Source organism: Tachyglossus aculeatus, chromosome 10 (assembly GCF_015852505.1).
Source record: "Tachyglossus aculeatus isolate mTacAcu1 chromosome 10, mTacAcu1.pri, whole genome shotgun sequence".
Taxonomy (NCBI): Eukaryota; Metazoa; Chordata; class Mammalia; order Monotremata; family Tachyglossidae; genus Tachyglossus; species Tachyglossus aculeatus.
In genome coordinates this window covers 28194308-28430846 of record NC_052075.1, presented here as the reverse complement: position 1 = coordinate 28430846, position 236539 = coordinate 28194308, and the positions used below count along the sequence as shown (strand labels likewise).

Genomic DNA, 236539 nt, shown 5'->3' with positions numbered 1-236539 from the left:
TATATCACACACTATCAATTAAGTGCATGTAACTCACGTACAAAACTACTTTCCTTATTTCTCCTATCTGATGGCAGTGTTTGTTCTCTCACACTAAGCTCCTTAAAGGCAGGGATCATAGCGGCTCATTCTACTAACTCTGTCTTTTCAAGCATACATTGTAGTACTCAATAAATTGATTTGTTGCTTGGTTGGTGTGGGGTCCATCTTCCGGAGAGGGAGGAAGGGGGAGGTGTTTATTTCAGGTGGATATTTGTCCTGAATAGAGGGCTTATGAAATATTTTCATTACCTTCATAGAAATCTCTCCTCTCTCTCCCAAAGAAAAGTTCTAGGGTTTGTTTATATTGGATGATGCAGAATTTTTTGAATTTCGATTTGGCAGCTCTAGTAGCAGTTGGGAGGTGGTCATGAGAAGCTCTGTTTAGACTGTGAGCCCTCTGTTTGGGGTAGGGACTGTCTCTATATGTTGTCAATTTGTACTTCCCGAAGCGCTTAGTACAGTGCTCTGGCAAATAGTAAGCGCTCAAATAAATACGATTGATGATGAGAAGGCCCGTAGTTTCGATTCTTTTGAAGCAGATCCATGACCCTGCAGGGATGTATTCTGATCGTCCCCCTTCTCTCCTCTTTAGCTATGGTGCTGAACTTCACCAGAAACCCTGACCATCGTCACCCTCTCTCGGTTCTTGGAGCTTCTGTCTCTGGCCCTCCCATGTATTTCTTCGTGCACATTTTCTCCTTCCTGGGGGTCTACTTCATGTCCACCTGCATTCCCAGATTCCTAGCTGCAAACATCACGGGGGACATGACCATTTCTTACAACAGGTGTGTAACACAGCCGTTCTTCTTTATCCTGCTGGAGGAGACCGAGTTCTTCCTCCTGGCCACCATGTCCAGATTTTCCCATCAATGGTATTGACTGATTAATCACCTACCAAATGCTATTACCTACCAAATATTTGTAGCACGTTTACCCTCAATACTTCAATTTCTACACTTTGAAGGTGAGAACAGTGATCTCAGCCCCACTCTCACACCCAAGTGTGACAGTGAAGCAAGAAACCTCCCTAGGTCCCCTAGAATCAGAGTAATAGATCCATAAATTAATCAGTCAACCAATAGAATTGACTGAGTACTTTCTGTATACAGGGCTCTGAATAAGTACTTGGGAGAGTACAGTAGAGTTAGTAGACATAATCCCTGTCCTCAAGGAGCTTACAATATAGACAATGATTACTATTTATTGGCCACTCTAAACATTGGGAGAATATTCAAGGAATTAGTAGTCAATCAATCAGTAGTATTTAGTGAATATTTACTATGCTTAAAGTGCAGTATTAAGTGCTTGGAAGAGGAACAGTAGAGTTAGTAATATGATGATGATTTGTGGTATTTATTAAACGTTTACATGGTGCCAGGCACTGTACTAAACACTGGGGTGGGTACAAACAAATCGGGTCGGTCACAGCCTCTGTCCTGCATGGGGTTTACAGCCCTAATCCCCATTTTACAGATGAGGGGGCTGAGGCACAGAGAAGTGAAGTGACTGGTCCAAGGCCATACAGCAATCAAGTTGGAGAATCGTGATTAGAACCCATGATCTTCTGACTCCCAAGCCCGTGCTCTATAAACTACACCATGCTGGGGAACATGATCCATGTCCTCAAAGTTCTTGCAATCTAATGGGGGAGACAAACAGTAAAATAAATTTCAGGTAGCAGGAAGCCACTGAGTATAAAGGTATTGACATAGGTGGGGGTGATGAGTACGAAAATGATTAAGTGGCAGTTCCCTGCCCTCAACGATCTCACTTTCTTGAGAAGCAGCATGGCGTAGGGAATAGGGCATGACCTTGGGAGTCAGAAGATCATGAGTTTTAATCCCAGCTTCACAACTGCTTGATCTTGGACAACTCACCTTCTCTGGACCTCAATTCCCTCATCTGGAAAATGGGGACTGAGACTGTGAGCCCCACGTGGGCCAAGGACTGTGTCTTACCCAATTTGTTTGTATCCACCTTAGCACTTAGTACAGTGCCAGGCACATAGTAAGTGCTCAACAAATACAATTATTAAAAATAATAATAATCTAGCAGAGGAGACAGTTCCTGATATAGATCACGGACAGTTGAGCAGTTACTGTGTGCAACAGTGGTGACTGCAGTGCACTGAGCCTTCACAGTCTCTCGCCTCCTCTCCCCACCTCGGCCCCTTGGCCCTATTGCCCCGCAACTCGCATTGTCAGAGAGCTGGCAGGAAGAGCAGTTGCCCCTTGTAGTCACAGAACAGAACATCTCCAGCCAACCATATTTATTGAGTATTTACTGTGTTCAGAGCATGTCCTAAGCGCTTGGGAGAGTACAATATACCAATACAACAGGCACATTCCCTGACCACAACGAGATTACAGTCTAGAAGGGGTGACAGACATTAATATAAATAAATAAATTACAGATATGTTGCTCAGTAAATTACAGATGTCCAAGATCTCCTCATCTGCAGACACCCTTGAGCTTTCCCGATGTGGTCAGGCATCGCAGAGTGCATCGCACGTACTGACTAAGCCCTCACTTCCTCTTCTTCCACTCCCTTCTGCATAACACTGACTTGCTTCGCTTATTCATTGCCCCCCTCTCAGCCCCACAGCACTTATGTACATATTCATGTCTTTCTCCCCCTCTAGACTGTAAGCTCGCTGTGAGAAGGGAATACGTTTCTTTATTGCTATACTGTACTCTCCCAAGCGCTTAGTACAGTGCTCTGTACTCAATAAATATGATCAAATGAAATACGATTGAATGAATGAAGTGGGACTAAGGGCCAGAGGGACATTTTCCACTTTCTTGAGAACAGCAAGAGAAGTAAAAGGGCAACAGCAGCAGCTTCTATAGCAGCACCCCAGTACATCTATGGCTACAGTTGTCAGACATCCAGATGGAGATGTCCTGAAGGCATGAGGAGATACGAGCCTGGAGGGAGGGAGAGAGAACAGGGGTGGAGATAAAGATTTGGGTGTCATCAACGTAGAGATGATAGTTGAAGCCGTGGGAGCGAATGAGTTCACCAAGGGAGTGAGTATAGATGGAGAACAGAAGGGGAATAAGAACTGACCTTTGAGGAGACACTACAGTAAGGGGATGGGAGGGAGAGAAGGAGCCCACGAAGAAGACTGAGAATGAACGGCCAGAGAGTTAAGAGGAGAAGCAGGAGAGTGCAGAGTCTGTGAAGCCTAGGTTGGATAGCGTGTTGAGGAAAGGGGGATGGTCCACCGTGTCGAACGCAGCTGAGCAGTCAAGAAGGATTAGGATACAGTAGGAGCCATTGGATTTCGCAAGAAGGAGGTCATTCATGACCTTTGACAGGGCAGTTTCGGTGGAGTGTAGGGTACGGAAGCCGGATTGGAAGGAGTCTAGGAGAGAGTTGGAGTTAAGGAATTTGAGGCAGCGAGTGTAAACGACTCGTTCTAGGAATTTGAAAAGGAAGGGTAGGAGGGAGATAGGTCGATAAGTAGAAGGGGCAGTGGGGTCAATAGAGGGTTTTTTTTAGAATGGGGAGACGTGGACATGTTTGAAGGCAAAGGGGAAGGAACCAGTGGAGAGTGAGCAGTTGAAGATGGAAGTTAAGGAGGGGAGGAGGGAAGGGGCGAGAGTTTTTATAACATGAGAAGGAATGGGGTTTGAAGCACAGGGGGATGGGGTGGCACTTGAGAGGAGTGAGAAGATCTCATCTGAAGATACTGCTGGGAAGGATGAAAAAGTAGCAGAGAGGGTTGATAGCGGGGGGCATGGAGAAGGGGGAGGGGTGACTTTGGGGAGCTCAGACTTGATGGTGTTAAGTTTTCTAATTAAGTAGGTGACCAGATCGTTGTGGGTGAGAGATGGAGGAAGAGGAGGAACAGACGGCCTGAGGAGGGAGTTAAATGTCTGGAACAGCTGATGGACATGGTTGTCAATAAGGGAAGAAAAATAGATTTGCCTGGCAGAGGAGAGGGCAGAGTTAAGGCAGGAAAGGATAAACTTAAAGTGAACAAGGTTTTGCTTGGTGTTTAGGCTTTCGTCAGCAGCCTTTAGCAGCTGAAGCATAAGAGTGAAGGAAGTGGACAGTAGCCGTGATCTGAGGCTGTGGGTTAGTGGTGCGAGGGCGACGAAGGGAAAGGGGAGCGAGAGAATTGAGTTGAGTAGAGAGGGTGGAGTTGAGAGCAGTAATCTGGTCATCAAGAGTGGGTAGAGAGGATAGGGAGGTGAGGTGTGGACATGGAGGCACCTGCACAATCAGTCAATCAATCAATCATATGTATTGAGCACTCCACAGAGACGCTCAGGCCCTCAGAGGGTGCTGCAGGTGAGTGGAGACAAGGGTAGGAAAGAGGTGCATTGGCTACAGCGGCAGCCACTTGGAGTCTTCCCCGTACTACAGGGCTCATCCCAGGACTGTGGGGATGACAAAGTAGCATGGATCTCCCTGCAAAACTCAAACCAGACCGCAGTTTGGAGTGGGGGTTCGGGGGAATGTGAGGAGGAAACTACCAGCAGTCCGGGGTGCTCCACGGCAGCACAGGCCCTATGCATGGGACTCCGTGGTAGAAGTACACCAGGGCTCACCTCTGTGCCACAGAGATGAGCATGATGATACTGACTGACACAGGGATCATGTCTACCAATAGCTTAGTCCGTTGCTCTGCACAATAAACATTCAACGAATGTGACTGGTAGTAGAAAAGAAGGCTTGGAGAATGATCTCTAAAGAGAAATATCAGGGGACTGAATTTGGATAAAGAGGGATTCTGGAAATAAAAGTAAAGAAGAGGTGGAAGAAGGATTTAGACATTGTTCTAAGTTTCTATTTATCTTTGACCTTTGTCTTTCCTTTGAAGGGGCTGGGGAAAGCTTCTAGTCCCAGGAATTCGAGAAGTAATGGCAGAAAGCCAATCATATAGAATATTTGGGGTTATAATGGGGAATAATTTAGTTCAGATTTTGCCAATTGTGTATAGATGTCCAAATAAGATAGGTACTTCTCTGTCTAACAATTATGTGGTTATGATTGCTTTGTCCTATTCTTTTGTCCAGGTTCAGGGCCTCATTTGGACACTCTGACTTCTGGACAAGTCCACTGAAGTGCAGCTGTCTCCCAACAGACACTGCATCCACTTTGAACTTCCTCCACGTACACCACACCACCACTCTCCCCACCTTTAAGGCCTTATCCTATCCTTCCATGATTACTTTATCAGCCTCCTTGCTGACCTCCCAGCCTACCGATCCTCCCCACACAAGTCTGTCCTTCACTCTGCTGCCCAGATCATTTTTGTACTAAAATATTCAGGGCATGTTTCTCCACTCCTCAAGAATTTTCTAGTCGTTGCCTATCCACTTCTGCACCTAATAGAAATTCCTCACCATTGGCTTTAAAACATTAAATCACCTTGCCCCCCCCCACCACCGCTCCTCATTACTCTCCTACTACAACCCAACCCTCACACTTCACTCCTCTAATGTTAAACTTCTCACTGTACCTCCATCTGCTGCCGACCTTTCGCTCACGTTCTGCCTCTGTCCTGGAATGCCCTCCCTCCTCAAATTTGACCGTCACTCTGCCCCCTTAAAAGCCTTACTGAAGGCACATCTCCAAGAGACCTTTCCTAATTAAGTCTTCCTTTCCTTTCCTCCCTCTCCCTACTTTGTCGCCTGACTTGCTCCCGTTGTACATTCCCCTTCCCAGCCACACAGCACTTATGTACATATCTGTAAATTTATTTATTTATATAAATGTCTGTTACCCCCTCTACACTGTAAGCTCATTGTGGGCAGGGAATGTGACTGCTATTTTGTCATAGCTAGTTAATAAAAGTACTCTGCACACAGTAAGCACTCAATACGATTGACTTACTAAGGTCACATCTCCCAAATTCAGCCCTCTTTTCTCCATTTCACACTCCCTACTGTGTCATCTATGCATTTGGATATGTGAGCTCTGGGCATTTGGTATTCGCCACACCCTCCATCTCTCAACACTTCTACATATATCTATAAATGACCTCTATCTATGACCTCCTGCTTGCCAAATCCAACGGCTCATACTCTATCCTAATCCTCCTCGACCTCTCAGCTGCCTTCGACACTGTGGACCACCCCCTTCTCCTCAACACGCTTTCCGACCTTGGCTTCACAGACTCCGTCCTCTCCTGGTTCTCCTCTTATCTCTCCGGTCGTTCATTCTCAGTCTCTTTTGCAGGCTCCTCCTCCCCCTCCCATCCCCTTACTGTGGGGGTTCCCCAAGGTTCAGTGCTTGGTCCCCTTCTGTTCTCGATCTACACTCACTCCCTTGGTGACCTCATTCGCTCCCACGGCTTCAACTATCATCTCTACGCTGATGACACCCAGATCTACATCTCTGCCCCTGCTCTCTCCCCCTCTCTCCAGGCTCGCATCTCCTCCTGCCTTCAGGAAATCTCCATCTGGATGTCTGCCCGCAACCTAAAACTCAACATGTCGAAGATTGAACTCCTTGTCTTCCCTCCCAAACCCTGCCCTCTCCCTGACTTTACCATCTCTGTTGACGGCACTACCATCCTTCCCGTCTCACAAGCCCGCAACCTTGGTGTCATCCTCGACTCCGCTCTCTCATTCACCCCTCACATCCAAGCCGTTACCAAAACCTGCAGGTCACAGCCCCGCAATATTGCCAAGATCCGCCCTTTCCTCTCCATCCATACCGCTACCCTGCTCGTTCAAGCTCTCATCCTATCCCGTCTGGACTACTGTATCAGCCTTCTCTCTGATCTCCCATCCTCATGTCTCTCCCCACTTCAATCCATACTTCATGCTGCTGCCCGGATTGTCTTTGTCCAGAAACGCTCTGGGCATGTTACTCCCCTCCTCAAAACTCTCCAGTGGCTACCAATCAATCTGCGCATCAGACAGAAACTCCTCACCCTCGGCTTCAAGGCTCTCCATCACCTCGCCCCCTCCTACCTCACCTCCCTTCTCTCCTTCTACAGCCCAGCCCGCACCCTCCGCTCCTCTGCCGCTAATCTCCTCACCGTACCTCGTTCTCGCCTATCGACCCCCAGCCTACGTCATCCCACGGGCCTGGAATGCCCTCCCTCTGCCCATCCACCAAGCTAGCTTCAAGGCCCTACTGAGAGCTCACCTCCTCCAGGAGGCCTTCCCAGACTGAGCCCCTTCCTTCCTCTCCCCCTCGTCGCCCTCTCCATCCCCCCATCTTACCTCCTTCCCTTCCCCACAGCACCTGTATATATGTATATATGTCTGTACATATTTATTACTCTATTTATTCATTTATTTTACTTGTACATATCTATTCTATTTATTTTATTTTGTTAGTATGTTTGGTTTTGTTCTCTGTCTCCCCCTTTTAGACTGTGAGCCCACTGTTGGGAACGGACTGTCTCTATGTGTGGCCAACTTGTACTTCCCAAGCGCTTAGTACAGTGCTCTTCACACGGTAAGTGCTCAGTAAATACAATTGATTGATTGATTGATTATAAATGTTGTATTCATATTATTTTCTATCTCCCCCGGTAGACTGTAAGGTTGTTGTGGGCAGAGAACCTGTCTGCCAGCTGTGTTGTAATGTACTTTCCCAAGCCCTTAGTTCAGTGCTTCTCATACCACTAACCCACAGCCCTGGATCAGCTCCACAGTCTGCTTCCTTCACCTTTGTGCATAAGCCACAGATAACTCCCGGCAGAAATCCAGATACCAGGCCCACCTCGTCCACTTCAAGTTTATCCTTACGTGCTTTAACTCTGCCCTCTCCTCGTCCTGGCAAAATAATCTCTCCATCCTTATGGCCACTGCTCTTGCCAGTTGTTCCAGATGTTTAATGCACTCCTCAAACCCCTTTCTCCCTGCCTCCCCCATCTCTTGCCCCTAATGATCTGGCCACCTACTTTATTGAGAAAATTGAAACTATCATGTGTAATCTCCTTAAATCGCCCCTGCTCCTCTCCAGTCCCTCCCACTTCTTCCCCTTTTTCAAACTCAACCATCTTTCCAGCAGCATCTTTAGAGATCTCCTGCTTTCTCTCAAAAATCCACCCCCTTCACCTGCACCTCCACTCCAACCTTTCACACCTTATCAAAACACTTGCCCTCTCACTTCTTCCCTCCCTAACCACCATCTTCAACTGTTCTCTTTCTAATGGCTTTTTCTCCCTGCTTTCAAACATGCCCACGTCGCCCCTATCCTAAAAAATAGAGCCTCTCTTGACCCTAAGGCTCCTTTCAGCTAACACTCCATCTCTGTCCTACCACTCTACAAAATCCTTGAGCAAATTGTCTACCACCACTGTCTCAAGTTTCTGTCCTCCAATTCTCTCCCTGACCCCCTCCAATCTGGCTTCCATCACCTTCATTCCACAGAAAACACCCTCCCAAAGGTCACAAATGATCTTACCATATCCAAAAGCCATCCTAAATCCTCCTTGACCTCAGCTGGCTTCGACACTGTCAAACCTTCCCCTCTCCTGGAAACATTATCTAACCTTGGCTTCACTGACAGTGTACGTCCCTGGTTCTCCTCCTATCTCTCTGGCCTCTCATTCTGAATCTTTTCGTGGGCTCCTCCTCTGCCTCCCACCCCTTAACTGCGGGTGCCCCTCAAGGTTCAGTTCTGGATCCCCTTTTATTCTTCTCTACCCCACGCCCTTGGAGAACTCATTCGCTCCCATGGCTTCAACTACCTCTGTATGCAGATGATACCCTACTCTATATTCCCAGCCCTGATCTCTCACCCTCTCTGCAGTCTCACACGTCCTTCTGTATTCAAGACATCTCTACTGGATGTCCTCCTCCTTATCTTCCCACCCAAGCCCTGTCCTTCCCCTCACTGTCAGACCACCACCATTCTTCCTGCCTCACAATCCCATAACCTATCCTTGACTCCCTCTCTCTCTCGTTCAACACACAGATTCAATCCATTATTACATTCTGTCAGTTCCATCTGCACAGCATCAGCAAAATCTATCCTTTCGTTTCTATCCAAACTGCTACCTTGTTAATCCAATCACTTATCGTATTCCACATTGATTAGTGTTTCAGCTTCCTTGTTGACCTCCGTGCATCCTGTCTCGCCCCACTCCAGTCAATATTTCACTCTACTGCCCAGATCATTTTTCTACAGAAATGTTCAGGCCATGTTTCCCCACTCCTCAAGAAACTCCAGTGGTTGCCTATCCACCCACGCATCAAACAGAAACTCCTTACCATCGACTTTATACCTCTTAATCACCTTGTGTCTTCCAAATTCACCTTGCTACTCTCCTACTACAACCCAGCCCATACACTTCACTCTTCTAATGCCAACCACCGCACTGTACCAAGATCTCGTCTATCTCTATGCCGACCTCTTGCCCACGTCCTGCCTCTGGCCTGGAATGTCCTCCCTCTTCATATCCAACAGATAAGTACCCTCCTCACCTTCTGTCACCCGTCACCCGGGGACAGGTTCGTTCGGGAATCGGCGCGGCGAGCGAACGAGAGACTAGGGACAGGAAGGGTGAGTTTTACACAAAATTTATTCTGCAAGGCTAATTAAATTACTTATTTTGGATGCGGAGAATTGAATTATTTGTTTATTTTAGACGCGGCGAATTGAACCTTCCTTTCGGGAGGAATGTGGTGCTAGATAATGATGCTAGAGCTTCCCTATCTGGAGGAATATTTTTATGTGTTACTCGCACGTGGCAAAAGCCCCCAGGTCCCGCCCAGGAGGAATTCACTTAGGGTTTGTTCACACGTGGTGAGGCGGCTAGCTCCCACCCTCGTGCACTTACCACTCAGGAGGTATGCTTTATGCTTTACCCGCCATTAGTGAAGGAACTGGCCCCCACCCATGAACGTTCAGAGAGACACTCACCCGCACCACGGCCCTATTCTCAGTGCACCTGTTCTGCTTGCAGAGCAGGAGCCTGGCGTTCGGAGCAGGGAAGATACGTGGGCTGCTGCTGCACGCCTCGGTCTGCTGTCCAGAAGGTCAGAGGCGACAAGTATTTACTACCTGTGGCTTGGGCCATCCCACCTTCCGTCCTCCTCTTGCTCAATCTCCACCTCTTCCATCCTCCGTACCTTATTTGGCCGGCATGAAAGTGAGCGACACCTTTCTTTCGGCGGCGTCCCCCCTTCCACCGCACTTCCCGGCCAGAGAAGTCAAGTCACAGGTAGCATTTTGACCTTGAAGTGGCCGGTGCCCAGGATCCAAAGCCTTATCCATTCATTCAATTGAATTTATTAAGCGCTGATTGTGTGCAGATCACTATACTAAGCGCTTGGGAAAATGCAACACAACAATAAAGTGTTGTATTGTTGTAAGTGCTCAATAAATACAATTGAATGAATGAAAGTGTAACAATCCAGGCCCACAGCAAGCTCACGATCTAGAGGGTGGAAGACAGACATCATTACAAATAAACAGATATCAATATAAATAAATTAAATTACAGATATACATAAGTGTATGTTATTGTTGGGAAAGTGTATTTCCCAACAAGCGTATTGTTGGGAAAATACAATACAACAATAAAGTGCTGTGTTGTTGTAAGTGCTCAATAAATACAATTGAATGAATGCAAGTGTAACAATCCAGGCCCACAACGAGTTCACGATCTAGAGGGTGGAAGACAGACATCAAGACAAATAAACAGATATCAATGTAAATAAATTAAATTACAGATATACATAAGTGCTGTGGGACAGGTGGGAGGGAGGAGCAAGTCATTTAGTCTGGGAAGACGACTTGAAGGACATGCGCCTTCAATAGGGCTTTGAAAGGGGGGAAAGTAGTTGTCTGGCAGATTGGGTATTCCAGGCCAGAAGTAGGACGTGGGCCAGGGATCAGCGGCAAGACGGGAGAGATCGAGGCACAGTGAAAACTTGCTGCTCCCAGAAAGATCCTCTCCTCAGAGCGCCGCCATAGGAGCCCGGGACTCCGTTTCCGAGAGGCCCGGCCGCCATCACACCGCGTGGCCCTGCTGCTCCCGGAAGGGAGCCGTCCGGACGCCGTCACCATGGCCGGAGCTCTCTCTGTCCGTCTGTCGGTCCCCGAGCTGCCTGCTATCGGGCGCTTATGCCCCGCTGCGGGGCTCCTGGCCGTCCCCCGCCCGACCACACTGAGGCCCCTGAGCTGGGCCCCCACCTCCCACATCATCGCTACACTCACCCCTCCAAGCCACCTCCACTCTGTCCAAGTAGCCAACTGGGATCTTGGGACATTGTGTCCCCCTGCTAGATCGTGAGACATTGTGTTCCCTTGCTTGTTCCTGAGTCATTCTGTCCCCTTCCTTCCATCCCCCTCCACCACCCCTTAAGCGACCGTCTTTGAGGAGCCCCCTACTCCCCCCTTCCCAGTACGGATCTGATTTCCCCACCCCCGCTGCCTCCCCTCCCCCGGGATAAAGGCCCTTGTTATCACCAAGTTATTTTAACAACCTCATTCGCACCTTGTCAGCCCACCCATGCTATTTGGCTGTTCACTCTCCTCCCCAGGCATCTCCACTCCCATGACCCCCCTTAACAGTTCCGCCCTACTCCAGAGCTGCCATACATAGGACTCCATTCTCTTCCACCTCCGAGACAATTTTGCCAAGAGCTCCTGGACTCTGCTTGCCATTAACCTCTTTGATCTCATTTGACTGACCTATGGGCAATTCATCCTTCTGCTTTGAGCATCATCTGTCCATCTTACGGCCGCTTCTGCGTGTTAATTGTTAACTGCTCTCTGATGTCATCGTCTGCTTATTTTATTATTCCCGTCAAATGTTAATTGCTAACGTCTCTCAATGATGTCATCACCTGCTTATTTTACTACCATCACATGCTAACTGCTCTCTGTGATGTCATCATCTGCTAATTTTTTGCCATCACATAGTGATTATCTGCTCTCCGTGATATCATCATCTGCTTATTTTATTATTGCCATAGCATGGTAATTGTTAACTACCCTCTGTGATGTCATCGCCTACTTATATCATTGCTACTGCGTTATTGCTACTGCATTTCAATTGTTAACCTCCCACTGTGCTGTCATTTTCCTTGCTGACCTCACCACGAACTACCAGTTCCCCTGCTCCCAACTGCCACTCCCATTCCTCACCTTCCCCTTCTCCTCTCCCACCCAGCTCTTTCCCTCCCTTTCCCCCACCATCACCCCTCACCCTCACTCCCTACCCAGGATCCCTCTGTACCAGTGCCAACCCTCAACTCCTCCCTCCCAAGCTAGCTCTCTTCCTCCCTTCAAAGCCCTACTGAGAGCTCACCTCCTCCAGGAGGCCTTCCCACACTGAGCCCCCTCCTTCCTCTCCCCATCCTCCATCTTACCTCCTTCCCCTTCCCACAGCACCTGTATATATGTATATGCTTGTACATATTTATTACTCTATTTTACTTGTACATATTTATTCTATTGATTTTATTTTGTTAATATGCTTTGTTTTGTTGTCTGCCTCCCCCTTCTAGACTGTGAGCCCGCTGTTGGGTAGGGACCGTCTCTATATGTTGCTAACTTGTACTTCCCAAGCGCTTAGTACAGTGCTCTGCACACAGTATGCGCTCAATAAATACGATTGAACGAATGAATGAATGCTGAGGTGAATTAGGAGAGGGTAAGGTGATTGAGTGCTTTAAAGCTGATGGCAAGGAGTTTCTCTTGGATGTGGAGGTGAATGGGCAACCAGGAGGTTCTTGAGGCATGGCAAAACACGGACTGAATGTTTTTGTAGAAAACTGATCCAAGTAGCAGAGGGAAATATGGACTGGAGTGGGGAAGAGACAAGAGGCAGGAAGATCAGCAAGGACACTGACACAGTAATGAGGACAGGATAGAAGTGTTGGATTAACGTGGTAGCAGAACAGATGGCCCACACCTGGAGAGTTTCCAGTACCCTAACAGTCTTGGAGATAGAGGGAGAGTTGAGCAGAGGCATACACATTCCACTCCTAGCTTGGGCAGTGACTGGCGAGTGGAAGGTAGTCTGCTACAAGTCATAACTCACCTATGCTGGGCAACAGCAGCGTGGGAGAGTGTCAAGGGCAGAGACTCAAGTTTACTGCACAGAAGGCGGGAATGGTAAACCACGTCTGTACTTTTACTGAGAAAACTCTATGGATACACTACCAGAACGATTGCAGATGGAGGTGGGGCATCCTGGGAGAGATGTGTCCATGGAGTCGCTATGGGTTGGAGATGACTGGACAGCCTAAGAATGGGCGGAGAGTAAAGGACGGATTTTGGCGATGTTGTGGACATTGAACAAACAGGATTTAGTGATGGGCTGAATAAGTGTGTTGAATTAAAGAGAAGTAAAGGGTAATGCCAAGGTTACAGGCTTCTGAGACAGGAAGGACGGTGGTGCTGTCTACAATGACGGGAAAGACAGGGGAAGGATCGGGTTTGGTTGGGAAGATAAGGAGTTCTATTTTTTTGACATGTTAAGTTTGAGGTGTCCATAGGACATCCAAGAGATGTCTTGAAAGCAAGAGGAAATGCAAGACTTCTGAGGGCGATTTAAGCTCTCATCTCTTCTCAAACTCCTGAGTATCTCTGGCTTGCTCCCTTTATTCACAGTAAACGCTCAGGTCAGTGTTTTCTGAGACTATGCCAGAAAATCCAGGATGAAGAATTCCCCCAGTTGCAACACAAAGATGTCCATTCAACAGATCTGACAGATCACCACTCTCCCCACATTCAAAGCCCTACTAAATTCCCACATCCCACAACTAGTCTTCAATCAATGGAACTTATTAGTGCTTACTAAGTACAGAGCACTATATTAAGTGCTTGGGAGAGTACAACAGAATTAGCAGATACATTCCCTGTTAAACCATATAAACCCATCAGCCAATTCTATTCGTTTACAAACTTATTTCTTCCTAATCAGTGCTGTATGCCAAACACTATACTAAGGACTGAGTACCAGGGATTTGGTAGACATATCTGCCCTTCCATCCTTAGCATTACGACATGTGTTTACGCAATGATTTATTTTGATCACTATAATATAAATATTTTCATGTTTGCCTACAGTATTAGTGTAAGATCCTTGTGGGCAGGGAACCTGTCACTTCTTTATTCTGCATTTCCTAAAATCTACTACTACTACTACTATCACCATCATCACCACCACTATAAAGTTGCCCTTTCTATGATGGCATGGTCTATTTAAAAAAATCACGTACTCCTCCATTCATTCATTCATTCAATCGTATTTACTGAGCACTTACTGTGTGAAGAGCACTGTACTAAGCACTTGGGAAGAACAAGTTGGCAACATATGGAGACAGTCTCTACCCAACAGCAGGCTCACAGTCTAGAAGGAGGCTTTGGCTTTTTCTGATGTGTTAGTAATTAAACAGACTTCCTTAGGTGGAGAGGGGGGACGTTCATCTATATTTTATATAAATATATATACATATATATGACATAATTAACATTTATACTGGTGGAAGTATTTTGAGTCTTTGCCAACCCATGTTTACTGGCCCTTAGCGCCTGTTCTGATTAGATTGGGGAGAGAAAGGTGGGAAAAACATACCAGGCCAAGAAACCTTGTATGCCACTAGGGCCACAAAAGAGGGAACACAGCTCTAAAGAAACAAATTTCTCTTATAAAAAGCTTGGAATCAGTATACAAGATGTTGACATGGGCTTGTATCAAAAAAAAATCCAGAGGAAATTTTACTTCCTGTGAAACTCTTGGAAAGAAAGAGATGTGAAACTTCCAATTCTTGTTAAGTTTAAATCAGTGACTAGAAATTGATATGATTTCCACAAGAACAGGATCAACGCAAAGATGGCTTTTAGAAAGCTAGAGGAAAATATTTTCAATTTAATGTCTAGTTTTCTGCCATTTTCATTGTCACTCTGTGGCTTGGAAAAACTCTCTGCCCTGTCCTGTTCTGTTTGACATCATATGCAGCATCGTTCTCAGGTCTTGACAGAGAGCACCTCTCTGCCCCCACATCTAGCTTCAAGGCCCTGATTTCCATCTATACCACTCCCGTCCAGCACAACATCCGATCCTGTTGCAGCCATCTTAAAGAGGGCTAAAGGGACCTGTAGTCATTGCCTCCACGTCTTTGTTGAGGGGCCAGGAGGCCTCTGACAGTGTGCCTGCCTTGGTCCTGGAATATCTGAGCAATTATGAAACCCATTTGCCCTTCTCTCCAGTCAGAGATGTTCAATATGGAAAACTAAGTCTAGTGGAAGGCCCAATTCCAATATTCTATAATAAGGTACTTGGACAAGATCTGGAGTTAGATGGAAATTCGCAGTTGACATTCTATGTCCCCAAATTCCCTATGCATGCTTTAAGATTGAACTTCACCCCATCTGGAAAAGAAAAATTTACCCTACTCCATTAACTTTTAAATGACAAAATTTTCAACAAAGATGACACCTGTAAGCTACTTTGGCTTTCATAAAGGCTTAGACAATTTCTTGTTCTGAAAAACATCCTAAATTACACCACCAATTACGATTGCCGGTGAGTCTAAGTTACACACGTCAGCCTAAGAAGAGCAAAGAGGAAAAACTATTGCTGGCTTTTAGAACAATGCAAAAGTTTAGCTGCTGTTTGGCACCATCATTGGGTGAATCATTTAATAATAACAATAATAACTACGGTATTTGTTAAAGCACCATGTGCCAGGCGCTGTTCTAAGCACTGGGGTACATAGAAGATAACTGGGTTGGACACAGTCCCTGTCCCACAGAGGGCTCAGTCTTAATCCCCATTTTACAGATGAGGCACAAAACTTAAGTGACTTGCCCACAGACACATAGCAGACAAGCAGTGGAGTCTACATTAGAATCCAAGTCCTTCGGACTCCCAGGCCCATATACTATCCACCAGACCACGCTAATTCTGTTGGCTCTAGGTCGGGATTGGGTAATTAAGCCCATGGTTAACAAGCCACCACGCTTGGTACTCAGCGCACACTGGTGGCGTGATTCAAGAGCCAAAAACTGGGGCTTGGGGAGCACAGCTTTCACAGCAGAGAGGTAGTAGTAGCAATAGTATTTATTAAGCACTTTGTTCAAAGTATTTATTAAGTGCTTACTGTGTGCAGTGCTTTGTCTTAAGAACTGGGAAAGAATATTCCGGTGGGAATTAGACACAGTCCCAGGCCCTCAGGGGGCTCATGATCTAAAAATATAAAGTTGGGGAGAGGAGAATGGTTACAGATACATAAGAAGAAATAGAAGAAAACACTAAGACAACATAAAGACTAAAACAAACATCCAAAGGGTGCAGTGGCAGGAGGAGCAGATTTCAGGCTCCTTGCAGCTCAGATTCCACAGACACAATGGCGGCCACAGTGGCTGCTCCAGCAGCCTGCTGGTCTTCCTGAGGATTGGCAGAAGTGACTGCAAGCTGTGGCTGCTCTTCTCCATCCTGGGAGGGTGGTGCACAGCAGGTAGGGATGGAGGTTCCTCGTTGACGTGGAGGAGAGCAGGCTGGAGTCGCAGGGAGGCAACAGAGAGATCTAGAAGAGGGGGACACTGTGGGCCCTGGAGGTCACGGCAGGAAGACGGGGGTTCCTGGTAGATTCGCTCAGCTGTCATGTTGTGTCTCACCTCTTAGCATTCTGATGCTCCATAATGTTTTAGCATGTCTTTCCCCGAAAGAACAACGCCTTGCCGCTGCAGTTTGGTAGGACAAGGAGGGACATCAGAACAGAGAAAATTGAGAGTCACCAAAGTATCACAAAGAGTGGTCCAAAAATTGGTGCCAAGCGCCTGGGAAGCAAGCCATCAGAAGAGGGGGAAAGGAAGGGGGAACTCAGAACCAGATGGGAACTACTGCTTCAGAAGCCAAAATATGTAGCCAGTTCTTTCCCTTTTGTTGAAGTTTGGAAAATGTAGTACAAACAAATAAATCAAAAAGCTAAGCTGGAGGGACATAATGGACAAAAAACATCCTTGAGCTTTTCAGGGAGTCTGAATGGAAGGGGCTGTTTTATTGAGGGTAAGGGACCAGAGTTTAGGAAGTGACGTAGAGCTTTGGCTACTGAATGGTCAGCTCTCTTGGGTCTGAAAATGCTGGAGTGAACCGGAGACTTAAGACACAGACCCTGGGCAGTGGCCCAGGTGGGAATGACCTAGGGATCTTGAGGAAGGGAAGGGGGTCGAGAACGTGAATTGTACGAGAGACTTGCAACAAGGATTCTACACTTTTGCCAGGCCCTTGAGGGAAGTATGTATGTGTGATGTGGGTTTTTCTGGTTGGCTTTCTTGCCTCTTTGGATCTGTGGTCCCCCAGAAGCCCAGTGGACAACCACATGAGAAAAGGCAAGTGTCAACTAATGGGGCTTCCTGCTTTGAAGAGAAGACTGCTTAAGATCAATCAATCAGTGGTATTTATTGAGCACCTACTGTATGCAGAGCGCTGTACACATGCTTGGGCAAGTGCAATACAACAAGAGTTGGGAGATGCAACCCCTGCCCATATGAAGCTTACAGTCTAGTGGGTGAGACAAACATTAAAAAAGATTATAATTATCGTGTGGCTGAGTACTTAAGAGGTACACAGTCAAGTGCATAGTACACGCAGAGGGGAGGATGGAAAGGGAAGCAGAGGGTGGACAGAGAAGCAGCGTGGCTCAATGGAAAGAACTTGGGCTTGGGAGTCAGAGGTCATGGGTTCTAATCCCAGCTCAGCCACTTGTCAGCTGTGTGACTTTGGGCAAGTCACTTAACTTCTCTGTTCTCTGTGTCTCAGTTACCTTGTTTGTAAAATGGGGATTAAGAATGTGAGTCCCATGTGGGACAACCTGATCACCTTGTATCCTCCCCAGCGCTTAGAACAGTGCTCTGCACATAGTAAGTGCTTAACAAATGCCATTATTATAGGGAATAAAAATGGCTAGTCTGGGAATGTCTTTTGGAAGTGAATTTGATTTTGAGGCCTTTGAAAGTGGGGAGAGTGGTGGACTATCAGATGTGAAGGGGGAGGGAGTTCCAGACCAGAGGAAGGACAGAGGCAAGGGACTGGCAGTAGCTGAGCTAAGATAAGGAGAGTGTGCCAGATGGGTTGTAGTAAATCAGTGAAGTAAGATAGGAGAGGGAGAGCTGATTGAGTGATTTAAAGCCACTGGTAAAGAGTGTGTTTGATGCGGAAGAGGATGGGCAACCCCTGGAGGTTCTTGAGGAGAGGTGAAACATGGAATGAACCTTCTTCACAAAAATGGATCCGGGCAGCAGAGTGAAATGTGGGCTGGAATGGGGAAGACAGGAAGCACTGAGATCAATGAGGAGGCTAATGCATTTGTCAAGGCTCGATATGATAAGTGCTTAGAGGGTGTGGTAGTAGTTTGGATGGAGAGGAAAGGGTGGATTCTAGAGATGTGAAGGTACAAACAAAAGGATTTTACGATAGACAAAGCGTGGGTTGAATGAGAGGTGAGTCAAGGATAACGCTGTTACAGTCTGGTGAGAAAGGGAGAGTGGTGGTATTGTTTAGACTGTGAGCCCATTGTGGACAGGGACTGTCTCTCTTCGTTGTTGAACTGTACTTTCCAAGAGCTTAGTACAGTGCTCTGCACACAGTAAGCACTCAATAAATACGATTGAATGAACGAATGAACAGGAAAGTCAGGGGAGAACAGGCTTTGGAAGGAGTTATGCTTTGGACAAGCTAAGCTGGAGGTGTTGGTGGGATACCCAAATTGACACGAGCTGAAGGCAGGAGTAAATGCAAGACTGAAAAGGAAGGTGAGGGTTGGAGAAGTAGATTTTTGGAATCATCCACGTAGAGATGGTAGTTAAAGCCACGGAAGCCAATGAGTTCTCCTATGGAGTGGGTGTAGGTAGAAGAAAAGCTGCGAAGGAGACTGAAATGGAGCAGTCAGAGACATAGAGGAGAACTGGGAAAGGAATGTCAGTGAAGCTGCGGTTTGATAATGCTTTCAGGAAAAGGGGGTGGTCCACAGTGTTGAAGAGCTTGGGGCAGGGCGGGGTGGGTGTGGGGTAGTGCCCGGGGGTTTGAGGAGGGAGTTAAATGTCTGAAATAGCTGCTAAAGCCAATGGGCATGGGAATTAATAAGGATGGAGAAATAATACTGCCGTGCGGGAGAGGGCAGAGTTATAACAGGAGAGGATGAATTTGGCCTGGTGTTTCAATTTCCACCAGCAGCACTCTGCAGTTTGTGTACAGGAGTGGAGGAAGCGTAACAAAGTGATCCAGGTTGTGGGTTCATGACATTAGATCAGCAGACGTACAGGGGAGCGAGGACATTGATTTCAGTGGAGAGGGCAGTGTTGAGGGCATCAATTTTTGTGTCAAGAGAAGGTAGTTTGGGTATGGAGACCAAATGGGGAATGATGACTTTAGAAAACTGGAAGGGGGTCAAATGCTTGGAGGTCTCTGTGGGAGAACAGAACAGATTTGTTAGTAGTGGCGGGGGGGGAGGGAGGGAAGGCAGGTGCCAAGTCCATCTCCTTCTTTGGGTTGGGATTGAAGGGCTGTTAAGCAGGTCCCCTCCTAATGTGACCTCCCTAGAGAGCCTCAGCTCTATGATTTTAGAATTCTGTGACTGATTCCGGTATCAAAAGGTATAGGAATTTGGTTTTGAAGGGAATTTGGATATTGGCACATGAATTCCTTACTCCATCAGCTTCTCAAATCAGGCAGCAGAAAGGATGCCCACAGTAGATCCCACCTAAAACTCTTTCCTTCAGGATTCTCTACCCATCCCTCAGAGTGTAGGAATAAAAAGATTTATTTCACGTTCTTAACCACAAAAACAACAGGAATAATTCAACACTATATACAAATAATATTTTATCTATAAACTATCCCCCAAAAACAATTTTGATTTTAACACAGAATTTAGAGACATGTACAAATTGTGCTGGTGCTAGATAGGCATTTTCACTCTACATTTTCTGGCAGTATATTTTCTGTACATGATGTTCCGTCCTCTGAATTAAAGATGACACGTACCTTCGGCAAGTTATGCCTTCTCTAACAGAAACTGGGACTATTAAGTAATGCAAAAAGCCACATGATTATTTTCTAACTCAGGTCCATTGAACTGATTCCTGGGAATCAGTCATTTAGGTGACCGCAGGCCACAATTTAATTAATAACCAATTAATAATAACAATAATAATAATGATGGTATTTGTTAAGTGCTTATTATGTGCCAAACACTGTTCTAAGCGCTGGAATCTAAACAACATGTTTTAGGAAGCTGAATTAAAGGAAATTAAATTGGTGAGTAGAACTAGATTGACACCGTGCAGATAGAGAATTGATGACTGTGGCTTCTACAAGGGCAGGAAACGTGTAAAGGCAAGGGAGAGAAGAAAAACGGACGGTGGGGAGGGAGAGAGGGACAAAGGAAAAGGAAAGGAGGGTGTGCCCACCCAGATATATCCCTGAATCAATGTTCAGCCAACGGAGCAGGAAGCTCAGGCAACAGGGCAGGAAAGGGGAAGGTTAAGTAGTTGTGGTGGTAGCCACTCCTCCCTGGCCTCTTCTTAGGCTGGAGGGACTACCCAGAGACTCCTCCTCAAGTTTCTGGCAGAACTGTTAAGCTTTCAGTAGCCCTGCACTAGATATCCCCATGGAAGCAGGTCCTGACTGTAGCACCCCCAGCCCACATAAGGCTGGGCATGCTGCAGAGGTGTGGGAGGGGCCTCCCTGCACAGACAACCTGTAGCCCACAGATTTGATTTACCTGATCTAAAACAACCAAAAAAACAACAAAAAATCAGAACAAGGGTGATAAGTTCCTCAGCATTGCATCTTAAAAAATACCACAGAGCAGTTGAGAGACATACCTTCTTTTTGGGGGGAAATGAGGGAACTGAAGGATTAAATGTCATGTCCTTCATACTGTAAGTCTCAAAAAGTTCAGTAGCCATCCTATAATCACAGAAATAACACCGGTTCAGTATTCTTGAAAGAAGAAAGACCACAGCAAAGTATCCTGAGTTCCCAACATGCCTATGATTTGGGAAAGGGTGTAAACTGTGACAAGTGAAATCTTCCCAGAAAAAAAAAATCTTACCATTCTGAACCCACAGGGATCAAATCACAACCCAAGAAACAGTCTGTATGTCAGTTTCTATGACTGGCTTCCTCTGTTCAAGGTGAAAGGCCCAAAGGGAGGGGCAGAGGGTAGATAGGAATCCTATTTCCAGCAGGAGGTGTGAAAGGTCAGGATACAGGCAGGGAATCCAAGCAGTGTCAGAAGAAAGAGGGAGAGACTGACAGTGACCCCAACTAAGGCCAATGACTCTCTGACATTACTCCAGCGGCAGATTCAGTTCTGACCAAACTCAAGGAGAGCTTTCAGCCTGGCTCACTGCCAACTGGCCGGGGCTAACCTTGGGGCTTGGACCTTCTCAAGAGTGTAAACAGAGAAAGTGTCTACCAACTCAGCTGTATTGTATACTCTCAAGCGCTAGTACAGTGCTCTGCACACAGTAAGCACTCAATCAATACCACTGATTTATTGATGCTCAACAGCATCTTGGAGTCTGACCCAGACTAAGAGGGAAAGGATGAAATAAAGGGAGTTGGAACAGCACCTCCGACTCAAGTCTGGGTTGAGCGCTTCAGAGCCTTCCGATGGAGCCCCAGCAATCAAGTGGGCTGCAAATTTCTGCACCACTGGGTGGTAGTGTCTCTGAAAGAGAAATAACAATAAAAAATGGAGATGGGATCTGCACAGTGCACTATGACACCTGAACTCAGGAATATCATTCTCAGACTTTTTCTACACGGTAACTGTGAATTATTATTATTGCTGTTGTATTTTCTAAGTGCTTACTATGTGCCAGGAACTGTACTAAGCACTGGGGTGGATGTAAGCAAATTGGGTTGGACACAGTCCCTGTCCCACATCAAGCTCACAGTCTTAATTTTACATACGAGGAAACTGAGGTACAGAGGTTTGGTACATTGCCCAAGGTCACACAGCAGACAATTGGCGGAGCAGGGATTAGAATCCAAGTCCTTCTGACTTCAAGGCCCGTGCTCTATTAGGCCATGTTGCTTCTCAGTGACTTCTCAGATTACCAATAAATGCTTACTCAGTGTGCCTTGGTCTCGTCTATCTCACCACCAACCCCTTTCCTATGCCCTCCCTCTGACCAGGAACTCCCTATCCCTTCATGAGAGACCACCACAGTCCCCACCTTCACAGTTTATTAAAATCACATCTCCCCCAAGAGGCCTCCCCAGATGAAGCCCTCAGTATCTCTGACCCCCTCTCCCTTTGGTGTCAACTATTCATTTGAACCTGTAATCAGTCAATCAATCCTATTTATTGAGCACTTACTGGCTGCAGAGCACTATACAAAGCACTTGGGAGAGTACAATATAACAATAAACAAACACATTCTCTGCTTACAATGAGCTTACAGTCTAGTGGACTGTACCCTTTAAGCACCTGACAATCACTCCACCCTCAGCCCCACAGAACTTATTTATATAGCCGTAATTCATTTATAGTAACGTCTGTCTCTAAACTGCAAGCTCTTATGGGCAGGGAATGTGTCTACCAACTCTGTTTACTGTACTCTCCCTGCACAGAGTAAGTATTCAATAAATACCACTGATTGACCCTGACTCCACCTTTAAATTACTTGTGGCTAGTCGGCTATTGAGGAATTCATGTTATATATAAAGGGGATCTGCTGGCAGGGGCTTAACAAATTAAGAACTGCCATATATCAGTTAAGAGATTCACTGGAGAACTCCCAGGAGCAACCCAAGAGACAAGGGCATAGGAATACATTAAGTTTTTGAATATTTCTGGCCTGAAAAGCTGGTCACAGTATGGGAATTACCCAGTCTTACCTGCAATGCATATAATTCCCATAGAGCAGTGTTCTGAGCATTGCAGTATTCGGGCTCATCCAGCTCTGGAAGATAAACACCACTCCCTTGAGATTCATTGTCAAACAAGAGATCGGTCTTTGGGAAAACCTGTAACAGTGGCAAGCAAAGAAGAAGCCTTGTATCATCTGGAAACTACAAATTTAGTACAGATTATCAACCCCCATGAGCACTATTTAACACACTGCCCATTTAAGGGAAGCTAAGAAAAATTATTGACCATCTCTGACAACCTCTAAGAACGGAGTACTTACATGCAGCATTACTCTACTGGTAGCCAAAATGCCAATGCTGGAATTGGGGAGGACATGGAGAGCTAGAGTGGAAAGGCGCTTTAGGAATGCCAGGGCTCGCTGCTGTGAAACCTGCTTTCGGCGTTTGGTTAGCATGGCATCCAAACACTGGAGCACAACTCCGACATCATCATTAGAAGCACCTTGAGTAGGGAATAATAATCAAAAAAGTAAAGATTTCTTGAAGGAGAAAGAAGAGCAAACCAGCCTATGAATTGGAATGAAAGGGTCAATTCTGGAATCTCAAAAGCTGCATTTTTGCTGAACTGCGACCCTAGGAGTTCTTTTTTTTAATGGTATTTGTTAAGTGCTTACTATGTGCCAGGCACTCTACTAAGCACTGGGGTAATCAACCAATGGGGCAATCAACCAATGGTATCGATTATGTGCTCCCTGTGTGCAGAGAACTGTAATAAGTGCTTGGGAGAGTACAATACAGTGGAGTTGGTAGACACCTTCCTGACCTAAAGCTTACAGTTTAGAGACCTTAATGACACTGTGAGGTCAACATGCTCTCGATTAGACTGAACCACTGGAGAACACCTGGGGCTCTTCCACTGGGTCATAGGAATTGGGTATTAGTTTTGGCAACTAGCCAACAAAACTATACTGTCAAACTCATTCCCAAATGACCAGTCTCAATCATTTTTAATCAAGGTTCTGATTTAAGTTCCTGCCGGCTCCAAACAGATTAAGTGATGTGACACACCCCAGAGGCCACAACAATTTTAATTCAATACACTTAGACGTTTGTATCCCCAAGTTACAACCCTAACATACTGTGGACAATTGGACTCAGTCCATGTCCCACATGGGGCTCAATCTTCATCCCCATTTTACAGATGAGGTAACTGAGGCAGAGAGAGTTAAATGACTTCCCCAAGGTTACACTAGTGGCCAAGATGGGATTAGAATCCAGGTCCCCCAACTCCCAGGCCTGAGCTTTTTCCACTAGGCTACTAGTGTTTCTCAGTAGGGAAGTCAATGGTGGGCAGCATGGTCTAGTGGAAAATACAAGAGCCTGAATGTCAGAGAACCTGGGTTCTAAGCCTTGCTCTTCCACTTGTCCATTAGGTGACCTTGGGCAAGTCGCTTAGCTTCTGTGTACTTCAGTTCCCTCATCTGTAAAATGGGGAATACAACTGAGCCTCATGTGGGTCCCGGACTCTGTCCAAACAGATTACCTTGCACAGGACAGTTTCCTCATCCGTAAAATGGGGATTCAATACCTGCTCTCCCTCCTACTTTAGCTGTGAGCGCCGAGTGGGGCAGGGTCTGTATATGACCTGATTAAGTTGCATCTACTCCAGCGCTTAGAACAATGTAAATGCTTTACAGATTTACATATTGGTTTTCTTCCAAATAAGTTAATGCGCTTTTAATGATCTCATTTCAGGTACGCAACAACCTTGAAAGCTATTAGACAACACATTATCAACAAGAAAGCATACCTGCATGTAGCTTAAACAATGTTTTGTACAGGTGAGTATAGAACTTCAGAGGATCAATATTTAGCACATCACCTGTGTAAACAAAAGGGCAAAGATTAAGTATGCAATAGTATCCACTGAGGATTATTTAACAAAAATTTGCTGTTCCTTACCTTGGCCAGAGAGAATATGAAAAGCAGTTTGAACACAATGAAGGCTTTCTCTGTAGCTTATATCCTACAAAAGACAAACACTTAAATAGCATTCTCTGTGCCTCAGTTTCCACATCAGTTAAATAAACACTGAATACTCAGCTGAAGTCCTTCCCCCTAATGAATCAATCAATCAACTGTATTTATTGAACTTCTACTCTGTTCAGAGCACTGTACTAAGTGCTTGGGAGAGTACAATACAACAGAGGTGGTAGACACGTTCCCTACACACAAGGAGCTTACAGTCTAGAGGGGGAGACAGACAACACAAATGAATAAGTTATGAATAAGTACCTAAGTGCTGTGGGGCAGAATGTGGGGTGAGTATCAAGTGCTGACAGAATAAGGCCAAGTGGATAGGTGACACAGAAGGGAGAGAGGGTAAGGAAGAAGGCTGAGTTGGGGAAGGGCTCTTGGAAGAGATGTGATTTTAGTAAGACTTTTAAAGGTGGGGGGAGTGGTGGTCTGTCACACAGAAAGGGAGTCCCAGATCAGAAGGAAGACACAGGTGAGGAGTAGGCATTGGGAAAATTGAGATTCCGGGCCTGGAATGCCCTCCCTCTGCCCATCCGCCAAGCTAGCTCTCTTCCTCCCTTCAAGGCCCTGCTGAGAGCTCACCTCCTCCAGGAGGCCTTCCCAGACTGAGCCCCTTCTTTCCTCTCCCCTCGTCCCCCTCTCCATCCCCCCGTCTTACCTCCTTCCCTTCCCCACAGCACCTGTATATATGTATATATGGTTGTACATATTTATTACTCTATTTATTTATTTATTTATTTTACTTGTACATTTCTATCCTACTTATTTTATTTTGTTGGTATGTTTGGTTCTGTTCTCTGTCTCCCCCTTTTAGACTGTGAGCCCACTGTTGGGTAGGGACTGTCTCTATGTGATGCCAATTTGTACTTCCCAAGCGCTTAGTACAGTGCTCTGCACATAGTAAGCGCTCAATAAATACGATTGATTGATTGATTGATTGAGATTCAATCATTCGCTCATTCATTCATTCAATCATTTATTGAGCACTTACTGTCTGCAGAACAATGACTTAAGTGCTTGGAGAGTACAATACAACAATGTAACAGATACAGTCCCTGCCCACAACCAGCTTATGGTCTAGAGGGGGAGACAGACATTAATAATAATAATTATGGTATTTGTTAAGCGCTTACTATGTGCTGAGCACTGTTCTAAGCACGGGGGTAAATACAAGGTAAACAGGTTGTTCCACATGGAGCTCACAGTCTTAATTCCCATTTTACAGATGAGGTAACTGAGGCACAGAGAAGTTAACTGGCTTGCCCAAGGTCACACAGCGGACAAGTCGCGGAACAAGGATTAGAACCCATGCCCTCTGACTCCCAAGCTGTGCTCTTTCCACTAAGCCACACTGCTTCTCAACTGCTTGAACATTAATGTACATAAATACATTACAGATATGTACATAAGGTTGTGGGGCTGGGAGGGGGGATGAATAAAAGGATCAAATCAGGGTGACGCAGAGGGCAGTGGACGAGGAGGAAAGGGGGCTTAGTCAGAAAGTCTCATCTTGGAGATTTCTCTTCAATAAGGCAAAATTGTCTGTTGGATTTGAGGAGGGAGGCATTCCAGGCCACAGGGAGGATGTGAGTGAGGGCTCAGCAACAAGATAGATGAGACTGAGGTACAGTGAAAAAGTTAGCATTACAGGAGTGAAGTGTGTGCGCTGAATTACAGTAGGAGAGTAGCAAGGTGAGGTGGGAGGGTGAAAGGTGATTGGGTGCTTTAAAACGGATGGTGAGGAGTTTCTGTTTGATGCGGAGGTAGGCAACCACTGGAGGTTCTTCAGAACTGGTGAAATGGGGCTTGAACGTTTTTGTAGGAAAATGATCTAGACAGCAGAGTGAACTACAGACAGGAGTAGGGAGAGGGAGATCAGTAAGGCAGGAGAAGATAAATGATTGTAGTTTGGATGGAGAGGAAAGGGCGGATTTTAGTGATGTTGGGAAAGTGGTACCAGCAGGGTTTCCTGATGGATTGAATATGTGGGTTGACAGTGAAAAAAATGGTACTAAAGGAGCAAAGTGGGTGGACTGGACTAAAGGAGGAAATCAGCGAGGTAAAATAGGAAGGGGCAAAGTGAAGTTTCTGCTTGATACACAGATACACGGATGAAACCACTGGAGGTTTTTGAGAAGTGGGAAGATGAGGACTGAAGGATTTTTTGAGAAAAATTACCTGGGCAGGAGAGTTACTGGACCAGGGAGAGACAGGTTGCAGGGAAGTCAGCAAAGAGGCAGGTGCAGTATTAATAACAGGATATATGTGCTTGGATAAGCATAGTAATGGCTTGGTTGGAGAGGAAAGGCAGGATTTTAGCAATGTTGTGAAGGTAGGATCAATCAATCGTATTGTGTGTACTGCTGAGAAGCAGCGTGGTTCACTGGAAGAGCATGGGCTATGGAGTCAGAGGTCACGGGTTCAAATCCCAGCTCCACCCATTGTCAGCTGTGTGACTTTGGGCAAATCACTTAACTTCTCTGGGCCTCAGTTACCTCATCTGTAAAATGGAGATTACGACTGTGAGCCCCAGCGGGGACAACCTGATCACCTTCATTCATTCATTCATTCAATCGTATTTATTGAGCGCTTACTGTGTGCAGAGCACTGTACTAAGCACTTAGGAAGTACAAGTTGGCAACATATAGAGACGGTCCCTACCCAACAGTGGGCTCACAGTCTAGAAGGGGGAGACAGAGAACAAAACATAACATATTAACAAAATAAAATAAATAGAATAGTAAATATGTACAAGTAAAATAGAGTACTAAATATGTACAAACATATACATATATATATAGAGAGAGAGAGAGACAGAGAGAGAGAGAGAGAGAGAGAGAGAGGTGTTGTGAGGAGGGGAAGAAGGTAAGGCGGGGGGATGGGGAGGGGGAGGATGGGGGAGGAAGAAGACGGCTCAGTTTTGGAAGGCCTCCTGAAGGAGGTGAGCTATCAATAGGGCTTTGAAAGGAGGAAGAGAGCTAGCTTCGCGGATGTGCGGAGGGAGCAGCATTCCAGGCCAGGGGGAGGACGTGGGCCGGGGGTCGATGGCGGGACAGGCGAGAACGAGGCACAGTGAGGAGGTCAGCGACAGAGGAGTGGAGGGTGCGGGCTAGGCTGTAGGAGAGAAGGGAGGTGAGGTAGGAGGGGGCGAGAGGATGGACAGCCTTGAAGCTGATAGTGAGGAGTTTTTGCGTGATGTGTAGGTTGACTGACAGCCACTGGAGATTTTTGAGGAGGGGAGTAACGTGTCCAGAGCATTTCTGCACAAAGATGATCCAGGCAGCGGCGTGAAGTACAGATTGAAGTGGGAAGAGACAGGAGGATGGGAGATCAGAGAGGAGGCTGATGCAGTAATCCAGTCGGGATAGGATGAGAGATTGAATGAGCAGGGTAGCGGTTTGGAAGGAGAGGAAAGGGCGATCTTGGCGATGTTGCGGAGGTGAGACCGGCAGGTTTTGGTGACAGATTGGATGTGAAGGGTGAACGAGAGAGCGGAGTAGAGGATGACACCAAGGTTGTGGGCTTGTGAGATGGGAAGGATGGTAGGGCCACAACAGTGATGGGAACTTCAGGGAGAGGGCAGGGTTTGGGAGGGATTATAAGGAGTTCAGTCTTGGACATACTGAGTTTTAGATGGTGGGCAGACATCCAGATGGAGATGTCCTGAAGGCAGGCGACAATACAAGACTGGAGGGAGGGAGAGCGAGCAGGGGCAGAGATGGAGATTTGGGTGTCATCAGCGTAGAGATGGTAGTTGAAGCCGTGGGAGCGAATGGGTTCACCAAGGGAGTGAGTGTACATAGAGAACAAAAGGGGGCCAAGAACTGACCATCGAGGAACCCCTACAGTAAGGGGATGGGAGGGGAAGGAGCCCGCAAAAGAGACTGAGAAAGAACGGCCGGAGAGATAAATGGAGAACCAGGAGAGGACAGAGTCTGTGAAGCTGAGGTTGGATAGCATGTTGAGGAGAAGGGGGTGGTCCACAGTGTCGAAGGCAGCTGAGGGGTTGAGGAGGATTAGGATAGAGTAGGAGCTGTTGCATTTGGCAAGCGGGAGGTCACTGGTGTGACATGTCCAAGACTCAACTCCTTGTCTTCCCTCCCAAACCCTGCCCTCTCCCTGACTTTCCCATCTCTGTTGACGGCACTACCATCCTTCCCATCTCACAAGCCCGCAACCTTGGTGTCATCCTCGACTCTGCTCTCTCGTTCACCCCACATCCAAGCTGTCACCGAAACCTGTCGGTCTCAGCTCCGCAACATTGCCAAGATCTGCCCTTTCCTCTCCATCCATACCGCTACCTTGCTCGTTCAAGCTCTCATCCTATTCCGTCTGGACTACTGCATCAGCCTCCTCCCTGATCTCCCATCCTCGTGTCTCTCCCCACTTCAATCCGTACTTCATGCTGCTGCCAGGACTGTCTTTATCCAGAAACGCTCTGGGCATGTTACTCCCCTCCTCAAAAATCTCCAGTGGCTACCAATCAATCTGCACATCAGGCAGAAACTCCTCAGCCTGGGCTTCAAGGCTCTCCATCACCTCGCCCCCTCCTACCTCACCTCTCTTCTCTCCTTCTACAGCTCAGCCCGCACCCTCCGCTCCTCTGCCACTAATCTCCTCACCGTACCTCGTTCTCGCCTGTCCCGCCATCGACCCCCGGCCCACGTCATCCCCTAGGGCCTGGAATGCCCTTCCTCTACCCAACCGCCAAGCTAGCTCTCTTCCTCCCTTCAAGGCCCTACTCAGAGCTCACCTCCTCCAGGAGGCCTTCCCAGACTGAGCCCCTTCCTTCCTCTTCCCCTCGTCCCCTTCTCCTTCCCCCCATCTTACCTCCTTCCCTTCCCCACAGCACCTGTATATATGTATGTACATATTTTTTACTCTATTTATTTATTTTACTTGTACATATCTATTCTATTTATTTTATTTTGTTAGTATGTTTGGTTTTGTTCTCTGTCTCCCCTTTTAGACCGTGAGCCCACTGCTGGGTAGGGACTGTCTCTATATGTTGCCAACTTGTACTTCCCAAGCGCTTAGTACAGTGCTCTGCACACAGTAAGCGCTCAATAACTATGATTGATTGATTGGTGACCTTTGAGAGGGTAGTTTCCGTGGAATGTAGGGGACGGAAGCCAGATTGGAGGGGGTCGAGGAGAGAGTTGGTGTTGAGGAATGAGGCAGCGCGTGTAGACGACTCGTTCAAGGAGTTTGGAAAGGAATGGTAGGAGGAAGACAGGGTGATAACCAGAAGGGGAAGTGGGGTCAAGAGAGGGTTTTTTTAGGATGGGGGAGACGTGGGCATGTTTGAAGTCAGAGGGGAAGGAACCAGTGGAGAGTGAGCAGTTGAAGATGCAAGTTAAGGAGGGGAGGAGGGATGGAGCGAGAGATTTTATAAGATGAGAGGTAATAGGGTCAAAAGCACAGGTGGCCGGAGTAGCACTTGAGAGGAGGGAGGAGATCTCATCAGAGGATACTGCTGGGAAGGATGGGATAGTAGCAGAGAGGGTTAAGAGCCAGGGGGTTGGAGAAGGCGGGGGGGAGTTACTTTGGGGAGCTCAGATCTGATGGATTTAATTTTATTAATGAAGTAGGAGGCCAGATCGTTGGAGATGAGGCAAGGAGGAGGGGGAGGAACACTGCACATAGTAAGCGCTTAATAAATGTCATCATCATTATTATTATTATCATTATTATTATTGTGCAGCACACTGCACTAACCACATGGAAGAATAAACGTAATTGGTAAATGCATTCCCTGACCACAAGGGACTTTCAGCCTAGTGGAAGAGCTCACAGTGCAGAACCAACAGGATTGAGTGAAAGACTGAATATGTGGGTTGAATGAGAGAGATGAGTTGAGGAAAATGCCAAGTTTCTGGGCCTGTGATACAGGGAGGATAATGGTGATGGGAAAGTGATGGGAAAGACAGGGAAGGCCAGAGTTTGGATGGGAAGATAAGGAGTTCTGTTTTGGATATGTTTAGTTTGAGGTGGTTGGTAGACATCCAAGTAGAGATATCCTGAAGGCAGGAGGCAATGAGAGACTGCAGAAGGAGTTCACAGCTTGAGAAGTAAATTTGGGACTCATCTGCATAGAGAGGGCACATGAAGCTGTAGGGGCGAATGAGTTTTTCAAAGGAGTACGTATAGATGAATAACAGTAGGGGACTCGGAACTGATCCTTGAGGGCCTTCCACAGTTATTACAGGATGGGAGACAGAAGAGGAGCCTGTGAAAGACAAAGAAGTGGTCAGAGGTAAGAGAGACAGGAGGGAAACAGAAGAAGACAGCATCAGTGAAACCAAGGTGGGATAATGTTTCCAGGATAAAGGGCAGGTCCACAGCGTCAAAGACGATCAGAATGCAGTAAGGGCAAGAGGAAGGTCACTGGTGACCTCAGAGAGGGAGAAGGGACTAGATTGGAGGGGGTCAAGGAGAAAATTGGAGGAGACGAAGGTGACAGCATGTGTAGACAACCCTCTCAAGGAGTTTGGAATGGAATAACAGGAGGGAGAAGGGACAACAATTGGAGGAAGCTGTGGGGCCATAGCAGGGTTGTTGTTTTGGAGGGGTTTTTAATGGTATTTGAAAGCAATATGGAAGTTGTAAAGTGAATGAATGAAGTTGATGGTCAAGGAGGGAAAAAGGGAGGTGGCAAGTGTTTTCATAAGGTATGAGGGGATAGGGTCAGAGGTGCAGGTGGAGGGGACAGATTTTGAGAGGAGGGGAGAGATCTCTTGAGATACTGCTGGAAAAAGATGGGAGAGTTGAAGAGGTAGCAGGAAGAACAGGGACTGGAGTGGAGCAAGGGAGACTTAATGGAGATTACACCTGATGATTTCAATTTTCTCAATAAAGAATGTGACCTGGTCATTGGGGCAAGAGATGGGGAGTGCAGGGACTGCACCTACCCCAGTATTTAGCACTGTGCTTGTATTGTAATAAGCACTCAATAAATATTACAGTTATTATAATAGAGCATCATTTCAAAAATGAATCCAATAAGCAGTCTATTAATAGATTTACTTACACCAGATTCAATCAGAGTGTGTAGAACCATAAGCAAATCATCAAAAAATTCCACATTTATGAGATGAGCAAACCTGGAATGAGACAAACATTTTTGGTCCCCCAAATTAGGAGAGTGATCAGTGAAATCAAGTAAACAGCTAAAACTTAAACATGAACGCTCCATGAAAAAAACTGGTACAAAAACCCTACTGTGTTCCTTTTTAATGGTATTTGTAAATACGACTGATTGATTGATTGATTTGTTAAGCGTTTACTATGTGCCAGGCCCTGTACTAAGTGCTGGGGTAGATACAAGCTAATCAGGTTGGACACAGTGGCCATGGGGCTCAGTCAATTCCCATTTTACAGATACGGTAACTGAGGCATAGAAGTTTAAGTGAATTGACCAAGGTCACATATCAGATAAATGGCAGATTTGGGATTAGAACTCAGGTCTTTTGATTCCCAGGCCCGTGCTCCATCCACTAGGCCACCTAACTAGGTGTTTGATATTATACAAAATATGTTTTCTGTCCTAAAGTAATGTTCATATTAGCAAGCACTTTTAGTAAATACTCACTTCATTGGAACTACATTGTGATCACTTTATTTTTTTGGGGGGGGTATTTGTTAATCGCTTACTATGTGCCAGGAACTGGTCTAAGCGCTGGGATAGCTACAAGCTACAAGGTTAAACGCAGTCCACGTCCCACATGGGGCTCACAGTCAATCCCCATTTTACAGATAACTGAGGCACAGAGAAGTTAAGTGACTTGCCCAAGGTCGCACAACAGACAAGTTGCAGAACTGGGATTAGAACCCAGGTCCTTCCAACTCCCAGGCCCAGCTCTACCCGCTAGGCCACCTAATTAGGTGTTTGATATTACACAAAATATGTTTTCTGTCCTAAAGGAAGGTTCATACTAGAAACTGCTTTTAGTAAGTATCTATTTCAGTGAAACTACATTGTGATCACTTTTTTCTTCTTTTTGTATAGTATTTGGTAAGTGCCATGCCTGTTTGAGGAGCTGGGGAACACACAAGGTAATCAGGCTGGATACAGTCCATGTTCCATTTGGGAATCGCAGACTTAATCCCCACTTTACAGATGAGGTAACTGAGGCACAGAGAGCTTAAGTGACTTGCCTAAGGTCACACGGCAGACAAGTGGCAGCTCTGGGACTAGAACCCAGGTCCTTCTGAATCCCAGGTCCATTTTCTATCCACTAGGCCACACTGCTTCTCACAAGGTCACTTGTGACTTACATTATAAAAGAATGGCTTGAGTAAAACTTGACCAATTAAATAACTTCCCACTATGTTCTCTCTAACTCTTTCAGAGCTTCTGACATGGCTTGACATTCTCACTCTTAAAACGACTTCCAGGACAGAATTCTTGGGGATATGCCCCAAACTTCTTCAATCCCCCCTTCCATGATGCGATATCAATCCACCTAATATTAATAATTATGGCATTTGTTAAGCACTTGCTATGTGCGAAGCACTGTTCTACGCACTGAGGTAAACACGAGATAAGCAGGTCCCACATGGGGGTTCATAGTCTAAAGTAGGAGGGAGAACAGGTACTAAATCCATATTCTGCCTATGAGGGAACTGAGACACAGAGAAGTGAAGTGACTTACCCAAGGTCACACAACAGACAAGTGGCAGAGCTGGATTACACCCAGATCCTGACTCTCAGGCCTGTGCTCTTATCACTAGGCCACGCTGCTCCTCGCCTCCTTGCTCAGCTGCTTTTCTGCCCATATCAAGACTCCAATTCTCATGAGTTAAACTCCTACTGCATTAGGTCACTTGTGGTCTTTCCTCCCTAGGTCAGTCCTGCCAAGTCCTCTTTCCACAAGATACCACAACTCCACTACGAACTTAAACTGAGGATGGAGAAGATAGCTGTTCCTCCTCTCCCTGACCCTGGTTGTGCCCCCCTTCCCCATAACAACAGGAAATATCAGCAATTTATCAATCCCAGAAGTATCCTGGAATGCATTCCACTCATTCAACCTGCTGACAAATTCTTAAGTGTTCATCACAAGCCTACCCATATTTGCTCAGGCCACTGCCTTTGTCCAAACCCTGATCTCCTCAATCTACTATAGCATTGGTATTCTGCCTCTAATTCCAGCATTCTAGGCAATCTTGGAGGTTGCTGACAGTTGTTTTATCTTCTGACCCCATTATCCCCCTTCCCCTATCTCAATGCAGTACAAATTCCCACTTTACTTGAAAGGCTGGCCTTCTGGATGCCTGTCTCCTACTCCACTTCACCCACATCTCTCCTCCCAAGCTCCAACATCTCCTCTGCCTGATCCTCCCACATCCATTTTCAAGCCATCTTCTACGGTGACCTTAAATCTGGATTGCCCTCTCCACCTCAGATAGCAATATTTTTCTCTCTTAGCTGTTATACTGATTCCCAAATCTTACCACCTCTACAACTAATTGGAAAAGGAGCTGATTTTGATAGTCCTACATTTTCCATCATCTATTCTTTAATAATAAGAATAATAATAATGCTGATGGTATTAAGCGCTTACTATGTGCAAAGCACTGTTCTAAGCACTGGGGGGATACAAGGTGATCAGGTTGTCCCACGTGGGGCTCACGATCTTAATTCCCATTTTACAGATGAGGTAACTGAGGCACAGAGAAGTTAAGTGACTTGCCCAAAGTCACACAGCCGATAAGTGGCGGAGCCGGGATTTGAACCCATGACCTCTGACTCCCAAGCCCATGCTCGTTCCACTGAGACACCCTACTTATCTTTACTCACCCCACTAAATGCACTGGTCTTTCCTCTGCACATAATGTAAATTAAAATCCGACAGTAAAACCGAGATTAAGCCCCGCTCTTTTCCTCAGCTCCCCCTCCTCTCCCCATCGCCCCGACTCACTCCCTTTGCTCCCCTCCCCACCCCACAGCAACCGTGTATCTATGTACATGTCTATAATTCTATTTATTGCCATTAATGTCTGTTTTCTTATTTAGATATTTGTCTCCCCCCTTCTGGACTGTAAGCCCATTGTGGGCAGGGATTGTCCTCAATCAGGCAGAAACTCCTCACCCTCAGCTTCAATACTCTCCATCACCTTGCCCCCTCCTACCTCCCCTCCCTTCTCTCCTTCTACAGCCAACCCCACACCCTCCGCTCCTCTGCCGCTAATCTCACCGTACCTCGTTCTCACCTGTCCCGCCATCGACCCCCGGCCCACGTCATCCCCCGGGGCCTGGAATGCCCTCCCTCCGCACATCTGCCAAGCTAGCTCTCTTCCTCCCTTCAAGGCCCTACTGAGAGCTCACCTCCTCCAGGAGGCCTTCCCAGACTGAGCCCCCTCCTTCCTCTCCCCCTCCTTCCCCTCTCCATCCTCCCTGTCTTACCTCCTTCCCTTCCCCGCAGCACTTGTATATATGTACATGTTTGTACATATTGATTACTCTATTTATTTATTTATTTTACTTGTACATATCTATTCTATTTATTTTATTTTGTTAATATGTTTGGTTTTGTTCTCTGGAGCCCACTGTTGGAGACTGGAGCCCACTGTTGGGTAGGGACCATCTCTATATGTTGCCAACTTGTACTTCCCAAGCGCTTAGTACAGTGCTCTGCACACAGTAAGTGCTCAATAAATACGATTGATTGATTGATTATTGCTGAATTGTTCTTTCCAAGCGCTTAGGACAGTGCTGTGCACACAGTAAGTACTCAATACGATTGAATGAATGAATGAACCGAGGAAAACTGGTAGAATTTAGCGAACTGTGAGCAATGAAACAGAGTGAGGAGTCAAGGATAAATAGGGGTCGGCCCTACCCTGCTCTCCCTACAGCAGCAGGATGAGAACAAGCAGCAACTTGAAGCCTTTCCTCTCTTCTGATAAGGGACTGCAAGACATTCTGCAACTGCTACCCCCCCGATGTGGGGCCTATCCTGCTCTCCCCACCTCAGCAGGGAAGAGATAAAGCAATTGTCATTTCAGAGCGTTGAGGCTGGTGTTTTTTGGGACAGTGGCTGCTGCGAACAACCCTGCCTGGGAGGTGAGAAGCATGAAACTATAACTCAGTCAATCAATCCGTTATTTATTGAGCACTTACCATGAGCAAAGAACTGTACTAAGCACTTTGCAGAGTACAATATTACAGTATAACAGACACACACAATAAGCTACCCACAATGAGCTTACAGTCTTGAGGACTGTATACTCTACTCATTCTTGTCTTTGCTGTTGTATGTTATTTTCTGTTTTTATGCTCCTTGGGTGTCTGTGACCAACCATCCTATTTATTCTTAGACTGTGAACACCTTGAGGTCTATTTTTCATCTGTGTATGTTTTTCCTAGTGCTAGTACAGTGCTTTGTACATAGCCAGTGCTGCATAAAAACTCTTTCTACTTACGTGATTTAAGGGGCCTGGGGTATAGTGGAGAATTGCGATGTTTGGACCCATGGACACCAGTTGACTAGCTAAAGTTGGAAATCCCAATCCCTCTGTAACAAGCCGGTGCTGGTAGCTTAGTGGGCATAAAGCTCTGCCCAAGGAGTGGGGCACACTTTTTAGCCACCCGCCCAGTCACTGGTACCGGGTCACAATGATGATGTCAACGACTGAACACATTCCCAAATGTCTATGTTTTGGGATTTATTTTTTTGAAAAAAAGACAGAAAGAAACTCCAGAGCCCTTACTTGGCAAGACCTTCTAGCACTGCTGGGAGGAGAGCTGATTTCTGGGCCTTCTTCATTATTCGGAAGAAAGTTAGGAACACCATATTCAATGTTTCTGTGTGCTGTGGAAAGAGGTACACAAAACAACCTCAGTAAAACCTAGATGATACTCATTTCCTAAATTACTCATTTCATTTCTAGATTTTTTTAAACACTGCCTTTGCCAAAGCACACTGAGGTTAGTTCTTCGTGGTATCCTAAGCTGGAATTCAACAAAATAAGAAGCTTGCAACATTCCTCTTTCCCGTCTAGGAAGAATGAACACATTTGCTATATTTCAGACACTGGTGGGGCTCTTTCTAAATTAAGGTGAACATGATGTTACACCTGGGAGGAGACTTCAAGAAGGCCAAGTATACGACGAGCCAGGATCCAAGTTCAGCCACTTCAAAGTCCAGCTCTTCAAGCCTTAGTTAAATGAGGAGGCCAAGCGCAGGCAGAAAAAACTAGTACAACCGATAGCCACTTGAATGCTTGGGGAAGCAGCAAGGCATTGTATAGAGCACGGACCTTAGGGTCAGAAGGTCATGGGTTCTAATTCCAGCTCTGCCACTTGTCTGCTAGGTGGCCTTGGGCAAGTCACTTCACGTCCCTACGCCTTAGCTACCTCATCTGTAAAATGGGGGGATTGAGACTGAGCGCCCCACGTGGGACAGGGACTGTGTCCACCCTGATTTGCTTGTATCTTCTCCAATGCTTAATACAGTGCCTGGCACATAGTAAATGCTTAGCAAATACCACTGCTATTATTATTATTACTTGGGCAAAAGTAGTCAGAGCTATCTGTTCCTTAATCCTTAAGGAGTCATATGAGAATTTACCACGGTGAACACAAATCTGAGCCCTTCAGGAGAAAGGGGCCTTTGAAAAGACGGGCTTTAGACTACAAACCAGAGAATACAAAAAGAGAGAGAAATCAGACGGCTGCTGCATGTACGATTGGGATGGCTTTGCCCAGATGCCCTCCCCTAGGCTGACAGAGTCCAGGGTGGAGATTCAGACACAACACCTCCAAAACCCATGAAATACAAAGGGAGAGGGGCTAAGGTGCAAAGAAGGGACATGCAAGTTCAGTATACAGTGGAGGAGACAGAAAGAGGAAATTATTAATAATGTGCCAGGTGGAACTGCCCAACCAATCCTCCCTCTCTTTTAATACAAAAGTACTCAACTGGACTCCCTTGTAATGATGGCATTTGTTAAGCGCTTACTATGTGCAAAGCACTGATCTAAGCGCTGGGGGATGGGGGGAATCAAGGTGATCAGGTTGTCCCATGCGGAGCTCATAGTCTAAATCCCCATTTTACAGATGAGGTAACTGAGGCCCAGAGAAGTTAAGTGACTTGCCCCAAGTCACACAGCTGACAAGTGGCGGAGCCAGGATTAGAACCCATGACTTCTGGCTCCCAAGCCAATGCTCTTTCCAATGAACCACGCTGATTCTCTTCTCCCTTGCCCCGTCCCTCCGTCATATCATTACTACCAACCCTATTTCCATTTCTCACTCCTTCCAAGCTAGCCTCCTACCTTTACCTCTGCTCTTGACTCTCACTTCTCTGACCCATTATTCATGTCCCTTTTCCCATCCGATATGCCAAATAACAGCACTTCCTAACTCCACGGCCCTCCTAAAACCCCACTTCTTCAAGGATGCCTTACTCAGCTAAATTTCAACTGTCTCTGAGCTCGTTACTCTTAGACACTCTTAGCACTTGAGTATTTATCGCTTTTCCTACCCCATTATCAAATTATTTCATTTTCCATTCCCCTGTTACCCCTTGCTCATTGTGGATATACAGTCAGTGTCTCCCTGTCTTTCTCATTAGAGTGTAAACTTTTGCTTTTATCCTACTCTCAAGCACTTTGGTATAGTGCTTCACACATAGTAGGTGCTCAACAGATACCACTGAAGATGATGATAACAATAAAGCCCTTTGGCTGCAACTAACTCAGTGACGTGGCAAAAGTAGAAAAGAGGCTAGCCCGAAATCACTCATAAAAACTGGGAAGAAAATGGACCCGAAGCAAGGAAAAGAGAAAGCAGGCAAAACAAAGATAACAACGATCAAAAGACAGGCCTCCAGTCACACACACCAATAGCCTCTAAAGCAAGGAATGTGGAAGCCAGAAGGATGCGGCTTCAGAAAAAAGGTAAATGAAAATCAAGAAGGCTAGAAGGAGCAGGACCTAGCGGAAAAAGCATGGGCCTGGGAGCCAGAGGACTTGGGTTCTAATACACGCTCTGCCACTTGCCCGCTGTGTGACCTTGGGCAAGTCACGTGACTTCTCTGTGCCTCAGTTATCTTATCTATAAAATGGGGATTAAGGCTGTGAGCCCTGTGTGGAACAGAAACTCTGTCCAACCCTATTATCTTGCCTCTACGCCAACGCTTAGTACAGTGCCTGGCACATAATAAGCGCTTAACAGACACTATTTAAAAACAAACACAACAACGATGCAAAAGAGTCTAGCAAGAATGTGCTAATCACCCAAAATTATCTTCAATCTTGCAGGATGGAGAAACAGAATCCCAAACTGACAACTACAGAGAAATGAGCAGACTAAAAAGCCAGCTGAATTTTCTAAATAACAAGAAAAATTCTTAGATGTTGTCACATAACTTCATTGATTTTCTCATGAAATGTGTCCTTCTCAATTAACCCTACCACTCACAGTTTGTACAACCAAATACTCAATACCAGCATAAACCCAGAAGGCAGCTCTGCTTACCACTTTCAGTTTCTTCTCCGCACTCTCCGACGCTTCTGCTTCCAGCAGTTCTCTCTCTAGTTTCTCTTCCGCTTTCTTCCACTGAAATGACAGGAGAAAAATTTTAAAGGAACACAGTGCAAGCAACTTCTAAGCCAAAACCTACTGGGTTAGTGGCCTGCATGGCTCGGTATTTTTTTCCCCACGAAAGGGGCTCAATAAATACTTTTGCTGATAATCACGATGCAAGAATCAGAATTATAAATCAAGTTCGGATTGTATCTGGCCACCCGGTGTTCAATTCTGGACAGGAAATGAGCCTGAACCAAACTGGAAGAGGGTTCAAGAATTTGCATGTGGTTCTATGAGTTTGATCATGCCTCACGCAGCTCTCCCTCCCAATCGAGAAAGCCTCGAGCTCCATTATAATCTATTCAGCTGATATGTCCCCCTTCCAGATCCCTACAGTGGATCCAGGTGGGAGTTGAGGAAGGGTGGCAAGGAACTTGAAACATATGGAAACCTATAGGGTGAGGGGAGAAGACTACAAATTGACAACATACCTCTCAAGAAGAGTAATGTGGGAGCAGAGAAGCCAGGAAAAGCAAAAGGGACTTGGCGGTTCTCAAGGCTCTACACCAAGTCTCAAGGCAAAAGCTGTTCCTTGGGGGCCTGGCCAGGAAGGGAGGGACTCACCGTCTCCATCTGTTGCCAACTTGTCCTTCCCAAGCGCTTAGTACAGTGCTCTGCACCCAGGAAGTGCTCCATAAATACAATTGCACAGTACCTGTATATATGTTTGTACATATTTATTACTCTATTTTACTTGTACATATCTATTCTATTTACTTTATTTTGTTAATATGTTTGGTTTTGTTCTCTGTCTCCCCCTTCTAGACTATGAGCCCACTGTTGGGTAGGGACTGTCTCTATATGTTGCCAACTTGTACTTCCCAAGGGCTTAGTACAGTGCTCTGCACACAGTAAGCGCTCAATAAATGCGACTGATTGATTGATTTTGGGGGCCTGGCCCGGAAGGGAGGGACTCACCGTCTTCATCTGTTGCTGACTTGTCCTTCCCAAGCGCTTAGTACAGTGCTCTGCACCCAGGAAGCGCTCAATAAATAATAGTGTTGGTATTTGTTAAGTGCTTATTATGTGCCAAGCACTGTTCTAAGCGCTGGGGTAGATACAAGGTAATCAGGTTGTCCCACGTGGGGCTCACAGGCTTAATCCCCATTTTACAGTTGAGGGAACTGAGGCCCAGAGAAGTGAAGTGACTTGCCCAAAGTCACACAGCTGACAAGTGGCGGAGCCGGGATTTGAACCCCTGACCTCTGACTCCAAAGCCCGGGCTCTTTCCACTGAGCCACGCTGCTTTGTACCTGTATATATGTTTGTACATATTTATTACTCTATTTATTTTACTTGTACATATCTATTCTATTTTGCTAGTATGTTTGGTTTTGTTCTCTGTCTCCCCCTTCTAGACTGTGAGCCCACTGTTGGGTAGGGACTGTCTCTATATGTTGCCAACTTGTACTTCCCAAGCGCTTAGTACAGTGCTCTGCACACAGTAAGCGCTCAAAAAATACGATTGATTGATTGTTTCTACCTGTTCCTAGACATCTCCATCACTACTGAGAAAAGCATCCACAGTAACTAGCACCTTCCCACCCACCACTGAGGGTCTTTGCTCCTGACATGCCCTGTGCCTGTCAGAGCTGGGGATAAAAATTGCTCCTGCACACACAAAAACCATCACGAAATGCCAGGAAGACTGGTGGTTGAAGAGGTGCACTGAACTCTTGAACCCTGAGAGGTCTGAAATTCTGCTCTTCTAGTCACAAGCACCCTACTGATTTTTGTTTTTGTTTTGTTTATGTCTGTGTAGTATTTTAATGTTTCATCATTCCTGGTGTGTCTGCCTTCCATACCTTCTCCCAACATTTACGCTAAGATTGTGAGGTTCCCGAGGGACAGGGACCATGTCTAACAGCCACTTACATATTCTCTCCCAATGCTTTGCAGAGTAAGCAATAAATACAATTACCACTTCTACTACTACTTTGCTCAAGGCTTCGGGAGTTACTGGACTGTCACACACAGGAGACTGAGGCCCAGAAAAATTAACCTTATCGTTTCTTTATTTGGTGGACCCTGCTTACAAAATAAGAGGCTCTCCAAACACGAGTGCAATGTGAGAGGAGCCAAAAAACCTTCCTCAACCCCAAAACAAAAAACTGAAGATGATGAATACACCTCCATCAGCTTAAATGTTTGGCTTTCGAGTTGACCTATTTGGACATAAATGCATTTTTACCACTTCCCTATCCCCTTATCCAGGTGGTGGGAATTCCAACCTGTAGACTTTTTTCCTTTTCAGGATTACATCATTTGCCTTGTTACTTAAGGATATTTTTCAAATAAATCTATTTTCCTTATGTTGTTTACATTTAGTTTAAATCTCAGGTCAGGAATTATTTCTTCTCACATTTCAAAAGTGGAAAAGCTAATAGATAATATTATTCCAAAATCTTCCTATATCTGAAATAATTTTCCTGCTTTTGTTCCTTAGCACTCATAACTGAACCCAATTCATCATTGTCAAAATGACAGCTTGACGGCAATCAATCAATGGTATTTACTGAGTACTTACTGTGAATAGAATACTGTACTAAGCCCTTGGGAGAGTATAATAACAGAGTTGGTAGACATGCTCCCTGCCCAAAAGGAGCTTACAGTCTAGAGGGAGACACAGACATTAACATAAATTAAGGCTACCAAGTGCTGTGAGGCTGAGAGAAGGATCAATCAATCAATCAATCGTATTTATTGAGCGCTTACTGTGTGCAGAGCACTGTACTAAGCGCTTGGGAAGTACAAGTTGGCAACATATAGAGACAGTTCCTACCCAACAGTGGGCTCACAGTCTAAAAGGGGCTAGAAGTTTGTATGGAGAGGAATGGGAAGACTTTAGCCATTTTAAAAATGTATTTTTCCCTAAAAATCTCATGTGCCATCTTTCCACAAAGCCAGGACTCTCTTACCTAGTACGTTAATGTAAGAGTGTTAACTACCCTCTAGCACTTTTTCAAATGTCATTTTTTTCCATTCATGGGGTGGAGAAAAATTTCTTGGGGCTGCTCCTTGTGGGCAGGGACTGTGTCTACCAACTCTACTGTGTTGTAGTTAATCATATTTACTGAGTGCTTCCTGTGTGCTAAACACTGTACTAAGCGATTGGGAGAGTACAACATAACAATACACCGGAAACAATCCCTGCCCTCCGCACGTTTACAGTCTAGAGGATGAACTTAGAGTCGAGAGACAGGGACAAGCTCAGGAGCTCAGTATTCATATTCTCCCAACAGCTTAGTTCAGTAAATAACTTAGCTCAATAAATAACACTGAATAATTAGGAAGCTTCAGAAAAACTAGCTTTAACCACTCCTTCCTGCCCCCAATGAGCCCTTCAGTCTGGTGAGCAAGAATCAAAGCGACAACTAGACAATACTAAATCTAAAAGAGAAATACCTGAAGGGACAAATGTGTTATCCAGTGCTTATACAGTAGAACTGAATGAACTGAATAAATAATGTACGGAAAGATCAATTTAGTGATTCCAGAAAAAAAGAAATCAGAAGAAAATAGAAATCAAACCTTTCTTTGCATTCTTGACAAATTTTTTCTCTTCTCCTTGTAAGACATGAGCTTTTGCTTTGCAGTAATAGCTTCTGTGTCTGTTTTTACTTCTACTTCCTTTATTCTTAAGCATAGAAATACCCTTAGCATCTGTTAAAAAATAAAAACACTTAGTGCTGAATCTGAGAGTGGCCCAGGTATCGCCCCATTCCCGAGCCAAGAAGTCAACTTACTCGGAAGTCCTTCCTGGATCCAATGAAGAGGGTGGGGAACAATCCTACCAACTCTGTTGTATCGAATGGGCTCTCAGTACAGTGCTCTGCACCCAGTACGAACTCAAGAAATTCAACTGATTGAGAGATGGCCCTCTTATTCTAAATCCAATGGTCTCCAGTACTTTGTATAGCTAACTGAGGACTCAGCAGCCTGCCGCTGAGGACACCTAGACCTGTTGTTCCATGGCCAGGTGATACTTGGTTTCCCATCAACAATTAGTGCAGCAGGTGTGGCTGTCTCACTCACTAGGGTACCAACAAGATAAGGGCACGATAGCCTGTTGCTGAGAGGGTGCCTGGAGATTCGTCGTTCTCTGGCCACAGCCAGTGCCGAAGCCTTCATCAACTGCCTCTCAAGGTAGGCTATTGGCAGGACATTGTGGGCAGGTAAGCACAAACCCCCAGCACCACTAAAAACAATTCAAGTGCAAGAGTGGCAGTGGGACACAGCATACTCACACTCAAGAGTCCTACGTGAATAGGCAATCCAGGATTTTCATCACTTGCTGAGAAGGCAGCTGCACCTCCTCAGCAGCACCCTGAAAGCCTTTATTCAGGGGTACACTGCTCACCCAAATTGAGGAAAAGGACAAGAAATGGTGTCCCTCAAAATTGCCTGACTCCCCAAACTTAGCTCACCATGAGTGATGAGCTGTATAACTGTGGTTAAAAAAAAAAAAAAAAAAAAAAACCCTACCAAGAAATTGACAGTTGTGTAAATGGAATATCAGAGTCTGTGTCTGAACTAATGATCTCTTATTTACCCCAGGGCTTGGTGGGGCCTGGACTGTTAGGAACAACAGATGAGCCACTGGGCCGAGACATCAGGACTGAGACCTTGGGCAGAATTGATTCTCAAGCTTATGCAGCACCATTCACACTCTCTCATCTCTGTCAGTCACATTCCCACTGGGACACAGAGTGCCATACAATAAACAGCAAGGGAATAGCAAATATTACATAGTTAACAAGTACCGTAGTCTTTTTTTTAAGATAGTCATCCCAATTATTCATTTGGGTAATTTGTTTCTCTTCCTCACATGTGTCAACACTGGATTTCATCCTGCTTGGGAAGGCCATTTCCCCAGTTTACATCTACTACTGTCTTTCAAAGTGTTAACACTGGCCAAACTGCAAAAGGGAGGACCATGTCTAATTATCACTACAGATAATGAATAGAATCAGTCTCACAATGAAATCCTGGGGGACACCACTCATTCCTTGGACCCATCGATTACTCTTGCTCTTTGGATACCACCCAAGGCATCCATGCATCAACCTGAATAAAACTGAAGAGGAGTGAGAGAAAACCCATCTTACCTCTGGCCGAACATCATAATTTCTGCTCTTCACAAAACCAGAGATGACCTTAACAACGCCAAGAGAGGCATGACCCACTTTGTCTTGTTTAAAAAGCTTCTTCACTGCCTCACAACACATTTCAGAAATCTGCAAAAGTCATTCAGATTAAATCTTTGTTTTGCTTTGGAAATTTTACCCAAGACTCCAGGTATTAGTGAAAGTTCTAAACTTCTTTCTTGGTCTTAACTACAATGATGAACTCTGCTCCAGTAAACTTTTTAAAAATACAAAAATTGTAAACTTCAGCCTGATGATTAATTCTTTTACTTAACCTAGTTTTTTAAGTGATGTGAATGTACTTTTCCTCCCTTGTAGCACATTTCTAACCCTGGAGTGAAATCCAAAGGAGCACGCCACCTCAGACACTGTCTCTTAAAATTATCTGAAATCAACTGGATCCCATTCATTTTGGATATCAAAGGTTTTGCTGCTTGTATAACCAAAAACAAAATCTACAAGCATATAGTAGAAGATAAAAACAAAAAAAAATTTTAGTTGATTCAGGACAAGGTTTTGGTATTATCCACAATCTAAGACCCTAGGAATCACAATCTCTCCAGGCCGGTACTAAGCATGAGGGGGTTGTGGAGAAAGGCACAGGGTGAGGAAAAAAGAGAAGGGAGCCAGGAGAAGCCTGAATCTCCTCAAGTCTAAGGTCAGAAATGGTGCCCTGCTGTTCAGTCCTTCCCCCAGTTCCATGTCCAGAGTGGAGGGAGGGGATGAGAGAGCGGAAGAGAGAGAAATTGCCTAATGAAGGAGAAGCCATAAACAGAAAAAGATGGGCAAAATGGGGAAAGAGGAGAGCAAGAAAGAAGGGTAAGGAATGAGGCTATCAGTAACGGAGAAAAGGCATAAAAGATTAGGAGAGGGACAGATTAGAAAAAGGAATACCAGACGTGGGAAGAGGTGGTGAAGAATAGGTGGAAGGAAGAGTACCAAAAATGAGAAAAACAGAACAAAGAGGCAGAAGAATCCAAAATACCACGGGGGAATAATGGTCCGGTTAGAGGAGTACACAGGTAAAGAAATACTAACATCTCCTGAAAGCTTAATAGATTTGAACTAGTTTTCATAGGGGGAACTTGTTCTTTCCAGAATATGAATAATCATCAGACATAAAGAGATACTTACCGATTTTGAAGTATCATTCATAAGAGGAACGATCAATACAATGATATTATTGTGGAAGTTAAAATGAGCCAGGGCCACCAGTAGCTCACACAAACTCTGGATTGCAACTTCTGCCAAACCTTTGTATGCCTTCAAGGAGATCACATTACTTTTTTTCAACTTCCTTTGTTTCCAGTCTAAATGAAAAACAACTCATGTTATTTCATCAACTCTTTGGCCAAAACCCAGAACTATACAACCTTCCTTGGGCTGGATTCCCTCAAATAGTTGGGAATCACTATTTTTTTTTGGGGGGGGAGGGATTTGTTAAGCACTTACTGGGTGCCAGGCACAGTACTAAGCACTGAGATGGAGACAAGCTAATCAGGTTGGACACAGTCCATGATCGACATAGGGCTCACAGTCTTAATCCCCATTTTACAGATGAGGCAACTGAGGCACAAAAGTTAAGTGACTTGCCCAAGGTTACATAGCAGATCCAGGTGGAGCCAGGACTAGAACTTGAATCCTTTTGACCACCAGGCCCATGCTCTACCCACTTGGTCACACTGATTCTCATTTATACTAATAAATGGCATAAGCCCTACATTTCTTTAATTGTTCTAATTATTCCTGTAGCTATTTCATATTTAAGAGTTTGGAAGCATAAGTCAATCTTTTACAAAGAAATGGTCTGTCTCAGCTGTTTCCCAAGCTTTTAAGTAACCAAAATCTAGGTTTTCTGTCCAGTAAAAACCACAGTACCTGCAGTAATCCATCACTCCCTAAAAGCCCAGTGCTTTCAACCAGAGGCATAATAGTACTTTACCAGCAAAATTCCTGCCCATAAACCAGTTATTTTGTTTGCAAGAGGCACCCTTCTCCCTCCCACCACCCTCTTCTTCATCTTCACATCTTCTTTCTCTCTCAACCACATTGTCTCTTTCACAAATTTGTTCAATCTAGCCCAGTTTGTCCAGGCTTCAGGAAGGGGGAAGAGTTTCCCACTGAAACCTGGTCTAGCTCTGCTTCCTTTCCAGATCCCAGGGAGTCCTCTCCTCAGTAAAACACCCTCAACAGCACCACAGACACTCACTGGTGAAATTTCATTCATTCATTCATTCATTCAGTCGTATTTATTGAGTGCTTACTGTGTGCAGAGCACTGTGCTAAGCGCTTGGGAAGTACAAGTTGGCAACATATAGAGACGGTCCCTACCTAACAGTGGGCTCTCAGTCTAGAAGGGGGAGACAGAGAACAAAACAAAACATGTTAACAAAATAAAATAGATAAAAATATGTACAAAATAGAGTAATAAATATGTACGAACATATATACATACATACAGGTGCTGTGGGGAGGGGAAGGAGGTAAGGTGGGGGAGATGGGGAGGGGGAGGAGGGGGGGAGAAAGGAGGGGGTTCAGTCTGGGAAGGCCTCCTGGAGGAGGTGAGCTCTCAGTAGGGCCTTGAAGGGAGGAAGAGAGCTAGCTTGGCGGATGGGCAGAGGGAGGGCATTCCAGGTCAGGGGGATGACATGGGCCGGGGGTCGACAGTGGGACAGGCAAGAACGAGGCCCGGTGAGGAGATTAGCAGCAGAGGAGCGGAGGGTGTGGGCTGGGCTGTAGAAGGAGAGGAGGGAGGTGAGGTAGGAGGGGGCGAGGTGATGGACAGCCTTGAAGCCCAGGGTGAGGAGTTTTTGCCTGATGCGTAGGTTGACTGGTAGCCACTGGAGATTTTCGAGGAGGGCATTAACATGCCCAGAGCGTTTCTGGACAAAGACAATCCAGGCAGCGGCATGAAGTATGGATTGAAGTGGGGAGAGACAGGAGGATGAGAGATCAGAGAGGAGGCTGATACAGTAATCCAGATGGGATAGGATGAGAGATTGAACGAACAGGGTAGCAGTTTGGATGGAGAGGAAAGGGAGGATTTTGGCAACGTTGCGGAGCTGAGACCGGCAGGCTTTGGTGACGGATTGGATGTGAGGGGTGAATGAGAGAGCGGAGTCGAGGATGACACCAAGGTGGCGGGCTTGTGAGACAGGAAGGATGGTAGTGCCATCAACAGTGATGGGAACGTCAGGGAGAGGGCAGGGTTTGGGAGGGAAGACTACGAGTTCAGTCCTGGACATGTTGAGTTTTAGATGGCGGGCAGACATCCAGATGGAGATGTACTGAAGGCAGGAGGAGATGCGAGCCTGGTTGGAGGGAGAGAGAGCAGGGGCAGAGATGTAGATTTGGGTGTCATCAGCGTAGAGACGATAGTTGAAGCTGTGGGAGCAGATGAGTTCACCAAGGGAGTGACTGTAGATCACGAACAGAAGGGGACCAAGAACTGACCCTTGAGGAACCCCTACAGTAAGGGGACGGGAGGGGGAGGAGGAGCCCGCAAAAGAGACTGAGAATGAACGGCCAGAGAGATAAGAGGAGAACCAGGAGAGGACAGAGTCTGTGAAGCCAAGGTTGGATAGCGTGTTGAGGAGAAGAGGGAGGCGACGGAGGGATGGGACTTTCCCACTGTTCCCTGAAATCTGTAAATCCTGGCATGCCCTTTCAGAAAGAAGCACATGCTAACAGCCCCATTCTTACAAAGGACTCAGAAAAGCCCCTTAGAGTAGGTACACTACGGGAAGACGCAGGGTGCTTTATAAGGACCAGGAGTAGGGTGCTTCCAGAAATGAAGAGGGACTCACCCTCCTATTGAGAAATCCCTGGGAGTTGCATGCTGCAATTAGTCTCAACATAGGGCTTACTGTGTGTAGAGCAATCCACTTAATGCTTGGGAGAGTACAATATAACAGAGTCGGTAGGCATGTTCCCTGCCCATGAGAAGCAACATGGCCCAGTGGAAAAAGCATGGACCTGGGTTCTAATCCCGGCTCTGCCAAATGCTTTCTGTGGTCCCTTCTCACTTCTAGACTGTGAGCCCACTGTTGGGTAGGGACCGTCTCTATATGTTGCCAACTTGTACTTCTCAAGCGCTTAGTACAGTGCTCTGCACACAGTAAGCGCTCAATAAATACGATTGAATGAATGAATGAACTACTGGAGGTTGTTGAGGAATGGGAAAACATGGACTAATGTTTTCGAAGAAAAATGATCCATAGGCAGCAGAGTGAAGTAGCTGCAGGCTACCTAGAGTCCCTACCATATACATTTAGAGCACATACAATTCTAAGAATGAAGGCTGAGGGAAGAATACCACCTCATCCAATAATAATAGCTTACGGGAGACCTGGAGTATTCACTGACTTGAATACTCAGGCTCAAGCCTGCTCAGGCTGAAGCTGCATGGCTCAATGGAGTCAGAGGTCATGGGTTCAAATCCCGGCTCTGCCAATTGTCAGCTGTGTGACTTTGGGCAAGTCACTTAACTTCTCTGGGCCTCAGTTCAGTTACCTCATCTGTAAAATGGGGATTAAGACTGTGAACCCCCTGTGGAACAACCTGATCACCTTGTAACCTCCCCAGTGCTTAGAACAGTGCTTTGCACATAGTAAACACTAAATAAGTGCCATTATTATTATTATGATTATCTCCCTTAGAGATAGCTTAGAAATGCTTCCCTCAGGAAAAAAGCATGGCCTAGTGGATAGAGCCCAGGCCTGGCAGCCAGAAGGTCATGGGTACTAATCCCGGTTCCACCACTTGCCTACTGTGTGACCTTGGGCAAGTCACTTCACTTCTCTGGGCCTCAGTTCCCGCATCTGTAAAATGGGGATGGATACTGTGAGCCCCATGTGGGACAGGGACTGTGTCCAACGCAGTTTGCTTGTTTGCACCCCAGCGCTTAGTACAGTGCCTGGCACATATTTAAGCACTGGGGTAGATACAAGTTAATAAAGTTGGATCCAGTCCCTGTCACAAATGGGGGGGGTCACAGTCTAAGTAGGAGGGAGAATAGGTACTAAATCCCCATTTTTCAGTTAATGAAACTGAGGCCCAGAGAAGAGAAGTGACTTACCCAAGGTCACAAAGGAGGTAAGTGACAGAGCCGGGATCAGAACACAGGACCTCTGGTTCCCAGGCCTTTGCTCTTTCCAGTAGGTCACACTACTCTGTATGAGAGGACCGCCGTCAGTATAAAACGGATGCCTTAGAGATGTCAGTCACCTGCTTGGAATATGCACCAGAGTAAAAACGTTTTCCTACTTGTGAAATGGGTTTGAAAAATGCAGGTGCGAGGCTGACATGCAAAACTGTTTCTGGCTCCCAAGGGTGACCGATGCTGCTGCTCTGAGATGACCTGAGGGCTAGTCAATATTTCAAGCCCTTGTTTCGAGCATTACTACCACTGTAGTTACAAAAGATACCATTTAAAATACCTTTACTTATCATACCTTTAATTATTTGCTCCAGATTTTCCAAATAGAACCTGTACTGGCTAACTAGGCCTTCTTCAAATTCCCTTAGTCTCTGAGTTTCTTTCCGAACCTGAAAGAATAAAATTGGGATTCAATTTTTTAGGTGCAAATACAACTAAACCGTAAATTACCTTTTCTCCCCCAAAGAAAACTCATCCCAACATTGTTTTAATTTTTTTTAAAGGAGAAAGTTAATTTACTTTAGTTGCACTCTCTATGAAGATCAAAATAAAATGGATCTATCAGAATATTAAATACATAAATTTATTTTTAAATATAAACATGGGTTAAGATTTGACAATCTTATTAAAACTGTGTTCTGAAGGACCCAATACAAAACAAAACCTCAAATTTTTACATATATTTTCTATTTGTGAGTTAATTCATTACCACCATGCTTTTGATTCATTTAACCATTTTGGTAGACATTGTTTGGTACATGGAAATTTCCTATCACATCAACACACTTTTATTGAATGTCATCCTAGAAATCTAATTGAGCCCAAAACATGGAAAATATACCACCACACACTCCATTATATTATTTTACACAGGTTCAGGATATTAAAGTTACATACATCATTTTCATTTGGGAATCTTAAAAGGAACACAAAAAATATTTTTATTCTTTTCAAATTCATTGAGGGGAAAAACAAACACACAAACTTGAATTCAAGTCCCCAGTTTTTTCTGACCACAAGTAACACATACTGGATTTTTGGGCTCCAAAACTGGCTCCAACATGACACATTATTTCAGGGCCTAAGAAATTCCCTGGGAATAAAAGCGTTTCCTTTGGGAGCTAAAAGAGCCAGTACACACAGAAGAGGTATAGGCCCTCAAAGCTTCTAGTTTGGTATTACAACATGTAAACTGATCTGAAATGTTACCTTGGATGATCTTTCTGCTTCTGTTAGAGGTCGAATTTTGTATGAAGGGGTGATGTCTTTAAATATCTCCATCAGAGAAAGCATTACCAACTTTCGCACAATCACAGCTACACTTGGATCCTGTTCAATCAACATGGCACGCAACTCCTTCAGTTTTTTAATCTGTTAAATAAATATATTAGGTGTAATAGAGTACAACACAGAAAATTCAGAACAAAGGTAACATGTACAAACCCTCAAATCTGAAATTATAAGCAGAATTCCCAACTGACAAATATTAAAAACTGAAAATGTAACTTAATTGAACAAAACAGAGGCTAATTAATGGAAATGTTTAACCATCTGAAAAACCCTAATTTGTACTTTCCCAAAGTGCACCGATTGTGCCTACTAACCAGGATCAAAAATGGAGGATTAACGTTCTATTTTGCCCACTTCTGAACTTTACAAAATGAGTGGCTACGCAGAGTCAGAGAATTGACTTAAGGAAGTTTTTACCATTTATCCTACCATTTTACCATTCTTCACTCAAAGAGCAGGACTATTTGGTAAGAAGGTTCAAGACTCTTATAAATCCCTTCTCTGATCCTGCTTAGCCACATATTTTGGAGAGTAAAAAAGGCTGTCCCTTAAAATGTAGAAGCAGGCAAATTCGTTGAAAATAAAAATGGGCTTTTCAACACTACAGTATGTCACACGAACTTTGTGGATCTGAGTTACCAATGTTGTTTCTTGGATGACATATGAAACTCAGATCCACAGTGCACTCTGAGGATTTTAACTACACATGGAATAAACTATTTTTTAAAAAAACTGCATTAATTCTGATTTCCCTAAATCAGTCTGGACATTCTTCTCCTGTTTGGTTCTTTAACTAAAAAAGGTCACGTTGTGATCTACAGAAGGAATCCATCTAAACTGTAGTTAACTGGGAGACTAAAGTTGCAAGCAAGAGACACTCAGAGGCAATAGGGAGTTTATCAGAAAATCAATCACTCACCTTTTTATGGTATTTTTTAAGCCCTTACTATGTGTCTAAGCACTGGGGTAGATACAAGTTAATCAGGCCAGATAGGGTCCCTGCTCCACATGCGGATCACTGTCAGGAAAATCCCAGTGCTACCTACATTGTTTTCTGGATCAGACAGGATGGCAGATGCCAGGGCTGCAATGTGAACTTTCTTCTCTCGCAGCTTCTCACGTCTCTCAGTCAACAATTCTTCTGTGGTCAGCATAGGTCTGAGATCACCAATTACCACTAAAATTAAATCAACTAAGTTACTTCTCTTCTAAAGACAGCCAGAACTTTTATATGCACTGAAGTTGGTTTAAAATGAGAACACTTGTTATTAGAAAGGACTTGGGTCTGTGTCATTTCCTTCCAAATTATCTATATTAAATGTGAGAAACTGCTTCATCACCTTCTTCAATCTGAACTTCCTGCTTCTCAATGCTTTCTTCAATGATAACTGCAAAAAAACCCAAAACAGATGTGTTAGGAACTCTGTCATATTGGTAGATTAAAAACATTTATATAATTATTCAATTGCTTAAATACCTGGTTTCTCCCTGGTCTGTGGAATAATTCTATTCTTGTCTTTAATAGGAAGCAAGTGGATCAGATCTTTTTCTGGTTCAGTTGCCAGGCGCCTTGGCATTTTCTCATATTTGTCAATAACATCCTCTTTCTTCCGTTTCTTGGAATGAACAGGCTCACTGTACAGTTTAACACAAACCGTTCAACTTTCATCAAAAATGAAATGTGAAAAGGAAACTAAAGTGTTAATATAAAGAGGAGCAGATGTCTACGTACAGCGTAAGCTGTGCAAGGAAACCTAATGTATGTTTTTCCTTTCTTAGGCTATCCTGGTATTCATGCATAAAACAAGTTAGGCTGGGCAAATTCACCCTTTCTGGCTAACATTCTCTTCCATTTTCCTTAATTTATCAATCAGTGGAACTTATTGAGCACTTGTGTGTGCAGAATCCTGTACTAAGCGCTTGGGAAAGTACAATACAGTTGGGTATCTTCCCCAGGAGGTTACAGTCTAGAGACAGACAGACATAAAAATGAATTACAGATATGTATTTAAGTGCTACGGGGCGATGATGTAGATATATTTCCCACTGCTTTAAAGCTCGCCCATGTCCCCCCTGCCCACTGCACTCCCCAGTTATCGCCCCATCTCTTTCCTACGACTGTTTCCCAAACTTCTCAAGTGAGTTGTTTACATCCACTGCCTCCCCCCCCCCGCACCAATTCTCTCCTTGACCCCCTAAAATCTGGCTTCCTCCCCCTCCACTCCACTGAAACTCCCTTCTCTAAGTCACCAATGACCTTTCTTGCCAAATCCAAAGGCCTCCACTTCAGCGCTTAGTACAGTGCTTTGCACATAGTAAGCGCTAAATAAATGCCATCGTTATTATTATTATTATCTTAATCTTCCTAGACTTCTACGCTGCCCCTGACACTGTGATTCACCCCATTCTCCTGGAAACATTGTTCATTCATTCTATTGTTTTTATTGAGCGATTACAGAATACAATTCGGCAACAGAGACAATCCCTACCCAATGGGCTGACAGTCTAACAGGGGGGAGACTGACAATAAAACAAAACAAAAACAAAATCTAACCTTGGCTTCACTGACACTCCTTTCTCTCTGGCCACTGCTTCCATATGTTGTGATGGATCCTCCTATGCCTCCCAGCTCCTAACTGTTGGGGTCTGTCAGGGCTCAGTTCTGGGTCCCCTTCTAATCTTAATCTACACCCACTTCCTTGAAGAACCCATTTGCTCCCACGATTACCACCTCTAGGCAGACCCTTTAATTGCCGCCATTAAACTACCACTTTTATGCAGACGATTACCAAATCTACCTATCTAGAACTGACCTCTTTCCTTTTCTGTAATTCGTCTCTCTCATTCAACCCACACTTTCAGTCTGTCACCAAATCCTGGTGGTTCTACCTTCACAACATCCAAAATGCTATCACATCTTAACTACTGCAACAGCCTCCTCGCTCACCTCCCTGCCTCCTGTCCACTCCATCCATACTTCACTCTGCTGCCCAGATTATTTTTTCTACAGGAAATTCAGCCATCTCCTACTCCTTAAAAATAATAATGATAATAGCAGCATTTAGGCACTTACTATGTGCCAGACACTGTGCTAAGGACTGGGGTGGATACAAGCAAATCGGGTTAGTCCCTTGTCCCACATAAGGCTCGCAGTCTTAATCCCCACTTTCCAGGTGAGGGAACTGAGGCACAGAGAAGTGAAGTGACTTGCCCAAGGTCACACAGCAGACAAGTGGCGGAGCCGGAATCAGAACTCTTGACCTCCTAACTCCCAGGACCATGCTCTATCGACAATGCCACTTTGCTTTTCTGAACCTCCAGTGCTTGCCCACCCACATCTGCATTATTCAGAAATTCCTTGCCATCCGCTTTTTAAGCATTCAATCAGCTTATTCCCTCCTACCATACTTTGTTGATTTCCTACTACACTCTGCTCCTCTACTGCCAACTCACTCACTTTACCCTGATCTCCTGTCTCTGCAAACGGTCACACCCCGGCCAGACTAGGTGGCAGAGAGCGCTAGGAAGCATTAACACTTTCCATACCTCTTAGTAAGCATTAACCTTTCTCTTACCTCCCAGGACTACCGACCCTGGAGAGGTTGGGTGATCAATAAGGCCGAACAATTAGACCTGGAATAAGAAAACTGCAATGGGTCTTGTCACACAATCCTTTTAAACCCTAAATAAGGCCAATGGAAAGGAAGAGGGACCTAGGAGTGAGTGAGTGTTCTAGGAACTTGAAAGAAAGCCTGTCTGGCGTTATGTGAAAGGAAGCGTATTTGAGGTGGTCACCCCAGAAGTCAAGGACAGGTTTTTGACCTTGAGATGGCAGGTGCCCAGGTTCACCTTGGCACAGGTGGTTTGAGAGGCAACCCGTTTGGGGTTCCTTGAAAGGAAGCCCGACTGCCTCGGTCATCTTGGTACAGGCTCTGGTCTCACCAGAATGGGCCCAGGAGGGAAAAAGGGGAAGTGGGCACATCTCCTTCCCAGTTTTACCAGCTGCTAGAAGTGGGGCACTGTGTTGACTGGTGTATTTACTGCTTACTAACCTAGGAGTAGTTTTGCTCCTGAAGGTTACCTATTGCTGATCCTCTGTGCTATCTGCTTAATAAACCCATAACCCTTGAGTTTATGAATCCATTTTCAACCCTCCAATCTGTGAGCTCACAAGCTACCTGGCAGTTGGTTCCACCTGGTGACACTCTTACCACCAATCCTTGCGCACATCCTCCCTCTGGCCTGGAATGCCCTCCCCCATCATATATGACATACCACCACTTCCCCCATCTCCAGAGCCTTACAGAAATCATATCTCCTCCAAGAAGCCTTCCCTGAATAACTTTTCTTTTCATCACTCCATTCACCCTCCCTTTTGCATCACCTATGAATTTAGGTCTGTACCTTTTAAGTCCTCTGATATCCCACCTGTCGCTCTGTAGTATCCATGTAAGTATCCTTCTATTCTGCCATTTCCCCTATCTGTAATTTATTTTAATGTCTGTCTCCCCCTTTCATCTGTCAAGTCCTTATGGGCAGGAGTTATGTCTATGAACTTGGTAAATACCACTGACTAGGACTGATATTATCAACTAAGAGACTCTACCTTTAAACACTGACATCTACATACTGTCCTAGTCTCTTCTTTCTCTTATTTGTAAAAACATTTGCATGTCTTCCTGGTTAGATCATAAACCCCTTGAGGGTACCGTGTCTTCTAGCTCTATTGTACTATCAAAGCTTAGTTCCACGATCTGCCCTCAGTAAATTATACTGATTAAAATGAAAACCCTCCAAACTTTCCTGTAAAAAACTTACGACTGCATGGCACTGAGAATTAAAACTCAAAATGCATTTTTGCTTGAAACAAGCTAAGGGAATACTCACAGTGAAGAAAGATCTCTCATCAGAAAGGATGTTCTTTGAGCCAAATCGTCCATCAACTGCATGTCATCTTCATCCAACATATCCAAAGGAAGAGCGTCATTATCTTCTTCATTCTTAGTTGTCTGCGCTGGGGCAAATAAAGGGAAGGATGGAGAGAAATCATTCCAGAAATGGGGCCTGCTCAACAAGAACTGTTCACTCCTTCTTAAAGCACCAGTTACTAAGGTGCTTACTGCCTTGCCCTAGTAGAGCTCTGTGCAGGCCAGGCATCATCCATAAGGCTCAATCCTGTGGGTCCAGGCAGGGCAAGGTTCATGCAGTATGGTGCAGTACAAAGCAAGTGAACCCAGGCTTCACCTCCGACCCCACTCTGTAGTAATATGGTATGTTTGCTAATCGGTGGTGTTCCTCAGCCGGCAGTGAGATAATAGGCCCCACACTTCAAGTCTAGCTCAGAGCTTGACCGATCCCACTGAGGTGGAGGGGTGTCCTTGGTCTGGGCCAGATGTGTAAAGCTTTTGCACGACTATAGCCAGTGGAAAGTGCGGGTGGTTGCAGGGGGCGGGTGGGGGGGAGGGGGGAGAACGGGACACAAAAGAGAAACTTTCAGCTCTGGAAACCCTTTGGCTCCCAGGACATTTCTGTGGATCTACCCCATTCTCCTCTCCTGATTTCCCCATGAACAGGAAGGCCAGAAGCAGTACCTTGATCCATGGGGAAACACACCTTCAGAAGCAGGCAGCAGAAACCCCGTTTCTTCATGTAACCTTCATGAGGGCAGTGACGCTTTCTACCAACTATGTTGTATTGTATAGTGTTCTGCATATAGTACGAACTCAAAAAATACCACTGCTTGACTGATGTCAAGGAGTCTCACTTCCTCACCTGGCAATTTCTTCATACCTTGCGCTACTTATTTTGAGTCATGAAAGGGCCCCGCTCTGTTTACTAAGGCCACAATCCCCTTCTCTTGGAAACATGCAACTGACACTGCTCTCTCCTAATTCTCCTCCTACTTCTCTGACTGCTCATTCTCAATCTCTTTCACAGGCTCCCACCTTCTAACTGTGGGAGTTCCTCAAGGCTCAGTCCTGCGTCCCCTTCTATTCTTCATCTATACCCACTCCCTTGAAAAATTCATTCACCCTCCATCTCTATGCAGACAATTCCCATATCAACATCTCCAGCCCCGATCTTTCTCCTCTGCAGTCTCATATTTCCCTTTGGCCATCGGGACACCTACCTGGATGTCCCGCCAACACCTTAAACCTAACAGGTCCAAAACACAACTCCTCATCTTCCAACTCACCCTGCCCTCTCCAAGGATTTCCAAACACTGTAGAAAGCAACCTCCCTTGTCTCAAAAGCCCATAACCTTGGTGTTACCCTCAACTCAGCTCTCTCATTCACCCCACATATTCAATCTGTCACCCAATCCTTTTGGTTCAACCTTCACAACATCAGAAAACCCTTTCTTCTCCATCCAAACTCCTACCATCTTAATTCAAGCATTTATCCCATTCCGCCTTAATTACTGCATCAGCCTTCTTGTTGACCTATCTTCTGTCTCGCTCCACTTCAGTCCATACTTCACTCTGCTGTCAAGATGATTTTTCAACAAAACTGCTCAGTCCGTTTCCCCAATCCTCTAGAACTTCCACCTTGGCAACAAACAGAAACTCTTTAAAATTGGCTGTAAAGCACCATGCCCTATCCTTTATGATGTCTTACTACAACTACTACTAATAATAATAATGGTGGCATTTGATAAGCGCTAACTATGTGCCCAGCACTGTTCAAAGCACTGGGCTAGATACAAAGTAATCACAGTGTCCCACATGGGGCTCACAGTATTAATCTCCATTTTACAGATGAGAGAACTGAGGCAAGGTCACACAGCAGACAAATGGCAGAGCTGGGATTAGAACCCACGTCCTCTGACTCCCAAGCCCCTGCTCTTTCCATTAAGCCACGGTGCTTCAACCCAACTACTACAACCCAGCCTGCATCCTCTGCTCCTCTACTGATGACCTACTCACTGTACTTCGATCATCTATCTTGACGTTGACCTCTTGCCCACGTCCTCCTTCTGGCCTTGAAAACTCTCCCCCTTCATATCCAATCACTCTTCCCACTGTCAAAGCCTTAGTGCACATCTCCTCCAAGAGGCCTTCCCCAACTAAGCCTCATTTCCTCTTCTCCCTGTCCCTTCTGTGTTGTCCTTGCACTTAGATTTGCACCTATTCACCCCCACAGCACTTACACACATATCCTTAACGTACTTATGCATATTAATGCCCATCTCTTCACCTATACTGTGAGCTCACTGTGGGCAGGGAACATGTCTACAAATTTTGTTAGACTGCACCCTCCCAATCACTTAGTAGAGTGCTCTGCTCACAGTAAGCACCTAACAAACACAGATTGATTTATAATATCACTATACACACAGTAGGAAACCACAGGACTACTGACCCCACTGCTTTTTTTTTTTTTGAAGAACTGAGAAATTTTTCTCTTCCCCCATAAAGACAATTATCTGGAAGAATCAATGATTGTAAGATGATCCCAAGTGCTTAGTATGGTGCTATACACGCAGTAAGCACTCAATTGACTGACTGTCCCACCCACATATTCAATGTCACCAAATTCTGTCGGTTCAACCTTCACAACACTGCTAAAACTTGCCCTTTCCTCTTCATCCAAACTATTACCATGCTGATCCAAGCACTTACCCTACCCCACCCTGAATACTGCATCCACCTCCTCTATGACCTCCTCGCCTCCTGTGTCTCCCCACTCCAATCCATAATTCACTCTACTGATCAACAAAATTGTTCAGTCCATGTCTCCCCACTCTTCAAGAACCTCCAATGCCTGCCCATCCACCTCTGCATCAAAGAGCAACTCCTTATCATTGGCTTTAAAGCACTCAATCAGCTTGCTTTGCCGGAAAGCAGCAAGGCCCAGTGGATGGAGCATGGGCCCGGGAGTCAGAAGGACCTGGGTTCGAATCCCAGCTCTGCCACTTATCTGCTGTGGGACTTTGGGCAGATCACTTCACTTTTCTGTGCCTTAGTTACCTTATCTGTAAAATGGGGATGAAGACTGTCCACATGGGACAGGAACTGTGTTCAACCTGATTAGCTTGTATCTACCTCGGTGCTTAGAACAGTGCTTGACACACAGTAAGTGCTTAACAGAGACCATCATCATTATTATAATTACTGCCCTATCCTACCTCACCTCACTCATCTCCTACTGCAGCTCAGCCAGCACATCCTGCTTCTCTGGCGCCAGCTTACTCACTGTGACCCCATCTCATCTATCTTGCCACTGACCCCTTTTGCACATCCTCCTGCTAGCCTGGAACTCCCTCCCCCTCCAAAGACACCACACCACCACTCTCTCCACCTTCAAAGCACTATTAAGGTCCAATCTTCTCCAAGAGGCCTTCTCTGATTAAACCCTCTTTTCCCTGGCTCGTTCTCCCTTCTGTGTTGTTTATTCACTTGGATCTGCGACCTCTGGACATTTGATATTCACAACCTCAACCCAAAGCATCTACGTACGCATCTTTAATTTATTACAAATTACTTATTTATTCATATTAATATCTGTCTCTCCCTCTAACTGTAAATTCACTGTGGGCACGGAGCATGTCTGGTAATTCTGCTGTATAACATTCTCCCAAATGCTTAGAACAGTGCTCTGCACACAGTAAGTGCTCAATAAATACCACTGAGTGATCACTGCCTGATGAGATCCAGAATGGGCATGCCTCTTGCTGTCTCAATTTCAATTCTACATGTTAGATAAGTCAGTTCCATTTAGTACCTTAGAAATCTGACTTGAATTTCGTTGTAATTCAGTGTACAATAAACCAGATGTCAAGAATGATATGCCAATTGTAGCCCTAATTCGAGCGGCAGCAACATGCTTGACTCTGGGGTCCAGGGGAATAGTACCTCCATCCTCGCTACAGCCAATGACTGGGGCAGGACATGAAGAAGGATACCCTCTTAACTCTTACGATGTGAGGACTGCCACACTTGGGCCCTAGAATGGTCCTGCAAGGTGCTGCGAGGAGCCTGAGGGATATTCGCCCAGGAAGACTAACATGCTGGTGCTCTCATTGTTGCTAATTTGTTTTCTACTGGAATGATCTCAACTCTTCCCCAGTGTATTTACCCTTAACCACTTTTCGAATATGAGCCCCTTGAAAACTGCAAGCCCCCTGACCAGATCCAAAGAAAGCCGCTAATACTGACTCTGCCGCTTGCCTGTTGCGCGACCTCGGGGAAATCACTTAACTTCTATAGACTTCAGTTTCCCCATCTGTTAAATGAGGACTCGATACCTGCCTTCCTTCCTACTTAAGGCTGTGAGCCCCATGGGACTGTGTCCAACCTGATTATCTTCAATCTTCGCCAGCTTAGTTCCTACCACTCTCCCTGTTATTGATTACGCTGTTGCTTGAGATGGCAGGCAACCTGAACTGTATCACAGAAGCACCTAGGTCCGACCCTTTCATTCACCGTATTTACTGAGCAGTCAGGGTGACGCTGAAGGGAGTGGGAGAAGAGGAAAGGAGGGCTTAGTCAGGAGATGTGCCTTCAATAGACTTTAAAAGGGGGGAAAATAATGAGAGTCTCATTACCTGCCTGCTTCTTCTTTAGGCTTTCTTCAGGTACGGGCTTCTTGGAGATAGCATCTTTGACGGCTTGTCTTAGTTTCCTTTGCTCCTTCCGGTACCTCTTGGCGGTGCTTTGCTGTTTATACTGCTTGTTTTTCAGCTTGTTGTCAAGTTTAACTTTACTGGTTTTCAGCAGCTTCCGAAAGCTTGGCGCCCGTTTGGTATTTTTTCTCTGGAAATCAAGTTGAAATGATTATTTGTCATTGATAGAACGACTTTGAAGCAATAGTTTTCTTCTTCAAAACAGGATTGGAAAACCTGAAGCTCATCATCCGTATTTTCAACTTTAGACATAACTTTCTTACATTGGATATGTGAACTCCCCACGCTGAAAAATACTAACAACAATAATGATGGCATTTATTAAGCGCTTACTGTGTGCAAAGCACTGTTCTAAGCGCTAGGGAGGTTACAAGCTGATCAGGTTGTCCCACGGGGGGCTCACGGTCTTCATCCCCATTTTACAGATGAGGAAACTGAGGCCCAGAGAAGTGAAGTGACTCGCCCAAAGTCACACCGCTGGCAATTGGCAGAGCCGGGATTTGAACCCCTGACCTTGGACTCCAAAGCCCAGGCTCTTTCCACTGAGCCACACACTTTTCAAGGGGGGGTCCCGATCCCTGGCAGTTCCAGTTCAGGAGGCCCTCCCAAACTAAGCCCCCTTTTTCCTCTCCTCCTCCCCTCCCCATTGCCCCCCCCCCCCCGCTGCCCTACCCCCTTCCCCTCCCCAAAGCACTTGTATTTATTTAGACATATTTATTACTCTACTTTGTGCATATTTACACTCTTGATTTTATTAATGATTCATTCAATCATATTTATTGAATGCTTACTAGGTGCAGAGCACTGTACTAAGTGGTTGGGAAGTACAAGTTGGCAACATATAGAGATGGTCCCTACCCAACAGCGGGCTCACAATCTAGAAGGGGCAGACAGACAACAAAACAAAACATATAAGCCAAATAAAATAAATAGAATAAATATGTACAACTAAAATAAACAGAGTAGTAAATACGTACAAACACATATACATATATACAGGTGCTGTGGGGAGTGGAAGGAGGTAAGGTGGGGGGAGGGGGAGAGGAAGAAAGGGGCTCAGTCTGGGAAGGCCTCCTGGAGGAGGCGAGCTCTCAGTAGGGAGCTAATGATGTACATATAGCTATAATTCTATTTATTCTGACAGTTTTGACACCGGTCTACTTGTTTTGTTTTATTTCCCCCTTCTAGACTGGGAGCCTGTTGTTGGGTGGGGCCCAATATGTTGCCGACTTGTACTTCCCAAGCGCTTAGTACAGTGCCCTGCACACGCTAAGTGCTAAATACGACTGAATGAATGACTAAATGACTGAATGAAATTCAAAGCAGCGAGACACAGCGGAACGAGCCCGGGCCTGGGCTGCACGTCCGCTCTGTGACCTTGGCCAAGTCCCTTGACTAATCTGTGCCTCCGTTCCCTCCACTGTAAAACGGGCTTTAATGATAGTAATAATAATAATTATACGGATTATACGGGTGATGACTATTTATTTAAGATTCTGAGGCCCCCGTGGGACCAGGAGTGTCCAACCTGATCAGCTTTATTTGCCCCAGCGCTTAGCACTGTGCCTGGCAGGCGGCAGGCGCTTAACCAACACCACGAAAAGCAAAGTACAAATAAATCAATCAATCGCATTTATTGAGCGCTCACTGTGTGCCGAGCACTGTACTAAGCGCTTTGGGAAGTACAAGTTGGCAAACACACCACCAGCGTGGCTCAGTGGGAAGAGCCCGGGCTTTGATGATGATGATGACGGCATTTATTAAGGCTTACTCTGTGCAAAGCCCTGTTCTAAGCGCTGGGGAGGTTCCAAGGTGATCAGGTTGTCCCACGGGGGGCTCACAGTCTTCATCCCCATTTTCCAGATGAGGGAACTGAGGCCCGGAGAAGTGAAGTGACTCGCCCAAAGTCACCCAGCTGGCAGTCGGCGGAGCCGGGGTTTGAACCCAGGCCCTCTGACTCCCAAATCCGGGCTCTTTTCCACTGAGCGGCTTCACGCTGCTTTGGAGTCGGAGGCCCCGGGTTCAAATCCCGGCTCCGCCGACTGTCAGCCGCGGGACCTCGGGCTAGTCACTTCCCCGGGCCTCGGTTCCCTCATCTGGAAAATGGGGGTGAAGCCCGTGTCCGTGGGCCAACCTGATCCCCCTGTAATCCCCCCAGCGTTTAGAACGGTGCTTAAGCCACCAAAAACCCGAAAAGCAAACAGAAAGCCCCCGAGGCGGTTGGAGGGGTCCTGGGGGGGGGGTCCTGGGGAGGGTCCTGGGGGGTCCTGGGGCCCCGGGACACACTCACCGCCTTCATCCTGAGGAGGAGGAGGAGGAGGAGGGCCACAGGACGGCGTCCCGCGCACGCGCCGACCGGAAACCGGGAACCGGAAGCCGGAAGCGGCCCAGCGGCCGGAAGTGCTCCCGAAAAAGGCGCCCCCTCCCGGCCCCCTCCGCTTCCTCCTCCCCGTCAACCAGGGGCGGGGCGGGGCGGGGCGGGGCTCGCGCGCTCGTTGCCGTTGCCCGCTTGCGCCCTCTAGTGGCTCTGGCGAGGCGGAGCGGCCCCAGCCCTGTCCTCCTTGTCACTTGCCCGTCGCATCATCACCATTATAATAATAATAATGATAATGCTGGCATTTGTTAAGCGCTTACTATGTGCCAAGCACTGTTCTGAGCGCTAGAGGGGCCTGGAATGCCCTGCTCCCTCTGCCCAGCCGCCAAGCTAGCTCTCTTCCTCCCTTCAAGGCCCTGCTGAGAGCTCACCTCCTCCAGGAGGCCTTCCCAGACTGAGCCCCTTCCTTCCTCTCCCCCTCGTCCCCCTCTCCATCCCCCCCCGTCTTACCTCCTTCCCTTCCCCACAGCACCTGTATATATGTTTGTACATATTTATTACTCTATTTATTTTACTTGTCCATACCTATCCTATTTATTTTATTTTGTTAGTATGTTTGGTTTTGTTCTCTGTCTCCCCCTTCTAGACTGTGAGCCCACTGTTGGGTAGGGACTGTCTCTATATGCTGCCAATTTGTACTTCCCAAGCGCTTAGTGCTGTGCTCTGCACACAGTAAGCACTCAATAAATACGATTGATGATGATGATGATGATGATGATGATGAGGGGATACAAGGTGATTAGGTTGTCCCACGTGGGGCTCACAGTCATCATCCCCATTTTGCAGATGAGGGAAACTGAGGCTCAGAGAAGTGAAGTGACTTGCCCAAGGTCACACAGCAGACAGGTGGCGGAGCTGGGATTCGAACCCATGACCTCTGACTGCAAAGCCCGGGCTCTTTCCATTGAGCCACGCTGCTTCTCTATCATCGGTGGTATTAATTGAGTGCTGAGCGTTCATTAATTATTCATCCCCCCTCCCAGCCCCACAGCACTTAGGTCCATATTCATTCATTCATTCAATCGTATTTATTGAGCGCTTACTGTGTGCAGAGCACTGTACTAAGCGCTTGGGAAGTACAAGTTGGCAATCAATCAGTCAATCAAGAGAAGCAGCGTGGCTCAGTGGAAAGAGCCCAGGCTTTGGAGTCAGAGGTCATGGGTTCAAATCCCGGCTCCGCCAATTGTCAGCTGTGTGACTTTGGGCAAGTCACTTCACTTCTCTGGGCCTCAGTTACCTCATCTGTAAAATGGGGTTTGAGATTGTGAGCCCCCCCGTGGGACAACCTGATCACCTTGTAACCACCCCAGCGCTTATAACAGTGCTTTGCACATAGTAAGCGCTTAATAAATAAATGCCATTAAAAAAAATCAATGTCGTATTTATTGAGCGCTTACTGTGTGCAGAGCACTGTACTAAGCGCTTGGGAAGTCCAAGTTGGCAACATATAGAGACAATCCCTACCCAACAGCGGGCTCACAGTCTAGAAGGGGGAGACAGAGAACAAAACCAAACGTATTAACAAAATAAAATAAATAGAATAGATAGGTACAAGTAAAATAAATAAATAGAGTAATAACTATGTACAAACATATATACATACATACAGGTGCTGTGGGGAAGGGAAGGAGGTAAGCCGGTGGGGATGGAGAGGGGGATGAGGGCAACATATGGAGACGGTCCCGACCCAACAGCAGGCTCACAGTCTAGAAGGGGGAGACAGACAACAAAACAAAACTTATTCACAAAATAAAATAAACAGAATAAATATGTACAAGTAAAATAAATAAATAAATAGAGTAATAAATCCATACAAACATATATACATATATACAGGTGCTGTGGGGAGGGGAAGGAGGTAAGGCGGGGCGGATGGGGAGGGGGATGAGGTGGAGAGGAAGGAGGGGGCTCAGTCTGGGAAGGCCTCCAGGAGGAGGTGAGCTCTCGGTAGGGCTTTGAAGGGAGGAATACATATACCTAATGTATTCATTTATATTAACGTCTTGTCTCCCCCTCTAGACTGTAAGCTCGTTGTGAGTAGGGTATGTGTCTGTTATGGTGTTGTATTGTACTCTCCAAAGAGATTGAGAAGCAGCGTGGCTCAGTGGAAAGAGCGCAGGCTTTGGAGTCAGAGGTCATGGGTTCAAATCCCGGCTCAGCCAGTTGTCAGCTGTGTGACTCTGGGCAAGTCACTCCACTTCTCTGTGCCTCAGTTACCTCATCTGTAAAATGGGGATGAAGACTGTGAGCCCCACGTGGGACAATCTGATCACCTTGTATCCTCCCCAGCGCTTAGAACAGTTTTTTGCACATAGTAAGTGCTTAATAAATGCCATTATTATTGGTAGTAATAGTAGTATGATGTTCTGCATTCATTCGATCATATTTATTAAGTGCCCAATAAATACTACTGATATCAAGGAAGGCCTCTTGGGGGAGAATTGACCTTAATAAGGCTTTGAGGGTGGGGAGAGTAGTGGTCTGGCATATGTGTGGGGGGGGCGAGGGGGGCAGTTCATTTATTCATTCAATCGTATTTATTGAGCGCTTACTGTGTGCAGAGCACTGTACTAAGCGCTTGGGAAGTACAAGTTGGCAATGTATAGGGACGGTCCCTACCCAACAGTGGGCTCACAGTCTAGAAGGGGGAGACAGAGAACAAAACAAAACGTATTGACAAAATAAAATAAATAGAATAAATATGTACAAATATAAATAAATAAATAGAGTAATAAATACGTACAAACATATATACATATATACAGGTGGTGCGGGGAGGGGAAGGGGGTAAGGCGGGGGGGATGGAGAGGGGGAGGAAGGGGAGAGGAAGGATAGAGGGAGGATATGGGGAATGGTCAATTGTGAGAGAGACAAGATCAGGGGACAGTGAGTGAGCTCGTGCTAGAGGAGAGGGGTGTTTGGGTTGGGCTGTAGTAATAATAATAATAATGATGGCATTTATTAAGCGCTTACTATGTGCAAAGCACTGTTCTAAGCGCTGTGGAGGATACAAGGTGATCAGGTTGTCCCACGTGGGGCTCACAGTCTTAATTCCCATTTTACAGATGAGGTAACTGAGGCTCAGAGAAGTGAAGTGACTTTCCCAAAGTCACACGGCTGACAAGTGGCGGAGCCGGGATTTGAACCCTTGACCTCCGACTCCAAAGCGCGTGCTCTTTCCACTGAGCCACGCTGCTTCTCGAAGGAAGGTAAAGTAGGAGATTAAGGAAGGGGGTGAGCCGATTGAGTGCTTTAAAACCAATGGTAAGGAGTTTCTGTTTGATGCAGAGGTGGGTGGTCAACCTTCGAGGTTCCTGGGGAACAGGGCGACACGGACGGAATATATTTTTAGAGAAGTGATGTGTGCAACAGAGTGAAGTATGCAATGGAGTGGGGACAGAATCACCACCCACCCTTTCTCACAACCCATAATCTTGACGTAATCCCTGAGTCCTCTCTCTCATTCAACTGACATATCCAGTCAAGCACTAAATCCTGTCAGTTCACCCTTCACAATACTGAATGCCCTCCCTCCACACATAGTAATAATAATGGCATGTATTAAGCACTTACTATATGCGAAGCACTGTTCTAAGCGCTGGGGAGGTTACAAGGTGATCGGGTTGTCCCACGGGGGGCTCACAGTCTTAAGCCCCATTTTCCAGATGAGGTAACCGAAGCACAGAGAAGTAAAGTGACTTGCCCAAAGTCACACAGCTGCCAATTGGCGGACTCAGGATTTGAACCTGTGAGCTCTGACTCCAAAACCCGTGCTCTTTCCACGGAGCCACGCTGCTTCTCCGCCAAGCTAGCTCTCTTCCTCCCTTCAAAGCCCTGCTGAGAGCTCACCTCCTCCATTAGGCCTTTCCAGACTGAGCCCCCCTTTTCCTCTGCTCCTCCCCATCCCTCCTCCCTACCTCCTTCCCCTCCCCACAGCACCTGTTATCGACAAACACGACGGGGTCCCTTCTTGGAACTGTTGTCGACAAACGGGGTTATCATATGGGTTCGTTTAGTCGGTGAAGAGACGAGTGACTCCGAGAGAACGAGTCATAGATCAGGGCATTAGGAAAGTGGCGAGCAGCCCGTTCCCCCCACGATGGGGTACGAGTGACCGCAACGCCCGAACCACCGGTGTAAATCGGCGGCAGGGTTCGAGAACCCAAGGTGGTGACGCGGATAGGAAAAATGACTCGGAGACGTGAGTTCAGATAGAACAGTAAAGGCGGGAGGTGGCTACCTGCCCGTTCACCTCCCGAGAGAGGTACGAGTGACAAGCAGCCCCGATCCCATTCTCACTGCGTCTTTTATTGAGTTACAGCAACATGGGAGCGGAGCAATTGGGAATTTCAGGAATCCAATTAGGACCGACGGGATGTTATAAATTCTCATTATTCTCTGTTTCCACTGTCTTGTGCAGGATGTTGTTATCTGCCCTATGACCTTGCGTAGATAGGTGTTACTTGTTACTGGCCTTGAAGACATCTGTTGCTGAGCCTTGCATAAAATACAAAAAAAGGAGTTGTTCTCTTGGCCTGCACAAAATGGAGGGTCACTGTCAGCATACACAAAATGGAGTCAGTCATGTCAAGTCCGCTAGTGGACAATATGTTTGTACAGATTTATTACTCTATATTTCACTTGTGCATATTTACTATTCTATTTATTTTGTTATTGATGTACATATAGCTATAATTCCATTTGTTCTGACGATTTTGACACCTGTCTACATGTTCTGTTTTGTTGTCTGTCTTCCCCTTCTAGACTGTGAGCCCGTTGTTAGGTAGGGACTGTCTCGATATGTTGCCGACTTATACTTCCCAAGTGCTCTGCACACAGTAAGCGCTCAGTAAATACAATTGAATGAATGAATGAATGAATGAAATGCTAAAATCCACCCTTTCCTCTCCATCCAAACTGCTACCATGTTATCCTGTCTTGATTTCCATGTCAGCCTCCTTGCTGGCCTCCCCGACTCCTGGGTTGCCCATCCACCTCTGCATCAAACACAACCCCTCACCTTTGGCTTTAAAACACTTATTCACCTTGTCCCCTCCTACCTCACCTCGCTACTTTCCTACTACAACCCAGCCCGCACACTTCGTTCCTCCAAGGCTAACCTTCTCACTGTGCCTCAATCTCGTCTATCTTGCCGGCCAACCTCTCGCCCATATCCTACCTCTGGCCTGGAATGCCTTCCCTCCTCATATCTGACAGATAATTGCTCTCCCCCACTTCAAAGCCTTGTTGAGGGCACATCTCCTCCAAGAAGCCTTCCCTGACTGAGCCCTCCTCTCCTCTTCTGTGTCGCCCTTACTTGCTCCCTCATTCATCCTCCCTCGCATCCCCACAGCACCTATGTATTTATCTGTGTATATCTGTTGTGAATTTATGTGTCTGCCTCCCCCTCTAGTCTGTGAGCTCGTTGTGGGCAGAGAATATGTCCCAAGTGCTTAGTGCAGTGCTTTGCACACAGTAAGCGCTCAATAAATATGATTGAATGAACGAATGAACTCTTGTCTCTTCCCACTCCATACTTCACTCTGCTGCCTGGACCATCTTTCTACAAAAATGTTTAGTACCTGTTTTCCCACTCTTCAAGATCCTCCAGTGATTGCTCACCCACCTCCACATCAAACAGCACTCCTTAGCATAGGCTTCAAAGCACTCAATCACCTTGTCGCCTCCTACCTCACCTTGCTGCTCTCCTACTTGGGTCCATTCGTCTGCGACCGCTGCCCGCGCTGGGTGTCCTGGGGCTCCGGGGAGCCGCGCAGCGGGCGGGCCTCACTCACCGGCTTCATCCTGAGGAGCCGGGCGGCAGCGGCGCCCATACCCTTCACTACTCTAATGCCAACCTACTCACTGTGTCTCGATCTCATCTATCTCACCGCCGACCTCTCGCCCACGGCCTGCCTCCGGCCTGAAAGGCCCTCCCTCCTCATATCTGACAGACTATTACTCCCCTCTTCCCTCTTCAAAGCCTTACTGAAGGCACAGCTCTTGCAAGAGGCCTTCTTCCCTGACGAAGTTCGCATTGGAGAAGCAGCGTGGCTCGATGGAAAGAGGTCATGGGTTCGAATCCCGGTTCCACCACATGTCTGCTGTGTGACCTTGGGCAAGTCACTTCACTTCTCTGTGCCTCAGTTTCCTCATCTGTAAAATGGGGATGAAGACTGTGAGCCCCACGTGGGACAACCTGATCACCTTGTATCCCCCCCCCTAGCGCTTAGAACAGTGCTTCGCACACAGTAAGCGCTTAACAAATGCCATCGTTATTTCTTCTTTTCCCATTCCCTTCGGCATTTCCCTGGCTGCTCCTTTTATTCACCACCCCCACCACTTCATATTAATGTCTGTCTCCCCCTCTAGATTTTAAACTCACTGTGGGCAGGGAATGTGTTTGTTATATTGTTGTGCTCTACTCACCCAAGTGCTTAGTATAGGCTCTTCACACAGTAAGCGCTCAATAAATACAACTGATTGATTGATTCTGAGCACTTAGTACAGTGCTCTGCACACAGTAAGTGCTCAATAAATTTGATTGATTGATTGATTGCCTTCAAGCAGAATCATATTTGGTACCTAGAAGGCCTGCACTTTGATGTGCCTTCAGGCAGAGTTGCAGACAACGCATAATAGCAATTTGGAAAAGCCCTGATTACAGGACAGCAGAACACATGGTACAGGGAGGACAAAAGACTGCTACAACTTGAAAGGAAACAATTAGGATTCCACTATTACTAAAATATAGGAGCAGTGTGCTCTAGTGTAAAGAGGACGGGCCCAGGAGTCAGAGGACCTCAGTTCTAATCCTGGTCCTGCCTCGTGTCTGCTGTGCGACCTTGGGCGAATCACTTAACTTTTCTGGGCCTCAGTTACCGCAACTGTAAAATGGTGATTAAGACTGAAACCCACTTGGGACGTAGACCTTGTCCAACTCGTGTCCAACCTGGCCAATCTTAGTATGGTGCCTGACTGATCGGCACATAGTAAGCACTTAACAAATATTCATTCATTCATTCAATCGTATTTATTGAGCGCTTACTGTGTGCAGAACACTGTACTAAGCGCTTGGGAAGTACAAGTTGGCAACATATAGAGATGGTCCCTACCCAAAAGCGGGCTCACAGTCTAGAAGGGGGAGACAGACAACAAAACAACACATATTAACAAGATAAAATAAGTAGAATGGTAAACATGTACAAGTAAAATAGAGTAATAAATCTGTACAAACATATATACAGGTGCTGTGGGGAGGGAAAGGAGGTGGGGGGGTGGGGGGGGAAGGGGAGAGGAAGGAAGGGGCTTAGTCTGGGAAGGCCTCCTGGAGGAGGTGAGCTCTCAGTAGGGCCTTGAAGGGAGGAAGAGAGCTAGCTTGGCGGATGTGCGGAGGGAGGGCATTCCAGGCCGGGGGAGGATGTGGGCCGGGGGTCGATGGCGGGACAGGAGAGAACAAGGCACAGTGAGGAGGTTAGCGGCGAAGGAGCGGAGGGTGCGGGCTGGGCTGTAGAAGGAGAGAAGGGAGGTGAGGTAGGAGGGGGCGAGGGGATGGACAGCCTTGAAGCCCAGGGTGAGGAGTTTTTGCCTGATGCGTAGGTTGATTGGTAGCCACTGGAGATTTTTGAGGAGGGGAGTAACATGCCCAGAGCATTTCTGCACAAAGATGATCTGGGAAGCAGCGTGAAGTATAGATGGAAGTGGGGAGAGACAAGAAGATGGGAGATCAGAGAGGAGGCTGATGCAGTAATCCAGTAAAAAAATCAATTCCTCTAGTCCTGAAGTATCAGGACAGAGGCCTATCCACTGTTGCAAACGGGAAACTACATCAACTGGAAATGATCAACTTCAATCACTTATAAATTTGGTGCCATGTAGAATGCTAATGAATTTGGCTTTAGTTATTGATTCACAGATTTTAAATACTCCAGTTGCCTATAATTTGTAGTCTGAAATTTATTTCTATTTTGTATGTGTATGTCTCCACCACCTGGATTGCGAACCCTTTGCGGGGTAGGAACTGTGTCTAAATTTTTGGTTTTGTAGTCACTCATGCACTTAGCACAATGCTCAGCTAATAATAAGCACTTAACATATTTCAATCAATCAGTGGTAGTTATCGAGCACTTCCTGTATGCAGAGCACAGTACTAAGTGCTTGGGAAAGTACAGTACAATAGAGTTGGTTGATGCACTCTCTGGCCATAAGGAGCTTACAGTCTACAGTAGGAAACAGATATTAAAATAAATTAGGGTATAAAGATTGGTTCACAAATGCTGTGGCCCTGGGGTATGTAACAAAGTGCTTATGGAGTTCAGGGCCAAGTGCATAGTTGACAAGAGGGGATAGAGGAAATGAGGGCTCAGTCAGGGAAATTCTTTTGGAGGAGTTGAATGAATTGATCATATTTATTGAGTGCTTATTGTGTGCAGAGCATTGTACCAAGTGTTTGGGAGAGTACAATGTAACAGAATGTGATTTTAGGAGGGTTTTGAAGATGGGGAGAATGGTGGACTGTTCGATATGAAGAGGGAAGGAGTTCCCAGCCCAAGGGAGGACAGTAGGGGCCGTTGGATTTGGCAAGAAGGAGATCATTGATGACCTCTGAGAGGGTGGTTCTGTGGAGTGAAGGGGACAGAAGCCAGATTGGAGGAGGACAAGGAGAGAATTAGAGGAGAGGAATTTGAGACAGCAAGTGTAGACAACTTGCTCAAGGAGTTTGGAGAGGAATGGTAGGAGGAAGATGGGGCGGTAACTGGAGGGACCCCTGGGGTCAAGGGAGGATTTTGGGGGGGATAAGGGAAACATGGACATGCTTTAAAACAGTGGGGAAGAAGCCTTTGGAGAGTGAACAGTTGAAGATGGCTGTTTGGGAGGGGGCAAGTGTTTTGATAAGGTGAGAAGGAATGGGGCCAGATGCACAGGTGGAGGGTGAGGATTTTGAGAGGAGGATTTCAGAAAGACTTTGAAGATGGGGGAGTTTGTATCTTGTGGATTTAAAAGGGGTGTGAATCGCAAGCAGGAGAGAGGGCGTGAGTAAGGGATTGGAGGTGGGAGAGATGAGAACAAAGCTCGGCGGGTACGTTGGCTTGAGAGGGATGAAGAAGGTGGGCTGCCGTAGCCAATCAATCAATCTCTGGCATTTACTGAGCAGAGCACTGGACTAAGTGAGTAGGAGAGTACACTAGAGTAAGTAGATGTGATCCCTTCCCTTAAGGAGATTACAGTCTAGTTGGAGAGACAGACACTAAAATAAATTACAAGTACAGGAAGCAACCGAGTATAAAGGTATGTATATAAATGCTGTGGGTATGGAGGGTAAGGAGAGTACCTAAATGCTTCATTGCAGGTGCAGATTCAAGTGCCTGTCCGTACTTAATGAAGGCTCCCAAAAGGGTGAATGCACAGTATCTGCCGCCTTTGATGTCTCAGAGATACAGTCACTCTCTCTCCCAGCTATCTCAGAAAGTGTGTCCTAGAGACAGGGGCGCTAGCAAGAGATTGTGGGTAGCTCAGGGCAGACCATCACCACTACCGCAAAAGCAACTCAAAGGCATAGCTTGCTGGTGGTAAGACACGCCTTTCCCCTCCTAACCATTGGCCTGAGCAAGAGAAGCTTGGAAACGGGAAAGAGCACGGGCGTGGGAGTCAGAGGTTGTGGGTTCTAATCCTGACTCCACCACTTGCCAGCTGTGTGACTTTGTGCAAGTCACTTAACTTCTCTGTGCCCCAGTTACCTCATCTGTAAAATGGGGATTAAGACGGTGAGCGCCATGTGGGACAACCTGATCACCTTGTATCCCCCCCCCCCCGCGCTGAGAACAGTGCTGTGCACATAGTAAGTGCTTAACCAATGCCATTATTATTATTATTATTACTAATCTTCACCCAATGTTAGATAAGAGTGGGTTTTGATTTTTTTTTAATAGTATGTGTTAAGCGCTTACTGTGTGCCAGGCACTAAGCTTGGGTAGATACAAGATAATCAGGTTGGACACAGTCTATGTCCCACATGGGGCTCGCAGTCTTAATTCCTAAGGCACAGAGAAGTTAAGTGACTTGCCCATAGGTCACACAGCAGACCTTAGAGGAGCCAGGATCAGAACGTAGTCCTTCTGACTCCCAGGCCATGCTAAAATGTTTAAAAAGAGAAGCCTTAACAGCCCTTTTTCAAGCCGAGCATTCAAAAGGAACAAAAGCCATGTAGAATCTGGTCAGAATCCAAAAGGGAAATGTGCATGAGTACTCTGAAGAACTTTAAAATTCTGATTACACATATTTGTTCGCAAATAATATTTTAATTGGAGATGGAGTTCAAAGGAATGTAAGAAAGCAAACACAAACAGAGATCGAAAACCACAAGCTAAGATTTACACTAGAAAAAATTCCTAAACAAATCATCAACCTTCCCTAGCCAGCTTCCCATCATCTTGAATAGGGAACATAGACTTCCCCATGAGGAGCCAGCTTTGGAGCAGCTCCACACTGAAGAGTGTCAGGGAGCCGAAGCAGCTCCAGATTTTTCTTCTCCCATCAAGATAATTCGGGGACTTTACTCTCCCCAGTACACCCTCTACAGTGGTGCAAAGAGGCCATCATCCTTTGCTTCCTTGGAAATGTAGTTTTTCATTCATTCGTTCAATCAATCAATCGTATTTATCGAGCACTTACTGTGTGCAGAGCACTGTACTAAGTGCTTGGGAAGTACAAATCGGTAACATACAGAGACAGTCCCTACCCGACAACGGGCTCACAGTCTAGATGGGGGAGACAGACAACAAAACAAAACAAGTAGATAGGTGTCAATACCATCAGAATAAATAGAATTATATCTATAGACACATCATTCATAAAGTGAATATAGTAAATATGTACAAATAAAATAGAGTAATACGTATGTATAAATATATACAAGTTCTGTGGTGAGGGGAAGGGGGTAGGCCGGGGGTGGGGGGCGATGGGGAGGGGAGGAGGAGGAGGAGGAATGGAAAAAGGGGGCTCAATCTGGGAAGGCCTCCTGGAGGAGGTGAGCTCTCAGTAGGGCTTTAAAGGGAGGAGGAGAGCTCGTTTGGTGGATATGTGGAGGGAGGGCATTCCAGGCCAGAGGAAGGACGTGGGCCAGGGGTCGACGATGGGACAGGTGAGAACGAGGCACAGTGAGAAGGTGAGTGGCAGAGGAGTGGAGTGTACGGGCTGGGCTGTAGAAGGAGAGATGGGAGATGAGGTAGGAGGGGGAGGTGATGGAGAGAGCCTTGAAGCTGAGAGTGAGGAGATTTTGCTTGATTTGCTTGATTTTGCCTTTCCTTCCCTGCAATTTCTTTGCCAACCTTCAACAGGGCCATTTGGATGTTTTGAACAGCTATCCCCAGAGACTGACCACTGCACAGCACCTCCAACCCCCAAAAGACAGGAGATCAGAGAAGGTGCACTACTGAATTTTCACGTGCTAGAGAGTCTCATCAGAAGACACTCCCATTCATAAATGCAATCTTATCATCGGTAGCATCATTTTCAAAGCGAAGTACACACTACTATATTTTTCTTTCTGCTCCAGCTATATATATATATATATATATATATATATATATATATATACCATTTGTGTCTACCTGTCTTCCCCCATGGAAGTGTGAATCCCTGAAGAGACGGGGCCATGTCTTCGTGTCTTCTGCTTTTGTTGTTTTCTCTCAGATACCTTGCACAGCACATACAGTAGTTACTAGCCTAGTGGAAAGAGCACAGGCCTGGGAGGAGAGGACCTGGGTTCTGATCCTGGCTCCATCACGTACCTGCTGTATAATCTTAGGCAAGCCACTTAACTTCACTGTGCCACAGTTCCCTCACCCGCAAAATGGAGATTCATTAAGACTGAGAGCCCCATGTGGAAAGTGATCCATGTCCAACCTGATTAGCTTGTATCTACCCCAACGCTTAGTATAGTGCCTGGCCATAGTAAGTGCTTAACAAATACCTTTAAAAAATGCTATTATTGCCTCTTTGAAGAGGAAACTTTTTTGAATGGCTTTAAAGTTGAGAAGGCACCTGGCATGGCAAAAAGGAGCGGAGGCAGGGGGAGGTGGAACAATCACAAATTCCATCCACATTTCTCAAAGCCTCAAGAATTTCCAGTGGCTGCCCATCCACCTCCACATTAAACAGAAGCTCCTAACCATTGTTTGCTCCCTCCTACCTTACCTCATTGATTTCCTATTACAACCCAGCCCGCACACTTAACTCCTCTATTCACTGTGACTTGATCTCATCTATCCTGCTGCTCACCTGGCCTGGCCTGCTTCTGGCCTGGAACCCTATCCCCCTTCATATTTGAAAAAAACCACCACTCTCCCCACCTCCAAAGCCTTATTAAAATTTCATCTCCTCCCGGAGGCCTCCCCTAAATTCTCATATCCCCCACTCCCTCTCCCTTCTGGGTCATCTCTGCATTTGGATCTGTACCTTTTGTACTCAACACCCCAGGATTTATAGACACATCCTCAATTTCAATCAATCAATTGATCATTTAATGAGCTCTTACTCTGTGCACAGCAGTGTACCGAGCACTTGGAAGAATACAGTATAGCAGAGTGGGCTAATTTATTTTAATGTCTGTCTCCCCCTCTAAACTGTAAGCTCCTTATGGGGAGGGAATATATCTACCAACTATGTTGTATTTTACTATCTCTAGCGCTTAGTACAGAGCTCTGCACACAGTAAGCACTCAATAAATGCCATGGATTGATTGATTGCCATTTCTGTTTCAAGTGAGAAAAATGGGCAGCCATTGGATAGTTTGAGGAGGAAAGTGGTATGTTCCAAATAGCATTTTAAAGAAATGTTTTGCTGCAGCATGTTTTAACTTGAGGGTCTTCAAGAAAGCAATTCCCACGTTATAGGAGAACTGATCATCAGAATCAGGCCGAAAACAGGACATTTCCTCCCAAACCCTGTCTGCCCCTAGATTTTCCATTACTGGAGATACCCCCACCATCCTCACTGTCTCACAAGCCCATAACCTTGGCATTGTCCTCGACTCATCACTCTCATTCAACCCAGGTACTTTTAGGAGATGTAGAATTAATGAAGTAGCAGTAGTCAGGAAATAGGGGGAGGAGGTGAAAAGGGAAGGCCTTCCAGAGTAGAAGTGGTTCCAAAGGGTCCTTGAAGATGGGGAGAACAGTACTGTTCTGTGTGTGTAGGGGGGAAGAGTTCAGAGAAGCAGCATGGCCTAGTGGATAGAGCAAGGGTCTACAAGTCAGAAAAACCTGGGTTCTAACCCCGGCTCCCCCACTTTTCTGCTGTGTGACCTTGGGCAAGTCACTTGACATTTCTTTGCCTCAGTTACCTCACGTGTCAAATGTCGACCGAGACTCTGAGCCCCATGTGGGACACGGACTGTGCATCACCAGAAAGCAGGGCAGAGAATAGGACATGGTGCAGTTGGGAGTGAGCCATCCCCTTCACGAGCATCCATGCAACCAGTGCTTGTGGTATCCAGCGCAGGGACTGCCATTGCCTGCCATCAAATTCAGCTGTGATAGCGAATGGGTATAAAGGGTGAACTTGCCAATGGAGAAGGGACTGGCTCACCCTGACTGGTGCCAGGAGTGGTCAGACAAGAGCTCCCACTCACCCTCCTGGCTGGTGAGGACGATAGAGACTCCATAGGGCCCCCAGCCAGGCAGTGGGTGTCTCTTTCTGACAGAGAAGTGCGCTGAGCTAGTGTTAGCTATCTGTCCTCCCCAGAATGCTGTGGGGGTGAAAAATGGCTTCTGCTTACAATGCCAAATCTGTAGAAGTCCTTGTCCTGATAACAATAATAATAATAATAATGGCATTTATTAAGCACCTACTATGTGTAAAGCACTGTTCTAAGCGCTGGGGAGTTTACAAGGTGATCAGATTGTCCCACGTGGGGCTCACAGTCTTAATCCCCATTTTACAGACGAGGTAACTGAGGCACAGAGAAGTTCAGTGACTTGCCCAAAGTCACATGGCTGACAAGTGGCGGAGCCGGGATTTGAACCCATGACCTCTGACTCCAAAGCCCAGGCTCTTTCCACTGAGCCACGCGGTGTGCTGAGCTAGTGTTAGCTATCCGTCCCACCCAAAATGCAGTGGGAGTGAAAAATGGCTTCTGCTCGCAATGCTAAGTCTGTAGAAGTCCTTGGTCCTGATGAAATCTATGTCAGGATCGCTAATCACAGAGTAGACATCTGGAACTCCAACCTGAAAAACAAAAGAACCCACATTAAGAAAAGCAGGTGTAATATGTAAACCTTTACTAATACCATGTGCTGTGCACAACTGTTTCTTTCAGCATTGTAATCACTTTTCATCCCTTATCTTCCCACCCAAAACCTGCCCTCCCCCTGTTTCCCATCACTGTAGACAGCATAACTATCCCCCCTACCTCACAAGTCTGTAACCTCGGCATTGTCCTTGAGTCATCTCTCTCATTCCACACACATGTTCAATCTGTCACCAAATCCTGTCAGTTCTGCTTTCACAACATTGCTGAAATCTGTCTTTTCCTCTCCATCCCAACTGATACCCTGCTGATCCAAGCACTTATCCTAAAGAGCCTTGACTACTGCACCTGCCTCCTCTGACCTCCTGTTTCTCCCCATACTCCAGTCTGCTACACAGATCAGTTATCAACACAAATGTTCTGTCCATGTCTCCCCACTCCAATGGCTGCCCATCCACCTCCACATCAAAGATAAACTCCTTACCATTGGATCAGTTCCCTCATCTGTAAAATGGGGATTGACTGTGAGCCCCCCGTGGGACAACCTGATCACCTTGTATCCCCCCAGCACTTAGAACAGTGCTTTGCACATAGTAAGCACTTAATATAATGCCATCATCATTATTATTATTTAAAGCACTCAATCAACTTGCCCCATCCTACCTCACCTCACTAATTACCTACTACAGTCCAGCCCACACAGCCCCTTCCTCTGAAGCCAGGTTACTCACTGTGCCCTGATCTCAACCATCTTGTCACCGACCTCTTTCTAATGTCCTCCCTCTAGCCTGAAACTCCCTCCCCCTCTATATAGGCCAGACCACCGCTTCTCCACCTTTGAAACTGCCCTCTCAAAGGTCACAACTGACCTCCTTCTTGCCAAATCTAATGGCTCCTACTCTATCCTAATCCTCCTCGACCTCTCTGCTGCCTCTGACACTGTCGATCATCCCCTTCTCCTCAACACGCTACCCAACCTTGGCTTCATGAACTCTGTCCTCTCCTGGTTCTCCTCTTATTTCTCTGGCCGCACAGTTTCAGTCTCCTTCGTGGGCTCCTCCCCCCCCTCCCATCCCTTAACTGTAGGGATTCCTCAAGGGTCGGTTCTTGGTCCCCTTCTGTTCTCCATCTATACTAACTCCCTTGATGAACTCATTCGCTCCCACGGCTTCAACTATCATCTCTCCGCAGAAGACACCCAAATCTACATCTCCTCCCCTTTTCTCTCTCCCTTCCCTCCAGGCTCGTATCTCCTCCCGCCTTCAGGACAACTCCACCTGGATGTCCGCCCGCCACCTAAAACTCAACATGTCTAAGACTGAGCTCCTTATCTTCCGTCCCAAACCCTGTCCTCTCCCTGACTTTCCCGTCACCGTGGATGGCACCACAATCTTTCCCACATCACAAACCCGCATCCTTGGTGTCCGCTTCTAGACTGGGAGCCCGTCTTCTAGACTGTGAGCCCATTGTTGGGTAGGGACCGTCTCTATATGTTGCCGATTTTTACTTCCCAAGCGCTTAGTACAGTGCTCTGAACACAGTAAAGGCGATTGAATGAATGAATGAATCAATTGACTCCGCTCTCTCATTCACCTCACACATCCAATCAGTCACCAAAACCCGTCGTCTCACCTTCACAACATCACCAAGATCCGCCCCTTTCCTCTCCATCCAAACCGCTACCTTGTTGGTACAATCTCTCATCCTATCCCGACTGGATTACTGCATCAGCATCCTTTCTGATCTCCCATCCTCCCGTCTCTCCCCGCTTCAGTCTGTTCTTCACTCTGTTGCCCGGGTTATCTTTCTACAGAAACGCTCTGGACATGTCACTCCCCTCCTCAAAAATCTCCATTGGTTGCCTATCAACCTTCACATAACGCAAAATCTCACTACTGGCTTCAACGTTCTCCATCACCTTGCGCCCTCCTACCTCAATTCCCTTCTCTCCTTCTACATCCCAGCCCGCACCCTCTGCTCCTCTGCCGCTAACCTCCTCCCTGTGCCTTGTTCTCTCCTGTCCTGCCCCCGGCCCATGTCTTCCCGCTGGCCTGGAATGCCCTTCCTCCTCACATCTGCCAAACTAGTTCTCTTCCCCTCTTCAAAGCCCTACTGAGAGCTCACCTCCTCCAGGAGGCCTTCCCAATCTAAGCCCTCCATTTTCCTCTGCTCCTCCTCCCCGCCCCATCGCCCCTATTTCCTCCCTCTTCTCTACCCCCTTCCCCGCCCCACAGCACTTGTGTGTATTTGTACATATTTATTCTATTAATTGTATTAATAATGTGTATATATATCTATAATTCTATTTATTTTGATGCTAATGATGCCTGTCTACTTGCTTTATTTTGTTGTCTGTCTCCCCCTTCTAGACTGTGAGCCTGTTGTTGGTTAGGCGTTGTCTCTATCTGTTGCCGAATTGTATTTTCCAAGCACTTAGTGCAGTAAGCGCTCAATAAATATGAATGAATGAAGAATGAATACAATGCCTGACACAAAGTAAGCACTTAACAAATACCATAAAAAAGGGGGGGATGAATTGTAGAGTGAAGAGGAAATATTAATAGAGTGAAATAGAGTAATATTAATTACTCTATTAATTTATAATACTCTATTAATTTATAATACTCTATTAATTTATAATAATATCTTGTATTAATACAGTGAACTATTAAGAGTGAAGAGTGAAATATTAATGAAGAACAAGCCTGTTTGGATATGGAGAGCAAATGTGGCACGATGACTTTTGAAAATTGGAAGGGGTCAAAATACTGGTCTTTGGGGGAACAGGACAGATAATAATAATTACTATTATGGTATTCATTCATTCATTCAATCATATTTATTGAGTGTTTACTGTGTGCAGAGCACTGTACTAAGCGCTTGGGAAGTACAAGTCGGCGACATACAGAGACGGTCCCTACCCAACAATGGGCCCACAGTCTAGAAGGGGGAGACAGACAACAAAACAAAACATGTAGATAGGTGTCAAAATCGCCAGAACACATAGAATTAAAGCTATTTATTAAGCTGTTACTATGTGCCAGGCACCGTTCTAACCACTGGGTAACCACGTTGTCCCAAATGGGGCTCACCGTCTTAATTTCCATTTTACAGATGAGGTAACTGAGGCACAGAGAAGTTAAGTGATTTGCCCAAGGTTGCACAGCAGACAAGTGGCGGAGGTGGGATTAGTACCCACATCCTCTGACTCCCAAGCCCGCGCTCTTTCCACTAAGCCACACTGCTTCTCACAGTGAAGTGACTTGCCCAATGACAGATCTGTGGGTGTGGGGGGTGTGGGAGAAGACAGCGGGGATTGTGGCCAGATAGATTTCAGAGTCGGTGAGGGTAGAGATGGTGAGATGATGAGGTTGAGTTTGTGTCCATGTTGTTGAGTGAGTAAGGTGGTTGGAGGAGGTCACTGGCGTTGAGGAGTGAGAGGAAGTGGGCAGCAGAAGGGCCATCAGGAACATCCACATGGATATTGAAGTCCTTAAGGATGAATGTAGGGTTGGAGAGAGAAGGAATGTAAGAAAGGGGTCAAAATGTTTCAGGAAGTTGAAGAAGGGGCCTGGGGGACAGTAGATGACCATGACGAATAACTGGAGTGGATAGTAGAGGCAGATGATATAGGCTTCAGAGGAAGGGAAAGAGAGGACCGGGAAGAGTGGGAAATGTCACGGAAGTGACATTAGGGAGCAAGAACAAAGCCAACTCCTCCCCCCTTTCCTGGTCAATCTTGGGGAGTGGGAGAAAATGAGGCCTCCTCTGGATAGTGCATCAGGGAGACAGTCGTATGGAGTGAATCAGGTTTCGGTGATAATAACAATGATAACTGCTATTTGTTAAGCATTTACTATGTGCTGTACTAAGCACTGTACTAAGCGCTGGGGTGGATACAAGCCAATAGGGTTGGACGGAGTCCCTGTCCCTCACGGGGCTCAGCGCTCAATAAATACAATTGAATGAATTTTAGAGATGAGGGAACTGAGGCACAGAGAGGTGACGTGACTTGCCCAAGGTCACGCAGCAGATAGGCAGAGGAGCCGGGACCTTCTGACTCCCCCGGCCCAGGTTCTAGCTGTGATTGGGTCAGGAACCGATCAAGGGTGAGAGGTAGCTTTCCTATGATGGGGCGGGGGTTACACAGGCCAGAGTTGGCTGACGGAGGGCGGGTGGAGGGGGGGGACAGCGGGAGGAGTGGGGAAGAGTTGGATGAGGGGGTGAGGGCGTGATGGGAAGGAAGGACAGGGATGGGCTGACCCGACCGCCCGCCATCCAAACGACGACGGGCCTTTATCAGCAGAGCGTCAGACAGCCACACCTTCTACCGCTCTGGGTTCCTCACTGGGCACCCCAGTCGAACGACAGGCCGAGTGGGAGCAGGGAGAGGAAAAATGAAGGCCCGGCCGCTCCTCGGCCGCATCAGTTCGGGAGCGCGTTTCGCGGGTCTGGAGTTCGGAGGTCCAAGAATAATGTAATTCACCTAATATTATATCACAGAGAGAGAGGGAGAGTATGAAATTAGAATGGATTTCCCTGGCAATCTTTTGTCTTTATGACTTCATCCATTCAATCATATTTATTGAGAGCTTACTGTGTGCAGAGCGCTTGGGAAGTACAAGTTGGCAACATATGGAGACGGTCCCTACCCAACCACAGTCTAGAAGGGGGAGGCAGACAACAAAACAAGACATGTGGACAGGTGTCAAGTCGTCAGAATGAATGGAAATAAAGGTAGATGCACATCATTAACAAAATAAATAGCAAATACGTACAAGTAAAATAGAGCAATAAATCTGTACAAACATATATACAGGTGCTGTGGGGAGGGGAAGGGGGCAGGGCGGGGGGATGGGGAGGAGGAGGGGAAAAAGGGGGCCTGGTCTGGGAAGGCCTCTTGGAGGAGGTGAGCTCTCAGGGCTTTGAAGGGAGAAAGAGTTAGCTTGGCAGATCAATCAATCAATCAATCAATCAATCAATCGTATTTATTGAGCGCTTACTGTGCGCAGAGCACTGTACTAAGCGCTTGGGAAGTCCAAGTTGGCAACATAGAGAGACGGGCCCTACCCAACAGTGGGCTCACAGTCTAGAAGGGGGAGACAGAGAACAAAACCAAACATACTAACAAAATAAAATAAATAGAATAGACATGCACAAGTAAAATAAATAGAGTAATAAATATGTACAAACACTTATACATATAGGCAGGTGCTGTGGGGAAGGGAAGGAGGTAAGACGGGGGGGGGGGACGGAGAGGGGGGCGAGGGGGAGAGGAAGGAGGGCACCGCGTGTTGGGGAAGCAGCGTGGCTCAGTGGTTGGGAGTCGGAGGTCATGGGTTCGAATCCCGGCTCCGCCACCTGTCAGCCGCGTGACCTGGGGCAAGTCACTTCACTTCTCCGGGCCTCAGCGACCTCCTCCGTACAAGGGGGATTAAGAGTGTGAGCCCCACGTACCCCCCCCCCGCCGCTTAGCGCGGTAAAAGCCCGCTCTTTTAGACTGTGAGCCCGTTGTTGGGTAGGGACCGTCTCTCTATGTTGCCAATTTGTACTTCCCAAGCGCTTAGTACAGCGCTCTGCACGCAGTAAGCGCTCAATAAATACGATCAGCGCGGTAAAAGCCCGCTCTTTTAGACTGTGAGCCCGTTGCTGGGTAGGGACCGTCTCTCTATGTTGCCAACTTGTCCTTCCCAAGCGCTTAGTACAGCGCTCTGCACATAGTAAGCGTTCAATAAATACGATTAGCGCGGTAAAAACCCGCTCTTTTAGACTGTGATCCCGTTGTTGGGTAGGGACCGTCTCTCTATGTTGCCAACTTGTCCTTCCCAAGCGCTTAGTACAGCGCTCTGCACACAGTAAGCGCTCAGTAAATACGATGGATGACGATGACGATAAAAGCGCTTCACGCAAACCACCGTCATTCAACGTTAGAGAGAAAAGGTGGGTGGGGCTCCAGCGGAGGAGCCGATAGGGGAGGGCAGCGCGGCTTCCGGTGTGAGCGCGGCTCCTCTAGCCCGACCCTCGTCTCGATGGTCCCCCCCCAGTTCGCGCCTGCGCGCGCCGCCACGTGGGCGGGCGGGCCGGCGTGCCGATGGTGGGGCCGGAGGATGCTCCGCCGGCGGAGCCCTGCTGCTGCGGCTTTCGCCGCCGCCTGGCGGAGGAGGGCCCCGCGGCTGGACGGGGCGAGGAGGAGCGGGAGCAGGAGGGGGAGCCCGGGTCCCGGCCCGCCGGGGCCGCGAGCCCCAATCCCCGCGACCCGTCCCGAGGGAGCGCGGCCCAGGCCCCGCCCACCCCGGGCACCGGCCCGGCGGCCGCCTTCGGCAGGTACGGGCGGGGGGCTCGCTCGGCGGGGGGGGGGGGGCCTTAACGAACGGCCACCGGTGTCTTTTACGGGGCCCTCCCAAGACCCGGGGTACGGAGGCGAGACAGTCAGGCGAGGCACGGGGAAGTTGGCACTTGCCCGAGGTCACACGGTAGGCAAACGGCCGGGCTGCGGAGTAGAATAATAATAATAATAATAATAATAATAATAATAATGATAGCATTTATTAATCAATCAATCAATTAATCAATCGTATTTATTGAGCGCTTACTGTGTGCAGAGCACTGTACTGAGCGCTTGGGAAGTCCAAGTTGGCAACATATAGAAACGGCCCCTACCCAACAGTGGGCTCACAGTCTAAAAGGGGGAGACGGAGAACAGAACCAAACATACTAACAAAATAAAATAAATAGAATAGATATGGACAAGTAAAATAAATAAAGAAAGAAATAGAGTAATAAATCTGTACAAACGTATATACATATATACAGGTGCTGTAGGGAAGGAGGTACGACGCGGGGGATGGAGAGGGGGACGAGGGGGAGAGGAAGGAAGGGGCTCAGTCTGGGAAGGCCTCCCGGAGGAGGTGAGCTCTCAGCAGGGCCTTGAGCGCTTACTATGTGCGAAGCGCTGTTTTAACCGCCGGGGAGGTTACAGGGTGATCGGGTTGTCCCATGGTGGGGGCTCGCAGGCTTCATCCCCATTTTACGGATGAGGTCGCTGAGGCTCGGGGAAGTGAAGTGGCTTGCCCAAAATCACACAGCTGACGGTTGGCGGAGCTGGGGATTAGAATAATAATAATGATGATGATGATGATGATAGCATTTGTTAAGCACTTACTATGTGCGAAGCGCTGTTTTAACCGCTGGGGAGGTTACAGGGTGATCGGGTTGTCCCATGGTGGGGGCTCACAGGCTTCATCCCCATTTTACGGATGAGGTCACTGAGGCCCGGGGAAGTGAAGTGGCTTGCCCAAAATCACACAGCTGACAGTTGGCGGAGCTGGGGATTAGAATAATAATAATAATAATAATAATGATGATGATGATAGCATTTGTTAAGCACTTACTATGTGCTAAGCGCTGTTTTAACCGCTGGGGAGGTTACAAGGTGATCAGGCCGGCCCGCGGGGGGCTCTCAGGCTTCATCCCGATTTTACGGATGAGGTCACTGAGGCCCGGGGAAGTGAAGTGACTTGCCCAAAATCACACAGCTGACGGTTGGCGGAGCTGGGGATTAGAATAATAATAATAGTAATGATGATGATAGCATTTGTTAAGCACTTACTATGTGCAAAGCGCTGTTTTAACCGCTGGGGAGGTTACAGGGTGATCAGGCCAGCCCGCGGGGGGCTCACAGGCTTCCTCCCAATTTTACAGGTGAGGTAACTGAGGCCCGGGGAAGTGAAGTGACTTGCCCAAAATCACACAGCTGGCAGTTGGCAGAGCCAGGATTTGAACCCATGACCTGTGACTCCAAAGCCCGTGCTCTTTGCACCGAGCCACGCAGCTGACAGTTGTTGGCAGAGCTGGGATTTGAACCCAGATCCTCTGACTCCTGGAGCCGTATTCGCGCCGCACTGCTTCCAGCGTGGCTCGGTGGAAGGAGCACGGGCTTTGGAGTTCCAGAGGTCATCTATCAATCGTGTTCATTGAGCGCTTACTATGTGCAGAGCACTGTCATGGGTTCAAATCTCGGCTCCACCAATTGTCAGCTGTGTGACTTCAGGCAAGTCTCTTAACTTCTCTGGGCCTGTTACCTCATCTGTAAAATGGGGACTAAGACTGTGAGCTTCCCATGGGACAGCCTGCTCACCTCGTAACCTCCCCAGTGCTTTGCACGTAGTAAGCACTTAATAAATGCCATTACTATTGTTATTATTAGGGATGATGCCCACTCAGCCAGTGAAGCTTTGGTTCCTGGAAACTGTCCGGCCCAGGAGGCGTTTGGGAGGAACTCGCATTCAACCCCTAGGCAGGGTTGGGTATTTGCTGCTCCTCTCAGTTTCTAGCAATAGTGCTGGAACACCAGCTGAGCGTACAGAGTGCTCAGACATGATCCGTGCCCTCTACCCTTTACAGTCTGAGTGGAGGAGCAGATGCAAAATAAATTACAGACTTTTTAAAAATGGAATGTTTTGAGCCTGAACTGTGTGCAGAGCACTGTATTCAGCGCTTGGGAGAGTGCAATACAACACAAGTTCTCTGCCTACCAGAAGACATTACAGTAAATTACGGCTGTGTGCGTAAGTGCTGTGGGGCCCGATGATGGGGTGAATATCAAGGGCCTCAAGGATGCCATCTAAGTGCATAGGTGACGCAGAAGGGAGAGGTAGTAGGGGAAACGAGGTCTCAGGGAAGGCTGCTTGGAAGCGATGTGTTTTTTTACTGTAACTGTGGGTGTCCCTCAAGGCTCAGTTTTGGGTCCCCTTCTATTTTCCATATACACCCACTCCCTTGGAGAACTCATTTGCTCACATGGCTTCAGCTACCACCTCTGTGTGAATGATTACCAAATTTACATCTCCAGCTGTGATCTCTCTCCCTCTTCGCAGACTCTCATTCATTCACTCCATTCATTCATTCAATCGTATTTATTGAGCACTTACTGTGTGCAGAGCACTGTGCAGAGCACTTGGGAAGTACAAGTCGGCAACGTATAGAGACGGTCCCTACCCAACAACGGGCTCACAGTCTAGAAAGGGGAGACAAACAACAAAACATGTAGACAGGTGTCAAAACCACTGTGAGCCCAATGTTGGGTAGGGACTGTCTCTATATGTTGCCAATTTGTACTTCCCAAGCGCTTAGTACAGTGCTCTGCACATAGTAAGCGCTCAATAAATATGATTGTTTGATTGAATATTTAGAATTATAGCCATATGCACATCATTAATAAAGTAACATAGTAAATGTGTATAAGTAAAATTAAATAGAGTAATAAATATGTACAAATATATACAAGTGCTGTGGGGAGGGGAAGGAGTTAGGGCGGGGGGGGTGATGGGAAGGGGAGGAGGAGAGGATAAAGGGAGCTCAATCTGGGAAGGCCTCCTGGAGGAGGTGAGCTCTCAGTAGGGCTATGAAGGGAGGAAGAGAACTAGCTTGGCGGACGTGTGGAGGGAGGGCATTCCAGGCCAGGGGAAGGACATGGGCCAGGGCTCAATGGCGGGACAGGCGAGAACGAGGCACGGTGAGGAGGTTAGTGGCAGAGGAGCGGAGGGTGTGGGCTGGGCTGGAGAAGGAGAGAAGGGAGGTGTGAGGTAGGAGGGGGCGAGGGGATGGACAGCCTTGAAGCCGAGAGTGAGGAGTTTTTGCTCGACGCGTAGGTTGACAGGCAGCCACTGGAGATTTTTGAGGAGGGGAGTGACATGCCCAGAGCGTTTCTACACAGAGATAATGTGGGCAGCAGAGTGAAGTATAGATTGAAGCTGGGGAAGAGACAGGAGGATGGGCGATCAGAGAGGAGGCTGATGCAGTATCCAGTCAGGATAATAATGATGGTATTTGTTAAGCGCTTACTATGTGTAAAGCACTGTTCTAAGCTCCGGGGTAGATACAAGGTGATCAGGTTGTCCCACGTGGGGCTCACAGTCTTAATCCCCATTTTACAGGTGAGGTCACTGAGGCCCAGAGAAGTGAAGTGACTTGCCCAAAGTCACACAGCTGATAATCGGCAGAGCTGGGATTAGAACCTATGACTTCTGACTCCCAAGCCCGCGCTCTTTCCTATGAGCCACACTGCTTCTTGAACCAGCGAGGTAGCAGTTTGGATAGAGAAGAAAGGGCGGATCTTGGCGATGTTGTGGAGGTGAGAATGGCAGGTTTTGGTGACCGATTGGATGTGTGGGGCTAATGAGAGAGCATAGTCAAGGATGACACCATGCTTGCGGGCTCGTCAATCAATCAATCGTATTTATTGAGCGCTTACTGTGTGCAGAGCACTGTACTAAGCGCTTGGAAAGTACACGTTGGCAACATATAGAGACGGTCCCTACCTAACATTTGGCTCACAGTCTAGAAGGGGGAGATAGAGAACAAAACAAAGCATATTAACAAAATAAAATAAATAGGATATGTACAAGTAAAATAAATAAAGCAATAAATACGTACAAATATATACATATATACAGGTGCTGTGGGGAAGGGAAGGAGGTAAGGCGGGGGAATGGAGATGGGGAGGAGGGGGAGAGGAAGGAGGGCGCTCAGTCTGGGAAGGCCTCCTGGAGGAGGTGAGCTCTGAGTAGGGCCTTGAAGGGAGGAAGAGAGCTAGCTTGGCGGATGTTGGGAGGGAGGGCATTCCAGGCCGGGGGGAGGACGTGGGCCGGGGCGGGGGTCGACGGCGGAACAGGTGAGAACGAGGCACGGTGAGGAGATTAGCGAGGCACTGTGAGGAGATTAGCGGCAGAGGAGCGGAGGGTGGGGGCTGGGCTGTAGGAGGAGAGAAGGGAGGTGAGGTAAGAGGGGGCGAGGTGATGAACAGCCTTGAAGCCCAGGGGGAGGAGTTTCTACCTGATGCGTAGGTTGATTGGTAGCCACTGGAGATTTTTGAGGAGGGGAGTAACATGCCCAGAGCGTTTCTGGCCAAAAACAATCCGGGCAGCGGTGTGAAGTATGGATTGAAGCGGGGAGAGACAAGAGGATGGGAGATGGGAGAGGAGGCTGATACAGTGGTCCAGACGGGGTGGGATGAGAGCTTGAACGAGCAGGGTAGCGGTTTGGATGGAGAGGAAAGGGCGGATCTTGGCAATGTTGCGGAGCTGAGACCGGCTCGTGAGACGGGAAGGATGCTAGCGCTGTCTGCAGTGACGGGAAAGTCAGGGAGAGGACGGGGTTTGGGAGGAGCTCAGTCTTGGACAGGTTGAGTTTTAGGCCCTCATTTCTTCCTGCCTTCCAGCCATCTCTACTGTACTGAGAAAGCAACATGGTATAGTGGATAGAGCCTGGGCCTGGCTGTCAGAAGGTCATGGGTTCTAATCCCAGCTCTGCCACTGGACTGCTGTGTGACCTTGGGTAAGTCCTTTCTCTGTGCCTCAGGTACCTCATCTGTGAAATAGGGATTGTGAGCCTCATATGGGACAAGGACTGCCCTAGTGCACGTACCTGCCCCAGTGTTTAGTACTGGGCTTGGCACAGAGTAAGCACTTAACAAATACCATTACCAATATCATTATTATAATAATTATTATTACAAGCCTATAACTCCGGTACTATCCTTGACTCCTCTCTCTCTCTCATTCGACCCACAAATTCAATCCATCATTAAGTTCTGTCAGTTCGACCTCCACGACATTGCTAAAACCCTCCCTTTCCTCTCCATCCAAATGTTAATCCAAATATTTATCCTATCCCGCCTTGATGGCTGTATCAGCCTCCTGCTGTCAGTCCATACTTCCCTCTGCTGCCCGGATTATTTTTCTATGAAAACATTCAGGCCAAGTTTACCTACTCCTCAAGAACCTCCAGTGGTTACCCATCCACCTCCTCATCAAACAGAAACTCTTTATCATCAGCTTTAAAGCACTTAGTCGCACTGCCCCTTCCTTCCTCACCTTGCTTCTCTCCTGCTACAACCCAGCCCACACACTTGGTCCTCTAATGCCAACTTTCTCACTGTACCTTGATCTCATCAATCTCGCCACCGAACTCTTACCCACATCTTGCCTCTGGCTTCGTACACCATCCTTGTTCATATCCTACAGGCAGTTACTCTCTCTCCCCTTCAAAGCCTTATTCAAGTCACATCTCCTCCAAGAGGCCTTCCTCGACTAAACTCTTCTTTCCTCTTCTCTCATTCTGTTCTGCATTGCCCTGACTGACTCCTTTTACTCATCACCCTCTCCCAGCCCCACAACACTTAAGTACATATCTGTAATTTTATTGTATTATTGTCTCTCTCCCCCTCTAGTAAGCTCACTGTGGGCAGGGAACGTCAGTGTCTGTTATACTGTTGTATTGTACCCTCCCAGAGCTGAGTAGAGTGCTCTGCACACAGTAAGCGCTTAATAAATACAGTTGACTGACTCAGTTACCTCGTCTGTAAAATGGGGATTAAGACTGTGGGACAGGGACTGTGTCCAACCCGATTTACTTGTGCCCATCCCAGTGACCAATACAGTGCCTGGCACATAGTACGCACTTAACAAATACCACAGTTATTATTGCTGTCATTATTATTGCTATGCCACCCTGCTTCAAACTGTAGAAAGAACTGTAGTCTGACTGCTGTAGGGAAGGAACATGAATGAAGGGCAAGGTAGGAGAGTCGTGAACACAGCTAGATGTTTGGCTTGGGAGGAGTGAAGACAGCAAGATGACAAATAATATGTGAACAAACCAGATAGGCAGAGTGGGGCCAGATGAAGGAGAACCATGAGATTGTGTTTCCGTATGAAGTGAAGAGACACAGGGAGCCAATAGAGGGTTTGAGGAGAGATATGTCCTGAGCAGTGCGTCGGAAAATGGTTCTTACAGCAGCATGTTATAGAGATGGAGTGGGGAGAGGTTGGAGTCTGGGAATCCAGTAAGGAGGTTAGTGTTGAGGGCAAGACTTGACAATTAGCAATTTGGATGGAGAACCAAGAGGTGTCTAACAAAAATGGTCAGGATTTGGCAGTTGACTGAATGAATGTGAGTTAAGTGGTAGTGAAGAGTTGAAGTTGACACCAAGTTGGGTTGGGGAGAATGATGGTGTCAAATGAGATGGGAAATACAAAGAGGGGAATAGATTTAGGAGGAAAGATTCAGAGGTTCTGCTTAGAATTTAAGATGCAGTTGTTTGGGATCATAGGGCAGCTAAGGGGAGATGTCCTGGAGGCTAGAGGCTGGAGGCAGAATTATAGGTTAAATGAGAGACCAGGGCTAGAGAGAGATTTGAGAGCCATCTGCATAAAGATGTCCTTCTCCCGTCATACTCTTAGATTGTTCGTCCTTCGAGAGACAGGGACGTGTCTAATTCCCACCCGTGTATTCTCTGCCAACACTTAGTACAGTGCTCCACATACAGTAAGTGCTTTTTAAATACTGTTACTACTAAGACTAAGTTAGTAAGTGAGCTCCTTGGGAGAGTGTAGAGCAGGAACACTGGAGGACCCCGAACAGAACCCTGGGGAATATCACTGTGAGAAGGTGAAAGAGAGACAAAAGACCCAGCATATGAAACTGAGGAAGCAGAGAGGTACGAGGAGAACCAGGAAAGTAATAATAATAATTATGGTATTTGTTAAGTGTTTAATATGTGCCAGGCACTGTACTAAACGTGGGTATGGATACAAGCAAATTGGGTCCCCGTCCCACGTGGGGCTCACAGTCTCAATCTCCATTATACAGATCAGATAACTGAGGCACGGAGAAGTTAAGTGACTTGCCCAAGATCACAAGTGGCGGAGCCAGGATTAGAACCCATGGCCTGTGTTCTATTTACTACGCCTGTCAGCAGTACCAAGTCCTGATAGTGTTAAGAAGAAGAAAGAGGCCCTAGATGTTAAAAGCAGGAGAAAGGTCGAGGGGGATTAGGATGGGATGTCTTGGTCTTTGCTCTAAGGAGGTTATTGGAGACCTGGAAGAAGCAGTCATGGAGTGAAGGGGTGGAAAGCTCGTCTGTAGAGGGTTGAAAAGAGAGGTGGTGGAGGGGAGATTAAAGACACTAGCTGTACACGATGCCATTCTAGCTGCCTTAAAAACTGGACACCCCCCCCCCCCCCCCCAGAAACATCATTGTACCATGGCTTCACTAACACTGTCCTCTCCTGTTTCTCCTCCTATTTCTGACCACACCTTCTCAGTCTCTTTTGCTGGCTTCTCCTCTGCCTTCCACACTCTTCTATTCTCCGTGTACACCAGCTCCCATGGAGAACTCATTCACTCCCGTGGCTTCAAGTACCATCTCTATGTGGATGATTCCCAAATTTACCTCTCCATCCCTGACCTCTCTCCTACAGAAGCTCGTATTTCCTTTTGCGTTAAGGACATCTACCTGGATGGCCCATCAACACCTCAGACTAAACATGTCCAAAACAGAATTCCTTGTCTTCCGACCCAAACCCTGTTCTCTTCATGCAACCCACATATTCAGTCTTTCCCCAAATCTTTCGTTCATTCATTGTCATATTTATTGAGTCCTTACTGTGTGCAGAGCACGTACTAAGCACTTGGAAAGTACAGTTCAGCGACAGAGACAATCCCAACCCAACAGTGGGCTCATAGTCTAGAAGGGGGAGACAGACAACAAAACAGACAGGCACCAATAGCATCAAAATGGATAAATAGAATTATAGATATATGCACATCATTAATAAAATCAATAGAATAATAAATATGTACAAATATACACAAGTGCTGTGGGGAGTGGAAGGGGGTAGAGCAGAGGGAGGGAGTAGGGGCGATGGAGGAGGGAAGGAGGAGCAGAGGGAAAGGGGGGCTTAGTTTGGGAAGGCCTCCTGGAGGAGGTGAGTTCTCAATAGGGCTTTGAAGGGGGGAAGAGAGCTAGTTTGGCAGATGTGAGGAGGGAGGGCATTCCAGGTCAGAGGGAGGTCGTGGGCCAGGGGTCAACGGTGGGACAGTCGAGAATGAAGCACAATGAGGAGGTTAGCGGCCGAGGAGCGGAGTTTACGGCTGTGCTGTAGAAGGAGAGAAGGGAGGTGAGGTAGGAGGGGGCGAGGTGATGGAGCGCTTTGAAGGCAATCATGAGGAGATTTTGCTTCATGCAAAGGTTGATAGGCAACCACTGGAGATTTTTGAGGAGGGAGGTGACATGCCCAGAGCGTTTCTATAGAAAGATAATCCAAGCAGCAGAGTGAAGAATAGACTGAAGCGGGGAGAGACAGGAGGATGGGAGATCAGAAAGGATGCTGATGCAACGGCTCCTACTCTATCCTAATCCCCCTCGACTTCTCAGCTGCCTTCGACACTGAGGACCACCCCCTTCTCCTCAACACGCTTTCCGACCTTGGCTTCACAGACTCCGTCCTCTCCTAGTTCTCCTCTTATCTCTCCGGCCGTTCATTCTCAGACTCCTTTGCAGGCTCCTCCTCCCCCTCCCATCCCCTTAATGTAGGGGTTCCTCAAGGATCAGTTCTTGGTCCCCTTCTGTTCTCGATCTACACTCACTCTCATTTGCTCCCATGGCTTCAACTTCATCTCTACGCTGATGACCCCCAATCTCCATTTCTGCCCCTGCTCTCTCTCCCTCCCTTCAGCCTCGGGTCTCCTCTTGCCTTCAGGACATCTCCATCTGGATGACTGCCCGCCATCTAAAACTCAATATGTCCAAGACTGAGCTCCTCATCTTCCCTCCCAGACCCTGCCCTCTCCCTGACTTTCCCGTCACTGTAGACGGCACTACCGTCCTTCCCGTCTTGGTGTCATCCTCGACTCTGCTGTCGCGTTCACCCCTTACATCTAATCTGTCACCAAACCTGCCGGTCTCACCTCTGCAAAATCGCCAAGATCTGCCCTTTCCACTCCATCCAAACCGCTACCCTGCTCGTTTAATCTCTCGTCCTATCCCGACTGGATTACTGCATCAGCCTCCTCTCTGATCTCCCATCCTCCTGTCTCTCCCCACTTCAGTCTATACTTCACGCTGCTGCCCGGATCATGTTTGTGCAGAAATGCTCTGGGCATGTTACTCCCCTCCTCAAAAATCTCCAGTGGCTACCAGTCAACCGACGCATCAGGCAGAAACTCCTCACCCTCGGCTTCCAGGCTCTCCATCCCCTCGCCCCCTCCTACCTCACCTCCCTTCTCTCCTTCTCCAGCCCAGCCCGCACTCTCCACTCCTCTGCCGCTAACCTCCTCACTGTGCCTCGTTCTCGCCTGTCCCGCCGTCGACCCCCGGCCCACGTCCTCCCCCTGGCCTGGAATGCCCTCCGTCCGCACATCTGCCAAGCTAGCTCTTTCCTCCCTTCAAAGCCCTACTGAGAGCTCACCTCCTCCAGGAGGCCTTCCCAGACTGAGCCCCCTTTTTTCCTCTCCCCCTCCCCATCCCCCCCGCCCCACCTCCTTACCCTCCCCACAGCGCCTGTATATGTTTGTACAGATTTATTACTCTATTTTACTTGTACATACTTACTATTCTATTTATTTTGTTAATGATGTGCATCTAGCTTTACTTCTGTTTATTCTGATGACCTGACACCTGTCCAAATGTTTTGTTTTGTTGTCTGTCTCCCCCTTCTAGACTGTGAGCCCGTTGTTGGGTAGGGACCGTCTCTATATGTTGCCAACTTGTACTTCCCAAGCACTTAGTACTGTGCTCCGCACACAGTACTCTATTCACTCTATTGCCCATATCATTTTTATGAAAAAAGTTTAGTCCACGTCTCCCCACTCCTCGAATCTTCAGTTGTGTGGATCAGTCAGTTAATCAGTGCTATATAAATAGTACTTACTACATGCAGAGCACTGAACAAGCGGCTTAGCCAAGTGCAGTACAACTGAGTTCATTCATTCAATCATATTTATTGAGCGCTTACTGTGTGTAGAGTACTGCACTAAGCGCTTGGGAAGTACAAGTCGGTAACACATAGAGACAATCCCTACCCAGCAACGGGCTCACAGTCTAGAAGGGGGAGTCAGACAACAAAGCAACATGTAGACAGGTGTCAAAATAGTCAGAACAAATAGAATTATGGCTCTACATACATCATTAACAAAATAAATAGAATAGTAAGTATGTACAGGTAAAATAGAGTAATAAATCTGTACAAATATATATACATGTGCTGTGGGGAGGGGAAGGAGGTAAGGCAGGGGAGGAAGGGGATGAGGAGAGGAAAAAGGGGGCTTAGTCTGGGAAGGCCTCCTGGGGGAGGTGAGCTCTCAGGGCTTTGAAGGGAGGAAGAGAGCTAGCTTGTCGGATGTGTGGATGGAGGGCATTCCAGGCCAGGGGAAGGACGTGGGCCAGGGTTCGACAGCGGGGCAGGTGAGGACGAGGCCCAGTGAGGAGGTTAGCGGCAGAGGAGCGGAGGGTGCGGGCTGGGCTGTAGAAGGAGAGAAGGGAGGTGAGGTAGGAGGGGGCGAGGGGATGGACAGCCTTGAAACCGAGGGTGAGGAGTTTTTGCTTGATTTGTAGGTTGATAGGCAGCCACTGGAGATTTTTGAGGAGGGGAGTAACATGCCTAGAGCGTTTCTGTACAAAGATAATCTGGGCAGCAGAGTGAAGTATAGACTGAAGCAGGGAAAGACAGGAGGATGGGAGATCAGAGAGGAGGCTGATGCAGTAATCCAGTCGGGATAGGATGAGAGATTGAACCAGCAAGGTAGTGGTTTGGATGGAGAGGAAAGGGTGGATCTTGGTGATGTTGCGGAGGTGAGACCGGCAGGTTTTGGTGACAGATTGGATGTGTGGGGTGAACGAGAGAGCGGAGTCGGAGATGACACCAAGGTTGTGGGCTTGTGAGATGGGAAGGATGGTAGTGTCGTGTACAGTGACGGGAAGGTCAGGGAGAGGACAGGGTTTGGGAGGGAAGATAAGGAGTTCAGTCTTGGACATATTGAGTTTTAGATGGCGGGCAGACATCCAGATGGAGATGTCCTGAAGGCAGGAGGTGATACGAGCCTGGAGAGAAGGAGAGAGAGCAGGGGCGGAGACGTGGATTTGGGTGTCATCAGTGTAGAGATGATAGTTGAAGCTGTGGGAGTGAGTGAATTCACCAAGGGAGTGAGTGTAGATAGAGAACAGAAGGGGACCAAGAACTGACCCTTGAGGATCCCCTACAGTAAGGGGATGGGAGGGGGAGGAGGAGCCCGCAAAGGAGACTGAGAGTGAATGGCCAGAGAGATAAGAGGAGAACCAGGAGAGGATGGAGTCTGTGAAGCCAAGGTTGGATAGCGTGTTGAGGAGAAGGGGGTGATCCACAGTGTCGAAGGCAGCTGAGAGGTCGAGGAGGATCAGGATAGAGTAGGAGCTGTTGGATTTGGGAAGCGGGAGGTCATTGGTGACCTTTGAGAGGGCAGTTTCGGTGGAGTGTAGGGGACAGAAGCCAGATTGGAGGGGGTCGAGGAGGGAGTTGGCATTGAGGAATTTGAGGCAGCGAGTGTAGACGACTTGTTCTAGGAGTTTGCTAAGGAAGGGTAGGAGGAAGATGGGACGATAACTGTAAGGGGAGGTGGGGTCAAGAGAGGGTTTTTTTAGGATGGGGAGAAATGGGCATGTTTGAAGGCAGAGGGGAAGGAACCAGTGAAGAGTGAGCAGTTAAGGAACCAGTGAGGAGTGAGTGGTTGAAGATGAAAGTTAAAAAGGGGAGGAGGGAAGGGGCGAGAGTTTTCATAAGATGAGAGAGGAATGGGGTCTCAAGCACAGGTGGATGGAGTAGCACTTGAGAGGAGGGAGGAGATCTCATCTGAAGATACTGCTGGGAAGGATGGGAGAGTAGCGGAGAGGGTTGAGAGTAATGCTCAACCAGTAGCGAGTAGAAAACCTGGGGGGAAATGCCTGTGGCTGCTGCTGCTCCTCCTTCTGGGTAAGGCCAACCGAGTCCACCAGGGCCGAGGGGACCGTCTGAGGGGATGGATGCCCGCGCTGCTCTCAGCCTCACTTGGCTGCTCGCTGGCCTCCGAAGGTACAGAAGGCAGGGGGATAGCCCGGGCGGAAGACCTTTTGGCCGGGGAACGCCCGGGCCGGGCCAGCCCCTTAAGGCCCTGAACAACTGGACTGATCATGTCGCGAGAGGAAATTCTCAAGACCTCTATGCCGAGGGCTTCCATAGTCAGAGATCAAATTGCCTCTGGGTTGAGGGCTTACCAGAAACGGGATCCTTTGCGCTTCATGCTCCTCTGTATGTGCATAAATGTTTTCTTTCTGTGAGACTGAATGTTGTGGTTTGTTGTTAATAATAATTATAATAATTATGGTATTTGTTAAGCGCTTACTATGTGCCAGGCACTGGGGTAGAAACAAGATCATCAGGTTCAGTTCCTGTCCCACGTGGGGCTCACAGGCTCGATCCCCATTCTGAAGATGTCGTAACTAAGGCACAGAGAAGTGAAGTGACCTGCCCAAGGTCACACAGTAGGGAAGTGGGGGGACCTGGGATTAGAACTCGTGACCTTCTGATCCCCAGGCCCATGCTCCATCCATTAGGCCATGAGGGTTGTTTGGTCTGAAAAGCTGAGTCGTGAACTGCACTGCCTCCCACCACCCACTGTCCCTGTCCCTAATTGACTTTTGGGATGAAACAGTCTCAGATGATGATGATGATGATAATAATAATAATTATTATTATTATAAAATTATAATAATAATAATGGATTTAGTAAGCACTTACTAAGTGCAAAGCACTGTTCTAAGCGCTAGGGAGGTTACAAGATGAACAGGTTGTACAAGATGTCCCACAGGGGGCTCACAGTCTTAATCCCCATTTTCCAAATGAGATAACTGAGGCACAGAGAAGGTAAGTGACTTGCCCAAAGTCACACAGCTGACAATTGGCGGAGTTGGAATATGAACCCATAACCTCTGACTCCAAAGCCCGTGCTCTTTCCACTGAGCCACGCTGCTTCTAATGCCACCTTCACCGGCCTTTTCCCCTTTGGGATCTTGCCTTTGAGTAGTGTGTTCATCATCACTGTGATATTTGTTAAGCGCTTACTTTGCACCAAGTGTGCTGCCGGGCACTGGGATAGGTAGTACACATGGCATAATCAGATGGAAATCAAATCCCTACATCATCATCAATCGTATTTATTGAGCGCTTACTATGTGCAGAGCACTGTACTAAGCTCTTGGGAAGTTCAAATTGGCAACACATAGAGACAGTCCCTACCCAACAGTGGGCTCACAGTCTAAAAGGGGGAGACAGAGAACAAAACCAAACATACTAACAAAATAAAATAAATAGAATAGATATGTACAAATAAAATAAATAAATAAATAGAGTAGTAAATATGTACAAACATATATACATATATACAGGTGCAGTCAGTCAGTCAAATCTATTGAACCCTTACTGTGTGCAGAGCACTGTACTGAGCGCTTTGGAGAGGACAGTATAACAAAAGACACCTTCCCTGCCCACAGTGAGTTTACAGTCGAAAAGGGAGAAAGACAGTAATAAAAATAAATGACTGATATGGACAAATGTGCTGCGGGGCTGGGAGGGTGGGAGGGATGAATAAAGCGAGCAAGTCAGGGCGATGCAGAAGGGAGTGGGAGAAGAGGAAAGGAGGGACCACCCCCTTCTCCTCAACACGCTATCTGACCTTGGCTTCACAGACTCCGTCCTCTCCTGGTTCTCCTCTTATCTCTCCGGTCGTTCTTTCTCAGTCTCTTTTGCGGGCTCCTCCTCCCCCTCCCATCCTCTTACTGTGGGGGTTCCCCAAGGTTCAGTGCTTGGTCCCCTTCTGTTCTCAATCTACACTCACTCCCTTGGTGACCTCATTCGCTCCCACGGCTTCAACTATCATCTCTACGCTGATGACACCCAGATCTACATCTCTGCCCCTGCTCTCTCCCCCTCTCTCCAGGCTCGCATCTCCTCCTGCCTTCAGGACATCTCCATCTGGATGTCCGCCCGCCACCTGAAGCTCAACATGTCGAAGACTGAGCTCCTTGTCTTCCCTCCCAAACCTTGTCCTCTCCCTGACTTTCCCATCTCTGTTGACGGCACTACCATCCTTCCCGTCTCACAAGCCCGCAACCTTGGTGTCATCCTCGACTCCGCTCTCTCATTCACCCCTCACATCCAAGCCGTCACCAAAACCTGCCGGTCTCAGCTCCGCAACATTGCCAAGATCCGCCCTTTCCTCTCCATCCAAACTGCTACCCTGCTCATTCAAGCTCTCATCCTATCCCGTCTGGACTACTGCACCAGCCTTCTCTCTGATCTCCCATCCTCGTGTCTCTCTCCACTTCAATCCATACTTCATGCTGCTGCCCGGATTATCTTTGTCCAGAAACGCTCTGGGCATATTACTCCCCTCCTCAAAAATCTCCAGTGGCTACCAATCAATCTGCGCACCAGGCAGAAACTCCTCACCCTGGGCTTCAAGGCTGTCCATCACCTCGCCCCCTCCTACCTCACCCCCCTTCTCTCCTTCTACTGCCCAGCCCGCAACCTCCGCTCCTCCACCGCTAATCTCCTCACTGTACCTCGTTCTCGCCTGTCCCGCCGTCGACCCCCGGCCCACGTCATCCCCCGGGCCTGGAATGCCCTCCCTCTGCCCCTCCGCCAAGCTAGCTCTCTTCCTCCCTTCAAGGCTCTGCTGAGAGCTCACCTCCTCCAGGAGGCCTTCCCAGACTGAGCCCCTTCCCTCCTCTCCCCCTCGTCCCCCTCTCCATCCCCCCATCTTACCTCCTTCCCTTCCCCACAGCACCTGTATATATGTATATATGGTTGTACATATTTATTACTCTATTTATTTATTTATTTATTTTACTTGTACATTTCTATCCTATTTATTTTATTTTGTTGGTATGTTTGGTTCTGTTCTCTGTCTCCCCCTTTTAGACTGTGAGCCCACTGTTGGGTAGGGACTGTCTCTATGTGTTGCCAATTTGTACTTCCCAAGCGCTTAGTACAGTGCTCTGCACATAGTAAGCGCTCAATAAATATGATTGATTGATTGATTGATTGAAAGGCCTCTGTCCTTATGGGGCTCCAGGTGTAAAGGGAGGAAGGAAAATTCAAATTCTCCCCTGTAGTAACTGTGGTATTTGGTACGTGTTACTGTAGATTGTGAGCCGCCCAACGGATGGGACTGTGACTAGTTCCCACCCACTAGTTCTCTTCTCTCACAGTGTTCAGTGCTCTACACACAGTAAGCGCTTAACAAATACTATCATTATTACTATTACTACTACTACTGCTGTGTGCCAGGCACTGTGCTAAGTGCTGGGATAGATAATGGACAACCAGATCAGATACAGTCCCTGCCCATATTGGACTCACAGTCTGAGGGAGGGAGAACAGGGTTGGTTTTTTTATGGTATTTGTTAAGCGCTTACTATGTGCCAGGTGCCGAACTAAGTTTGGGGTAGATAAAAGGCAGTCAGGTTGGACGCAGTCCCTGTCCCACGTGGGACTCACAGTTTCAATCCCCATTTTACAGATGGGGTAACTGAGGCGCAGAGAAGTCAAGTGACTTGCCCAAGGTCACACAGCAGACGTGTGGCACAGTCAGGTCTGGAACCCATGACCTTCGGACTCCCAGTCTGCTACAGACCCAAAGTTTCTCTTCGTCAGATGAAGCAGGCGTTTCTTTTTCTCGCAGTCCTGAGAGGGTTGAGGGGTAGGTGCCTTGCCCGGTGAGCCGGGAGTGACCAGCTCGAGATGAGCTTCCCAGCCAAATGTGGATCTTCCTGGGGTGAAACTGCAGGCTCTTGATGTGGGAAAGGATGGTTTCCGTACAGGCCCTGTGGGGTTCTGGGAGGATCAGGGGAAATTCCCAGAGAGCAGAGTGCCCTACCCTGAACTTCTCTCAGGACAATAATAATAGTAATAATAATAATAATAGCAATAATGATGGTTCTTCTTAAGCATTTAACTCTGTGCCAAGCACTTTTCTAAGGGCTGGAGTAGATAGAAGTTAAGTAGGTTGGGCATAGTCCATGTCCCACATGGGGCTCGCACTCCCAATCCCCACTTTCCAGATGAGGGAACTGAGGCCCAGAGAAGTGAAGTGACACGTCCAAGGTCCCACAGCAGACATGTGGTGGAGTCAGGATTAAAACCCGGGTCCTTCTGATTCCCAGGTCCAGGCTCTGGCTGGCTGGACCCCCGGAAGACCTTGGGGAACTGGGGAGGGCAGATGTAAGCCATACCAAATACCATAATTATTATTATAACCGAAGTTCCTTCCCTGGTGACCAAATTGATGCCCTCAACACTGCCTTCTCTATAATAATAATCATCATCATCATCATAATAATAATGGTAATTGTTAAGCACTAACTATGTGCCAAGCACTGTTACCAGACTCAGCTCATGTACTCACCTATCCTTCCAACAATCTTGTACCACTAATCCACAACCATGGATCACCTCCACAGTCCACTTCCTCTGCTCCTGTGCACAAGCCGCAGAGTGCTGCTTATGGCAATCCAGATATCTAAATATTAGGCCGACGTCGTCCACCTCGTTCATCCTTGCCTGCTTTAACTCTGCCCAGCAAAATTATTTCTCCAACCTTACTGACTCCCATATGCTCGCTGTTGTTAGTGGTTTCAGATGTTTAACTCCCTCCTCAAACTCCCTGTCCCCTTTCCTCCCCCATTTCTTGCTGCTAATGACCTGGCCACATACTTTGAGAAAACTGAAACCACCAGGCATGATCTCCTTAAATTCTCCCCTGCTCTTCTCCAGGCTCTCCATCCTCCTCACCCTTCAACTGTACTCCTCCCCCTTCAGCTGTCCCTTTTTTCCAGCAGTATCTCAAGAGGAGATCTCCTACCTCCTCTTAAAAAGGCACTCCCTCCACCTGTGCCTCTGACCCCATCCCTTCATATCTTTGCTCCCTCCGTTTCTCCCTCCCTTCCACCTTCAACCATTCACTCTCCAGTGGCTTTTCCCCCACTGCTTTCCAACATGCTCTTGTCTCTCCAATTCTAAAAAGCCCCTCCCTCCAGTTTTGGTCCCATCTCCCTCCTACCATTTCTCTCCAGACTCATTGAGCCAGTTGTCTGCATCTTCCATCTCCTTCAGTTCTCTCTTTGACCCACTCCATATCTGCCTTTCGTCCCCTCCACTCCACAGAAGCTGCCCTCTCAAAGGTCATCATCAATGATCTCCTTTATGACAAGTCCAATGGCCTCTACTCCATCCTAATCCTCCTCAATCTCTCAGCTGCCTTTGGCACTGTCAGCCACCCCCGTCTTCTGGAAATATTATCCAACCTGGTTTTCACTGACACTGTCCTCTCCTGGTTGCCCACCTATCTCTCTAGCTGCTCATTCTTATTCTTTCACAGCGCCTTCTCTGCCTCCTACCCCCTGACTGCGGAAGCCTTTCAAGGCTTCCCTGTCTGTTCTCCATTTACACCCACTCCCGTGGAGAACTCCTTCGCTCTCATGGCTTCAACTGCCATCTCTGTGTCTTCAGCCCTGAGCTTTCTCCTTTTTCTCAATCTCATATTTCCTCTTGCCTTTCGGACATCTGTACTTGGATGTCCCGCTGACACCTCAAATTTAACATGTCCAAAACAGAACTCCTAATCATCCCACCCAAACCCTGTTCTCTGCTGACTTTCCCATCATTGTAGACGGCACCATCATCCTCCCTGTCCCACGAGCTCATAACCTTCGTATTATCCTTGACTCATCTTTCTTATTGAACTCACACATTCTGTGTGTCACCAAATCCTGTCAACTCAATCTCCACATCGCTAAAGTCCTTCCTTTCCACTCCTCTAAACTGTTGTTGTCGTGTCCGGCCCATAGCGATGCCATAGACACAGCTCTCCCAGAACGCCCCACTTCTATCTGCAGTCGTTCTGGTAGCGTATCCATAGACTTTTCATGGTAAACATATGGAAGTGGTTTACCGTTGCCTCCTTCCGCGCAGTAAACAAGTCTCTGCCCTCGACTCTCTCCCATGCCATTGCTGCCCAGCACAGGTGAGTTGTGACTTGTAGCAGATTGCCTTCCGCCCAGTAGCCACTACCCAAGCTAGGAATAATAATAATGATAGTATTAAGCGCTTACCATGTGCCGAGCACTGTTCTAAACTCTGGGGGAGATGCAAGGTCATCAGGTTGTCCCACGTGGGGCTCACGGTCTTCATCCCCATTTTACAGATGATGGAACTGAGGCCCAGAGAAGTGAAGTGACTTGCCCAAGGTCACACAGCTGATAAGTGGTGGAGCCGGTATTAGAACCCATGACCTCCGACTCCCAAGCCCGGGCTCTTGCCACTAAACCATGCTGCTTCTCCCTCCTATAGTTATCACTGGTAGAGTACTGGAAACTCTCCAGGTGCAACCCTGAGAGGGGGCCTCCAAACCACTACCATGTTAATCCAAGCACTTACCTTATCCCATTTTGATTACTGCATCAGCCTCCTTGCTGACATCCCTGCCTCCTCTCTCTCCCCATTCCAGTGCATATTTCACCCCCCTGCCTTGTTTATTTTTCTGCAGAGACATTTGTCATGTTTCCCCACTCCTTAAGAACCTCCAGTGGTTGCCCGTCCACCTCCACATCAAACAAAAACTCCTTACCATTGGCTTGAGCACTCAATCACCTTGCCCCCTCCTACCTTACCTCCCTGATTTCCTTCTACAACTCAGCCCGCACACTTCACTCCTCTATTTCCGACCTACTCAGAGTGTCTCACAGTACCCTGATCTCATCCATCTTGCCCCTCATCAATACCCCGCCTCTGGCCAGGAACTCCCTCCCTCTTTCATTCATTCATTCATTCATTCATTCATTCATTCATTCAGCGTGGCTCACTGGAAAGAGCATGGGCTTTGGAGTCAGAGGTCATGGGTTTATATCCCAGCTCTGCCAATTGTCAGCTGTGTGACTTCGGGCAAGTCACTTAACTTCTCTGTGCGTCAGTGCCCTCCTCTGTAAGATGGGGATTAAGACTGTGAGCCCCCTGTGAACCTGATCACCTTGTAACCTCCCCAGTGCTTAGAATAGTGCTTTTCACATAGTAAGTGCTTAATAAATGCCATCATTATATTATTATTATTAGAATCGTATTTATTGAGCGCTTAATGTGTGCAGAGCACTGTACTAAGCACTTGGGAAGTACAAGTTGGCAACATATAGAGATGGCCCCTACCCAACAACAGGCTCACAGTCTAGAAGGGGGAGACAGACAACAAAACAAAACATGTAGACAGGTGTCAAAATCACCTCTTGATATCCAGCAAATGTTCACTGTCTCCACCTTCAAAACGTTATCTCCAAGAGGTCGTCTCACATTAAGGCCTTCCCCCAGTAAGCCTTTATTTCCCCTGTTTCCTCTCCACTTCTGTGTTGCCCTTGCACTTGGATTTATTCACCCCACCTTAAGTCCCACAGCACTTATGTACATATCCATAATTTATTCATTTATATTAATGTCTGTCTCCCATTTTAGGCTGTAAGTGCCATTTGGGCAGGGAACATATTTACCAACTCTTTTGTAGCGTACCGTCCCAAGTGTTTAGCACAGTGCTTTGTACCCAGTAAGCACTCAGTAAGCACTGATTGGGAGACAGGAGGCAGGGAGTTCGGCCAGGAGGCAGATGTAGTTATTAAGGTGGGTTGAGGTAAGTATTTGGATCAGCATAGTAGAAGATTAGACGGCGAAGAAAAGGTGGATTTTAGTGATGTGAACATAGAGCTGACAGGATCTGGTGACATTGAATATGTGGCTTGAATGAGAGAGATGAGTTGAAGGCAGTACCAAGGTTGAGAAGCAACATTGTCTAATGGATAGAGCATTGGCCTGGAAATCATAAGGACCTGGGTTCTAAATTCTACCTCTGCCACTTGTTTGCTGGGTGACCTTGAGCAAGTTACTTCTCTGGGCCTCAGTTACCTCATCTGTATAATGGGGATCAATACTGTGAACCCCATGTGGGACCTGAGCTGTGTCCAACCTGATCAGCTTGTAGTACTCAAGAGCTCAGTACAGTGCTCGGCACATAGTAAGTGCTTAATAAATACCATTTTATTTTTAAAAGATTACGGGACTGTGAGGGAGGATAGTGGTATTTTTTGCAGTGATGGGAAAGACAGAGCTAGAGCAGGGTGTGGGTGGGAAGACAAGGTGTTCTGTTTTAGATGTGTAGTTTGAGATGCTGGCTGGTAGAGATGTCCTGTAGACAGGAGGAAAGGGGAAGATAGAGGTCAGGGATGGAAATAGAGATTTGGAATCATCCTCATAGAGATGATAGTTGAAGCCATGGGAGCAAATGAATCCTCCAAAGGAACGAGTGGTAGATGGAGAATAGGAGGCAGAGTGTAGGAGGCAAAGAGGAGCCTGCAAAAGAGACCAAGAATGAATGGTCAGAGAGAGATAGGAGGAGAACCAAGAGAGGACAGTGAGAGTGAAGATAACTCAAACTTTCCTCTCTTGGTTCTCCTCCTATCTCTCTCTAACTTCATTCTCAGTTTCACGGATAAAGTTTCAAGGAGAAGGGGGAGGTTGACAGTGTCGAAGGCATCTGAGGGGTCTAGGAGGATTGGGATGGAGTAGAAGCCGTCAGATTTGTTGAGAAAAAGGTTTGGTTACTTTAGAGAGTGTTGCTTCTGTGGAGTGCAGGGAGTGGAAGCTAGATTGGAGGAGAGGAAGTGGAAACAGCAGATGTAGATTACTCTCTCAAAGGCATTTACAGAGGAATGGTAGGAGGTAGATGGGAGATATCTGGAGGGAGCTGTGGGGTCACGGGAGGGTTTTTTTTAAGCTTGGGGATTCATCAGCATGTGTGAAAGGAGTGGGGAAGAAGCCGTATGAAAATGAATTGCCGAAGATGGCAGTTGAGGGAAGAAGAGAGAGGCAAGCATTTTAATAAGGTGTGAAGGGATGGGTCAGAAGCGCAAGAGGAGAGGGTAGATTTGGAGAGGATGCGACAGATCTCTTTGAGATACTGCTGGAAGTATTGGGATAGTAGGAGGAGAAGGAGAAGCAGACTGAAGGGGAGCAGTGGACATTTTAGGGAAGTCACTCCTGATGGTTTCAATTGTGTTAATAAAGAGTGTGGCCAGATCTTTAGGGGAAAGAGATGGTGAAGGGACAGGAGGCCTGAGGAGGGAGTTAAACGACTGGAACAGCCAACTGGGAGCAGTTTGTATGGGAATGAATTAGAAGTATTGTTGCCGGGCAGAACTGAATCAGCTAAAAATGAATTTTAAGTAGACAAGGTCAGACATATCTGGATTCCTGCCAAGAGTATTCTGCGACTCAAACACAGGATCAGAGGAAGCATACTGTGGAAATGGTCCGGGGTTGCTGGTTAGGAGTATAAGATTGGCCGAGGGACAGGGGAGCAAGGGAGCTGACTTCAGTAGAGAGGGTGGTATTGAGGGAGTCGATTTGTACTTCATGAGAAGGTAGTTTGGTTACGGAGACCAAATTGGTCACTATGGCTTTTAGAATACAGGAGGGGGGCAAAAAGATTAGAGGTCTCTGTGAGGAAAGAGAACAGATTTGTGGAGGGAGTATGGGAAAGAGAGCAGGTGTGTGAGGAGCCTTTTGAAAGTTGGTGATGGTAGAGATGTACAGTGATTAGAAATTGAGATATAATGTGCATCCAAATTGGTAAGTGTGCAAGGTTGGGTGGAACAGGAGGTCCTTGGAGTTGAGCTTTTAGTCCCCAAGGATCCTATTTGGAAGTCGGAGGACCTTTGTTCTTATTCCAGCACTGCCACTTGTCAGTTGTGTGACTTGGGGCAAGTCACTTCACTTCTCTGTGCCTCCGTTGCCTCATCTGTAAAATGAAGCTTAATACTGGGAGCCCCATGTGGGGCATATACTGTGTCCAATTTGATTATCTTGTATCTACCTCAGTGCTTAGTACAGTGCCCGGCACATAGTGCTTAACAAATGTCATTAAAAAAAAAAAAAGCCCAAAAAACGGGGGAGGCAGTGGCTATTGTGACTGTTTGACCATGGAAATTTTCAAGAAAGCAGATAATGATAATAATAATGATAATGGCATTTATTAAGTACATACTATGTGCATTCATAAATATGATTGCAGAGCCTAGTTCAAAGAGTACAGGTCTGGGAGCCAGAGGACATGGGTTCTAATCCTGCCTCTGCTACATGGCTGGTGTGACCTTGGGCAAATCACTTAACTTCTCAGTGCTGCGGTTACCTCATCTGTAAAATGGGTATTTAATACCTGTTTTTCTTCCTACTTAGATTGTGAACCCTTCTGGGATATGGACGGTGTGAACCTGATTATCTTGTATCTTCTCCAGCTGAACACAGTGCTGAACAGTGCTGAACACATATGAAAAGCTTGACAAATAACACAATCTTCGTTGTTGTTGTTATTATTATCATCATTATTATTGAGAATGAGCATAAGGGGCTAAGGAAATCCTTCCTTAGGTGCTAAGGAACCTTAGACTCTTCAGCTCTTCTGTTCTAGTCACAGTGTTTTGCAATTCAGTGTGTTTGTTGTCCTCTTCTTTTCCTAGGATTTCTGATGTGTTTTTTTTTTCATTCTCTCTTTTTGTGTCCATTGCCAGTTCTTTCCCCATATTCTTATATTATAAGCCCCTTGTTGGCCAAAGACTGTTTAGTTTTAATACTCCAAGGTGTATTTTTTCTTTAGTCCAGTGCTCTGCATGTTGAACTTCTGAATGAATGAATCTCACAGTGTAAAAAGCTTTCATTCATTCATTCATTCAATCGTATTTATTGAGCGCTTACTGTGTGCAGAGCACTGTACTAAGCGCTTGGGAAGTACAAGTTGGCAACATATAGAGACAGTCCCTACCCAACAGTGGGCTCACAGTCTAGAAGGGGGAGACAGAGAACAAACCATATTAACAAAATAAAATAAATAGAATAAACATGTACAAATAAAATAGAGTAATAGATACGTACAAACATATATACATATATACAGGTGCTGTGGGGAGGGGAAGGAGGTGAGGTGGGGGGGATGGGGAGGGGGAGAGGAAGGAGGGAGCTCAGTCTGGGAAGGCCTCCTGGAAGAGGTGAGCTCTCAGTAGGGCTTTGAAGGGAGGAAGAGAGCTAGCTTGGCGGATGTGCGAGCGAGAAGCAGCTTGGCGTAGTGGAAAGAGCACGGACTTGGGGATCAGAGATTGTGGGTTCTAATCCCAGTTCTGCACTTGTCAGCCGTGTGACTTTGGGCAAATCGCTTAACTTCTCTGTGCCTCAGTTCCCTCATCTTTAAAACAGGGATTAAGACTGAGAGCCCCATGTGGGACAACCTGATTACCTCGTATCTACCCCAGCGCTTAGAACAGTGCTTGGCACACAGTAAGCGCTTAACAGATACCATCATTGTTATTATTAAAAAGATTGGGAGAAGAGCACAGGCGTTCAGGGTGAGGTCAGTAAAATGACTTGTAACACGGGAAACTGACCAATCGATCTGTAGTGCTTATTGAGCACATACTGTGCATCAAGCTCTGTGATGACGATCGTGGGTCTCAGTCGTGAACAACAGTCGAGACTTGATTCAGTCTCAAAAGACTTTGAATCTGAAAGCCTTCAAGGAGGATTTGATTTAGTGTGCTAACTTTTTGCCCAGTGCCACTCACTCTCTCATCACTCTCATTATTATTATTTCTTCAGCTGGGAAATGGGATTGAATACCTGTTTTCCCGCCTGCTTAGGCTGTGAACCCCGTGTGGGATTTGATCGCCTTGTATCTCCCCCAGCGCTTAGAACAGTGCTTTGCACATAGTAAGCGCTTAATAAATGCCATTATTATTATTATTATTATTATTATTTCTTCAGCTGGGAAATGCGATTGAATACCTGTTCTCCCTCCTGCTTAGGCTGTGAACCCCGTGTGGGATTTGATCGCCTTGTATCTGCCCCAGCGCTTAGAACAGTGCTTTGCACATAGTAAGCGCTTAATAAATGTCATTATTATTATTATTATTATTATTATTATTATACTATTCCTGTCAGGGCAGTAGGTGGGCAGGTATGCAGCACACTGTGAAGTGCATGTAAGACTTTTCCATAACTAGCCCGTTTACAGTACCTGATGCTATGTTGTAGCACCAAAGATCGGCAGATGATAGCCGTAGCTGTTGCTATATTTTATGTCCTCACTGTTTGCAGTCCTCTAATAATCTGGCCAGTGCAGAGTATAGAGAAGATATCATTTCTTGACTTTTGCGTTCACTTATGTAAACCACTGGAAGGGACTTGAGATCATTTGATCCAGTCACCTGCCACTGGACAAGTGAATGATAAGAGCATCCAGGAAAAATGACAATTATAACATGCCTAGAAATGTTTCTCATATTGAAAGATTAAAATCTATCAGCCAGAAGGAAAGGTATTTCACATTACAAGCATTCATTTCTTTTGTGTTATTGCTATACTCTAATGCATTGACAAAAAGGACCCTCTTTAAACAGTAGCCAAGCGCACAAATATTAAAATTCAGTACTAAAATTTCATATTTCTGTATCCAAGATGTGTTCATTTGTCTCATCCAGTTTAACTTCTTAAAACAATTTAAATAATGAAAGCTTTTTTTTTCCTCCCAGAAAGTTTTTCTCCAAAAGGACAAAGGACTTCAAACCTGCTATTCACAGTGCTCCTGGATGGAAGTTGTTTGGTAAAATTCCACCTAGAGAGAATCTCCAGAAAGATTCCAAAATTATTCAGATGGTAAGTAGAAATACAGTCGCAGACTTGATGTATTTATCCAAGGATAACATTCCCGGAGGGAATCTCCAGAAAGATTCCAAAATTATTCAGAAGGTAAGTAGAAATACAGTCACAGACTTGATCTATTTATCCAAGGATAACATTCCCAGAGGGTGAGCAGTGCTACTTCTTTTACTTGTAAAATGAACTTTCAGAAACATTTCAAAATGTAAATTTTCTTAGAAGGCAGTGGGCCAGTCATGTTTGCAGTATCTGGTGCATATTTTTGCAAGTAGGCTATTGATTCCCTTCAACTCTTTTTCCTCTATAATTTCTTGGGCATCATACAATGTTTAATTGCTTTTACTAGGTTACCATTGAAACTCTACATGATCCGGATTGTTGTGGGGGCCAACAGGTCAAGCAAAATTTGGGGACCTTACCCAAACCCTTGTGTTTTTTAGAGATTTGCAGACATGGACCATTAAAGGGTGTGTAGTAGTACGGGGTGTCCACTTCTAGAGGAAGGGACAGTAGCATTAACCAGCCCAAGAAAGGGAAATGCTTCAGTTTCATGGTGAGTGGGACTGAAATCTTGAACAAAACATGCAGTTAATCTTTTCTTCCCTCGCTGGCCCCTACCCGACTCATTCGGAAGTGGTTTGGCAACAGGAGAAAGAGGAGGGAATGATTCACAGGTTGTTGGAGCCTTTCCAACTGGGTTGGCCCCAGGGGTGACTCTGCCGGATCCAGTTTGCCCAGACCTGGATTATTGATTATTGTTTCTGATCATCAGCTTGCTCTTGGTAAAGCACCAAAGATCATATTCATCATCAATTAGATTAATTAATCCCCGTTAGACTGTAAATCCATTGTGCACAGGGAACGTGTACAAATTCTGCTGTATTGTATTCTCTCAAGTGCTTAGAACAGTGCTCTCCACACAGTAAATGCACAATAAATACTATTAATTGATTGGTTAGGACAACTGTAGCATTTAATAATAATAATAATTTTGGTATTTGTTAAGCGCTTACTATGTGCAAAGCACTGTTCTAAGCTCTGGGGAGGATACAAGGTAATCAGGTTGTCCCATGTGGGGCTCACAGTCTTAATCCCCATTTTACAGATAAGGTAACTGAGTCCCAGAGAAGTTAAGTGACTTGCCCCAAGTCACACAGCTGAGAAGCGGCAGAGCCGGGACTTGAACCCATGACCTCTGACTCCCAAGCCCGTGCTCTTTCCACTAAGCCATGCTGCTTCTCTGAAGCAGCATTTATTTGGCTAAAGCATAGTAAAAGTATGAAATAGGTAAGAGAGTGAGAGTAAATGATAAGTTTTAAAAAGTAATGAAGCAACAAATACATGAATACTTAAGAAATGCTAGTGTCCAGTGGATTGCATAATCAAGAGGTGGGTAGATATATGGGAGAGTGACTTTTTAGGAAAGTTTTGAAAAAATGGAGCTGAATGGGGAGACTTGGCAATTTTTTTCTGGGTGACCAAAATACCGGCCACTATATTCAAAGCATAGACAATATTGGATAGGCAAGTGAATCAGCAAATATGAAACCTGTACTTCATCCCTTCAAACTATTATGAGTGGTTTGTTCAGATTAAAGCATATAAATTATTTAAGATATAATGCTGCCCTACTTGCATCCAAACATTTTTGTGGTCATTTGGGATGTCACTGAGGCCATGTTATCTCCGGAATTTTAGTCCCCCTTGACCTGGGTGCTTGGCTAAGAAGTGGCCCACCCACTTGTTTTCTCTCCAGTCTGTTGAAGCTTTTAAACATTTCTGTTTAAACAAATGACTCTGCCTTCTAGGGCTAGAAAGTCAATGGAGCACTGTGTGTAGGAACTTCTTTCGTATTTAGCGTGTCCTCAAAATAGTATTGTAAAACTAATGCAGTGAGCAGAGGAACTGTGAAAATTGTAATCTACCCAAGGCAACCAAGATGTTTATCTAAGAATATTAAAGATCAGAATTTTTGTAAATAGATTGTATTATTTAATGTCTTCAAATGATCCTAAATCATCATACGCTTTTCCTGAAACTGGAAAAATATATCCACATTTACTAATGGAATTGCCCCCCTTTGCATCATTTTTGTAACTTTAGAGCAGAGGTAGGACAACTACTTGGGTCACAAATGAATTAAGAGGAGGGAAGGGAATAAGGAGGAAAAAAAAGAGAGGAGAAAGGTAAGAGGGTACTTATTGGCATCTTCTACTTCTGTTGCACACAACAGACATTATTGACTCACCCCCTGCTGTTACTACTTTTTTATTCTTCTGCTCTTCCTCCCCTATCCTGTGTCTGTCTTTGTGAGTTAATAACTCCCTGCTTTATCCTCTTCATATCCTTCTGCTCCTCCTTCTCCCCTGTTATGGTGGCTATCACTGCTTACAATTAAGTGGTACAACAATGAACCTTTTATTTCCTAATAAAACAATTGGGTTGGAACAGTTGTGAAGGTAAATTTCAGGGGAATCGTTAAGAGAAGTTATCAATTTCAGAAGTTCCAGACTTCTAACTGTTGGATAGAAAAGCTAACAGGAAAAGACTTACACTCCCCAGGGCCTTCTCCACTTGATGGTATCATAAGATGACATTATACTGGACTACAAATTAGGGTCTAGGTCTGAGACTAGAGACAGGGTTAAAAAAACAAGGAAAAGAATGTATCAGTCAAACAGTAGTCTTCCCTCAGCAGGGATAAAGCATGTGGAACTTATCCCCAGAGGTTGGGCTGGCCAGAACAAAACTCAGTTAAGTAGTAAGTGGGATTTGTTAAGTGCTTACTTGTGCAGAGTATGGTACCGAGCAGCTCTTGGGAGAATACAGTTGTGTTAGTAGACGTGGCCCTTGCCCTCAGGGGGCATACAGACAGACAATAAAATAAGTAACAGATGGGGAAGAAATGCAATAGATTCCATATATTCATTCATTCATTCAGTCGTGTTTATTTAGCGCTTACTGTGTGGAGAGCACTGTACTAAGCACTTGGGAAGTACAGGTTGGCAACATATAGAGACGGTCTGTACCCAACAGCGGCTCACAGTCTAGAAGGGGGAGACAGACAACAGAAAAAAACGTAGACAGGTGTCAAACTCGGCAGAACAAGTAGAATTAAAGCTATATGCACATCATTAACGAAAAATAGTAAATGTAATAATAGTAATAATGATAGCATTTATTAAGCGCTTACTGTGTGCAAAGCACTGTTCTAAGCACTGGGGAGGTTACAAGGTGATCAGGTTGTCCCACAGGGGGCTCACAGTCTTAATCCCCAGTTTACAGATGAGGTAACTGAGGCACAGAGAAGTCAAGTGACTTTCCCCAAAGTCACATAGCTGGCAATTGGCAGAGCCGGGATGTAAACACATGACCTCTGACTCCAAAGCCCGTGCTCTTTCCACTGAGCCACGCTGCTTCTCTATGTACAAGTAAAATAAATAGAGTAATAAATCTGTACAAATATATATACAGGTGCTGTGAGGAGGGGAAGGAGGTAGGGCGGCGGGGGATGGGGAGGAGGAGAGGAAAAAGGGCTCAGTCTGGGAAGGCCTCCTGGAGGAGGTGAGCTCTCAATAGGGCTTTGAAGGGAGGAAGAGAGCTAGCTTGGCGGATGTGTGGAGGAAGGGCACTCCAGGCCAGGAGAAGGACGTGGGCCGGGGGTCGACGGCGGGACAGGCAAGAACGAGGTACAGTGAGGAGGTTAGCGGCAGAGGAGCGGAAGGTGCGGGCTGGGCTGTAGAAGGAGAGAAGGGAGGTGAGGTAGGAGGGGGCGAGGTGATGGACAGCCTTGAAGCCCAGGGTGAGGAATTTCTGCCTGATGCACAGATTGATTGGTAGCCACTGGAGATTTTTGAGGAGGGGAGTCACGTGCCCAGAGCGTTTCTGTACAAAGATAACCCGGGCAGCAGAGTGAAGTATAGACTGAAGTGGGGAGAGGCAGGAGGATGGGAGATCAGAGAGGAGGCTGATGCAGTAATCCCGTCGGGATAAGATGAGAGATTGAGCCAGCAAGGTAGTGGTTTGGATGGAGAGGAAAGGGAGGATCTTGGGTTAGGCAATAAGGAGGGAAATAGAGTGGGCATATACGACATTATTCAGGGAAAGTTTCCTGGGGGAGTTGGGATTTTAGTAGGGCTTTGAAGATGGGGAGAGCAGTAAATGGCCTGATGTGTGGGGGAAGGGAGTTGCAGGCAGGAGGGAAATCATGAGCAAGATACCTACGAGGGGAGAGAGATGAAAACAACCTTCAGTGAGTGCATTGGGAATAGAGGAGCCAAGTGTGTGGGTTAGGTTATAGTAGGATAAGTAGGAGAGAGGTGGTTGAGCTGACAGGAGTTTCTGCCTGACACAGAGAGGAATGGGCAACCGTTAGACATTTTTGAGAAGTGAGGAGATGTGCACTGAATGAATGCTTTAGAAAATGGATTTGGGCGGTGTTGCTGACAAACCCCACCCTTCACCAGCATTCAAGGGTTCCTATAAGAAAATCCCTCTCCAAAAAAGAGAAAGAACCTGCTTGTCGCCTTGGTATAATTACCCGTCCAAGAATGAGGTGATGTCATAGGATCCATAACAGTACTGTTTACCGGCTTGCCTTTACCCCAGGAGAAGGGGGTACTTCACAGTGTCAGTGCCTGGTGAGATGTCAAGGAGGATTCAAATGGAGAATATTTGGCAAGGAGAAGGTCAAAGTGGAATGGAGGGGTGGAAGCCAGCCTGAAGGGGGTCAAGGAGAAGAGTTGGAGGGGCAGAAGTGAAGACAGCAATAGTGGAAGGGAAACGGGTGATAGCTGGAAGGCGCTAAGGGGTAGGGAGTGTCCCTTAAGGGTAGGAATTACGTGGGGGGATTGGTAAGAAAAAGGGAGCCATCGGACAGTGGCAGATGGGATGGCAGTTGGGGAAGGGAGAAAGGTGGGCACAAGTGTTTCAGTGAGGTTTGAAGGAATGGGACTGGAGGCTCAGGTGGAGGAGGTAGAATCGAAAGGACCTCCCATCTCTTGAGGCAGCTGGGAAGGAGGAGAGGGTGAACGAAGAGTAGGAGGGGGTTGCAGAGATGAGGGAAACATTTTGGGGAGTTCATGCTCGGTTTAAATTTCATCAGTGAAGTAGAGGGCAAGTTATCAAGGGTAAGAGTAGAGGGAGACGGGGCAATGGGAGTGTGAGGGAATTAAAAGTCAAAAATAGTTGCAAGGAGTTGCAGTGTTACTGGGCAGAGGATAGGGCAGGGTTATTCATTCATTCAGTTGTATTTATTGAGCGCTTACTGTGTGCAGAGCACTGTATTGAGCGCTTGGGAAGTACAAGTCGGCAACAAATAGTGACGGTCCCTACCCAACAACAGGTTCACAGTCTAGAACGGGGAGACAGACAACAAAACAAAACATGTAGACAAGTGTCAAAATCATCAGAACAAATAGAATTACAGCTACATGTGCATCATTAACAAAATAAATAGAATAGTAAATACGTACAAGTAAAATAAATAGAGTAATAAATCTGTAGAAATATATACAAGTGCTGTGGGGTGGGGCAGGAGGTAGGGCGGAGGGGATGGGGAGGAGGAGAGGAAAAAGGGGGCTCAGTCTGGGAAGGCCTCCTGGAGGAGGTGAGCTCTCAGTAGGGCTTTGAAGGGAGGAAGAGAGGTAGCAGGGGATGGTTAATTTGAGATGGATGAGGTCAGCCTGATGTCTTGATTTCCTCCAACAGCGCTCCACCTCACGAGTACGTGAGCAGAGACTGTGGAGGACATCCAAGGTTAGAGGTTGGGAGATATGAGGCTGACAGAGGGACATGAGGGCAAAAGAGTTGAATTCTGTGAAGAGGGCAGAGTTGAAGGCATGGACTTACATATCAGGAGAGAGGAGGGTGTATAGGGATTACAAAAGGAGCACGATGGTCTGGAATAAATGGATGGGGTGAAGAGATCAGAAGTTTCTGTCAGGAAGGAGATTTTGTGAGGAGGTGTTATGTGTAAGAGAATGCAGGTGAGGTGGGTGTGATTGCAGCGGGATTTTGGAGTTATGAGGTTAGAGATTTTACAACAATAATAATAATAATAATAATTATGGTATTTGTTAAGTGCTCACTATGTGCTAAGCACTGTTCTAAGCGCTGAGGTAGATACAAGGTATTCAGATTGCCCCACATGGGGCTCCACAGTCTTATTCCCCACTTTACAGATGAGGTAACTGGGGCACAGAGAAGTTAAGTGACTTGCCCAAAGTCACACATCTGACAAGTGGCGTAGCCAGGATTAGAACCCCTGACCTCTGACTCCCAAGCCCGTGCTCTTTCCAGTAGGCCACACTGCTTCTCTACATTGATTTAGAAATGATGAGGTCATTTGTGGGTCCGAATTGATGAATGCATGAGCTGGGCAAAGTTGAAAGATCAGAGGAAGCAGGTGGCTGGGAGGTTGTCAGGAACATCCACATTTGATTTTGAAATTTCAAAATCAATCAGTTGTATTTATTGAGCGCTTATTGTGTGCAGAACATTCATCATTCAGTCATACTTATTGAGCACTTACTGTGTGAAAAACACCATACTAAGCACTTGGGAGAGTACAGTGTAAGAATAAACAGACATATTCCATGCCCCAAACAAGCTTACAGTGTAGAGGACTGTGCTTGGGAGAGTACAGCACAACCCAACACGAACAGACATACTCCCTGCCCATAAAGATCAGTGTAGGGATGGAGGAGGAGTGAAGGAAGGTGAGAGGCAGCAAAATGGTTCAGAAAATTGGAAGTGGAATCAGGGGGTAAAGGGAGGAAACCGCAACTTGCAATTGAAGTGACTGACACGCACCTCAAAGATAAAGAGAGAGACGGAGGCGGGAGGGAGCTGGGGGATGGTATGAAAGCAGCGTTGTGGGGAGCAAGAAGCAGGCGAATTAATCCTCGTTTCCCAGTGAAGCGTGGGGAGTGGGAGAATATGAGGCCCCTTAAGAGGGACAGTATCTATTGGGTTGAGACAAGTTTCTGTTTTGGTTTTTTTTTTTTTTTAATGTAATTTTAGATTGTATTACATGCCAAGTACTCTACCAGATGCTGGGGTTGATACAAGATAAACAGATTAAGAAGCTGCCTGGCTTAGTTGATGAGAAGCAGTGTGGCTCAGTGGAAAGAGCATGGGCTTGGGAGTCAGAGGTCATGGGTTCTAATCCCTGCCCCGCCACTTATCAGCTGTATGACTTTGGGCAAGTCACTTAACTTCTCTGGGCCTCAGTTCCCTCATCTGGAAATAGTGATTAAGACTGTGAGCCCCATGTGGGACAACCTGATCACCTTGTATCTCCCCCCCCCCCCCCCCCCCCCCCCGCCCCCACCCCAGTACTTAGAACAGTGCTTGGCACATAATGAGCGCTTAACAAATGTCATCATCATTATTATTATAAAGAACAGGCCTGGGAGTCAAAAGCTCATGAATTCTAATTCTGGCTCCACCACTTATCTCTGTGTGACCTTGGCCAAGTCACTTCAGTTCTCTGTGCTTTAGTTACCTCTTCTGTAAAATGGGGATTGACTGTGAGCTCCATATGAGACAGGGACTGTGTCCAACCCAATTTATTTGTGTCCATTCCTCCCCCTGCCCCCAGTCCCTCTGTGCTTAGTATAATGCCTGGCACATAGGAAGTGCTTAACAAATACCACAATTATTATTATTATTACACTGGACACAATCTTTGTTCCATGTGGAGCTCCCAGTCTAGGTGTGGAAGAGCGTTGACTGGGTTAGGAACAGTACAGGGATAAAGGGGAGTTTTCTCTTGATGGAGTGGGGGTTCAAGAGACTGCATTTGGCTGGAGTTGTGGGGTGGGGTATATGAGGTGGGATGGCATGAGTTGAAGGCAGGATTTGGATGGGGGTGAGCTGATGGGGTTTAAGGCTTTGGGGGCAGGAAAGGACAGGGAGCAGATCAATCAGCAGTGGTAGTTACTGAGCGATTACTATGTGCAGAGCATTGTACTAAGTGCTTGGGAGAGTACAATACAAAAGAATTAACAGATACGTTCCCTGCCCAAAACGAGCTTACAGTCTAGAGGGAATCAGATAATTTGAGAGAGAGGTTTGGTGGAGGTTATGTTGAAGTCCCAGCTTCTAGACTCTCATGGGGAGTAATTGCCCCGGGGGGAGCAAAAGCCGGTTCATAAACTGGCATTTCTGTGGCGTCATAGGTGAAGGAGTTCTAAAAGTAATAATAATAATAATAATAATGGCATTTATTAAGCGCTTACTATGTGCAAGGCACTGTTCTAAGCGCTGGGGGTATACAAGGAGATCAGGTTGCCCCACAGGGGGCTCACAGTCTTCATCCCCATTTTACAGATGAGGTAACTGAGGCCCAGAGAAGTTAAGTGATTTGCCCAAAGTCACACAGCTGACAAGTGGCAGAGCCAGGATTCAAACCCATGACCTCTGACTCCAAAGTCTGTGCTCTTTCCACTGAGCCACGCTGCTTCTGCAAAAAGTAGGGTGGTTGTGAACAAGAGGTCAGTGGCAGAAAAGAGGCACAATAAATAGTTCAGCCTGAGAGAAATAAAATGCAACCTGAGGTATAATGGGAGAAGAAAGTGAATAAGTTCGGAAGGAAAGAGCTGATTTAATGCTTTAAAACCAGTGGACAGGAATTTCTGCTTAACGTGGAGAGAACTAGGCAACAACTGAAAGGTTTTGATAATAGTAATTGTATTTAAGCGCTTACTGTGTGCTAAGTACTGTATTAAGCGTTGGAGTAAATACAAGATAATCAGCTCAAGCATTGTCCCTGTCCAACTTGGGGCTCCCAGACCAAGGGAAAAGGTGAACAGATATTTAGTTTCTTCATCTGTAAAATGGGGATTAAAGTCACACAGTTGGCAAACGGCAGAGCTGGGATTAGAACCCAAGACCTCTGACACCCAGGCTCATGCTCTTTCCACTAGGCCGCACTGATTCTCAAAATTGGGGGTTGGGGGTGTGGGAAGCAGTATGACCTGCAGTATGACCTTGGGCAAGTCACTTAGCCTCTCAGGGCCTCGCTTCCCTCATCTGCAAAATGGGGATTCAGTATCTGTTCTCCCTTAGGCTATGAGCCTTTTAGACTGTGAGCCCACTGTTGGGTAGGGACTGTCTCTATATGTTGCCAATTTGTACTTCCCAAGCGCTTAGTGCAGTGCTCTGCACATAGTAAGCACTCAATAAATACGATTGATGATGATGATGATGATGAGCCCCACCTACCCCATCTACCCCACAGTATCTACCCCAGTGCTTAGCACAGTACTTGGCACATACCCTGCTGGTTCAATCTCTCATCCTATCCCGACTGGATTGCTGCATCAGCCTCCTCTCTGATCTCCCATCCTCCTGTCTCTCCCCACTTCAGTCTATACTTCACGCTGCTGCCTGAATCATCTTTGTGCAGAAACGTTCTGGGCATGTTACTCTCCTCCTCAAAAATCTCCAGTGGCTACCAATCAACCTACGCATCAGGCAAAAATTCCTCACTCCTCGGCTTCAAGGCTCTCCGTCACCTCGCCCCCTCCTACCTCACCTCCCTTCTCTCCTTCTATGGCCCAGCCTGCACCCTCCTCTCCTCTGCCACTAACCTCCTCACTGTGTTTTGTTCTCGCCTGTCCCGCCGTCAACCCCCGGCCCACGTCCTCTCCCTGGCCTGGAATCAATCAATCAATCAGTCGTATTCATTGAGCGCTTACTGTGTGCAGAGCACTGTACTACGTGCTTGGGAATTACAAGTTGGCAACATATAGAGACAGTCCCTACCCAACAGTGGGCTCACAGTCTAAAAGGGGGAGACAGAGAACAAAACCAAACATACTAACAAAATAAAATAAATAGAATAGATATGGACAAGTAAAATAAATAAATAAATAAAGTAATAAGTATGTACAAACATATATACATATATACAGGTGCTGTGGGGAAGGGAAGGAGGTAAGATGGGGGATGGAGAGGGGGAGAGGAAGGAAGGGGCTCAGTCTGGGAAGGCCTGCTGGAGGAGGTGAGCTCTCAGTAGGGCCTTGAAGGGAGGAAGAGAGCTAGCTTGGCGGATGGGCAGAGGGAGGGCATTCCAGGCCCGGGGGATGATGTGGGCCGGGGGTCGATGGCGGGACAGGCGAGAGCGAGGTACGGTGAGGAGATTAGCGGCAGAGGAGCGGAGGGTGTGGGCTGGGCTGGAGAAGGAGAGAAGGGAGGTGAGGTAGGAGGGGGCGAGGTGATGGACAGCCTTGAAGCCCAGGGTGAGGAGTTTCTGCCTGATGTGCAGGTTGATTGGTAGCCACTGGAGATTTTTGAGGAGGGCATTAACATGCCCAGAGCGTTTCTGGACAAAGACAATCCGGGCAGCAGCATGCAGTATGGATTGAAGTGGGGAGAGACACGAGGATGGGAGATCAGAGAGAAGGCTGATGCAGTAGTCCAGACGGGATAGGATGAGAGCCTGAATGAGCAGGGTAGCGGTATGGATGGAGAGGAAAGGGCAGATCTTGGCAATGTTGCGGAGCTGAGACCGGCAGGTTTTGGTGACGGCTTGGATGTGAGGGGTGAACGAGAGAGCGGAGTCGAGGATGACACCAAGGTTGCGGGCTTGTGAGATGGGAAAGATGGTAGTGCCGTCAACAGAGATGGGAAAGTCAGGGAGAGGGCAGGGTTTGGGAGGGAAGACAAGGAGTTCAGTCTTGGACATGTTGAGTTTTAGGTGGCGGGCAGACATCCAGATGGAGATGTCCTGAAGGCAGGAGGAGATGCGAGCCTGGAGAGAGGGGGAGAGAGCAGGGGCAGAGATGTAGATCTGGGTGTCATCAGCGTAGAGACGATAGTTGAAGCCGTGGGAGCGAATGAGGTCACCAAGGGAGTGCGTGTAGATTGAGAACAGAAGGGGACCAAGCACTGAACTTTGGGGAACCCCCACAGTAAGGGGATGGGAGGGGGAGGAGGAGCCTGCAAAAGAGACTGAGAATAAACGACCGGAGAGATAAGAGGAGAACCAGGACAGGACGGAGTCTGTGAAGCCAAGGTCGGATATTGTGTTGAGGAGAAGGGGGTGGTCCACAGTGACAAAGGCAGCTGAGAGGTCGAGGAGGATTAGGATAGAGTATGAGCCATTGGATTTGGCAAGCAGGAGGTCCTTGGTGACCTTTGAGAGGGCAGTTTCCGTGGAATGTAGGGGACAGAAGCCAGACTGGAGGGGGTCGAGGAGAGGGTTGGTGTTGAGGAATTCGAGGCAGCGCGTGTAGACAACTCGTTCAAGGAGTTTGGAAAGGAATGGTAGGAGGGATATGGGGCGATAACTAGAAGGTGAGGTGGGGTCAAGAGAGGGTTTTTTTAGGATGGGAGAGACATGGGCATGTTTGAAGGCAGAGGGGAAGGAACCAGTGGAGAGTGAGCGGTTGAAGATGGAAGTTAAGGAGGGGAGAAGGGATGGAGCGAGAGATTTCATGAGATTCGAGGGAATGGGGTCAGAAGCACAGGTGGCCGGAGCAGCAATTGAGAGGAGGGAGGAGAGCTCCTCTGAGGATACTGCTGGGAAGGATGGGAGAGTAGCAGAGAGTGTTGAGAGCCGGGGGGTTGGAGAAGCGGGGGGGGTGACTTTGGGGAGGTCAGAATGCCCTCCCTCCACACATCCACCAAACTAGCTCTCTTCCTCCCTTCAAAGCCCTACTGAGAGCTCACCTCCTCCAGGAGGCCTTCCCAGACTGAGCCCCCTCCTTCCTCTTCCTCTCCTTCCTCTCCCCCTCCTCCGCCCCCCACCCCCCTCGCCCTACCTCCTTCCCCTCCCCACAGCATCTGTATGTATGTTTGTGCATATTGATTACTCTATTTTACTTGTACATATTTACTATTCTATTTATTTTATTTTGTTAATATGTTTTGTTTTGTCGCCTGTCTCCCCCTTCTAGACTGTGAGCCCGCTGTTGGGTAGGGACCGGCTCTATATGTTGCCAACTTGTACTTCCCAAGCGCTTAGTACGGTGCTCTGCACACAGTAAGCGCTCAATAAATACGAGTGAATGAATGAATGAATGAAGCGCTTAACGAATATCAAAATTAGTATTATGTGTTCATAATGACATTTTAGAAAAAAGGAACTGGGCAGCAAAATGAAATTTGGACTAGAGAAGGAAGGGCCTGGAGATTGGGAAATCAGTGAGGAGGCTGATATCGTCAAGCTGGGATATGCAAAGTGCCTGGTAGCCATTTAAATGGAGTGGATGTCACAGATCCTGGAAATAGAAATGTTGTGGAGGAAGAACTGATGGAATTTGGTGACAGATCAAGTATGGGGCTTGAAAAATAGCCTTAGTTTTATTTACCAGATGTGGTAACAGAGGCACAGAGAAGCGAAGTGACTTGCCCAAAGTCACGCAGCAGACTAGTGGTGGTGGAGCCAGAATTGGAACCAAGGTCCTTTTGACACCCAGGATTGTGCTCTCCATTGACACCCCGGACTGTGCTTCTCGGTCCCCTTCTCTTCTCATGCCATACCCTTTCTCAGGGAGCACATCTACTTACTCAGGTGCAGTTTCCACCATTTTGCAGATAACTCTGAAATGTATATCTCTAACCTTTTGGCCTCTCACCTGACCTACAGTTTCATATCTCTTGCCTCTAGGGCATCTTCATTTGGAGGCACACTTCACCCCTCTAATGCCAGCCTATTCACTGTACCTCAGTCTTTCCTGTCTTGCTGCTGACCCATGCCCGTGTCCTGCCTCTCGCTTGTAATGCTGTCCGTGTTCATATCAGTCGATCACTCTCTTCACCCTCAAAGCCCTATTAAAGCCTTACCCTACTAAGCCCTCCTTTCCTTTTCTCCCACTCCCTTCTGTGTCACCCATGCACCTGGATTTGCCTCCTGTGTTCTCTCCTCCCTCAGCCCCACAGATCTTATGTACATATCAGTAATTTATATTCATTCATTCATTCAATCATTTGTTGAGCGCTTACTGTGTGCAGAGCACTGTATAAGCGCTTGAGAAGTACAAAACAGCAACATATAGAGATGGTCCCTACCCAACAACGGGCTCACAGGCTAGAAGAGGGGCAAGTAGATAGGTGTCAATACCATCAGAATAAATAGAATTATAGCTATATACACTTCATTAATAAAATAAATATAGTAAATATGTCCAAATGAAATAGAGTAATAAATATGCACAAATATATACAAGTTCTGTGAAGAGGGGCAGGGGGTAGGGCTGAGGGAGGGGGGCGATGGGGAAGGGAGGAGGAGAGGAAAAAGGGGGGCTCAGTCAGGGAAGGCCTCCTGGAGCTCTCAGTAGGGCTTTGAAGGGAGAAAAAGAGCTACTTTGGCGGATGTGTGGAGGGAGGGCATTCTAGCCCAGAGGAAGGATGTGGGCCAGGGGTCGATGACGGGACAGGCGAGAATGAGGCATAATGAGGAGGTTAGCGGCAGAGGAGCGGAGGGTGCGGGCTGGGCTGTAGAAAGAGAGAAAGGGGGTGAGGTAGGAGGGGGCGAGGTGATGGAGAGCCTTGAAGCTAAGAGTGGGTAGTTTTTGCTTGATTCGAAGGTTGACAGGCAACCACTGGTGATTTTTGAGGAAGGGAGTGACATGCCCAGAGTGTTTCTGTACAGAGATAATCCGGGCAGCAGAGTAAATTATAGACTGAAGTGGGGAGAGACAGGAGGATGAGAGATCAGAAAGGAGGCTGATGCAGTAATCCAGTTGGGATAGGATGAGAGATTGAACCAGCAAGGTACTGGTTTGGATGGAGAGGAAAGGGCAGATCTTGGTGATGTTAATGTTTGTCTTCCCTACTAGACTGTCGTGGTCAGGGAACTTGTCTACCAACTCTGTATTATATCCATCAATAGTATTATAATCTCCTAAGTACTTTGTACAGTGCACTGCACTCAGGAAGCACTCAATAAATATGATTAACATTCAGTAGCCATTGAAGCTGCCACCAAACTGATCCACTTATATCCCGCTTTGACTACTGCAGCAGCCTCCTCACTGACCTCCCTGCCTCCTGTCTCTTCCCACTCCAATCCTTACTTCACTCTGCTGCCCGGATCATTTTTCTGAGAAATCTCCCTACTTCTTAAAAACTTCATCCCCATCACACAGAAACTCGTTATTATCGGCTTTAAAGCACCCAGTCAGCTCTTCCCCTCCTACCTTACCTCACTGATTTCTTACTGCACACCAACCCACATACTTGTCTCCGCTAACACCAACCTACTCCTCACTGTATCTCGTTCTTGCTTATCTCACTACCGACCCCTTGCACACATCCTCCCTCTGGGCTGGATCTCTCTCCTCCTCCTTCATAAAATCTCCAAGAGATGTTCCCTGACTAATCCTTCATTTCCTGTACTCTGTCCCTTCTGCATCACCGATCTACTTGAATCCGGACCCTGTGTAAGCACTTGAGGTTTACCTCAGCTTCAGCCCCATAGTACTTCTGTGCATAGTCATAATTTATTTTAATGTCTCTCTCTCCTAATCAATCAGTCAATCAAATTGTATTTATTGAGCGCTTACTGTGTGCAGAGCACTGTACTAAGCGCTTGGGAAGTACAAGTTGGCAACATATAGAGACGGTCCCTAGCCAACAGTGGGCTCACAGTCTAGAAGGGGGAGACAGAGAACAAAACAAAACATATTAACAAAATAAAATGAATAGAATAGATATGTACAAGTAAAATAAATGAATAGAGTAATAAATATGTACAAACATATATACATATATACAGGTGCTGTGGGGAAGGGAAGGAGGTAAGGCGGGGGGATGGAGAGGGGGAGGAGGGGGAAAAGAAGGAGAGGGCTCAGTCTGGAAAGACCTCCTGGAGGAGGTGAGCTCTCAGTAGGGCCTTGAAGGGAGGAAGAGAGCTAGCTTGGCGGATGTGGGGAGGGAGGGCATTCCAGGCCAGGGGGATGATGTGGGCCGGGGGTCGACGGCGGGACAGGCGAGAACGAGGCACGGTGAGGAGATTAGCGGCAGAGGAGTGGAGGGTGCGGGCTGGGCTGTAGAAGGAGAGAAGGGAGATGAGGTAGGAGGCACTAGCATCCTTCCCGTCTCACAAGCCCGCAACCTTGGTGTCATCCTCGACTCCGCTCTCTCATTCACTCCTCACATCCAAGCCGTCACCAAAACCTGCCGGTCTCAGCTCCGCAACATTGCCAAGATCCGCCCTTTCCTCTCCATCCAAACCGCTACCCTGCTTGTTCAGGCTCTCATCCTATCCCGTCTGGACTACTGCATCAGCCTTCTCTCTAATCTCCCATCCTCGTGTCTCTCCCCACTTCAGTCAAATACTTCATGCTGCTGCCCGGATTGTCTTTGTCCAGAAACGCTCTGGGCTTGTTACTCCCCTCCTCAAAAATCTCCAGTGGCTACCAATCAATCTGTGCATCAGGCAGAGACTCCTCACCCTGGGCTTCAAGGCTCTCCATCCCCTCGCCCCCTCCTACCTCACCTCCCTTCTCTCCTTCTCCAGCCCAGCCCGCACCCTCCGCTCCTCCACCGCTAATCTCCTCACCGTACCTCGTTCTCACCTGTCCCGACATCGACCCCCGGCCCACGTCATCCCCCGGGCCTGGAATGCCCTCCCTCTGCCCATCTGCCAAGCTAGCTCTCTTCCTCCCTTCAAGGCCCTACTGAGAGCTCACCTCCTCCAGGAGGCCTTCCCAGACTGAGCCCCTTCCTTCCTCTCCCCCTCGACCCCCTCTCCGTCCCCCCCATCTTACCTCCTTCCCTTCCCCACAGCACCTGTATATATGTATGTATGTTTGTACATATTTACTCTATTTATTTATTTATTTTACCTGTACATATCTATTCTATTTATTTTATTTTGTTAGTATGTTTGGTTTTGTTCTCTGTCTCCCCCTTTTAGACTGTGAGCCCAGTGTTGGGTAGGGACTGTCTCTATATGTTGCCAACTTGTACTTCCCAAGCACTTAATACAGTGCTCTGCACACAGTAAGCGCTCAATAAATACGATTGATTGATTGATTGAGGGGGTGAGGTGATGGAGAGCCTTGAAGCCGAGGGTGAGGAGTTTCTGCCTAGTAGATTGTGAGCTCCTTGTGGGCACGGAATGTGTCTACCAACTCTCCCAAGTGCTTAGTACAGTTCTCTGTACTCAGTAAGTGCTCAATAAATAGGATTGATTGATTAACATGTTTGAAACAGCATTTCACATGTCTTCTCCTAAATCCATTCTTCCTCCTAACTTTCTCATCTCAGCCTACAATCACTACAGTCCTGTCTGTCCCCAGAAGCCTGCAACTTCCTTCTGACCTCCAACTTTCACATTCAGTTCTTTCCTTTCATATCCTGCCAGTTCTTTCTGGCACAGCATTTCTCACCCCAACACTCTTTTCTGATCATGGCTAGATTATTGCATCAGCCTCCTCCCTGGTCTCCCACCTATGCCACACACTGCTCAATGGAACATCTTCCTGAAGCATTGCTTGGCTCACATCTTTTTCTCTCCTCAAAGCCCTGCACTGGCTCTCTGTCTCCCTGCATCAAACAGAAACCTCCCCAGTCACCTTTAGAGCTCTCTACTAACTCTTCCCACCACACCTATTTGCGCTCTTTACCCTCTATTACCCGACCTACTCTCATCATTCTTCCCAAGCCAACAATCTAGCTGTACCTCACTCTTGTCTCTCCCACTCCTTTCCCCTTCCTCATGCCCTTTCCCCAGTTTGGAGCTTCTTCTTTCCCCAAATCTGACAGACTACGGCTTTCCCCATATTCAAAGCCCTCCTAAAATCTCACCTTCTGCAACAGGCTTTCCCTGATTTGTTTCCCAGCTGCCCTCAGTTAACTGTAGCACTTATGAATGCATTTATATCCATCCTCAGAACTCACTTGTTTGTTCAATTTGTTTTGATCACCCTAATTATAAATGTGTGTATGTATATTTCCCCCATTAGTGTGTAAGCACGCGGTGGGCGGGGAATGTCACTTCTTTATTATTTTCATCTCAGGTGCCTAGTACCGAGCACTGCCTCACTCTCATCCCTCTGTACCTTTTGTGACCTTAATCCAATTCTCTCACCCCGTCTCTTGTTTCAGTGTATTCTCAATCAAATGTCCAGTCACATTCCCAGGCATTAGCATTTTGCAGAAGTGAATTTTGAGCTATGGATGAATTCAGACTGAGGTTTTTATGGGTCAGAATAAGGAAAGCATATCTTTCACCTCCAGGGCAAGGCACCAGCCAACTATATTGAGGGAAGAAGGGAGTTAAGAACACTCCCTGAAACCAGAGGCAAGAAGGGAAAAGAGAAGAGAAGCAGCATGGCTCAGTGGAAAAGAGCACGGGCTTTGGAGTCAGAGGTCATGGGCTCAAATCCTAGCTCCGCCAATTGCCAGCTGTGTGACTTTGGGTAAGTCACGTAACTTCTCTGTGCCTCAGTTACCTCATCTATAAAATGGGGATTAAGACTCTGAGCCCCCCTGGAACAACCTGATCACCTTGTAACTTCCCCAGCGCTTAGAACAGTGTTTTGCACATAGTAAATGCTTAATAAATGCCATTATTATTACTATTATTATTATTAAAAGGCTGGAATGAAGTTTTGCTGTTTTATTCATAAATGGTATTTAAGTGCTTGCTCTGTAGTAAGTGCTGGGGCAGATACAAGCTAATCAAGTTGGACACAGTCCATGTCCCACATGGGGCTCAGTCTTGATCCCCAGTTTACAGTTGAGGTAACTGAGGCTCAGAGAAGTTAGGTGACTTGCCCAAGGACACACAGCGGAGAAATGGCAGAGCAGGGATTGGAACCCAGGTCCTTCTGATTCCCAGGCCCTTGCTATATCCACTAGGCCACTTCTGCTTGGAAAGGAAGTGAAGCACAGACCAGTTGGAAGCTTTAACAGTATAAATTTGCCTTATGGGTTGCAGACTTAGCATTGATAAATTAGGTTGCCAAAATAATCTACTAATTGTATTTTTATTGTGATGAATGTAAATGTCAAGTGAATTAATTCCTTCTAGTGGATAATTACAATAATATAAAAATTGTGTTGGTAACTAACTTAATTAATTAATGTATGTATTTTTGTTTAGGAGTACGAAGCACGAACAGGAAGGACATTCAAACCTCCACTTCAGTACACAAGGCGTAAACATTTTGAATATGAGCCACTTTCAACCACAGCCCTTATACTTGAGGATCGCCCAGCGTAAGTATTCTAATAATGATCAAGGAAAATTTTCAGATATAAAATTTAATGCATTTCCTTTCACGTAGACAGATCTATAATATAATAAAATGCTTATTGAGAATTTTTTAGCACTTCTTTAGGGCAAAGTTTGTGTCTTACTTGCTTTTATTATATGAAGACAGTGCTGTGCTCGTTAAATGCTTTTGGAATAAAGTCACTCAGAAATATGTTAACCCTTTAGAGATGTATTTCAGATGATGACTGTTTTTCCCGTTAGCCAAGAAATGAAGCACCCAAAGTATTTTAATTCCTTAGAAACTTTTAGTTGACAGACTTGTCGACAGAGGGCTCATCCTGAAAATAGCCTTGACTATTCTCTCAAGAATCTGCAACTTTCAGAAGACCCTCCCCAAAATGAAAGAGACAGTTACACAAGTTAAACAAACATTAAATTAGCTTAATACTTAAAAATGTCTGTGGTATTTAAGGCTTGTTTTGTGCCAGGCACTGTAGTAATAATAATAATAATATTAATAATGATGGCATTTGTTAAGCGCGTTCTGTGTGCAAAGCACTGTTCTAAGTGCTGGGGAGGATACAAGGTGATCAGGTTGTCCCACAGGGGGCTCACTGTCTTCATCCCCATTTTACAGATGAGGTAACTGAGGCACAGAGAAGTTAAGTGACTTGCCCAAAGTCACACAGCTGACAATTGGCGGAGCGAGGATTCGAACCCATGACCTCTGACTCCCAAGCCCATACTCGTTCCACTGAGCCACGCTGCTTACTAAGGTAGATGCAAGATAAGCAGATCGGGCACAAGTCCCATGCCATACAGGGCATGCAGTCTAGGGGGAAGGAAGAGCAGGATTTTAATCCCCATTTTACAGATGAGGAATTTGAGGCAAAGAGAAGTTAAGTGAGTTGCCTCTGGTCATCCAACAGGCAAATGGCGGAGCCCAAATTGGAATCCAGGTTCTTGACTCCGTGTTCTGTGTTTTTCATGCGCTGCTTCTGTACTAAAATAAGCCACTTTAACACACATAGCTTACTCAAATGTGAAGACGTAATTATGAAATTATGATTGTGGAGAGAGAAGGGGAGGGAAAGAGAATGGAAGAGAAAAACAGTCAGTTCCTGCTCTCTCTCCCTCTGTTTCTGTTCAAGAAGGTGGTACACTTTAAACACATTTAAGATTTGAGAAGCACACATTTGAGAAGCGGCGTGGCTCAGTGGAAAGAGCACGGGCTTTGGAATCACAGGTTCAAATCCCGGCTCTGCCGGTTGCCAGCTGTGTGACTCTGGGCAAGTCACTTAACTTCTCTGGGCCTCAGTTACCTCATCTGTAAAATGGGGATTAAAACTGTGAGACCCCTGTGGGACAACCTGATCACCTTGTAACCTCCCCAGCGCTTAGAGCAGTGCTTTGCACATAGTAAGCGCTTAATAAATGCCATTATTATTATTATTTATGATAGTTGGTAAATATTAGTCATGGTTCAGACTGTAGGGGTAAAACACGCCGGAGGAGAAGAGGCGTTAGAATAGGGGATGGATTTGGAGGGACAGGCTCAATGAAGTAGGTAGGTCTAAAATAATTCACAGCAGGAATACTTATCAATTGTGTGAGCAGTGGGAGTGAGGTGGGTTGGTAGGAAACTTCTTGGAATTGAATTCAGGCATACTTCAGGATGCATGTGTGATGTGTTCCTTAAAAACATGGGTGAGTTGTGAAATGTCATATTATGGGAGATGATTTCCCCTAGACTTAAATGTAATGTGTTAATTTCCTGCTCCAGAGCCACCCCCAACCTAGCTATCAAGCCCTTTCAGGGAGTTCAGAAGCATAGTGCAGATCTATTCAAATATCTGCTAGGGAAAAGGAGACGATGGCTAGCTAATTAGGAAAGAAGATCCCAGCCACCTTAATCCTGACCTCTTACTGTGATTCCAGTAATTCTTGAGTGACTATTTCTAGGACTTGGAACGATGTGTAAAGTGTGTTAAATTGAGTTTGCAAGTTTTGTTGCTGTTCCCTCGTGTTTCTTGTTCTTGACATGCTGCAGAGACCATGTCCACTGTGCCATGCTGTGTTCTGAAGCCACACTGTGGTTCTGAAAGGGTTCAGTTGATGATATTCTTGAGTAGCTGATCCAGGAATACTCTTGCCAGCCCAGGAAAGTAACGAGATAAGTTCTTGATAATTACTGCAATTGGATCTTTCGCCTTTGAAAGTGGCGATGGTAGCATCTTTGAGACCCTGTGCCATCTACTCAGTGTTCCATATGTTGTGTTTGAAATAGGATGGTCCCGTCACGTTTTTAGACCTCAGAAGATGTGCCGTCATACCCAGATGCTTTGCCATTTTTCCTGGCTCTGATTCCTGCAGCAATTAATTCCTCAATATTTGGGGCCAGGGCTGCTGACTTAATTCTGATTGTGGGAGCAAACCTGGGTTGGGATTTTGAGGTTGCTCCACCAACACTCAGCCCTGGGTCTTCTCCACAGTGCATTTCTTCCACTCTTGTGCAGGAAAGCACTGCTGGCAGAAATGTAGACACCAGACTAACCTCATCCATCCTAAGTTGATCCTTGTCTGCCTGTAATTCTGCCCTCTTGTCCATCTGGCGACAATACTTCTCCATCCTTATTGACTCTCATGCTCTTTGCCTGCTTAGGGTTTTCATTCATTCATTCAGTCATATTTATTGAGTGCTTACTGTGTGCAGAGCACTTGTACTTGGGAAGTACAAGTCGGCAACGTATGGAAACGGTCCCTACCCAACAACGGGCTCACTAGTCTAGAAGGTAAAACTTCTGAGACTTTTGAGTCCTTCTTCAAATGCTCCCCCCACCTCCGATCTCATGCCCTTAATGACCTGGCCACGTACTTCATAGAAAAAATTGAACCATTAGACATGGCCCTGAAATCACCTCTGCTCCTCTACGGTCCCTTCCTCTTCCAACCCTCTTTTTGACCATCCCAGTCTCAAGTGGAGGTCTCCTGTCTCCTGCCTCCTCTCAAAGTCTACCCTCTCCACCCGTGCTTCTGACTCCATACCTTCTCACCTTATCAAAGCCATTTCTCCCTCCCTTCTTTTCTACCTGAGGGCCATCTTCAACACCTCACTTTCCAATGGTTCTTTCTCCTCTGCTTTCAAGGTTGCTCATATCTCCTATCCCATTGCCCGCCTATGATTCCTTTCCAAACTTTTCATACAGATAGTTTACCCTCACTGCCTCCAGTCAGTCAGTCATATGTATTTATTGAATGCTCACTGTGTGCAGAGCATTGTATTAAACACTTGGGAGAGTACAATACAACAGTAAATTGACATATTTCCTGTCCACAGCAACCATACAGACTAGAGGGGGAGATAGACATTAATATAAATAAATCAATTACAGATATGTACGTAAGTGCTGTGGGACTGGGGTGGGGTGTGAATAAAGGAAACAGGGTGATGCAGAAAGGAGTGGGAGAAAATGAAAGGCAGGCTTAGTCAGGGAAGACCTCGTGGAGGAGATGTGCCTTCAGTGGGGCTTTAAAGTAGGGGAGAAATTGTCTGTCGGATATGAGAAGGGAGGGCGTTCCAGGCCCGAGGTAGGATGTAAGTGAGATGTCAGCAGCACAGTAGACAAGGTCCAGGTACAGCGAGAAGGTTGGCATTAGAGGAGTGAAGTGTGCGGGCTGGGTTGTAGTAGGAGAGTTCCTCAAACTCTCTCCTGGACTCCTGCAGTCTGGATTCTTTCCCGTCCACTTCATTGAAAGTGCCCTCTCTAAGGTGACCGACTGCCTTCTTGCCTAATTTAATGGCCATTACTCCATCCTAATCTTCCTCAACTTCTCTGATTGCCATCGGCACTGTGGATCAGTTGCTTCTAGTGGAAACATTATCTGACTGTGGCTTCACCAACACTGACCTCTCCTGGTTTTCCTCCTGTCTATCTGGACACTCCTTTTCATCATCAATCGTATTTATTGAGCGCTTTCTATGTGCAGAGCACTGTACTAAGCACTTTTCAGTCTCTTTCTCAGGCTCCTCTTTGGCCTCCCACCCTGTAACTGTGGAGGTGCCCCAGGTTCAGTTCTGTGACCCCTTGTAGTCTCAATTAATTGGATTTATTCAGTGCTTACTGTGTGTAGAGCACTAGACTAATTACTTGGGAGAGTACAATATGACATTTGGTAGCCACATTCCCTGCCCACAATGAGCCTACAGTCTAGAGAGGAGACAGACATTAATATAATTAAAAATATATTACAGATACGTGCTAAGTGCTGTGGGACTGACGGAGGGGTGAATAAAGGGAACAAACCCAATTGTAAGGGCAGCGCAGAAGGAAGCAAGAGAAGAGGGAATGAGGGCTTAGTCAGCGAAGGCTTCTTGGAGGATATGTGTCTTCAAACAGGCATTGAAGTTGAGGATATGAAGAGGGAGTGCATTCTTAGACCAGAAGCAGGATGTGGGTGAGAGGTCCACGGTGAGGTAGGTGAGATCGAGGTTGGTTGAGTAGGTTGGCATTAGAGGAGTGAAATGTTCAGGCTGGATTGTAATAGGAGAGGTAGTGAGGTGAGGTAGGAGGGGGCTCTGTCAGTCATTTGTATTTATTGAACACTTTCTGTGTGCTAAGCCCTTGGTAGAGTACAGTATAGCAATATAACAGACATATTCCCCCCACAATGAGCTTACAGTCTATAGGGTGAGACAGACATATAGATATGTCTGTAAATAAATGTTACAAATATGTATATAAATGCTGTGAGGCTGGGAGGGAGTATGAATGAAGGGAGCAAGTCAAGGTGACTTAGAAGGAAGTGGGAGAAGAGAAAAGGAGGGCTCAGTCAGGGAAGGCCCCTTGGAGGAGATGTGCGTTCAGTAAGGTTTGAAGGTGGAGAGAGTGTCTGTTGGATATGAGGAGGGGAGGGTGTTCCAGGCCAGAGGCAGGGCATGGGCGAGAGGTCAGCAGTGAGATAGATGAGAATGATGTACAGTGAAGAGGTTAGCATTAGAGGAGTGAAATGTGTGGGCTGGGTTGTAAGAGAGTAGCAAGGTGAGGGTAGGAAGGGGCAAGGTGATTGAATGCTTTAAAGCTGATGATTAGGAGTTTGTGTTGGATGCGGAGGTGGATGGACAACCACCAAAGTTTCTTGAGTGGGGAAGCGTGTCCTGAACATTTTTGTAGAAAAATGACCTGGGCAGTAGAGTGAAGTGTGGACTGGAGTGGAGAGAGATAGGAGGTTGGGAGGTCAGCAAGAAGGCTGATATGTAATCAAGGCAGGACACGATAAGTAATTGGCGTGGTAGCAGTTTGGATGAAGAGGAAAGGTGATGGAGTGCTTTAAAGCCAATGGTTAGGAGTTTCCGTTTGGTGTGGAGATGTATGGGCAGCCACTTGAGGTTCAGTCAATCATTGGAATTTAGGGAGCACATGCCATGTACAGATCACTGTACTAAGTGCTTGGAAGAGTACAATACAACAGAATTAGCAGACACACTCCCTGCCAGGTTCTTGAGGAGTGGGGAAACATGGACTGAACGTTTCTGTAGATAAGTGATCCAAGCAGCAGAGTGACGTGTGGGCTGGAGTGTGGAGATACAGGAGGCAGCGAGGTCATCAAGGAGACTGATGCAGTAATCAAGGTGGGATCGGATAAGTGCTTGGGTTAGCTTGGTAGCACTGTTACTGACCACGGAGTCAGATACGAAATTTATCAGGTGGGACGCTGTTCCCACGCCATATGGATCTCAAGGGTCTAAGTGAGAGGGAGAACAGCTAGCTGTCTTATCCCTGTTTCTATAGATGAGGAAGTTGAGTTACAAAGCAGGCAAGTGGCAGCACTCAGAATTAAAGGCCAGGTCCCACCTCTCTCTATTCAACTCCATATTGAATCTGTCACCAAATCCTGTCAGTTCAACCTTCACAATATCACTGAAATCCACCCTTTCCTTTCCAATCAAACTGCTACCATATTGATCCAAACACTTATCCTGTCCCACCTTAATTACTGCATGGGCCTCATTCATTCACTCAGTTGTATTTATAGAGTGCCTACTGTGTGCTGGCTTCCATATCGACCTTCCTGTGTTGCCTTCCCCGCCTTCACGCCTCACTTCATTCTGCTGCCCAGATCATTTTTCCACCAAACAGTTCTATCCATGTTTCCCCACTCCTCAAAAACCTCTAGTGGCTGCCCATCCATCTTCAAGTCAAACAGAAACTCCTTACTGTTGGCTTAAAAGTACTCAATCACCTTACCCCCTTTTATCCTACCCCACTGATTTCCTACTACAGCCCAGCTCGCACACTTCACTTCTCTGTACCTCAAGCTCCTCTGTCTTGCCACCAACTCCTTGTAGGCGTTGATTCTATGTTTCCTCTAGGTGAATTATTTTGTAGCTATTGTGTTATATTTATAATATTTTAAATGTACTTTTATTTTTAATTTAATTTGAATTTATTTACATTTAATTTAATACGAAAATATTATTTTATAAATGGATTTTGGAGCAAATTAGACCAAAGTGGTCTTTGGAAGGCCAGATGATTCGACGTAGATTAGCATATTTTGGACACATAATCGGGAAGACTGACTTTCTGGAGAAGACACTAGTGCTAGGAAAAGTCCAGGGAAAACATAGAAGGCCAGCAGCTAGATGGATAGAGACCATAACAACGATAACGAAAGAACCATTAGAAAGGTTACGGATTATGGCAGAGGACAGGACGTTCTGGAGAAAGTATATTCATGAAGTCACTATGAATTGGAAACGACTCAATGGCACTTAATGATAAAAATAAAAATAATAATTTACAGGGAATCCCCCCCCCCCCCCCCCCCCCCCCCCCCCCCCCCCCCCCCCCCCCCCCCCCCCCCCCAACCTTGGTTATGTTCTCACTGGACGTAAGGTTGCCCTTTTATTTCTATCTTTGAGCCTCTGGGGCAGGGATTGGGGTGCACCATGGCACCTTGGTAAGAATGCTTAAAGGCTGGGACTAGGGGATGGGGGTTGCGGAGAGCATGCCACAGAAACCTGCTGTGGCAGCAGCTCGTAGGCATTTCCTCGAGGCTGTGTTCCAGGACGGGAACTGGGGGCCGCACCATGGTACCTCAGTGTCAGTTTTGTCAGGGTGTTAAGGCGTTTGTCAGTTTTTACTTCATCAGCCTCCACTTCCTCTTCTCTCTGGCCCTTATATGTTGGATAGGGTCAGAAAGATAGGTTTGTTTGAGAGGACTCCATAACTGAGAAAGCAGTTATTATTAATCCTAGTCTGTGTTTTAAAAAGAGGTTTGTACTTGATGTCATCAAGTTATCGTAATAAAATATCTATCTGTATGTAACTGGTTTGTATTTCAGTTTGATGTGTATTTTGTATTCAATTGATTGAGCTGTATCAGGTGTATACAATTAATATTCATTCAATCGTATTGAACGCTTACTGTGTGCAGAGCACTGTACTAAGTGCTTGGGAAGTACAAGTTGGCAACATATAGAGACGGTCCCTACCCAACAGCGGGCTCACAGTCTAGAAGGGGGAGACAGACAACAAAACAAAACATATTAACAAAATAAAATAAATAGAATAGTAAATATGTACAAGTAAAATAAATAGAGTAATAAATATGTACAAACATATATACAAATATATATACAATTGTATTGTATTAAACTGGCTTGTATTTCAGAGATTAGAGGGTACCTTTGCTGCTATTTAGATTTGTCATCAAGCCAGGGCATATTCTGCTTTTTGGGGATGCCTACTTTCCTTGAAATTTCGAAGCGTTTTTTAGTAGGTAATCCTTTTTTGGTATTTCCACTTAACCCACCACAGAACCGAGAACTCCCTTCTCTCAAGAAAGTGGGAAGAAAATCCCTTTTCAAGAGTCTGCCATCACTTCATGGCAAAAGAAGTTTCCTAACCTCATTGTGAGCAGGGAACATGTCTACCAACTCTGTTATATTGTACATTGTACTCTTATAAGCACTTAATGCAGTGTTCTGCACACAGTAAGTGCTCGGTAAATACGATTGATCCTAAAGTCATCCACAGATTAGGCTCCTGGTTCATCTGAAGCTTAGAGAATGCTTACCACTGTTGTTACATTCCTGGGATGCCCCAAACTTAGCTGAATAGGAAGAAATAAGTGATAATCGTTTTCTTGGCTATGAGTGGCCCTGGAGTGTCCCACCCTCAAGTTTCCTGGGTGTGCTGAAATGGCAGTTCTCTGCATGGATTAGAGAGAGGAAAGGTTTAAAGACATTTTTTCTTTCCTGTTAATCAACTGCCTGTTATGTCTGTTTGTGTCCTGCCCTTTCTCGCCTCCTCCTCCTGTCTCCAAGCCAATGGGTACAAGTCTGCAGCAACCCAGAGGGGCTGGAAAGAGAATTCAGGGGAGGTCACTTGCCAAATTCAAAATGTGTTCACCAAGCCTTACTTGGGAAACAAATAATAAAAAGAGCATGTAAAATGACTTTGATCTGACATCCTGTTACGAGTACTTCAGCTTCAGATCTCTGGATTTTTGAAAACTTCTTAATTTGCTTTCCCTTCTAAAAATGATTGCAAAGGAGGGAAAAAGGAATAAAATTTGCTTTTTTTAAACTTGAATTAAGTAAAGAATTTTCTTTTTCAGAAATCTTCCTGCTAAATCAGTAGAGGAAACTTTACGTCACCGGCAAGAGTATGAGGAGATGGTGGCAGAGGCTAAAAGGCGAGGTATGAAGTCATGGAACTAAAACCAGAGCAGAACATTGTTGTATAATTAATTTGCGTAGGCACTGAATTTGAAGAAATTAAGGCCAAATCAAAAACTCATTCAAATGAAATAATTTTCTCTGTTTTCACTCCTGTATGTGAGGGAGGCAAAAGAGGTTATAACCAGATATTGAGACAGCTACCTGCCCAGCACCTCTCCCCGCCCCCCCCCAAAAAAACCAAACAAAAAAACTACCCATCCAGCCCGACACTAAGTTTTGAAGAGTATACCCACAGTCAGGCTGGAGAAGCAGATCTCTTTCTACCTACTAGGTGGCTGCCTGTGTACCCTTTTCCATTCCTCCAGTTGGCACTTCACCAGCTGCCTTGCCTGCTTTCTTCATTCTTTGTCCTCAACATATCCAGGGTCTGCCCCTTCCTCTCCATCCAGTCTGTAAGTCATGGTTCTCAGTCCTCAAATTCTCCAATGCTTCCCTATTTCTCTCTGCACCAAGCAGTGACTCCAGCAACTGACTTAAAAGAACCCAATCAGTTCTCTTTCTCCTATTTCCACTCTCTTTTTGGTACTACTTTCTGTTTTGCACTCTTCATTCCTTTCAAGGAAGTCCAGTCAGGCTGTCAATCCTATTTATTGAGGGCATACAGTGCGCAAAGCTCTATACTAAGCGCTTGGGAGTGTACAATATAAGACACAGTCCCTTCTCAAATCCAGTTTACAGTCTAGAGGGAGAGACAGACGTAAATAAAATTACAGATACATACATAAGTGCTGTGGGGCTGGAAGGGGGGATGAATAAAGGGAGCAAGTCAGGGCGATGCAGAAGGGCGTGTGAGAAGAGGAAAGAAGGGCTTAGGAAAGGCCTCTTGGAGGAGATATGCCTTCACTAAGGCTTTGAAGGTGGGGAGAGTAATTGTCTGTTGGATATGTGAAGGAGGACATTTGAGGCCAGAGGCAGGACATGGGTGAGATGTTGGTGGCTAGATAGACAAGACAGGGACTTGTCTTAGCATTAGAGGAACAAAGTGTGCAGTCTGGGTTATAGTAGGAGATTAGCAAGATGAGGTAAGAGGGAGCAAGGTGATTGGGTGCCCATCATACCTGTCAGCTGTTCTGTACATTTAACTCCTTTCTCAGGCTTCCTGTTCCTCCCCCTCCTCTATCCCTCACCCCCAACGATCTAGCCTCCTACTTCATTAGTAAAATTAACTCCATCAGGTCTGAGCTCCCCAAAGTCACCCCTCCCCCTTCTCCATCTCCTCCCCACCCCCCCGCTCTCAACTCTCTCTGCTACTCTTCCATCCTTCCCAGCAGTATCTTCAGGTGAGATCTCCTCCCTCCTCTCAAGTGCTACTCCATCCACCTGTGCTTCAGAGCCCATTCCCTCTCATCTTATGAAATCTCTTGCCCCTTCACCCCTCCCCTTCTTAACTTCCATCTTCAACCGCTCACTCTCCACTGATTCCTTCCCCTCTGCCTTCAAACATGATGATGGTGATGGCATTTGTTAAGCACTTACTATGTGCAAAGCACTGTTCTAAGCCCTGGGGGGATACAAGGTGATCAGGTTGTCCCATGTGGGGCTCACAGTCTTAATCCCCATTTTACAGATGCGGGAACTGAGTCTCAGAGAAGTGACTTGCCCAAGGTCACACAGCAGACAGGTGGTGGAGCCAGGATTAGAACTCATGACCTCTGACTCCCAAGCCCAGGCTCTTTCCACTGAGCCACGCTGCTTCTGTGACATGCCCACGTCTTCCCCATCCTAAAAAAACCCTCTCTTGATTCCACCTCCCCTTCTAGTTATCGCCCTATCTCACTCCTACCCTTCCTTTCCAGACTCCTAGAACAAGTCGTCTACACTCGCTTCCTCGAATTCCTTAACGCCAACTCTCTCCTTGACTTCCTCCAATCTGGCTTCCGTCCCTTACACTCCACAGAAACTGTCCTCTCAAAGGTCACCGGTGACATCCTTCTTGCCAAATCCAATGGCTCCTACCCTCTCCTAATCCTGCTTGACCTCTCAGGTGCCTTCGACACTATGGATCACCCCCTTCTCCTCAACACGCTATCCAATCTTGGCTTCACAGACTCCGTCCTCTTCTGGTTCTCCTCTTATCTCTCCAGCCGTTCATTCTCAGTCTCCTTTGCGTGCTCCTCCTCCCCCTCCCATCCCCTCACTGTAGGGGTTCCTCAAGGGTCAGTTCTTGGTCCCCTTCTGTTCTCTATCTACACTCACTCCCTTGGTGAACTCATTCGCTCCCACGGCTTCAACTATCATTTCTACACTGGTGAAACCCAATCTACATCTCTGCCCTTGCTCTCTGTCCCTCCCTCCGGGCTCGTGCCTCCTTCTGCCTCAGGACATCTCCATCTGGATGTCTGTCCACTATCTAAAACTCAGTATGTCCAAGACTGAACTCCTTATCTACCCTCCCAAACCCTGTCCTTTCCCTAACTTTCCCGTCACTGTAGACGGCACTGCCATCCTTCTCATCTCACAAGCCCGCAACCTTGGTGTCATCTTTGACTCCTCTCTCTGGGGTACCCCACACATCCAATCTGTCACCAAAACCTGCTGGTGTTACCTCCACAACATCGCCAAGATCCACCTTTTCCTCTCCATCCAAACTGCTACCTTGCTGGTTCAATCTCTCATCCTGTCCCAACTGGATTACTGCATCAGCCTCCTCTCTGATCTCCCATCCTCCTGTCTCTCCCCACTTTAGTCTATAATTCACTCTGCTGCCCGAATTATCTTTGTACAGAAACGCTCTGGGCATGTTACTCCTCTCCTCAAAAATCTCCAGTGGTTGCCTGTCAACCTACGCATCAAGCAAAAACTCCTCACTCTCGGCTTCAAGGCTCTTCATCACCTCGCCCCCTCCTACCTCACCTCCCTTCTCTCCTTCTACAGCTCAGCCCTCGCCCTCCACTCCTCTGCCGCTAACCTCCTCACCGTGCCTCATTCTCACCTGCCCCGCCGTTGACCCCCGGCCCACGTCCTTCCCCTGGCCTGGAATGCCCTCCCTCCGCACATCTGCCAAGCTAGTTCTCTTCCTCCTTTAAAGCCCCACTGAGAGTTCACCTCCTCCAGGAGGCCTTCCCACACTGAGTCCCCTTTTTCCTCTCCTCCTCCCCATCCCCCGCCGCCCTACCTCCTTCCCCTCCCCACAGCACTTGTATATATGTGTACAGATTTATTACTCTATTTATTTTACTTGTAAGTATTTACTATTCTATTTATTTTGTTAATGATCAATCAATCAATCAATCGTATTTATTGAGCGCTTACTATGTGCAGAGCACTGTGCTAAGCGCTTGGGAAGTACAAATTGGCATCACATAGAGACAGTCCCTACCCAACAGTGGGCTCACAGTCTAAAAGGGGGAGACAGAGAACAGAACCAAACATACCAACAAAATAAAATAAGTAGGATAGAAATGTACAAGTAAAATAAATAAATACATAAATAGAGTAATAAATATGTACAACCATATATACATATATACAGGTGCTGTGGGGAAGGGAAGGAGGTAAGACGGGGGGATGGAGAGGGGGACGAGGGGGAGAGGAAAGAAGGGGCTCAGTCTGGGAAGGCCTCCTGGAGGAGGTGAGCTCTCAGCAGGGCCTTGAAGGGAGGAAGAGAGCTAGCTTGGCGGATGGGCAGAGGGAGGGCATTCCAGGCCCGGGGGATGACGTGGGCCGGGGGTCGATGGCGGGACAGGCGAGAGCGAGGTACAGTGAGGAGATTAGTGGTGGAGGAGCGGAGGGTGCGGGCTGGGCAGTAGAAGGAGAGAAGGGAGGTGAGGTAGGAGGGGGCGAGGTGATGGAGAGCCTTGAAGCCCAGGGTGAGGAGTTTCTGCCTGATGCGCAGATTGATAGGTAGCCATTGGAGGTTTTTGAGGAGGGGAGTAATATGTCCAGAGCGTTTCTGGCCAAAGATAATCCGGGCAGCAGCATGAAGTATGGATTGAAGTGGAGAGAGACACGAGGATGGGAGATCAGAGAGAAGGCTAGTGCAGTAGTCCAGACGGGATAGGATGAGAGCTTGAATTAGCAGGGTAGCGGTTTGGATGGAGAGGAAAGGGCGGATCTTGGCAATGTTGCGGAGCTGAGACCGGCAGGTTTTGGTGACGGCTTGGATGTGAGGGGTGAATGAGAGAGCGGAGTCGAGGATGACACCAAGGTTGCGGGCTTGTGAGGCGGGAAGGATGGTAGTGCCGTCAACAGAGATGGGAAAGTCAGGGAGAGGACAAGGTTTGGGAGGGAAGACAAGGAGCTCAGTCTTCGACATGTTGAGCTTTAGGTGGCGGGCGGACATCCAGATGGAGATGTCCTGAAGGCAGGAGGAGATGCGAGCCTGGAGGGAGGGGGAGAGAGCAGGGGCAGAGATGTAGATCTGGGTGTCATCAGCGTAGAGATGATAGTTGAAGCCGTGGGAGCGAATGAGGTCACCAAGGGAGTGAGTGTAGATTGAGAACAGAAGGGGACCAAGCACTGAACCTTGGGGAACCCCCACAGTAAGAGGATGGGAGGGGGAGGAGGAGCCTGCAAAAGAGACTGAGAAAGAACGACCGGAGAGATAAGAGGAGAACCAGGAGAGGACGGAGTCTGTGAAGCCAAGGTCAGATAACGTGTTGAGGAGAAGGGGGTGGTCCACAGTGTCAAAGGCAGCTGAGAGGTCGAGGAGGATTAGGACAGAATATGAGCCGTTGGATTTGGCAAGCAGGAGGTCATTGGTGACCTTTGAGAGCGCAGTTTCCGTGGAATGAAGGGGACGGAAGCCAGACTGGAGGGGGTCGAGGAGAGAGTTGGTGTTGAGGAATTGTAGGCAGCGTGTGTAGACAACTCGTTCAAGGAGTTTGGAAAGGAATGGTAGGAGGGATATGGGACGATAACTAGAAGGTGAGGTGGGGTCAAGAGAGGGTTTTTTTAGGATGGGAGAGACATGGGCATGTTTGAAGGCAGAGGGGAAGGAACCAGTGGAGAGTGAGCGGTTGAAGATGGAAGTTAAGGAGGGGAGAAGGGATGGAGCGAGAGATTTCATGAGATGAGAGGGAATGGGGTCAGAAGCACAGGTGGCCGGAGTAGCACTTGAGAGGAGGGAGGAGAGTTCCTCTGAGGATACCGCTGGGAAGGATGGGAGAGTAGCGGAGAGTGTTGAGAGCCGGGGGGTTGGAGAAAGGGGGGAAGAGACTTTGGGGAGGTCGGACCTGATGGATTTAATTTTGTTAATGAAGTAGGAGGCCAGATCGTTGGGGGTGAGGGAAGGAGGAGGGGGAGGAACCGGGGGCCTGAGAAGGGAGTTGAATGTACGGAAGAGCTGGCGGGGGTGATGGGCATGGGTGTCAATGAGGGAGGAGAAATAGTTTTGTCTGGCAGAAGAGAGGGCTGAGTTAAGGCAGGAAAGGATAAACTTGAAGTGAACGAGGTTGGCATGGTGTTTAGACTTTCGCCAGCAGCGTTCGGCAGCTCGAGCATAAGAGCGAAGGAGGCGGACAGTGGCAGTGATCCAGGGCTGTGGGTTAGTGGTGCGAGAGCGGCAAAGGGAAAGGGGAGCGAGCGAGTCTAGCTGAGTAGAAAGGGTAGAGTTGAGAGCAGTAATCTGATCATCAAGACTGGGTAGAGAGGAGAGGGCGGCGAGGTGGGGTGTGAGGCGTTCCGAAAGATGGGTGGGGTCCAGAGAGCGGAGATCTCTGAGGGAGTAATACGGATTTACAGGGGAAAGGAGTGTGAGTGAGGAGGCAGGTGAGAAGATTATGATCAGAGAGAGGGATCACAGAGTTGGTGAGGGTGGACACAGTGCAGCGGTAGGAGATGATGAGGTCGAGGGTATGACCAAGTTGGTGAGTGGGTGAGGTGGGGTGGAGGAAGAGGTTGGCAGCGTCAAGGAGAGATAGAAGGCGGGCGGCAGAGGAGTCGTTAGGGATATCCATGTGGATATTGAAGTCTCCGAGGATCAGAGTGGGCATGGAGAAGGAGAGAAGGAATGTGAGGAAGGGGTCAAAGTCGTTAAAGAAGTTGGAAGTGGGGCCCGGAGGGCGGTAGATGATGGCTACAAGAATCTGGTAATGATGTGCATAGAGCTATAATTCTAGTTGTTCTGACGATTTTGACACCTGTCTACATGTTTTATTTTGTTGTCTGTCTCCCCCTTCTAGACTGTGAGCCCGTTGTTGGGTAGGGACCGTCTCTACATGTTGCTGACTTGTACTTCCCAAGCGCGTAGTACAGTGCTCTGCACACAGTAAGCGCTCAATACATACGATTGAATGAGTGAATGAATGAATGAATAAAGCCCAAGTGAGGAGTTTCTTTTTGATGCAGAGGTGGATGGGCAACCACTGGAGATTCCTGAGGACTGGGGAAATATGGCTTGAATGTTTTCATAGAAAAATGATATGGGCAACAGAGTGAAGTTGGACAGGAGTGGGGAGAGACAGGAGGCAGGGAGATAAGCAAGGAGGCTGGTGCAGTAATCAAGGCAAGATGGGGTAAATGCTTGGACTAATGTGGTTGAAGTTAGAATGGAGAGGAAAGGGCAGATTTTAATGATGTTATGAAGGTCAAACCGATAGGATTTAGTGTTGAATTGAACGAGAGAGAAGAGTCGAGGTTAATGCCAAGGTTACTGGCTTGTGATACAGGGAGGATGGTGGTGCCATCTACAGTGATGGGAAAGTCAGTGGAAGGACAGGGTTTGGGTGGAGAGATAAGGAGTTTTGTTTTGGACAGGTTAAGTCTGAGGCGACAGTGGGACATCCATGTAGAAATGTCTTGAAGGCAGGAGGAAATGAGAGACTGCAGAGAGGGAGAAAGATCAGGGCTGGAGGTGTAAATTCAGGAATCATTTACATAGAGGTGGTAGTTGAAGTCATGTGAGTGAATGGGTTCTCCAAGGGAGTGGGTATAGATGGAGAATAGAAGAGGCCCCAAAACTGAGCCTTGAGGGATACCCACAGTTAGAGGGTGGGAGGCAGAGAAGGAGCCCATGGAAGAGACTGAGAATGAGGTGCCAGAGAGATAGGAGGAGAACCAGTAGAGGACAGTGTCAGTGAGGATAAGGTTGGATAATGTTTCCAGGAGAAAGGGATGGTTGACAGTGTCCAAGGCTGCTGAGAGGTTGAGGATGATTAGGATGGAGTAGAGGCCATTGGATTTGCCAAGAAGGAGACCATTGGTAACCTGAGAAGGCAATTTCTGTAGAGTAAAGGGGGTGGAAGCCAGGTTGGAGAGAATCTAGGAGAGAATTGGAGGAGAGGAACTTGTAGATAGCTTGCTCAAGGGAGTTTGGAGAGGAATGGTAGGAGGGAGATAGGGTGATAACTGGAGGGAGGTGTAGGGCCACGAGAGGGTTTTTTTAGGATGGGGAGCATGTTTGAAAGCAGTGGGGAAGAAGACATTGGAGAGGGAACAGTTGAATATTGTGATTAGGAAGGGAAGAAGGGAGGAGGCAAGTGTTTTGATGAAATGCGGTCAGAGGCGCAGGTGGAGGGGGTGGATTTTGAGAGAAAGCAAATCTCTTGAGATACTGCTGGGAAAGATGGGACAGTTGAAGAAGGGGAGAGGGGAGATTTTAGGGTGATCATGGCTGATGATTTCAATTTTCTCAATAAAGGTGGCCAGGTCATAAGGGGCAAGGGATGGGGGAGGCGGAGGGGGGGAGGGGAATGGAACAGGGGATTTGAGGAGTGAGTTAAACTTGTAGAAAAACTGCAAAGGCAATGGGCATGGGTGTCAGTAAAGATGGAGAAATAATTTTGTCAGGCAGAGGAGAGGGCAGAGTTAAAGCATGCAAGAATAAATTTGAAGTGGATGAGGTTGACCTGATATCTAAATTTCTGCCAGCAGTGCTCTGTGGCTCATGCTCAAGAGCGACGGAGGCCAACTGTGAATGTGATCCAGGGCTGTGGATCAGCCCAGGCACTCACTGTGCTTTGTTTTGTCTTTCTCACCATGCACCTCTTCCTCAGGCTTCTTCCTCCTTTTTTTCTGTAACTCCCTCCCTGACCTACCACAACTCTCCCCAGTTTCCAAGCCCTTTTGAAATCATATCTCCTCCAGGGAGGCCTTCCCCAGTTTGCTTTTTAATCCCCCTATTTAACATGCTTCCAGATCCTCTATCAGCATCTTTGTGCCACCTTAGCAGAGCCCATTGAGCTTTAAGGGCCCGGGACTATGACCCTCCTAGATTGTAAATTCCCTGAGGTACACCTTTTGAGTAGAGAGAACTGTTCTAAGCCCTTGGGAGAGTACAGTAGATATGATCCCTGTCCTATAGGACTTTACAGTGCAGTAGAGGAGAGAGACACTAAAGTAAATTCATGGCTCAGTGGAAAGAGCCCGGGCTTTGGAGTCAGAGGTCATGGGTTCGAATGCTGGCTCCGCCACATGTCTGCTGTATGACCTTGGGCAAGTCACTTAACTTCTCTGAGCCTCAATTGCCTCATTTGTAAAATGGGGATTAAGACTGTGAGCCCCACGTGGGACAACCTGATCACCTTGTATCCCCCCCAGCCCTTAGAACAGTGCTTTGCACATAGTAAGTGCTTAACAAATGCCATTATTATTATTATTATTATTATTAAATTACCATCAGCATAAAGTAATATGGTGTGTGTATAATAATAATAGTACTAGTACTAATAATAATTGTGGAATTTGTTAAACAGTTACTATGTGCCAAACGCTGTACTGAGCACTGGGGTTGATATAAGATATTCAGGTCCCACATGGAACTCACAGGAGGGAGAACAAGTATTCAATTCCCATTTTGCAAATAAGGTAACTGAGTCACAGGGAAGTTAAGTAACTTGCCCAAGGTCATCCAGCAGGCACATGGAGTCAGGATTAGAACCCAGGACATCTGACTACCAGGCACATTCTCATTCTACTAGACCACCCTGCTTCCCATATAGTAATCATAATCGTTATTATGTACCTACTAAGTGCTGGGTAATAGGGGGAATGAGAATAGTCAGAAGTAGTGTGGCCTAATGGAAAGATCACACGCCAGAAGTTTTGGGTTCTAATCCCAGCTCCTCCACGTGCCTGCTGTGTGACCCTGGGCATAGCACGCAACTTCTCTGGCCTCAGGTACTTTATCTGTAAAATGGGGATTAAATCCTACGCTTCCTACTTGGATTGTGAGCCCCATGTGGAACAAACACTTTGTCCAACCTGATTAACGTATATCTACTCCAGCACTTAATAATAATAATAATAATAATAATAACAATAATAGTATTTGTTAAGTGCCTACTCTGTGCCAAACACTGTTCTAAGCCCTGGGGTAGATACAAGACAGTCAGTTGGACACAGCCCCTGTCCCACATGAGGCTCACACTCTTAATCCCCATTTTACAGATGAGGTAACTGAGGCCCAGCGAAGTTAAGTGACATGCCCAAAGTCAAACAGCAGACATGTGGCGGAGCTGGGATTAGAACCCAGGTCCTTCCAACTTCCAGGCCCATGTTCTGTCCACCACGCCATGCTGTTTAGAATAGCGCTTGGCACAAACTTCACGTGCCGTCATTTCCCACCCATGGACACACACCCTTCAGAACGCCTCATTTTCTATCATAAAGTCTGGTATGTGTCGCCATGGAGTTTTCTTGGTAAAGATATGGAAGTGGTTCACCATGACCATCTTCTGTGCAGTAAAAACTTAAGTCTCTGCCATTGTCTTTGATCAGTGCTTTGATCACTTGGATCGACTTTGTCCAGTGCTTCGGCTTTAGACCTTTCCATTGTGGGTAGCCATAGACGGCATGGCCCTAAGCTTCGTCAGCGTACGCAAACTCTCCTGCAGTGGTAAGGCGTCAATTCATTGGGAAGGCTTGGGACATAGTGAGTGCTTAACAAGTACCATTATCATTATTATTGTTATTATTAGTAATTATTTTTGTTATTAGTAATAATAACAATAATAATAATAACAAGTAGAGGAGAGTGCAGAGTTACAGCAGGTGAGGATGAATTTGAAATGACCAATTCGTATGGAGAGGAAGTGACAGATACCGAAAACTTTGTGGAGGAAGAACTGACAGGATTTGATGATAGAGCTTGAATATGGGAATGAAAAGAAAGGAAAACCCGGATAATGGTTATTCGTTTGAGAGATCGGGAGGATGGTGATGTTGTCAACAGTGATGGGAAAGTTAGAAGAAGGAGAGGATTTGGGGCGGAAGGTGGAGGAGTTTTGTTTTGGACGTGTTGAACTTTAGGTACCGGCAAGAAGTCCAAGTAGAAAATCTTTGAGGTAGGAGAAAATTTGAACTTTCTCTTGCCAGAGAAACTGAGCCTTCAGGGACACCCACAGTTAGGGGATGGGAGGCAGAGGAGGGGCTCGCGGAAGAGACTGAGAATGAGGTGCCAGAGAGATAGGGGGAGAACCAGGAGAGGACACTGTCAGTGAAGCTGAGGTTGGATAATGTTTCCAGGAGAAGGGGATAGTAGACAATGTTGAAGGTGAGATAGATTTGGGAGCCATTCACAGAGAAATGATAGTTAAAGCCATGGTTGCGGTTGACTTCCCCAAGGGACTAAATGCAGATTGAGAGAGAAGGGGATGCAGAAGAGAGCTGTCAGTTAAGGAATGGGGAATAGGGAGAACTAGTTTAAGAGTCTGATAGTGATTGACCAGAGAAGTAGTAGGAGAACTAGGAGAGATTTGGGTTAGGAAAACCAGGGTTTTATAATATTTTCAGGAGAAGAGAGTGTTCTACAGTGCCGATAGCAAAAGTTGATGAGTATTAGGAGTAAGTAATTGGTGACCTTGGAAACAGCAGTCTTAATGGAGTAAAGGCAGTGAGAGTCTGATTGTAAATGTTCAAGAAAGGAATTGGAGCAGAGAAAGTGGAGGAGTTTCAAGAAATTTGGAGAGGAATGGCAGGAGGGAGATGGGGCAATGGATCTGTGATTCAGTGACATCCAGAGAAATTTTGGGGTTTAGGGAAGGGTAGGCATGTTTTTTAGGCTGAGGGGAAGGAGTCATCAAAGTGGTGGAAGGTGGTTATAAGTTAGAGAAGCAGCGTGGCTCAGTGGAAAGAGCGCAGGCTTTGGAGTCAGAGGTCATGGGTTCGAATCCCGACTCTGCCACATGTCTGCTGTGTGACCTTGGGCAAGTTACTTAACTTCACTGAGCCTCAGTTACCTCATATGTAAAATGGGGATTAAGACTGTGAGCCTCATGTGGGACAACTTGATCACCTTGTATCCACCCCCAGTGCTTAGAACAGTGCTCTGCACATAGTAAGCGCTTAGCAAATGCCATTATTATTATTATTATTATTAATAAAGAAAAAGAGAGGGCTCATAGGTTCTTATAAAGTGAGAAGAAATGGATTAAGAGGCATGGATAATAGAGATAGATTTTTAAATCCATTGGGAGAGCCTTGACAGATGAGATCTTGACAGATGGACAAGGTGAAACGAGAGTGTGGATGAAGAGGTGGCAGGGGGCCGAGGGTATTTCGGGGAACTCATACACATGATAATCTTTATTTTGTCAACAAAGAACTTGGAAAGGTCATTGGTGCAATACAAAAAGGAGGTGGGTGCGCTGAGAGTTTCAGGTGGGAGATAAAGTTGGTGTAGTTGGTGGAAGCAATGGGCATTGGAGTCAAGGAGGAAGGAACAATGTTGCTGATCAGAGGAGAGAGCGCAGTTGCAGCTCGTAGGGATAAATGTAAAATGGCCAAAGTCTGCCAACAGTGCTGTACACCACAAGTGCAAGAGTAGATTAAAAATACTCTGGGAAAGATCCAGGGCTGGGAGCTGGTGGAGGACGATCAGTTTAGGGTCTGATAGACCCCAGAGTTGAATTTGGTGGCAATTGCTCTGTAGAGGGTGTGGATTTCTGCTTGGGGAGGCGAGGTTGGGTAAATGGAGGGTGTCAAGAGATCGGAAGACTCTGTAAGGCCAGAGGAAGATTTGCATGGAGTGGGGGGGTCAGAGAGAAGGCCACTTAGGTCAGAGAAAGGGTTTTCAGAGTTGATGAGATAAGAAATGGTACATTGGTACTAGTGATGATGAGAGCCACCATTTGTCCAAGTAGTTGAGTGGGTGGGGTAGAGTAGGAGTTCAGTGGAGTGAGATGAAGTGGCTGGCGGCGGTCTATGAAGAACATTCACGTGGGTGTTGAAATCCCCAAGGATCAATATAGAGGAAGAGAGGGGGGAAAGGAAGGTGAGAAAGGCACCAAACATGCTCAGAAAATTGAAAAAGGTCAGGGGGATGGAAGATGATTGCAGGTGATGTGATCTGCACAGGAAGAGAAGATGAAGGATAGAGTGTGGGGTGTGAGTGAGTAGCAAGCCAACCCTTTCTTCTTTCCTGGTGAGCCACCAGAAGAGGGGAAAAAATGAAACTCCCTCAAGAGAGAGCAGCAGGGATAATAGAGGATGAGCCTGATTTCAGTCATGGCGAGGGGAGTAGTGACTTGGACAGGAACAGGTCAAGGATGAAATTGAGTTTGGCCACATTTAGATGAGGTTGTAAGGTAAGGAGTGGAAGAGGGACTGACACAGAGAGTGGAGTCAAATTGGATAAGAATGTTCTGACAGAGTACGAGAGCTTGGGGCGAGACAAGAGAACAGGGATGCAGTGCAAAGTGCAAATCACGATGAAGTACTAGAATCTCAATAACTGCAGCTCCTGGCCCTGAGTCCTGTGAGAATGTAGCTTCCCAATAGCTAAAGGTTGTGAAGGTTCACCCACTATGTGGTGGAAGTCAGGAGGAGAGTTTTTGCTGGCTTCAGGGTCTTTGTAGGGTTCATCTCCAGTATTGAGGAAGAGAGCCCAATTCCTGCAGCTTGCAGTTTGTCACACACGTGAGAGTGAGAGACAACTTTCCCAGATTCTCCTTGTGTGGTGGAAGGGAAGTGGACATTTAGTACAGTTCTCTGCACACAGTAAGCACTCAATAAATACGATTGAATGAATTTGCCTGCTGTGTGACCTTGGGCAAGTCACTTAACTTTTCTGTGACTCATTCACAGTATTTATTGAGCGCTTCCTATGTGCAGAGCACTGTACCAATCTCTTGGGAGAGTCCAATACAACAGAGGTGATAGATATGTCCCCTGTTCACAACAAGCATACAGTCTAGAGGGAGGGACAGACGTTAATATAAGTAAATAATTTACAGATACGCACATAACTGCTGTGGGGCTGACTGTGGGATGAATACCAAATGTGCAAAGGGTACAGATCCAAGAGAAATCAGAGACTTGAGAGTGAGTTGGGTTTAGAATGGGAGCTCAGGAAGGGGAAGGTGAGTAGCGGGTGAAGAAAGCCAATAAGTCACATTGAGAGCACTAGGGGTGAAAGCCTTCACCAATGTTAACCAGCTGTAGGCAGAAATGAGACTAGAATGTAGGCCTCCTGATTCCCAGAGTAGTGTACTTTCCACTTGGCCAGAAGGCAAAAAGGATATAACTAAAATAGTGTTCTTGGTCCCAAGAAGCATTCCTGACTACAGGGAAGGGGACAGTGGGTTTCAAGTTTTTCTTTAGAGGTATAGGTTTATTTAAAACGGCATTTGTTAAGCACTGACAGTGTGTCAAACACTATTCTAAGCGCTGAGATGGGTACAAGTCAGGTCAGACACAGTCCCTGTCCTGCATGGGGCTCATAGCAGGGGGAAACAGTTATCCCCATTGCCTCAGTTACCTCATCTGTAAAATGGGGATTAAGACTGTGAGGCCCATGTGGGGCATGGGCTATGTCTAAGATACAAGCACTAGCTTGTATCTAGTGCTTTGTACAGTGCCTGGCACGTAGTAAGCGCTCAACAAAGCGCTTACTATATGTTGCCAATTTGTACTTCCCAAGCGCTTAGTACAGTGCTCTGCACATAGTAAGCGCTCAATAAATACGATTGATGATGATGATGAACAAAGACCATAAATTGAAAAAAAATGCAGCGATTTCATCCTGCTCTATTCCTGCTACTTTCTGTTGTGTCCTTATTCTTCCTGCTGCCTCTACTGTGAGTAGTTTTTGTCTGTTTTCCCTCATTAAGTTGTAAGTTCCTTGAGGGCAGAGAATGTGTGTCTTACTTGCTCTGTCAAGCACTTAATACACAGTCATGTGCAAGCACTCAATAATACTTTTGATTGATTTTTCACACTGCATTACCCTGAGGGTTGGTTTTGACATTGCTCAATATGATCCAAAATTTCAGCAGTGTGGAAAGATGACAGAATTTGAGGGTTACCATGTAGTTAAGAAGGACCAATAGATGTAAATAAAGGTGACTATATCAATAAATAACAAAGACATGAGTTTCGAGAGGGCTGATAGGGTGCTAGGACATCTGGAACGATGAGATTAATCATCAAGATGAGCATCCTGGAGAAGTTGGTTCTTTAGAGGAGCTTTGAAAGATGGGAAGAAAATGGTGTGGCAAGTCAAAGATGGAGGGCATACTAGGAGGCAGAAATTGTGAGCAATGGCTTGGAGGCAGGAGAGTCGAGAGAAAGGGACAGTATGAGGTTTGCTTGGGAGGAGGGAATGAACCATGGTTAGGGGGTGAATAAAAAAAAAAGCCAGGAATGTCAGAGAGAATCAGCAGGTGAAGCCCTAGAACTAGTAGTTAGGGATCTGTTTGATAAGAAAAACAGAGGTGCTAGTAGGGATTTGGGGGGAAGGAAGTGATTTTGTCCCAGAGTGACTTGTCCCAGAACCACCAGACTAGAAAGAGCTTTTCGTCTCCTTCCTCTCTCATCATCAATCATATTTATTGAGCGCTTACTGTGTGCAGAGCACTGTACTAAGCGCTTGGGAAGTACAGATTGGCAACATATAGAGACAGTCCCTACCCACCTCTACCCCCCTCAGAATGGGCCTCAGTGAGTACGGAGAATCCACATTTTAGATTGGCTACCAAAACCCAGCAAATCCAGCCCCATATCTCCAGCATTATTTTCCAGGAAATATAGTGCATAAATATTTTGTCTAAAGTTCTATTTGTCAACGTTTTATGGTTTGTCTTTTACTTTTAGGGGTTGGAGGCAGTGTTAGAGGCCAAGTCCTCCCCCTTCCTCATTAATTAGCACAGACATCTTGGAGGGATGAGAGATTAGGAAGGGTTTTTGCAAGGGAGTTTTAGATTTACATGTAAAGGTTCTCACATGTTTAACACAGAAATTAAAGATGCACATGAAAGGAAGAAGAAAATGAAAGAACAGTTCAAGCTGGAGGAGAATATTGCCAGTGCTGTGGTGATCTGGCTCAATGAGATTCTGCCCAACTGGGAAGGCATGTAAGTAAAAGAGCTTGTCAGCGTGGAAAACTTTGTAGTTTCCTATTTCTGTCCCTTTTTTCCTAGACTTCTGGCTACACTGCTGGTTTTGATTTTGATCCCTTTCCCTATCGATAAACCTTAGCTTAGCCCAGGTGCCTGCAATCTTCTCGTGAAGAAGAGTCAAGCCAGATAAAACCTTTGAGCAGTAGACACATAGCCAGTTGCACAGAGTAACTCCACGATTAAAAGCTTAACCCTCTCCCCACCACTCCTCCATCCCTCATGCAGTGCCTGCTTGTCAGTTGGGCCAAATTAACCTCTAACCCCCAACCCTCGGGGAGGGAGGTGTGTCCAGGGCTTCTTGGGTTTATGGGGTCCCCATGTAATATGTACCATTATTAAATCACACCTCAAGTGATGCAATGTGATATTATATTAATATCTGTCTTCCCCTCTAGACTGGGAGCTTGCGGTGGGCAGGGAATGTGTTGTATTGCACTCTCCCAAGCGCTTAGTACAGTGCTTCGCATATAGTAAGCGTTCAGTAAATTCAGTTGAGTGGAGCTGCTTCATAGCAACAGGTGTGGCTTCTGACTTGGAAAGGGAAGGAAGGCAAGGGGATGGGAGAGGGAGAGGTGACGTGATGGGCTCATAATCCCTTCCCATCCTCTCTTCTCCCATCTCCTCACCCCAGGATGTGAAACAACAATGCTTTTGGTGCCAGTAGATCCATTTTTCCCTAGTTGTGAACAGGATATGTCCTTCCCCAGCTCACAACCAGTGACAGGTTTTGGCAGCATTGCTGAGGTGCAGAGGTCGGGGAAGGACTTCCTGGAAATTCTGGGTGTGTGAATAAGATCTGTTCTTGTCCCTTCCCTGCTACTGCCCCTTCTTCTGCTTCTGCCCTCTGCTCCGGCCTCCCTACTGGCTCGGAAGAGCTGCCGAACCCATGGGGGCAAGCCTCCAAGGTAGATAGGTATTCCCTTCCATGAAGCGGCCAGAACTCTTCACCTGGGCTGAAGGGAATGAGGACTCTCTGGTCCACATGGCATCTGGAGGGCAGATCGAGCAGGTGGATCCAATCCCACCCAGGGCTGGCCGCCAGGCTCCAGAATTCCTCCAAGCAGGGGATTGGTTTTGGGGCTTACTTGGGGTTAATGCTTACCTACCCGACTTGGTGGAGGTTCTAGTGGGCTGACAGCCAATTGGAAAGCGCCCATTGCACTCCCCACCTCCAGCAACAATGGGTCAATCAGAGTCAGTGACTCTGCACCTTCGGCGCAGCTTTTTGGTAGATTGAGAGTGTAGTGGGGTCAGGGGCAGTAGTGGTATTGTAAGGTGTTTGGCCTTGGCCCCTCCACTTCAGCCTGAGGACCTGGGTGGCCATTTCAGATTCTTCATCTCCCTTCCCAACGTTGGAAACCATATTTAGTTCCAAGAATAGCCCTATATAGCTCCAGATCCTCAGTTTGTAGACCCCAGGTTTAACCAAGCTGTATGGGATTATCCTTGCCCTCTTTTCCTGGCTGCTTTTTCACTGGGGGATTTACTGAAACTAGAGGCACTAGTCCAGTGCTGCCCAGAGCCTCCTCAGGGCAAGCCCATGAGCCCCTTAGCCCAACCAGGGGGGAAGAATTGGGGATGTTGGGTGGGACTTCTCCAGGATCATTCCTGTACTGCAGCAGTGCCCCTCTAGAAGAGAAGCTCAGATGTTTTCTGGGGATGATCAGTTGCTTGGGTACTAAATGGAGTGCCTGTACCCACCTTGACATCTGCAGATGACCCACCCACAGTCTTTTCACCTGCTTTTGCCCGCACAGAGATGGCTGCCCAGTCCGCCTTGCCACCTTCCCTTTGAGGAGGAGTGGGGCCCCTAGGGTCAAGGCAGGAGGGAGCAAATTGGAAAGAGGCATGGAGAAGGTGGCCTTTAGACATCTCAGGCTGCTGAATAATCCTTGCCATGATACAGTTGACCGTGCCTGCTTTTAACTCACACCCACCTCCTGACCCTAGGTAAAGTGCAAGTCTCTTTCAAGGGAGAATTCCCGATGTGTTTATAGGCTTTTTTCCCCCTTTTTCTTTCTCTCTCCCTTCCACACTTGTACCCACCCTCGGAACCTGTATGACAACCTATGGGGTCTGCATCGCTACAGGACTGGACCAGTCCAACACAGGGAAGACTCCAAAGGTTGGCTTCTGAACTGTAGCAGGTTCCTGGGAGAGAGAGGAGTCCGGATGTTCTCAGAGCCTCTCTGGATTTAATGGGTGTGGTTTGGGAGTACCAAGGTTGATGCTCTTGGTCTTCAAGTCTTCCTCAGCTTACTACTACTTTTCTGTTTTTTCTGCCTGGAGGAGTCAGATTATCAGTATTGGCCCTCTAGAATACATGGAACTTGGTACTCCTCCCAGGCCCAGGCTTGCTAATGTGATATCAAAATATCACATAGTTGATTTCCCGGTGCCCTCCCCGACTTTCTTGTCTTTAAAATCATGCCATTATCTCTTAGTCCAGCTTTGTTTCTGTTACAGAATGTAACATCTTTTTTTCTTTTCTTTTTAAATTCTAGGCGTAGTACACGAAGAGTTCGAGAATTGTGGTGGCAGGGATTGCCCCCTAGTGTTCGTGGGAAAGTTTGGAGTCTTGCGGTGGGAAATGAACTAAATATCACTCCTGGTGTGTGTGTGTGTGCATGTGTGTTTGTGTGGTGTGTGTGTTTTTTTTCAAAGCTAGTCCATTACAATTAGCCTAAACTCCTTTAACTGGCTTACCTGGTGAGCACTGGTGAAACTACCTGTACCTACCAGTTCTAACTTCCCATCAGTGGTGGACCTGCTCACACCTACATCACGGGGTTGATTGTTTCCAGAGAAGGCACAGGGAAACTGGGGGAGTCCACAAGAAAGGCTAGAAGAGCAGGCCTCCCAGCCTTGGCAAAGTAATGCCTGTGGCATGTCCTTTTTTAGCTTTTTCTTTTTCCTTCCGACTGACAGTAGAATCACTGGGGCTGGGGCTCTCCTCTAGGCAGTGGATCAACCTCTGCATCTTATAATGGTGAGTTACTATTCTCCCCATCTTGAATCTGTTTTCTTTGAACAGATAATACAGAGTGAGAAAATGTAATATAAAGTGATTGTGACAGTTAAAGAAATTGTCACTTCTTTCACTTCACTGTCAATTTACTTCTCAGTAGAAGTAAATGAGAGGAAGCATGGAGAGTGAAAATTGGCTTCTCTGATGTTGTTGGAGGAAACTCAACCAGCAGAGTTAAAACAGGAAAACAAGGCTTTAGAAGACTACTCACTGATGAAAGACATTACTGCTATTATTAAGACGGCAAATAAGATTGTGGATTCTATCAGCTGAGGTACTGAAAAGTACAATGCAACCTCACTGATAAAAGGATTTATGGTCTAGCAAACTGCTGCATTCAGCAACTGATTTGAGCAATTTGAAGCATAGAGTTGGTTTGTATCAGCAATAGCTGCATAAAAACCAAATCTGCAGAAGAAAAATCCACTAAAGGAAAGGTCTTACTCTGATTTATCTTGTCTTAATGCAGTTGGGTCTCCTCCGACCCATAACGATGCCATCAATCAATCAATCGTATTTACTGAGCGCTTACTGTGTGCAGAGTACTGTACTGAGCGCTTGGGAAGTACAAGTTGGCAACATATAGAGACGGTCCCTACCCAACAGTGGGCTCACAGTCTAGAAGGGGGAGACAGAGAACAAAACAAAACATATTAACAAAATAAATAGAATAGATATGTACAAGTAAAATAAATAGAGTAATAAATGCGTACAAACATGTATACATATATACAGGTGCTGTGGGGAAGGGAAGGAGGTAAGGCGGTGGGAGAGGAAGGAGGGGGCTCATTCTGGGAAGGCCTCCTGGAGGAGGTGAGCTCTCAGTAGGGCTGGGACACATCTCTCCCAGAATGCCCCATTCTTCATTTGCAGTCGTTCTGGTGGTGTATCCACAGAGTTTTCTTGGTAAAAATATGGAAGTGGTTTACCATTGCCTGCTTCTGAACAATAAACTTGAGTCCACTCTTTCTCATGCCATTGCTGCCCAGCACATCGTACTCTAATGCTTGTACTATAATCAGCATTGGTTAATCCTTTACTTCCAATTTTTTTAAATGGTATTTAAGTGCTTACTGTCTGTCAAGCACCATTCTAAGCGCTGGGGTAGGTAGAAATAATTTAGGTTGATCCAATATTGGGTCAAATTTGGGGGTAGGAAAATGGCCACAAAAATAAGAAAATGGGAAATATGACCTAAGAAAAAAAGTTAAAGAAGCTAGTTGTAACTACCATTCCTAGCGTGGTGAAGAAAATAAATAAGACCAACTGTGGTATTGGTTAAGAACTTACAGTGTGTCAAGTGCTGTGCCGAGCCTGGGGTCAAGATACAAGATTATCAGGTTGGATACAGTCCCTGCCATATGGGGCACAAGATCTAAGTAGAAGGGAGAACAGCTGTCTTACCCCCTTTTTACAGATGAGGAAACTGTGAGGCACAGAGAAGTTGTCACAAAAGCAGACAAATGGTGGCACCAGAATTAAAGGCAAGGCCCACCTCTCTCATTCAACCCACATATTCAGTATGGCTTCAAATCCTGTCAGTTCTACCTTCGCACAATTGCTAAAATCCATTCATTCATTCATCATCAATCGTATTTATTGAGCACTTATTGTGTGCAGAGTGCTGTACTAAGCACTTGGGAGGTACAAGTTGGCAACATATAGAGACGGTCCCTACCCAACAATGGGCTCACAGTCTAGAAGGGGCTCACAATCTAGAAATCCACCCTTTCCTCTCCGATTAAATGCTACCATGTTGATCCAACCACTTATCCTATCCCACCTTGATTACTGCATCGGTCTCCTTACTGCCCTCCCTGCCTCATGTCTCTCCCCACTTCGGTTCTTACTTCACTCTGCTACCCAGATCATTTTTCTACAAAACCATTCAGTCCATGTTACGCCATCCACCAGTGGTTACCCATCCACCTCTGCATTAAACAGAAACTCCTTTCCATTGACTTTAAAGTACTCAGTCACATTGCCCCCTCTCTGATTTCCTCTCTGATTTCCTACTCCAACCCAGCCTGTACACTTCGCTCCTCAAATGCCAGCCTACTCACTCATCTTCAAACTCGTATTCTTGCTGCCAACCCCTCTCCCGTGTTCTCCCTTTGGTCTGGAACTCCCTCCACCTTCATATTTGACAGTCAGAGCCTTTTTAAAATCACATCTTCTCCAGGCGGCCTTCCTTGCATAAGTCTTTATTTCCTCTTCTCCTACTCCCTTTGGTGGCTTTGCATTTGGATCTGTACCTTTTCTTTGCCCCACCCCCAAAGCACTTATTCACTTATATTAATGTGTGTCTCTTCCTCGACTGTTGTCAGGGACTGTGTATACCACCTCTGTTATATTGTACTCTTCCAAGCTTTTAGAACAGTACTTTGCACACAAGTACTGTTTACCCTCAGTAAATTAGAGTGATTGGTAGGTCCCCTGACTTCCAGGACCATGTTGTTTCAACTAGGTCACAAAGTGGGCAAAGGCAACTAAAAAACCATTTTCAATAGTTCTTTTAATTAGTTAGCATTTACTGAGTGCTCATTATGTACAGAGAGCTTTATCAAGTTACTAGAGGCATGCTGTAAGGGTGAAAGATGCAGCCTTTGCTTTCAAAGAGCATGAGGACACAAATTTGGTTTAAGGCAGGCACTGATTATTAATTTACAGTGGGAATAAGTACAAATATAGATAGAACACGGAACAGCAATCCTACGTAAAGGAAAATAAAAAAATGATGCAAATATAAACAAATGGCATGAATAATAGTTTTATACATAAATGCTAAGGATGGTCAATGAGAAGAAATGATCAGAGAAGGCGAAATAGCCAGGAAGTAACATGGTTTTGCAGATTCGAAGATAGAGGCAACAATGGTAAGGTTTGAGTGAGCCAAGAGCAAGGTACAGTTGGTTGGGAGGTTAGCTTTTGGGAGGAGCAGAGAGTCCAATCAGTCAGTATTTGTTGAGCATTTGTTGTGGTGCAGAGTACTGTATTGGTCAGGAGCTTCTGACTGATATTTAGCGGTAGCCACGGCAGTTTTTCTTAAATGGTACTTAAGCATTTACTGTGTGCCAAGGACTGTACTAAGCTCTGGGGTAGATACTAGAAAATCGGATTGGACACAGCCCCTGTCCCACATGAAGTTCACAGTCTTAATGCCCATTTTACAGATGAGAAACTGAGGCCCAGAGAAGTTATGTGACTTGCCCAGGTCAAACATCATCATCATCATCATCATCAATCGTATTTATTGAGCGCTTACTCTGTGCAGAGCACTGTACTAAGCGCTTGGGAAGTACAAATTGGCAACATATTTGGCAAATTGGCAACAAACAGCAGACAAATGGCAGAGCCAGGCCCATGCTGTATCCAACAGGCCATGCTGCTTATAGGAGAGTGACACAAAGCACCCTAAGTCGTGTTTTAGAAAGGTGATCCAAGCAGAAGTGTAGGATAAGCTGGAGGCAGGAAGGCCAGTGAGGAGACTGATGTACTAGTCTTAGTCTGGAAAATGTAAGAGCATGACCCAGTGTGGTTGCCATATGGATGGAGAGAACTAACTAACTAATACTGTGGAGTAAGAACTAACAGGATCTAGAAATGGGAATCAAAAGTAACTCTAAAGTTGTGAGCTTCTGGGAGAGGAAGCTGTTTAGAAGAGTGGGTTTAGGAGGGAGAATGGGACTTTTATTTTTGCCATATTAAGGAAATATGGGTTTGTGAAAAAGGATACGAAATAGCTGTTCTATGTCTTGACTGACTTGAGGACAGAACAGGAGAAAAGGTGCTTAGATTTGAGCCAGTAGATAGGAAAATTTGTTGTGGGCAGGGAAGGTGTCTGATGTTATATTGTACTCTCACAAGTAGCACAGTGCTTTGCACATAGTAAGTACTCAATAAATACGATTAATAATAATAATAAATTAGAATAATCTTCTGGAGGAGGTTGTGAGATTTTAAAAGGACAGGAAAGGTAACCCTCAGTCATGGATTGGGTTTAGTCCTGAAGTGGAACATATAATCTCAACTTTATTCCCCCAAGCATCCTTTGAGGCCGCTTTTGACATCAGAATCCTGGGTTTCTTATTCCATTTTTGATGCTTTGATGAGTTAAAACTAATGTCAGTGATTCACTGAGGTCCCTTTCATTATACATAAATTACATAAATTTGGCTTTCAAAATTGTAGTGTAATAGTTTAAGGAGACACCAAAGTGGACTTAAAAAGACACAAGAGAATCTTCCTGTCAACGTTTTTCTGTGTTCGACATTAGTTCAACTTCAGTCTAATTTCAACGAGGAGGGTGAAAGATTCAGATACATCAACAAGGAACTTTTTGGCCAACTGCTGCTGCTAAGGAGGTTTTGCTTATTCGTGGATGCTCAGAGACCTGCGATTAACCTAAATCGTTGCTAAATGAAGCCAAATATAAACATATCCCATTATTTTAATGTAGTCCCAAGGTTTTTTTGTTTTCTTAACTGTTTTTCTTTTACAGAACTTTATGAAATCTTCCTATCAAGAGCCAAGGAAAGATGGCGAAACTTCAGTGAAGCAAGTTCAGAAAATTGTGTGGAAGGTGTGTCTCTGAGGACATGTCAGATGTTGGGTAGATTTTTTTTTTAACGTATTAGCCTATCAAAAAAATTACAGTAGTCTGCCTAAAATTCAACCAGTTCGTCATTCCCCAAATTCTCTTCCTCCCAACTTCCCCATTAATGGCAATGTCACCTCCCTAGATTTCACGTCCCTATAGCTTCAGTTCATCTCATGTGAGCTCATTGTCGGCAGGGAATGTCACTGTTTCTTTTTGTATTGTACTTTCCCAAGCGCCAAGTACAGTGCTCTGCACACAATAAGTGCTTAGTAAATATAATTGAGTGAACCTTCACAGCATCACTAAAACCCACCCTTTCCTCTCCAGTCAAATGCTACCATATTAATCCAGGCACTAAGCCTATCCCACCTTGATTACTGCACCAGCCTCCTTGCTGACCTCCCTGCCCTTGTCTCTCCCCACACCAGTCTGTACTTCACTCTGCCCCCTGGATCATTTTTCTATGAAACCATTCAGCCTATGTTTCCCCGCTCCTCAAGGACCTGCAGTAGTTGCCCATCCACCTCCGAATTAAACGAAAACTCCTTACTATCAGCTTTAAAACACTCAGTGACCTTGCCCCCTCTCACTGATTTCCTATTACATTTACAGTAATGTCTGTCCTTCCCTCCTAGATTGTAAACTTTTGTTGTGGTCAGGGAACATGTCTGTCAACTCTCTTAAATTGTATTTTCCCAAAGGCTCAGTACAGTGCTCTGCACACTGTAAGTACAGGCCTAGGAGTCAGAAGGACTTGGGTTCTTATCCTGGCTCTGTCAAAGTCACTTAACTGCTCTGTGCCTCAGTTTCCTCATCTGTAAAATTGGGATCGAGACGGAGCCCTATGTGGGACAGGGACTATGACCAGCTCAATCGGCTTGTATCCATCCCAACGCTTAGTACAGTGCCTGGCACATAATTAGTGCTTAACAAATACCAAAATTATTAATTATTATTAGTAGTAGGGCTGATTAATTAATCTGCCCCTGCACTTAGAACAGTGCTTGGCACATAGTAAGCACTTAATAAATACCATTAAAAGATGTTTTTATTTGCCTTTCAGCTTCCCTCAGGTCTCCACCCACAAAATCCCCCTTTAAAAAATTCTTTCAGAACCAAGTGGAAAAAGTAACCGGTAATTTTGCTACTAAGTGCCACCTCAGCTATTTTGCTAATAAATATCATCATTATTATTATTATTAATTTCTAGATATATTTTGGACTTTATGTAGTGTATCATTAAGGAGATACTTTTTTGCAGCTGCAGCAATTTAGCGGTTCAGATTGCCTAGAATAATGAACTCACTCTTACACAGTGTGCCAAATCATAGATTTTATTAGGAATACACGGACAATATAACTGAGGGTGGAAATAGAACAGAAAAATGCAGATACATATAAAAGCTAAGATAATAATAATAATAGTAGATAAGTTATATATCACCAATTCGGGAGAGCACCTACGTCTGGTTTCAAGGCTGGGGAGTCCCAGTTACAGCTTCCAGAGTCCTGAATGGGGATGTCCCGAGCAGAACGTCTTCTCTACGAGTGGGACTCCGAAGAGTAAGGGACTAACATGGGACTTATATTGAAAATTAGACAAAGAAGGCACTAAGCCAAGTACCAGAGTTATTTGCCAAATTGTTGTGTGACCTTAAGTGGTGATAATACTGGAGGACTGCCCAAAGAACTGGCTAGGTTCCCCGGACAGTCACTCCCTTCATCAACATTTTGCAGGATTCTAAGTGTCCTTGGGCTCCCCCCCAGGGGTTGCGGCCACAATCCCCAGGAGTGCCTCGAGGATATCCTTTTAACTTTATTCTTGCCTGGGAGTGCAGCCAACACTCCAAGGCAACAACAAAGTCCAACAGGTGGTCACGCTTAGACTGTAATAGGGAAAATCTTAAATTGATTAACCCTTCATGTAGTCATGTAGATGACAGCCTAAGAAAAACACAAAGAAATAGACCTTTTTTATGTTTACATCATTTAAAAATATATTAATTTAGCAATTCTCAAATATTCACCACTATTATAGTCCAGAACAATATAATAATAATAATAATAATAATAATAATAAGTATTATTCTCGTGGTACATATTACATGCTTATTATGTGCCAAGCACTGTTCTAAGTACTGGAGTAGATATAAGTTAATCAGGTTGGACACAGTCCCGGTGCCACATGGAGCTTACATACTTAATCCCCATTTTACAGATGCAGTAACTGATGCCCAAAGAAATGAAATGACTTGCCCAAGGTCATGCAGCAGACATATGGCGGAGGCAGGATTAGAACCCAGATCCTTCTGACTCCCTGGCCATGCTCTGTCCCCTCCGCCATGCTGCTGCTCAGTGTGAAGTAACAGCCCCTCATTTTTAGAAAAATCCCAACTCCAGTTTAGAGGGCAGAGGCCCTGGAGCCACCTCTTACAAGAGAGTACCTCCATTTTGGGGCCGGGACCAGTGGTCCTGTCAGAAGCAGTGAGACGGGGCAGCACCAACAAAGAGGAGAAATATGGAAAGTATATTTTATTCTCTGTCAAATAAACCTCAATATCCACAGGAATCGTGACTTTCCACAGAGACGCATCCATTTCTCCCAAACGTTCAACCCAGAGTTTCAACTTTCCACCCACTGTCCATGTCCAGGGCTCTCCTGCTCTGGATCAGGCAGAGTAATGACACTCTCAGAACAGTGTCCCACTTACCTCCTGTCCTGTAGCAAATGTGATTTCCTTATTATTTGACCTCTAACCTGTCAGGATCTATGCCCCCAGTGCCTAAATATTTATTATTTATTCCTTCCCTTTGCCTTTGTCTGACTTAGGCAGACTCTCAAGTTGCATCCCTTACTGCCTGCTTCCAGATCTCCATACCATGAGCTGTTTCTTTGGAACGAGAGAGTACCCTCGATGTTACACTAAGTATCCTCAGATAGCTACTTTATGTCCAGGTAGCTTGAACCTTGAACTGTATTATTTGTGTTTCACCAAAGCCCTTTTAAAAGGGAACTAACCAGAACTGCATCTATGAAATTACTCCCAGCTCTGCTCTAATAACGGTTCTCAGTAATAATTTGGCCATGGTGTGATGAAAGAATTAGGGAACGTCTTCCCACACTTCAAGTCTGCAAAATGGAATCCACAAGTTGGCACAAGTAGATTTGGTATATGAAGAAGCCATTTTGTGTGTGATTCCCTGTGGTTCTTTTTCCATAAGCAAATGACTTCTTAAATTCTGTGATTCTTTACTCTTATTAGGGAAAAAAGTAACCTTTGTGATCCAATTTTGCTTTTAATAAAATAGTAATCCTTTACTTTGGGAAGTGCTTATAAAACTTAATTGTTATATCTTGGTAGTGAATTTTTGCATCCCAGAGGTAAACAAGTATCAATATAGTATGGTATAATAGTTAATTGGTTTTGTGTGATTTGGTAAGCATTCATCAGAGCTGGGAAGCAGCTCCTGAAGAAGTGGTACATCATCCAGTTTGGGTTCTCTTTCTTGTTAATTTTCCTTAAGTTGCAGTTATTTTCCCTTAAGTTGCAGTGCCACATCCCACTTGATTATTCAGCATGAATGAAAAAAAGAGTCCTTTGTGACTCCCAGGGGTGATCCTATTTTTCTATTTCCTACTAGATGGAGGTGTGTCCACTGCTGACCGAGAAGCTAGTCTGGAACTAATTAAGTTGGATATATCCCGCACATTTCCTTCTCTCTACATTTTTCAGAAGGTGAGGGGTTTTTTTAGCCAGCCTAAGAAAAGTGCTTTAATCTTGCCTAGCCCAAGGAGTATTCTTTAACAATACCTACAGGTATCTTGTCTGTAAAAAGGATATGTGGGGAAACTAAAAGGTAGGGAAAAATGTAAAGTCATAATTCTATTCTTTTATCCAGCTGAAAGATTTGTTTTGATATCATTATTACCAAGAATCTTACGATTCTTTGAAGTCAACTTGATCTTGGTAGGACATCTAGGTAGAGATGTTCTGAAGGCAGGAAGAAGTGCAAAACTGTAGAGTAGAAGAGAGGCCAGGCCAGGGGATGTAGATTTGGAAATCATCCACTCAGAGGTGGTAGTTGAAGCCATGGTAGTGAATGTATTCTCCAAGAGAGTGGGGTGTAGGTGAAAAATAGAAGGGGACTCAGGACTGAGACTTGAAGAACTCCCAGTTAGAGGGTGGGAGACAGGGGAGCCTACTAAAGAGACTGAGAATGAGCAGCCAGGGGGATAGGAGGGGAACCAAGAGAGGACATTGTCAGTGAAGCCGAGGTTGGTGTTAGCCTTGACTCATCTCTTTCATTCATTCGTGCATTTATTCAGTCACATTTATTGAGCGCTTAACTGTGTGCAGAGCACTGTAGTAAGACTTGGGAGAGTACAGTTCAATAATAAAACATTATCTGCCTACAGTGAGCTTACGGTCTAGAGTGAGAAGAGACACATTAATATAAATAAATTACAGATATGTATACAAACCTTTGGGGCTTGCAGTGGGGCAGAACAAAAGGAGCAAGTCCGGGCAATGCAGAACGGAGTGGGAGAAGAGGAAAGGGAGATTTAAGGAAGGGAAGGCCTCTTGGAGGATATGTGCCTTCAATAAGGCTTTGAAGGGAGGGAGAGTAATTTTCTGTCGGACTGAGGAGAGAGGGTATTCCAGGCCAGAGGCAGGGTGTGGGTGAGGGATCGGTGGTGAAATAGATGAGATTGAGGCTCAGTGAGAAGGTTAGCATTAGAGGAGTGAAGTGTGTTGGCTGGGTTGTAGTAGGAGAGTAGTGAGGTGAGGTAGGAGGGAGCAAGGTGATTGAGTGCTTTGAAACCAATGGAGAGGAGTTTTTGCCCTCTCCCTGTCTTTGCCATTATTGTAGATACCACAATCCTTCCTCCAAGTAATAATCCTGGTGTTGTCCTTGACTCATCCCTTAATCAACCTCATGTTCAATCTGTCACCAAATTCTGTTAGTTCTACATTTGCATCATCACCAAAATCCTCCCTTTCCCCTCCATCCAAACTGCTGTTATGCTGATCTAAACAATTATCCTATCCCGCCTTGACTCCTGTATCAGTCTCCTGCTGACCTCTCTGCCTTCTGTTTCTCCCCATTTCAGCCCACACTTTGCTGCCCAGATCATTTCTGTGCCAAATCTATCAGCCCGTTTTTCCACACTCAAGAAACTCCAGTGGTCGCCCATCCCTCTCCTCATCAAACCAGAAACTGCTTTAAAGCACTCAGTCAGCTGCCCCCCCCCCCACCCTTATAGATTTCCTACTACTGTCCAGAGTGCGAACTTCACTCCTCAAGGGCCAGCTTGCTCACTGTGCCTGGAACACCCTCTCTCTTCACATCTAACAATTATTCTCCCCACATTCAAACTCTTCTTGAATGCACATCTCCAAGAAGTCTTCTGTGACTAAGCTGTCATTTCCTCTTCTCCCACTCCCTTCTGCATCACCCTTGTAAATTGGATTTGCTCCCTTTTTTCACCCCTCCCTCAGCGTCACAACCCTTATGTACATATCTGTAATTTACTTAGTTATATTTACGTCTGTCTTCCCCTCTAGGCTGTAAGCTCTTGGGCAGGTAATGTCCCTACCAATTCTGTTTTATCAGTTGTAGCTATTGATGTGTATGCAGAGCCAAGGGAGAGTGCAATACAACGAAATGTGCACGTTCTCTGCCCACAAAAAGCTTATAGTCTAAAGGGGGAGACAAACACTAATATAAATCATGGTTATGTACATAAATGTTGTGGGGCTGATCGCGGGGGTTAAAAAGGAGCAAATCAGGGTGGTACAGAAGGGAGTGGGAGAAGAGAAAAGGAGGGTTTAGTCAGGGAAGGCCTCTTGGAGAGAATGTGCCTTCAGTAAGGCTTTGAAGGTGGGGAGAGTAGTTGTCTGTCCAGTATGAAGGGTGAAGGCACTCCAGTCCAGAGGCAGGATGTGGGTGAGAGGTCAGTGGTGAGATAGATGGGATTGAGGTACATTGAGCAGGGTGGCATTAGGGAAATGAAGCGTGTTGGCTGGGTTGTATTCGGAGAGTAGTGAAGTGAGGTGGAAGGGAGCAAGGTGATTGAGTGCTTTAAAGCATATGGTAAGGATTTTCTGTTTAATGCAGAGGTGTATGGGCAACCACTGGAGGATTCTGAGGGTAGGGAAACATGGACTTACATTTTTGTAGAAAAATGATTTGGGCAGCAGAGTGGAGTGGGGAGAGACAGTTGGCAGGGAGGTCAGCAAGGAGGCTAATATAGTAATCAAGGCAGGACAGGGTAAATGCTTGCATTAACTTGGTAGTAGTTTGGGCAGAGTGGGATGGGCTGATTTTACCGATGCTGTGAAGGTTGAACTGACAGGATTTAGTGATTGTCTGGCTACTGACCCTTTTCCTCCATCCTCCCTCTTCTGGTGTGGAACTTTCTGTCGCTCCATATTTGCCAGACCACCACTCTCCTCACTTTCAAAGCCTTAAGAAGGTCACATTTCCTTCAAGAGTCCTTCCCTGATTAAGCCCTCCTTTCCCTGGCTCCTCTTCTTTCTTTGTCATCTGAGACCTTGGATCTGTGACCTTTGGACATTTGATTTTCTCCCCACCCTCAATCCTACAGCACTTATGTATATACTTATATATTACAGATTATTCATTTATATTCATGTCTCTCTCACCCTTTGGACTGTAAGCTCATTGTGATCAGGGAACTTGTCTGTCAGCTCTGTTGTATTGTGCTCTCCCAGGTGCTTAGTTACAATGCTCTTCAGTCAGTCAGTTGTATTTATTGAGTACTTACTGTGTGCAGAACACTGTATTAAATACTTGGGAGAGTACGGTAGAACAATAAACAGACATATTCCCTGCCCACAACCAGCTTCCAGTCTTAGGGGGATATAGATATTAGCATAAATAAATTCCAGATGTGTATATGTCATTGCGTCTTTTTTGTCTCAGTGTTTTCTTTCTACTGAAAGAGGATCCTACTTGGCTACTTTCTTCACGTCTGTGGGGATGGGGGCCAGGGAAGGAGCAGTTGCTGGGGTAGGGAAGAAGGCAGGTGAGCGCATAAATCACTGTCAAAGCCGGGCCTGCCTGCACAGCCTGAGTCCAGGGCCGGGAGGGTGAGGAGCGGTTACCATGGGAACCCACCTAGTCACTGCTCCAGGAGGGAGCCTAGCGCCCACTCCCTTACCCTGTCACCAGCTCCCGGTGGGCTGCACCTGAGTGAAGATGGTGGAAACCAGATTGGAGGGGGTCAAGGACAGAATTGGAGGAGAGGGAGTGGAGGTAGTGGAAGCAACTTGCTTAACAAGGAGTTTGGAAAGGAATAGTAAGAAGGAGATGGGTTGATAACTAGAAGGTACTGAGGGGTCAAAGGAGGGCGTTTTTAGGATACGGCGTGTTTTAAAGCAATCGAGAAGGAGCCATTATAGAGTGGGTGGTGGCCAGGGAAGAAGATGGTGGTCAGGGAAGAAGGGAGGTGGACAGAGGGAATGGAGATTTTGAGAGAAGACAGGAGCCCTCCTCTTGAGATACTGCTAGGAAGGACAGGAGGGTTTAAGGCAAGAGGATTAGGAAGACAGTGTGACTCTAAGGGTGCAGTGCAGATTTTGGGGAGGTACTGATTACTAAATTAACCCAGGAGACAGTCAAGACTTTAAAAATTATCCGCAAAGGTTAGTGAATCTGTGGATTTCCATTTTCCTATCCCTTATCAACCAAAAAAATTACTCACACTCAACTTCCAGGCTTTCCACCAACTTACCTATTTTACATTTCTGCTCTCTATTCTTATAATAATAATAATTATGGTATTTAAGTGCCTACTGTGTGCCAGGCACTGTACTAAGAGCTGGGGTGGATGCAAGCAAATTAGGTTGGACACAGTCCATGTCCCACATGGGGCTCACAGTCTTAAACCCCATTTTACAGATGAGGTAACTGAGGCTCAGGGAAGTTAAGTGACTTGCCCAAAGTCACACAGCTGACAAGTGCAGGGAAGCAGCATGGCTCAGTGGAAAGAGCACGGGCTTTGGAGGCAGAGGTCATGGGTTCAAATCCCAGCTCCGCCACTTGTCAGCTGTGTGACTTTGGGCAAGTCACTTAACTTCTCTGGGCCTCGTTACCTCATCTGTAAAATGGGGATTAAGACTGTGAGCCCCACGTGGGACAACCTGATCACCTTGTATCTACCCCAGTGCTTAGACCAGTGCTTTGCATATAGTAAGCGCTTAACAAATGCCATTATCATTATTATTATTATTAAGTGGCGTAGCCGGGATTAGAACCCACAACTGACTCCCAGGCACAAGCTTTATCCATTACATCATGCTGCTTCCTCTCACCTCTTCTGCATCTGGCCCCTCATCCTTGTGTTCCCCTGGCCCAGAACTCTCTCTTGCCCCAATTGTGACAGACCACAGGTCTCCCCATAGTCAAAGCTCTCCTAAAACCCCACCAACTCTGACAAGCCTTCCCTGGTTAATTCCCAACACTCAAAGTGGGACAAGGCCACCAGTCACCTCCAGCATTTATCCTATTGTGTATTCATATGTTTATATGTTTATAAAAGTGTATGTTCAATTACTTTGATTATTTGTATTTTTCATTCATTCAGTCATATTGAGTGCTTACTGTGTGCAGAGCACTGTACGAAGCGCTTAATATGTCTCATGTTAGAGTGTAAGGTTATTGGCAGGGATTGTATTATTCTGTTTTGTACTTTCCAAACCCTTGTGTATTGCACCCAGGGGTGTGCTTAGTGCATACTATTATTACCACTGTCTTCTAGCGCAATTAGACAAAATTGAGTTTGTAATTGCTTAAATTACAATTTTACAGGAGTCTTTAATTTTTTACAGCTAAAAATGTGATGGAAGAACATCTGTTTTTGATTTTAGAACAAAGGTTTCTTTTTCAGGACATTTTTCCGTTCCTGGGCTTTAGCAATTTTACTAAATGAAAGTATAGAAAAGGTCTATACAGCTGCTTGCTACAAAAACTTGATTTATGAGTTCTTGTACATGGAACTACTATAGATATAAAGTGAGCTAATGTATCTTCGTTTGCCCTTGTTTTGAGTTAATGAAGTTGTATATGTCCATGTATGGAAAGAATAAATTAATTTTAAATTTGGGGTTTGAATTTGAACATTTCATAGATGTGTAGTTTAGTATTTACTGTATAGTTCCTTTGTTAATAAACACTAAAGAAAACAGATGAATCCTTTGCTGAGCTTTCGTAATTCCATTTATTCTATTTAGTGTAACTGAAGTCACAACTATACTTGAACATAGTAAATATTTGAAAAAGCTTGAGTAGTTCCTTTGTTTTTAATTCCCATTTAACAATTTTTAATCAATCTACTGAATTTGAGTGCTTACTATGTGGAGAGTACTGTACTTAGCGCTTAGGAGAGCACAATACAACTGAATTAGCAGATACGTTTCCTGCCCACAATGAGTTTACAGTCTAGAGAAGGAGACAGATAGGAGTATGAAAATATTAAGATTTGAAGATGCAGAAACCAACTGTTTAGATCATAGTAAACACATGTAGTGTGAAAATCCCCTGGCAGCGGTTCATTCATTCATTCAATCGTATTTATTGAGCGCTTACAGTGCAGAGCTCTGTACTAAGCGCTTGGGAAGTACAAGTTGGCAACATATAGAGACAGTCCCTACCCAACAGTGGGCTCACAGTCTAGAAGGGGGAGACAGAGAACAAAACAAAACGTATTAACAAAATAAAATAAATAGAATAAATATGTACAAATTAGAGTAATAAATACATACAAACATACATACATATATGCAGGTGCTGTGGGGAGGGGAAGGAGGTAAGGCGGGGGGATGAAGAGGGGGAGGAGGGAGAGAGGAAGGAGGGGGCTCAGTCTGGGAATGCCTTCTGGAGGAGGTGAGCTCTCCGTAGGGCCTTGAAGGGAGGAAGAGAGCTAGCTTGGCGGATGTGGGGAGGGAAGGCATTCCAGGCCAGGGGGATGACGTGGGCCAGGGGTCGACGGCGGGACAGGCAAGAACGAGGCACGGTGAGGAAATTAGCGGCAGAGTAGCGGAGGGTGTGGGCTGGGCTGTAGAAGGAGAGAAGGGAGGTGAGGTAGGAGGCAGCGAGATGATGGACAGCCGTGAAGCCGAGGGTGAGGAGTTTCTGCCTGATGCGTAGGTTGAGTGGTAGCCCTGGAGATTTTTGAGGAGGGGAGTAACATGCCCAGAGTGTTTCTGGACAAATACAATCCGGGCAGCGGCGTGAAGTATGGATTGAAGAGGGAAGAGACAGGAGGATGGGAGATCGGAGAGGAGGCTGATACAGTTTTCACTGCATTCCAGGATCAAGGGAGATAGCACAGTTACTCCTGCCCCACAGCCAGTGTCTGCCTGGGTTTAGAACTCTGCCATGACTTAATGCTTCTTGCAGCCACCAACAAAATCTTTAACATTTAACAGATGCTTTCATTGAATATGCCATTCATCATCTGTTTTATTGGATTTTTGAAACCTCAAAACGCCATTTATCATTAGCCTAATTCTAAAAGCATGAGGCTCTGCAAACTGTGATGTCCACAGTAGTAGCCTTATCAAAATGTTCTTTGAGAACCTTTGGTTTAGAATGGCAATGCTGTCTAGTTATCATCACTTGAAAAGAAGCTATACCATAATCTAATGCCCTTTTTAGGAATTAAGAGAAATATTAAGTGAATTATTAAGAGAAATATTAAGTGAATTATTAAGAGAAAGTTTCAAAATTTTAATTGTCGTTTTTCTTTTAAGGGTGGTCCATATCATGAACTCTTGCATAGTATTTTGGGAGCATATACCTGTTACAGGCCTGATGTTGGCTATGTAAGTACTTTACTATGATTCTAATTTGGGACAACATAAGTAAGGAAACTGTACTAATATTGAGGGAGCCCATTTTGTCCTTTACTTTCTAGTAGATGAACCGAATTAATATTACATTTGCTGTTGTTCTTCCCAAGCAAATTAAGTCTGGGAGCTATACTAACTATCACCAGGGTCTATTTTATGGTTAGAGCAATAAGGCCGGTGAATTTTCAGAATAGATAGTGTTCAGCGGCAACAAAATCGATCTAGTTTTCCCCCCAATATTATTAGTAGTAGTAGTAATGGAAGCAGCGTGGTTCAGCGGAAAGAGCCCGGGCTTTGGAGTCAGAGGTCAGGGGTTTGAATCCCGGCTCCACCACAAGTCTGCCGTGTGACCTTGGGCAAGTCACTTAACTTCTCTGAGCCTCAGTTACCTCATCTGTAAAAATGGGGATTAAGACTGTGAGCCCCACGTGGGACAACTTGATCACATTGTATCCCCCCCAGCGCTTAGAACAGTGCTTTGCACATAGTAAGCGCTTAACAAATGCCATCATTATTATTATTATTATAGTAGTAATAGTACTTATTTAAGTGGTTACTGTGTGCAGAGCACTGACCTAAGCACTGGATAATCAGAGCCATAAGATAATCATGGCATGTAGACATGAATTACCTCCAAGGATTCAGTACTGTTGCTAATTTTATGAGCCAGAAAGTTGGGGTGTGTCTCCTTGTAGATATTGGTTATAGAAGCAAAACCCACCCAAAAATGTTGCTCATAGTGAGACACTTATTAGTGTCTGTTATTTTTAAGTGATTTCATTAACAAAAATGGACTTGGCATTTTAATTATTTCTTAAACACTAGTATGTTCAAAAAGTAAATTAAAGCTGTTTCTCATGAGAGACTGACTTTGCGTCATCGTATTATGGAAGTGAACTTGAAATTGCTTTTTACATAAATTTATCTGAATTTATGTTTTCTGAGATCTTTATTAGTGAGTCTGTGTTCTAACTGTGGAGACTTTGTTTCCCTGAAAATATTTTAAAACTTCCTACAATGAGAAGTCAGTTGCTAATTAGGCAATTTAAAAGGGGATTTTCCCAGTGTTAGTTTTGGGAGGGAGAAGGATGTTGAAGTGGGAATCAGGACCAGCAGGCCAGGAGAGCAGATGATTAATGTAGTGAAGGGAGTCAAGACTCCTGATTCTGTGCTTCCTGCCGTGTATGGGTAAAATGTGTCACAATGGTTTGATTCTGAGTTATCACACCAGAACTTGAATGTCAGGGTAATTTGATAACTGGAATTTCAATGCTCACTTCTGCAGAAGACAAAAAAGTCTTATATTACCAAATTGCTGTAATAGTTTCAAGACATTTTTGTAACTTTCCACATATTTTTATAGTCCTACTTATACAAAACGTGCCTGTATAATGTTATACAAAATTCATTATATTTCTCTTCTGAAGGTCCAGGGGATGTCCTTTGTTGCTGCAGTCCTAGTTCTCAATTTGGAAGAGGCAGATGCTTTTGTGGTCTTCGCAAACCTCCTTAATAAGCCATGCCAGTTGGCCTTCTTCCGGGTTGATCACAGCATGGTACGAGCCCAGATTGAAGTAGGCCCTCGCATATTAACTCAGGGAGAACAGATTCTTAATGTTAATTTTGTTCTATTGCTCTATCTTGGTTGGCACTCTTAATTGATTTTGTAAAAATTAGTTAATGGAAAGAATTAATTAGTTGCTTAATTAAAGTTGAGGGACTGTCAAATGCAGTATGGTGGCAGTGTAGTAGTGGGCTCCGAAATGAATTAAATATAGCTATCTACTATGGCTGGATTGTGAGTTGGAATTGGGAAACAGAAGGCAAGGAGGACAGGTGAAGCATTCTTAAGGCTACATTAAAGCAACGCCTCAGACAGTGCTGTGTCCCAGCTAAAATCTAGGAATCAGTTGGCACGGGTAGACCAGAATAGCGCATTGCCAAGAGAAGAGCCGCTCTTTTTGAGCAGAAACCATAAGGATCGTGAGGCAAGGAGGCAAAAGTGAAAACAGCACAAGGCACTGCAAACACCCTGATAGCACAAGGAACAGTCTTCGTATGTGCACAGTGTGGTTGGGATCGTGAGTCTCACATTGGCACCCCTCGGTGAATTTCATATCAACGGTGATGCCTTAAGCCTGAAGGAAAGTATATACCATATTTACTTGCATAATTGATCCATTTTTAAGATTGTTTTGCTATCCAAAAACAGGGGAGGGGCTATTATGCGGGGAATTCAATCTAGCAATGCTGGGAGCAGGAGAAAAAAAGGAGGAGCAAAGGAGGGGAGAAGGAAGAAAAAGGTAAGAGGGCATTTGAAACTACATCTCTTACTTCTGTTGCATACAATAGGCATCTTCCTACTCTGAAGATTACAGCATCGGAATTCATCCATCTGGAGTGTGAATCCACCGGCATTCTGACCATAATACTCTTCCTATCCCAACACAAGAAGAACCCTTTATGCCGCGAGTCTGTCTGTACCCACCAGCTTTCTGAACCTGTTCCTCTTCCTAACCTGGCATGCACTGATATCACTATTGACAAAAATGATATTTCATTTCCACCTCAAAAATCTCGGGAGGAGAAAATTGGAGGCAATTAAGCAAGTAAATATGGAATATAGTAGTAGTGGCATTTGTTAAGCATTTGTTGTGTGCAAGGTGCTACGGTAACTATCAGGTAAACAGATTAGACATGGTCCCAGTGATAGATGGGGCTCACAGTCTAAATGGGGTTAAACAGGTAGATAGAACAATAATAGAGGCAGACAGAAGAACAGTTCTAGAAAGTAGCGTGGACTAGTGGAAACAGCACAGCCCTGGGAGTCAAAGGACCTGGGTTCTAATGGCCCCATCCATGGGGTTCCTGAAGCGCATGGAAAAACTGGTTCCAAGGAAGAGCAGTTACATCAAGCAGGGACGGGAACCTGCAACTCCCCATTGGGTTCTGGGAGCAGCAGAGTGAAGTATGGACTGGAAAGGTGCAAGACAGGAGGCAGAAAGACCAGCGAGGAGGCTGATGTCATAGTCAAGGAGGGATATTATAAGAGCTTTCGTTCAGTATGGCAGTAATTTGGGTAGAGAGGAAGGGGCGGATTCTAGCATTGTGAAAATAGAACCGACAGGATTTGGTGACAGATGGAATATGCAGGTTGAATGACAGATGAGTTGAGGAAAATGCCAGTTCCTGGCTTGTAAGACAGGGAGAATAGTGTTGTCTACCACTATCCTGCTCTTGTCTGTACTCCATGTATCACCAAGCACAGTTAAATTAAGATGAGCATCATGTCAATGCTATGAGGCTTACTTTGTTCTAGGACTTGGTTGTTCGTGACTCTTTCTTGCTATTTGATGTTGAGTTAAGTCTGTAAAGGGACTGTGATTGAACCACTCAAGTCAAGTTTCACTGGCATAGAAAAATTTGGACACTATTACAGCTCTGTATACTAGTTTGGTCCAGAGCCTTAATATCTGCCACCACACAATGTTTGACAGTCTTCCAAAGTATGTAGTTCCCCTCAACTCAGTTTTCTACTTCCTTGCATTGTTGCATCATTTGGTCAGTGTCCTGCCTAAGTGACAGAAACCACTGAGAAGCAGTGGGACCTAGTGGAAAAAGGGCATTTCATAAGTGCCCATAATGTAACAAAACCCTCCACTGACCTCAGAGGCATACAGGGAAGGTGCAGAGGAGAGAGGGACTTTTGGTGGCAGATACAATTTGTTCTATAAAATTGATGCCATCAAACATGATCTCCTTAAAATCTCCCTTTTTTTTGTCCAGTCTCCCCCTCCTCCTTCTTTGACACTCCCACCCTCCCCTGCAGTATCCCACCTCTTCTTAAAATCTACCTGCACCTCTCTCCGACCCTCCACATATTATTAAATAATGGCCCCCTCACTTTTTCCCTCTGACTGCCATTATCACCTACTTACTCACCAGTGGTTCCTTTCCCAGTGCTTTCAAACACACCTATATGTCCCGTATCTTAAAATGACCTCCCTTGACCTCGTGGCCCCCTCCAGTTATTACCCCATCTCCCTCCTTCTGTTTCTTTCCAAACTCTTCAGACAAGCTGGGAAGCAACATGGCCTAATGGAAACAGGATCTGGGTTCTATACCTGGCTATACCGTTTGTCTGCTCTGTGACCTTGGGCAAGTCACTTAATTTCTCCATGTCTCAGTTTCTTCATCTGCATAATGGAAATTAAGTCCTATTCCCTCTTACTTAGACTCTGCACACCATATGGGACGAGGACTATGTCTGACTTAATTATCTTGTGTCTTCCCGTAGTACTTAGTACAGTGCTTCACACGTAAGTGCTTAACAGACATCATTATTAAGTTCTTTACACCCACTGCCTCCATTTCCTTTCCTCCAATTCTTTTTTTGACTGTCTGCAATCTTACTTCCACCCCCTCAACTCCACAGAAACTGTCCTCCAAGGTCACCTCCCTCTGGCTAAATCCATTCAATTGTATTTATTGAGCGCTTACTGTGTGCAGTGCACTGTACTAAGCGCTTGGGAAGTACAAGTTGGCAGCAACTATACTCCATCAAACTCATCTTATATACCTGCCTTTGACATTGAACACCACCGTCTTCTCCTGGAAACACCTTGGCTTCACTTATACTGTCATCACTGTTATAACTCTGGCCACTCCTCAGTCTCTTTCACCTGCTCTTTCTTTGTCTCCAACCCCCTATCTGTGGGAGTCCCTCATTGCTCAGTTATGGGTCCCCTAATTTTCTCCAACTACACCCACTTCCTTGAAGAACTAAGTCTACCCTCCTTATACAGGTGATTCCCAAATCTACCTCTCCAGCCCTGACCTCTCTCCTTCTCTATTGAGAAGCAGCATGGTTTAGCGGAAGGAGCACATGCTTAAGAGTCAGAGGGCATGGGTTCTAATCCCAGCTCCACTACTTGTCGGCTGTGTAACCTCGCGCAAGCTACTTCTCTGTGCCTCAGTTAACTCATCTGTAAAATGGGGATTAAAAATGTGAGCCCCATGTGGGACAACCTGATTACCCTGTATCTACCCCAGTGCTTAGAACAGTGCTTGGTACCTAGTAAGAGCTTAACAAATACCATAATTATCGGGTCAGTTCTTGGTCCCCTTCTGTTCTCTATCTACAGTCACTCCCTTGGTGAACTCATTTGCTCCCACGGCTTCAACTATCATCTCTACGCTGATGACACCAAAATCTGCATCTCTGCCCCCTGCTCTCTCTCCCTTCCTTCAGGCTCGAGTCTCCTCCTGCCTTCAGGACAGCTCCATCTGGATGTCTGCCCGCCATCTAAAACTCAGTATATCCAAGACTGAACTCCTTATCTTCCCTCCCAAATCTTGCCCTCTCCCTGACTTTCCCGTCACTGCAGACGGCATTACCATCCTTCCTGTCTCACAAGCCCACAACCTTGGTGTCATCCTCGACTCTGCTCTCTCGTTCACCCCTCACATCCAATCTGTCACCAAAACCTGCTGATCTCACCTCCGCAACATTGCCAGGATCCACCCTTCCTCTCCATCCAAACTGCTACCTTGCTGGTTCAATCTCTCATCCTATCCCAGCTGGATTACTACATCAGCCTCCTCTCTGATCTCCTGTCCTCCTGTCTCTCCCCACTTCAGTCTATACTTCATGCTGCTGCCCGGATCATCTTTGTGCAGAAACGCTCTGGGCACGTTACTCCCCTCCTTAAAAATCTCCAGTGGCTACCAGTCAACCTACGCATCAAGCAAAAACTCCTCACTTCAAGCTTCAAGGCTCTCCATCCCCTCGCCCCCTCCTACCTCACCTCCCTTCTCTCCTTCTACAGCCCATCCCGCGTCCTCTGCTCCTCTGCCACTAACCTCTTCACTGTGCCTCGTTCTCGCTTGTCCCACCGTCGACCCCCGGCCCACGTCCTCCCCCTGGCCTGGAATGCCCTCCCCCCCACATATCTGCCAAACTAGCTCTCTTCCTCCCTTCAAAGTCCTACTGAGAGCTCACCTCCTCCAGGAGGCCTTCCCAGACTGAGCCCCCTTTTTCCTCTCCTCCTCCCCATTCCCCCCGCCCTACCTCCTTCCCCTCCCCACAGCACTTGTATATATGTTTGTACAGATTTATTACTCTACTTATTTTACTTGTACATATTTACTATTCTATTTATTTTGTTAATGATGTGCATCTAGCTTTAATTCTATTCATTCTGATGACGTGACACCTGTCCACATGTTTTGTTGTCTGTCTCCCCCTTCTAGACTGTAAGCCCGTTGTTGGGTAGGGATGTTTCTATATGTTGCCAACTTGTACTTCCCAAGCGCTTAGTACAGTGCTCTGCACACAGCGCTCAATAAATATGATTGAATGAATGAATATAAGGTGAACATTGAATAGGCAGCTCAGTCACTTAGGGTGTTACTGAATGGTGGTGTTATCTCTTCAGCAACTCAGAAACCAATGTTCTGGGCCACTCCGTTTGCAAAGGACTTTAATATAGGTTTACTTTTCTTTTGCTGTCTGTAACTCTTCTTGACTGTGAGCCTGTTGTTGGGTTGGGACCGTCTCTATATGTTGCTGACTTGTACTTCCCAAGTGCTTCGTTCAGTGCTCTGCACACAATAAGCACTCAATAAATATGATCGAATGAATGAAAAATGAATGAATATTATGAGAAGCAGTATGGCTAAATGGAAAGAGTATGGGCTTGGAAGTCAGAGGTCGTGTGTTCTAATCCCAGCTCCGCCACTAATCAGCTTTGTGACCTTTATTGAGTGCTTACTGTGTGCATAGCACAGTACTAAGCGCTTGGAAAGTACAATTTGGCAACATTACAAGTCACTTAACTTCCCTATACCTCAGTTAACTCATCTGTAAAATGGGGATTAAGTTTGTGAGCCCCAGGTGGGACAACCTGATTACATTGTATCTACCCCAGCACTTAGAAGAGTGCTTAGTTACATAGTAAGTGCCTAACAAATACCATCATCATTATTATTATTCTCTGCAGTCTCACATTTGCTCCTGCCTTCAGGACATCTCTACCTGGATGTCCAGCAGACACCTCAATCAGTGGCATTTATTGAGTGCTTAATGTGTGCAGAACACTGTACTAAGCACTTGGAAGAATACAACAAATAGCTTACATTCTAGAGGGGGAGGAAGACATTAATATAAATAAATTACAGAGATGTATATAAATGCTAAGGAACTGAGGGTGGGTCAGTACCAAATGTGTAAAGAGTACTGATTCAAGTACGTAGGGAACACAGAAGGGAGAGGGAGTCTAGGGAAAGAGGGCTTAATCGGGGAAAGCCTCTTGGAGGAGACATGAGCTTAATATAGCTTTGAAGGTGAGGGAGTGGGGGTTATCCGAATATGGAGAGGAAGGGAGTTCCAGGCCAGAGAGAGGATGTGGGAAAGAGGTTGGTGGAGAAATAGATGAAGTTGAGGAACTATGAGAAAAATGGCACTAGAGTGACGTGTGTGGAATGAGCTGTAGAAGGGGAGAGCCGATTGAGTGCTTTGAAGCCAATGGTAAGGTGTTTCTGTTAGATGTGGAGGTGGACAGGCAGCCACTGGAGATTCTTGAGGAGTGGGGAGATGCGGACTGAATGGTTTTCTAGAAAAATGATATGAGCAGCAGAGTGAAATTTGAACTAGAGTAGGAAGAGACAGGGCACAGGGAGGTCAGTGAGGAGTCAGGTGTAGTTGTCAAGGTGAAATAGGGTAAGTGCTTGGATCAGCATAATTGTAATTTGGATGGAGTGGAAAAGGTGGATTTTAGTGATGTGAAGGTAGAACCAACAGGATTTGGTGACAGGGTCGATATGTGGGTTAAATGAGAGATGAGTCAAGGAGAGTGCCAATGTTGTGGGCTTATGAGATAGGGAGAATAGTGGTATTTCCCACAGTGATGGGAAAGACAGGATAGGGTTTGGGTGGGAAGATAAGGAGTTCTGTTTTGGACATGTTTAGTTTGAGATATCAGCAGGATATCCAGGTGGAGGCGGGAAGGAATGCTGGACTGCAAAGGAGGCGATGACGTCGGGGCTGGAGAAGTTAATTCGTAAATCATCTGCGTAAATGTGGTAGCTGAAGCCGCACGTTCCCCAAATGAGTGGATGTAGATGGAGAATAGAAGGGGGGGGGACGGAACAGAACCTTGAGGTCCACCCACAGTTAGAGTGTGGGAGGCAAAGGAGGTGCCCTTAAAACGAGATTGAGGAGCAGTCAGGAGGATTTGGAAGAGAACCAGGAGAGGACAGTGTCAGTGAAGCCAATGTTAGATACCGTTTTCTGAAGGGGGTGGTCCGTAGTGTCGAAGGCAGCTGTCTACACCTGCTGCCTTCACTTCTTGTTCTCCAGTCCTCTTCTTAACCCTCTCTAATCCGGCTTCTGCTCCCTTGCCTCCAGCGAAACTGCCCTCTCAAAGGTCACCAATGATCCTCTTAGCAAATCCAACAACCTCTACTCCATCCTCATCCTCCTCGACCTCTCAGCAGTGTTTGACATTGTTGACCACCCACTTCTGGAAACATTATCCAACCTTGGCTTCAATGACACTGTCCTCTCCTGGTTCTCCTATCTCTCTGGCTGCTCATTCTCCGTCTCTTTCACAGGCTCTTCTTCTGCTTCCCATTCCCTAAACTGTAGGAGTCTCTGAAGGCTCAGGCTTGGGTGCCTTTCCCATTCTCCTTCTATACCCATTCCTTTTTGAACTCATTCACTCCCAAGGCTTCAACTACTATCTCTATGTGGTTGTTTCTCAAATCTACATCCCCAGCCCTGATCTCCCTCCTTCTCTGCAGTCTTCCATTTCCTCCTGCCTTCGAGAGATCTCTACGTATATATCCTGCTGAAACCTCAAACCTAACATGTCCAGAACAGAATGTACCGTATTCCCACCCAAACCACCATCTTCCCTGTTATAAAAGCCCTTAAACTTGTCATTATGCTCGACTCATCTCTTTTTCAACCCACATATTCAATGCATTCAGTTCCTGTTATTCTACCTTCACAGCATAGCTAAAATCCACCCTTTCCTCTCCAATCAAGTACTTAGCCTATCCCGCCTTGACAACTACATCACCCAGATCATTTTTCTACAAACCATTCACTCCATGCTTCGCCACTCCTCATGAACCTCGAGTGGTTGCCCATCCACCTCTGCACCAAACAGAAGTTCCATACCAGCACCATGGCCTAGTGGATAGAGCACGAGCCTAGGAGTCAGAAAGACCTGGGTCCTAATCCTGGCTCCGTCACATCTGCTGTGTGACCTTGGGCAAGTCACTTTACTTCTCTTTGCCTCAGTTACCTTATCTGAAAAATGGGGATTAAGACTATGAGCCCTATGTGGGACAGGGACTGTGTCCAACCTGATTAGCTTGTATCTACCCCAGCCCTTAGAACAATACTTGGCACATATTATGCACTTAACAAATACCATCATCATCATTATTGTTACTGTTATTGACTTTAAAGAACTCAATCACTTTGATCATAAAGAGCACGGGCTTGGGAGTCAGAGGTCATGGGTTCTAATCCCGGCTCTGCCACTTATCAGTTGTGTGACTTTGGGCAAGTCACTTAACTTCTCTGTGCCTCAGTTACATCATCTGTAAAATGGGGATTAAAATTGTAAGCCCCATGTGGGACAACCTGATTACCTTGTATTGACCCCAGCATTCAGAGCAGAGCTTGGCACATAGTAAGCACTTAATAAATACCAAAATTATTATTATTATTATCCCTCTGATTCCCTTCTACAACCCAGCCCGCACACTGTAACTCAATCTCGCCTGTCTTGCCACCAACCCCTCACCCCAGTCCTCGAGTCCGTTGTGGGCAGGGACTGTCTGTCTTTGTTGCCGAATTGTACTTTCCAAGTACTTAGTACCATGCTCTGCACACAGTAACCTCATAATAAATGCGACTGAATTGAATGAACGAACGAAGGTCCTGCCTCTTCATACCCAGCACACACTCTCCCCACCTTTGAAGCCTTATTGAAGGCACGTATACTCCAAGAGGCCTTCCCTGACTAAGCCTTCATTTCCACTTCTCCCACTCCTGTCTGTGTCTCCCTGATTTGCTTCCTTTATTCATCCCTCAACCCCAGCCCCACGGCACTTATGTACGTATCCGTAATTTATTTATTTATTTATATCAATGTCTGTCTACCTACTCTTTTATATTGTACTCTCCCATTGGCTTAGTACAGTGTACTAAGTACACAGTAAGCGCTCAGTAAATTTGATTGAAAGATCCAAGAGCATTCAAATGGAGTAGAGGCCGTCAGATTTGGCAAGAAGGTCATTGGTGACTTTAGAGAGGAGAGTTTCTGTGGAGTGAAGGGGGATTGAGAAGAGAATTGAAAAAAATGAAGTAGAGACAGTGGGTGTAGACAACTCTCAAGGAGTTTGGAGAGGAATGGTAGGAGGGAGATAGCGTTAAAACGTAGGCATATCATGTTGTCTTCCTGTCTTCCTGTCTTCCCACCCAAACCTCCTGCCCATGACTTTCCCACCACCGTAGACAATACCATCTTCTTTCATGTCTTCAATGCTGTAGTCTTGGCATTATCATCTCTCTCATTCCCTCTAGACTATAAACTCATTGAAGGCAGGGAGAAATCTGTCTACCAACTCTGTTGCATTGTACCCTCCCAAACACTTAGAACAGTGCTCTATAAATATGATTGATTCAACTCACATATTCTCTCTGTCATTAAAATCTCGTGGCTTCTACCGTCATAATATCTCCAGAATTTGCCTCTTCCTCGTCATTTAGCACTTAGGACAGTTCTCTGCACACAGTGAGTGCTCAATAAATGCCACTTATTTACTAACTGATTGGAAAGTTGGGGTAAACAAGCAAGAGGTATAATTGTTTATCCAGAGTGTGTGTTATATGATCAAGAAGTTAATACCTAGTAGCGTGGGTGCTTTTTCCTCAAAAATCTCCAGTGGCTACCAGTCAACCTACGCATCAGGCAGAAACTCCTCACCCTCGGCTTCCAGGAACCTCGAACTTTGAACCTCAGCTTCCAGGCTCTCCATCACCTCGCCCCTCCTACCTCACCTACCTCACCTCCCTTCTCTCCTGGGTGGGTGCCCAGCCCGCACCCTCCACTCCTCTGCCGCTAATCTCCTCACCGTGCCTCCTTCTCGCCTGTCCTGCCGTCGACTCCCGGCCCACATCATCCCCCTGGCCTGGAATGCCCTCCCTCCCCACATCCACCAAGCTAGCTCTCTTCCTCCCTTCAAGGCCCTACTGTGAGCCCACCTCCTCCAGAAGGCCTTCCCAGACTGAGCCCCCTTCTTCCTCTCCCCTCCCTCCCTCTCTCCATCCCCCCTGCTTTACCTCCTTCCCTTCCCCACAGCACCTGTATTTATGTATATATGTTTCTACATATTTATTACTCTACTCATTTTACTTGTACATATCTATTCTATTTATTTTGTTAATATGTTTTGTTTTGTTCTCTGTCCCCCCCTTCTAGACTGTGAGCCCACTGTTGGGTAGGGACCGTCTCTACATGTTGCCAACTTGTACTTCCCAAGCGCATAGTACAGTGCTCTGCACACAGTAAGCGCTCAATAAATAGGATTGATTGATTGATTGATTTTTCATCTGGCCTAAAGTAACCTGGTATATCTTTGTCTTCAGATGTTGAAGTATTTTGAAACATTTGAAGTATTCTTTGAAGAAAATCTTCCCAAACTATTTCTTCACTTCAAGGCATACAGCCTTACTCCAGACTTATACTTGATAGATTGGTAAGTTAAAGTTATCTCATTGTAGTTAAGATATAAAGAAAGCCACATTCCAAATTCTTTTTAACAGGATGTAGACAGTACAGTGGTATCAGGCATGCATTTGTTCATTCATTAGCATTTATTGAATGTGTACCTTTTTCAAAGTACTAACTGGGCATTTGGGGAATATGATAAAAGTTATATTAGAAGTAAAAGACTTTTATCATAAAAAGACTGTGCTTGAGGAACTTTCAATTTAATGAGGGAGGCAAGGCACACGTATTGTTATGTGTACAGCAAGAACGAGGAAAATTCACATGCAACTATTAACAGCAAAAATATGGAAATGGTATGGAGTAAAAAACAAAGTTGCTATGGGTAGAATGACCATGGCCGAGGAAATGAATTGGTGAATGCCACCTGGAGGAGGTTCATTCTCAGAAAGGCTTTAATAATAGGGCGAGATGTGAATTTGAAGAAATAGGAGGTTCCAGGCAGGGGATGGGGTATATGAGCCATGGATTGCAAAGTCCAAGAAGAAGGATAACTTGAGAGGAGCAGTCAATCATCATGTTTATTGAGTCCTAACTGTGTGCAGAGCACTCTACTAAGAACTTATTTACCTGTAATTTACTTATTTATATTGTCTGTCTCCCCCTCCAGACCGTAAGCTCACGTCTGTTATATTGTAGTCTCCCAAGCCCTTAGTGCAGTGCCTTGAAGCCAGTGAGCAGATATTTCTATTTGATGTGGAGAGAAACGGATAGCCATTGGAGGTTTTCGAAAGGTGTTAATTTCAGAAAAGAGTAGAGACTGGGAGCAATGAGACCAATGTGCAGGTTTTTGCAGTAGTCTAAAATGGAGATGATGAGAGCCTGAACAAGGTGGCGGCTGGAAGTGTAGAGAGGAAGGGGTAGATCGAGGAAATAAACTCAGTTCTACCTTACTGCCCATTTTGTTTAGAGCCTTGTTAAGGAGCTAGGTGATGTCTGCCCAATAATCTAAGCCCATTTAAATGCAGCAGGCTGTGGTGTTGGAAGAAACCATTTGTGCAACTGCATATGTGCATATGCACATTTGCGCATATGATGTCAGGCTTGGTGAGTACTAATGGGGGTTTTCTGAAACACAGGGTTTTGCAAAGAGGCACATTATGGGAGAACTAGGTATATTGTGGAGGAAAACCCAGCAAGATTAAGATACAGACAGAATGTATGAGGGAGGTAAAAATACAGAGGAGTCAAAGATGGTACCAGGTTGGGAGCTCTGGGGATGGAGAAAGATCGTGTTTTCAGTTGTGATGTGAGAGAAGGTAAAGTGATGAGTTTTAGCTACATCGAGTTTATGGTGCTGGCAGAACAGCCACATAGAAACACTTGGGAGGCAAGTGGGGACGAAAGATTTTAGGGCAGGTGCAAGGTTGGGTCTGATGAAGTAGATTTGGAAGTCCTCTGCATATAGGTGGTAGCTGAAGCCATGGGAATAGAGGAGCTTCTTGAAAGAATGTCTAATGCATGGCTCAGTGGAAAGAGCATGGGCTTGGGAGCCAGAGATCATGGGTGCTAATCCCAGCTCCGCCACTTGTCTGCTGTGTGACTTTGGGCAAGTCACTTAACTTCTCTGTGCCTCAGTGACCTCATCTATAAAATGGGGGTTAAGACTGTGAACCCCATGTGAGACAACCTAATCACCGTGTATCCGCCCCAGCGCTTAGGACACTGGTTCGCACATAGTAAACGCTTTACAAATACCACCATTATTATTATAAATGAGGAGCATAAGGGCCCAAAACCTGAGCTTTGTGAAACACCCACACTTAGAGGGTAAGAAACTGCAAAGGAAACTGCAAAGTTGTGGTCCGTGAGGTAGGAAGGGAAACAGGTGAGTACCATGTCAGCTAAATCATAGTCCAATAGCTTTTCTATGTAGGGTCAGTCATATTTATTGAGAGCTTAATGTGTGCAGAGCACTGTACTAAGCACTTGGTAGAGTACAATATAACAATAAACAAAAACATTCCCCGCCCACAACGAGTTTACAATGTAGAGGGGAAGACAGACATTAAATAAATTACAGATATTTACATAAGTGCTGCGGGGCTGGGAGCAGGGATGAGTGAAGGGAGCAAGTCAGGGCAACACAGAAGGGAGTGGAAGAAGAGGAAAGGAGGGCTTAATCAGAGGAGTCCTCTTGGAAGAGATGTGCCTTCAATAAGGCTTTGTAGGTGGGGAGAATAATTGTCCTCTATGAGGAAGGAGGGCATTCCAGGCCAGAGGCAGGACATGGGCAAGAGGTTGGCAGCGAGATAGATGAGATTGAGGTACAGTGAGAAGGTTGGCAATAGAGGAGTGAAGTGTGTGGGCTGTGTTGTAGTAGGAGACTAGCAAGGTGAGGTAGGAGGGGGCAAGGTGATTGAGTGTCTTAAAGCTGTTGGTGAGGAGTTTCTGGGCAACCACTGGAGGTTCTTGAAGTGTGGGCAAATATGGCCAGAATGTTTTTGTAGAAGGATGAACCAGGCAGCAGAATGAAGTGTGGACTGGAGTGGGGAGAGACAGGAGGCAGGGAGGTAAGCAAAGGGGCTGACAAAGTAATCAGGGGAGGGTAGGATAAGTGGGTGGATTAACATGGGAGCAGTTTAGGTGGGGAGGAATGGGGAAGTGGTTCAAGGTGTTACAAGTGGCTGAAAGTCCAGGGGAGATTAGGATGGAATCGGGTTCACTAGACTTGGTTAAGAGGTGATCTTGGAGGAGTGAAAAGGGGTGAAAGCCAGATTGCACAGATAAAGGGGACGGAGGGGAGTGAGGCTCCACACCCCCACCACATCCCCCAATCATTTCCTCCAGACCCACATTCATTTAGCAGATCTGAGTTAATGTTCTGACCAGGAGGCCCCAGCAAAGACTGGAGCCTGCGATGGCATGGGAGCTTTCTAATCACAGATCTCTAAAGCTTTCTGGCTGCGGCTTTGGGTCAGGGGGAATGGGGAGGAGGTCTCAGTTTCTTGTGGGTGGAGGAGGACTGTTCACCGTCTGAGAGTCTTGAGGAAGGCTTGTGCAGAGTGTAAGACTCTAAGTATAAGCTCGTTATGGACAGGAAATGTGTCTGCTAATTCTGTTGTATGGTTCCAAGTACACAATAAGTGCACAATAAGTGCTCAATAAATATGATTGACTGCAGGGATCAGAACATATTGTCCTTTCCAAGCACTTAGTACAATGCCCTGCATACAGTAAGTGCTCAATAAATACGATTGAATGAACGAATGAATAGACATGGCACGTGGTAAAGTAAGGCAAAAACATGCTCTTTCTTTCTCAGGGTGGTTTTTCCAGAATCCTCCACACTGAATTAAATAACTTTTATTTTTCCCCAATTTAGGATCTTTACACTGTATAGCAAGTCACTACCACTTGACTTGGCCTGTCGAGTGTGGGATGTCTTTTGCAGAGATGGAGAGGAATTTTTGTTTAGGACAGGATTAGGAATCCTTGGACTATATGAAGATATCCTCCTGCAGATGGACTTTATTCATATAGCACAGTTTCTAACAAAACTGCCAGAGAATATCACATCAGAAAAACTTTTCAACTGTATCGCAGCTATTCAGATGCAGTTTAGCAACAAAAAATGGACTCAGGTAATGTTTTTTGGGTTTTTTTTAAATGTCACATCTTTTACTCACACATTTAGTGTCGTAGTTAATGCTGAGAAGCAAAAGCTTGGGGTGCTTTATGTGTGGTCCTGCCTGGGTCTAGAAAGATTGAGCACAAACCATCCTCCTGACACTACAATTCTACCCTTCTGTATAAAATTATGTTAATGAATTTAACTTTGGTAAGAAGTTAAATGCTTGAGAGAATGTCATCTGCTGCCCTTGGCAGTGGAAAAAGTTCATTTCTCCCTCCACCTGTCTGCAGTGGAGAAATGAGCCCAATAATTACTTATTACATTTTCTAGATTATTTGCTTACAGAAGCAAGAATTGGAATTCTGGAAAGCCTTGTTATGTACAGGCTTTTTTGTTGCAGTTTCAATTGAACACCATTTTGTATAAGCAGTTTAGTATCTTGCTTTACCGTGGGTTTTTTTTTTTTTTTTAAGAATTCACTACTTCTGGTTAGCATGTGTGGCAGTTTTGTGGTGTCTGGCAACTGGAATTCCTCCAAGAAGCCTTTGGCGCCATGCAGGTGGACCCAGGAAAGCATTGCTTATGTTCTTAGACTCTTAACATCAACTAGACTCTTCTATTTCAGTTTGTTTCTCTTTTGTTCATAAGTTAAGACTTTAAATTGTACAAAGCCAGGTAAAAATAATGTCCCACTAAGTAAAATTCTACATATCTTCCCTAAGCTGCAGAGATGGATGTGTTAGGCAGGAGAAGTTAATTTAGACCTTTGTATCTAACACTAAAAGAAGGCCCAGAAGAATTATTTAGCTTCTGTAAAGCAAAGACAAAATCCAGTGCTTAGAACAGTGCTTTGCACATAGTAAGCGCTTAATAAGTGCCATTAAAAAAAATCAGAACTGGTATCTGTTTTGATCCCTCTTCATTGTGTTGTATATCTTCATAAGTAGATATAATTACAGAAACCCGTGTGTGGGTAGAGAATCAAACACATGAAAATAACCTCATGGACTGGCAGTAGACTTAATCGAAGGTTTTTGCTTCCTATTCAAAGGACCAGAACTAAAGAGCTATGGTGCTTCATCCAGTGTTAGTCAACTCTAGAAGCTGGTGTCAAATGCTAAGAAATGTGGTAATGTGAGCAACATTAAATTGGTGAGGAAAGTTGAACCAGCCTCTCAGGGAGCAGCAAAGGAATTGCCTATTGGGTTGGCAAAGGATACAAACCAGAGTACGTGCTCAAAACTGATAGCAGATTCTAGAAACAGTCCCATATCAGTATTTCCTTATAAGGTGTGTTGGGCCCTTTCCTCTAAGGATGGAAAAGTTCACATCATACTCTATGACTTCTCATCTAGGGAGTATAATTCCAACCCCCTACTGATATCCTGAGCACAGTAATCATAACTGGCAGTTTGCAGCAGGTCTCATAAGGTGTGAGTTGGGGGCCTATTATTTCAAATTTGATTGGAAAACTGCCAGGCCTTCTTGGGTGAGAAGAGTGTCATTTTAAGAGTAGCACTTGTGGAGGAGTACCCCAGTATTCAATAGATGTAGTTTCCAGCAAATACATCACTTTTGCATCTCAAAGATCAAGAGAATAAATTAGCCTGGCCATCAGCTAATATTAACCCAACCAAGTTTTATTGACATCGCACAGACAGTTAATACAAGCAATTCCTCAGTATTTTTTAATGTTAGTATTCTTACAAAGGGTAGTAAACTAAGACAAAGGAACACTGACATTAATAAAACATCCTGGAAGATTACCTTTTTGAAACAAACTTTGGTCTCAGATTGTCTCTAAATCCAGTGGTCTTGTTAGTCCTTATCATATTATTGTCTGGCCAGTTGTAGTGTAGAGTAGGGATTCCAGAATGTACAGGAAGAGGAAGAATCACAAAAGTTTCATTAGAAAAGTTGACAAGAATTTATAGTTTTTGCAGTCAAATATGATAATGAAGAGAAAGAGCAAAAAAGCCTGATAAGTAGAAATGACAAACTAGAGGTTTTAATCTCCAAGGCCTAAATTTTGTTTGTTCTATTTTATTTTCACTTGATACTTGTTTTCCAAATACATGATTTTATTTCAGTATACTGCAGAGAAGATATTTTGGAAGCCTATGGAGCTGTGGGACTACAACTCCAGTTTTTCCACTGCTCTGATTATTCCCTATTGGAAATTCTTCAACTTTGGCAGTGCCAGAACATAGCCCCTGTACTTCATGAAGAGAAGCATTGTGTTAACCAAGTGGTGACACTGCACTAATCTAGGACTTAGCATTAGATCCTAACTTGCATCTATTCAAATTGTTGATAACATCACACTTGGAAAGCCAAGAAGAGCTTTTTGATCTGTGAGAAATGCAAATCATTCCAATATATAAAGACTCAACATTAAGGTTTGTTGTTTGGGTTTTAAAAAATGACTGATAAATGGAAGTATCTCTGTCTCTCTCTTTCTGTAGATGGATGTATAGATGTATAACTAGCTAGAGAGAGAGATTAAAAGTAATTAAAGTAATTACATTAATCCCAGGACTGATTCTTAGAAATTAACCTCTGTTTCATATCATTTCCAGGTATTTGCAACTCTAATTAAGGATAATAAAGACGGGGAGAGGAACCTTAGCCCAGCACTGAAAAGTTAGTCTCTGCAGTTAAGAGTTTCGTTGAAACAAAGAAAACTACTTGAGGAAACTACTCCAGTATCTTTCTGTGTAAAATGCACTTTTGAGAAATGTTAGCGAAATCCAAAAGAATTAAGAAAGGTGATCTTGATTTGACTTTGACACTAATGGGAAAGATAAATGAAATAGGTTTCCTGTTTGTAGTATTATTAAAAGACATTTTGTGAGAAAAGCAATCCATACACACTTTTGAAAATGATTTGTAAATGTTGAATATTTTCAGAGTTGATCGACTCAGTGCAATAACATTTTTAATAACTTTTTAGTACTTAAAATTTTTGAGGCAAAATGTTTTTTCTTAATTACCTCAGAGGCACTTTTTTATGTTGCAGGAAAGTTGTTAATTAAAACCCCAAATACAGCTATCTGTAACAAGTCCTTTGGTTATAAATATACCTTCAAATCTATTCAGATACATTTGGACCAAATACATTTCTCTGCTATACATGTCCCTGTGAATATGAAACTTTGAAGGGTTTTTTTAATTAATTGAGCCAATTAATGGAAAGTTTGTGAAATTAAGGTACCAGGAGTTTGGCTGCAAGAAGGATTTAAAGTATGGGTTCAAACTTTTTCTTCAGAATTGCATATGTTGATCCAAAGAGAAAAATCTTTAGATCATTTCCTAAAGAAATCTTTCCATATCTAAGTTGTTCATTTGTATGCTAATATAACACTGGAAAAACTAAGAAAATAATGGAAAAGCTTTACTTCGCACTTCAGGGGATAAAAATCATTCTGTTTTTGGTCAAACCATAAATTTTAAAGAGGCTTTTTTCTCTACACCTATTTCTTCTGTAAGACTAAGCTGGCAAAATACTATGTTAAGGAAAACTTACTTCGATGATATACATATGCACACAAGGAGTTTCTTCAGTTGAGACACACTCCAGGTAGTGTTTTGCATTGACAGAAGAATGTTTCCAAATTCCTGACTAACTTTCCAGCAAAATCAAATATTGAAAAACACATTATGGTGGAAATGAGTGTTTTTTTTAAATGCAGGCAATGCAGTATTTCAGAACCCTTTCTAGAGATGGAGTACTGGCAACTTATGCTTGACAATACTTGAATTCTTCCTGAAAACATCATTTCACTATCGTTGGCAAAATAAACTTTATAAACCACGTTTGGGATTTGAAACCCAAATTTGTAAATAATAGGTTTTTTTCAAACATTCTACTCTAAAAAAGTATTAATAAATGAACTTACAAAGAAATAAAATTATTAAGAAGTAAACTTTAAAATATTGCTTCACGAAAATCATATTTTGCCTGTCTGAGTCTAATTTTGGTATGATTTAATGTCAGTTGATTGCCAATTTGAATTTCCCTTATATGTGGAAATGAGATTAATGCATTCATTTAATCTTTGGAAAACATTTTTTCATAATTTGCTGCTCGGTAAAAATACTGGTTAGCAGAATGGTCTTCCGTTGCTGCTTGGTGGAAACTACCTGTGTTCAACGTATGTACAATTTTCAAAGTTACTGGACTAGTGACTTCCAGAGGAATTTCCTGGCCTGAGGTGGTAGTGTATGGGAGAGGTTCTCTTTTACACAGGTCACGTTTGTTTGGGGTAACCCTTGAAAACGATACTTAAGAAATTGTAAAATGAAGCTCCCTAGCCACAGTGGAGGGCACCTGTAACATGGAGACATCCTCTGGCCAAGCTTGGTTTCTGTAGCATCTGACAGCCAGTGATAACCACTTAGAGGTATCATGCTGACACCAGACAACGTGATTAGCATCAAATGCTAATTTTACTAGATGGAGTCATTTTCTCAGTGTGATCCAAGCTATTTATGATTTTGTTTTACTGTTGTACAGTTTCTTACTTTTTAATTATACATATAAAGATTGTATGTAGGAAGGGTTTTTCCTTCACTACAGACCATGTGAAATCATTACTGTGAAAATAAATCTTCTAAACAGAATAATTACTTGAAATGAGTCTTCATTATTTTGGAGATATCTGGATTGACTAAAATTAGGGGAATAGGAGTGATACACGAGAGGCCTCAAATTTTCAATCATAAGGGCATTAAGTATAGGGAGTGGAAGCGATGAACTATAGTTATTTTAAGGATTGGGCTTCTCCAATTATTTGTGTGAGTAAAGGGTAAGAGTTATTTTATTGATAAATGGTGTCTTTCAAGTGGAAGAAAGTTTTCTAGGAAAAAAATGATCCTGACAAAGTTTGATAGCACTATTGGGTCTTCATAGTAATATTGAATTTTTATGCGGTTTTCTTACAAGGATACATGATGCTTCCCCCATAACAGTCCTTTTCCCCCATTTCCCAAGTTTTCTATGTTCAACATCATTCTTGTTCTTTCCCAGTCAAGTTGCAACAGCCAAGGTGCTGATTTAGAGCACAAACGTTAGAAACTCCTAAAAAATCTTCTTCCTCTCATTCCTGTTTAAAATCCTTGAACAAGCTGTATAATAATCAATCAATCAATCGTATTTATTGAGCGCTTACTGTGTGCAGAGCACTGTACTAAGCGCTTGGAAAGTACAAGTCAGCAACACATTAGAGACAGGCCCTACCCAACAGCGTGCTCACAGTCTAGAAGGGGGAGACAGAGAACAATAATAATAATAACAATAATAATAATAATACCCACTGCCTCCACTTTCTCACCTCCAACTTCCTTCTTGACTCTACAGTCTGGTTTCAGTCCCCTTCACTCCACTGAAGCCTGAAGCCCCAGTACCTCCTTGCCCAATCTTAGAGTTTTTACTTCACCCAAAAACCTTCGGCTGTCTTCAACATGGGTCACTTCCTTCTCCTGGAACACTAACCTTGATGTTTCTGAGTGTTCTCTTTTTTGCCTCTGGCAGGTCCCTCTTTCACCAGCTCTTCCTCTGCCACTCGCAAGCTGTGAATGTCCCTCAGATCTCACTTCTAGGTTCCCGTCTATTCTTAATTTGCATGCACTCCCTTTGGGGAGTTCATCTGCTCCCACAGTTTCAACTGCGACCTTAATGCAGAATAATCCTAAATCTACCCCGACCTCTCTCCTTCTCTGCTTCTCACATTTACTCCTGCCTCTAGGGCTTGGATATCCTACTGGCATCTCTAGCTCAACATAATCAGAACCAAATTATTGATCTTCCCACCCAAATCTTCTCCGTCATCTAACTTTTCCATCCAAGCATTGTCCCTTGAGTCTCCCGAACCCATAGCCCTAACATTTTTCTTTACTCATCTCTTTCAATACCTTTATTCAGTTTGTCACCAAATCCTGTCAGTTATTCCTCTACATTATGTCCAGAATCTTCCCCTGCCTCGTCACCCAAACATCCACCACACACTGGTCCAGGTACTTATATCCCTGGCTTGACTACCGCATCAACCTCCTTGCTAATCTGCTGCCCTCCAATTTATTCCTTCTAGTCCACTCTTCCTTCTTCTGTGCAGATCTTTTCTAAAATGGCATCTTGCGCACATCTACCCACATCTCAAAAAACTTCAATGGTCCCCGCCATTCCTCCCCACATTAAGCAGAAACCCCTGACCATTGGCCTTAAGGCATTCAAACAGCTCATTCCCACCAATATATCCACTCTCTTCCCTGAATTTCCCACTGTTGATGGCACCACCTTCCTTCCTGTCCCACAAGTCCATGGCCTGATTCCTCTCATTCAACTCACGTATTCAATCCATCACAAAGTCCTGTTGGTTCGACCTTCAAAACATAGCTAAAATCCACCCTTTCCTCTCCATCCAAACTGCTACCATGTTAATCCAAGCACTTATCCTATCCCATCTTGATTATTGAATCAGCCTCCTTGCTGACCTTCTTGCCTCCTGCCTCTCCCCACTCCAGTCCATACTTAACTCTGCTGCCCAGATCATTTTTCTACAAAAACATTCAGGCCATGTTTCCCCACACCTCAGGAACTTCCGGTGATTGTCCATCCACCTCTGCCTCAAAGAGAAACTTCATACCATTGACTATAAAGCACACAATCACCTTGCCCCCTGCTACCTCACCTCACTATTGTCCTACTACAACCCAGCCCACACACTTCACTCTTCTAATGCTAACCTTCTCATTGTACCTTGATCTCGTCTATCTTGCCACCAACCTCTTGCCCATGTCCTGCCTCTGGCGTGGAATGCCTTCCCTCTTCATATTTGACAAACAATTACCCTCCCTGCCTTACAGCCTGATTGAAAGCACATCTCCTCCAAGAGGCCTGCCCTGATTAAGCCCTCTCTTTTCTTCCTCTCCCTTCTGTGTCATTCTGGCTTGCTTCTATTGTGTCAAACTGTTCTAAGATTGGGAGTAGATGAATGTTATTTAGGTTGGACAGAGTCCCTGACTCGCCTGGGGGTCGCAGTCTAAGTAGGAGGGAGTACAGGAGAACTGAGGCTCAGAGAAGTTCATTCATTCATTCAATCATATCTATCGAGTGCTTACTGTGTGCAGAGCACTGAACTAAGTACTTGGGAAGTACAAGTTGGCAAAATATAGAGATGGTCCCTACCCAATAACGGACTCACAGTCTAGAAGGGGGAGACAGAAAACAAAGCATGTAGACAGGTATCAAAATTGTCAGAATAAATAGAATTAAAGCTATATGCACATCATTAACAAAAGAAATGGAATAATGAGTATGTAAGTAAAATAAATAGTCTGCAAATATATACAAGTGCTGTGGGGAGGGGAAGGAGGTAGGGTGGGGGGATGGGGTGGAGGAGAGGAAAAGGGAAGGCATCCAAGGAGGTGAGCTCTCAATAGGGCTTTGAAGGGAGGAAGAGAGCTTGGCGAATGAGTGGAGGGAGGACATTCCAGGCCAGGGGAAAGACGTGGGCCGGGGGTCGACAGCGGGACAGGTGAAAACGAGGTATAGTGAGGAGATTAGCGGCAGAGGAGCGGAGGATGTGGGCTGGGCTGTAAAAGGAGAGAAGGGAGGTGAGGTAGGAGGGGGCGAGGGGATGGAGAGCCTTGAAGCCGAGAGTGAGGAGTTTTTGCTTGATGTGTAGGTTGACAGCCACTGGAGATTTTTGAGGTGGGGAGTAACATGCCCAGAGCGTTTCTGCACAAAGATGATCCGGACAGCAGCGTGAAGTATAGATTGAAGTGGGGAGAGACAGGAGGATGGGAGATCAGAGAGAAGGTGGATGCAGTAATCTAGTCGGGATAGGATGAGAGGTTGAACCATCAAGGTAGCAGTTTGAATGGAGAAGAAAGGGTGGATCTTGGCGCTGCTGTGGAGGTGAGACCGGCAGGGTTTGGTGGCAGATTCGATGTGTGGGGTGATTGAGAGAGCAGAGAAATATATGACACCAAGGTTGTGGGCTTGTGAGACGGGAAGGATGGTAGTGCCGTCCACAGTGACAGGAAAGAGGACAGGGTTTGGGAGGGAAGATAAGAAGCACAGTCTCGGACATGTTGAGTTTTAGGTGGAGGGCAGGCATCCAAGTTGAGATATCCTGATGACATAAACTTAACCCTGACATGCACCCTAATCCTAACCTTACCCTTACCCTTATAATTACTGTAATTCTACCCTTAAATCTAACCCTCACCCTAGGCCTATCCTTCAGCCTAACACTAGTCCAAACCCTGATTCTAACCATAACTATAATCATTACCCTAACCCTAAACCCTAACACTAACCCTACTCCTAGCCCTAGCCCTAAACCTAAGCCTCATGTTCACCATAACCCTGGGCCTAATCGTGATCCCTAAGCCTCACCCTAATCCAACCCAACTCGAACACAAGCCTTGGGCGTAGCCCAGGCCCTACCCTTAACCATTAACTCAAAATTTAACCCTATGCCTTGACCTAAGCCTAAACCAAGTGGTAACCCTAGTGTTAATCCTAAATCTAACCCTAATTTTAAATCCAACACAATCTCTAACCCTTCTTCTAACACTAGCCATAACCCTAAACTGAACCCAACCCTAAGTCTACCACTCACCTTAACCCTACAAACAGCCCTGACCATAACCCTAACGCTAACCATATACTTAATCCTACCCCTACCCATAACGCTAACTCTAGCCCTAACAGTAACTCAAACCCTAACCTAACTGTAATTGATACTCTAATCCTAACTCTGTACCTAATCCTATCCTAAACCCTAGGCCTAACCCTAGCCCTAATTCTAACCCTAACCATAATCCTAACCCTAACTCTAAACCCTAACATTCACAATACCCCTAACCCTAGCCCTAGCCCTAAGACTTGCCATAACCCCAACCATACACTAGCCCTAGGCCTAGCCCCAGCCCTGACCCTAAGGCTAACCCTTAACCCAAATTTAACCCTAAAACTAATGTTCCCCTTAGTGGTAACCCTAACCCTAACCCTAATTGTGAGTCTAACCCTATCTCTAGCTATAGTTCTATATACCAAGCTATCTATCTAGCTATAATATTAACCCCAACCCTAAACCTAAATTTAACCCTAACCGTAGCCCTAACTCGAGCCCGTACCCTAACCTTAGTACTAACTCTAACCCTAGCCCACATTCTAACCCTAACCCTAGCCCTAACCCTTACCGTAACACTAAAACAAACCTTAACCCCATCCTAGGCCTATGCCTCACCCCAACCATATCCCAAATCATAACACTGACATAGCCCTAACCATAAAACCTGCCCTAGCCCTAATCCTATCACTAATCCAAACTCTAATTGTAAACCTCATCATAACCTTAAATTTAATACTAATGCTATCCCCAAACCTACTCCTAATCCTACCCCTGGGCCTAGCCCTAACCCCTACCATGGCACTAGCCTTAGGCCTAAAGTAGCACTAACAATAACCGTAGCCCTAACTGTAACACTAGCCCTATCAATAAAAATAAACCTATCTCTAACATACGTTGTAACCTTAGCTTTAGCTCTAACCCTAATCCTAACCCTAAAACCATAAACCTTATGCAAATCCTAGTGCTAGGTTAACCCTAGCACTAACCCTAACCTGAAACCTAACACTAGCTATAAACCTAACCCTATCCAGAGACATATCTCTAAATCCAACCCTAAACCCAACCCCAGCCCTATTCCAACTCTTCCCCTATCCTTTACCCTAATCCTAGCCATAACCATAACCCTAGGCTAGGACTAGACTTAACCCTAACCCTAACCCTAACCCTATCTCTAGTACTGATCCTAAAGATTGCCCTAGGCATAGCCCTAACCCTAACCCTAACTTTAACCCTAGCCTCAGCCCTAAACCATTCATGATCCCTACCCACAACACTAACCCTAACCCTAATCCTAGCCTTTGGCATTGCATTAGCCCTCATCATAACACTAGCCCTAAACCTAACTGTGACCAAGAGGGAAGGCAACAGAGAGTTACCCGCTTGACCAGAGGGGAACTCACTGACCTCCAAGAGAAATATTGGAACTCCTTGTTGGAGCGTTGGATGGTGTGGCTCTGAAGCCTTTGATGAGTGGGCGCCACAGTGACTATGCCTCTGCCCGAGGAAGCCGAAGCTCACTGGGGGACACATGAAGAGAGAATTCAGCCCTGATGGGGGGTCGGGGTGGTCAGGGGGTGGCGGAGGGATCTTGCATTTTCACTGTGGGAGACAGCCTTGTGCTTGGTCCGACCTCCCCAAAGTCTCTTCCCCCCTTTCTCCATCCCCCCGGCTCTCAACACTATCTGCTACTCTCCCATCCTTCCTGCTACTCTCCTCCCTCCTCTCAATTGCTACTCCGGCCACCTGTGCTTCTGACCCCATTCCCTCGCATCTCATGAAATCTCTTGCTCCATCCCTTCTCCCCTCCTTAACTTCCATCTTCAACCGCTCACTCTCCACTGGTTCCTTCCCCTCTGCCTTCAAACATGCCCATGTCTCTCCCATCCTAAAAAAACCCTCTCTTGACCCCACCTCACCTTCTAGTTATTGCCCCATATCCCTCCTACCATTCCTTTCCAAACTCCTTGAACGAGTTGTCTACACTCGCTGCCTAGAATTCCTCAACAACAACTCTCTCCTCGACCCCCTCCAGTCTGGCTTCCGTCCCCTCCATTCCACGGAAACTGCCCTCTCAAAGGTCACCAATGACCTCCTGCTTGCCAAATCCAACGGCTCATACTCTGTCCTAATCCTCCTCGACCTCTCAGCTGCCTTTGACACTGTGGACCACTCCCTTCTTCTCAACACGCTATCTGACCTTGGCTTCACAGACTCCGTCCTCTCCTGGTTCTCCTGTTACCTCTCCGGTCGTTCTTTCTCAGTCTTTTTTGCAGGCTCCTCCTCCCCCTCCCACCCTCTTACTGTGGGGGTTCCCCAAGGTTCAGTGCTTGGTCCCCTTCTGTTCTCGATCTACACGCACTCCCTTGGTGACCTCATTTGCTCCCACGGCTTCAACTATCATCTCTACGCCAATGACACCCAGATCTACATCTCTGCCCCTGCTCTCTCCCCCTCTCTCCAGGCTCGCATCTCCTCCTGCCTTCAGGACATCTCCATTTGGATGTCTGCCCGCCACCTAAAGCTGAACATGTCGAAGACTGAACTCCTTGTCTTCCCTCCCAAACCTTGCCCTCTCCCTGACTTTCCCATCTCTGTTGACGGCACTACCATCCCTCCCGTCTCGCAAGCCCGCAACCTTGGTGTCATCCTCGACTCCCCTCTCTCATTCACCCCTCACATCCAAGCCGTGACCAAAACCTGCCGGTCTCAGCTCCACAACATTGCCAAGATCCGCCCTTTCCTCTCCATCCCAACCGCTACCCTGCTCATTCAAGCTCTCATCCTATCCCGTCTGGACTACTGCATCAGCCTTCTCTCTGATCTCCCATCCTCTTGTCTCTCTCCACTTCAATCCATACTTCATGCTGCTGCCCGGATTATCTTTGTCCAGAAACGCTCTGGGCATATTACTCCCCTCCTCAAAAATCTCCCGTGGCTACCAATCAATCTGCTCATCAGGAAGAAACTCCTCACCCTCGGCTTCAAGGCTGTCCATCACCTCGCCCCCTCCTACCTCACCTCCCTTCTCTCCTTCTACAGCCCAGCCCGCACCCTCCGCTCCTCCGCCACTAATCTCCTCACCGTATCTCGCTCTCGCCTGTCCCGCCAACGACCCCCGGCCCACGTCATTCCCCGGGCCTGGAATGCCCTCCCTCTGCCCATCCGCCAAGCTAGCTCTCTTCCTCCCTTCAAGGCCCTGCTGAGAGCTCACGTCCTCCAGGAGGCCTTCCCAGACTGAGCCCCTTCCTTCCTCTCCCCCTCGTCCCCCTCTTCATCCCCCCATCTTACCTCCTTCCCTTCCCCACAGCACCTGTATATATGTATATATGTTTGTACATATTTATTACTCTATTTATTTATTTTATTTGTACATATCTATTCTATTTATTTTATTTTGTTAGTATGTTTGGTTTTGTTCTCTGTCTCCCCCTTTTAGACTGTGAGCCCACTGTTGGGTAGGGACTGTCTCTATATGTTGCCAATTTGTACTTCCCAAGCGCTTAGTACAGTGCTCTGCACATAGTAAGCGCTCAATAAATACGATTGATGATGATGATGATGGTGTGGGGAATCCCCCGAGAGGACAGGGAGGGCCTTCCAAGAGGTGGGCCACACTGGAGGATCTCGAGAGGCGGCGAGGAAGGCTAACAATAGAGAGAGTTCTGAATGATGATCTGGGTGGGACAGATCTGATGGCTCAAGAGTAACAGATGGGGCCTGTAAATTCACCCAGCAAGTGGCCCCGGGAGTAGAGGTGGGGGCTAGGTTCTTAGCTGTGGCACCGGGGACCCCAAGGGGGCAACTGGGGTTGCTCCCTACTTTTGGACATGTGCTGCCAATGACTGGGTGATCCATATCCCTGTTTTGGATCGGAGACCACGGGAGTGAGGGATTCTGCCATAATTGGCCCAGACCCTAGAATGGAGCGGAACACAGGTCTCCTGAAAGTACCACCATAGGCCCAACAGTGGATTCAGCCCACATGATGGAGACCAACTTCGAGATAGCTTCCAGTACCAGCTCTGGAACTCCCTCCTGGAGGCAGGTTTCAGGTAAGAATAGTTAGGTAGTTTGCCTAGCCCAATCCTCCAACAGCTGTGTGAAAAGGATCCCGGGGAAACTGGGGCAGGGAGGGGGGTGGCAGCTGAAGAAGAGGGAGGAACTCTACCACCCCATTGGCCCTGCCCAGGTTCTAGCCTCCTTCAGTGGTTCGGGGCAGCCATTTCCCCACCAAGCCCCTTGGTGATCATTAGGGTAGCAGGGAAGCAGTGGATTCCCTTCATCATGGACACGGGGGCTCAAATTTTGATAATATCTGAGCATGATGCTGAGGAGTGTTGATGGTTAGAAGCACATATTCCGATATCTGGGTTCTGGGGACAGATCAGGGAATGTGGCCTGGTCCAAGTATCCCTGACACCACCGAGAGGAGATGTCTGAAGGATCCAGCAGTCGGGTGGATTTCTTTTCTCAGAATGGACATCATTGTACAGATCCCGATGAACTCCAATACTGGGATATGGATTCTGGCCTTCGACCTCAGGAAAAGTCCTAGAAACAGATCAGACTTGGAGGGAACTGGGTGTTACTGCTGGAGAGAGCACCATTGCTGCCACCCTCCACCATAATCTATACTTGCCAGGACTGAATTCCCCCAGCGGCTCTCACTGCTGTGACCGAACAGCTGAAGGACTCATTGACCAGGAGTATAGTGAGGTCAACACATTCTCCATTCAATTAATTGGTATGGCCGTCAAAGAACCCAGAAGGGGCCTGGCAGCTGATGGTGGACTATCACTCCCTGAACACCAAGACCTTACAGTTGCATGCTGCTGTCCCTTCCATGGTGGACATTCTCAGCCAGACGGAAGTACTGTCCCCAACATGGATGGGAAAGACATGTTCTTCATGGTCCCACTCCAGGACAAGGACAAGGATTGGTTTCCTTTTACCTAGGAAGGGTGACAATACATATTTATGCACTTTCCCCAGGGATTCAAGCATAGCCCTACCATTGCGCATGAGGCACTGACCCAAAATATGGATCTGGTCAACCTGCCAGCTGGAGTTACCATCCTCCAGTACACAGATAATATGCTGGTGGGAGGACATGACCAGGGACCAGTGACAACAGCCCTGAAAGCAATCATCAAGCACTTGGAGGACCAGGACATGTACCCAAAAAAGTTGCAAATACCGGCCCAAAATATCATCTTCCCAGAAATAGCAAGGAAAAGGGGACAAGAGGAAGTACCAGATGCCAATATGACCACCCTGGCAACAGGACCAAACATTGTCTCTAAGGAGGACATTCGGCCAGTCCTGGGAATGTTGGGATTTGGGAGGCGCCATGACCCGGGATTTGCTATTTAAACCTGGCCCTCGTTCTTCCTGCTCCAGAAAGGTACCCAGTGGGAGTGGACGGTGAAGCATGAGGTGGCCCTGCATGAGATCATCCAAGCCATGCAACAATACGGAGACCTCAGAGCCCTCGATAGCGAAAGCCCACTTGTCTTACATGTTGGGGTCAGAACCGCTGGATGGCAGTACGGCCCATGGCAAGGGAAGCTCCCGCAGATCCAAATCCTGATCATGTTCTGATCAGCGGGATGGAAGGGAGCCCAGAGTCGCTTTTCCCCGTGGGAGAAAATGATCACTGCCATGTACGAGGCCCTTTGGGCTCCTGCAGACATCACGGGGGAATGGGAAAGTGAGCTGTGCTTTGCCCTTCCCCATCCTGAAGCAGCTTTGGGAGTCCACTCCCGTGCCCCCAGGAGTGGCCAGCACCTCCACCATCCAGAGAATGGTCGCATCCATAATGCATAGAGACTGGACAGAGGACAAGGTGCATCATGGAGGTGGCCATACCCTGGATCCGGTAATCCAGAAGATGCCATCAGTCACTCAACTTTGAGATACCCATTCGTGGTTTCCCGGGCTCCGACTGCGCATGCACCGTGCTCTCCAGGGCTGAAGATAGAGATTTGGGGACTGCATCGTTCATTCATTCATTCAATCGTATTTATTTATTGAGTGCTTACTGTGTGCAGAGCACTGTACTAAGCGCTTGGGAATAGGATAGTATATAGTATATTACAGTACAGTATAGTGCAGTGTAACGAAGCAGTGTGGTTCAGTGGCAAGAGCCCGGGCTTTGTCAGAGTCAGAGGCTGAGTCAGAGTCAGAGGTCAGGGGTTCAAATCCCGGCTCCACCGCTTGTCAGCTGTGTGACCTTGGTCCCTACCCAACAGTGGGCTCACAGTCTAGAAGGGGGAGACAGAGAACAAAACCATACATATTAACAAAATAAAATAAATAGAATAGACATGTACAAGTAAAATAAATAGAGTAATAAATATGTACAAACATATATACATAAATACAGGTGCTGTGGGGAAGGGAAGGAGGTAAGACGGTGGGGATGGCGAGGGGGACGAGGGGGAGAGGAAGGAGGGGGCTCAGTCTGGGAAGGCCTCCTGGAGGAGGTGAGCTCTCAGTAGGGCCTTGAAGGGAGGAAGAGAGCTAGCTTGGTGGATGTGGAGAGGGAGGGCATTCCAGGCCAGGAGGATGACGTGGGCCGGGGGTCGACGGTGGGACAGGCGAGAAAGAGGCACGGTGAGGACTACTGTATCAGTCTCCTCTCTGATCTCCCATCCTCTTGTCTCTCCCCACTTCAATCCATACTTCACGCCGCTGCCCGGATTGTCTGTCCAGAAACGCTCTGGACATGTTACTCCCCTCCTCAAAAATCTCCAGTGGCTACCAATCAACCTACGCATCAGGCAGAAACTCCTCACCCTCGGCTTCCAGGCTGTCCATCACCTCGCCCCCTCCTACCTCACCTCCCTTCTCTCCTTCTACAGCCCAGCCCGCACCCTCCGCTCCTCTGCCGCTAATCTCTTCACCGTACCTCGTTCTCGCCTATCCTGCCATCGACCCCCAGCCCACGTCATCCCACGGGCCTGGAATGCCCTCCCTCTGCCCATCCACCAAGCTAGCTTCAAGGCCCTACTGAGAGCTCACCTCCTCCAGGAGGCCTTCCCAGACTGAGCCCCTTCCTTCCTCTCCCCCTCGTCGCCCTCTCCATCCCCCCATCTTACCTCCTTCCCTTCCCCACAGCACTTGTATATATGTTTGTACATATCTATTACTCTATTTATTTATTTATTTATTTATTTTACTTTTACATATCTATTCTGTTTATTTTATTTTGTTAGTATGTTTGGTTTTGTTCTGTCTCCCCCTTTTAGACTGTGAGCCCACTGTTGAGTAGGGACTGTCTCTATATGTTGCCAACTTGTACTTCCCAAGCGCTTAGTACAGTGCTCTGCACACAGTAAGTGCTCAATAAATACGATTGATTGATTGATTGATTGATTGATTGAACCAAGCGTGGGGATAGAGATAAGCTCATCAGGTTGGACACAGTCCTGGTCCACCTAGGTCTCACGATCTTCATACACTTCAGGGCAAATATCTCTCTTCTGCTCTTACTTTTGGCCATGGAAATGGGCCTTTGAAATTTCAAGAAGCACTCATAAGCTATTTCGGGCCAGAACGTTTCAACAAAAGCTACTTTGACTAAATGGAGAAAAACACACATTCTCTGACATTACTTTCTTAGGAGGCTACTTTCGAGCAGGCTTCTGCCAAAGACTAGAAACCTGATGGGCTGTACACTGCAGGGCAAGACAAAGTACAGATAGCTTCTGCTACTGTATTATTTATTGTACTTGGAAGTAAGAATATGGAATTTCAAAGGGAGATGATTTGGCATTTCATGCCAGGTGTGATTCAAGGCAGGTGCCTGGCTAGAGACTTCTGACTGGAGTTTTGACTCAGCATAGAGAGCAGATAAATCGACATTAGAGGGATTAGTTGAAACACACTATACCTCCTCTGAGATAGAAATTTTAATTGCTCATCTCAGCAAACTTTTAGTCAAGTACCCTCGTAAATCCCAACAGAAGACAATAGAAATAGAACAGAATGAAATGGAAAATCATGAGCCTAGTTGTATCAAACTTCTTTCAGCATCAAGTGAGCTTTACAGAAATAAAGACAATTAATGTGACAAAATGGAGCAATTTACTAAAGTTGCCTAATTAGCAGGATAAAAGTTAAAAGTAAATCCAGACCACTGAATTCCAGATTCGATGTACACTGCAAGGTGACGATCAGTGTCACTGTCTTTTGTTACTGAAATGTTCGGGAACTGAACATTTGTCCTTTCAAGAGGAGTACATTTGGCATTTCTTGCCAAAGCGTTTCAACACAAGTGTCTTTGATAGCATGGAGATAAACAAACATTCACGCAACTTTCTAACCTACAGGTTAGCAGAAAAAAATGTCATATACAAGGGATTAAACACCCTAGACACTACACGCTAGATGAATATTTGAAATTTCAAGGGGAGCCCATTTAGCTAGAGGATTTCCAACGCGTGATTTGAGCAAGGAAGGAGGAGAACACATTTAATTATTTAACAGGATAGAGGAAAAATGGGACTTTCCGAAGACTTAACTCTTGAAGGTTGTACACAGCAGTGCAAGGATTGGTGTAACAGTTTACTCTTCTGCTGTTGATTTACTTGTTCTGTTATTATGTACATGGAACTGACCATTTGAAGTATTTCACGGTGTTCTTATAGTATTTCTGATATGTAGGTTTCAACGCAGGTAGCTTAGATAGGATTGAATCCTATCTCACAGTCCTATCCAATCTCCTATCCTATCCTATCCTATCTAGGATTGAATTCCCGTCTCACAAGCCCGGAACCTTGGTGTCATCCTCGACTCCACTCTCTCATTCACCCTTCACATCCAAGCCATCACCAAAACCTGCCGGTCTCAGCTTTGCAACATTACCAAGATCTGCCCTTTCCTCTCCATCCAAACTGCTACCCTGCTCGTTCAAGCTCTCATCCTATCCCGTCTGGACTACTGCATCAGCCTTCTCTCTGATCTCCCATCCTCGTGTCTCTCCCCACTTCAATCCATACTTCATGCTGCTGCCCGGATTGTCTTTGTCCAGAAATGCTCTGGGCATGTTACTCCCCTCCTCAAAAATCTCCAGTGGCTACCAATCAATCTGCGCATCAGGAAGAAACTCCTCAGCCTGGGCTTCAAGGCTCTCCATCACCTCGCCCCCTCCTACCTCACTTCCCTTCTCTCCTTCTACAGCCCAGACCGCACCCTCCGCTCTTCTGCCGCTAATCTCCTCACCGTACCTCGTTCTCGCCTGTCCCGCCATCGACCCCCCGCCCACGTCATCCCCCTGGCCTGGAATGCCCTCCCTCTGCCCATCCGCCAAGCTCTCTTCCTCCCTTCAAGGCCCTACTGAGAGCTCACCTCCTCCAGGAGGCCTTCCCAGACTGAGATCCTTCCTTCCTCTGCCCCTCGTCCCCCTCTCCATGCCCCCATCTTACCTCCTTCCCTTCCCCACAGCACCTGTATATATGTACATATGTTTGTACATATTTATTACTCTATTTATTTATTTTACCTGTACATATCTATTCTATTTTTTTATTTTGTTAGTATGTTTGGTTTTGTTCTCTGTCTCCCCCTTTTAGACTGTGAGCCCACTGTTGAGTAGGGACTGTCTCTATATGTTGCCAACTTGTACTTCCCAAGCGCTTAGTACAGTGCTCTGCACACAGTAAGTGCTCAATAAATGCGATTGATTGATTGATTGCTTGATTGATTGATTGATTGAATCACCCATTCAATTAACATGTGTATCTAACTTGCCTATTTTGCAAGATAGAAGGCAAATGGTGCAAGCAGAAAACTAGATTCCAGATGTACTGCATTCTGGAGTTGAAGAATTGGTGAAGACACCTTCTGTTTCTGTACTACTATTTTCCATCGAAGTGATGTTGGCAATTTCACTCAAGCTCCCATTTAGCCTTTTGAGACCAGGAGGGTTTTAACGTAAGTGATTTTTAGAGAATGGAGAACACACACATTCAATCGACATCTTCACACTTAGCTGGGTAGAAGAAATATGAGTCATTCAGAGGAAACGCCTCTTGATGGTCTGAACACTGCAAAACAAGGATCAATGTAGATATCGTCTTTTCTGGTACATGGAACACAGCAATTGAAATTTGAATATAAGATCATAGGGTACTTCGTTCCACACGGTTTGAACTTAAGTGGCTCTCCTAAGATTGAGAGACCTCCACAGGGATTCATTCAAGTTTTTGGGTCAATTTCCCTCCATTGCAGGATGGAAGAAAACAGGTAGATGCAGAACACTAGATTCCTGATGAACTGCTACCTGCAGTGCAAAGATTGGTATAGGTATCTTTTGCTTCTGTGGTTTTATTTGACATAAACCCTGAGGAGTTAAAATTTCCTGCAGCTACCCAATAACATTGCGAGATAGAGCAGCATCCAATGCAGGTGATTTTTACAGATTGGAGAGACAACACATTCAACTCGACACATTTGGCTTTCTTAGGAAGCTGGAAATAAAATGACTCATGTAGAAGACTAGACCCCAATGAACTGAACAATGCAAAGCAATCATCCCCTATTACTGTATTTTTGTTATACATGGAACAGAACAATTGAAATTTCAAGATGAGGTAACATGGCATTTCATTCTAAATGGGTTTCACCATAAGAGATTTGAGAAAGAAACATGTATACAATTAACTTTCTTAACTTGCCTAAATAACACGATAGAAGAATAATGGTAGATGCAGAACACTAGAAAAATAATAGTCAGCTTAATGCGGTGCAGAGGTCGAAATAGGATCTTTTGTTTCTGTATTTTTCTTTTACATAAATCCTGAGGACTTGAGATTCCTGTAGCTACCAAATAGTATTTCATACTAGAAGGGTTTCGCCACAAGGGAGTTTTACAGAATGGAGAAAATACACATCCAGTCAGTACTTTCAGTCCTATTTAAGGAGTCTAGAAGAAAAAGAACTCATGCAAGGCACTGGACTCTTGCTATGATTTATATCGTACACCAAGAATCCATGTAGTTCAATTGCGTTTCGGCATTGCTGTCGTACACTGAACTGATCATTTGAAAATCCAGACTGAGTTCATTTTATATTTCCTGCTACACATATTTCAATGCAACAAGGTTTCACAGGCTTAAGCCACACATTCAATCACCTTTTTTATTTAATATACCAACTTACCAGGATGGAGGGGATGTGGTAGACTCATAACACTAGATTTTATTGGGTTGTATTTTTCAGCGCAGGGTCTGTGTAGAAACCACATGTTTCTGAACTGTCATTTTACATGGAAACAAAGAGTTGACATTTCCTGAAGTGTCCTGTAGCATTTCATGCCAGAAGAGTTTCAACGAAGGTGACTTCTTCAGATTGGATAAAATATCTTTTCATGCAAAACGTTCACATTTACTTAAAGCAGGTAAAAGAAAAAGGAATCATACAGGACATTTAATCTGTCTACTGCAGCGCAGGAATCCATGTTGCTAACTCCTGTTTCTGTACTTTTGTGGAATCAATCATTTGAAATTTGAAATTGCAAAAAGGAGTCCATTTCGTGCGAAAAGGGTTTCAATTACAGTGGCTTTGATAGAATGAAATCTACATTCGATTAGTCTTCTATCTTACCTGCCAATTTAAAAGGAAAGGTGCATGCAGAGCACAAGGCTCCTGCGGGGCTCATACTGCAGTGCAAAACACAGTCTAGTCAGGCTCTGTTTTGGTATTGTTATTTTACATTTCTTGAAGCTCCCACATAATACTTCGTACCAAAGAGGTTTCCACACAAGTGACGTTAACAGGTTGGAGAAAATGCCCTTTAATACTTAACTTGGCAGGCCTAGAAGAAAAATGACTCAAAGGACTTGCCTCCTGATGACATGTATTGTTATACAGAAACAGTAGAGAGCCACATTGGCCTTTGCAGTGCATTAGGCAGCCCATCATTATTGTAGTGTTCTACACTTAACGTTTTTCTTCTTTCCAGCTATTTAGGCAGGTTATCTACGAAAGTTGATTGTATATGTTTTTCTCTCAATCCTATGAAAGGCACGTGCGCGGAAACCCTTTTGGAACGAATTGTCATATGAACTAATCTTGCAATTTCAATTGCTCCTTTCGATGAAGAACAAAACTACAGCAAGGGAAGATACCGTGATTAATTTTTGTTTTCCAGTGTTGAGTCCGTCAAGGGTCTAGTCCTCTGTTCAGTTCATCAGTGGTCTGGTCTCCTGCGAGAGTCATTTCACTTTCAGTTTGCTAGAAAAGCAGCCTTTTTTGAGCAAATGTGAGATTTCTCCATTTTGCAAAGTCATTTGCGGTAAAACCTCTCTGGTTAGTAATTTTGACTCTGAGGTTCAGGTTCAGGTTAGTGGTAGACTTAGGGTTGGGTTTAGTTTAGGGTTATGGCTAGTGTTAGAAGAAGAGTTAGAGATTGTGTTGGACTTAAAATTGGGGTTAGGTTTAAGATTAACACTAGGGTTACTACTAGGTTTAGGCTTAGGTTAAAGCATAGGGTTAAATTTAGAGTTAATGGTTAAGGTTAGGGTTAGAGCTAAGGTTAGGGCCTGGGCTATGCCCAAGGCTTGTGTTCGGGTTGGTTTGGGTTAGGGTTAGGCTTAGGGATCATGATTAGGCCCAGGGTTATGGTGAACATGAGGCTTAGGTTTAGGGCTAGGGCTAGGATTAGGGTTAGTGTTAGGGGTTAGGGTAATGATTATGGTTATGGTTAGAATCAGACTTTGGGCTAGAGTTAGGTTGCAGGCTAGGGCTAGGGTGAGGGTTAGATTTAGGGGTAGAGTTACAGTAATTATTAGGGTTAGGGTAAGGTTAGGGTTAGGGTTAGGGTACAGGTCAGGGTTAAATTTATGACATCAGGATATCACAACCTGGTTGTCTGCCCTCCACCTAAAACTCAACATGTCCAAGACTGAGCTCCTTATCTTCCTTCCCAAACCCTGTCCTCTTTCCTGTCACTGTGGATGGCACTACATCCTTCCCATCTCACAAGCCTACAACCTTGGTGTCATATTTGTCTCTGCTCTCTCATTCACCCCACATATCGAATCTGTCACCAAAACTTGCCGGTCTCACCTCCAAAGCAGCGCCAAGATCCAACCTCCTCACCGTGCCTCATTCTCACCTGTCCCTCCTTCGATCCCTGGACCACGCCCTACCCCTGACCTGGAATGCCCTCCCTCCACACATCCTCCAAACTAGCTCTCTTCCTCTCTTCAAAGCACTACTGAGAGCTCACCACTTTTAAAAGGCCTTCTCAGACTGAGCCCCCCTTTCTCCTCTCCTCCTCCTCCTCCCCTCCCCATGGCCCCCCTCCCTCCCTCTGCCCTACCCCATTCCCCTCCCTACAGCATTTGTGTTTATTTGTACCTATTTATTACTCTATCTTATTAATGATGTGTATATAGCTATAATTCTATTTTTTCTGATGGTATTGACACCTATTTGTTTTGTTGTCTTTGTCCCCCTTCCAGACTGTGAGCCTGTTGTTGGGTAGAGACCGTCTCTATATGCTGCCGATTTGTACTTCCCAAGCTCTTAGTACAGTACTCTGCACACAGTAGGCTCTCAATAAATATGATTGAATGAATGAATGAATGAATGAAAGGTTAGGGTTTGAGTTAGGGTTGTTGTACAGGTCAGGGTTAGGTTTAGGGTTAGAGTTAAGGTTTGAATTAAGGTTAGATTAGGGTTACCCTTAGGGCTAGGGTTAATGTTAGGGTTAGGTTAGGGTTAAGGCTAGGCCTAGGGCAAGGCCTAAGTTTAAAGTTAGATTTAGGGTTGGGGTTAAGTTTAAGGTTATGTTTAGGGTTAGTGCTAGGTTTCCTGTATGGGATACAGGCAGTGTTAGGTTTAGGGTTAAGGTTAGATTTAAGGCAAGGGCTAGTGTTATGGATGAGATTAGGGTTAGGGCTAGGTTAAGGGTTAGAATTTGGATTAAGATAGGCCTAGGGTTATATTTTGGACTAGGTTTCGAGAAAGCATTTGAGAAGGCAAGGGTTATGATGGAGTTTAGGGAAGGGATGAGATTAGGATTAGAGATCTAGTTAGGTTCATAGCTTGAGATGGTGTTAATGTTAGGTGTTGGGTTAAGCTTAAGGTTTGGGGTTATGGTTAATGTTAGGATTAGGTTTTGATTTAGGGTTAGGGTTAGATTTAGTTATGGGTTAGGGTTAAGGCTAGGGCTAGGGTTAGGGTGAGCACTATTCCTAGGTTTAGAGTTAAAGTGAGATTAAAAGCTAAATCTAGAGTTAGGGTTGAGATTAGAGTACGGTTTATTGTTTGGTTAGGGTTGAGATTAGAGTACGGTTTATTGTTTGGTTAGGGTTGGGATAGATGGTGTAGTGCTAGGGTTTGGGGTAGGAATAACATTAGGGCTATGGTTCCAGATAGGACTTGGGTTAGGTTTTGGATTGGCTATATGGTTAGGTTTTTGGTTAGATTTAGGATTAGGGTGATGGTTAGGATTGAGGTTAGGTTTAGGTTTATGATTAGGGTTAGGGGTAGTGGTAAGGTTAGGCTAGGGCTCTGGTAGGGCTAAAGCTTAGGGTTAGGTTTTGGGTTAATTTTAGGGCTCACAGTAGTAATAGATTGGAGGTAGTGTTAGGCTTAGGCCTTGGTTTAGGTTTAGAGTTAGAGATAAGGTTAGGCCTAAGCCTAATGCTTACCTTTAGCCCTACCAGAGCCCTAGCCTAACCTTAACACTACCCCTAACCCTAATCAGAGCACTGTACTAAGCACTTGGGAAGTACAAGTTGGCAATATATAGAGACGGTCCCTACCCAACAACAGCCTCACAGTCTAGAAGGGGGAGACAGACAACAAAACAAAGCATCAGGACAGGTGTCAAGTGGTCAGAACAAACAGAATTAAAGCTAAATGCACATCATTATTTGTTAGGGCTAGGGGTAGAGAAAGAGTTGGAATTAGGATTAGGGTTAGGGTAAGCATTAGGGGTAGGGTTAGGATTTGGTTTAGGGCTAGTGTTAAATTTGGACTTTGGAGTAGTGTTAGGTTAAGGTTGGTAATTAGTGTTAGTATGATAGTGTTAGCATTTAGGTGAGGACTAGGGTTTGTTTCAAAATGAGGTCTAGTTAGGGTTAGGGTTACGGTTAAATTTCAGGATATTGTTAGATTTATGTCTAGTGTTAGGGCTAATTAGGGTTAGGGTTAGGATTCGGGTTAAGGCTAGGCCTAGGGCTAGGTTTAGGGTCTGGGTAGTTGCTAGGTTTTGGATAAGGTTAGGGCTAGGGTTATGAATAAGACTAGGATTATGCTTACGGTTTGCATTCCAGCTAGGCCTAAGGCTAAATTTAGGGTTAGCTTTAGGGTTGGCAATAGGGCTAGGGCTAGGTTCAGGGGAAGAGTTAGGCTTTGGGTTAGTGCTAGGGTTAAGGCTCAGTGAAGGGGTATGATTAGTGCTAGAGATGTTTCTGCCACATGTCTGCTCTGTGATGTTGGGCAAGCCAATTTCTATGTGCCTCAGTTAACTCATCTATAACATGGACATCGAGACTATGATCCTCATGTGAGAAATTAACTGTGTCTAACCTGATGAACTTGATATCTCCCCATGTGCTTAGAAAAGTGCTTGGCACATTGTGAGTGCTTAACAAATACCACAATTACTTGTTAGAATTATTATGAAATAGGTTTAGGGTTAGTGGGAGGCTTCAGGCTAGGCCCAAGGCTAGGGTTAGTTTGGGAGTTACCATTAGCGGTAAGGTTTGGTTAAAGGATAAGGCTAGAATTAGGGTTAAGTTTAGGTTGGGATTATGGTTAGGAGTGGATTTAGGTTCAGGTTTGTGGTTATTGCTAGGATCTGGTTAGGCCTAGGGTTAAGGATAGGCTTATGTGTGTATTTAGAGTGAGCTTTAGGGCAAGCTTTGGATTTAAGGTTAGGGTTAGATTAAAGCTAGGGTTTGGGTTAGGGTTAGGTTTAGGGCTAGGATTATAGTTAGGGCTAGGGGTAGGGAAACAGTTGGGGTTAGGGTTAGGGTTCGGGTAAGCATTAGGGTTTGGTTTAGGGCTAGTGTTAAGATTGAGCTTTGGAGTAATGTTAGGTTAGGGTTGGTAATTAGTGTTAGTGTGATAGTGTTAGTGTTCAGGTGATGGCTAGAGCTTGTTTCAAAATCAAGTCTAGTTAGGGTTAGGGTTACAGTTAAATTTAGGGTTATTGTTAGATTTATGTATAGTTCAGGGCTATTAGGGTTAGGGTTAGGATTCGGGTTAGATCTAGGCCTAGGTCTAGTTTCAGGGTCAGGGTAATGGCTAGGTTTTGGATTAAGGTTAGAGTTATGGCTCAGACAAGGATTATGGTTAAGGTTTGCATTCCAGCAATGTTTTGTTGTCTGTGTCCCCCTTCTAGACTGTGAACCAGTTGTTGAGTAGGGACCGTCACTATATGTTACCAACTTGTACTTCCCAAGTGCTTAATCCAGTGCTCTGCACACAGTAAGCACTCAATAAATACGATTGAATGAATGAATGAAGTAGGGTTAAGGCTAGATTTAGGGTTGGCAATAGGACTAGGGCTAGGTTTAGGGGAAGGGTTAGGTTTTGGGCTAAAAGTTAGTGCTAGAGTTAAGGCTCAGTGAAGGGGTACGATTAGTATTAGAGATGTCTCTGCCATATGTCTGTTCTGTGATGTTGGGCAAGCCACTTAACGTCTCTGTGCCTCAATTAACTCATCTGCAGCATGGGCTGTGATCCCCATGTGAGACATTAACCATGTCCAACCTGATGACCTTGAATCGCCCCTTGTGCATGGCACATAGTAAGTGCTTAACAAATAATAATAATAATAATAATAATGGGATTTGTTAAGCACTTACTATGTGCAAAGCACTGTTCTAAGCACTGGGGGGGGGGATAAAAGGTGATCAGGCTGTCCCACGTGGGGCTCACAGTCTTCATCCTCGTTTTCTTCATTCATTCATTCAATCATATTTATTGAGTGCTTAATGTGTACAGAGCACTGTACTAAGCGCTTGGGAAGTACAAGTTTGCAACATATAGAGACGGTCCCTACCCAACAGTGGACTCACAGTCTAGAAGGGGGAGACAGACAACAAAACAAAACATATTAACAGAATAAAATAAATAGAATAAATATGTACAATCAATCAATCGTATTTATTGAGCACTTACTGTGTGCAGAGCACTGTACTAAGCGCTTGGGAAGTACAAGTTGGCAACATATAGAGACGGTCTCTACCCAACAGTGGGCTCACAGTCTAGAAGGGGGAGACAGAGAACAAAACAAAACATATTAACAGAATAAAATAAATAGAATAAATATGTACAAGTAAAATAAATGAATAGAGTAATAAATACGTACAAACTTATATACATATATACAAGTGCTGTGGGGAAGGGAAGGAGGTAAGGCGGGGGGGATGAAGAGGGGGAGGGGGGAGAGGAAGGAGGGGGCTCAGTCTGGGAAGGCCTCCTGGAGGAGGTGAGCTCTCAGTAAGGCCTTGAAGGGAGGAAGAGAGCTAGCTTGGCGGACGTGGGGAGGGAGGGCATTCCAGGCCAGGGGGATGAGGTGGACTGGGGGCCGACGGCGGGACAGGCGAGATCGAGACACGGTGAGAAAGGTTATTGCCAGAAGAGTGGAGTGCGTGGGCTGGGCTGTAGAAGGAGAGAAGGGGGCCGAGGGAAGAAAGGGCAAGGTGATAGGAAGCGTTGAAGCCAATAGTGAAGAGTTTTTGTTTGATATGGAGGTTTATAGACACACTGCTTGACACGTGGTTCTCCTCCTGACATAGAGCCCCAGAAGCCATGTGGTTTTTAGTACAAAATCTACCTTCTGTCCTCCCAGGGCACACCCCTGTTGACTTCATCTCAGGCAGGAGTGTGTACACACTGTTTTTCAGAGAAAAGTAGGGTAGAAACACTTATAGGCACTCTATCCTCTTGCTGACATTAGATCCCACATGCTTCTCTGTTGAGCCCAGAAAGGTCCCTTCTTGGGGGATTGAGACTGCTCAGTGACCCTATAGACAGGACTATAGTCACAGTGAGGCTTGACCCATCTACAGAATGAAGGGTCCTGTGTCTTCTCAGTCCCAGTCAAATCAGACAGAACTACAGCCCTGCACAGTGCCCCAGCCCCTGTTCTCCCATGAGTGGCAGTTACTTGTACATATTTACTATTCTATTTCTTTTGTTTTGTTAATATGTTTTGTTTTGTTGTCTGTCTCTCCCTTCTAGACTGTGAGTCCGCTGTTGGGTAGGGACCGTCTCTGTATGTTGTCAACTTGGACTTCCCAAGAGCTTAGTACGGTGCTCTGCACACAGTAAGCTCTCAATAAATACGATTGAATGAATGAACTATATCACTTCTTCCTCCCTATTATTCTCTCTCTCTCTCTCTCTCTCTCTCTCTCTCTCTCTCTCTCACACACACACACACACACACACACACACACACACACACACACACACACACACACACACACACACCATCCCGCCCCCTCCCCGGGGGTAGTAATGCAGCCCACTCAGTAATGGAGTAAATCTGGGCGTTGAAAATGCCCACAGTGTAAGAGGGATGATCCGCCAGGCCGAGTAAAGGCACTGAGCAGCTGCTATGGAGAAAAGTCCAGCGGGAATCATCCCCCTTCCCCTCAACCTCCCAAACAACCGATAAAAGGGGGAATGAACTGGTCCCCTGGGGCCGCGGAACAAAGAAAAAAAACTATAAGACCTGCGCTGAGACACCTTACTGGGGCCGAGGCCAAAGCACCTAAGACTTGAACCAGGATGGTATGCTGTGGGGGGCCAGCCTCCTTGAAACTCTTCCAACGTGGGTCTGTCTTCACGAAACTTGGGGAAGCCAGTCGGATTGGTAGTTATTTTTTGTAGTAATAGTGTGTGTATGTGAGTGTGTGTAAGAAACCCATTAGTACAGTGCTCTACACACAGTAAGTGCTCAAAAATATGATTGAATGAATGAATAATAATAATGGCATTTATTAAGAGCTTACTATGTGCAAAGCACTGTTCTAAGCACTGGGGAGTTTACAAGGTGATCAGGTTGTCCCACAGGGGGCTCACAGTCTTAATCCCCATTTTACAGGTGAGGTAACTGAGGCACAGAGAAGTTAAGTCCACCGCTTAGAGCAGTGCTTCGCACATAGTAAGCGCTTAACAAATCCCATCATTATTATTAAGTTGACTCGCCCAAAGTCACACAACTGACAATTGGCGGAGCTGGGATTTGAACCCATGAACTCTGACTCCAAAGCCCGGGCTCTTTCCACTGAACCACACCGCTTCTCTGTGCATAGGCATCTACTCCCTTTTTAGTTAGGTTAAGCACGGGATAAAATATTCTGCTGTATACAGTGGTAATAATAATGACAATGATGTCATTTGCCAAGTGCTCACTATGTGCCAGACATGGTATTAAGTGAAGGGGTGGGTACAAGCAAATTGGGTTGGACACAGTCTCTGTCCCACTTGAACAGGGGACACTCTCAATCCCCATTTTACAGATGAGGGAACTGAAGCACAGAGAAGTGAAGTGACTTGCCCAAGGTCACACAGCAGACAAGTGGTGGAGTCAGGATTAGAACCCACGACATTCTGACTCCCAGGCCCCGGGCCCTTTCCACTAAGCCATACTGCTTCTCAAATGGTAGCTTGGTTTCACTTTAAAACTTGTACTGAGCTCCCTGAAACTGAAGGGGAGCAAATTCCCCTGTGACAGGCTTATAAAGTTGAGCACCTGAATTGAAAGGGGAGACAGTCCCCGTGGAAGGGCTCATACACTGAGTACCTGAAACTAAAAGGGGAGCTAATCCCCCCGCCCACCCCCCCAGTGACGGACTTGTGTGGGTTCCTAGCTGAGATCAAGTCAGCGGGGGTGTGGGCTGGGAGGACAGAAAGTAGGTATTGTACTACTCAGTGGAAAGAGCATGGGCTTGGGAGTCATAGGTCATGGGTTCAAATCCTGGCTCCGCCAATTGTCAGCTGTGTGACTTTGGGCAAGTCACTTAACTTCTCTGTGCCTCAGTTACCTTATCTGTAAAATGGGGATTAAGACTGTGAGCCCCACGTGGACAACCTGAACACCTTGTATCTTCCCCGGTGCTTAGAACGGTGCTTTGCACATAGTAAGCTCTTTACAAATGCCATCATTATTATCATTATTATTATTAACTGCATTCTATCCACTGTGCTGTTCTGCACCTTCAATCAATCGCTCGGGTTGATGGAGCGCTTACTGTGTGCAGAGCTCTGTATTAAGCATTTGGGAGAGTACCATACCACAGACACATTCTCTGCCCGCAATTACCTTACAGTCTAGGAGGGACAGGAGTTCCTGGAGTAACAGAATTGAGGGTGCAGGTGGGAGGACCAAACAGGTTTGTTTTTTTTTTTTTTTTTTTACTAGAAACTGAATTCTATATGGTGTATAGAATCTCCAGTCTCTGGAGAACAAGCTCCTTCTGGGGTTCTGAGGAAGGGATGGGCAAGTGTTAGCTGGGAAGAGTGTGGCAGTGAGTCTCGCTGCAGATGTCTGGGGGTTCACTTAACTCCTCACTATTGGCTTCAAAGCTCTCCATCACCTTGCTCCTACTTACTTCACCTCCCTTCTCTCCTTCTACACCCCAACCCGAACTTAGCCCCCTTTTTCCTCAGCTCCCCCTCCCATCCGCATCGACACACTACCTTTGCTCTTGCCCCCTCTCCAGGACCCACAGCACTTATGTATATATATATATCTAGAGTCTCCCCCCTTTCTAGGCTGTAAACCCTGTTTGGGCAGGGATTGTCTCCCTTTATTGCTGAATTGTACTTTCCAGGTGCTTACTACAGTGCTGTGCACAAAGTAAGCAGTTAATAAATACAATTGAATGAATGAATGAACGAATGAACCATGTTGGGAGGGGCAGGGGCGGGGAGAGTGGTAAAAAGTGTTGGCAAAACTAGGTTGTCTGTGCTCCCCCCCCCCGCCCCCAACCTCGCTTTCCCTGCATCCCCCTGCATCCCCACTCCACACCCAGCTTTGAGCACTGGATTTCCTTGCAACACAGGTGTCCCGATCGGACCCTTAGGATCGCTAATTCAGGTATCTCAAGACCAGGGACCAGAGCTATAAATGTCCATGGGCTGGGACCAGAGGAAAAGCTCCAGTGTCACTTTGCTCCTATGAGACCAAGGTTCTTCTGTCCATCCCCAGATGAGGCCTGAGTGAGTCCTGAGGACCCCCTCTCCCACAATTGCATGTCCAGTCTACTCGAAGCCCTATAGCCACAGCCCTCTGGCATCACTCAGCTCAGGGTAGGATGGCCCAGTGGAGAAACTAACTACTACTCATTTAAAAAAACTGCTCAGTGAGTCTCTCCAAACTTGAAGCTCATCTTTCTAGTATGGACAGAGGACAAGGCCCAGACCTGCCCTGCCGTCAAGATGGAGCCATGGGTGGCACAGTCCTCCAATAGGGAGGGAGGTTCTTTGAGCAGAAACGCTCTGGGCATGTTACTCCCCTCCTCAAAAATCTCCAATGGCTGCCAGTCAATCTATGCATCGAGCAAAAACTCCTCACTCTCGGCTTCAAGGCTCTCCATCACCTCGCCCCCTCCTACTTTACCTCCCTTCTCTCCTTCTCCAGCCCAGCCCACACCCTCCACTCCTCTACCACTACCCTCTTCACTGTACCTTGTTCTCACCTGTCCCACCGTCGGCCCCCGGCCCACGTCCTCCCCCTGGCCTGGAATGCCTTCCCTCCACACATCCGCCAAGCTAGCTCTCCTCCTCCCTTCAAAGCCCGACTGAGAGCTCACCTCCTCCAGGAGGCCTTCCCAGACTGAGCCTCCTTTTTCCTCTCCTCCTCCCCATCCCCCCACCCTACCTCCTTCCCCTCCCCACAGCACCTGTATATACATGTTTGTACAGATTTATTACTCTATTGATTTTACTTGTACAGTACATATTTTCTATTCTATTAATTTTGTTAATGCTGTGCATCTAGCTTTATTTCTATTCATTCTGATGACATCTGTCCACATGTTTTGTTTTGTTGCTTGTCTCCCCATTCTAGACTGTGAGCCCGTTATTGGGTAGGGACTGTCTCTATATGTTGCCAACTTGTACTTCCCAAGCGCTTAGTACAGTGCTCTGCATACAGTAAGCGCTCAATAAATACCATTGAATGAATGAATGAATAGGGAAGGTGTGCATGCATGTGTGTGCGCTTGTGTATATGCGTGCATGTGTACAATTATAATAATAATTGTGGTATATGTTAAGTGCTCACTATGTGCCAAGCACCGTTCTAAGTGCTGGGGTGGATACTAGGTAATCAAACTCACAGTCTTAACCCCCATTTTGCAGACGAGGGAACTGAGGCTCAGAGAAGTTAAGCGGCTTGCCCAAGGTCACACCGCAAACAAGTGGCAGAGGTGGGATTAGAACCTATGTCTTCGGACTCCCAAACCCGTGCTCTTTCCAGTAAGCCATGCTGTGTGTATGTATGTCTGTATGAGAGGCTAAGCATAAAGGGGAGAATTGTGAGAAAGGGGCTGCCACACCCAGGGGCTGGGGATCAGTGCAGGGTACAGGTTCCGTTTGATTTGACTGCAGTGCTGAGAAACCCAGGGCCCTTATATCTGTAGAGAGGTCTACTATCGCTGTGCCCAGTTCTGACTGCCGGGCAGCCCTGCATATCTTCATTCCAACAAAGGAATGAACACTTGTCAGTCAAAGCAGCTTTACGACAGACAGTGGTGGCTTCTGTGGATCTGTCAGGAGAACACGGTGTTGATTAGTGTTTCCACTCCATTTGTCTTTGAGAAGCAGGGTTGTGTGGGTTCCTGTGACCATGTCACCAGGGATGCGGGTGGGAGAGCAGAAGGTAGGTATTGTACCAGAGACAGGACTATTATAGGGTCTGCAGTTCTGGATTTCCAGGCTCTGTGAAATGAACCTCTCCTGGGGATCGGAGGAGAGCAAAAACTTGAATAGGAACCCCAAACCAAAAGGTCACACTGCCACTTGCCTGGCTGTGTGACCATCTGACCCACATGTCTCTGCCCACCTGATCCCTGACTCTCCCCTAGTGACCCAGCATGGACCATCCAACACCCCTGCCTCTTCACCTCCCTATCTCTGACTCTTCCCCCAGTGACCCAACAGGGACCATCCAAAACCCCTGACTTTCCCTTCTCTATTAATCTCTGTACCTCGTTTCCTCATTAGTAAAGTGAGGATGAACACTGTGAGCCCAAAGTGGGACAGGGACTATGTCCAACCCAGTTATCTTGTGTCATCTATCCCAGTGGTTAGTACGGTGTCTGGCACATAATAAGTGCTTAACAAAGACCACAGTTGTTGTTATTATTATCCGGGAAGTCAGATTTGGCCGTTCTCTGGGGGATTGATCATCATAGCTGCTGTTCTCATTTCTCTTTCCACCTGACATTTTTAAAAAATTTTATTTCATATTTTAATAACAATGATGGTATTTGTTAAGCGCTTACTATGTGCTATCCACTGTTTTAAGCACTGGGGTGGATACAGGGTAATTAGGTTGACCCACGTGGGGCTCACAGTCTTAATCCGCATTTTACAGATGAGGTAACTGAGGCACAGAGAAGTTAAGTGACTTGCCCGAAGTCACACAGAGGGCAAGTGGCGGAGCCAGGATTGGAACCCATGACCTCTGACTCTCAAGCCCGTACTGTTTCCACTGAGCCACGCTGCTTCTCTATGGTATTTGTTAGGTTTTAGGTCTTTCTGCCGGGCCACAATGTATATTTACTAACTGCCTTCAAGCAGTGGGGTCCCTAGCGAAAGCGGATCTGGGCCGGAATGCCAGATCGATCGATCGATCGATCAGTGTTATTTATTGTGTCCTTGCTCTGTGCAGAGCACTGCAGTAACTATTCATAATATAAAAGCACTCACTTTGTGCCAAGCACCCTACTAAGCTCTGATGTAGATCAAAGATGCGGAAAATCAGTGTGGTCTTGTGGAAAAAGCCCAGGCCTGGGAGTCAGAAGACCTGAGTTCTAATCTCAGCCCTGCCACTTATCTGCAATAAGACCTTGGGCCTTTTGTGTCTCAGCTACCTCTTCTGTGAAATGGGGATTAAGACTGTGAATCCCATGTGGGCCAGGGCCTGTATCCAACCCAATTAGCGTTTAGTAAAGTGCCTGGCATGTAATAAGTGCATAGCAAAAAAAATGCTCTGGAGTGTTCCCTTCCCTGTCTTCTGCTCATTCTCCTGGGAGACAGACGTGAATATGAATGAATGAGTCATTTATATTATGTAGCTTATAGATAGATATGTGCATAACTTCTGTGGGGTTGACAGTGGGGCAGAGATGTTCAGAAGGTCAATCAATCAATCGATCAATTAATCGTATTTATTGAGTGCTTACTGTGTGCAGAGCACTGTACTAAGCGCTTGGGAAGTACAAGTTGGCAACATATAGAGACAGTCCCTACCCAACAGTGGGCTCACAGTCTAGAAGGGGAAGACAGAGAACGAAACCAAACGTATTAATAAAATAAATAGAATACATATGTACAAGTAAAATTGGTCAATGGGTCATGGGTTTCAATCCTGGTTCTGCCACTTGTCTGCAGTGTGAACTTGAGCAAGTCACTTACCTTCTCTGTACCTCAGTCCCCTCATCTGTAAAATGGGGTTCAAGACTGTGAGCCTCATGTAGGACAGGGACTGCGTCCAACCCGATTTGCTTATATCCATCCTAGCGCTTAGTACAGTACCTGGCACATAGTAGGCGCTTTACAAAAACTGTAATTATTGTTATTATTATTATTATTATCATCATCATTACATGTTTTCAAGTGCACAAGACCCAGCTCCACAAATGGCAGACACTAGTTGGAGACCTCTGATTGATTGACCGATTTGTCCGTGTCCTTCCGGAAGCCTCCCACTTTCAGACCGACTCCGAGAGAGGACGGACCGTGGGGGGTCCGGGGACCGAATGGATGCAGACGCTGGCCCTGGATCTCCCGGGAGGCCAGCGGCAGATCCGCGGCTGGCTACCGATGTGCTCTCACCTCCGGCCACTGCCCCCAGTGTGGCAACTACGGGTTATTTTGAAGGGGCCGCGTGGACCACTCCCCAGATCCAACCCCGCCAAGTGAGGGCGGTGTGGATGAGGGACGTTGTACGATCCGATTATTTGATGAAGATCTTCATCTTCTAGGGGATGCAACGTGGCTCAGTGGAAAGAGCACGGGCTTTGGAGTCAGAGGTCATGGGTTCATATCTCGGCTTCGCCACTAGTGATTTGTGTGACTTTGGGCAAGTCACGTAACTTCTCTGGGCCTCAGTTCCCTCATCTGTAAAATGGGGATGAAGACTGTGAGCCTCACGTGGGACAACTTGATTACCTTGTATCTACCCCAGCGCTTAGAACAGTACTTGGCACACAGTAAGTGCTTACCAAATACCAATATTATTATTATTATTATTATTATTATTATTATTATTATTATTATTATTATCTAATTCCACAGCAACCAGCCACAGCGACATAGATGAGAAAGAGGCCCAGGGAGTAAGCAGGTGCTGGAGAATGAAAGTGAGAAGAGGTGCGGCTTCCCTGAACACCGTTTGAGAGAGAAGCAGCGCCACCTAGTGGATAGAGCGCGGGCCAGGGGGTCAGAAGGACCTGGCTTCTAATCTATGACCTGCCACTTGTTTGCTGAGAGACCTTGGGCAAGTCACTTCACTTCTCCGAGCCTCAGTTACCTCATCTTTAAAATAAGAATAATAATGAAGATGATAATTGAGGTATTTGTTAAGCGCTTACTACGTGCCAATCACTGTTACAAGCACTGGGGTAGAAACCAGGTAATCAGGTCAGACACAGTCCCCATCCCACACGGGGCTCACACGGGAAAGCAGTATGGCGCAGTGGAAAGAGCCCGGGCTTGGGAGTCAGAGGTCATGGGTTCAAATCCCAGCTCCGCCACTTGTCAGCTATATGACCTTGGGCAAGCCACTTAAATTCTCTGGGCCTCAGTTCCCTCATTTGTAAAATGGGGATTAAGACTGTGAACCCCACGTGGGACAACCCGATCACCTTTTTTCCCCGAGCGCTTGGAACAGTGCTTGGCACATAGTAAGCACTTAATAAATGTCATCATTATTATTATTAATCCCCATTTTACAGATGAGGTAACTGAGACGCAGGGAAGAAAAGTGACGTGGCGGAGCCGGAATTAAAACCCGCGCCCTCTAACTTCCAGGTCCGTGCTCTTTCCAGTAGGCCGTGCTGCAACTCCCCTTTAATCTTAAAATGGGGATTAAGATCGTGAGCCCCATTTGGGGCCTGGGCTGTGTCCAACCTGAGGGGCTTATCTCCATCCCAGCGCTTAGTTCAGTGCCTGGCACATAGTAAACGCTTCAAAAATACTGAGGAGAAAAAAAAGATCATGCCCCCGGAGGGTGATAGAGAGTCTCAGCCTCAGAGAACCATGTCCAACTGCCACAGATATCAGGGTTTGCCTGAATCCAGGGGCCAACTAGGGTTCTGGCCCATACCACCTTGGAGCGGTAGAGAGGAGCAGCCTCCCAAAACAAGCGTCCTGCTGTACTTTACTATTCTATACCACACTGCCACCAGGCGCAGCTGTCACCAGGGGGCGATAGAGAGGCACGGCCTCCAGAATAACGATTAGTGCCATCAGGCTGCCGCTCTCAGACCAGAGGATGGTTCTGGTTCCAGGGTCCAGGGGAATCTCTCTGGGCTTCTCCTCGACCTTGAGGATCATTCCTCTTACACTGTGGGCACATTCTACTCCCAGATTTCCCCATTACTGAGTGGGCTACCCCACTCACACTACCCCAAAGAGAAGCCTGTGGTAGTGTGTGTGTGTGTGTGTGTGTGTGTGTGTGTTTGAGAATAATAGGGGGAAGAAGAGTCATAAGGTGGCTGCCACTCATGGGAGAACAGGGGCTGGGGCCCTGTGCAGGAAGCTAGTTCTGTCTGACTTTACTGGGACTGAGAAGACCCGGGGCCCTTAATTCTATAGACGGGTCAAGCTTCCCTGTGACTATATTCCTGGTTGCAGTGTCACTGCGCAGTCTCAGTCGCCCAAGAAGGGACCTTTCTGGGCTCAACATAGAAGCATGTGGGGTAGAATGTCAGGAAGAGGACTGAGCGACTATCAGTGTTTACGCTATTTTTCCCTGAGAAGCAGAGTGTATGGACTCCTGCCTGAAATCAATAATAATAATAGTAATAGTTGTAATTGTTAAGCACTTGCTAAGTGGGAAGCACTGTTCTAAGCGCTGGGGGGATATAAGGTGATTAGGTTGTCCCACGTGGGGCTCAAAGCCTTAATCCCCATTTTCCAGATGAGGTAACTGAGGCACAGAGACATTAAGTGACTTGCGCAAAGTCACACAGCAGACAAGTGGCAGCTTTGTAATTAGAACCCATGACCTCTGACTCCCACACCCGTACTCTTTCCACTGAGCCACGCAGCTTCTCGAGTCAAATCAAGTCAACGGGGGTGTGGGCTGGGAGGATAGGAGGCAAGTATTGTACTAGCAACTGCATTCTATCCACAGTGCAGTTGTAGGCTTTCAATCAGTCAGGTTGATGGAGCGCTTGCTGTGTACAGAGTGCTGTACTAAACCCTTGGAAGAGTACAATATGATAGACACATTCCTGCCCAAAACAAACTTACAGTGTAGGGGGACTGGAGTACTTTGGACATGTCACTTCACTGTGCCTCGGTTCCCTCATCGGTAAAGTGGGGATTAATGCTGTGAGCCCCGCGTTGGACAACCCGATTACTTGTAACCTCTGCTGCGCTCTGAACAGTGCTTTGCACATGATAAGTCCTTAATAAATAATACCATGGTAGATGGACTTATTGTTCCAATGGAACTCGTACAGCCATACCGTAACTGGGGCAGGTGGGTCATTCCGACCTCTCGGCCCAAACTCGAGACGGCCCACTCCGCACAGAGAAACTACACCTACAGGCATCTGCCCACGACCCGACTCAGGATCAACAACACAAACTCCGACAGAGCCAAAGACCCTACCCACAGGGAGCAGTGAAAAAGTCAAAATAAGCCCAATACCCTCACTCACCATCACCCGGAAATACAGAGAGGAGGGCAGGCACTGGGAAGGTACTGAAACGGCAGAAACCGGGAGAAGGCCCAACCTCCGGGGGCCGTATATAGAGTAGGGAAGGGGCGGGACTCAACCGCCTGGCAATCCCTTCATTTGGAGCAGCTGAGTAGTGGGCCACCATTCGAGGAGACTGTGCCCGTGACCGGCTCATCCTTTGCAGAACAAACACCGTACCTGCTCGGCAGAGTGCGTGGGATGTGGAGGGGGGCTTCCTCGGCAGGGAGGGGGGCATGAAAAACCCAGTATGGAAGGACCGAAAAGGAATCTCGGGTACTCCAAGGGACCCAGGGGATGGGAGAGCTAGGGTACGGCCTAGTTGATTATTTAAAAAGAAGGTAAAATAAACCGAATTAAAAGTTTCCCGATCCAACATTCTGTCCCCATGAGGCGGGAATGAAATCAAATTTCTTTCGGTTTAGACAGTGAGGACCCAACGAGAATGGAACTGGGACCCTGCCGATTTTCAACTGTCCACCCAAAGAGGTGGACCCCGGGAAGAGTGCCCTATATCCCACAGGGGAATAAAATTGAAAAAAACCCACGATGGCCCCCAAAAGAATCGAGGTGTACAAAACATGCCTTAGAAACCTCAGAACCACAAAAGGAACCGAAATGAAAAAGTAATTAGCATTTGATTTCCTCTTAAATTTATTTAATTTTAGAGGAAATCAAAAAGCCAATGCCTCATCTGACTATTAATATCCATGGTGTCCCGGGAAGGGAGGTGGTTCCTTTAGAGGATGGACAAAGGGAATTGCCGGCCCGAAAAATTTTTCGTGTTTTGGGGATTTTTTTGAATGGCCCATCCACCTTCCTTCCAGCCTTGGGGTGGGCACAGGGCTAGTCGGGCAACCCAACCGAGTCTGTTCCATTTTCCAGAGTGCTCTCCATCGATTTTCAAGGAAATCAAAGTACCTCTGGACATCTAGAATATTGATATCCTTTATCCTCCCATCAGGAAATCCAAATTACCAGCCAAAAATCAATTTGGGAACTGCTGGGGACCGAAAACAGGTTTAGGCCCCCACACGGTGATATAAGGTTAACCCGTGATCCTGTGGCCCCCGATCGCACTTTCGGGCATGTGTGGGCATCGACAATACCCTCGACCGACGGCCACCCCTCCCCTTGGGGCCCAAAGAACTCATTAGGTTATCTACGGGCACCAGATATCTGTAGCCACCTGAAAATCGGTTTTGCGATGGTGGGCACAAATCAACAGATTTGTTATGCCATGAGCACCAACTAAGCGATTGCTCTTGCAGGCTTCACTTGAGGAGAGTGATTTTCGTTTTAAAAATAGGGAGGTTGTGGGGTTTTGGATTAAAAGCCTTCTACAGTTGTTCCTTTTTTAGGAGGAGGACTAGATAGAGAAAGAGGGAAAGGAAGCACCAGGAAAAAAAAAGTCTGTAAGCTACTCACTTGCAGGGGTTTTGTGGAGGAACAGCCACGTCTCCCAAGGCTCTGGGTCAGTGATTAATCTAAACAGAAAGACAGAAATAATTAGAGAAGCAGCATGGCTCAGTATAAAGAGCGCGGGTTTTGGAGTCAGAGGTCATGGGTTCAAATCCCGCCTCCACCAATTACAGGCTGTGTGACTTTGGACACGTCACTTCACTTCTCTGTGCCTAGGTTGCCTCATCGATAAAGTGGGGATTAAGGCTGTGAGCCCCGCGTGGATAACCCGATTATCTTGTAACCTCTGCAGCGCTCAGAACAGTGCTTTGCACATAATAAGTCCTTAATAAATAATACCATAGTAGATGGAATTATTATTCCAATGGAACTCGTGCAGCCATACCGTAACTGGGCAGGTGGGTCATTCTGACCTCTCGGCCCAAACTCGAGACGGCCCCCTCCGCAAAGAGAAACTACACCTACAAGCATCTGCCCACGACCCGACTCAGGATCAACAACACAAACTCCGACAGAGCCAAGGGCCCTATCCCCAGAGAGCAGCGAAAAAGTCATAATAAGCCCCCTACCTTCACTCACCATGACTCGGGAATACAGAGAGGAGGGCAGGCACTGTGAAGGTACTGAAACGGCAGAAACCGGGAGAAGGCCCAACCTCCGGGGGCCGTATATAGAGTAGGGAAGGGGCGGGACTCAACCGCCTGGCAATCCCTTCATTGGGAGCAGCTGAGTAGTGGGCCACCATTCGAGGAGACTGTGCCCGTGACCGGCTCATCCCTTGCAGAACAAACACCGTACCTGCTTGGCAGAGTGCGTGGGATGTGGAGGGGGGCTTCCTCGGCAGGGAGGGGGGCATGAAAAACCCAGTAGGGAAGGACCGAAAAGGAATCTCGGGTACTCCAAGGGACCCAGGGGATGGGAGAGCTAGGGTACGGTCTAGCTGTTTATTTAAAAAGAAGGAAAAATAAACCGAACTAAAAGTTTCCCTATCCAACATTCTGTCCCCATGAGGCGGGAATTAAATTTCTTTCGGTTTGGACAGTGAGGACCCAACGAGAATGGAACTGGGACCCTGCCGATTTTCAACTGTCCACCCAAAGAGGTGGACCCCGGGAAGAGTGCCCTATATCCCACAGGGGAATAAAATTGAAAAAAACACCACGATGGCCCCCAAAAGAATCGAGGTGTACAAAACATGACTTAGAAACCTCAGAACCACAAAAGGAACCGAAATGAAAAAGTAATTGGCATTTGATTTCCTCTTAAATTTATTTAATTTTAGAGGAAATCAAAAAGCCAATGCCTCATCTGACTATTAATATCCATGGTGTCCCGGGAAGGGAGGTGGTTCCTTTAGAGGATGGACAAAGGGAATTGCCGGCCCGAAAAATTTTTCTTGTTATGGGGATTTTTTTGAATGGCCCATCCACCTTCCTTCCAGCATTGGGGTGGACACAGGGCTAGCCGGGCAACCCCACCGAGTCTGTTCCATTTTCCAGAGGGCTCTCCATCGACTTTCAAGGAAATCAAAGTACCTCTGGACATCTGGAATATGGATATCCTTAATCCTCCCATCAGGAAATCCAAATTACCAGCCAAAAATCAATTTGGGCACCGCTGGGCACCGAAAACCGGTTTAGGCCCCCACACGGTTGATATAAGGTTAATCCGTGACCCTGTGGCCCCCGATCGCACTTTCGGGCATGTGTGGGCATCGACAATACCCTCGACCGACGGCCACCCCTCCCCTTGGCGCCCAAGGCACTCATTAGGTTATCTACGGGCACCAGATATCTGTAGCCACCTAAAAATCGGTTTTGCAATCGTGGGCACAAATCAACAGATTTGCTCTGCCATGAGCACCAACAAAGCGCTTGCTCTTGCAGGCTTCACTTGGGGAGAGTGATTTTCGTTTTAAAAATAGGGAGGTTGTGGGGTTTTGGATTAAAAGCCTTCTACAGTTGCTCCTTTTTTATGAGGAGGACTAGATAAAGAGGGAAAGGAAGCACCAGGAAAAAAGTCTGTTAGCTATTCACTCGCAAGGGTTTTGTGGAGTAACAGCCACGTCTCCCAAGGCTCTGGGTCAGTGATTAATCTAAATAGAAAGACAAAAATAATTAGAGAAGCAGCGTGGCTCAGTGTAAAGAGCGCGTGCTTTGGAGTCAGAGGTCATGGTTTCAAATCCCGCCTCCACAAATTACAGGCTGTGTGACTTTGGACACGTCACTTCACTTCTCTGTACCTCGGTTCCCTCATCGGTAAAGTGGGGATTAAGGCTGTGAGCCCCGCGTTGGACAACCCGATTACCTTGTAACCTCTGCCGCGCTCAGAACAGTGCTTCGCACATAATAAGTCCTTAATAAATAATGCCATAGTAGATGGAATTATTATTCCAATGGAACTCGTTCAGCCATACCGTAACTGGGGCAGGTGGGTCATTCTGACCTCTCGGCCCAAACTCGAGACGGCCCCCTCCGCACAGAGAAACGACACCTACAGGCATCTGCCCACGACCCGACTCAAGATCAACAACACAAACTCCGACAGAGCCAAAGCCCCTACCCACAGAGAGCAGTGAAAAAGTCAAAATAAGTCCCCTACCCTCACTCACCATCACACGGGAATACAGAGAGGAGGGCAGGCACTGGGAAGGTACTGAAACGGCAGAAACCGGGAAAAGGCCCAACCTCCGGGGGCCTTATATAGAGTAGGGAAGGGGCGGGACTCAACCGCCTGGCAATCCCTTCATTGGGAGCAGCTGAGTAGTGGGCCAGCATTGGAGGCGATTGTGCCCGTGAGCGGCTCATCTTTTGCAGAACAAACACCGTACCTGCTTGGCAGAGTGCGTGGGATGTGGAGGGGGGCTTCCTCGGCGGGGGGGGCATGAAAAACCCAGTGGGGAAGGACCGAAAAGGAATCTCGGGTTCTCCAAGGAACCCAGGGGATGGGAGAGCTAGGGTACGGCCTAGCTGATTATTTAAAAAGAAAGAAAAATAAACCGAACTAAAAGTTTCCCGATCCAACATTCTGTCCCCATGAGGTGGGAATTATATCAAATTTCTTTCGGTCTGGACAGTGAGGACCCAACGACACTGGAACTGGGACCCTGCCGATTTTCAACTGTCCACCCCAAGAGGTGGACACCGGGAAGAGTGCCCTAAATCCCACACGGAAATAAAATTGAAAAAGAACCACGATGTCCCCCAAAAGAATCTAGGGGTTTAAAACATGCCTTAGAAACCTCAGAACCACAAAAGGAACCGAAATGAAAAAGTAATTGGCATTTTGATTTCTTCTTAAATTGAATACGATTTCCTCTTCGTCTGCCTCATCCTGGCCTTCCTTCTCCTCCAGATCGCGGACCTCCGACTTCTGCTGATCCTCTTCTTCTTCTGCCTGGTCCTGGCCCACCCTCTTCCGTCTGGTCCTGGGCCTCCTCCTCCACCTGCTCCTGGCTCTCCTCCTCCCAATGATTTTTTCCCGACCTCCTCTGTCTCATCTTTACTCTCTCATTCTTCGCCTGGGTCTCGCCCTCCTCCACCACATGGTCCTGACCCTCCTCACCCATCTGGTCTTGGCCATCCTCCACTGCCTGGTCCTGGCCCTCCTACCCCATCTGGCTCCTCCACCTGGCACTGGCCCTCATCCTCTGCTTGGTCTTGGTTCTCGCCTTCAGCCTGGTCCTAACCCTCTTCCTCCTCATGATCCATTTCCTCCTCTTCCTGGCCCTGGCCCTCCTCTTCTGCTAGATCCTGCGCCTCCTCGTTCTCTTGGACTTCGCCATCCTTCTCTTCCTCTTCCTGGCCCTCCGACTCTTCCTGTTACTGGTAATCCTCCTCCACCAAACACTGGCCCTCTTCTCTGGCTAGTCCTGGCCTATGTCCTCGGCCAGATCCTGGCTCACCTTTGACTTCCACCTGGTAATTGCCTTCCTCGTCCATCTAGGCCGCCTCCTCTTCCTCCTAGTCTTTGCCCTCCTCCTCCCTCGGTCCAGGTTCTCTTCCTCAGCGTCATCCTGCCCTTCTTTCTCCTCCAGATCCTGGCACTCCTCCTTCTTCTGGTCCTCTTCTTCTTCTGCCTTGTCCTGGCCCACCCCCGTCCGTCTGGTCCTGGGTCTCCTCCCCCACCTGCTCCTAGCTCCCTTCCTCCCAAGGATCTTTTTCCCACCTCCTCTGTCTGATCTTCACTCCCCTCCTTCGCCAGGGCGTGGCACTGCTCCTGCACATGGTCCTTACCCTCCTCACCCATCTGGCCTTGGCCATCCTCCTCTCCCCGGTCCTGGCCCTCCTACCCCATCTGGCACCCTCATCTCGCACTGGCCCTCATCCTCTGCTTGGTCTTGGTTCTCGCCTTCAGCCTGGTCTTAACCCCCTTCCTCTTGGTGATCCAGGTCCTCCTTTGCCTAGTCCTGGCCCTCCTCCTCTACTAGATCCTGCACCTCCTCCTTCTCTTGATTTTGGCCTCCTTCTTGTTCTTTTCCTGGCCGTCCAACTCTTCCTGGTTTTAGTAATCCTCTTGAACCAAACACTGCTCCTTCAGCTCCGCCTTGTCCGGGCCTCTGTCTTCGGGCAGATCCTGGCTCTTCTGGGACCTCCACCTAGTACTTGCCTTCCTCCTCTATCTAGCTCGCCTCCTCCTCCTCCTAGGTTTGGCCCTCCACCTCCTTCGTTCCACATCCTCTTCCTCTGTCTCATACTGTCCTTCCTTCTCCCCCATACCCTATCCCTCCTCCTTCTTCTGATCCTCTTCTTCTTCTTCTGCCTGGTCCTGACCCACCCCAATCTGTCTGGTCCTGGGAATCCTCCCCCCGCGTGCTCCTGGTTCTCCTGCTCCCAATGACGTTTTTCCCACCTCTTCTGTCTGATCTTCACTCCCCTCCTTCGCCTGGGCCTGGCCCTCCTCCTCCTCATGGTCCTGGCCCTCCTACCCCATCTGGCTACTCCACCTGGCACTGGCCCTCATCCTCTGCTTGGTCTTGGTTCTCGCCTTTAGCCTGGTCTTAACACTCTTCCTCCTCATGATCCAGTTCCTCCTCTGCCTGGCCCTGGCCCTCCTCCTCAGCTAGATCCTGCGCCTGGTCCTTCTCTAGGTCTTGGCCGCCTTCTTGTTCTTTTCCAGGCCCTCCAACTCTTCCTGGTACTGGTAATCTTCCGCTACCAAACACTGGCCCTCCTACTCCGGCTACTCCCGGCCTTCGTCCTCAGCTAGATCCTGGCTCTCCTGGGACCTCCAACTGGTACTTGCCGTCCTCGTCCATTTTGGTTGCCTCCTGCTCCTCAGTCTTGGCCCTCCTCCTCCCTCGGTCCAGGTCCTCTATCTCTGCCTCATCCTGGCCTTCCTCCTCCTCCAGATCCTCGTCCTCTTCTTCTGCTTGGTCCTGGCCCACCCCCTTCCGTCTGGTCCTAGGCCTCCTCCTCCACCTGCTCCTAGCTCTCCTCCTCCAAATGATCTTTTTGCCTCCTCCTCTATCTGCTCTTCACTCCCCTCCTTCGCCTGTGCCTGGCACCCCTCCTCCACATCGTTCTGAACGCCCTTGCCCATTCTCCACTGCCTGGTCCTGGCCCTCCTACCCCATCTGGCTCTTCCACCGGGCACTGGCCCTCATCCTCTGCTTGGTCTTGGTTCTCGCCTTCAGCCTGGTCTTAACCTTCTTCCTTCTCATGATCCAGTTCCTCCTCTGCCTGGTCCTGGCCCTCCTCCTCAGCTAGATCCTGCGCCTCCTCCTTCTGTTGGTCTTGGCCTTCTTTTAGTTCTTTTCCTGGCCCTCCAACTTTTCCTGCTACTTGTAATCCTCCTCCACCAATCACTGGCCCTCCAGCTGCGCCTTGTCCTGGCCTTCGTCCTCGGCCAGATCCTGGAACTCCTGGGACCTCCAACTGGTACTTGCCTTCCTCGTCCATCTAGCTTGCCTCCTCCTCCTCCTAGGTTTTGCCCTCCTCCTCCCACGATCAAGGTCCTCTTCGTCTGCCTCATCCTGGCCTTCCTTCTCCTCCAGATCGTGGACCTCCTACGTCTGCTTATCGTCATCTTCTTCTGCCTGGTCCTGGCCCACCCTCTTCCGTCTGGTCCTGGGCCTCCTCCTCCACCTGCTCCTGGCTCTCCTCCTCCCAATGATTTTTTTCCCACCTCCTTTGTCCGATCTTCACTACCCACCTTCGCCTGGGCCTGGTACTCCTCCTTCACATGGTCCTGGCCCTCCTCACCCACCTGGTCATGGCCATCCTCCTCTGCCTGGTCCTGGTCCTCCTACCCCATCTGGCTCTTCCTCCGGGCACTGTCCCTCATACTCTCCTTGGTTTTGGTTCTCGCCTTCAGCCTGGTCTTAACACTCTTCCTCTTCATGATCCAGTTCCTCCCCTACCTGGTCCTGGCCCTCCTCCTATGCTAGATTCTGCGCCTCCTCCTTCCCTTGGTCTTGGCCTCCTTCTTGTTCTTTTCCTGACCCTCCAACTCTTCCTGGTCCTAGTAATCCTCCTGAACCAAACACTGGCCCCTGAGCTCCGCCTTGTCCTGCCCTCCGTCCTCGCCCAGATCCTGGCGCTCCTGGGACCTCCACCTAGTTCCCGCCTTCCTCCTCCATCTAGGTCACTTCCTCCTCCTCTTCGTTTTGGCCCTCCTCCTCCTTCGTTCCACGTCCTATTCCTCTGCCTCATCCTGGCCTTCCTTGTCCCCCATATCCTATCCCTCCTCCTTCTGCTGATCCTCTTCTTCTTCTTCTGCCTGGTCCTGGCCCACCCCCATCTGTCTGGTCCTGGGCCTCCTCCTCCACCTGCTCCTGGCTCTCCTCCTCCCAATGATCTTTTTCCCCACCTCCTCTGTCTGATCCTCACTCCCCTCCTTCGCCTGGGCCTGGCACCCCTCCACCACATGGCCCTGCACCTCCTCAACCACCCCCTGCCCCTCCTCACCCTCCTGGTCTTGGTCACCCTCCTCTGCCTAGTCCTAGCTCTCCTACCCCATCTGGCCCCTCCACCTGGCACTGGCCCTCATCCTCTCCTTGGTCTTGGTTCTCGGCTTTAGCCTGGTCTTAAACCTCTTCCTCCTCAGGATCCAGTTCCTTCTCTGCCTGATACTGGCCCTCTTCCTCAGCAAGATCCTGCGCCTCCTCCTTCTCTTGGTCTTGGCCTCCTTCTCGTTCTTTTCCTGGCCCTCCAACTCTTCCTGGTATTTGTAATCCTCCTCCACCAAACACTGGCCCTTCAGCTGCGCCTTTTCCTGGCCTTCGTCCTCGGCCTGATCCTAGATCTCCTGGGACATCCAACTGGTACTTGCCTTCACCGTCCATTTAGCTCGCCTCCTCCTCCTCCTAGGTTTGGCCCTCCTCCTCCCTCGTTCCAGGTCCTCTTCGTCTGATTCATCCTGGCCTTCCTTCTCCTCCAGATCGTGGACCTCCTACGTCTGCTGATCCTCTTCTTCTTCTTCTGCCTGGTCCTGGCCCACCCTCTTCCGTCTGGTCCTGGGCCTCCTCCTCCACCTGCTCCTGGCTCTCCTCCTCCCAATGATCTTTTTCCCACCTCCTCTGTCTGATCTTCACTACCCACCTTCGCCTGGGCCTGGCACTCCTCCTGCACACGGTCCTAGCCCTCCTCACCCACCTGGACATGGCCATCCTCCTCTGCCTGGTCCTGGTCCTCCTACCCCATCTGGCTCTTTCTCCGAGCACTGGCCCTCATCCTCTCCTTGGTCTTGGTTCTCGCCTTCAGCCGGGTCGTAACACTCTTCCTCTTCATGATCCAGTTCCTCCCCTACCTGGTCCTGGCCCTTCTCCTCTGCTAGATCCTGTGCCTCCTCCTTCTCTTGGTCTTGGCCTCCTTCTTGTTCTTTTCCTGGCCCTCCAACTCTTCCTGTTACTAGTAATCTTCCTGAAACAAACACTGTCCCTTCAGCTCCGACTTGTCCTGGCCTTCGTCCTCGGCCATATCCTGGCTCTCCTGGGACCTCCACCTAGTACTTGCCTTCCTCCTCCATCTAGGCGGCCCCTTCCTCCTCCTCGTTTTGGCCCTCCTCCTCCTTCGTTCCAGGTCCTCTTCCTCTGCCTCATCCTGGCCTTCCTTGTCCCCCATATCCTATCCTTCCTCCTTCTGCTGATCCTCTTCTTTTTCTTCTGCCTGGTCCTGGCCCACCCCCATCTGTCTGGTCCTGGGCCTCCTCCTCCACCTGCTCCTGGCTCTCCTCTTCCCAATGATCTTTTTCCCACATCCTCTGTCTGATCTCCACTCCCCTCCTTAGCCTGGGCCTGGCACTCCTCCTCCACATCGTTCTGACCGTCCTCACCCACCTGGCCTTGGACATTCTCCTCTGCCTGGTCCTGGCCCTCCTACCCCATCTGGCTCCTCCACATAGCACTGGCCCTCATCCTCAGCTTCGTCTTGGTTCTCGCTTTTAGCCTGGTCTTAATCCTCATCCTCCTCATGATCCAGTTCCTCCTCTGCCTGGTCCTGGCCCTCCTCTTCAGCTACCTCCTGCACCTCCTCCTTCGCTTGGTCTTGACTTCCTTCTCTTTCTTTTCCTGGCCCTCCAACACTTCCTGGTACTGGTAATCCTCCTCCACCAAACACTGGCCCTCCTTCTCCGGCTAGTCCTGACCTTTGTCCACGGCCAGATCGTGGCTCACCTCTGACCTCCACCTGGTACTTGCTTTCCTCGTCCATCTAGGCCGCCTCCTCTTCCTCCTAGTCTTTGCCCTCCTCCTCCCTCGATCCAGGTCTTCTTCCTCTGCGTCATCCTGGCCTTCTTTCTCCTCCAGATCCTGTCCCTCCTCCTTCTTCTTGTCCTCTTCTTCTGCCTTGTCCTGGCCCCCCTCCTCCCATTTATCATTTTCCCACCTCCTCTGTCTCCTCTGTACTCTCCTCCTTCGCCTGAGCCTGGCACTGCACCTCTATATGGTCCTGACCCTCCTCACCCACCTGGTCTTGGCCATCCTCCACTGCCTTGTCCTTTCCCTCCTCCACCATCTGGCTCCTCCACCTGGCACTGGCCCTCATCCTCTGTTTGATCTTAGTTCTCGCCTTCAGCCTGGTCCTAACCCTCTTCCTCTTCATCATTCAGTTCCTCCCCTGCCTGGTCCTGGTCCTCCTCCTCTGCTAGATCCGGAGCCTCCTACTTCTCTTCGTCTTGGCCTCCTTCTTGTTCTTTTCCTGGCCCTCCAACTCTTCTTGGTACTAGTAATCCTCCTGAACCAAACACTGGCCCTTCAGCTCCGCGTTTCCCTGGCCTCCGTCCTCGGCCAGATCCTGGCTCTCCTGGGACCACCACCTATTACTTGCCTTCCTTCTCCATCTAGGTCGCCTCCTCCTCCTCCAAGTTTTGGCCCTCCTCCTCCTTCGTTCCACGTCCTCTTCCTCTGCCTCATCCTGGCCTTCCTTCTGCCCCATATCCTATCCCTCCTCCTTCTGCTTATCCTCTTCTTCTTCGTCTGCCTGGTCCTGGCCCACCCCCATGTGTCTGGTCCTGGGCCTCCTCCTCCAACTGCTCCTGCCTCTCCTTCTCCCAGTTATCTTTTTCTCACCTCCTCTGCCTGATCTTCACCCCTCCTTCGCCTCGGCCTGTCAATCCCCCTCCACACGGTCCTGACCCTCTTCACCCACCTGGTCTTGGCCATCCTCCCCTGCCTGGTCCTGGCCCTCCTACCCCATCTGGTTCTTCCACCGGGCACTGGCCCTCATCCTCTGCTTGGACCTCGTTCGCGCCATCAGCCTGGTCTTAACCCTCTTCCTCATCAGGATCCAGTTCCTCCCCTGCCTGGTCCTGGCCCTCCTCCTCTGCTAGATTCTGTGCATCCCCCTTCTCTTGGTATTGGCCTCCTTCTTGTTCTTTTCCTGGCCCTCCAACTCTTACTGTTCCTAGTAATCCTCCTGAACCAAACACTGTCCCTTGAGCACCTCCTTGTCCTGCGCTCCGTCCTCTGCCAGATCCTGGCTCTTCTGAGACCTCCACCCAGTACTTGCCTTCCTCCTCCATCTAGGTCGCCTCCTCCTCCTCCTGGTTTTGGCCCTCCTCCTTCGTTACACGTCCTATTCCTAGGCCTCATCCTGGCCTTCCTTCTTCCCCATTTCCTATACCTCCTCCTTCTGCTGATCCTCTTCTTCTTCTTCTGCCTGGTCCTGGCCCACCCTCATCGGTCTGGTCCTGGGCCTCCTCCTCTACCTGCTCCTGGCTCTCCTCCTCCCAATGATCTTTTGCCACCGTCTCTGTCTGACCCTCACTCCCCTCCTTCGCCTGGGCCTGGCACTCCTCCTCCACATGGTCCTGATCCTCCTCACCCCCCTGGTCTTGGCCATCCTCCTCTGCTTGGTCCTGGCCTTCCTCCCCCATCTGGCTCCTCCACCTGGCACTGGCCCCCATCCTCTGCTTGGTTTTGGTTCTCGCCTTCAGCCTGGTCTTAACCTTCTTCCTCCTCATGATCCTGTTCCTCCTCTGCCTGATCCTTTCCCACCTCCTCAGCTATATCCTGTGCCTCCTCCTTCTCTTGGTCTTGGTCTCCTTCTAATTATTTTCCTGGCCCTCCAACTCTTCCTGGTACTAGTAATCCTCCTCAACCAATCACTGGACCACCAGCTCCGCCTTGTCCTGGCCTTCGTCCTCGGCCAGATCCTGGATCTCCTGGGACCTCCACCTGCTACTTGCCTTCCTCGTAAATCTACCTCTCCTCCTCCTCCTCCTAGTTTTGGCCCTCCTCCTCCCTCGATCCAGTTCCTCTTCGTCTGCCTCATCCTGGCCTTCCTTCTCCTCCAGATCGTGGACCTCCTAGTTCTGCTGGTCCTCTTCTTATTCTTCTGCCTGGTCCTGGGACACCCACTTCGGTCTGTCCTGATCCTCCTCCTCCACCTGCTCCTGGCTCTCCTCCTCCCAATTATCTTTTCCCCACGTCCTCTGTCTCATCTTTACTCATCTTTTTCTCCCGGGCCTGGCCCTCTTCCACCACATGGTCCTGACCCTCCTCACCCACCTGGTCTTGGCCATTCTCGACTGCCTGGTCCTAGCCCTCCTACCCCATCTGGCTCCTCCACCTGACCCAGGCCCTCATCCTCTGCTTGGTCTTGGTTCTCGACTTCAGCCTGGTCTTCACCCTCTTCCTCCTCATGATCCAGTTCCTCCTCTGCCTGGTCCTGGCCCTCCTCTTCTGCTAGATCCTGCGCCTCCTCCTTCTCATGGTCTTGGCCATCCTTCTCTTTCTCTTCCTGGCCCTCAAAATCTTCCAGGCGGGAATAGTTCCAGACAGACCGGGGGTGGGGGTGGGAATACTTCCAGAAAGAGCTGGGGGGAGGGGGGCAGTCCAGAGAGAGAGAACCCGGTCCCGAGAGAGCAGGGTGGACGGGCAAGTACAGAGGGAGCAGGCAGGGGCGGGTCCCGAGGGAGCGGGCGGGGGCGGGTCCGGAGAGAGCGGGCGGGGGCGGGTCCGGAGAGAGCGGGCGGGGGCGGGTCCGGAGAGAGCGGGAGGGGGCGGGTCCGGAGAGAGCGGGAGGGGGCGGGTCCGGAGAGAGCGGGAGGGGGCGGGTCCGGAGAGAGCGAGGTTGCACAGCCAGACAGAGAAGGGGGGCAGAACCAGAAAGAGAAGGGGTGATAGGACCAGATCCACACAGAACAGTGGGGATAGGTCCAGACAGAGCAAGTGGGTGGGGTGTGTGTGTGGAGAGTTAGTTCCAGACGGAGTAAGGCGGGAATAATTCCAGAAGGAACAAGGCAGGAATAGTTACAGACAGAACGGGGGTGGGGGGGTGGGCGGTCCAGAGAGAGCAGGGGTGGGGGGCCGGTCCAGAGAGCACTCCGGAGGGCAGCTCAGAGAGCTGGGGGAGGCGGTCCAGAGAGAGCTGGGGGGGCGGTCCAGAGAGAGCAGGGGTGGGGCCGGTCCAGAGAGAGCAGGGGCAGGGATCCAGAGAAAGCGGGGGGCGAGGGGGGGCGGGTCCCGAGGGAGTGGGCCCGGGGCAGGTCCGGAGGGAGCGGGTCCGGAGGGAGCCAAGCTACAGAGCCAGACAGAAAAGGGGGGCAGAACCAGACAGAGGAGGGGTGATAGTACCAGATAGAGAAGGAGAGATAGGACCTTACAGAGAAGGACGATAGGGCCAGATGGAGCTTGGGGGATAGGTCCCGTCGGAGCAGGGGAGCGGGGTTGTGGGGAATAGTTCCAGTCAGGTGGGGGGCGGTGCGTCAGACTCGACGGAGAACGCGTAGCTGGGAAGGATGACAGTGGTTGCGGAGTGGTTGAGGATTATTTGGAGACAAGGTAAATCCAGTGGCTCGGGTCTCTGTTAGGAAAGTATTGGTTATGCAGAGTAAATTATTAAGCCCTGGAAGTTGCCTCCTTTGAGAAGGAAGGGGTTGTGGTCCCTGGGGGCTCAAGGTAGGAATTAAGTCTAGAACAGATGGTCAAGGAAATAGGCATGGGAGTCAGTGAGAGAGGGGAATCACTATTGCTGAGCAGATGACAGACCAAGTTAAATTACTTCTCACCGGTTACGATATCGTTGAAGTGGTCCTATTGCCGAGATTTCCCCCAGCAGCACTTCCCGGAGGGATCGGTCTGATGGTGCTCCTGCAAGTTGAGAAGGAGATGAGTAGAGATGCAAAGGATGCAGTTTCTGTAACAGAGACATTCCTCCAATACCCCACAAGTCAACCTGGTTTTCAGTAGCTGCGAGAGAACAGCCACAGATAGCCTGGATTCTCCACCCTTCCCTACCCCTGCCATTGAATCTCCATACCCCCAGGTTGGGAGAGGCCTGGACTTAAAGGACAACAGGTCTCCAGTGGCAGACTAAACAGAGGAGTGGGAAGGCTTGCAGTACTCTGTACCAAACCCTTCTATGCTCCCTACCAAAGATGCAGGTTGGATGCTACTGACCTCCACGGGAGAATATGATGGACGAATGGGCGGACGGACGGACACACACACACACACACTTTATTTTCCCTTCCAACTCACCCATGCACTTAATCCCACCCACCAATCAATGAAGCATTCGCCCCACAGAAATTAGGTACATATACTCAGCTCTTTCTCTCACTTGTATCAGCTGGGACCCTTCAATAAACTGATGCTGGACCTAGACTACTGAAAAGGAACTATGTTACAATATGTAAGACATGCCTAACAGTCTTAAGGAAGGAGACACCACAATGAGCAGACAAGTGGTGACAAGTGTGCTGTGGTGGTGAGTCAGGGCTACAGGGAACACGCCTGCTAATTCCACTGCACTGTACCCTCCCCAAGCACTTAGTGCTCTGCATGTAGTAAACATTCCAGTACCGTCGATTGATTGCAGGAACGCAGTGTCTATTAGAACTAAACACAGCCACAGCAAGAAGCTGAAGACCGGAGAGGAAGCGTGAGTGGCCAGATAGCCTTCCTATATGGAGTGCTAGGCCCTTCACCCCTCTACCCACCC

The 236539-nt window shown here is 46.6% G+C and overlaps 2 protein-coding genes across 2 annotated transcripts; one reads left to right on the top strand and one right to left on the bottom strand.

Annotated features, from left to right (window-relative positions):
• Positions 1-16055: 16055 nt before the first annotated feature.
• On the bottom strand, positions 16056-62976 carry NOC3L (NOC3 like DNA replication regulator). Its single transcript, XM_038752661.1, has 21 exons — positions 62949-62976; positions 60581-60788; positions 55921-56047; positions 52511-52668; positions 52374-52421; positions 52080-52210; positions 50953-51114; positions 50039-50132; positions 45720-45895; positions 44547-44675; positions 42970-43101; positions 39328-39408; positions 36558-36658; positions 31873-31945; positions 24768-24831; positions 24616-24687; positions 23126-23307; positions 22833-22961; positions 21560-21657; positions 20807-20891; positions 16056-16663 (listed from the first exon to the last, which is right to left on the bottom strand). Exons 1-21 carry the CDS (start codon positions 62955-62957, stop codon positions 16601-16603), a joined length of 2322 nt encoding a protein of 773 aa, XP_038608589.1. The 5' UTR covers positions 62958-62976; the 3' UTR covers positions 16056-16600.
• A 20189-nt stretch (positions 62977-83165) lies between these two features.
• On the top strand, positions 83166-189580 carry LOC119932843 (TBC1 domain family member 12-like). The gene is made up of 15 exons (XM_038751962.1): positions 83166-83220; positions 83325-83604; positions 108743-108866; positions 126934-127049; positions 135670-135752; positions 150906-151023; positions 153573-153679; positions 158598-158678; positions 161527-161652; positions 162339-162433; positions 169475-169546; positions 171001-171129; positions 181239-181348; positions 184706-184964; positions 187534-189580. Exons 1-15 carry the CDS (start codon positions 83166-83168, stop codon positions 187600-187602), a joined length of 1824 nt encoding a protein of 607 aa, XP_038607890.1. The 3' UTR covers positions 187603-189580.
• The last annotated feature ends 46959 nt before the right edge of the window (positions 189581-236539 follow it).

Coding starts and splice junctions, on each gene's coding strand:
- NOC3L (XM_038752661.1), bottom strand. Junction 31,946..36,557: donor GTGCTAGAAGGTCTTGCCAA/GTAAGGGCTCTG, acceptor GTCTCATTCCAG/GTTTGCTCATCTCATAAATG. Junction 22,962..23,125: donor CCAGTAGAGTAATGCTGCAT/GTAAGTACTCCG, acceptor CCACTGTTACAG/GTTTTCCCAAAGACCGATCT.
- LOC119932843 (XM_038751962.1), top strand. CDS start 83,166: ATGACGATAAAAGCGCTTCACGCAAACCACCGTCATTCAACGTTAGAG. Junction 135,753..150,905: donor GGCAGAGGCTAAAAGGCGAG/GTATGAAGTCAT, acceptor TGTTTAACACAG/AAATTAAAGATGCACATGAA. Junction 153,680..158,597: donor TGAACTAAATATCACTCCTG/GTGTGTGTGTGT, acceptor TTTCTTTTACAG/AACTTTATGAAATCTTCCTA.